The sequence below is a fragment of the Amblyraja radiata genome, chromosome 11 (genome assembly GCF_010909765.2).
Source record: "Amblyraja radiata isolate CabotCenter1 chromosome 11, sAmbRad1.1.pri, whole genome shotgun sequence".
NCBI classification, from domain to species: domain Eukaryota; kingdom Metazoa; phylum Chordata; class Chondrichthyes; order Rajiformes; family Rajidae; genus Amblyraja; species Amblyraja radiata.
The window spans coordinates 60431742-60673994 of NC_045966.1; the positions used below are offsets into that span (position 1 = coordinate 60431742).

The 242253-nt window shown below is 45.3% G+C and overlaps 3 protein-coding genes across 6 annotated transcripts; 1 reads left to right on the plus strand and 2 right to left on the minus strand.

The window, feature by feature from the left end:
- Positions 1 to 17014: 17014 nt before the first annotated feature.
- LOC116978683 (programmed cell death protein 4-like) lies at positions 17015 to 71541 on the minus strand. Of its 2 annotated transcripts, none has more exons than XM_033029999.1 (11): positions 71320 to 71541; positions 47673 to 47909; positions 45396 to 45493; positions 39906 to 40019; positions 35527 to 35748; positions 29993 to 30090; positions 28944 to 29055; positions 27339 to 27446; positions 25510 to 25620; positions 21559 to 21698; positions 17015 to 17545 (listed from the first exon to the last, which is right to left on the minus strand). In XM_033029999.1, exons 1-11 carry the CDS (start codon positions 71342 to 71344, stop codon positions 17485 to 17487), a joined length of 1326 nt encoding a protein of 441 aa, XP_032885890.1. In that variant the 5' UTR covers positions 71345 to 71541; the 3' UTR covers positions 17015 to 17484. The 2 variants fall into 2 exon arrangements, with proteins under 2 accessions (XP_032885890.1, XP_032885889.1); XM_033029998.1 differs by having other exon boundaries at positions 47673 to 47912; positions 71320 to 71540.
- A 29801-nt stretch (positions 71542 to 101342) lies between these two features.
- Positions 101343 to 127206, minus strand: lman2 (lectin, mannose binding 2). The gene is made up of 8 exons (XM_033030000.1): positions 126934 to 127206; positions 123720 to 123838; positions 119148 to 119265; positions 111638 to 111717; positions 110657 to 110818; positions 109802 to 109916; positions 107731 to 107850; positions 101343 to 103240 (listed from the first exon to the last, which is right to left on the minus strand). Exons 1-8 carry the CDS (start codon positions 127163 to 127165, stop codon positions 103080 to 103082), a joined length of 1107 nt encoding a protein of 368 aa, XP_032885891.1. The 5' UTR covers positions 127166 to 127206; the 3' UTR covers positions 101343 to 103079.
- A 38521-nt stretch (positions 127207 to 165727) lies between these two features.
- On the plus strand, positions 165728 to 215279 carry etf1 (eukaryotic translation termination factor 1). 3 transcript variants are annotated; one of them, XM_033030001.1, is made up of 10 exons: positions 165728 to 166076; positions 182380 to 182555; positions 185105 to 185244; positions 188528 to 188666; positions 197128 to 197318; positions 199992 to 200121; positions 200789 to 200941; positions 201055 to 201119; positions 205086 to 205233; positions 212388 to 215279. In XM_033030001.1, the coding sequence occupies exons 1-10, from the start codon at positions 165991 to 165993 to the stop codon at positions 212468 to 212470; spliced, it is 1311 nt and encodes a 436-aa protein (XP_032885892.1). In that variant the 5' UTR covers positions 165728 to 165990; the 3' UTR covers positions 212471 to 215279. The 3 variants fall into 3 exon arrangements, with proteins under 3 accessions (XP_032885892.1, XP_032885893.1, XP_032885894.1); XM_033030002.1 differs by having other exon boundaries at positions 165811 to 166076; positions 201058 to 201119; XM_033030003.1 differs by lacking the exon at positions 165728 to 166076 and adding an exon at positions 172041 to 172143.
- The last annotated feature ends 26974 nt before the right edge of the window (positions 215280 to 242253 follow it).

Below are 242253 nucleotides of genomic sequence, written 5' to 3' on the forward strand. Positions count from 1 at the left end.
CCACTTCCTGATTGAGGCCTTTCTCACCATTCGCCTGGGGTGTGCAGTAGCAAGGTTCGTTTGATTTAACGGACGTGAGCACACAGTTAGCTGCAGACTCCGCCCAGGACAGGAAGGCTCTGCAGGAACGGAAGGGACGTCACGACCGCGGTGCCACAGGTGCTGTCGCCGAGGGAGGACGGACGGAGCCGCGGCTCGAGAGACTCGAGAGACTAACAGAGACTAACAGAGGCAAAGAGGTTTGCCACGCACTGCAAGGGAGCAGTGGACCAGATAGGAAGAGCGGAAGGAATTACCACTAGACAGCCAAACCAGTAGGTAATTTACGGCTGGGGTGAGTACTTTCCCATTTATAGGAGGTAGGATTATATAAATAAGGGGTGTATCAATACAGTAGGGGATTCTTAAATAGGACCAGTTAATTACTATATAAGATGGGCGGTCAGGAGATGTGCCAATACTGCGAGATGTGGGAATTTGTCGACACCATTGATGTAGAAGATCCCTACAGCTGCAGTAAGTGTTTGAGGCTAGAGGAACTCCAGCTCCGCATTGATGAGCTGGAGACCCAACTTCATACGCTGCGGTACATCAGGGAGGGGGAGTATTACCTGGATGTTTTGTGCCAGGGGATGGTCACACCGACCAGTTTAACTAATTCAGTAGGCAGTGAGCAAGGAAAGGAAGGTGTGGCCATAAGCGAGGCAGGTAGGGGGAACCAGGAGGAGATGCGGCAGGAGCCACAGCCCTTGTCCCTGACGAGCATGACCGAGGCTCTTACTCAATGTAAGGACGGGATCAGGGGCTGTGGGAGGGATGAGCAACCTGGCTGCAGCACCGTGGATCAGGAGGCCATTCAAGAGGGGGGAGTTAGAAGAAATGCCGTAGTGATAGGGGATAGTATTATTCGGGGGGTAGATAAGGTTCTCTGCGGCCAGCAGAACATGTCCCGAAGGCTGTGTTGCCTACCCGGTGCTAGGGTTAAGGATATATCTGCGATGCTGGAGAGAAATTTGCAGTGGGAGGGGGAGGATCCAGTGGTCGTGGTCCATGTGGGGACCAATGACATAGGAAGGACGAGGAAGGAGGATCTGCTGAAGGAGTTTGAGCAGTTAGGGAATAAATTAAAAAGCAGAACCTCGAGGGTACTGATCTCCGGATTGCTACCTGAGCCACGGGCCAAATCGGCGAGGGTACGTAAAATTAAAAAGCTAAATGCGTGGCTCAAAGACTGGTGTGGGAATAATGGGTTTGGTTTCTTGGGCCACTGGCACCAGTACTGGGACAGGGGGGATCTGTTCTGTAAGGACGGACTTCACCTGAACGGTGCTGGGACTGGGGTCCTGGCAAATCATATAACTAGGGCAGTAGAGAGGTCTTTAAACTAAGTAGCGGGGGGGAGGTATCAAGGGGGGTAATAACGGCAGGGGTAGAGGAAATAGAGCAGGGTATCAGTGGGGAAGCGGTAAGTCAAAATGAGACAGGAGACAGAATGTGTGAAGATAAAGCTCTAGATGTAAAAGGGGCAAAAACGGAAAGGAAGGGTAGTAAAAATCATCTGAAAGTGCTTTATCTAAATGCACGGAGTATTCGTAATAAGATAAATGAATTAACGGTGCAATTAAGTATATATAGTTATGATATCGTGGCCATTACGGAGACATGGCTGCAAGGGGATCAGGACTGGGAGTTAAATATAGAGGGGTACTCGACAATTAGGAAAGATAGACAGGAAAGAAAGGGAGGAGGGGTGGCCCTTTTAATAAGGGAGGGAATAACGGCAATAGAGAGGAAGGATATTGCGTTGAAGGATCAGGATAGTGAAACAGCTTGGGTACAGATAGAGAATAACAAGGGGAAAAAAAACACTAGTGGGTGTAATTTATAGACCTCCAAATAGCTGTGACGCTGTTAGTCAGAACATAAATCTGCAAATAGTTGACGCATGTAAAAAGGGAACTGCTGTAATCATGGGGGACTTCAATTTTCATATTAATTGGGCAAACCAAACTGGGCAGGGTAGACTAGAGGAAGAGTTTATAGAATGTATTAGAGACGGGTTCCTAGAACAGTATGTCACAGAACCGACAAGGGGGGAGGCAATCTTGGATCTGGTCCTGTGTAATGAAGCAGGATTAATTAAAAATGTCATAGTTAGGGACTCGTTGGGAACAAGTGACCACAATATGGTCGAATTCCATATTCAAATAGAAGGGGAGCAGGTTGAAACTCAGGCTAGGGTGCTTAGTCTAAATAAGGGGGATTATGAAGGTATGAGGACTGAGCTGATCAAAGTTGACTGGGATAGCAGACTCAAGAATAAGACGGTACATGAGCAGTGGTGTACGTTTAAGGATCTACTGTATAACCTTCAAGAAAAATTTATTCCTATGAAGAAAAAAAGGGGTAAGGGTAAGAACAGTCAGCCATGGCTCAGTAAAACTATAAAGGATAGTATTCGGCTGAAGGCAAGGGCATATAAGGTAGCCAGAGATAGTGGGAGGGTAGAGGATTGGGAAGCATTTAAAGGTCAGCAAAAAATAACTAAGAGATTAATTAAGACGGGGAAAATAGACTATGAAAGGAATTTAGCGAACAACATAAAAACTAATAGTAAGAGTTTTTATAGCTATATAAAAAGAAAAAGGGTGGCTAAGGTGAACGTTGGTCCATTGGAGGGTGTGACTGGAGAGTTGTTGGTGGGGAACATGGAAATGGCAAAGGCATTAAACGAGTATTTTGTATCAGTCTTCACCATAGAAGACACAAAAATATTCCAACGCTGGATAAACAGGGGGCGGTAGGAATGGAGGAGCTAAATACTATTAAGATTACCAAGGAGGTGGTATTAGGGAAATTAATGAGACTGAAGGAGGATAAATCCCCTGGGCCTGATGGATTACATCCAAGGGTCTTGAGGGAGATAGCGGTGGGGATTGTGGATGCATTGGTGATAATTTTCCAAAACTCCCTGGAGGCAGGAACGGTCCCAGTGGATTGGAAAATGGCCAATGTAACACCTATATTTAAAAAAGGAAGTAAACAGAAGGCGGGTAACTATAGACCGGTTAGTCTAACATCGGTGGTGGGTAAAATGTTAGAGACAATTATTAAAGAAACACTAACGGGGCACTTGGATAAACATGACTTCATCGGACAGAACCAGCATGGTTTTGTGAAGGGGAAGTCCTGTTTAACGAATCTGCTCGAATTCTTTGAGGAAGTAACAACCCGGGTGGATAAAGGGGAACCGGTGGATGTGGTATACTTGGACTTCCAAAAGGCTTTTGACAAGGTGCCACATAAGAGACTATTGCTAAAAATAAAAAATTATGGGATTGGGGGTAATATATTAGCATGGGTAGAGGATTGGCTAACAAATAGGAAGCAGAGAGTGGGGATAAATGGTTCATACTCGGGATGGCAACCGGTAACTAGCGGGGTTCCGCAAGGGTCGGTGCTGGGACCCCAGTTGTTCACAATTTATATAAATGATTTGGAGGAGGGATCCAAGTGTAATATATCAAAATTTGCGGACGATACAAAAATGGGAGGAAAAGTAGGGGATGAGGAGGATAGGAAGAGTCTGCAAAAGGATATAGATAACCTAGGTGAGTGGGCAACAACTTGGCAGATGAAATTTAATACTAATAAATGTGAAGTCATTCACTTTGGGAAAAAAAATGATAGGGCAAGTTATTTTCTAAATGAGGAGGAGCTGCATTGTAATGCAACGCAAAGGGATCTAGGGGTAGTAGTACATGAATCACTAAAAGTTAGTATGCAGGTGCAGCAAGCAATCAGGAAGGCCAATGGAGTTTTGGCCTTTATTGCTAGGGGGATTGAGTATAAAAACACGGAGGTCTTGCTGCAGCTGTACACAGTATTAGTGTGACCACATTTGGAATACTGTGTACAGTTCTGGGGTCCATACTTAAGAAAGGATGTACTAGCCCTGGAGGCAGTGCAGCGAAGGTTTACAAGATTAATTCCTGCAATGAGGGGATTGACATATGAGGAAAGGTTAAGTAGGCTGGAACTCTACTCTTTGGAGTTTAGAAGAATGAGAGGCGATCTCATTGAAACATATAAGATCGTGAGGGGCCTTGATCGGGTGGATGCACCGAGGATGTTCCCAATGATCGGGGAAACTAGAACTAGGGGACATAGTTGCAGAATAAGGGGGGGCTCTTTTAAAACTGAGATGAGGAAGAACTTCTTCACCCAGAGGGTGGTTAATTTATGGAATTCACTGCCCCAGGGAGCAGTGGAAGCAGAAACGTTAAATATATTTAAGTCTAAAATAGATGGTTTTTTAGCTGCCAAGGGGATAAGGGGATACGGGGAGAGGGCAGGGATATGGACCTAGGTATGGTTAGTATAGTAAGACCTGAGTGATCTCCTGGACAAGTGTCGATCGCCTGGATTGGGGTCGGAGAGGAATTTCCCAGATTTTTTTCCCGAATTGGACCTGGGTTTTTATCCGGTTTTTTGCCTCCCCCAGGAGATCACGCGGTTCTTGGGGTGGAGAGGGGTGATAGCGGTATAAAGGGGAGGGTAGTGTCTTGTGTTCTGTGTCTTGTGTCTACTGTTTGTGGGTAAGTGTGTCTGTTTAGTGTTCAGCCATGAGCGAATGGCGGTGCGGGCTCGACGGACCTGGTGGTCTACTCTCGCACCTACTTTCTATGTTTCTATGTTTCTATGTTTCAACCACTTTCTCTGGCATCTCAACAATATATGTGGAAAAAGTTGACACTCAGTTCCTTTTAAATCTTTCCCTTCTCACCTTAAACCTACACCTTCTAGATCTTGACTTCCCAACCTGGTAAAAGGACATTTTGATGCCCCTCGTGATTTTATACACCTCTATAAGATCACTCCTCAGTCCCGTATGCTCCAAAGAATAAAGTTCTAGTCTGTCCAACCTCTCCCTATACTCTTGAATCCTGGTGACATTCTCATCATCTTTTCTGCATCATTTCCAGCTTAATGCATTTACCCTATAACAGGATAATCAAAACTGAACATAATATTTCAAATCCTGCCAAACCTGATTGAGCTTTTTGAAGGTGTGACCATAAAGGTTGATGAAGGTAGAGTTGTAGATGTTCTATATATGGATTTCAGCTTTGACCACAAGTGGTTGGCATGGAATATTCCGTAGGCCCAGCAGGAAATAGAATGGTTTGGCAAAAAGTTTGTCAGTAGAATGCCTTATCCCCAGAATTGTCAAACTGTTACCAAGTCCTCGCTGGGGGTGAGAGGGGTCCTCCGTAGCAGTCCCTCATAGCCCAGGTCTCGATTCCAAACTCAAGTAAGCTGTGGCATGGATGATACTGTTGTCCATCCCCTTGAAGACTATTGTGCAGAAAGGAACTGCAGATGACGGTTTACACTGAGGATAGACACAAAATGCTGGAGTAACTCAGAGGAACAGGCAGTATCTCTGCAGAGAAGGAATGGGTGACATTTCAGGTTAAGACCTTTCTTCAGACCTGAGAAAAGGAGAACTTATTCAAAGTAGGCACACCTTGAGGAGATTTCGCAGTGGAGCAGTCAATGTGAAAGAATTGCAGGTTTACACCGAAGTCTGAAGAAGGGTCTTGACCCGAAACGTCACCCATTCCTTCCCTCCAGAGATGCTGCCTGTCCCGCTGAGTTACTCCAGCTTTTTGTGTCTACTTTCCTTGAAGACTATTATTTGGTATGAATGCCTGTGAAGACTAGTGTACCTCAGGGATCAGTGTATGATCCACTGTTGCTTGTCATCCATATCAATGATTTTGATGAGAATGTATAAGGCATCGTTAGTAAGTTTGCAGATGCCAGTAATATAGATGGTATTGTAGACAGTGAAGATCATAACCAAAAATTTAAAAGGGATCTTGATCAGCCTGGTGAGTGGGCGGAGGAATGGCAAATGGAGTTTAACTCAGAGATGTTTGAGGTGTCCTTTTTTGGGAATTTAAACAAGGCTTAACATTTAGCAGCAGAGCCCAAGGGAGTGTTGTAGAGCAGGGGGATCTAGGAGTACAAGTCCTTAGTTCCCTGAATGCAGCATCAACTAGTGAAGGTTTTTTGTTCTCAGGCCTTCATCAGTAAGAGCATTGAACAATAAAGATGTGATGTTGTGCTGCACTTATACAAGATGTTGGTTGTAAAGACATACAGTGTGGAAACAGGCCCTTCAGCCTAACTTGCCCATGCTGTCCACCATGCTCCATCTACACTAGTTCCACCGGCCTGCATTTGGGCCATATCCCACTAAACCTATCCTATCCACGTACCTGTCTAAATGTTTCTTAAATATTCCCTGGAGCACAGGTAGATGAGGGATGATCTTATAGAGGTGTATAAAATCATGAGAGGAATAGATCGGGTAGATGCACAGCCTCTTGGCCAGAGCAGGGGAATTGAGGACCAGAGGACATAGGTTCAAGGTGACGGGGAAAAGATATAATAAGAATCTGAGGGGCAACTTTTTCACACAGAGGGTGGTGGATTTTTGGAACAAGCTGCCAGAGGAGGTAGTTGAGGCTGGGATTATCGCAGCATTTAAGAAACAGTTAGACAGGGACATGGATAGGACAGGTTTGGAGGGATATGGACCAAATGCAGGCAGATGGGACCAGTGCAGATGGGGCATGTTGGGCCGAAGGGCTTGTTTCCACACTGTGTCACTCTATGACTCTATCAGAGCACCTCACTAGTTTCAACCCTTGATCTTGCTCCATGGCCGTGCACATTTTTTTGGGGTGTACTCTGCAAATCCTTCACATTTTCATCAATCAGTGTGATCAGTCAGCCTCCCCCTCTCCACAAATGACTGATGTGGATGGTGTAATCTACAAGGAACTGGAGATGCTGGTTTACAAAAGATAAAAACAGAGTGCTGAATTAACCCAGTTGGTCATGCATGGAGGGCATGGATAGGTGATATTTTGGGCCAGGGTCCTTTTTCAGAAGGTTCCCAACCCAAAGCATCACTTATCCATGTGCTCCAGAGATGCTGCCTGACCACTGAGTTACTCCAGCATTGTTTGTTTTTTTTAATATGTATTAATTATATCGCAGTTATTGATTCTATACATCACACACCATCTTGGCCACACACTCATTTCACCATTGCCATCAGGAAGAAGGTACAGGAGCCTGAAAACTGTAACGTCCAGGTTCAGGAACAGCAACTGAAGAAGGGTTTCGGCCCGAAACTTTGCCTATTTCCTTCACTCCATAGATGCTGCTGCACCCGCTGAGTTTCTCCAGCTTTTTTGTGTACCTTCGATTTTCCAGCATCTGCAGTTCCTTCTTAAACACTTCCCCACAGCTATCAGGCTATTAAACACAACAATGAATAAGCTCTGAGCTCTGAACTGCAAAAGACTATATTATTATTGCACTATATTCGTTATTTATTGAATTTTTATTATTTTTTTCTCTTCTCCCGTTATATACAATGTTTGCATATTTACATATTCTGTTGTGCTGCAGTAAGTAAGAATTTCATTGTTTCATCTGGGACATATGACAATAAAACACTCTTGACTCCCGGTTCTTATAATGGGGTTACTTTTGAGATTATGATTATGTCTGATCCAAATGTACTATGTGTAAGTCAATGCCCTTGAATGCTTTGCTTACTTCAATGTTAAATTGCCCTTCCCTGCTCCCTTTTTATTTGGTCTTACACTGTAACTGCACCAGTGAGTTTGCTGACTGTGTCTGACTGGGGTTGACCTGCCTGTGGGTGACCTCAAGGAACCCAAGCTCCTCCCGTTCATAGGTTACCAGGTCAGATGAGCACAGCTCATTGGGTGTGAACCACCCTGTACAAGCAAGACTTCACTAAAACACAGCCCAGGAAGCATGGACCCATATCACTCCAGCCAGCCCTGGTGGCCAATATCACCACTTGAAATCCCTTCCACTGTATTAGATTCCATCGCTCAATTAAGAAACAGTTAGACAGGTACATGGATAGGACAGGTTTGGAGGGGTATGGACCAAACGCGGGCACGACTAGTGTAGCTGGGACACTGTTGGCCGGTGTGGGCAAGTTGGGCTGAAGGGCCTGTTTCCACGCTGTATCACTCTGTAACTCTGTCTTTCATGTGGTCAACAAAGAGAGGTCCTGTTGCTTAATTTTCTGTTGTTGCCGCTTCTTCCCTGCGGCTGTTACCCTACTTAATTCTGTTACCTTACTTAACTCTGCACCTAGGTGATTGCCAGTCACCCCCCCCCGGACACTCCTTCCCCCAATGACTGATCTCCCCCCCGAAAATTCCACTACTGCTGCTATATATACATATATATATATATTACTGTTCCATTATTCTGTGTTCGCACTTCTGGGTGAGATGCTAACTGCATTTCGTTGTTCTATACTTGTACACTGCACAATGGCAATAAAGTTTGAATCTGAATCTGAATCTGAATCTGACCCCCCACAGTAGTCAGACATAGCCATGGGCACAGAAACAAAGATATTGTGGTATATTTGCTCCAAACCAGTCCACTCCCTAAAACAAGAAGGAACTTCATATGTGACAGAAAGGTCTCCAGGTATCAAATAGTTGGACAGTTAGAGAATTGGGATACATCAGCAAAACGGAGAGAAGTGGCAGTATGTGGATGCAGAGGAGAAATTCCAGGCTGGCATAGTACACTAATGCACTGATGAATCCATTGCCAGTGACCCACTGGCATTACCTTTCCCAGCTGTAGAGTAGTCCCAAGTGGAATATTTTCAGGATCAGTGTCAACTCTTCATCATTTGGATTTAGATCACCTTCTCTGGATGCCAGTGTTCTGCAGCACAATGTACATTTGCAGGAAATTGTAGCTGGGTTCGAAGTCACTTGACGGGTTTGAACATAGCCACAGTCTCTTGGGTAAGAAGCAACTGCAGATGCTAATTTAAATCAAAGTTAGACACAAAAAGCTGGAGTAACTCAGCGGGACAGGCAGCATCTCTGGAGAGAAGGAATGGGTGACGTTTTGGGTCGAGACCCTTCTTCACACTGTTTAGGGATAAGGGAAACGAGAGATATAGACGGTGATGTGGAGAGATAAAGAACAATGAATGAAACATATGGAAAAAAGGTGATGATAAAGGAACAGGCCATTGTAAGCTGTTTGTAGGGTGAAAATGAGAAGCTAGTGCGACTTGGGTGGGGGTGGGATAGAGAGAGAGGGAATGCCGGGGCTACCTGATGTGAGAGAAATCAATATTCATACCACTGGGCTGTAAGCTGCCCAAGCAAAAATATGAGATGCTGTTCCTCCAATTTGCGTTTAGCCTCACTCTGACAATGGAGGAGACCGAGGACAGACAGGTCTGTGTAGGAATGAGAAGGAGAATTTAAAGTGTCCGGCAACCGGGAGATCAGGTAGGTTCAGGCGGGCTGAGCAAAGGTGTTCCATGAAACGATCGCCCAGTCTGCGTTTGGTCTCGCCGATGTAGTCCACATCTTGTACAACAGATACAGTAGATGAGGTTGGAGGAGATGCAAGTGAACCTCTGCCTAACCTGAAAGGACTGTCGGGGTCCCTGGACAGTTGAGGGAGGAGGTATAGTGACAGGTGTTGCATCTTCTGCGGTTGCAGGGGAAGGTACCTGGGGAGGGGATGGGAAGGGATGAGTTAACCAGGGAGTTGCGGAGGGAACGGTCTCTGCGGAAGGCGGAAAGGGGTGGAGATGGGAAAATGTGGCTAGTGGTGGGATCCCGTTGGAGGTGGTGGAAATTTCGGAGGATTATGTGTTGTATGCGACGGCTGATAGGTGGAAGGTAAGGACTAGGGGGACTCTGTCTCCGTTGTGACTAGGGGGAGGGGGAGCAAGGGCAGAGCTGCGGGGTAATGAGGAGACACGAGTGAGGGCCTCATCTATGATGGGAGAGGGAACCCCCGTTCCCTAAAAAATGTAGAGATTGGACGTTCTCCGTAATTGTGGTACTATATTGCTGAGAGTCTATATTCTGCACTCTGTATCTTTACATTCGCTGCATCTATCGCACTTGAGTTTGACTAGACTGTATTTATCTATAGTATTATCTGATTTAATTGGATTCCAAGCAAAACAGAGCTTTTCACTATACCTCGGTACAAGTGTCAATAGACAACCCAATCCCAAACAGCCTCCTTCAAAGAGTTCCTCCAGTTTTTTTAGTTTTAGTTTTAGAGATACAGAGTGGAAACAGGCCCTTCGTCCCACTGAGATCGTGCCGACCAGCAATCCCCGCATAAATTACACTATCCGACACACACTGGGGACAATTTACATTTATACCAAGCCTATTAACCTACAAAACCTGTACCTCTTTGGAGTGTGGGAGGAAACTGAAGATCTCAGAGAAAACCCACGCAGGGCATGGGGAGAACTTACAAACTCCGTACAGACAAGCAGCAGGAGTCAGGATCGAACCTGGGTCCCTGGCGCTGTGAGGCAGCAAATCTACCGCAGCGCCACCGTTCTTTCTAGTAAAGAACCAGCACAGACATGAAGGGCCAAATGGCCTCTTTGGTGATGTATTCATTCTATGACTAGGGTTCAACAAGAGCGTGGAAACATCTTGGCATTTTTCACATTTAAACAGCCATTTGACACAATGCGTGCAATCAGAAAGACAAAGTTCTGCGTTTTGTTTTCATTTCTGTGCACACCCTCAATGGAGCAGCTTAATTGATTTACCCAGCGGTATTTGCTGTGTCAGCGACTGTAAAACTCCAGCCTAATGTTTACAGATGATGGTTAAAGTCAACAACAGCATTATCATCCCTGCCTTGTATGCTGTGAGGTCCGAATGCGATTTTCAAGATAAAAAATCCACAGAACAAGTGCTCCCATCCTCTCTGAATATTTCTGATTTGATTCCAATTCGCACTGTGTATGTTTCATGAATATACTATCAAAAAATGCAGATGTTGGAAATTTGAAATAAAGACAAAAAATATATTAGGCTCGAACAACAACTTGTGTGGGGGAGGGTTGGAGAGAGGGGCAGGGAACCTTTCCCCATCTATATCTCTCATTTCTCTCTGCCCTGACTCTCAGTCTGAAGAAGGGTCTCGACCCAAAACATCACCCATTCCTTCTCTCCAGAGATGCTGCCTGTCCCGCTGAGTTACTCCAGCTTTTTGTGTCTATCTTTGGTTTAAAACAGCATCTGCAGTTCCCTCTAAAACAAATGGTTTAGCATGTCGGACAGCATCCATGGGAAGTGAAACAGCTAATGTTTCAAATCTGAAACCTTTTCTCAGATCTGCCAAGAAGGGAAATGTTAGTTTGAAGCTGCAGAGCAGGTTGGGCAGAGGTAGAGATGGGAGAAAGGATATGTCTATGACAGAGTGAGGCCTGGGTTGTCATGGGATACGTTGCAGAGGTCCTGGGTCAATAGGTTCATGAAAGAAGTTGGAGGGAACACTAAAGGGAACAGGGCTGTGGGACATGGCTGCGCTAATGAAAGACTGAGTCGGCATCTCAGTTGAACAACAGTAATGGCCAGTTCAGATTGAGAGAAAGCCGCATAGCTGAAGTTATGGAGTGTGATACTGAATCAGGAAGGCTGCCACATGCCAACACAACGACTGAGGTCTTCTGCTGGGCCTCGTCGGAGTTGCCCGTGGATGCTGCCTGACAGGCTGAGTGTTCCCAGCATTTCCCGTTTTTATTTCAGTTTAGTGACTGTTCCTAGAACAGTGAAATTCATGTTGATTTCAAGGTCTAGGCACAGCTTGAGCAATATTGAGATGATCTGTTGAACCCAAGCTGAACAACCTTTTGTTTGCTGTGAACTATTTTAATCCACGATGCTCAAACTGTGGGAATTGTGGGAACTGAACTATTCTTCCATCTCCTGATGATCATGGACAGCGGGAACTGAACTTTAATTCTGTAAAGTGTCCCATCTCTGCTAGGCAAACATGCCTGGGCGGCACGGTGGCGCAGCGGTAGAGTTGCTGCCTTACAGCACCAGAGACCTGGGTTCAATCCTGACAACGGGTACTGTGTGTATGGAGTTTTGTATGTTCTCCCCGTGACCTGCGTGGGTTTTCTCCGGGCTCTCTGGCTTCCTCCCACACTTCAAAGGCGTACAGGTTTGTAGGTTAATTGGCTTGGTATAAATGTAAATTGTCCCTAGATTGCAGGATAGTGTTAGTGTGCGGGGATCACTGTTCGGCACGAACTCAGTGGGCCAAAGGTCCTGTTTCTCTAAACTAAACTAAAAAAAATACGACCCATAAGTCGACAACTTGAATATCCACATGTCTTATTTTCTAGTGATAAGGCTGTGTTGCTAAAGGGTAAGGACCGAATGCTGGATCACAATACTCAACCATGCGAACACATGTCCATGACCCACTCCACATGTCCCTCCACATGTCAATTACGATATAAAAAGGTTGCGAGCTTACACTCTGTAGAACAGTCTCTTGCTTGTCTGTCCTCGTCTGATGAGCTATTGCGAATAAATTGTGAATAAAGAAAAAGTTAACAGTCACTTACGACTCTTGTAAATTATTCTACAAAACATCACAATTTGGATCAGCAGCGGCTCCACCCAAGACTGCATGGAATTGCAGTTGTGGACGTAGCCCGGTCCATCACACAAACCAGCCTTCCCTCTCCAACCCCACCATTCATTCTGTCTATGCCTCATGCTGCCTTAAGCCCCTGTCCCACTTTCACAACCTAATTGGCGACCTCTGCCGAGTTTGCCCTCGACCCCACCACGACAGCCCGCGCCTCAAGCCCTCCCCCTCCTTGGCTCCAGAAAGCTCGCCCCCCCCCCCCCCCCCCCGACCGCTTCTGCCTCAAGCCCTCCCTCACTCGGCTCCAGGACCCTCGCCCCTCCGCGACAGACCCCGCCTCAAGCCCTCCCCCTTCCCCGGCTCCAGGATACTCCACCCCCCCCCTCAACAGCCCCCACCGCAAGTACAACTTCATCACCACCCTGCTGGAGAAGAGGGCAGGCGGTGGTTTATCTCTATATTACTAAAACTCTCATCTTGTGTGCGATTTTGCGTGTTTCTTTTTGAGCGTGCTTTTCATGACCTGATATACACCAAAATGGTACATGATAGCACTACAATTTTGCACCACCTTACTCACCATTGTCCTGTGGTGTATTGTAGCAAGTTTCGTTCAGATTGATGTTATAATTTGAAAGTTATTCACATATTTATATTTACGAAACCTCAATTTGAGAAACATTTCTTCCATCTGCACTGGCACTTACAGCTATGACATCACAATGGGATTGTAGTCCAGCTCGATACAATGTTACAATCCCAGGACACTGAGTCCTGCCAGCACTAGCAAGTGCAATTGCATTTTTTTTTAAAGTTTAAAATGAGGGAGTGTGAATAAGGGAAAATGCGCAGCCCCTGCAGTTGGTGGCTATGGGTGAGTGGTGAAATATTGCATTGGGGGAACGGGTGAGTGGTGGAATATTGCGTTGTGGAACAGGTTGCTTTGGGGGAACCAGGCCTCCCGTGGGGGCTATTGGTGAGTGGTCGAATATTGCATTGGAGGAACGGGTTGCATTGGGGGTCCAGGCCTCCCGTGTTGGGGAACGAGCGAGTGGTGGAATATTGCGTTGGGGAACGTGTTGCGTTGTGGGTTCAGGCGTCCCGTGGGGGCAATGGGTGAGTGGTGGAATATTGCGTTGGGGGTATGGGTTGCGTTGGGGGACCTGACCTCCCGTGTCGCTGGGACCCAACGGGTCCCACTTGGTCTAGTATATGCCTATATATTACCTTTCTCCCTTAGGTGTGGCGGCGCGACTCTGTGTTGCAGCGGCCCCATCAGCCTGTCTCTCTTTTTTTCTTTTCTTGTCAAGTTAAATGTAATTGGTTTTTTTAATACTGTTTTTAACTGTGTATATGTGGGGAGCGGGGGAACTGTTAAAAACCTCTTCCCTGCACGGGAGACCCGATCTTTTCCCTGTCGGGTCTCCGTTGTCGTTGGGGCCTAGCACCGTGGAGCGGCCTCCAACAGGAACGACCTGGGGGCTCCAGTCACGGAGCCTGCGGACTCACCATCATGGGGCTGGCCGGCCTCGGAGCGTGGGGAGCGGTGGTGACTCGCTGCTGTGGCCTGACCCCGGAGCTCGGAAGCTCCAGCTGCAGCCGCAGGTCCGGTGGACTGGGACATCGGGAGCTCGCGGGTCCGGGTGGAGAGACCGCTTTTGGGAGCTCCCGCAACGCAACTTCTCCCGCCTGCGCCGCGGGGTTGGAACGACCCGGAGCGGGGCTGTACATCGCCCGGCGCGGCTTTAATGGCCGCGGGACATTCCAGCGCCCGCCAGGGGCTCCAACTTTGTGGATTTTGGGCCTGGAGCGGGGCCGTACATCGCCCGGCGCGGCCTTAAATGGCCGTGGGACTTACCATCGCCCGCCTGGGGCTTCAACATCGGGAGAGAAATGGTGCAGGGGAGAGAAAAGACTTTGCCTTCCATCACAGTGAGGAGGAGATTCACTGTGATGGATGTTTGTGTAAATTGAATTATTTGTATGTCTTGTAGGAATTATCTCTGGTTGTATGGCTGTGGAAACTAAGTTTTGTTTGAACCTCACTGAGGTTCAAATGACATGTAATAAATATTCAATTCAATATTCAATTCAATATACGCACACTGAACTTTTTTTCTCATCGATTATATTGCTTACAGTGTACTATGTTTACATATTCTGTTGTGCTGCTGCAAGTAAGAATTTCCTTGTTCTATCTGGGACATATGACAATAAAACACTCTTGACTCTTGACCTGATCTCTCATATGCCAAGGATGTAATCCTGAACTTCCAATCTACACCATGCAGAGCAGCCACTGTGTTTTAAATCTGCACCCTCTCCCTCTCCAGCTGCACCACTATATTCTGCACTCTGGCCTTTCCCTTTTTGTACAATCTATTGTTCTCATGTCTGGTATGATTGTGTTCATTTAAGGTATGATCTACCTGTATAGCATGCAAAATGATGTCTTTCACACAATAATAAGACAAAAATGAATCACACTAAATGCTGGAGCAAATCAGAGAGACAGGCAACATCTCTGGAGAGGGTGACGGATCGGGACGAGACCCTTCTTCAGACTGAGTGTCGGGGGAGAGGGTCTAGAGATAGGGAAGAGTAAGGTGTGAAAACAAAAGATCAAAGCATGCAATGGTAAGGAAATGTAGAATGGCTCATTGTTAGCTGTAGGGAAGGTGACAAGGAGGAATACAATCAGTAAAATAAATCAGAAAAACAATGAAACTAGTCGGAGAACTAGGGTGGGAGAGGGACGGGGAGAGAGGGAGGGAAAGCAAGTGTTTACATGAAGTTAGAGAGATCAATATTCATACCGCTGCGTTATAAGCTGAAATATGAGGAGCTGTTCCTCCAATTTGCGCTGGGCCTCACTCTGACAGTGGAGTAGACCCAGGACAGAAAGGTCAATGTGGGAATGGGAGGGGGAATTAAAGTGTTTGGCAACCAGGAGATCACGTAGGGCCAGGCAGACGGTGTTCAGCAAAACGATCGCCCAGTCTTGCTAGCATTGTTATTGATATTGAAATTACATGGAAATGTGCAGCACTGGAGTAGGCCCTTCAGCCCACCACGTCTGTGCCATCAATTATGCCAATTGAACAAACTCCATCTGCCTGCACATGGTCCATATCCCTCCAGTCCTTGCAAATTGATGTCAGTGTGGGAATGGGAGGAGAAGTTATCCACTGGCCTTGCTCATTCTAACACCACATGATCCAGATGTCATCAGGATTGTGCTGTACCAGGGGTGGGGAACCTGCGACCTTAAGGCCACATGTGGCCTTCTGGGCCATTAACTGCGGCCTTTTGAATAAATCCAAATTTTGTAGAACAAATCCTTTTATTTTTAGTAATATGCTTTTATTCGTCTTTTATTATTTTTATTTTAATCTTAAAATGAAAGTATTTAAAATACCAAAGAGTAAAAGAAGATTCAACGAAATTAGCATTTTTTAGCATTCAAATTGGCTTTTCAACCTCACCAAGTTGATGTCTCCAAGGCTCCTAAAGAACTACAGATGGAATTGATTGAGCTCTGAGAGGATGACATTTGACCTTATTTGAAAGATCCGATTGAAATATGGAAAAATGCAATAGAAAACAAACATCTTCGGCAACATGCACAAAAAATGCTTTCTTGCTTTTCAACCACTAATTGCTGCGAATCCGCGTTCTCCTAACTAACCCAAATCAAGACGCCCTTAACGTCACAAATGACTGAAACTGCGTATCTCCATGTTGCGACCAAACATTCAAATGCTTTCCCACAAAAAGCAGTCACAACAAAATCATTAAAAGGTTAGTTAACTTTAGAACATTTTTTTTTTCATTTTCTTGAAGTTAGTACATAGTAGTTAGATGTTTCCAAAATAATGTACATTTTGAAGTTTATCTAATTGAAGTTTCTTGGATGTGGCCTTATTAGATTACAACTAACTTAATGTGGCATTCCAACATGAAAAGGTTCCCCACCCCTGTGCTATACATTGCCACCAGCATTTGGGGAGCTCTGCAGGTCTTGATTGTCAAGGTGGATTGTCAGTCTCCATGCATTGGTCATTGGGAAGTTGTAGGTGCTACTTAAAAATGGTCACTTTGAGGTCTTCAAAGTCAGATCAATGCAAGCTCCCAGAAGAGGACGGCACAGTGGCACAGCGGGCACATGGGCTGCCTCACCCTCACTCCGCCTGTAGAAACTTGTGGGTTCCATTTCACCTCCCACTGCCCCACACTCCCAAACAAACTAACTTCTTCCTACGTCCCAACAGCATACGTTAATTGCCCATTGCAAGTGATCCATGTCATAGAGTGATACAGTGTGGAAACAGGCCCTTCGACCCAACTTGCCCACACTGGTCAACATGTCTCAGTTACACTAGTCCCACCTGCCTGCGCTTGCTCCACATCCCTCCAAGCCTGTCCTATCCATGTATCTCCATAAAACTCTCCTTGCATTAGAACTCAAATAAAACCACGGACATCATGATCAAGCAAACTGTTTTATTTTCAAGAGGCCACAGAGACTCTGAATGTTACAGATTGGATTTACGGTTGATTATTCTTCACTGCGGTGTGAGAACACACAGAGTAAACCCACTCCCAACCAAATCATTCCATACAAGTTCCATTTTAACAGGAAGCATTTCAAAGTTCCACAATCCATTGTCCCGAGCTCTAAAATAAACCCTCCAGCACTAAGTCCACAAGATCCAAGATCAAAATGGAGCAGGGGATACCATGCTTATGAGAAGGGAGTTCAAAAGCACATTTATAGCGTAGGGTTTGCATTTTTTTTTTTTCATGGCAGCAGGCAGACCAATTAATGAAACTCTGACAGGATTGCTTCCCCCGCCCGATGCACCCTCAGACCCCTCCATTCTGCAGATCCAAACACCACCCTTGCTCAGGCCTCCCACTGCCGCATCACGTTCCATCTGACCGCCAGGCCTCTCACTGAGCTGCTTCAGTAATGCAGTTCCTGGTGCCATCGTCCACAGAGCTCCCATCGTCACTGGAGAGGGAGAGAGTGGATGAACATGCAACGCTGAGCAAAGATAGTCAATGTCTCACAAATAATGGGCTGCAGTTGCACTTAAGCTGCACCTTGTAGAGAGTGGAAAACATCCCGCCCAACACTGCACAGGAGGTCCTACATCCAGGACCCCGACCTACCTGCCTTCAGATGCTGTGCTAACAATAACAAGGTGCTTACCTGCTATTTAACAGAGAGCAGTCCTGAACTGCTACCTACCTCATTGGAGATCCTCAGTCTATCTTCGATCAGTCTTTACTAGCTTTATCTTGCACAAAACGTTATTCACGTTTATCATAGAAACATAGAAAATAGGTGCAGGAGGAGGCCATTCGGCCCTTCGAGCCAGCACCGCCATTCATTGTGATCATGGCTGATCGTCCCCAATCAATAACCCCATATCCCTTGATTCCACTAGCCCCTAGAGCTCTATCTAACTCTCTCTTAAATCCATCCAGTGATTTGGCCTCCACTGCCCTCTGCGACAGGGGATTCCACAAATTCACAACTCTCTGGGTGGAAAAGTTTTTTTCTCACCTCAGTCTTAAATGGCCTCCACTTTATTCTAAGACTGTGGCCCCTGGTTCTGGACTCGCCCAACATTGGGAACATTTTTCCTGCATCTAGCTTGTCCAATCCTTTTATAATTTTATATGTTTCTATAAGATTCCCCCTCATCCTTCTAAACTCCAGTGAATACAAGCCTAGTCTTTTCAATCTTTCCTCATATGACAGTCCCGCCATCCCAGGGATCAATCTCGTAAACCTACGCTGCACTGCCTCAATCACAAGGATGTCCTTCCTCAAATCATGTATCTATCTGTACACTGTGAATTGCTTGTTTGTAATCATGTATTGTCTTTCTGTTGGCTGGGTAGCACGCTAAAAGCTTTTCACTGTACCTCAGTACATGTGACAATAAACCAAACTAAGCCAGTCCAAATGAGTTTTGCATGTTATTCTGAGATCTGCCTCTTCTGTTAGCTCCGTCCATATACCCTCCTTTGTCAAAGAATTTTCCCCTCAGGTTTATATCTTTCCCCTGCCATCCTAAACCTATGCCCTCTAGTTCTTGATTCCCTATCTCTGGGGAAAAGGTCTGTGTCATTCAACCTATCTGGGTGTGGGTTGTTCAGTGTAAAGGTGTTTATGATAATCCTGTGAGATAGCTTGGGATGTATAGGTACATTAAAGGAAATGTATAAAGGGGCATTATTGTTCATCTATGCCAGTGAAACAAGTGGCCCATATGCAGGGCCAATGTTTACCTTAGAGGTACACGTGACAATAAACTAAACATTACACATTTAAAATAAAAATTACAGCCGGGTTCTGTGGGCCTCCAGTTTTAAAGTATGAAGTCTCGTCTCTGCAGGAACCTATCCTCCTGCTCCTCCCTCCCCAGGGCGGCACGGTGGCTCAGCGGTAGAGTTGCTGCCTTATAACTGCCAGACCCAGGTTCGATCCCGACTACGGGAGCTGTCTGTACAGAGATTGTATGTTCACCCCATGACCTGCGTGGGTTTTCTCAGAGATCTTCGATTTCCTCCCACACTTCAAAGACGTACAGGTATGTAGGTAAATTGGCTTGGTGTATGCATAAATTGTCCCAAGTTGTAGGATAGTGTTAATGTGCGGGGATCGCTGGTTGGTGCGGACTTGGTGGGCCGAAGGGCCTGTTTCCGCACTGTATCTCTAAACTAAACTAATCCACTCACTCCTTCCCCCTTACATTAATCCACCCATTAACTGCATGAGAGCTCCTTGCAACCAGACCCACTCTGTATTCCTGCCCCCCCACCCTTGGTAAAGACATTCTCCCCAGCCCCCTACGTTGGGTACATTGGGCTACAGGGGTACATTGCAGCCCCGGGATCTCTTTACTTCCTCCATGTCGTGTTCATAAAGGTCATTGTAACTTTAACAACTCGAGTACCAGAATGGTGTGATTTGTGTCATGTGATATATTCATTATCTTAGCAGTCTCGTATAGATGTGTACTTTTATAAAATAAAGACCCACACTGGCAACGGCCTGTACAGGAAACCTGTGCTTTGTTTTGTGTTTACGTTCTACTTCTGTAATATCTTGCACTCCAACAAATGAAAACAGCTGGCTCAAGACATGATCGACGGACCATGTTAAAGACCTCCTACGGCTGTAGCTACAAGAACCACCCTGGTCGGACTACTGCAGTGAGAATCTTCACTGTCCTCCAACTGAAGCCACCACAGTGGCTGCTGCAACCCTCCTCCCCCTCCATCACCCCCGAGACAGCTGTATCTGGGGAGCATCTCATCTTCATAGCACCCTATCCTATCCTCCCCAAAAACATCCTGCAAGTTAGCAGACAGACATGTCATAACCCCCAGAAGATAAGACAGAAAAAAGCTGAAGTAACTCAGCAGGTCAGACAGAATCGCTGGAGTAAAGTAATAGGTGACGTTTCAGGTCAAGATCCTTCTTCAGACGGAAGGGTCTCGACCTGCAACATCTACTATTCCTTCTCTCCAGAGATGCTGTCTGACCCGCTGAGATACTCCAGCATTTTGTGTCTTATCTTTGGTGTAAACCAGCATCTGCAGTTCCTTCCTACACATGTCCTATCCACCCACTGCTCCTGTGCTAGCAGATTTACAATCATTTTAATGCATTGACTCTCAATTTAAGACAAAGACCATAAAAACTGCCAATATTGGAAATGTGAAAGGAAAAAAAAATCTGATCTTAACGTCAGGCAATTTGTTTTCTCTCTCTGTGTTGGTGCAAGTTGTCCATCTGTAGTATTAGCTCGGTTTCACTCTCCCCACAGCCTGACCCCTGGGCTGGTCCCACTGCCCTGTCATTAGCAGCAGGCAACACAAAGGATCAATTACCCCTCAACTTCCTCCATTTGACCAGGTGTTACGCCATCGCAGATCTCCCCTTTGTCCTATCCAATTCTCCGCCACCCTCTGCAACTTTTTTCGCTCTCCTGCACAAAATATCGTGACATTTTGAATCAGGGAAGTTGAAATTGTGTTATGCAGGCATGTGAAATAATGGAGATCCCAGCTAGGAAGGCCCTGGAGGACCAAACCCCAACAACGGTCCTCTGAATCTGAGCCGCAGTTCCACGGTAAAGATAGAAAGGTATTGACGGTGGCTAACAGTGTGCCTCTTCTCTCTGCTTCAAATCCATGTACAGATGCACCACTCATTCCTGAGACTCCGATCACCATTACCCACTCTTCTTCCCTGTGATTTATGCTTTATAGAATCATAGAGTGATACGCCATGGAAACAGGCCATTCAGCCCAACTTGCCCACACCGGCCAGCTACACTAGTCCCACCTGCCAGCGTTTGGCCCATATCCCTCCAAACATGTACCTTCTAACTGTTTCTTGGGGTAGTCCCCACCTCAACAACCTCCTCTGGCAGCGTGTTCCATACACCCACCACCATTTGTGTGAAAAAGTTGCCCCTCATATATTCCTATTAAATCTTTTCCCCTTCACCTTAAACCTATGTCCTCTAGTCCTCGATTCACCTCTCTTGATATTGTGTTATGCAGGCATGCAATATAATGGAGATCCAAACTAGGAAGGCCCTGGAAGACAAGAGAGACCCAGCCTACTCAACCCCTCCCACTAGTCCTAGCAAAATCCTTGTAAATCTTCTCTGTATCCTCTCCAGCTCGACAACATCTTTCCAATAACATGGTGCCCAGAACTGAACAGAATACTCTAAATGCAGACTCACCAATGTCTTATATAATTGCAACATGACCTCCCAACTTCTATACAAAATACTCTGAATGATGAATGCCAATGTGCTAAAACTTATCCTTTCTGAAACTCCTTAAACATCCCTTCTACAGAACCCATGTCCACTACTTCTTATCCCCAACTACTTATCCTGAAGCTTGATTTTGAAACTTTAGTTACTTGATTCGCGAGATTCAAGCCTGATTCAGGGAAAGCCATTGAATGCAAGCTTTGGCACATCCTACCGTGTAGGGCACTGCTCCTGGAGTGCTTTGGTGACGACACCTTGTTGATGGCAAAGCTCTACAAAGCCCCTCAGCGTGCTGTAAGAGTTCGGCACGTCCAAGCTGATCTCAGGCATGGCTTCGAAGACCCGCTTGAATCCCTGAGGGAGAAGAGAAGGGGGTGGGTGGACAAGGAAGGTTGTGTGTTCAGCAAGTTGTGGTCATAAAAGACAATTGGCTTTTATCACTTATATCACCTTTGGATAAACTCCAGGTCATTCCAAGTATCTCAGACAATTCATTAATTGTTAGGAATAGTCACTCTTGTTCGTGTAACTAAACCTGGCTGCTGCAATCTCCCATGAACTGCAGTGAGTTCACAACCAGATGACCTGTTTTCATCCTGTTATTTGGGTGGCACCGTGGTGCAGCGGTAGAGTTGCTGCCTTACAGCACCAGAAACCCAGTTTGGATCCTGACCATGGGTGCCGTCTGTGCGCAGTTTGTACGTTCTCCCCGTGACCTGCGGGGAGTTTTCTCCAAGATCTTCGGTTTCCTCCCACACTCCAAAGATGTACAGGTTTGTAGGTTGTTTGCCTTGGTATAAATGTAAATTGTCCCTAGTGTGTGTAGTGTAGGATAGCGTTAATGTGCAGGGATCACTGGTCAGTGCAGACACAGTGGGTCGAGGGGCCTGTTTCCGCGCTGTATCTCTAAACTAAAAAAAACTAAACTTAGTCAGGAATCTGGATATCGCCACTGCCTCCTTACAAATAGTGTTGACCTTCAGCATCAGGCGAGTGGCCACATAGGGCCTGACTTTGTGGTCTCATCCAACTCTCTCACTGCAGCTCGACCGTTTCAGGGCCTGGCAGCCATTTCCAACAGTTGCATTTAGGATGAGCCTCAGCGTGATGGGAAACTACCTGGCTCTCAGAAGCTACAGCTTAGAGAGCGGCACAAATCAGAATATCATCAGTACCAGGGCCCAGGAGCTGAGATCGCCGGGAATTACCGTATTTCCCGGCAATGAAGACGCACCTGCGTCAAAGACGCACCCCACCACCTTCATCGGTTGCGCCTGTGCCGAAGGACACCGTAGCTGGCTGGCGGGCCGGCCGGCAGAAGGTGCTGAGGTGGCGGCCGGTTCAGCTGTCGCAGCCACCCGAGCTACTTCACTCCAATGCGGTGGCTCCGCGCCCAGAGCGCCGCGGCAGCGATGAGTGAGTGAGTGAATGAGTTGCTGCCATGATCTCCGACCCCCTCCTTCTCAACGCTCCAGCCCTCTCCGCAACTTTACCCTTGGAGGCCCAGCCATGTTTACTACTTTGTGCAGCCCAGGCCGTGCTGACCCGGGCCAGACTCTCCACATGCTGTGGAAAGGAACTCTTCTCCCCTCCACAGCGGCGCTGTCCTTTTACAACCGCTTCCCACTTCACACAGTTCCAGGGTCGAAGGCGTGGCAGGTTCCACGGAGCAGTCGCTACGAGAGTGGCATTGCTCGGCCTAACCTTCGGCCTCCAAGACGCGGACCTTATTTTAGAGTAAAAAATAGCATCTTGGATGCCGGGAAATATGGTAACTAAGAATTCGGTGGAGTTACAGGTGCACAACCTTTTATCCGGAGTTCCGGAAACCGAAAAGCTCTGAAAACCGGACATTTTTTCCAGGATGTCGTCTGCACACCAAAGCTCGTGTTTGGCGTCAAACTTGACCCGAAACGACCCACGGTCAACCCAGGTCTGTACTACTGTAGCGGCTGCCTCCTCCCCGGAGACCGGGGAGACACTTAAACATCTGTAAATCATTGCTTAAATGTTAGTCAGTTAGTTTGGAGGGCTTTTGTGTGGGGGGGGGGGGGGGTGAAGGGGGAAACTTTAATTCTTTGTCCCCTACCTGGTCGGAGAGGCGGGGAGCGGGCAATGCCTTACCGGGTCGCCGTGCAGTAAGCTCCGGAGCGCTGTGGCCGCCGACTCCCAACATCGCGGAGCTGGGGCTGCGGGCGTCTGGCCGCGGGCGGAGCTGGATTTGGAGCGCCGCGCAGCCAGGTGTAGAGTTGCCGGGGTCAGAGCTCCAACCGGCGCCGCCCGCGGCCGGACGCCCGCAGCCCCAGCTCCGCGATGTTGGGAGTCGGCGGCCACAGCGCTCCGGAGCTTACTGCACGGCGACTCGGTAAGGCATTGCCCGCTCCCGCCTCTCCGACCAGGTAGGGGACTAAGAATTAAAGTTTCCCCCTTCACCCCCCCCTCACATAAAATCCCTCCAAACTAACTGACTAACATTTAAGCAATGATTTACAATGATTCCCCGGTCTCCGGGGAGGAGGCAGCCGCTCCAGACTTTTCAAGCCGCTCGCGCTACCTACCTAATCTACGCTAAAAATCTTCCATTCCGAAATACGAAAAATTCCGAAATCCGAGAAGTGTCTGGTCCCAAGGCTTTCGGATAAAAGGTTGTGCACCTGTACTTAACAGTGGGAAAAGCTTTGGTAAGGAAACAATAAGTTGTTTCTGCTGAGAGGAATGACAAGAACCCAAGAAAAGACAGAGATAACTGAACTACTACAATTCTTGCTTCACACACAGCTTGGAATCACAATGGAATATGATCGCTGAAACCTGATTGGAATTATTAGAAATGACAACTTCAAAAGCATAATTTTATAAATATTGGAGTAGATGAAATATGCTGGACTATGAGGGAAAGAAGGGGGAAATTACACAATACAGAGATCTCGTTCAGATGATAGACACAAAAAGCTGGAGTAACTCAACACGTCAGACTCTGGAGAAAAGGAATAGGTGACGTTTCAGAATGAAGAAGAGTCTCGACCAGAAACGTCTCCCATTCCATCTCTCCACAGATATCTGTCTGAACCGCTGAGTTACTCCAGCTTATTGTGTCTACCTTCAGTTTAAACCATTCCTTCCCAAAGAAGGAACCGCATATGCTGGATGTCTGAAGAAGGGTCTCCACACGAAACGTCACCCATTCCTTCTCTCCAGAGATGCTGCCTATCCCACTGAGTTCTCCTTCCTAGAGATCTCTATTCAATAGGCCACACTGCAGCTAGAGATGATAAACCTAAATATCAAGGTTAAAATAGGGCGGTCACAGTGTCACAGCAGTAGAGTTGCTGCCTTACAGCGAATGCAGCGCCGGAGACCCAGGTTGGATCCCGACTACGGGTGTTGCCTGTATGGAATCTGTACGTTCTCCCCGTGACCTGCGTGGGGTTTTCTCCGAGACCTTTGGTTTCCTCCCCCAATCCAAAGACATGCAGGTTTGTAGGTTAATTGGCTTGGTAAATGTAATAACTGTCCCTCGTGGGTGTAGGATAGTGCTAATGTACGGGGATCGCTGGTCGGCACGGACCCAGTGGGCCGAAGGGCCTGTTTCCGCACTGTTTCTCTAAAGTAATCTAAAGGGCCTGTCCCGCGAGACCTAACGTGGTGGCTTGAGCCGTACGGCCTCGCGGGGCCGGTCCCACTTCGATCTCCGGAGCCGTATGGAGTAGTGCGGAGCTGGTCCCGACATCGCACGGGGCTCCGAAAAACTGACTGTGTTCAAAACTTCCACGCGGCAACGGCCAGCCGGCCCGTAGCCACCTCGACGCCGTACGCACCGCCTCGACGGGAATACGCAGCGTCTCGACGCCGGACGCGTCTTGACGCCGTACGTCACGCGCGAACATCCCGTGGATTTCGCTCGAAATTCACATCACTCACTCGACCTCCGCGCGGCCCCCGCTTCTGGTTTGGTCGCGCTCGCCGCATGCAGGCGCATGCTGGTGGGACCAGCCCTGTACGGGGAGCACTCGACCTCCGCGTGGCCCCCGCTTCCAGTTTGGTCGCGCTTGCCGCATGCAGGTTGCATGCTCGTGGGACAGGCCCTTAAACTAAACAAAAGGTGATTTCCTTTGTTTCCCATGGTCTTTTTCCACAAGGATTTTCCAGGCAACAACAAACTCACCCGGTTCATCTGATCGAGAGTCACAAAGCCAGATTCCCACAAGCTCTTCAGGAGTTTCACAATCAAATCGGAGGCGTTGCCACTGGTCGATTCGAGGGCCATCACCACAGCCTGCAGGCAGAGCAGGAAAGCACAGGTCAATGGAGGTCCAGAGACAAAACCAAGATGTTACACACAGGGGGACCAGCTGCAGGGGGACCTGAATGGGTGAGAGAATGGAAGACATGCAAATGGAAGCAGGGACTGCTCAGCGGGTCAGGCAGCATCTGTGGAAGAAAGTGTGCGGGTCATCAGAAGAAGGAAACAAGATTTAGGAGGCAGAGAACAAGGCGGGGTGGAGATCAAGGAGGAAGCAAGTGCCAGGGTGGAAGACAGTATGGAGAGAGAGAGGGTGATCAGCAGGACAAACTTGAGGTGAAAGGAAGTGTGAATGGGGAAGCGCACCGGAACAAAAAAGAAGGATGTTGTCAAGCTGGAGAGGGTACAGAGAAGATTTTCAAGGATGTTGCCAGGACTAGAGGGTGTGAGCTACAGGGAGAGGTTCAGTAGGCTGGGTCTCTATTCCTTGGAGCGCAGGAGGATAAAGGGTGATATTTTAGAAGTGTGTAAAATAATGAGAGGAATAGATCGGGTAGATGCACATTGTCTCTTGCCCAGAGTAGGTGAATCGAGGACCAGAGACCATAGGTTTAAGGTGACAGGGAAAAGATTTAATAGGAATCTGAGGGGTAAATTTTTCACATAAAGGCTGGTGGGTGTATGGAACAGAGGAGGTAGTTGAGGCAGGGACTATCCCAACGTTTAAGGAACAGTTAGACAGGAACATGGATAGGACAGATTTAGAGGGACATGGACCAAATGCGGGTGGGTGGGACTAGTGTAGCTGGGACATGTGGGTCGGTGTGGGCAAGTTGGGCCGAAGGACCTGTTTCCACGCTGTATCTCTCTATGAGAGTTGAGAAGGTATTTAAATGAAGGTGAGGGGGTAAAAAAAAAGCAGAGCAATTACCTGGGATTACCAGAAGGAATATTGTTAACTCTGCAGATCTGAAACAAAAGAGGCCAGGGGAATGAAATGATTGCAACTGATGCTGAGGTTGAAGGTTGCAAGTGGGAGGTGGTCCCTGGAGACAGAGGTTAGGGGGCCACAGTTCTTGGTGGAGACAGATTGGAGGCATCCTGCAAGGTGGTTGCCCAATCTGCGTTTGCTTTTCTCTATGCAGAGCTGACAATGTCTTGAGCATCGCCCGTGTTTCTGGGCATACAAGCTGCTCCAGCCGGGAGGAGTGTTTGCCTCCTGGATGAAGTGGAGGGATGTGGTGTAAAGATCAGTGTTGCAACTCTGTGTGGTTTCCTGGGGGAAATGCCGAGATTATGCCGGGATTAGTTGATGGAGTCAGTTTTAGTTTTGTTTATTGTCACGTGTACCGAGGTACAGTGAAAAGCTTTTGTTGCGCGCTATCCAGTCAGCAGAAAGACAATACATGATTACAATCGAGCCATTTACAGTGTGTAGATACATGATAGGGAATAGTTAGAACGGCAAGCCAAAGGGACTTCTGCCAAAGCCAATAGGGGAAGATGTGTCTGGAATTGCTTCAGATACCAAGCAAATTCAGGACCAGCAGCTTTTGATTTGAATGGCTCCAGTGCTGTCCTTCCACAAGGTGTGGGCACACACATAGACTGTATAACCCAGTGGTCACCAGCAGCCTCATGACTTCCCGCAGGGTGTGGTGGACTTCTGATCTAGTGCATGTAGATCATGAGACTCAAAGGAGGGGGAGGAGGGGGAGCAGAGGTTAACGGTGAAGCAAAGGCCAAGGTACCTCATAGACCAGCTCGTGATGGAAGTGGGGCACCTCCAGGTTCTGCAGGCAGAGCTCAGCTTCAGCAGTGTCCGTGGACAGCAGGTATTCCTTCAGCAGGAGGTTCATCTGGCAGAGAGTTCAAAGAGTTACTTCTCGCGCTCTCCCACCCGCCGGTCGCGCAGCCGTGCAACGCCCCTTGAGGGAGTTCAGGAAACGGTTTGTGGTGGAGTCGGGCCTTTGCTGGAGTGCTTTACTGAACAAGGGACAGGATGGAGGCTGGCTGGACCAATAGTGAAGGGTGGGCTGACACAATGAACTGGAGAGGGAGTGGTGTAAACTTTCCAATGCATTGCATCATCTGTAAATGTAAAACAGAGACTTGTACCATATCCAGGCTAGTTTGTTCATTTTGGCAGCTCCAACAAGCCTTGCACACAATAGGATTGATCTTGCAGCTCATGAGAAATTTCACTTTCAGCACAGTATGTTTGATATGTACAATTTAGAGTGGGCATTAATTTGATTAAAGTATATAAGACAGCTCAGAGATCAATTCCTATGCTAGTATTCTCAGTTTAGTTTAGAGATACAGCACGGAAACAGGCCCTTCAGCCCATCGAGTTTGCCCCGCACATTAACATTACCCTACACACACGAGGGACAATTTTACATTTACACCTGGCCAATCAACCTGCAAACCTGAACGTCTTTGAAGTGTGGGAGGAAACCAAAGTTCTCGGAGAAAACCCACGCAGGTCACGGGGAGAACGTACAGACTGCACCCAGAGTCAGGATGAAACCCGGGTCTCTGGCGCTGTAAGGCAGCAACTATTATTTCACAGATTCATTCTGTGGATGGGAGGTGTGCCACAGAATTGCGGGGATTTACTTTGAACATGTTCAATGTCCTCAGTGGAGCTGAATGGACCGCCTTCAAATTCGGACAACTGTGGGCTGAGCCTCGGATGAAGAAGGCAAGCAGTAAAGTCGTGAATAAAAGCCCCGTGAAGCCCAATTTACAGTGGGATCCAAAATTAACCAACAGAGCCAGAACAAGAGGTCCTGTGCTGGAAGGGTTAATGTGAGGAGGTGAGTGCCAGGGCAGGGGGACGTCACTGTAGAGAATGATCGCTGTGCACAGCAGATAAGCAGCCGCTGCATCGGGCCACTGCAGAGTCCGCAGCTTCATCATCGGTGTCAGTGGCCATCTCGGCTCCAGGGAGGAGCCACAACCACAGGTCCTGGCACCGTGGGAGTGGGAGCACAGATCCCGCACCAAGGCAGCACAGTGCTCGGGGATGGGGTCGGAAAGCAAGGAGCCTGGCGAGACGGGGACACTTTCACAGTCATTTCTAGAAGCACACCTACACCAGGACCCCCAGACCACCACCCCTCTCCCTCGTCACCGTCCCCACCTGTAATTTTACACCCTGCTGCTCCATCCCACTCGGGAGACTAAATTCACCCGGCCTGACAAATCTCGGCAACATTCTGAGAATCACGAGGTGGAACTGGAGTTAATCCCACAGCACAACCTGCAACCCTGTGTTGACAGCCAGCCCCATACCCACCTACAGGGCCCAGTAAACCACCTCTTCTCAGCCGTGCGTCCCGTTGCCCTACCTCCTTGACCAGTTGCTTCACGGGGCGCAGGCCTCCGCCAACTCCCCACACGTTGTCCAGGCGCATCCCTCTGTTCATGCTCAGCAACACCGTGGCTTTATCCAGCGCTTGGCTGCAGAGAAACTGGTACCAGGTCAGAGGGGAAGGGGAAAGGGAGAGGGGGAAAGGGAAGGGGAAAGGGAGGGGGAGGGGGGGGAAGGGAGGATGGGGGGGGGAAGTGGGGAGGGGAGGGGGAAAGGGGAGGGGGAAGGGGAAAGGGGAGCGTGAAAGGGGAAAGGGGGAAAGGGAAAGGGGGAAAGGGGGAGGAGGAAAGGGGGAGGGGGAAGGGGAGGGGGAGGGGAAAACAGGAGGAGCTTTTTGCTTCCCGCATCCCAGTGTAAAGCAGGAGAGGGGAAAATGGGGAATGGGGGCGTTGATTGATATTTAAATACCCCTCCAACAAAGAAACCATTAGAGACTTGAGGCAAAGCGGGACATTAAAATTCCCCGAAGTCAATGCTGCCTTTGGTTGGTGGGACAGCCAATTCATTTGAACACTGGCAGCAAGCAGGGTTAACATGGGCCGTCTGAGATTGTGATCTAGAGTGGGGATCAGCGGGGCTGAGCCGAGACCGTTCCCCCAGAAACTTGAAGCAGCAGCCTCTCCAACACAGCACACGCAGCGGGAAGAGTCAAAAGCAGTGTTCGCAGCCCTCTAGCCTCCTGGAGGGTGACGGCTCTAGATTAGTTTAGAGATACAGCGCGGAAACAGGCCTTTCGGCCTACCGAGTCCACACCGACCAGCGATCCCCGCACATTAACCAGATCCTACACACAGTAGGGACAATGTTTACATTATATCAAGGCAATTAACCTACAAATATGTCCGTCTGTGGAGTGTGGGAGGAAACCGAAGATCTCGGAGAAAACCCACGTGGTCACGGGGAGAGCGTACAAACTCTGTACCACCGTGCTGCCCCATAGCGAGTGGGATCGAAATGCAAGAGGTGCACCCCGCCATGGGAGCCCATGGTATGATTGAGTGAGTGAGCAGGTGAGTGAGTGCTTACCGAGTCTGCTCACAGTCCACCTTCCCCTTGTAGTTATTCAGGAATTCGGCAGAGAGGACGTGGTCCGCCATGGCGCGGGCGACAAACTGGCCCACCATCTGTGCACAGACACACCAAACAGCCGTCAGCCATGGGGGGAGGGAGATACATCCCACGCTCCGCCCCTCCCCACATCACCCCCGGCTAAACTCCCCTAGGACCCATCTACCTAGGACCCTTCCCCTAGGACAACATGGGCCTAAGGCTCAGCACCGGGTTTCGTCCCGAAACGTCACCCATTCCTTCTCTCCAGAGATGCTGCCTGTCCCGCTGAGTTACTCCAGCATTTTGTGTCTCCCTCCAACTCAGGCCTGGGGAGTGTGTTCAGCTGGGGAGGTGGGGAGAGGAGAGAGGAGTGTAAGGTTTGGGCCATGTGGAATACCGCACCAGGGGTTTAGAGACCACCTCCCCCAGCACTCAGCATGTCCCACGTCAGACCCGGGGAGCACTTTTTGAAGTGGCCATCGGGGGCCCAAATGGGTCACGTGCATTAGGCAGAGGATTGAGCAGGGCCAGTGATCCTCTCTGTACCCAATGGACCGTGGTCCCAAGGATCGTATCCCATTCACCAGTGACCCAGGGGAATGACCGGAATCTTGGAGTGAGCATCCCTGGTGCAACCCAAACCCTCATTCACTCCAGCAAGCACAACCATCTCCTCAGAACCAGAATGGATCGGGGTGGAAAGGCCAAACTTTAGCTATAGGAAGAGGGCATTGAACCCAGGGTCACACAGCACAGAATACGGCCTTTCAACCCATCCAGTACATGCAAGCCATCAACCGCCCATTTACACAAATCCTATGCGCAGTCCAGTTTATTTTCCCCACATTCTCATCCATTCCACCAGATTCTAGCGTGCACCTGGTGAAGATTAGTGGCCAACTAACCTATGAACCATCTTTCAGAAGTGGGAGGAAATCGAACCACCCAGAGGAAACATCATGTGGTCACAGGGAGAAAACACAGACAGCGTCCAGGGTCAGGATTGAACCTGGGTCTCTGGCGCTGGGAGGCAGTGGCTCTAATAGCCTCACTTCTGGGCCACTGGCCTTGTCATTCGGTTCGATTAACGCGGACTCTATTTGCTTTGCTTCATTTTCCACCAAAGCCCTAGGCTGACCAAAACAAATGACCGATCCAAGTTTTGAAGTCAATGAAGACAAGGAACTGCAGATACTGGGACCTTGAGCAAAAAAAAAAAAACTTGTGCTGGGATAACTCAGTGGATCAGGCAGCATCACTGGAGAATATGGATTGGCAGGATCTGGTCAGTATCGGGTCTGGACCTTTCTTCAGTCTGAAGTTGGCTCCTGACCTGAAACGTCACCTCTCCATGCTCTCCAGAGATGCTGCTTGACCTGAGTGGTAATACAGCACTGTTTTTAATGCACAAGTCTTGAAGTTTCTGCCCGACTCGCGCTTGTGTCACTTTGGAAAGGACGGGGGGGTGGGGGGAGTGGATTTGCACTGTCATCCTTGGTTGACAGCAGCCCATGTCCTTGATGTAGCCAGCTGTGCACACACACACCACTGCGACCTCTGGCAGCCCTGCCGTATGTCTCCCTGCTCGGGGTACTGCAAGCAGGGTGTGGAGGAGGTGGACACACAACACGCTTGGCAGTGGGCACATTTTAGTTTTAGTTTTTTTAGTTTTAGAGATACAGCCTGGAAAACAGGCCCTTCGGCCCACCGAATCCGCCACGACCAGCGATCCCCGCACACTAACACTTTCCTACACACACAAGCAATTTTTTAATCTTAATATCAAGCTAATTTCGTTTGAACTTAGGTTCAAATGACAATAAACGTTATTCTATTCTAATTAACCTACAGTGCCCTCCATAATGTTTGGGACAAAGACCCATCATTTATTTATTTCCCTCTATACTCCACAATTTGGGATTTGTAATAGTAAACATCACATGTGGTTAAAGTTCACGTTGTCAGATTTTATTAAAGGGTGTTTTTATACATTTTGGTTTCACCATGTAGAAATTACAGCAGTGTTTATACACAGTCCCCCCCATTTCAGGGCACCATAATGTTTGGGACACATGGCTTCACAGGTGTTTGTATTTGCTCAGGTGTGTTTAATTGTCTCCTTAATGCAGGTATAAGAGAGCTCTCAGCACCTAGTCTTTCCTCCAGCCTTTCCATCACCTTTGGAAACTTTCATTGCTGTTTATCAACATGAGGACCAAAGTTGTGCCAATGAAAGTCAAAGAAGCCATTATGAGACTGAGAAACAAGAATAAAACTGTTAGAGACATCCGCCAAACATTAGGCTTACCAAAAGCAACTGTTTGGAACATCATTAAGAAGAAAGAGAGCACTGGTGAGCTTACTAATCGCAAAGGGACTGGCAGGCTGATGACAGTAGAATTCTCTTCATAATAAAGAAAGATCCCCAAACACCTGTCCAACAGATCAGAAACACTCTTCAGGAGTCAGGTGTGGATTTGTCAATGACCACTGTCTGCAGAAGATTTAATGAACAGAAATACAGAGGCTACACTCCCTTTAACAAACTTTAAACAGACGCTAAAAATAACACTGGTTTCATCTTTTTGTTATTTTTAGCGTCTGTTTAAAGTTTGTTTTAATGTTATTCAGTTTGTTTTATGTGGGGTGGGGGGGGTTCGGGGGAAATTTTTTTTTTCAAGTTCTTACCTTCCCGGAGATGTGATCATTTTTCGGATCATATTCTCCGGGCTCTGCGGCCTACCATCGCTGGAGCTGGGAGCCGCCTCGGACTGTGGTGAGCCCCACCACGGGGCGCGGACTTAACATCGGAGCGGATCCCTTGCCTGGGATCGCTCCCACCGCAACCACCGTGGAGGGTTCGCAGTCTCGGGAGAGGGAGCTCCAACGCCGTAGAAGGTTCGTCCAGCCCCGACGCGAGGTTTGATCGCCCGACGCGGAGGGTCCGAACGCCGCCGGCTACGGGAGTTTAGACCGTCCCGTCAACAGGGGGCTCGAGGCCCCCGACTGAGGAAGAACAAAAGGAAGGACTTGAACTTTATTTCGCCTTCCATCACAATGAGGAATGTGTAGGAGTCACTGTGGTGGATGTTCATGTTAAAATGTGTTTTTGAGTGATTTGTTGCTTTTTAATTGTATGACTGACCTGGCCAGTGAAATTCCTCGTATGTTGAAAAACATCCTTGGTGAATAAATTCTGATTCTGATTCTAAAATAGGATGGCCGGGTTACAATTTGCCAAGAAGTACTTAAAAGAGCAACCACAGTTCTGGACTTGTGGACAGCGCGACTCTTGTCAGCAGCGGCCTCTGCAGTCCGTCTGTCTTTTTATTGTTTTCTGTCTTGTTTCTATGTAGTTTTTATTGGTTTTTTTTGTCGGGGTATGTGTGTGTGTGTGTGGGGGGGGGGGGGGGGGGGGGAACTTTAAGGTCTTTCCCCTGCACGGGAGACCCGACCTTTTCTTTGTCGGGTCTCCGTTGTCGTTGGGGCTGCAACGTGGAGCGGCCTCCAACAGGAATGACCTGGGGCTCCAGTCGCGGAGCTGCGGAGCTACTCACCATCACGGAGCTGGCCGAGTCCGGAGCGGGTGGAGCTGTGGTGGAGCGCTGCTGTGACCCGACACCCGGAGATTCGGAAGCTCCTACCGCAGGTCTGTGGACAGTAATACCGGGAGCCCGCGGGTCCCTGGTGGGAGACCGCTTTTCTGGGCTTCCGCAACGGCGACTTCTCCCGCCCGAGTTGCGGGGTTGAAGATTACCTGGAGCGGGGCCTACATCACCGCCCCGCGCGGCTTGGAATTGCCGCGGGACTTTGTGAGCGCCCGCCGGGGCTCCAACACCAAGAGCCCGCCGGGGCTCCAACACCAAGACCCGGTGCGTGGCCTTGCATCACCCGGCGTGGCTTTAATGGCTGCGGGACATTTAACATCGCCCGCCGGGGGCATTGACTCTGTCTTTGACTCTGACATGGGGGGGAGAGGGGAGTGCAGGGGAGAGATATGTTTTTTTTGCCTTCCTTCACAGCGAGGAGAAGATGCGCTGTGAAGGATGTTTGTGTAAATTGTGTTGGGTCTTGGGTCTTTTTTGTTTTGTATGTATGGCTGCAGAAACGGCATTTCGTTTGGACCTCAACGGGGTCCAAATGACAAATAAATGTATTGTATTGTATTGGACAAATGAGATGAAGATTAACTTATATCAGAGTGATGGCAAGAGCAAAGTATGGAGGAGAGAAGGAACTGCCCCAGAACATACTGCCTAATCTGTGAAACACAGTGGTGGGGGTGCTATGGCCTGGGCATGTATGGCTGCTGAAGGTACTGACTCACTTATTTTCATTGATGAGACAACTGCTGATGGTAGTAGCATAACGAATTCTGAAGTGTGTAGACACATACTATCTGCTCAAAAATCAAACTCATTGGCCAGCGGTTCAATTTACATCAAGGTAATGATCCCAAACATACTGTTAAAGTAACATAGGAGTTTTTCAAAGCTAACAAAAGGTCAATTCTTGAGTGGCCAAGTCAATCACCTGATCTGAACCAAATTGAGCATGCCTTTTATATGCTGAAGAGAAAACTGAAGGGGACTAGCCCCTAAAACAAGCATAAGCTAATGATGGCTGCAATACAGGCCTGGCAGAGCATCACAAGAGAAGACACCCAGCAACTGGTGATGTCCATGAGTCACAGACATCAAGCGGTCATTGCATGCAAAAGATATGCAACAAAATACTAAAATTGGCTCCTTTCATTTACATGATATTGATGTGTCCCAAACATTATGGTGCCCTGAAATGGGGGGACTATGTATAAACATTGGTGTAATTTCTACATGGTGAAACCAAAATGTATAAAAACAGCCTTTATTAAAATCTGACAATGTGCACTTTAACCACATGTGTTTTTTTCTATTACAAATCTCAAAGTGTGGAGTTTAGAGGCAAATAAATAAATAATAATAATAATAATGGATGGGATTTATATAGCGCCTTTCTAATACTCAAGGCGCTTTACATCGCATTATTCATTCACTCCTCAGTCACACTCGGTGGTGGTAAGCTACTTCTGTAGCCACAGCTGCCCTGGGGCAGACTGACGGAAGCGTGGCTGCCAATCTGCGCCTACGGCCCCTCCAACCACCACCAATCACTCACACACATTCACACACAGGCAAAGGTGGGTGAAGTGTCTTGCCCAAGGACACAACGACAGTATGCACTCGTAGCGGGATTCGAACCGGCTACCTTCCGATCGCCAGCCGAACACTTAGCCCATTGCCCCAAACATTATGGAGGGCACTGTACAAACCTGTACGTCTGGAGTGTGGGAGGAAACCGCAGATCTCGGGGGAAAAAACCGCGCAGGTCACGGGGAGAACGTACAAACTCCGTACAGACAGCATCCGTAGTCAGGATGGAACCCGGGTGTGTGGTGCTGTGAGGCAGTTGCTCTACCGCTGGGCCACCGTGTGGCCCCGAGATAGAGAGAGCCAGTCAGTGCTACCAACCTGAGGTGCCTCGGGGGTGTCGAGGATGAGGTCGGGCAGGTCACGCAGCAGCTTGTCGAAGGCTCCAGCCACGTCCTCGGTCAGCAGCTGCTTCCCACTCAGATCAGCCAGGAGCCGGGAGGTGAGCTCGCGGTGGCTGGCCTTGCCCTCCAGTGACATGCTCACCGACAGGAACGGCAGCTTGCTCTTCTTGCTGCCGAAGTTCATCTGCCGCAGCAGAGTCTAGGAGGGCAGACAACATTACGCATTACGCATGGTCTTGCACGCAATCTCCTACCCCCTCCCCCCCACACCATTGCCAACCACACACTCGCTACCAACAGAGGCACCCACGGAACCTCGACACTCCTTCTGCCCCACCTCCATTCATCCGCAAGGGGACTGGTTATATCAGAGCCGGCCATGTCAAACTGGATGCAAAGCACAGATGACACTCGCAGAATGAGTTGCAGTCCTCTAAGGCTTGCTGTAGTTTAGTTTAGAGATACAGCGGAAACAGGCCCTTCAGTCGACCAAGTCTGCACTGACCAGGGATCCCCATACATTAACACACTAGGGACAACTTAAAAAAATATTTATACATTAACCTATTAAGGCAGGCTCTTAAGACCGACAAACCTATTAACCTTACAAACCTGGAGTGTGGGAGGAAACCGAAGATCTCAGAGAAAACCCACACAGGTCACGGGGAGAACGTACAAACTCCGGACAGATAGCACCCATAGTCAGGATGGAACCCGAGTCTCAGGCGCAGTGAGGCAGCAACTCTACCGCTGCACCACCATGCTGCCTCGCGACCGAAGTGCGGGAAGATTACAACCCAACGTCAACAAGCTCGGCTGACCGAATGCTGGGCTCCAAGCAATTTTTATTTATTTATTTATTTATCCTTTATTTAACCAGGATAAGTCTCATTGAGATTAAAAATCTCTTTTACAAGAGAGTCCTGGCCAAGACAGGCAGCAGCGCAGTTCCACAGTTACAGACAATAATTTTTAAAAAAACAACAGAGAACATATAAATAGAGTCACAGTCAGAACATCATCAAACAAAGCATGTACAGACAGAAGAGCCCGCTTCAACATCATTAAGAAGGGATTTAAATCTGTTTATAGAAACCAGCTCCTTAAGTTTCAGATTATTCTGCAGCTGGTTCCATGCGAAGGGAGCAGCATAACTAAATGCCCTTTTCCCCAGTTCAGTACGGACTTTAGGTACAGTTAGTAAGAACAAGTCCTCAGAGCGGAGCTGATAAGTTCCTGTGCTTTTTCGAATTACATACTTCTGCAGGTATGAAGGAAGAACACCGAGGATAGTCTTATAAATAAGGATATGCCAATGATGGAGTCTGCGGGTGGACAGGGCAAACCATCCAACTTGAGCATACAAAGTGCAGTGGTGCGTGAGGGTTTTAAAATTAGTAACAAATCTCAGTGCTCCATGGTAGACCGTGTCCAAAGACTGTAGGCATTTTGAAGATGCATTCATATATAAAACATCACCATAGTCCAACACAGACATAAACGTTGCAGCAACAAGTCTTTTTTTGGCTTCAAAAGAAAAACAAGATTTGTTTCTAAAGTAAAAACCTAATTTTATCTTTAGTTTTTTCACAAGTTGCTGAATATGAGGTTTAAAAGAGAGAGAATCGTCAATTATAATTCCCAGATATTTATATTGAGACACAGATTCAACCACAGAGCCCTGCAATCACCTCTTGGCCTTCTCCTTCCCAAGTGTCCATGTCATTCACTCTTCATGGATCAATCCAACATTACTTCCCCATCCCTTCTGCCCGATGTCAAGGATCAGGAACTGGAATGTCAAACGAGCCAAAAGATTTATATAATTACTGTGTTATTGCCAAGGACAGAGACTGCACCATCCAATCCTTCTTGACTACCAATAGCTAAGAGTAGAAACAGTGATCTAGGCACTGGGTTTACTAATCCAGAGAAGATTAATTCAAACCCACTATTGCAGCTCAAGAATTGAAACAGGAAAGCGTTAATATCAGTAGGGGTGACCAAGAAATAATCACTTACCATTAAAAACATAATAGATTCATCATGAGGAAGGAAAACTGCCAACATTTCCCAGATTGACCCATATGTGACTTCAGCTCCGCAATGATACGGCCAAATTTTAACCAACCCCTGCTTCTAGCATAGTTCATAAGTGATAGGAGCAGAGTTAGGCCATTCGGCTCATCAATTATACTCCACCATCCAATCATGGCGGATCTATCTTCCCCCCTCAACCCCATTCTCCTGCCTTCTCCCCATAACCCCCGAGTCCCGTATTAATCAAGAATCTATCTATTTATCTCTGCCTTAAACATATCCATTGACACGGCCTCCACAGCCTTCTGTGGCAATGAATTCCACAGATTCACCACCCTCTGCCTAAAGAAACATCCTAAAGGAATGTCCTCTTATTCTGAGGCCGTGGCCTCTGGTCCTAGATTTTCCCACTAGTGGAAACATCCTCTCCACATCCGTTCTATCCAGGCATGTTGTTCAAACTTATTCTCAAGGACAAGCGATGCCAGACTTGTCAATGATGCAAGAACAAGAACATAATCCAGAATCCGTGAAGTAAAACTGTGACCATATGACTCGGTCACATATCAAGTCCTGCTCAGTTGCTTTCCAAAAGCTATAACCTCTCTGAACTCACACATGCACTGACTTCACAGCCTAACCCCCGGACTTCCATCTATCCACCTACTGTAATTTGTACTGTAACTGTAATTTTTAATATGTGCAATAACCCATACTGTATATAGGAATCCTATTTATTCACTCTATTCATCCATTGTCTTTTTATAGATATGTATATAGCGCCGCAGAACTGTGCACCTTATCCCCCCCCCCCTTTTGTTTTGTTTTTTGTTTCTTTGAACTAATTAAATGTCTGCACTGAGTACGAGCTGCTTTTAATCTCATTGTACATGTGTATAGTGACAATAAAATGGCATTCTATTCTATTCTATTCTATATCTACTCATCAGTAATAATATTGGATTTTAAATTCCAACTTCCGCCTATTGAGCAATAATATTGTGTATATTTAGATGACTTTTATTAATAAACCTGTTACTAGCAGCAGTTAACAGAGGCAAAGAATCTATTACCCCTTAACTTCCTCCATTTGACCTGGTGCCACGCTTTTGCAGATATCCCCTTTGTGCAATCCAGCTCTCCGCCAACCTCTGCAACTTGGAATTGAGGACTTTTTTCTCTCTCCTGCACAAGTATTTTTTAAACTGGCAAAAGATTGAAAGGTGTTGATGGTGGTTAACATTCTGCCTCTTCTCCCTGCTTCAAATCCATGTACAGATGCACCACTCGCTCCTGAGAGTCCGATCACCATTTGCCATTTTGCTTCCCTGTAATTTGTGCTTTATTCCTTCTCAAACTTCTGAAGCATCCCTTCATAGAAACATAGAAATTAGGTGCAGGAGTAGGCCATTCGGCCCTTCGAGCCTGCACCGCCATTCATTATGAAAATGGCTGATCATCCAACTCAGTATCCCATCCCTGCCTTCTCTCCATACCCCCTGATCCCTTTAGCCACAAGGGCCACATCTAACTCACTCTTAAATATAGCCAATGAACTGGCCTCAACTACCTTCTGTGGCAGAGAATTCCACAGATTCACCACTCTCTGTGTAAAAAATGATTTTCTCATCTCGGTCCTAAAAGACTTCCCCTTTATCCTTAAACTGTGACCCCTTGTTCTGGACTTCCCCAACATCGGGAATAATCTTCCTGCATCTAGCCTGTCCAACCCCTTAAGAATTTTGTACGCTTCTATAAGATCTCCCCACAATCTTCTAAATTCTAGTGTGTACAAGCCGAGTCTATCCAGTCTTTCTTCATATGAAAGTCCTGCCATCCCAGGAATCAGTCTGGTGAACCTTCTCTGTACTCCCTCTATGGCAAGAATGTCTTTCCTCAGATTAGGAGACCAAAACTGTACGCAATACTCCAGGTGTGGTCTCACCAAGACCCTGTACAACTGCAACTTCGAAAGAACACATGTCCCCAACTTCTTACCCCCAACTACTTCGCTTGAAGCTTGATTTCAAACTTTAGTTACTTGATTCATGAGATTCGAGCCTGATTCAAGGGATGCCACATAATTCAAGATTTGACACATCCTACCCTAACATTATGTGCATTTCTCTTTAAAAATCCTGCCGAATGTTTCTTGATTTTTGGTCAAAATCTACATTTGACTTTAATTAATCAACCAGGGCTGGAGGCTCCACAGAACAAGATTCTCACTGTTATCTGATCCCACATCTTTGAAGAACCATTGAACATTCAGTGCAGGGATTTCCACCTGAGGGAAGGACTGGGAATCACACTTACAGCAACCTCTTTGGTATCGCCGTGTTGAAAGTACTCCTGAATAATGGGGGTCACCGCTTTTTCAAACTCGCTGTCATCCAGCTCAGGAACAACTGTCTGGTACACAGTTTCACCCTGCAACAAAGAAGACATCAGTTACTGGCACACTCAGAGACTCATCACCAGACCAAGTAAGGAGCCAGTTCAAGTGTTAGATCACAGGGTCTGGTGTAAGCCAACCTTCCCCTTGCTCCTACTCAGCCACTCAGATTGATTAGTAGCGGTTCAGTGGCTGGCAGAGCCACTGCCTCAAAACGCCAGGGACCAAGGTTCAACCCTGACCACAAATGCTCTCTATTAGGAGTTTGCACATTCGCCCCATTACCGTGCAAGTTTCCGTCTGTTTCCCCCCACATCCCAAAGGCATGGCAGTTAGTAGATTAACCTGTTCACAGATTGACAAGTTATAGGAGTAGAATTATGCCATTCGGCCCATCCAGTCTACCCTGCCATTCAATCATGACTGATCTCTGCTTCCTAATCCCATTTTCCTGCCTTTCCCCCCCATAACCTTTGACACCCGTTCTATCAAGAATTTGTCTATCACAGCCTTAAAAAATACCCACTGATGTGGCCTCCACCGCCCTCTGTGGCAATGAGTTCCTCAGATTCACCACCCCGACTAAAGAAGTTCCTACTCACCTCCTTTCTAAAAGAGTGCCCTTTAATTCCGAGGTTATGACCTCAGGTCCTACACTCTCCCACCAGTGGAAACATCCTTTCCACACGGCCAAGATTTTTGTTTCGCTTGTTTACTCTGACCCGAGTATACTCGGGGGTGGCACTGAACAGGTTAATTGGCCAATGAAATTTACCACTGGAGTATGTGGGTGGTAAAATCTGAGAGTAGTTGATGGAAATTTGGGGAGAATAGGTCACAGGGGAAGAAATTAGTGATGGAACATGATCATGATGCCAGTCGGCATGGATTTAATGGGCATAATGGCCTCTGTCTATGAAATATAAAAATATTCCTGATTGTACCTCAACACTATTCCCAGTCTTTGCTCAATTGTCTACCACCTCACCTCAAAAACATAACTAACTTCGGAATTGGCTTTTTTTTTTTTTTAAAGTGAATGATAGGAACTTTTACCCTGTGGTTGGGAACCACAGTTCCAATTTCAATCCTGATGCACCCACCTTGAACTTCACAATTGTGTGTGAAGGCAGGAACACTTAAATGATAGACTTAGAATGACCCATCTGGCATCATTGAGGAAACGGTAAACTAAACTGAAGGTTTCAAAGGTCTTTTATTGTCACATGTACCAATTAAGGTACAGTGATGAGCGAATTACCATAAAACCGTAGGGAGGAAAAAAGCAACTAGACACACAATTACATAAAAGTTAACATAAACATCTATCACAGTGGATTCCCCCACATTCCTCACTGTGATGCAAGGCAAAAAAGTCCAATCTACTTCCTCTTTAGGCACACCTACATAGCAAAACTGAGAAGGGAAGTTAAAATACTTCTTTTGTGATGGAAATTGGAAGAGATAAACTATCCAATGAATAAAGAAATGTAAAAATAGCTAAAATAAATTAAGGCAATTGTATTAACACAATAAACCCAGAGAGGTAGTCAAAAAAATAACTGTGACCATGTGCGCTGTGTGCGAAAACTGCATTCGTAACCTTGCTGAATGGGCACTTTCAGCTTGAGGTACATGTTCTAGGGGCACAGCCTTCTAACCATATAACCATATAACAATTACAGCATGGAAAACAGGCCATCTCGGCCCTTCAAGTCCGTGCCGAACACTTATTTTCCCCTAGTCCCATCTACCTGCACTCAAGACCATAACCCTCCATTCCTTTCCCGTCCATATACCTATCCAATTTATTTTTAAATGATAAAATCGAACCTGCCTCCACCACTTCCACAGGAAGCTCATTCCACACCGCTACCACTCTCTGAGTAAAGAAGTTCCCCCTCATGTTACCCCTAAACTTCTGTCCCTTAATTCTCAAGTCATGTCCTCTTGTTTGAATCTTCCCTACTCTCAATGGGAAAAGCTTATCCATGTCAACTCTGTCTATCCCTCTCATAATTTTAAAGACCTCTATCAAGTCCACCCTTAACCTCCTGCGCTCCAAAGAATAAAGACCTAACTTGTTCAACCTTTCTCTGTAACTTAGTTGCTGAAACCCAGGCAACATTCTAGTAAATCTCCTCTGTACTCTCTCTATTTTGTTGACATCCTTCCTATAATTAGGCGACCAAAATTGTACACCATACTCCAGAATTGGCCTCACCAATGCATTGTACAATTTTAACATTGCATCCCAACTTCTATACTCAATGCTCTGAATTATAAAGGCTAGCACACCAAAAGCTTTCTTTACCACCCTATCTACATGAGATTCCACCTTCAGGGAACTATGTACAGTTATTCCTAGATCCCTCTGTTCAACTGCATTCCTCAATTCTCTACCATTTACCATGTACGTCCTATTTTGATTTGGCCTGCCAAAATGTAGCACCTCACACTTATCAGCATTAAACTCCATCTGCCATCTTTCAGCCCACTCTTCCAAATGGCTTAAATCTCTCTGTAGACTTTGAAAATCTACTTCATTATCCACAACACCTTATCTTAGTATCATCTGCATACTTACTAATCCAATTTACCACACCATCATCCAGATCATTGATGTACATGACAAACAACAGTGGACCCAACACAGATCCCTGAGGCACCCCACTAGTCACCGGCCTCCAACCTGACATCCACCATTACTCTCTGGCATCTCCCATTCAGCCACTGTTGAATCCATCTTGCTACTCCACCATTAATACCCAACAATTGAACCTTCTTAACCAACCTTCCATGAGGAACCATGTCAAAGGCCTTATTGTGCCTCCCGCAAAGGTATCAAAGAAATTGGACAGTTCGGGCACTTGTGTGGTGCCCTGTGCTGAAGTTTGTCTCGGACATCCAACACAGAGTGCGGGTGCACGCACCAAGACTGCCCAGATACGTGCAGTGACATTGGGCAACCCTCAAAGCTGTGCACATTGTCGTGTAGGAAAGAACTGCAGATGCTGGTTTAAACTGAAGATAGATGCAAAAAGCTGGTGTAACAGGCAGCATTTCTGAAGATAAGGAATAGGTGACTTTTCAGGTCGAGACCCTGCTTTAGACTGAGAGTCAGGGGATAGGGAAACGAGAGATATAGACAGTGTCGAGAGAGATATAGAACAAATTAAGAAAAGATATACAAAAATAATTAACAATGATAAAGAAACAGGCTTTTCTTTAGCTTGTTAGCTGTGGGCTGTGAGAACGAGGGCAGGCAGAGACTTGACAAGACGACTTTGAAGCTGGTACGACTTGGGTGGGGGAGGGATAGAGAGGGAGGGGGAGGGATTATAGACCTTAAATTGCTCTGCAACACCAACAAATCTAACCAGTCTCCACACGCCCGCAAGGGAAAATGAAACACCAGTCAGCAGAACTGAAATAACCTAATGTATGGATGCCAACACATCTTCAATGCTCCCGATACCTGAACTTTCATTAGAGGATCGCACTAATATCCTAGAATATGACAACAGAAAAGCAACAGGGTGCTCTCTCCTACAATATCTATGTATCGCTCCTGCAATATATCCTGACATATGGGTTGTGATATATGAAACAAAACCTTCGGTAACCCAATGAAAGCATTAGGGATGTTCAGTAATGTCCCATATAATCACTGCAGAAGCGCAATTGAACGCACGTTAAAAACCAAGAATACCTCCATACAGTGGCGGGAAAATTCTACATCAGAAGATACCACAGGGTGGTGCTGCGATGGCAGCCTCGCTAACAGTCTGTATGTGTCTTTTCGGTTTTTTTTTGTTATTTTTAGTGTGTTTTAAAAGTTTGCGTTAATGATCTCTGGTTTGTTTTATGTGGGGGGTGGGCGGTGGTGTCGGGGGAAACTTTTTTTCAATCTCTTACCTTGATGGAGATGTGATTGTTTTCCGGATTGTATCTCTGGTCGCTCTGCGGCCTGTCATCATGAAGCTGGCGGCCTTGCTCGAGACTGACTTTGAGCCCCACCGCAGGGCCGTGGACTTACCATTGGAGCCTGCGATCCCTTACTTGGGATCGACGCTCGAACCGTGGCCTGTGGATTTTACCATCGAGGAGCTCGCAGTCTCGGGTAGAGATCGATGTCGGGAGCTCAAAAGGACGCAGAAGGTTTCGACCAGCCCCAACCCGGGATCAGATCGCCCGGCGAAGGGGAGCTGAGATTCCCCCCCAATGCTGGAGCTTGATCGCCGCGACGGGAGAACAAACGACGGGAGATCTACGGGAGCCAAGATCGTCTCGGCAACGGAAGGCTCGAGGCCCCGACCGCGGGAGGACAAAGAAGGGAACAGATTGAACTTTTTTTCGCCTTCCATCACAGTGAGGAATGTGGAGGAGTCACTGTGGTGGATGTTTATGTTAAAATGTATTTTGTGTGTTCTGGTGCTTTTTATTGGTATGACTGTATGGCAAATCAAATTCCTTGTATGTTGCAAAACATTCTTGGCTAATAAAGTATAATTATGATTATGATTACTTACCGCCCCCCTCCCCCTCCCCCTCCCAACACCATAAGGTTCATAGGGTTCATAAGGTTCATTTTTTGTCACATACACCAATTGGTTTTAGTGAAATTCACTGGCCAGGTCAGTCATACAATTTAAAAAAGCAACAGACTCAAAAAACAAATTTTAACATGAACATCCATCACAGTGACTCCTACACATTCCTCACTGTGATGGAAGGCAAAATAAAGTTCAAGTTCTTCCCTTGTTGTTCTTCCTTGGTCCGGGACCTCGAGCCCCCCGTTGACGGGACGGTCTTGAGTCCCGTAGCCGGCGGCGTTCAGACCCTCCGCATCAGGGGGATGTCAGCTCCCCTCGCGCCGGGCGATCGAACCTCGCGTCGGGGCTGGACGAACCTTCTGCGGCGTTGGAGCTCCCGACCAGCCTCTCCCGAGACTTTGAGCCCTTGATGGTAAGTTCGCAGGCCGCGGTGGGAGCGATCCCAGGCAAGGGATCCGCTCCGATGGTAAGTCCGCGCCCCGCGGTGGGGCTCGCGACAGTCCGAGGCGGCTTTTCAACTCCATCGATGCTAGGCCGCAGAGCCCGGAGAATGTGATCCGAAACATGATCACATCTCCGGGAAGGTAAGAACCTGAAAAAAAAGTTTCCCCCTCCCCGCACATAAAACAAACAGAAGAACATAAAAAACAAACTTTAAACAAACGCTAAAAATAACAAAAAGGATGAAAAAACTAACAGACTGCCGACAGGGCTGCCATCTCCCTCCTCCAGCGCCCCCTGGCAACATACAGGAGATAGTTTCTCTGTGCAATCCTGTTGAAATTGCACCATATTTCTTGGATCCCCGTCTCATTGCCCCTCGACCACTTTGGTTGGAACTTCACCCGGGAGTACCTGCTTATCGTCATCATAGTTGGGGTCGCGGATGTCCGGCTGCTCCACGTCATACACCTGGGCTGCGGCACCCCACACACCTTTGCCTCCAGCACCCCCTGTGACACAAAATAGGCCTCGATCAGATGGGTTCACGCACTGATGCTCTGCCACCTTCCAGCAGGCCAGAGAAGAATAAAAATCACAAGACAGAACTCATTCAACCCTCTCACTCATTTGGCAAGGTGGTGGTTGATCTGACCCGTGGCTTCATATCCATTTTCCATCATCTTTATGGCACAGTAGTAGAGCCTCTGCCTTACAGCGCTGGAGACCCAGGTTCAATACTGACTACAGGTGCTTGTCTGCACCGAGTTTGTATGTTTTCTCCAAGATCTTTGGTTTCCTCCCCCACTCCAAAGACGTACAGTTTGTAGGTTAATTGGCTTTGGTATAAATGTAAAATTGTCCCTAGTGTGTGTAGGATTAGTGGTAGGAGTGGGGAATCGCTGGTCGGCCCTGAATCGGTGGCCAAATGGCCTGTTTCTGTGATGTATCTCAAAACTAAACTAAACCTATACATGGTTCCAGGGACACAAAAATGCTGGAGAAACTCAGCGGGTGCAGCAGCATCTATGGAGCGAAGGAAATAGGCAATGTTTCGGGCCGAAACCCTTCTTCAGACTGATGGGGGGTGGCGGGGAGAAGAAAGGAAAAAGGAGGAGGAGGAGCCCGAGGGCTGAGGGAATGGGAGGAGACAGCAAAGGCTAACAAAATTGGGAGAATTCAATGTTCATGCCAGCAGGTTCCAGGGATGCTGCCTAACCCACTGAGATACTCCAGCACTGTGTGTCTTCTTTCATCCATTGCTTTGTTAGAAGTTCCACCATTTTCTATGAAGTGTCACAAAGGGCGAGAGATCTCCCTCTCACTCTCAGCTCTGGTGAAGCATCCCTACCTTGGTCTGGAGTTTCCAAGCAGAGATTGATACTGGGAGTGGACATCCTCCTTTCCAATTGAACAATGTTCAGTGGTTGCATGGTGACTGGGGCAGGCATCTCTCATGTTGGCCTTCATGCCGAGAAGATTGGAGTATAGGAGCAAGGAGGTCCTACTGCAGTTGTACAGGGCCCTGGTGAGACCACACCTGGAATATTGTGTGCCGTTTTGGTCTGCTAATTTGAGGAAGGACATTCTTGCTATTGAGATAGGTTCTCCAGGTTAATTCCCGGGATGGCGAGACTTGACATATGTTGAAAGAATGGGTCAACTGGGCTTGTATTGACTGGAATTTAGAAGGATGAGCCGTGATCTTATAGAAACATATAGAATTCTTAAGGGATTGGACAGGCTAGTTGCAGGAAAAATGTTCCCCATGTCGGGGGAGTCCAGAACCAGGGTTCACAGTTTAAGAATAAGGGGTAGGCCATTTAGAACTGAGATGAGGAAAAACCTTCCACCCAGAGAGTTATGAATCTGTGGAATTCTCTGCCACAGTAGGCAGTGGAGGCCAATTCACTGAGAGAGAGAGAGTTACATTTAACTCCTCGGGCTAACAGGATCAAGGGACATGGGGGGAAAAGCGGGAATGGGGTACTGATTTTGGATGATCAGCCATGATCATATTGAATGCCGGTGCTGGCTTGAAGGGCCGAATGGCCTTCTCATGCATCTATTTTCTATGTTTTTAAGAAATTGGGAATGGACTGAGCAGCTCTGCAGCTGATATCTAATCCCATCATTACTGGGGGATTAACATGTTGGCCAAGCAACTGCCACAGTTCATGTCAGGTATTCATGTGCTCAGACTCCCTGGAATGCAGTTCAACCAGAGTTTGCAGCCGTGTTGCTCAGAATATTTCTGTAAGCATCTCATATACAATACAAGTGTACAGCAGTAGTACACTAAGAGAGTATACAGTCGTCAGATTTGGCACCATTTGCAAGTCCCAGTTGTTCTAAGCGCAGGGACCTTGATCTGACTATGAAGGTCCGTTGTTCTGGCCGACCTGTTGCAGGGTCAGCCTGGCCAAGCATAGACGTGATGCCCTCCACTGCTGTAGGCCGTGGCTGCTGTCAGAGGAGTTTGAAACCATATTTGCCTGGATTTACTACCACTTTTGTTTCAGAGACTGGGCGGTTTCAAGTCCTCAGAAGTGTTAGTGCAAGCCTGTGCACAATCCAGAATGCAGAGAGGCAATTGAATGGTTACAAGGAAACTAACAGGGATAAGGAAGCATGCGTCCAGAGAAAGGCTAGAGATTTCCTCTCCATTTTCAACACTTTCTTCCCAATTACCTTTCTTTGGAAGGCCTCGACCCTTTCCAGATCGGGATTTCTTGTCCCCCATCTTGCCTTTGCTGCAGCCACCATCCCCACTCTCGGAAAACGAATCGCGGCCAGACCCAGAGTCACGCGACGAGTTCTTCCGCAGCTTCCTCTTGGCCTTGGCGCTCAGACGGGCTTGGTGCAGCTCCTCCTCCCGCTCAGCTAGAGAGTCAGCCTTTGCAGCCTGGCCCAGAGCATGGTCTTCAACTGCTGAAAAACACAACACACACAGGCTTTCACACCCATCTCCCACAACACAACAGGGGGCCGCACGGTGGCACAGCAGTAGAGTTGCTGCCTTACAACATCAGAGACCCGGGTTCGATCCCGACTACGGGCGCTGTCGGTACGGAGTTTGTACGTTCTCCCCGTGACCTGCACGGGTTTTCCCCAAGATCTTCGGTTTCCTCCCACACTCCAAAGACATACAGGTTTGCAGGTTGATTGGCTTGATATAAATGTAAATTGTCCCATGCGTGTGTGTGTGTATGTAGGATAGTGTTAATGTGCGGCGATCGCTGGTTGGTGTGGACTCGGTGGGACGAAGGGCCTGTTTCCGTGCTGTATCTCTAAACTAAACTGAAACGGTCCAAGGAGCTTCATCACAACAACATCTAACAACCGCCGACAGCCATAAAACTAGAAGCATTAAAACTGGTAACCACATTGTTTGTTATTGGCATTGGATCATTATCATCACATGTACCAAGCTATAGTGTTTGTGTATTCTCCAGCCAAATCATACCATGCTTGAGTGCCACCAAGCTATACACAAGTATAATAGTGCACAGAGAAAAATGCCAGAGGGCCAAAAAAAAAAGTTTTCAGTTACCGAAAGCAAAAACGCATGTCAGAAAAAGCCACGCAAAACATTTCACACTTGGACGGGAAGTTAGCCGAATTAGTTATTTATTTATTATTGGAAGTCATTTTATCACAAACTGGACTGTTCGCGCACTTGTTCGTGCGGTGGCTGTGCTGAAGTTTCTCTTGGGCACCCAGTGTAGACTTTGTGTGCGTGCAACAGAGACTGCCAAGTACATTAGGTGACTTTCAAAACACATCGTGACCTTGCTGTGCACAATCCTTATGTTGTTGGTGGCAGCACCAACAAGTCTAACCTCCAGACACCCGCAAGGGAAAACATAACACCAGTCAGAGGAATAGCTCATCCTCACCATGATACCCTAACATCTAAATGCCCACATGTCTTCAGTACTGCCTAGACCTCAACTTTCATAAGGAATGCATTAATTTCCTATAATCTGCCGAACTTTGTTAGGATACCTCTTGGCCTTGGAGCTAAGACGCGATTTATGTAACTCCTCTTGGGTACCTTGCACCTTCCGAAGTTAGACAATTATACTGGACAATTTTTTACATTTTGTTTTTCATTTATCAAGCCAATTAATCAAACCTACAAACCTGTATGTCTTTGGAATGTGAGAGGAAACCGACGATCTCGGAGAAAGCCCACGCAAGTCACGGGGAGAACGTACAAATTCCATTCAGACAGCGCCCGTAATCGGGATGGATTACGTGAGCGGTTTCCAGTGCCGCATGTTGCTGTAAGGCAGCAACTCCACCGCTGCGCCACCGTGACCTGGGTGTCAAGTTCAGAGTCGGTCAAGGTGTTCCCGTTTGACGGAGGTGCCTAGATCGCCAACCAGACAAGGCACTATCAGTACAAAGAGGTAAGTAATCCAGGGCAGAGGAGCGCAAGTTGCAATGAAAGGGAAGCATAGAATATGGGAAGTGACTCCTTCAGTGGAGCAGCTCCTGATCATCACAAACACAAAAAGTTAAAAGGTGTCACATGTACACTGATCAGTTGTTAAGTGACCTCTTCAGCAGCAGCCTTAACTAGATGGGAGTGAGCATTCATACCTGAAGCAGTTGCTGTAACTATCCTGTCCAGAGATTTCAGAGTTCAGTGCCGCGCACATGGTATATATCTACATCCAAAAAGCCATCTTCAAGGTGAAATATTATGTCAAGTCCCTGTGTGTCCCTTGAAGGGAGACAAGAGACAATCCCACTACACTATTCAAATGGTGCAATATACTTCAGCAAATCACTGGGATAACATAAGCAAACAGCTGATAGACAGGATTCCACAAACGTGGCAAAGTGCAGGAACTAATTTTTGAAGCGACGTTGAATGGGATGTGTAGGAAGGAACTGCAGTCGCTGGTTTAAACCGAAGATGGACACAAAATGCTAGAGTAACTCAGAGGGACAGGCAGCATCCCTGGAGAGAAGGAATGGGTGACGTTTCGGGTCGAGACCCTTCTTCAGACTGAGAGTCAGGGGAAGGGAAGACACAGAGATAAGGAAGTGTAAGGTGTGAGTACCAGACATCAAATGGGGTGATCATGGAAAATATGGAGATCATTGTTAGCTCGAAGCAACAACAAAGCATAAATTGTAATCAGGAGTGGTCAGACTAATCGGAGAACTGAGAAGGGGGAGAGAGTAGAGAGAAAGCAAGGGTTACTTGAAGTTACAGAAGTCAATATTCGTACTGCTGGGGTGTAAGCTGCCCGAGTGAAATATGACTGTGGAATAGCAGTTTGTTTGGTTATTAATCTGCGTGTTTTAATGCTACTCCACAGGGGAAGTTCTTTCCTGGCAATTCAGCCCAGAGCAACTGCTCAAACCTTTGGGTGGGAAGAAGGATTAAAATCTGCACATTTCAGCGAACATTTTGTTATTGATCCTCCCCCTGTGTGGGCGAGTATTTCTGCACAGGCTCAGCTTGAGAAGGAATTTGAGGAAACCATCAAAATAAAACAGGGGGCAGTATTCCAAAAAAGGCCAGCAGAAGCCGCCAGTAGTGGTGTTGCGTGCACACTGCAGTCTGTTTGTGAGATGACGTTGCAGCTGTGCAGTTGCAGACTCCTGGCACTTTTCCGCCACACCCCCTCCCAGCAGCCAACCCTCTGCTTCCACATGCACACAACTGCGATCAGAGAGAGTGCCACAACATACCCTCGCAGCAAAACACACCATGAAGTGTTTAACATGCTTGCATCTGACAAGGTCAGAGTTTGGGGAAGCTGTGACTCGGCACTGTGATGCCAGCACATGCAGAGATCCTTTCAGACTACTTTTCCTTCATACAGATTCCCCTGCTTTGTAACCCAAGCGTTATCCAAGCATCCAGCATTGCCATAAGAGTCATGGAGTAATACAGTGTGGAAACAGGCCCTTCGACCCAACTTGCCCACGCTGGCCAACATGTCCCAGCTACGCTAGTCCCACTTGCCTACATTTGGTCCCTATCCCTCCAAACCTGTCCTATCCTGTCTAACTGTTCCTTAAATGTTGGGATAGTCCCTGCCTCAACTACCTCCTCTGGCAGCTTGTTCCATACACCCACCACCCTTTGTGTGAAAAAGTTACCCCTCAGATTCCTATTAAACCTTTTCGCATTCACTTTGAAACTATGTCCTCTGGTCCTCGATTCACCTACTCTGGCAAGAGACTCTGTGCATCTACCCGATCTATTCCTCTGAGATGTTGTTTCAAACTGGCTGAGCAGCTTCTGTAGTTCTTACCCCTCTTGCTAATTGGGCTGGACGTTTCTCAAAGCCTATAGAACACTCGTGGCATGAAGATTTAATTACTTCCAGTCAACTGTTCTGAAGCTGAAAATGGAATTCCCATCAGTACTAAACCAACCGTTTCCTTGTGAAACCTCAGCGAATTGTGGACGCAGCCCAAACCGTCGCACAAACCAACCTCCCTTTCATTTAGTCCATTTATACCTCACGCTGCCTCGGCAAGGCCAGCAGAATAATCAAGGATGAGTCGCACCCTGGCCACTCCCTCTTCTCCCCTCTCCCATCAGGCAAAAGGAAAAGAAGTGTGAAGACGCACACCTCCAGATTCAGGGACAGTTTCTTCCCAGCTGTTATCAGACAACTGAATCATCTAAACACAAATAGAGAGCAGTCCTGAACTACTATCTACCTCATTGGTGACCCTCGGACTATCCTTGATCGGACTTTGTTGGCTTTACCTGGCACTAAACATTATTCCATTATCATATATCTATACACTGTAAATGACTCGATTGTAATCATGTATTGTCTTTCCACTGACTGGTGAGCAGGCACAAAAGTTTTTCACTGTACCTCGGTACATGTGGCAATAACTAAACTTGCACTAATTTGCCTATCTCCATAGGAAGACTTGGGAGATACAGAAATGCTTAGAATGCCACCCTATCGGGCTGTTAATTAAACTGCAGGTCCTTCCACTACCTTACATCATCTTGAAGTGGGTCTGAAGAAGGGTCTCGACCTGAAACATCACCCATTCCTTCTATCCAGAGATGCTGCCTGTCCCGCTGACTTACTCCAGCATCTTGGGTGGAGGGACGGACAACCACAAATTAGAAATGAAGTGTCCTCCATAATGTTTGGGACAAAGACCCATCATTTATCTATTTGCCTTTGTACTCCACAATTTGACATTTGTAATAGAAAAAAATGCATGCGGTTAAAGTTGTCAGATTTTATTATAAGGTATTTTGATACATTTTGGTTTCACCATGTAGAAATTACAGCTGCGTTTATACATAGTGCCCCCATTTCAGGGCACCATAATATTTGGGACACATGGCTTCACAGGTGTTTGTCTGTCTTTTTTTTTATTTTTTGTCTAGTTAAATGTAGTGTTGGTGTTTTTTAATATTGGTTTTAAATGTGTATATGTGGGGGGCGGGGGAAACTGTTTAAAATCTCTTCCCTGTCCGGGAGACCCGACCTTTTCCCTGTCGGGTCTCCGTTGTCGTTGGGGCCTAGCACCGTGGAGCGGTCTCCTGCCTGAACGACCCGGGGGCTCGGGAGACTGCGGAGCTGCGGACTACTCACTATCGTGGGGCTGGCCGGCCTCGGAACGTGGGGAGCGGTGGTGACTCGCTGCTGCGGCTCGACTCCTGGGGCTCGGAGGCTCCAGCAACGCAGCCGCAGGTCTGGTGGACTGGGACATCGGGAGCTTGTGGGTCCGGGGGGAGAGACCGCTTCCCGGAGCTCCCGCAACGCGACTTCTCCAGCCCGTGTCGCGGGGTTGGAACGACCCGGAGCGGGGTCATACATCGCCCGGCGCGGCTTCATGGCCGTGGGACATTCCAGCGCCCGCCGGGGTCTCCAACTTTGTGACATTTGGACCAGGAGCGGGGCCGTAAATCGCCCGGCACGGCCTAAAATGGCCGTGGGACTTATCATCGCCCGCCTGGGGCTTGGACATCGGGAGAGACATGGAGAACAGGGGAGAGAAAATACTTTGCCTTCCATCACAGTGGGTTCACTGTGATGGATGTTTGTGTGAATTAAATTGTGTGTACGTCTAGGAATTGTCTTTGTTTGTATGGCTGTGGAAACGGAATTTCGTTTGAGCCTCACTGAGGCTCAAATGACAATAAATTGTATTGTATTGTATTGTATTGTATTGTATTGTTTGTAATTGCTCAGGTGTGTTTCAATGCCTCCTTAATGCAGGTATAAGAGAGCTCTCAGCACCTAGTCTTTCCTCCAGCCTTTCAATCACCTTTGGAAACTTTTATTGCTGTTTATCAACATGAGGACCAAAGATGCACCAATAAAAGTCAAATAAGACCGAGAAACAAGAATAAAACCGTTAGAGACATCCGCCAAACCAAAATCAACTGTTTGGAACATCTGTAAGGGAGCACTGGTGAGCTTACTAATCGCAAAGGCCAAGGAAGACCACAGCTGATGACAGAAGAATTCTCTCTATAATAAAGAAAAATCCCAAACAATTCCCACGTCCGACAGATCAGAAACAATCTTCAGGAGTCAGGTGTAGGTTTGTCAATGACCACTGTCTGCAGAAGATTTCAGAAATACAGAGGCAACACTGTAAGATGCAAACCACTGGTTAGCCGCAAAAATAAATGATGTGTCTTTGTCCCAAACATTATGGAGGGCACTGTAGTATCTAATTTCCCCTTAAAAATAATGTGCACTTTATATAACAAAACAGAAAACAGAAAACACTCAGAGCCGGCAGCATCTGCGGTGAGAGAAGCAGAATGAATAGGAAACGTTAAGAGGTAATGCGTTCCAAGTTGTGGAGGAAGTGAGAGGAGGAACAGAGGAAATGAAGGAAAGGTGTAAAAGACCAAGACAGATGGGGGTGGTGGCAAGTGATGAAGTTAGTGCAGGCTGGTGCATACCAAAAGTACATTTTACAGAGGTGAAATCAGATGAAAGTTACCAGAAGGCGACGGCGGGAAATGGAAATGTGGGAAATAAGAGTAGACTGTTTAATTCATTGAAGATAGGCACAAAATGCTAAAGGGCCTGTCCCACTTGGCCGTCATTTGCACGCCATTTACGCGACCTGGTAGCGTATGGGTAGCGTGTGACGGGTGCATGGAGTGGCGTGGAGTTGCGCGGGGTATCGCGCAGCGCGCCAGGATTTCGTGCTGCACGTGGGACACCCTGGCGCGGCCCAACGTCTCACCTCCAACAGCAGCAGAAGCAGGCAAGCGATCGCCGAGCTCGGCCTGGGGCTTACGGCCGTTGCGGATCCGGATCCGACCCCACTCCTACTCCCAGAGCGGGGCCAAGACTGAAGAAGAGTCTCGACCCGAAACATCATCCATTCCTTCTCTCCAGAGATGCTGCCAGTCCCGCTGAGTTACTCCTGCATTTTGTGTCTATCTTCAAATGACGTCACGCGATCCAGACGGCTGCGCGGACACGTGATGACGTGCGCAACAGTCGCGCGTCAGTCAATTCCGGCCTGTCGCGTAAATGACGGCCAAGTGGGACAGGCCTTTAACCCAGCAGGACAGGTTGCATCTCTGGAGCGAAGAAATGGGTGACGTTACGGGTTGAGACCCTTCTTCAGAGGACTTCCTCATAGTTCAGGACTGAAAGCTGTAATGTGTCTCATCAGAAGGCAAGATTACATTTCCTGTTAGGCTTGGTTGTATACAGCTCTGGTCACCACATTACAGGATGTGGCAGCCTTCGAAAGAAGGTGGAGCCGCGGTAGAGCTGCTGCCTTACAGCGCCAGAGACCCAGGTTCAATCCCGGGTGCTTGTCTGTACAGAGTTTGTACGTTCTCCCCGTGACCTACATGGGTTATCTCAGAGATCTTCGGTTTCCTCACGCACTCCAAAGACGTACAAGTTTGTAGGTTAATTGGCTTGGTGTAAATGTAAAATTATCCCTGGTGTGTGTAGGATAGTGTTAATGTGCGGAATCTGTGGTTGGTTCGGACTCGGTGGGCCAAAGGGCCTGTTTCAGCGCTGTATCTCGTAACTAAATTAAACTAAAAAGAAATTCACGAAGATATTGTCTGGAACAGAGGTCTGTAGTTATAAAGAGAGATTGGACAGGCTGGATTTATTGTCACAAGAATATAGACGTCTGAAAGGTAGCCTTTTGGAGCTATATAAAATAATGCAGGTCACGGATGGACTAGATCATCAATCTTTCTCCCAATCGCTGGGGAGTCTAGAACCAGAGGGCAGAGGTTTAAGTGGCGTCTGTGAGAGGGGAGAAATTTAAAGGAGATTTGGCAGTCAAGTGTTTCAGGGAGAGGATGGTGAATATTGAGAATGAGCTGGCTGCAGAGGTAGCCTGGGCAGATATAATAACCACATTTAAACGCCTATTAGACATTTATATCGGAAAACAATTAAGGGATATGGGCCATGGGATTGGCGTCATGGGATTAGCGTCAGGCAAATGGGATTAGCGTAGAAAGACATCATGGTCAGCAGGGACAAGGTGGGCCAAAGGGCCTGCTTCTACGCAGCACAAGTCCATGACTCTATGACAGTCATAGCCTGTCCAGGCTTGGACAGCCATAGCTTAAGCCCAAAGAGAAGGTAGCGAGCAAGGGACAACTAAAGCAGCAGGATGCTGGAATCTTAGGTTTACCTTGTGGACTAAACAGAGAGCATCTGCATTCACCGACCTCCATTCGATTTTTTTAAATATACAGTCAAAAAGACAACATTGCGAGGAACAAATTAAGTGCACTGAACCTGAAGTAATATATCAATTATAATATAATAAACGCATGAGATGTGTTGGGATCCCTGGAGAGAGGAGGGGAAAAAGGCAGGTGTTACTCTTCCTGAAGTTCCAATGAAAGGTGCGAGTGAGAGATGGAAGAATGAGAGTGCCCCCTATAGGGAACAATCCCGTGTGGAATGCCAAACGGCAGATATATGTTGAGTGCAAGCATCATGTGGAATATGTCTACAGGACACAGGAGCGCAGAGTAGGTACAGGTCACCCATTACTTTATTAAATTACAGCGCAGCCTCGAGGGGCCAAATGGCCTATTTTCCTCCCAATTTACAGCTTTATGTTAGAAATCAAAGAGGCATAAATAATGAATTAAACTAATTAGATTATTTTCATAGTTCTGACCAAGAGTCTTCAACCTGAAACAGTGTCTCTTTTGAAGGTAGACACAAAAGGCTGGAGTAACTCAGCGGGTCAGACAGCATCTCTGGAAAGAAATACGGGCAGCACGGTGGCGCAGCAGTAGATTTGCCGCCTTACAGCGCCGGAGACCCGGGGCTGATCCTGATTACGTGTGTTGTCTGTACGGAGTTTGGACGTTCTCCCCGTGACCGCGTGGGTTTTCTCCGAGATCTTCGGTTTCCTCCCACACTCCAAAGACGTACAGATTTGTAGCTTAATTGGCTTGGGTTTGTACACTTGCTTGGAGTGTAAATTGTCCCTCGTGTGTGTAGGCTTGTGTTAATGTGCGGGCATCACTGGTCAGTGCGGACTCGGTGGGCCTGTTTCCGTGCTGTATCTCTAAATTAAACAGGTAATGTTTCAGAGTCTGAAGAAGGATCTCGACCCGAAACTTCACCTATTTCTTTTTTTCCAGAGATGCTGTCTAACCCGCTAAGTTACTCCAGCTTTTTGTGTCTATCTTCGGGTTTTTTTTTTTTTGTTAGAGCGCTGGGCGGGGGAGTGGTGTAGCAGTAGAGTTACTGCCTTACAGCGCCAGAGACCAATGTTGGATCCTGACGATGGGTGCTGTCTGTACCGACTTTGTAAGTTCTCCCCGTGACCTGCATGGGTTTTCTCCGAGATCTTTGGTTTCCTCCCACATTCCCTTGGCTTGGCTTCAATGAAAACTTGTCCCTACTTTGTGTGGAGTAGTGTTAATGTGCGGGGATCACTGGTCCGTGGACCCAAGGGCTCGTTTCCAAACTGCATCTCCAAACTAACCTAAAACTAAACACAACAATGGATGAACAAAGTGAAGGTCATGCCATACTGATGTGGTTTGTGGCAGCAAATTTGGATGAATAATATATCAAGAACAAGAATTAATCCAGTTTATCCTTTGTCATTGCAACCACATCTCAATTTAAGGAGGCTTCTCCATGAGGCAAGTGTCCAAAACCAGACTTGAAAAACAAAATTTCATATAAACAGATTCTCTTTTCTCTTTCTACCCCTCTGCATCACATCCCGTCTCATCAAAAGGACAGAAAACTTTATTTTAAGACTGCAAACAACTTATATATGGCTTGATTGTACTCATGTGTGGTATCATTCAACTGGATAGCATGCAAACAGATTTGTTCCACTGTATCTGGGTACACATGACTGTTAATCCTGGCCAAATTGGAGAGGCTAGGACTTTAGGGCTGCTGGGAGAATTGTTCAATTCGGAATTGCTCTCTGCAGAGCTGGGACAAGCTGTGAAGAGGTGCCAGTGTGTCTAGAGCTTAGATACAATTTACAAGAAAAGAATAAGAACATCTGCAGACCCTGTCAATTAGGTGCAAAATGCACAGCATGGATTGGATGGCTGCAAACCAGACATACACCTTGTAAATAATTGTAAATAATGTTACAGAGTTCTACTTTGCCGAGTGTTGATTGGATGAGGCATTGAGCCTTGTCTGGGTTTCTTGCAGATCAGGGTAAATGTTTCTAAGTTGGCTTCCTTGAGAAGTCCTGTTTGAATACAATGTATTACGCTGCTGTATTATTGGGTTAGGGAAATGTCTGTTATGTATGGGATTAATCCATATCTGTAATTGGATTGTTCAGAGACCACCCCCATGTGGTTCGGCCCCTCGAGGTCCCGGGACATATAAAAGTCCGCTACCACTAAGTTCAGCGTCGATCTTCTGGGAGAGCGCTTGGGACTGCGTGCCCTTCTGGAGTGTCTCTGTCTGAGCGAGGCCTAGAGGGCTTGATCAGGCAGAAACGAGGATCGAACCCACGGTGGGATAGGTACAGTAGTTGAACTGTAACTGCGCTTTGTTAAAATAAAGATTAGTTGTTCAGGTGCTTGATTCGGTGTTTTGACTGAAACTAGACTGGGGGGAAGCTTAGATACGAGTAATTATCATTGGGGGCTCGTCCGGGATCTCAAAAGACCCCCAAACACAAGTTTGCGATCATCTGTGTTGAGCTGTTTCGATCGCGAGTGCAGTAATCGGGCCCACGGTGCGGTTTTCGCATTGATTTTCAGCACTTCATTAGTCGGAGCGGATCGATCATTCGCGGGCTTGGGAAAGGGTCTAATCGAGATCTTTAGTACAGAGTCTAGCAAGCACGGGGGTTGATTACCGCTCTTTTGGGTTAGGGGCCCCATAAAACTAGGGTGGGGTTAGAGGCCCTGCTGGGTTTGGGTTAGAGGCCCATTCCTGGGTTAGAGGCCCAACACTTTGGTCGTAGTTGGCAGACTGCAACTGCTTTAACGCGAGCCAAAAATGCTTCATCGGGCAAGGAATGGCCCAGGGTTAGATTTGGCATCCAATTGGTGTGGTATTAAAATACAGGTCTGGCCTACGTATCGATCGGATCTTTGCCGGGAGTGCAAATTGAAAAGGTGCGCTCTGAAAATCGGCATCGATAACTCACAGCGCAAAGCGGCTATGTGCTGAATCCTCGGTGCTCAGCAGAGAGGAATGTCTGCGGGAGGGTATCTGAGTCTCTCTCTGAAGTGATGGACCAGGAGCCTCGTAAAGGTACTGAGCTTGGGTGGACAAAGTATAGATTGGCCGGAATACTCCAGTCCATTCAATAATTCAACTGGGCAATTTTAGTTTGATTTGAGTGCCCGCATAGTAGGACAGATACGCACTAAAATTAGAAGTTCCAGTCTATAACTGCAAAGCCAAATTTTCAAATACTGAATTTCATATTGAAGTTCTGCCAGTAAGATGGAATTCGAATTCCTGTATATAGAACTTCAGAGTTGGTGCATGTCCGTGATCGATTCTGAATAGCGGCTGAACAACAGTGAATAATAGCCCTCTGATCAATTGTTGATTAGTACCTGACAGCGAAGAGTACCTGAGAGACGGAAACCTGTTTACTTGAAAAGTTATCCGAATAGCGAAGGATACCCCTAATTATATCGAACTTAGAGAGGGGGGGGGGGGGGGGGGGGGGGGAATAGAGGTCCCCCTATAGAAGTCCAGTCTTAGCAGAAGGATAGTAACATTCGGGAGGAAAAGTAATCATTTAAGGAATAGTACCCCTCAGCAAAGAATAAACTAGGAAGGGGGAAATCTTCGGTATCAAAGGAAGAGGTTCACGAGTGTTCGTGAACTGCATGAGAGCTTTAAAATCATTTTGTAAATTGTAAAAATCTAGCTTTTCGTATTGTCATGGGATCCGGATTTTGTAAATATTCTGTGTATGTGAATAAACTTAGAGTATATAGAGAGTTAGAAAGTTTAGATTTAGATCTTGTTAAGTCCGCAGACCATCATTTGTGTTGCTGCTTGTGCGAGTGTTTACGGATTTAGAAACTTGAAGTAAGATTGTGTTTGAGTTAAATATTTTTATTTGTTTAAGATCGTATTGTGAAGAATCTGAATCGGGGTGGTTCGTTCAAGGGTTGTATTCTTTCGATCGCTACATTGGGGGAGGTGTCATCCCGCTGACCGATTGCGCCACGAGGAGGACTTTTCAGAGTGCGTGATTTATAATAGACGAATGTTTGTGGTTTATTTAGGGGTGTGGTTGTGCCTGATAGTAATAGGTAGCGTGTTATCCTGATTGTGGACTGTGTTACTTACGTGTCTGAAGATTTTTGGATGTTTTGATTGAGGATTAAATGAGTGCGAGAGTGTGTTTGATTGTGTTTGGATGTGTTTGATTGTTCCCTGGAGTACTTTGATTCTTGAGTGGCTGGGGATTGAGAAAGTTGTAAGGTTGAAAGTGTGTGGACTTGTGGGAGATAGGAGAAGAATTTGAATAGGAGAGTAGGATTTGTGGAGCGAAGGAGCAACGAGTTTCAAGGCTGCGATCGCTTTGAACCATCAGCCATTGTCTAGGAGCGAGCTGGGTAAATTTAAGGATCAAAAGGAAGGATTTAAAAATTCTGTATTAGGTGTTCGGAAGCATGGGGAATAATGTTGATCGAGATGTAACAGAAGAGGAAAAGAGCCCATTGCAACTAATATGTAATGAGTTTCCTCACAAGGAAGAAAAATTAAGAAATTTATCAGGAGCGTTAAATAAGAAATTAGAAAATAAGCTATGGTCGCCAGGGGGTATTAGAGCAGTAAGAGGAATAAAATACATAGAACGGATCATTTGGCAGCATAGTAATAACGAAAGTGCAAAAGAATTAATAAGGTTATGGAGAAAATATTTCGAGGAACGTAAGGCGAATAAGGAGGTTGTGAGAATGGCTAATTGGGACAAGGTGATCGCTAAACTTGGACTAGAACTAAAAGAAGGTAAAGTAGATCGACCTCCAGGCAGTGGGAAGGACAGGAGTGGAGATAATAATAATAATAATGGATGGGATTTATATAGCGCCTTTCTAATACTCAAGGCGCTTTACATCGCATTATTCATTCACTCCTCAGTCACACTCGGTGGTGGTAAGCTACTTCTGTAGCCACAGCTGCCCTGGGGCAGACTGACGGAAGCATGGCTGCCAATCTGCGCCTACGGCCCCTCCGACCACCACCAATCACTCACACACATTCACACACAGGCAAAGGTGGGTGAAGTGTCTTGCCCAAGGACACAACGACAGTATGCACTCAAAGCGGGATTCGAACCGGCTACCTTCCGGTTGCCAGCCAAACACTTAGCCCATTGTGCCATCTGTCGTCCTAAGATGAAGGGAAACACTCAGAATAAGGGAAATGTAGATCTCCTGGAAGAACATTAGTCCCTGTAAAATTAAAGATTAGGAATCCTATGGTTGGTGCTGACTTTGAGGGGGAAGGAGATGAGTATTTAGAAGAGTGGTCAAATGTTAACGCCAGTGGAACTTCGCAGCTCCCACCATGTTCCTCTTGCGTTTCCCAGGCTTCATTAGCGCCGTGTATGACTTGCGTCTGTCATAAGTATTTTAGCAGAATCTATAACAACTCCTGCAGATTCTACCTCTGAAACAGATTCTACCAACAGCAGATACTGAGGTACCAGATCCTTCGATCCGATCCACGCCATCATTGATGGATCGTCCAGTGGCTTATGGCACCCGGAGTAGAACGAAAATGTTAGCTCCGGTGTTTAAAGAAAAGAAAGGTATGTTAGATATAGTGCCACCGCCAGAGTATTTCTGTGAACCACAACCTAGACAGAATACTCGAGTAGAAAGGAATGATTTATTTGGGCAGTATCGGGAAACCCCCAGTGAACAGGAAGATTTATCTGAGAGTGAGACAGTGATTTTAGATACCGAGATAGATTTTGACGTAACCGAAAGCTTGCAAATTGAACAGGTATCCCATGGGCAGTTACCAGTAAGGGAAGGAATAGGTACAGCAGATTCAGCCAGCGCAGTGAGTATGAATAATCCCCGTACCACAGACATACCATATGCCGTGGAAGCCCCTTGAAATAATGGCAGTACTAAACAGAATCCCCAGTTGGATGAAGTCACCTGCTGCCTTTATAGATTATTTACGTGTATATCAATGCATGGATATCAATGCGTGTATATCAATGCGTGTATGTCATGCAGATTCCCGAGATTTGTGGGAGACCATACAACAGATAATTACTCCAGCTGAGAATACCAAATTTCTAGTAGCCCTAGGACACCCGACTTATGAAACATTGTAAAACGCAGCAATGGATGACAGTGCAATGTAATGGATGACTGGTTTAACGGCCCTTACAAAAACGTTCCAGAAACCAGGCGATTTAAGTCGAGTTCTGGAAATAAAACCAGAGAAGGGTGAAGGAGCAGACGAATTTCTTGAACGTTTTTCAAAATTATATATGGACCAATCCGGTGATTTAGACTAACAGAATGGAGCAAGTTCCCCTCAATATTGGGCTATCTTGTTGAATTGTCTCTCCACTAAAATAGCGGATTTAATTAAAACTGATAACAGGAACTGGTCTGAGAACCGAGCCAGTCAAATAGCCAGAGCTGTGAGATATTATTGGAAGGAAGGTAGGAACCAGGAAAATTATCCTGTAACTAGGAGAGAAAGTGAACACATAACCAAGGAAGAATTACCAAAATCTAACTCTGAACCATGGATTCCCAGAGTACCAGCAAATTACTGATTGGGAGAAATTAGGGTCCCAGATTACTCAGATTATTATCACCTCTACACTCCCAATTTAGACCCCATTCCAATGGTACACAGGGGTAGAATAAGACCAACCATGTTGCCTAATCAATGCTATACTTGTGGTGGAATGGGACATTGGAGTCGGGCCTGCCCAACAAAGGAACGAATGAAAGAGAGGGGTCAAAGAAAGGATTTCCAGGATTACGAAGAAATTAGAGATCCTAGAGAATATAGCCACATCCGAAATCCAAGGAATGGGAGGGCCTTTAATTCAAGAGACTACTGGGACCCAATAGACCAGAGAGAGAGATGGTCCGAATGTCAGGAACTAAGAAGTCACACACCTTTCACTCAAGCTAACCCATTTTCTCAGTCCTGACTCACCAACCCGCCCTGGAATTGTGGGCGTGGAGACATGACCCCTACTCTAGAACCTCCTCAAGTAATTTACCAGAATGAACAAATTGGATGTACTATTGTAGTAAAAACTGAAAATCACACAGAAGAAAATTATAAACCATGTTATGATTACCCCAGAAAACCCCTTAAAGAAGATTGTAAATCATGTAGCTCGTTTCAACTGCACGCAATTGGGTCACTGGAGTAAGGAGTGTCCAGCGAGAAGGCAGAACATAGCAGGATTGAAGAAAAACCAAGGGGCGATAAAGAAAGTAAGAAAAGGAACATAGTAGCTAGCGTTAGAAGGGATGGCAACTAAGGAATGTAAATGGCACTAGGGAGAGAAGAAACAAAGTTACTGTACAAGAGGAATGGGAGTGGGGAAAGAAGATTAATGTGTTACTGAGTTTGTGCCTGCAGGACGAGACACTATCTGGGGAGTGAGGTGAAATAATGCACAGACCCCTGAAGAACGAAGGGAAGAAAACAGCAAAAGGTAATGTAGCTCCCCAGAAACAGGTGAGGAAATAATACTGTCCTGCCCCTTTAAGATATTTGGGAAGGCCAGTAGACAGAGAAAGCTGCTGCTCAGTATCCCTACTCCCTTGTAATTGAAACTACCATCAGAAAAGAAGAAAGGACCTACCCTAGTGCCCAACTTTTAGATCACCTAGCTATCGGAGAAAGAAAAAGAAGGAGAGTAAAGGACACTCTCATCATCTTTAAAAGATACAACACCGACAACTTGTAACGATTATTGGGATAAGCTACTCTTTAAGAATTGGATTTGAATTAAAAAAAGGAATTCCTCTGTGGTTCGGGCCAAAATACTCACTTTGCGCCAAAATTTAGTTTACAGTAAATTAATTTAAAGAGGGCTTATGGGATACATTCTTAAAATTGTGAGAGAATTGACAGTTAATTTGGCATTCTTCTGCTGTCTCACTCATAGGAGGATAGTCGAAGATGGGACTGGACTATTTAGTTACTATCAAGGAAGGGACAGACCCTAGCGAATGTCAGGAATTAAGACATACCTCGGAAACGTAAGGTGGTCGTATAAAATGATGAGGTAGACTGAAAATGTATGAGTTCCCCTCGGAAAGTCAATACTAATCATCCTGAAAAGATACTTAGAGATAAAAAGAACTAGTAAAAGCGAGAATCCCTAGACAGAGAACGAAGCCAATATAGTAGAGAATCAACATAGTAAAGAGCCAACATAGAAAGGAGACATACATAGTAAGGAGACATACATAGTAAGGAGACATACATAGTAAGGAGACATACATAGTAAGGAGACATACATAAATAAGAAGAGGTACTGGAGGAGAGACCGAGTAAATTAGAGGGAAAAACTTGAATAGGTATTGAGAATAGCAGAGCCAGTGCATATTTGACCGATGGAATTAAATTGTTTAATCCTTGATGGTAAGGCGGCTTCTATTATCAAGGTGGAAAGAAATTGTCCCTGGATTAGGCAGTCTTGATTGGATTTATGATGAAATTTACAACATATGAAAATTAATTGTTTAAATTTGAACAGCTGGGAATTCCACAGGATTTGGAATGGAATTGTATTATCGGCTATAATGCTGTGGAATGAGAAGGATGAGATGGACACCGACATATGAAATTGAAGGCTGAGACTGAATTTGGTTAAATTGGAACATTTATCATGGTTTGCTTTAAATTAGAATCACGCCTGTAGGGAAATCTGGACTGAACCCAGCTGAATTTTATATGAGGACCCATCATCAGATATACATATTAGAACGTTGTGTGAATATGAAGAAGGCTGATTAGTGTTGATCCTAGAATAATAAAGAGTATATTAGGGAACAGAATAGGAATAGGGATACAGTAATATAATAGGTAGGAATAGGAATAGTATTAGGGAACTATAGAGAATGTATGGGAAAGCATGGGTGCATGATGGTAACTTGCTTTGTCCCAGGTTTTTCAGGAATTTCAGATTTTAGGTTTGACTGTGGAAAGTGATGGAAGAATGGGCAGCAACACAGATGGAGGGAATTCACGCCCACGAAAACTCAGGAGGTGAAGACTCATCAGACGGAAATTGTGAAGCTATGCCCATGAAAACTCAGGACGCTTGACAAGATTCTGGGAAGAAACATCATCTTGTGTTGCTGATAGATGGGAAATGTAATGTACACACATATGTACATCTGGTTAGCTGATTATTGAACTATTTTGGTTATCATAAATGATGGGTTATCATATATAAATGATGGGTTATCATATATGATACAAAGAAAGGAATGTTAATCCTTGCCAAATTGGAGAGGCTAGAACTTTAAAATGGGGTAAAAGCTTCAGGGCTGCTGGGAGATTTGGTCAATTTGGAATTGCTCTCTGCAGAGCTGGGACAAGCTGCGGAGTGGTACCAGTGTGTCTAGCGCTTAGATACATGTTGCAAGAAACGAATAAGAACATCTGCAGACCCTGTCAATTAGGTGCAAAATGCATAGCATGGATTGGATGGCTGCAAACCAGACATACACCTTTTAAATAATTGTAAATAATGCTACAGAGTTCCACTTTGTCGAGTGTTGATTGGGTGAGGTATTGAGCCTTGTCTGGGTTTTTGCAGATCAGGTTAAATGTTTTTAAGTTGGCTTCCTTGAGAAGTCCTGTTTGAATACAATGTATTACGCTGCTGTATTATTGGGTTAGGGAAATGTCTGTTATGTATGGGGTTAATCCATATCTGTAATTGGATTATTCAGAGACCACCCCCATGTGGTTCGGCCCCTCGAGGTCCCGGGACCTATACAAGTCTGCTACCATGAGGCCTAACATCGATCTTCTGGGAGAGCGCTTGGGACTGCGTGGAGTGTCTCTTTTGAGCGAAGCCTAGAGGGCTTGATCAGGTAGATACAAGGATCGAACCAGCAGTGGGATAGGTACGGTAGTTGAACTGTAATTGCGCATTGATAAAATAGAGATTAGTTGTTCAAGTGCTTGATTTAGTTTTTTGACTGAAACTAGACTGGGGGGAAGCTTAGATATGAGCGATTATCATGACCACAATAATCCAATAACAATATATTGGAAACGTCTAGGAAGGGATTGCAGATGCTGATTTGCACTGAAGATAAGACACAAAATGCTGGAGTAACTCAGTGGGACAGGTAGCATGTCTGGAGAGAAGGAATGCGTGATGTTTCGGGCCGAGACCCTTCTTCAGATTCCTTCTATCCACAGATGTTGCCTGTCCCACTGAGTTACTCCAACATTTTGCGTGTATCTGTTGGAAATGTCCGCTGTATTGCTGCAAACTAGATGGTATTATTACGAGGGTGGAACAATTTCCATGTGATTCATCCTCAATGATTCATGCAAACTTCCGATTTCCAACTCTCAGATTTATTACATTGCTGCTCGGAGGGGCTCCCACACAATAACCACACTTCAAAAATCGGTCACTGGCTCCTCTTAAAAAGTTCATTTGCAAGTTGTGGCACCGCTGGCAAGGCCTGCATTCATTGCATTCCTCTGACTACCTTGCAAAGGGACCTCCCTTAGTTAAGTCCTTAAGACTCTTATACATCGGGGAGACCAAACGTAGACTGGGTGATCATTTCGTTTAAAACCTTCACTCAGGCCGCCTGGACCTTCCCGATATCCCGGTTGCCAAACTCTTCCCATTCCAACAATGACCTTTCTGTCCTAGGCCTCCTCCATTGTCAGAGTGAGGCTAAAATGGAGGATCAGCATCTCATATTTCGCTTGGCTTATTGATTTCTCTAACTTCAAGTAAGCCCTGCTTTCCCCCCTCTCTCCATCCATCCCCCACCCAAATCACTCCAGCTTCTCGTTCTCACCTCGTCCACAGCTAACAATGATCTGCTTCCTTTATCATTGTTACTTTTTTGCATATCTTTCATTAGTTTATTCCATATCTCACAACATCACCATCTATATCTCTCGTTTCTCTTTCCCCTGACTAGTCTGATGAAGGGCCTCGAACCGAAACCCTTCCTATTCCTTCCCTCCAGAGCGGCCTGTCCCACTGAGTTACTCCAGCATTTTGTGTCTATCTTTGGTTTAAACCAGCATCTACAGTTCCTTCCTACACATGGTGTGGAAATGAGATAGGTCTCCCACTCAGCACTGCAGGCTAAATATACTTGCAATAGCTACATTTAGTCTTTGGCACTCACACAATGGGCATCTATACGTAACTAAAACTCTCATCTTGTCCTCTTCCGGTGTGCGTTTTTTTCACATTTGCGCAAAAACGGTACCCGATAGCGCTACGATTTTTTGTCATCTTACTCGCCATTGTCCTGACTGCATCTGTGTCGACCACCATGACGAGCCGGTAGCTGCTGAGTGAGGCCAGGGCCGGGAGTCGTTGAGTGCTGCCGGATCCGGGGCCAAGAGACGTTGAATGAGGCCGGGAGCAGCTGAGTGTGGTCGGGGCCGAGAGCCGTTGAGTGAGGCCGGGGCCGGGAGCTGTTCCCGTCCCAAGCTGCAGGATGCTCCCCACCAGTCCCTGCCTGAATCCGGTGGGCAGCAGTAGGCAGCGGCAGGGGTAGGCCACGACTGCGGCAGGGGTAGGCAGCGGCAGGGGTCGGCCATGGCAGTGCCCCCTCCCTCCCCCCCACCGACAGGCCCCGACTGAAGCTGTCCCCGCCTCCCAGCTACAGAATGCTCCCACCGGCCCCAGCTGCTGTCCATTTAGCCCACAACACCTATACTAGCCCAAGAAAAGTCCGTTCGACCCACAATGTCCATGTTAGCCATCTGGAAACCAGTCACTTTGGCCTACAACACCTATACTAGCCCAAGATAAGTCTCTTCGGCCGACAATGTTCATACTAGCCCTCTGGAAACCAGCCCCTTTGGCCCACAACACCCTCCAGAAAGCCCGTCCCTAGCTGCAGGACTCTCCGCCCACCCCCCACCGCCCCCTGTCTGAAGCCGTCCCTCGGCTATAGGACGCTCCTGGCAGCAGTAGGCCAAGGCAGCGCTCCCCCCCCCCCCACCAGTCCCCAACAGGCCCCACCTGAAGCCGTCCCCCTCCCCCCAGCTGCAGGACACTCCCGCTGGCCCCTGCCTGAAGCCCTTCCTGTCCCCCGTCTACAGAACACTCCCGCTGGCCCCTGCCTGAAGCCGTCCCCCTCCCCCGACTACAGAACACTCCCGCTGGCCCCCACCTGGAGCTGTCCCCAGCTGCAGGACGCTTCCCTCCCCCACCTACAGAATGCTTCCCACCCACCGCCCCCCCCCCCCCCCCCCACCAGCACAGCACGCAACAGCCTCTGCCTGAAGCCGTCCCCCTCTTTAACGTTTAAATTGTTGTTATATTTTAAGAGTTATTCACGTTTTAAACTTTAATAAATCCCTTTCCCACTTTCCGTGCCCGTCAGCTGCGCCTGCGCAGTAATACCTGCGTGCTCTACGTCACAATGGGAACCCAATGGGCGGGAATGGCTGCGCCGCCGGAGAGCCACTAAGAGTGGATGGGGAGGGGGGGTTGAGGGGGGGGGGGATGGAGTGAGTGCATGGGGCGGGCGGGGGGGTGGAAGGGCAAGGGGCGTAGTGGAGGGGTGAGGGGCGTAGTGGAGGGGTGAGGGGATATCAGGGGCATCACAAAGGGAAACCGTCAGCCGCGCCTGCGCAGTTGGGGGCTATGCGTGAGTGGTGGAACATTGCGTTGGGGGACCAGGCCTCCCGTGTGACAATGGGCCCCAACGGGTCCCACTTAGTCTAGTCACCAATAAGAACAGACATAGACTTGAAACTCTGCTGCTAATTACCTGTTCCCCATCTTTTGGACTGGTGTTGATGGGGCTTTAGTATGACCCTGCGATTGTGGGATCACTTTGTTCTACTGCTTCATACTTAGCATGCTTGTTGCCCTGCAATGCAAATTCACCAGGATGCCATCTCATTTCAGGTATGCCCATTGTTACTTCTTGCAAACCCTCCTGCAACCTTCGTTGAGGCAGGGGGCAACCCCCTGGTTAATGGCAGCGGTAGAGCGAGGGATATGCCAGGCAGATAGCAGTGGTCCAGGTCTCATGGATGGTCAGACATAAATGGCTAGACTTCTTGAGTCTGTCCGATTCTGCAGATATAATGCCAAACAGAATAATGGAGCCGACCAGGACTGGGCCTGGCCACCGGGTCAGAGCAGACCAGGAGCGGGCTCAGTTGCCGGCAGAGCGAGAAGAGATGTTGGCGAGTGAGAGGGACGTCGCCAATACATCGCCTGCGTGAGGTCTGACGAGGACAGGCCCACGTGAATCCCAGTGGTCGGTGGAAGACACGTCACCAAGAACAAGGAAGAGGGACGCGATTGAAAACTGTTGTAACTTTGTTGTCACCCTTTACTCTTGCATACTTGTACTGAATGCACACAAAGAATCTCACTGCACCAAGTACACGTGACCAGAAAGTATCAATCAATGGAGGGTATCTTCAGTGTAAAGGTGGGTGGTGTCTCCACAAAAACTTTCATCATTTCTGCCAAAGCTCTTATACACAGCTACATCAGGTGGACTGGTGAGGATGAGGACGTTGGGTTATACCTTGCGCAAAACAAAAACTGCTGGAGGAACTCAGTGGCTCGGGCAGCATCAGTGGAGGGAACAGACAGCCAAAGTTTCAGGTCTGGCCCTGCAGGTTCTACTGCAATTGTACAGGGCCCTGGTGAGACCGCACCCGGACTATTGTGTGCAATTTTGGTCTCCTTAAATTTGGTCTCCTAATTTGAGGAAGGGCATTATTGCTATTGAGGGAGTGCAGCATAGGTTCACCAAGTTAATTCCCGGGATGGCGGGACTGACATACGATGGAAGAAAGGGTCGACTGGGCTTGTATTAGAATTTAGAAAGATATTTCTAAATCTTTGAACTGGAATTTAGAAAGATAAGAGGGGATCCTACAGAAACACGTAAAATTCTTAAAGGATTGGACAGGCTAGATGCAGGATAAATGTTCCCGATTTTGGGGGAGTCCAGAACCAGTTTAAGAATAGGCCATTTAGGACTGAGATGAGGAAAATCTTTTTCACCCAGAGAGTTGTGAATCTGTGGAATTCCCTGCTACAGAAGGCAGTGGAGGCCAATACACTGGATGTTTTGGGGCTAAAGGAATCAAGGAATATGGGGAAAAAGCAGGAACCGGGTACTGATTTTAGATGATCAGCCATGATCATATTGAATGGTGGTGCTGGCTCGAAGGGGCAAATGGCCTACTCCTGCACCTATTTTTCTATGTTTCTATGTCAGAATCCTTCTTCAGTCATCATCCATTCCCTCCACATGATCTGCTAAATTCTTCCAGCAGCATTTCATTTTGGCGTAAGATTCCAATATCAGTAGTTGCTTGCGTCTGAAGAGTTATACCTTGTGTTAGATTGCAAAGACACAGAGCAACTCTGTCCCTCAGAATGTAACATGTGGCAGTGTTATCCAGACACTTCTGGTGGTGGATACTGATATTCTGCGCATTAGAAAGTGTTTGCTAGTGAGCAGTGTCATATGTTAACCCACTCACTCCTGGGATCAGTTTTACGCAGTCATAAAACATTGTTTTCCACACATCAAGGTTAAAACATGCTGGTGATTTAGGATCATAAGGTCATAAGGAATAATTCTACTCCGAATTAGGCCATTCGGCCCATCAAGGCTACTCTGCCATTCAATCATGGCTGATGTATCTCTCCCTCCTATCCCCAGTCTTCTGCCTTCTCACCATAACCTCTGACGCTGTACTAATCAAGAATCAATCTATCTCTGCCTTAAAAATATCAGGGGTGTAAATGGTTAAGAATCCTCACTGTACACATTTCTCCGCTGTCCATACACAAGGGCAATTACTGTTGTCAGGTAGGTCAGGCCAACTCACTCCATGCCCACAAGGAACCGAGAGGCAATCCTATCACACCTTCACCAAAAACATCAGTTCCAAGGCAACTCGTAGCACTGTAAGCATTGGCACCAAGGCACAGGAAGACCTAGTAAGGTGGGCTCCATTATTTTGGAATAGACTCCTTGCGACCTGGACCTCTGCAACCAGCAGCGGGGAATGGAAGTAGTTACAATGTTGGCTGGTGCTGAAACGGGTGAGATCAGATAGATTTGGGTTGGAGGAGGGATTTGAAGCCAAGGAATTTCAAATGTGTACGTGTTCGGGACCTAGAACCAACGTCACCGAGTGTAGGCGAGGTTACAGTGTGTTGGGGAAGAACTTTACAGCAAAGATCCATAGGGACAAATCACTTATGTGCACTAACGAGTTGAATCGTCACTTGTGCAGAGCACCGGGCTCAGGTGACCGTAGTTGCAGATTCCCCTGCTCCCTGCACACATTCATTGCTGCATTCTCCAGAGGAAAGACACACATTCTTTTCTGACATGTGTCCCCGACTGCATGTGGAGGCGGGGAGAGAGAGAAGGTGCAACTCTTGCTGAGCTGAGCGTTGGTTTCTGGCGGGGGAGGAGGGGGGGGGGGGCTCGGTGCGAGTTTACCACGAGTTTGGGACGAGGGGTGGACACACACACGGGGGCATGAAGCCAAAATAACTGGGGGAAGCAAGGGAGGATCAGCCGGGGCTGGGACCACATCTACTCCCCGGGGTGATCAGGCCCCGAGTAACTGGGTGACCACCACCCACCCCCACGGTGCAAGAGTCGCAGGCTGCTTACCCGACCCCTGGGTGTCAGTGGCCATGGCCTCTGCAGTTCTTGGTTTGTATCACACTGTGTCAAGGTGCTGGTCCGCTCTCTCACTCTCTCTCTCGCTGGCTCACTCCGGGCCTCTCCCCGATGCCGCCACGCCAACTCACACTAAACAACACAACAGGACGAGAAACTTTTTTTGCAAACTTTCCGTATCTTCCACGTTCGTATCACATGGCGGCGGCGGGATTGGCCCAGGCTGCCGGGGGAGGGACAGGGCGCTCAGTATTTTTAAACCATCACTGTTTACTTAAGAGAGGGGGGTGGGGGGGGACAGACAGGGCCACAGAGACAAAGTCAGAGTCAGAGAAGGAGCAAAGATAGGATCTTTGGCAGCGAGAGACGAAACGTCCCCCATTCCTTCTCTCCAGAGATGCTGCACAAGGATCTTTGATGCTGCCTGACCCGCTGACTTACTCCAGCATTGTGTGTCTGTCTGCAGTTGCTTCCTACACACAGAGAGAGAGGTAGAGAGAGGGCAGAGATTGAATTTGCAAAGGGCGTAAACAGGTCGACCGCGCTGGCGGCGACATGAACGTGAGACTTTGCACAGGCAACCCAGTGTAAACATCAGCTCCACAATCATTTACAACGGAGAACAGAGCGTCGTATTCCCCTTGGATAGCCTGCACGCCAGCGGCATGAACACTGCATTCTCCAATCCATCCAAGCAGTCAACACCAAAGATCACAGAGCTCTGCTATGATCTTTGTTCAACACCCCTCCCCCGGCCCGCACACACCTTTATTTCAACTCTCCCACCTCCATCACCCGCTCCTATCCCTCTCCCCCTCCCTTAATCCAAGCTCCTCAATTCCCGTCTCCCCATTCCCTTCACGCCATCCTTCCCTCCGGTTCTACATTTCATTCCCCATCTTACTTCCTTATCACATTCCATATTTGCATCCTTCAGCTTCTGCCTTAGTCCGAGGAAGGGTAACGACCCGATACAGCACCTGCCCATTTCTCCACAGATGCTGCCCGATACACTGAGTTCCTCCAGCACCGTGTTTTGCTCAGGGTTCCAGCATGTGCAGGTCAATAGGCAATAGGTGCAGGAGTAGGCCATTTGGCCCTTCGAGCCAGCACCGCCATTCAATGTGATCATGGCTGATCATCCCCAATCAGTACCCCGTTCCTGCCTCCTCCCCATATTCCCTGACTCCGCAATTTTTAAGAGCCCTATCTAGCTCTCTCTTGAAAGCCTTGGTTCCTTTTTCCACCCATCCGGTAATCAACCTTCCTCACCTGAATCCAACTATTCCCTTCATCCCTCCTCTTAGGTCATCAGGTCAGAATTGATAAGAGAATTAGGCCATTCGGCCCATCAAGTCTATTCCACCATTCAATCATGGCTGAGCTATCTTTCCCTCCTAACCCCATTCTCCTGCCTTCTCCCCACTGACACCGTACTAATCAAGAATCTCTCTATCGCTACCTTTAAAATATCCATTGACGCCCTCCACAGCCTTCTGTGGCAAATAATTCCACAGATTCACCACCCTTTGACTAAATAAATTCCTCCTCCTTCCTAAAGGAATGTCCTTTAATTCAGAGGCTATGACCTCTAGTCCTAGACTCTCCCACCAGTGGAAACATCCTCTCCACATCCACTCTATCTAAGCCTTTTTCACTATTCGGCAAGTTTCAATGAGGTGTCCCCTCATCCTTCTAAACTGCAGCAAGTACAGGCCCAGTGACATCAAAAGGGCATCATATGTTAACCCACCCACTCCTGGGATCATTCTTGTAAACCACCTCTGGACCCTCTCCAGAGCCAGCACATCATCCCTCAGATATGGGGCCCAAAATTGCTCACAATACTACAAATGCGGTCCGACCAGCACCTTCTGGAGCCTCAGCATTATATCCATGTTTTTGTGTTCTGGCCCTCTTGAAACCCCTTCTCCCCAACAGTCTGAAGAAGGGTCCTGACCCAAAAGGTTATTTGTCCAATTCCTTCCACAGATGCTGTCTGACCACTACAATTTCCTCCTTGAACTAGACCAATGTGCCAGGATATCTTGAAACTGGAAAGGTTGGCTGAGCCAGCAGTGCATTGTTTTTTTCTGCTTTCTACCAGTCCCTCCCACCTTCATCCCACCCAACAACATCACAATCACAACCACAATAATACTTTATTAGCCAAGTATGTTTTGCAACATACAAGGAATTTCATTTGCCAAGTCAGTCATGCACACATAACACATTTTAACATAAACATCCACCACAGTGACTCCTCAACATTCCTCAAAAAAGTTTACGTCCCTTCCCTTTGTTATCCCGCAGTCGGGGACCTAGAGCCTTCCATTGACAGGACGATCTTGAATCCCGTAGCCGGCGGCATTATGGCCCTCCACATCGGGGTGATCAGCTCCTGCATTGGGGGAGTCAGCTCCCCGCGCCGGACGATCAGACCCCGCGTCGGGGCTGGTCGAGCCTTCCTTGACGTCGGAGCTTCCCGACTCGGCCTCTCCCATGACTACGAGCTCCCCCAGGCAAGGGATCGACTCCAATTTACGCGCCCCGCAATGGGGCCCAAGGTCAGTCTGAGGAGGCCTCCAGCTCCATCGATGGTAGGCCGAAGAGTGACTGGAGACACAATCCGGAAAGTAATCACATCTCCGGTACGGTAAGAACTGTCCTTAAGCACACCCCTCATCCCGACCCCTATTTGTGGTAAAATGCTCCACGTATGCCTGTTAGATTTATCAACGTCTCTATCCCATGCTCCCCATTGGAGATGTCACTACACTGCCCTGTTACATTTCACCAAGAGGCCTTCAATCAAACAGTCATGATACTGTTTATCAGCCATGATGATATTGAATGGTGGTGCAGGCTCGAAGGGCCGAATGGCCTACTCCTGCACCTATTTTCTTCGTTTCTATGATACAACCATGATCACAGATCCTCCCCAACTTGCTGAGTATTTCCAGCATTCCCAGCATTATTCCAGATGTGCAGCCACTGTGTTCTGCACATCCCAGATCTAGCATTTGTTTCCCCCTCTTTCCCCACACTCCTTCCGTCAGATCAGCTCGGATTAACAAGAATCTGGACATTAAACTGGACGTCCTGCCTACACTCTATGGACTACACTTCTTCCCACCATGCTTCAAGACTCCATCCCCTACTCCTAATTCCTCAGTCTCCACAGCATCTACTCCCAGGATGAGGTGTTCCATACTATGACATCTGAGATGTCCACATTCTTTACTGAACAGGGGTTCCCTCTTCTACCATAGACAAGGCCCTCACATGAGCCTCCTCTGTATCTCAGGATTCTGCTTTTTCTCCCCCTCCTCCCAGTCATAACAGGGACAGAGTCCCCCTAGTCCTCACCTTCCAGCTCCTCAGTCATCGCATATAGCACATCATCCTCTGACATTTTAGCCACCTCCAACAGGATCCCACCACTTGTCACATCTTCCTATTTCCACCCCTTTCTGCCTTCTGCAGAGCCAATTCCCACTGCAACTCCCTGGTTAACTCATCCCTTCCCACCCAAACCACCCCCTCCCCAGGAGATTTATCCTGCAACTGCAGGAGATGCAACACCTGTCCTTCTTTCTTCTCCCTTAACTTCATCCAGGGACCCAGACAGTCCTTTCAGAGGTTAAGTTGCACCTCCTCCAATCTCATCTACAGTGCCTGTAGGTACACAAAATTGCTGGAGGAACTCAGCGGGTGCAGCAGCATCTATGGAGCGAAGGAAATAGGCGACGTTTCGGGCCGAAACCCTTCTTCAGTCTGAAGAAGGGTTTCGGCCCGAAACGTCGCCTAACTTCCTTCGCTCCATAGATGCTGCTGCACCCGCTGAGTTCCTCCAGCAATTTTGTGTACCTTCGATATTCCAGCATCTGCAGTTCCCTTTTGAATACAGTGCCTGTAGATTGGTTTATGCATGCAACCAATCTTATATAGGTTATATATATAGAATATATATCTCCCGCGGCTTTCTCACTTCCGGGTTCACCCCCTCCCTCTAATCTTTCCGGTGAAGGAGGGGAGGATTTGGTCCATACGTATTCGGGCCGCATCAGTAGACCGCCTGATAGATATGGCGAATTTGTTTAACTTTAATGGCATGGGTGCTCACTATACTCACTCTTTAAGGGGGGAGGATGTAGATTGGTTTATGCATGCAACCAATCATATATAGATTAGCATCACTAACCCCGCCTTACTATATTAACACCTACTTCCTATGCTACGCAGTTTGGTAGCAGACAGGAGGCAGTGACTACTAACATGTTGTTAAGTCTGTATGTGGATTAAATATGATCTTAAGTTACGTGTTGTATGGATGTCATATTTACAGTGCAGGTGTGGGCTCCTATATATCAGCAAGACCAAGCATAGACTTGACACTCGCTTTGCTACGCTCAGTCTGCCTTGGACTACGCAATCTCAAGGTTACCAAACATTTAAACTCCCCCCCACCCACCCCACACACTGATGTTTCTGTCCTGGACCTCCTACACTGTCAGAGTGAGGCTCCATGCAAATTGGAGGAACAGCACCTCATATTTTGCTTGGGCAGCTGTATGAACGTTGATTTCTCTAATTTCAAGCAACTCCTGCATTTCTTAACCCTCCCCCACCCTAATCATCCTACTAGTTCCACTGTTTGCATCCTTGTCTGAAGAAGGGTCTCCACCCAAAACATCACCTATTCCTTTTCTCCAGAGATGTTGTTTGACCCGCTGAGTTACTCCAGCTTTTTGTATCTATCTTCTTTTATCCAGTCATTAGCACATCTTCCCCAGCCAACAATGGGCCATTATGGACTCCACCCTTCCTCCACCCTCACTGTTTTTTCCTGACCTCTATCTTTCCTTCTGAAGAAGGGTTCAGAGCCGAAACGTCACCCATTCCTTTTCTCCGTAGAGGCTGCCTGACTCCCTGAGTAACTCCTGTGTCTATCCTGTCCAGTGCATTGTGTTCCCCAGCCAGTCTTGTTCTTTATCTTCTCACAGACTTCCCCTTTATTCTCTCCACCCATACCACTCTTTAAGTATGCAAGTTTCTCCCTTTTCCAGTTTGGTTTTAAGGTTCGATAAATCAAATTGCTGGTGAAACTGAGAGGGGCAGGCAGCATCTGTGGAATGAAATGGATTATTGGTCAGGGTATGTACAGGAGTCGGGATGTCACTTTACTGCTGTATAAAATGTTCATAAGGTTACATTTGAAATGCTATGTATTCTTCTAACTGCCCTGCTACAGCAGGATGTCATTAAACTGGAAAAGGAACACAAAAGGTTGACAATTATTGTCTCAACCTGAAACGTCACCCATTCCTTCTCTCCAGAGATGCTGCCTGTTCCGCTGAGTTACTCCAGCATTTTATGTCTATCTTTACAAGGATGTTATTGGGTCTGGAGGGTTTGATTTAAGGCCCTGTCCCACTGTACGAGTTCATTCAAGTGCTCTCCTGGGTTTTTTTAAATCTCCGAGTTCGAATCAGGGCAAACTCGGGAGAATACTTGAATGAACTCGTACAGTGGGACAGGGCTTTTACAAGGAGAAGCTGGATAGGTTGGGTCTTTTTTTCCCTGGAGCGTAGGAAGCTGAGTGTTGGCCTTGTAGGGGCACACAAAGTCATGAGGAGCATGAATAAGTTGAATAGCCACTGTTTCCCCCCCACCAGTTGTGTAGGCGAGGGGAGCCTAAAACTAGAGGCCACAAGTTTAAGATCAGGAAGATTTAATAGATACCCGAGGGTGGTGCATATATGGAATGAGCTGCCAGAGGAAACAGTAGCGTTCAAGTTCAAGTTCGTATTTATTGTCACATGCACCAATTAAGGTTCAGTGATATTTGAATTACCATGCAGCCATACAAGTAAAAAGATCACAATACATGACAGAGTTTAACATGAACATCCATCACAGTGGAATCAACATTCCTCACCGTGATGGAAGGCGATAAAGTTCACTCAATCTTCCTCCTCTTTGTTCACCCCTGGTCGGGGCCTTGAACCCTCCGCAGTCGCCGCTACAGATGGCACGATGTACAGGCCCTCTCGTCGGGATGATCAAAACTCCGACGTCGGGACGGATCAGAACTTGGAGTTCCCGAATCGGCCGCTTCTTACCGGAGACCGCGGCTTCACGATGTTAAAAAAACGCGAGCCAGCAGTCGGAGCACTTCTTTTGGCGACCCTCGGCAAAGGATCCCAGGCTCCGCGATGGTAAGTCTGCTCCACACCTGCTGCTGAAGCTCTGGGCCGGTCTCCAGTCTCCGGTCTGGAAAGGCTGCACCGAACCAGTTGTTAGGCCACGAGGGGGGGGGGGCGAAGATGCGACAAGGAGAAAAGTCGTATCTCTGTCGAGGTAAGTGACTGAACGGTCTCCCCCCAACCCCCACATCAGACATACCGAGAAACAGTAAGACATATATTTAGACACACTAAAAATAACAAAAAAGTCGAAAGGACAGATTGCCACCCAAAGTCAATGTCAATGTCAATTTTATTCGTCACATGCACCCGAAGGTGCAGTGAAATTAATTTACCAGCAACGATACACTTAAAAAAAAACCCACACAATACACAATAGAATTTAACACAGATATCCACCACAGCATTCTTCACTGTGGTGGAAGGCACAAAGTTCAGTCAGTCCTCCTCCTTTGTTCATCCGTGGACTGGGACATAAACTCTCCGTAGGCGCCGCTAAGGTCGGCCCGATGTACAGGCCCTCTCGTCGGGATGATCAAAACTCCGACATTGGGATGGTCAAACACACTTGGAGTGCCCTAATCGACACTTTCCTACAGGAGACCGCGGCTTCAGGATGTTATATGCCAGGATGTTATATACCCTGGCAAGGGATCCCAGGATGGTAAGTCCACACCCCACCCGCGGCTAGAAGCTCCGCAGACCACAGCCCCATGATGCCAAAGTCACCAGGCCAGCAATCGGACCACTCCTCTCTGGCGACCCCCGGGCAAGGATTTGCCCGCTCCTCGATGGAAAAGTCCACGGTGCGCCCGCTGCTGAAGCTCCGGGCCCGACTCCAATCCATGGTGTTAGGCCGCGAGGGAGGCGACATGGAAAAAGTCGCCTCTTCGTCGACTTCGCCCAATGACGTGTCGTACAACTGCGATATTTGTAAGACTCTTGGACAGATACATGTATGGGAAAAGTTTGGAGGGATATTGGCCTGGTGCAGGGAAGAGGGACTAGCTCGATTAAGCAACTTGTTTGACATGGATAAGTTGGGCTGAAGGGCATGTTTCCTTGCTGTGTGATCCTATAACATATACAATGCTTTGAATCGGGACCCTTCTTCAGATTGTTGGAGTGGCGGGGAGAAAGTTGGTAGAAACAGATATGGGAAAGGGGGTGGTAAGTGATAGGTGGATTGAGATAAGGAGAGATTGATCGGTAAATGAGTCAGGTGGAGATAGGGAAGGGTGCAGATAATGACGCGGGGCCGGTCCCACTTAGAAGCTCGGAGTTGTGTGGGGCTGGTCCCGACATTGCGCGGGGCTCCGAAATTCTGGCAGTGTCCGAAATCTTCGCGCGCCAACGGCCTGTCTGCATGCAGGTGCATTGCGGTCGTACACAGCGCCTTGATGGCGTATGCAGCGTCTTGACGGCGTACGCCTAGCGCATGGCGTTGTGCGATGATGTCACCGCTCGGCATGGCGTTGTTTGATGACGTCACCGACCGACACCGTGCGACGCCCAAATTCAGTCGGCCTGCCTCCTGCCCATCTGATTGGTAAGCATGACGCAAATGAAGTCACGCGTGAACTCCGCCTCCGTTTGGTCGCGCCAAACGCATGCAAGTGGGACAAGCCCTTTACACTTCCTAATCTCTGTGTCTCCCACTCCCCTGACGCTCAGTCTGAAGAAGGGTCTCCGCCCGAAACGTCACCCATTCCTTCAATCCAGAGATGCTGCTTGTCCCGCTGAGATACTCGAGCATTTTGTGTTATCTTCGGTGTAAAGCAGCATCTGCAGTTCCTTCCTACACTGTTTAAGTGGCATTGGTTCAGGAAGGAGTATTGGTGATGACAAAGCGAGTCCCTGATTTTCAGCAAAGTGCCAATAGGATCTTTGCGCTTACATGAGATTGCAAATATAGTCTATAGTTTAAAGTTGTGCTGAAGGCCAACATATTTCAGACAGTACTACACTCTCTTGGCATTGGACTGCACTGCCATTCCAGGTTAAGACTGAAAGACAAATGATGATGAGTTAAGACAGGTGGAAGATTAGTTTTGTCAGTTATCACAGTCCACGGGTGATTTGTGTAGACCTCATGTTAGTGAATAAAGCATGATCATGCAAGCTCTCATACACTGTCTGATACTTTTATTCATCGACTTGAGAAGTGTTACATCACAGCTGGCAAATGCGATTTCTCCCATTTCAATTTGTTGCCTGAATTTATTTACATCACCAACAAGGTTTTCCCCAGTACACCATTTCCTAGTGTCAGCATTTATTTCTAGAGGACTAGAATATAAAAACAGGGATGTAATGCTGATGCTTTATAAGGTGCTGGTCAGACCACATTTGGATTATTGTGAGCAATTTTGGGCCCCTCCTCTTGAACATCAAAAAAACTAAGGAGCTGATCGTGGACTTTAGGAGGGTCTCCTAGGATCCTCCAGTGCTTCTACTCAGCGGCTGTGGAAAGCATCTTGTCCAGAAATATCACAATCTGGTTTGTGAATTGCTCTGCCCAGGACATGAAGGCTCTGCAGAGAGCAGTGCGTTCGGCCGAACGCACTATGGGAACTTCACTCGCCTCGCTGCAGGAACTATACATCAGGAGGTGCAACTCCAGAGCCAATAAAATCATGGGAGACCCCTTCCACCCCTGCAACGGACTGTTCCAGCTGCTACGGTCAGGCAAACGCCTCCGTTGCCATGCTGTGAGAACGGAGAGGTTGAGAAGGAGTTTCTTCCCAGAGGCCATTAGGACTGTAAACTCCTATCTCACCAGGGACTAACTTTACTGAACCACTGTACTGGGTTTTTTTTAATTGCTGTTTTTTTTTCCCTTTTTCCTTCCGCCCACAATATTTAATATGTAAAAGAATATGTGATTCTGTTCCATTCTGTTTGTAGTTTGTTTGTTTGTTTTTTGCACAAAGTCCCCGAGCATTGCCACTTTTCATTTCACTGCACATCTCGTATGTGTATGTGACGAATAAACTTGACTTGACTTGAGGAAGGGTGTGCTGGCGTTGGAGAGGGTCCAGAGGAGGTTTACGAGAATGATCCCAGGAATGAATGGGAGAAGATGTTTGCACTAGTGGGAAAGTCCAGGACCAGAGTTTATAGCCTCAGAATAAAAGGACGTTCCTTTAGGAAGGAGATGAGGAGGAATTTCTTTAGTCAGAGAGTGGTGAATCTGTGGAATTCATTACCACAGACGGTTGTGGAGGCCAAGTCAATAGATAATTTTAAGGGAGAGATTGACTGATTCTTGATTACTACGAGTGTCAGGGGTTATGGGGAAGAAGGCAAGAGAATGGGGTTGAAAGTGGAAGATAGATCAGCCATGATTGAATGGCAGAACAGACATGATGGGCCAAATGGCCTAATTTTGCTCCAATCACTTATGAACAACATAAATGTTTTCTTAAACTCATTTTTGGTAAGGAAATGTCTCCACTTAACAAATTAGCTTTAATTATCAGATTTACAGCTCTGAACTCCCTCAGTAAAGTGGAGACAAAGGGAACAGCAAATGCTGGAATCTTCCGCAAAACACAAAGTGCTGGTGTAACTCTGCGGGTCAGGCAGCGTCTGTGGAGAGAAACAATAGGTGACGTTTTGGGTCGAGACCCTTATTCAGATTGAGAGTCGGGGGGGAGGGAAACTAAAAGAATGGAAAAGTACAAAAGAACAAATGAATGAAAGGTTTGAAAAGAACAAATTGAAGTTAGCAATGATGATCAAGGACATGTGGAGCCCACAATGGTCAACAACAATTGGAGTAAAGCACGTGAGGAGTCCCTGATGTCGGTGGGAAGGGCTGCACAAGGGGCACAAGATGAAGATGAGTTAACAGGAGATGAGTTTGATGGAGCAAGAGCAGGTGAAGACAATGGGCCTTTAGTTTTTAGTTTAAAGATACAGCGCAAAATTATGCCCTTCGGCCCACCGAGTCCGCACCGACCAGCGATCCCCGCTCATTAATACTATCGTACAGTAGGTACAATGTACATTCACACCAAGCCAATTAACCTAAACAAACCTGAACGTCTTTGGAGTGCGGGCAGAAGCCGAAGTTTTGGAGTGTGAGAGGGATCTCCGAGAAAACCCACGCGGTTACGGGGAGAAGGTACAAACTCCGCACAGACAGCTTCGGTAGTCTCGGCCTTCCGGCTGTGTAAGGCAGCAACTCTACCACTGCGCAGCCCCAAGACAATCCTGTTTGTGGATTTTGGGTCAGAGATAAAAAATAGTCAGTGCATGATTGGAGAACTTGTGATGGTTTGTGAGACAGTGGCCTGGGCTTTGTTGTTGTGGCCAAGGGATAGGTGTGATAAGGTATCTGAGAGGTGATGTCTGGCCTTGGGACTGTAGAGGCCAGTCTGCCGGACGCTAATGGCACTGGCCTTGTCAGCAGTTTGATGGCAAGATTGAGGTTGGGATTTGTGTGGAGTGGGATCGATTGAGAATGGAGTGGATGAAGGGAGTAGAGGAGGATCAAGCCAATTGTCACGGTGGCAGTTGGATAAAGGGCAAGAAAGAGCGGAGGATCGGCAGTGGGTGTCCAGGATGAGGCGGAGATCGAAGATGGGAGAAAGGATCATTGGAGATGGGGGGGGGGGGCAAAGACTCCTTGCAAAAGAAATAGGAACGGAGGCTGCATCAGCGGAAGAGCCAGATACTATGGCGGTCTCGGAACTCATTGAGGTGTTGGTGCTCGGGTACAAAGGTAGGGCCTCTGCTGTGGACAGGCTGTTCAGTATTTTTTTTTATATAATCAAAAAATGTATTAAATTATTTAAAAATAAAATTTACAATAAAACAAAACCACCACCATAATACAAGACAAACAAATATACTAAATAAACTACTATACAACTATGTTACAATCCTTGTCAAGGATGCATTCTTGGTGCCCAGTGATCCCGGAAATCCCCCAGGGTGAGTGGGAGGTCAGGGGAAGGTGAGGACACGGCAGGGCTTTGAGCCGGGGCCAAGACACAGGTCATTACAACTCCTGTGTGATCTGGCTGGTAATAATGCAACTTTAATTTGTTCAGTTCATTTCTCCCATTCTTTGTCCTTTTACTGATCCCGTTTATGCTAATTCACTTCACTGTGTCCTCAACTGGACACAGCAAACTTTAATATTGAATCTTATCAAATGACTTTTACAAATTCTTATACACCAGAGAGACCAGTGCCACAAATCCACACTGCCAGTTGAGATTTGTCAAACCTGCCCTACATAAATATATGTTAACTCTGCTTGTTGCTGTATCAAGCAATTTGCCATCAAATATCAGGCCAACTGGTGTATTGTTCCCTATCTTTTCTACCCTTTAGTTGGGGTCAAGGAAAGAGCGTTCACGTCGTGGCCCTGTTTCCACCAATCTTTCCACCACCATGCACAAGAAGCAACAAGACAGACACCATTGTATGCAGATGCCGAGAAGTGTGTTCAGCTCTAGCTGAACAACTTCTAATCTTGTGTGTGGACTTGATACGAAGAAGAACCCTTTAGTTCTTATATAGAGCTGTCACATTTGCTTCAGCTGTGTTACATTTGCATTGACTGACCTGGAGATCATTAAGTAAAGCACTAAATCTGCGCATAAATAATTCAGGATTTAGAAATTACCACACACTCAGTTTTCTTTTGCAATTTTAAGTTAGTTTAGTTTAGTCTAGTGATACTAAAACAGTATTGTGGGTTACCCTAAAAACAGTGATAGGGCAAGAATTTCAAGTATAAGTTTCACACAGCACTATCTCTAGCGGGGGTTTCCCTGTGAACAGTGCTTCAGCGTGGCTGCCTGATAGGAAAGTACTTACATGTGCAGCCTTGTAACAACAGCTGTGAAGTTTGCAGCCAACACTTAACGGGGTGCTCTTGCACATGCATTAATTAGTCTTGCCGCTGCAGGAAAATGTGGTAACTCTATCTGGGCAACTGTTTCTTGATATCATGTGGAGTGAATGGAAATTGCTGGGGACATACAAGAAGACATGAAAATAGAAGCAGGAGCGGGCCAACAGGCCTTTCATGCCTGACCCACCAATGAAAAGATCATTTAGTATGCTGATCTATTCTGGCTACTCCTGTTCTCTGCCATTTCTCATTGATATAGAATCATACAACATGGAAACAGGCCATTCGGCCCAACTTTCCCACACTGACCAACATGTCCCATCTGCCTGCCTGTATTTGACCCACATTCCTCTAAACCTATCCGATCCATGTACCCGTCTAAATATTTCTTAAACGTTGCAATAGTACCTGCCTTAACTACCTCCTCTTGTTAAGGTTCATTTATTAAAACAGACAACTCACAATAGGTTAGGTAAACCAACACAAGCTTTACTGATCATCAGCCGGCGAGAGTGTCAGGGATACAGAGTCAAGTATGCAATAGACACTCAGCTAACACTCTAATGAACGAAGACATACAGCATCTTTTATAGTATTTTGGAAACGTAGTCACATGTTTATACAGAGTTGCAGCAATGACGTCTAAAGCCCCTGTCCCACTTTCACAACCTAATTGGCGACCTCTACCGAGTTTGCCCTTGACTCATACTCGCAGCATGGTCACCACGAGGTCGTAGGAGGTTTTCGTAACTCTTCCTCATGCTCGTGAGTGGTCTCCGCGTACTCGTGGCCTCAAGTAGGTCGCGGCGTTTTTTCCAGCCTGATAAAAAATGTCCACGAATAAAAATAAAAAGGTCGGCATGGAAAAAATTGATACTTTTTACTCGTAGGTAGGTCATAGGTAGTCGTGGGTCGTTAACTGGCCGGAGGAAAAAAATGCAAACATGACATCATTTTATCATGTGATCATTTTCCACTCGTAGCTAGTCGTAGTTGGCCTTAGGTGTGGAAGACTGAGGTCGAGGGGGGTCGTAGGAGATCGTAGACATAGTCGTAGGAGGTCGAAGACATGGTCGTAGGAGGTCGTAGACATAGTCGTAGGAGGTCGTAGACGTAGTTGTGGGAGGTCTTTTACTTCGGCGAGTCAACACGACCTTGACATTTTTTTCAAGTCGTCTAGGGTCTTCTAAACTCGTGGATTAGGTCGTCCAAGTGGGACAGGCCCTTAGCACAAATCAATCACAGGCTGTAACCATTAAAAGTATACTTGTCACTAATACAAAACTTGTCCTACTATAGTTCAATCAATCACAAACTGTTGATCACAGCACTTCGAAACAGGAACTTAGTCAAAAGCCCAACATTTGCAATTCCGTTTTAACAATGTAAGCATCAATATCAATTACCCACAGAAGATTTCTGTTTACAGAAATTTCCAAGTCCCCAGGAAACACATTCTCTCCCACTATTGTTAATGGTCATTTGCTTGGGCATAACAGTAGGCCCGATCAGAAAAGCTTGGGTGCAGGCCTCTAACTTCCTGATTCCCCAGCTCCTCCAGTATAGAATAGAATTATAAAACTTCAGTTTATTCAGAACCCCAAAAAGTCAAACTAATCTTTTACTTAATAAGATATTTTACACTACGATTTATTATGTAACCAGGATATTCTCACTCTGGCAGCACGTTCCATACACCCACCACCCTTTATGTAAAAAAGTTACCCCTCAGGCTCATATTAAATCTTCCCCCATCCCCCCCCATTCCCCACTAACCTTAAACATATGTGCTCTGGTTCTCAATTCCTCTACTCTGTGATTTTACCCTTTTATCTATTCCTTTCATGATTTTGTACACTTCTATAAGATCACCCTTCATCCTCCAGAATTCCATGGAGCAGAGTCCTAACCTACTCAAGCTCTCCCTATAGTTCAGGCTCTTGAGTCCTGAGAACATCCTTGTAAATCTTCTCTGCACCCTTTCCAGCTTGATAACATCTTTCTTATAACATGTTGCCCAAAACTGAACACAATACTCTAAATGTAGTTTCATAGAAACATAGAAATTAGGTGCAGGAGTAGGCCATTCGGCCCTTTGAGCCTGCACCGCCATTCAATATGATCATGGCTGATCATCCAACTCAGTATCCCGTACCTGCCTTCTCTCCATACCCTCTGATCCCCTTAGCCACAAGGGCCACATCTAACTCCCTCTTAAATATAGCCAATGAACTGGCCTCGACTACCCTCTGTGGCAGAGAGTTCCAGAGCTTCACCACTCTCTGTGTGAAAAAAGTTCTTCTCATCTCGGTTTTAAAGGATTTCCCCCTTATCCTTAAGCTGTGACCCCTTGTCCTGGACTTCCCCAACATCGGGAGCAATCTTCCTGCATCTAGCCTGTCCAACCCCTTAAGAATTTTATAAGTTTCTATAAGATCCCCTCTCAATCTCCTAAATTCTAGAGAGTATAAACCAAGTCTATCCAGTCTTTCTTCATAAGACAGTCCTGACATCCCAGTAATCAGTCTGGTGAACCTTCTCTGCACTCCCTCTATGGCAATAATGTCCTTCCTCAGATTTGGAGACCAAAACTGAACGCAATACTCCAGGTGTGGTCTCACCAAGACCCTGTACAACTGCAGTAGAACCTCCCTGCTCCTATACTCAAATCCTTTTGCTATGAAAGCTAACATACCATTCGCTTTCTTCACTGCCTGCTGCACGTGCATGCCTACTTTCAATGACTGGTGTACCATGACACCCAGGTCTCGCTGCATCTCCCCTTTTCCTAGTCGGCCACCATTTAGATAATAGTCTGCTTTCCTGTTTTTGCCACCAAAATGGATCTCACATTTATCCACATTATACTGCATCTGCCAAACATTTGCCCACTCACCCAGCCTATCCAAGTCACCTTGCAGTCTCCTAGCATCCTCCTCACAGCTAACACTGCCCCCCAGCTTAGTGTCATCCGCAAACTTGGAGATATTGCCTTCAATTCCCTCATCCAGATCATTAATATATATTGTAAATAGCTGGGGTCCCAGCACTGAGCCTTGCGGTACCCCACTAGTCTCTGCCTGCCATTGTGAAAAGGACCCGTTTACTCCTACTCTTTGCTTCCTGTTTGCCAGCCAGTTCTCTATCCACATCAATACTGAACCCCCAATGCCGTGTGCTTTAAGTTTGTATACTAATCTCTTATGTGGGACCTTGTCGAAAGCCTTCTGGAAGTCCAGATACACCACATCCACTGGTTCTCCCCTATCCACGCTACTAGTTACATCCTCGAAAAATTCTATAAGATTCGTCAGACATGATTTACCTTTTGTAAATCCATGCTGACTTTGTCCAATGATTTCACCACTTTCCAAATGTGCTGCTATCCCATCTTTAATAACTGACTCTAGCAGTTTCCCCACTACCGATGTTAGACTAACTGGTCTGTAATTCCCCGTTTTCTCTCTCCCTCCCTTCTTAAAAAGTGGGGTTACGTTTGCTACCCGCCAATCCTCAGGAACTACTCCAGAATCTAAAGAGTTTTGAAAGATTATTACTAATGCATCCACTATTTCTGGAGCTACTTCCTTAAGTACTCTGGGATGCAGCCTATCTGGCCCTGGGGATTTATCGGCCTTTAATCCATTCAATTTACCCAACACCACTTCCCGGCTAACCTGGATTTCACTCAATTCCTCCAACTCCTTTGACCCGCGGTCCCCTGCTATTTCCGGCAGATTATTTATGTCTTCCTTAGTGAAGACGGAACCAAAGTAGTTATTCAATTGGTCCGCCATATCCTTGTTCCCCATGATCAACTCACCTGTTTCTGACTGCAAGGGACCTACATTTGTTTTAACTAATCTCTTTCTTTTCACATATCTATAAAAACCTTTGCAGTCAGTTTTTATGGTCCCTGACAGTTTTCTTTCATAATCTATTTTTCCTTTCCTAATTAAGCCCTTTGTCCTCCTCTGCTGGTCTCTGAATTTCTTCCAGTCCTCCGGTATGCTGCTTTTTCTGGCTGATTTGTACGCATCATCCTTCGCTTTGATACTATCCCTGATTTTCCTTGTTATCCACGGATGCACTACCTTCCCTGATTTATTCTTTTGCCAAACTGGGATGAACAATTTGTGTAGTTCATCCATGCAGTCTTTAAATGTCTTCCATTGCATATCCACCGTCAACCCTTTTAGAATTAATTGCCAGTCAATCTTGGCCAATTCACGTCTCATACCCTCAAAGTTACCTTTCTTTAAGTTCAGAACCATTGTTTCTGAATTAACAATGTCACTCTCCATCCTAATGAAGAACTCAACCATATTATGGTCACTCTTGCCCAAGGGGGCACGTACAACTAGACTGCTAACTAACCCTTCCTCATTACTCAATACCCAGTCTAAAATAGCCTGCTCTCTCGTTGGTTCCTCTACATGTTGATTTAGATAACTATCCCGCATACATTCCAAGAAATCCTCTTCCTCAGCACCCCTGCCAATTTGATTCACCCAATCTATATGTAGATTGAAGTCACCCATTATAACGGTTTTGGCTTTGTCGCAAGCATTTCTAATTTCCTGTTTGATACCATCCCCAACTCCACTACAACTGTTAGGTGGCCTGTACACAACACCCACCAGCGTTTTCTGCCCCTTAGTGTTTCGCAGCTCTACCCATACCGATTCCACATCCTCCAAACTAATGTCCTTCCTTTCCATTGCGTTAATCTCCTCTCTAATCAGCAACGCTACCCCACCTCCTTTTCCTTTCTCTCTATCCCTCCTGAATATTGATCACATCTCATACAACTGCAACATGGCCTCCCAACTTCTATACTCAATACTCGGATTGATGAAGGCCAATGAGCCGTAAACATTTTACCTGTGATGCTTTCACGGAACTATGTACGTACACTCCGAGATCCCTCTGCTCCACAACGCTCCCCAGAGCCCTACCATTCATTGTGTAGGTTCGGCCCATGTTAGACTCCCCAAAATGCTACACCTCACATTCTTCTGTATTAAATTCCATCAACCATTCCTCAGCCCACCTGGCCAATCGATCAAGATCCTGCTGCAATTTTTGACCGAAAAGCAACCTTCCACCATCACCCTTTGCTTCTTTCCATGAAGCCAATTTTCTATCCATTCAGCTATCTTCCCATGGATCCCATGTGATCTAACCTTCCAGAGCAGCCTACCATGTGGAACCTTGTTGAACGCTTTGTTGAAATCCATGTACACAACATCTGCAGCTCTGCCCTCGTCAACCTTTTTGGTTATGTCTTCAAAAAACTTAATCAGATTTGTGAGACTCGACCTCCCACGTACAAAACCATGCTGACTACCCCTAATCAGCCCTTGTCCATCTAAATGAACGTATATCTTATCCCTCAGAATACTCTCTGGTAACCTTTTGACCACAGATGTTAAGCTCACCGGCCTGCAGTTCCCAAGCTTATGCCTGTAGCCCTTCATGAATAGAGGCACAATATTCTTCTGCCATTTATTTAAGTTTAATTATTCCTATATTTAATGACAACTCGTAAATCTCAGCCAGGGCACAGGCAATCTCCTCTCTAGCTTCCCACAGCATCCACAGTGCCCATGGACCACGGATTCCTGAGGGGTCCCTTTGTCTCTCTCCCTCTCTCTCTGGTTACGGTTTTTCTCTTTCCAAAGATAAGCTCCTTGAATTTCGTGCAGGCGAAACCACTGCGAGCAGTTCTTTTTCGATTTGGGCGTAACGTTGTTCAGTGTCAGTTAGTGTACGAGAGGCGTATGAAACGGGCTTGAAATCGCCGTCGGTTGTGGTCTGCAGGCACGCAGCGCCTAGTCCGTACTGGGACGCATTGCAGGTGAGCGTTACTGGTAACTCCAAAGCAAAGTAGGCGAGAGTAGATGCGCTAGCCAGCTGCAATTTGAGAGTGTCAAAAGCTCTTTGGTGCAGCGGATACCAGAACCATGCAGCATCCTTGTGTGTCAGCTCTCGCAGGGGGGCAGATGTGTCGCTGCAGTTGGGAATACATTTTCCCAGGTAGTTGACCATTCCAAGGAACCTTTGTAGGCTCACGACGTCAGTAGGAACCGGCAGTTCATTGATAGCAGCAGCCTTTGATGGGTCTGGTCTGAGACCATCACTTGTGAAAACATGTCCAACGTAAGTAACTTCTGGAACTAGAAACTTGCACTTCAGGGGATTGAGTTTGAGATGAATGTCTTTGGCATGGTCAAGTACTTTCTTCAGGTTAGCGTCATGTTCAGCCAGATCGTGTCCGTAAATGAGAATGTCATCAACAATGATGGCGCATGGGTACTCAGCGAACAATTGTTCCATCATGCGCTGGAAAACTTCGCTGGCGGAGTTGATGCCAAAGGGCATTCTCAGAAATTTGTATCGGCCAAAGGGGGCGCCGAACGTAGTGAGATTGGATGAGTCTGGGTCCAGTGGAATCTGCCAAACGAGCTTTAGAACGGAGAATACTGATGCGTTGCCTATGTGAGCAGCAACTTCCTCTATTGTTCGCATAGGGTAGTGCGGGTGTTTGATGGCAGTGTTAAGATCTCTGGGGTTTATGCAGATACGGATCTCCTCCTTGTTTTTCTTTGTTGCGACCACCATGGTGGAAACTCAGTCAGATGGGTCAGTAACTTCAGCTATAACACCCATGGAGACCATCCACTTGAGTTAATTGTGAACTCTGTCACACATGGCATGCGGAACACGATGTGGTGCTTTGACCACAGGAGTGACTTTGGGATCCACAACAATGTGATATTTGATAGGCAACTTTCCAAGCTCGTCGTTAAACAGTTCTTTGTATTGAGAGAGTACCTGTTGAGTGGGCCTGTCAGCGAGAAAGAGTTGATGGACAGCGCGGCCAAAGTATACCAGGTCTAGATCGGGGCATGCATTGATACCGAGCAAAGTCTCTGAATCCCCTTTAACAATATAAAACTTTATGGTACGGGTCTGCGCGTCTATGGTGCACTTTAAATCAGCGTGTCCAAGTGGGTGTAGGACATCTCCCCCGTAAGCCCGAAGCATGGCGGTGGCCTGTCAATACGTTCAGCATTACGAATTTTTTTAAACTCTGTTAATGAGATGACGTTGCATTTGGCCCCAGTATCAACCTTCGCGATCAAAGGCCTGTTATTCACAAACATGGTTACCTCAGGGTCAAGTTGCTTGTTAGACACAGGGAGGAGAGTGGATGGTGGAACTGGTATATGCACCTTCTGAGAGCGGAGCGGGGGATGGCAAGTCAGGCTCTTGAAAGTCATTATCAGCAAGCTCATGTTGTAGCAGGTGCAGGCTCGTCCTTGAAGCTGCTTGATTCACATGGGAATTACAGCATTGTGCAAAGTGGTTTAACTTCTTGCAGAAATTACAGGCTTTCCCATAAGCAACACAGAACTAATGACCCGTAGCATGGAAATAGTTGCAATTTTGACACCGAACAGTAGACCCCGTGCGGGAGTTGCGGGAGGCGTAGTCTGTAAAGTTATCATCCAGAACAGCAGGCGCAAATGTGAAGTTGTCAGCACGATTCATTGCTTCTGGTCCCGCCAAGTGAAGCAGAACAGAGGCACAAATATCGGAGGGGGGGGTCATTGCGATGAACGATGCGAGCATAATGTTCATGCTCAAAAAGACGCCAGCGTTCAGCAATTTCAGTCAAAGATCAGAGGACTTGGATGGCGACACGAATTTGCCACAATGGAGATAGTAAACAAGGAAAATCATTTAAAAAAAACAAAACCCGATAAACATGAACGGAGTGGGCAAGATTCACTCTCTGACACCATGTAATGAGGTGACACGGACACATATAAAGATACAACACATGTTTATTAACGGAATGGTACCATTCGGCACCTCCGTTTCGGGGTGTTAGTGTTAGGGTTAGTACAGATATTATAAACAGAGGTGCCGAAACAGCGGCGCCAAAATGGCAGCGCCAAAACGGCGGCGCCGAAAAGTACCCGACCCGTTTATTAAATCTACTTACAGCAAGGATCTGCAGACCTTACATTTCCTAGCTGCTACTCATACTAACTAGCGTTGGCAAGCTCTTGATAATATAAAGCACATACTGAGCGGAGTCACTACTAACAAGCACTATAATTGGCTAGTATAAAATAGCCCATCTACAATGTACATATAAAATCTCTTGGGATTATCCTTAATGATATCTGCCTGAGCTATCTCCTGTCATATTTTTGCTCTCCTGATTTCCTTTTTTACCATGCTCTTTAGTTCCCAAAACTCTGCCTGATCCCAGCTGCTTATACCTGTCCCATGCCTCCTTCTTACTCTTGATCGGAGCCTCAATTTCCATCGTCATCCAAGCTTCATTACATTTGCCTGTCTTGCCCTTCACTCTGTGAAAATTCTATTTTCCGGTGGGCGGCGCGAATCACATCGCAGCGGCCTCTGCAGTCCGTCTGTCTTTTTGTTATTTTTTGTCCCGTTTTAATGTAGTTTAATGTATTATTTTTTTTTTTTGATGGGGTATGTGTGTGTGTGTGTGTGTGTGTGGGGGGGTGGGGGCGGGGGGGGGAAACTTTTAAAATCTTTCCCCTGCACGGAGAACCCGACCTTTTCCCTGTCGGGTCTCCGTTGTCGTTGGGGCTGCAACGTGGAGCGGCCTCCAGCAGGAACGACCTGGGGCTCCAGTCGTGGAGCTGCAGAGCTGCGGAGCTACTCACCATCATAGGGCTGGCCGAGTCCGGAGCGGGTGGAGCTGTGGTGGCGCTCGGCTGTGACCCGACCCCCGCAGATTCGGAGGCTCCAACCGCAGGTCTGGCAGACAGTAATATCGGGAGCCCGCGGGTCCCTGCTGGGAGACCGCTTTTCGGGGCTTCCGCAACGGCGACTTCTCCCGCCCGTGTAGCGGGGTCGAGGATGACCTGGAGCGGGGCCTGACATCGCCCGGCGCGGCTTCAACGGCTGCGGGACTTTGCTAGCGCCCGCCGGGGGCTCCAACAACAAGACCCGGAGCGCGGCCTTGCATCGCCCAGCGCGGCGTTAATGGCCGCGGGACAATTGCCATCGCCCGCCGGGGGCTTTGACTCTGACATCGGGAGGGGAATGGGGAGTGCAGGGGAGAGATAATTTTTTTTGCCTTCCATCACAGCGAGGAGGAGATGCGCTGTGATGGATGTCTGTGTAAATTGTGTTGTGTCTTGGGTCTTTTTTCATGTGTGTATGACTGCAGAAACAACATTTCATTTGAGCCTCTATGAGGTTCAAGTGACAAATAAATTGTATTGTGTATTGTGTGTAGGAACTGCAGATGCTGGTTTAAACCAAAGATAGACACAAAAAGCTGGAGTAACACAACGGGACAGGCAGCATCTCTGGAGAGAAGGAATGGGTGAGAAGGTCTGAACAAGGGTCTTGACCCAAAACGTCATCCATTTCTTCTCTCCAATGCTGCTGCCTGTCCCATTGAGCTACTCCAGCTTTTTGTGTCTATCTTGCCCTTTACTCTAACAGGGACATGCATATCCTGGACTCTTGTCAGCACACTTTTAAAAACATTCCACTTTCCTGACATACCTTTTCCTTCAATCAACCTACTCCAATCAATTTGAGCAAGTTCATGTCTAATACCCTCAAAGTTGGCCTTGCCCCAACTTAGCATTTTAACTCATGGGCCTGCTCTGTCCCTGTCCATAACTATCTTAAACCTAATAGAATAGTGGTCACTGGTCCTAAAAGGCTCATCGACAAACATTTCATCCACTTGCCCCTTCCAATTTCCCAAAACTAGATCAAGCATTGTCCTCTCCCTCTACATATCACTGGAGAAAAACTCTCCTGAACACGTGACAAATTCCACCCCGTCTAACCCTTTTGCACTTTGACATTCCCAGTCAATGTTGGAAAAATTAAAATCCTCTACTATGACAACTTTATTTGACCTGCAGCTATCTGCAATCTTCTGGCATATTTGCTCTTCAAATTCCCGTTGATTATTTGGGGGCCCGTAGTACTCCCAATATGATCATCATCGCTTTCTTGTTCCTTAGCTCCACCCATATAACCTCACTTGACAAACAGTCAGTAATGTCACCACTGACCACTGCCATGACATCCTCCTTAAGCAACGATGCAACATCCCCTCCTCTTTTACCTCCCACCTCTGTCTTTCCTGACGTTTTAAACTACCAGCCCATTATCTTGTAGCTATGTGCTCTTGTTCGAAACCCTCCCACCAGTGAAAACATCTCAGCACCTTTGGGTCTTACATGTTTGAATAAGACACCCCTCATTCTTACCTCCAACGTACGCGAGCCTAAACTATTTAGTCTCTCTTGGTCGGACAACCCCACATCCCACAAACTAGCCTGGTCAATCTCCTTTGCACTGCCTCCACTACAACTATATCTTTTTTAAGATAAGAGGAGCAAAACTGCACAATATTCCAGGTGTAGCCTCACCAAAAATCTTTACAACTGTAACAAAGCCTCCCTATTCTAAAACTTGAACCCATTTGCAATGAAGGTCAAAATGTGTTTTGCTTTCTCCACGACTTGTTGGATCTGCCTGCTAACCTCATGCAGTCGAACGCCTGAATTTCACTCGTTCACGGTCTTTCTCCTTTTGAATAATAATTTGCCTTTTGATTCCTCTTATCAAAGTCCATGACCACAAATTCCCCCACTTGAAATTTAATTTGCCTGTTGTCTTTACCTGATCACTCAACCTGTCTCTATCCTGTTGCAGATTCACAGTTTACTAATCACAACATGACCCTCCACCTATTTCCGTATGAGCGAACTTGCAAACCTCACCTACTCTGCCTTCCTTGAGGTCATTAATGTAAATAGTGGATAATCACAGACGAAGAACTGATCTCTGCAGTAAAGATCAGCAGTAAAGATCAGCAGTAAAGATCTGCTGGTGCAATCTGCACCTCCACAGACACCTCTGTCAAGCTTCTCAAGTTTGCGGACGACACAACCCTGATTGGACTGATCCAGGATGGGGAGGAATCTGCCTACAGACAGGAAGTGACACAGCTGGCGTCCTGGTGCCGTAGCAACAACCTAGAGCCCAATGCTCTTAAGACAGTGGAATTGATTGTAGACTTTAAGAGAGCTCCCCCTCCCCTCCACCCCACTCACCATCAACAACACCACAGTCACATCTGTGCAGTCTTTTAAGTTCCTGGGAACCATCATCTCCAAGGACCTTAAGTGGGGGGCTACCATCGACTCCACAGTCAAAAAGGCACAACAGAGGATGTACTTCCTGCAGCAGCTGAGGAAGCACAATCTGCCACAGGCAATGATGGTCCAATTCTACACAGCCATCGTAGAGACTGTTCTCATCTTCTCCATCATGGTCTGGTTTGGCTCAGCCACCAAGCACGACATCTGGAGGCTGCAGCGAATCGTCTGATCAGCAGAGAAGATTGTCTGCAACCTTTCCTCCATTGATGAACTGTATTGAATTGAATTGAATTGAATTGAATCCTTTATTTGTCATTCAGACCTTTCGGTCTGAAAGAAATGTCATTGCCTGCAGCCATACATGTAATAATAAACAACACTAAATAAACACAAATTAACATCCACCACAGTAAGTTCACCAAGCACCTCCTCACTGTGATGGAGTAAAAAATCTTAGGGTTGCTGTCTCTTCCCTCCTCTTCTCCCTCTGCGCTGAGGCGATACCCCACCGGGCGATGGTAAGTCAGTCCCGCGGTTCAAGCTCCGCGACCCGGGGGTGGTCGAAGCTTCCGCCCTCCAGTCCAGCGGACGCAGCTGTTGCCATGGGAGCTCCGGAAAACAGGCATCAACCTGCGAGCTCCCGACGATGTTATCCACTGGCCCGCAGCCGAGCCCCGGATTCAGGTCGCCGCCGCCAGAACGCCACCTCAGCCACCGGAGCACCGTCTCCGCCCCGCACCGGGCCGCCCCCACGGGAGCGCCATTCCAGCCCCGAGCCGGGCCGCCCACACGGGAGCGTCTCAGCCCCGCACCGGGCCGCCCCCACGGGAGCGCCATTCCAGCCCCGCACCGGGCCGCCCACACGGGAGCGCCGAGTCGTGCCGCTGCCCGAACGCCGATGCAGATCGAAGACGGCCAGCCTCGCGTTGGTAAGTCCTGGCTGGCTCTACCTCCGGACCTCCGGATCCTCGAGGCCGGTCGCAGGTTGGAGGCCGCCAGCTCCGCCATTAGGCCTCAGCTCATACGGGGGAAGAGAAGGGGGATACGACAAGAAAGTCACATTCCCCCGGAGGGAGAGACAGAAAGCCCCGTTTCACCGCCCCCCCCACACACACACACACACACACACACACATAACACAACCTAATAACCAAAAGTTTAACTGAACAAGACAAAAAAAACACAAAAAAGTAAAAACAGACAGACTGCAGGCGAGCCGCAGCCGTTTCACAGCGCCGCCACTTCCGTACACTGCAAGGCTAGGAAGCGAGCGGGCAAGATCATCTCTGACCCCTCTCACCCTGGCCACAAACTCTTTGAATCACTTCCCTCTGGAAGGCGACTCTGGATTGTCAAAACTGCCACAGCCAGACATAAAAACAGTTTTTATCCACGAGTAGTTGCTCTACTCAACAGCCAAAAATCTGTAGCCTCCCTTTGATCTGGTATTTTGTTGGTTCACATGCTTGATCAATGGTGTTTTATCATTAATGTCTTATTATTAATAATGTTTAGTGTTTTCTGAGTCATTCGTAACTGTCACTGTATGTCATGTTGTTACTTGTGGGCGAAGCACCAAGCCAAATTCCTTGTATGTGAATACTTGGCCAATAAACTTACTTACTTACTTAAAGTACTCCGCTAGGTACACCCCAGTGAGGAAACAAGCCATTAATTCCAAAAAAGATAAACACAAAATGCTGGAGCTACTCAGCGGGACAGGCAGTATCTCTGGAGAGAAGGACCAGGTGACGTTTTCATACCTTACCCTTCCGTATGTCTGTCTCTCTCTCCCCTGACTGTCAGTCTGAAGAAGGGACTCGACCATCACCCATTCCTTCTCTCCAGAGATGCCGCCTGTCCCGCTGATTTACTCCAGCATTTTGTGTCTATCTTCAGTGTAAACCAGCACCTGTAGTTCCGTCCTACATCATTCATTCCAACTGTTTTCTGGGACATCCCGGTTTTAAATGCATGCTCAGACTCATTACAAATACATGAGCTTTTAATTTATGCACCAGCCTCCTTTTTAGCACATTATAAAATACCTTTACAATATCTAAATACAGTAAAGGGCCTGACCCACTTGGGCGACCTAATCAGCAAGTTCTGGCGAGTTTGCCCTCGACTCATACTCACAGCATGGTCGACACGAGGTCATAGGAAGTCTTCGTAACTCTCATTCAGTGGTCTCCACGTACTCGAGGCCTCAGCTAGGTCGCGGCGTTTTTTTCAATATGTTAAAAAATGCCCACGAGTAAAAAAAGGTCGCCATAGAAAAAAATCGTTACTTTTTTTACTCGTAGGTTTAGTCGTTGTAGGTCGGCATGTTAGTCGTAGGTAATCGAGGGTAGTCGAAGGTAGTCTTCATCATAGTCGAAGGGAGGTTGAAGGGAGGTCGAAGGAGGTCGTCTTCACTCGCCACTATTCGGTGTCCAATTTTCCCGAAGTTAGTCATAGCTAGTCGTAGCTAGTCGAAGCTAGTCTTCAACACAGTCGAAGGAGGTCTTCTACATAGTCGAAGGTCTTCAACATGTCATTTTTTTAAAACTCTTCTAAACTCGCCAATTAGGTCGCCCAAGTGGGACAGCCCCTTAAATCGACAGGTTCGCCTCCACCACTCTCTCTGTTACATCCTCAAATCATTCAAGCATATTTCTCAAACAGAATTTATCTTTCATAAAACCACATTGACGAAGTTTAATTATATTCAGCTTTCGGAATTTTTTTAGTTATTTGTTTAATGGCTTTTTGAATATTGACTCAACTGTCTTGGCAACAAACTGGCCTGTTGTTCCCCTCCTTATGATTTTCTCCTTTCTTGAACAATGGAGTCATTTTGGCTATTTTCCACTCTTCCGGTACCCTTCCCGAGCTGGCAAAGAACATTGGGTCCCAGCAACTTTATACCATTATCCCCCTGTGTTTCTCCAATATGTTGTCCTTTTATAAAAATGATTTTAGTAACTTTTAATTAAACTAACATCAGATATCTTGCGAAATTAGCAATGTTTTCCAGTGAAGAATGATGGAAAAAATAATTCAACATACTATTTAATTGTTTGCTGTTGTTGCATCACCAGACTAGAGGCACAATTACCTTTACTGCCCTATTCCTATTTATGCATCCACAGAAAGTCAGTATGTTTTTTTAATGTTACATGTACATTTTCTCTAAAAATTAATTTTCTCTCTTCTTATGAGCTTTCTGCTCTGTTATTAGATTCAAACGAAAGTCTTACCAATCATGTCTTCAGCCTGCCCCTGCCATTTTGTATACCCTAGTTTACAATTTAACATTGTGATGTATTTCCTTGTGAAGCACTGATTTTGCCTATTTCTCATGGAATCTATCTCTCTGAATGGGACCGGTGTGAGTGATGGTGGGGACGTCAGGGGGAAAGAGGAATATTCCTTTACTGAGCACCTCTGATTGAAGAAGCAGCAGAGTGCTGCAGCTACCTCACAGCTTTGTGTATCTCTCAGTGTCTGTCTCTCCGCGTGTGTGCGTGTACGAAGATAGACACAAAATGCTGGAGTAACTTAGTGAGTCAGGCAGCATCTCTGGAGAAAAGGAATAGGTGATGTTTAGGGTCGAGACTCTTCTTCAGACCGAGAGTCAGGGGAGAGGGAAACAAGAGATATAGATGGTGATGTAGGGAGATATAGAACAAATGAATGAAAGAAATGCAACAAGGTAACAATGATAAAGGAAACGGGCCATTGTTAGCTGTGGGCTAGGTGGAAACGAGTTATACAGACAATGCAACTCAACAGGACAACAGTGAAACTAGTGTAGGAAGGAACTGCAGATGCTGGTTTAGACAGTGCCTGCTTGCTTACCTCTGGTATCCTCCCACATCCCAAAGACGTGCAGGTCAATAGGTTAATTGGCTGCTGCAAAATATGACCACAATCAACAAGAGTGCTACAATGCTGGGGGTGTGGAGGCAGATGTGAAGTTGATGTGAAAGAGGGCAGAATAGAACATAGTACAGCACGGGAACAGGCCCTTCGGCCCACGATGTTCATGCACAACATGATGCTAAATTAAGCTAATCTTCTTTGCCCACACGTGATCTACATACCTCCATTCGATTTCTACCATCCTGGCAGTGTATTCAAGGCACCCACTACTCTGAATTAAAAACTTAGCCCTGCACATCTATCCATCTATATCTATTCTATTCAATACGATTATTAAAACTCTCATCTTGTCCTCTTCCAGTTTGATTTCTTTTTAAAATTTTAAAGACGCTACCCTATATCACTAGGATTACTCGCCACCTTACTCACCGTTCTCCCCTGCTCCAAACGTACCAAGTTTTGTTCCGATCGGTGGAATATTACAAAAGTTATGAAGGTTTAAAAAATCTTGAGATCAGCAGATTGGTCTTCTCGCCTGTCTGTCACCATGGAGGTTACGCTCCTTCCGGCACCCGTTGTTAATCACCGGGCGGGGCGATAGAATAAAACCCCGGAGGCGGGGCTGAGTCCGCGAGCCGCACGGAGAACGACCAGCGAAGCGACCAGCGCCCGCTGTGAGTCCCCATCGCGTTTAATTGTCGTATGTGCCGAAACGGAATATTGGAATTCCTACTTGTAACAGCACAGGTTTGTTAACACAGTACTTAATAGATAACATAAGAAGCAAATATAATGAGGCAAATAAATTAATAAGTGTAAAGCAAAACAAAGCCCAAAGTCCCTAGCCTGTCCCTGATCCTGGACGTCACGTGTCTAGACTCCTATATCTCCTTCCTGATGGCAGGAGTGAAATGGGAGCATGGTCAGGGTGATGCAGGTCTTTGACTGCTGGCTGCCTTTCTGAGAAAGCAGCTGTTATAGATCCTTGATGGTTGGGAGGTCTGTACGCGTGAATTTTGTTTAGTTTAGAGATACTGCGTGGAACAGGCCCTTCGGTCGCACGATTCCGCACTGACCTGCGATCCCTGCACATTAACACTATCCTACAGCAGGGACAATTTTTACATTGTAACAGCAATGGCAGGAATCTCTGGGAACAATTCGGAAGATGCAGGATCTTTTCATTCCAAAGTGGAAGAAAGATTCTAATGGGAGAATGAGGTGACCGACTGACAAAGGAGAGTACGGATGTAGTTTACCTAGATTTTCAGGCCTGTCTGTACTCGCTGGAGCTTAGGATGAAGGGGAACCTCATTGAAACCTATTGAATAGTGAAAGGCCTGGATAGGGTAAATGTGGAGAGGATGTTTCCACTAGTGGGAGAACGTAGGACCAGAGGCCATTGCCTCAGAAGAAAAGAACGTTCCTTTTGAAGGAGATGAGAAGGAATTTCTTTAATCAGATGGTGGTGACTGTGGAATTTATTTCCAGACAGCTATGGAGAGCGTCAATTAATATGTTTAAGGCGGAGATCAACAGATTCTTGATTAGTAAGGGTGTCAGGGGGCAAAGGCAGAATGGGTTTGAGAGGGAAAGATAGATCAGCCATGATCAAATGGCAGAGTAGATGATGGAGCCAAATGTCTAATTGTGCTCTTAGAAATTATGAATTTACACGTGTGGTGGTGGACATTTCTTTGGCTGATAATCGACGGCCTCCAGTGAATGCCGAGGTGTGAGCTATCAGATCTGTTCAGGTGGTGCTGTCCAATTTATGTCACAACATAATGGAGGATATTTTGGGTTGAAGATATAACTTCATCTCCATGGGGACTGAAGAGTGATCAATTCGACCTGTATTAGCATGGACAAATACATTTGACCCGGTTAGATCAGTGAGGGCAAGGGACAAGGACATCTACCCCCCCGTGTTGGTTCACCTGCCATCCAGCCAGTCTGGCAGCTACACTGTGCAGGTCTTGGTCTGCTGTCAGCACTGGTTTGACCAAGCTGGTTTTGAGGATGGACATTACCAAAGCCACCCAGAGTACATGAGCATTCTGTTGTTCCTGTTAGTATTGGTCAACATGGACGACGGGAGACTGTCCTCACACTTTCATCTTTCAACAAGCCATGAGGTTTCAAAGGGGTTGGAGTCAATGGCATTGATTCCAAGAGGTACTCCCTTCCATCTATTTTTCACACGTGGGTTGGTTCTGCTGGAGGGATAAGATGTACCCAGGGAATGAGATGACCCATATTATCTTTAATGCACGATTCAGAGTAGTTGTCAGTCTGTGGGATGGCTCTCCAATCCAGACACTAGTCCTCATACACCATTCCCAGCCCTAAGGTTCACGTGGTTGTTGGAATTCCTTGTGTAGTGTCCCGAGTTTGTCCATCCTTAGTTTCACCCAGAAAGGGGAGGGTCTGCGACGACTGCCGTGCTTGGTTCCCATACGACTTCTAATAAAGTAAACTGTAGCTAATATACAGCAAGATGTGAACCGTCAGGTATTGGCTGCTGTGGGGGGGGGGGGGGGAGCAAACAACAAGCACAGCTCTTGGGTCCAAGAGAATAACCACCTGCAACAAACTGGCCATCTTCCCACAACATCGGCATAATTTGTAACCCCTATATTTCCTCACTGCACGAATTAGAGGATCGGAAATAACTTGCTGAACATTTTCCTCAGAGTTTGCCGTAGATCCAACAGGCAACTAAATATTTTTGGAACAAGAGGATTACAAGGACCAAGAATAACACATGAAACTTCCTTAGTCTCATGCCCCATTGTTCAAGCTAGTTATGAGCGTTGAAATGTAGGCCTAGTGAAGGGAAGAATAATATCTCCAGACAACAGGCAGTTAGGAATTAACTTTTTATTTCGATCAGTACCCACCACACAAAGTTGCCCCTCGCATTCCAATTTACATCATTGTAACTACATCACACATGAATACAACGTGTTTTTTTACCCCTTCCCAAATCTTCACATTTTTTTTATTTTAGAAAGAAGCCTTCTATCCACAGCCCAACTAGAACTGATTACCCAAGAGGCTATTGGGTTAACCACAGAGCATCTCTCAGCCCCTCACCTGTGGAGCAGTGCAAATACGGAAAACGCAGTTCATTGAAAGCTAATCAATCCCAATGGTAATGCTGCCAGAAGCCAACAGACAGGTACTGTGGCATGTGTACGTCTGTCAAAGCAGTATTACTTTGTTCATCCTTCTAACATAGCTGTATGAAATTAGCGTTTGCACTAATTAATGGTGAGAGCCCAAGACCAATAATTGATCACTCCACTGCCAAGTTAATAAAAAAGAAAAAAAAAAAGAAAAAAAAATCAGAAATCAGCAGATAATAAGAATAAGGTTGCGATTTAAAGCTCTATCGATCACTGGACGAAAAATTTCAGGGCAGAAACTGGTTCACCATTTTGAAATTGTAGAATACAAAAAAAAATTTTTTTGAAAGCGATAATGCGCTGTTTCGATTTGAAGTTAGCGATGAAGTGAAGCAGAATCGTAGGCAACGAAGCACAGCGTTTTAAACAAAATAGTTTGATGTTTACAAGAGCAGCATTGGAAAAGCAGAGGTGGAGCCACTACCAACAACTAGCAACAGTCCTGTTTGAATCCTGTTAAAACTCCAACCAAGGTCCCACAACCAGATAGAAACTGCTGCCACTCCCACAGTGCAAAGCTGTTTCCAATCTCTTGGCATCCCGCAGATTCACGAATGCTGTGAGTTTGTAAGAAACCTGATTTCAACGGGCAGATCACAGGGAGATCTCCGAGGGATGGTTACAGTGCACCATTATCCATTTAAAATAAAATGATGCAGCTTGCAGAATGTGAGCACGCTCACTTGCCCACAATGCGAAGGGAGGGGAGTAGGTGGGAGGACATTCTAGTGCTGCATGCTCATGAGAGGAAGAGGTTGTCCACAAGTGCCAGATGCGAGAGAGAACAGGGAGACTCTCCCCGCAGACAAGTGGAAGAGAGCATGCATCTGTATCTTCAAGACCAGGAGGGGTTTGGTCAGATAAACCCAAAGCACAAGCCAGAGACAAATTCAGATGGTAAGATAGCAGACCAGACATACATTCAAAGCACACATCAGAGACAGACATAGAGTGATATAGTGCAGACACCAGTGAGCAAGAAAAAGGTCCTTCTGGATCTGGCGACATTTACAACAGAACAGGATCAAAGAATACTGCCCTAGTTAGGAGCAGAACCATTCACCCATACCCCATTACACTGACAACAGCAAGTAGGTAGGTTCTGTAGATAAAAGAATGAGGTCAAATATGCGCAACAAAAAGGAAAAAAAAACATTTTTAAAATATCATTTGTAGCTGTAACAAACACATTAAAATAAAAGGAAGCAGGGCCCCCCGTTAGAAAATGACAGAGGCAGAGTGCTATGTGATGTCCATCATTGCTTTCTCTACTCATCAGCATCACAAGTCCCACAGCTATGATAGAAATATATGAAAATATTTTGATTTGTCTTCTCCTCTCTGGATATAAACACCTTGTGTGATACAAACCACAGTGTAGAAAAGAACACTTCACATTTTAAAGGCCGACTGCAGTGTTTGCCATTCAGTAGAATCGCCTGTTGCGTTCTTGACGTTTCTGGAAGACCACAGCACCCACTACCGCACACACAATGATCCCAAGTAATGCACAGAGGAGGAGCAAGAAGACCTTCCAGCCAGTCAATGGCCCACTACGAAAATTACCCGTGGGATCATCGATGTTATCTGCAAGATAAAAATATGATAGCATTTCACTGGATGGAATATTGGGGGATGGCTGCGTAACACAAGTTGCTGTTTAATGGAGGAGGGGTTGGCTTTTGAGGGAAGTCAACCAGATGGTGGGGCAGAGGTCATTGAGAAGATCACAATGGTTGCAGCAGCTGTTGTGGAGGAGAAAATTGCAGGAAACTAAATGTAGTCAACATGATAAATAGTGTTGAGGAGTGTACTTATGGCTTGGGTGGGGCTCTCCTTCAACCCAAACAGAACATCTATTTGAATCTGGGGCAGAAAAATAATTAGGCCCACTAAGTTAATGTGGATCAACAAACATCAGAGTTATGAATGATGAATCATGGTGGTGTTTATTCACAAATCCTCAGAGTGGTTGACAACCAACAACACAGTAAACCCAAAGAAAGTGAATAAAGTGGTCAAAAGTAAATAAGCAGCAAAAAAGGGGTGATACTAATTACGGGACCAAAATGGAGACCAATTCAGGAAGGTGAATTGGCGTCATTCGAGGGTGTCTCAAAGAAGATGGAAGAGGTAGAGATATTCAGGGAGGGAATTCTAGAGCTAGGTCCAAGGCAGCCAAACACATGGGGGACCAATATTGAGATTGGGATAGGGCTTGGGAGACAAGACGCCAGATTTGGAATAGCTCCGAAATTTCAGGGCGATATGGGGCGTGGGAATGATTCTGACAAGCAAGAGGTTCTGATAAAGTTCGGAGCACATGAGATTACTCTTACCTGGTGGTCGTCCATCTATCTTTCTACCCGTACCAGAGGCATGACCACCTTACTAACTCCTATCTATGACCGTCTCAGTCTCCCAGGTGATCCTGAGGTCATCCAGCATCCGCTCCAGTTCCCTCGGTGTGTAAGGAGCTGCAGCTGGACTCACCTCGCAGAGATGCAGTCAACAGGGACACTGGAGGTCCTTGTGACTCCCCACATCCTGCAGGAGAAGCATACCAGAGCCCTAACTGCCTTCTCCACTGCACTAAAGCAAGGAAGATTTACGAAAGAAACCGTGACTCTGCTCTTACTCCCTATCCCCCCACTCGCAACAAGGACAGAGTCCCCCTTGTCCTCACCTTCCACCCTACCAGCCGTCACATACAACAAATAATCCTCCGACATTTTCGCCACCTCCAACGTGATCCCACCACTTGCCACATCTTCCTATCTCCTCCCCTGTCTGCTTTCCGCAGAGACCGCACCCTCCGCAACTCCTTGGTCAATTCGTCCCTTCCCACCCGAACCACCCACTCTCCGGGCACTTTCCCTTGCAACCGCAGGAAATGCTACACTTGTCGCTTTACCTCCCCCCATGACTCCACTCAAGGACCCAAACAGTCTTTCCAAGTGCGGCAGAGGTTCGCCTGCATCTCCTCCAACCTCATCTATTGCATCCGCTGCTCTAGATGTCAGTTGCTCTACATCGGTGAGACCAAGCGTAAGCTTGGCGATTGCTTCGCCCAACACATCCGCTCGGTTCGCACTAACAAAACTGATTTCTTGGTGGCTCAGCACTTCAACTACCCTTCCCATTCCGAATCCGACCTTTCTGTCCTGGGCCTCCTCCGTGGCCAGAGTGAGGACCACCGTAAATTGGAGGAGCAGCATCTCATATTTCACTTGGGCAGTTTGCACCCCAGCGGTATGAACATTGACTTCTCTAATTTCAGGTAGTCCTTGCTTTCTCCTCCCCTTCTCAGCTCTCCCTCAGCCCACTGGCCCCCTCTCCCCACCCTCACATCAGTCTGAAAAAGGGTCTCGACCTGAAACGTTGCCTATTTCCTTCGCTCCATAGATGCTGCCTCACCCGCTGGGTTTCTCCAGCATTTTTGTCTACCTTCGATTTTTCCAGCATCTGCAGTTCTTTCTTAAACAAAACCTTGTGAACTGGCAGCCGACATTTAAAAATCTCTTCTGTTCCCATTGGCAGCTGCTCACTGAACAGGATCTTTGACCTGCTGATCTTTCAATATTCTGGGGTTTTAGAAGGTGAAGGGGGGAGTTATTATAATGACCACAGGGATGAGGAAAACAAAAGCTTCTCTCAGTGGAAGGTGATCCGATAAATAATAATAATAATAATACATTTTATTTATGGGCGCCTTTCAAGAGTCTCAAGGACACCTTACAAAAATTTAGCAGGTAGAGGAAAAACATGTAAGGGGAATGAAATAAATAGTAGAGACATGACTACTACACAAAGTAAAGACAGAATTCAATACAAAACACAATATGAGGCAATTAATGCACATGAAAAGGGAGGGGGACGTGGGGCTAAGGATAGGCAGAGGTGAAGAGATGGGTCTTGAGGCGGGACTGGAAGATGGTGAGGGACACGGAATTGCGGATCAGTTGGGGGAGGGAGTTCCAAAGCCTGGGAGCTGCCCTGGAGAAGGCTCTGTCCCCAAAACTGCGGAGGTTGGACTTGTGGATGGAGAGGAGACCGGCTGATGTGGATCTGATGGACCGTGAGGGTTGGTAGGGGGAGAGGAGGTCAGTGAGATATGGGGGGGGCCAGATGGTGGAGGGCTTTGTAGGTGAGGATCAGGATTTTGTAGTTGATCCGGTGGGAGATGGGAAGCCAGTGAAGTTGTTTGAGGACTGGAGTGATGTGATGCCAGGATTTGGTGTGGGTGATGAGTCGGGCGGCTGCGTTCTGGACCAGTTGGAGTCGGTTGATGTAGGTGGAGCTGATGCAAAGGAGAAGTGAGTTGCAGTAGTCCAGTCGGGAGGAGATGAAGGCATGGATGAGTCTTTCAGCAGCGGGAGGTGTGAGAGAGGGTCTGAGTTTGGCGATGTTGCGGAGATGAAAGAAGGAGGTTTTAATGACATGGCGGATGTGAGGCTCAAGGGAGAGGGTGGAATCAAAGATCACGCCAAGGTTGCGGGCCTGGGGAGAAGGGGAGACAGTGGTGCCATCGATGGTGAGAGTGGGGTTATTGATAAAGGTTATTAGAATCTGAAAGAGTATAGGCAGTAGATGGAGAAACATTGCGCCCATTGACAGAGAGTCAAGTATTAGGGACAGTCAACAATCAGGGAACATGGAATGAAGGTGACTGGTAAAAGAACAAGAAGTTACACTGGGACCTTTTTTATTTTGCTTACACCTTGCAACGAGCTATTCGGGTTAGTGGTGGAGCCAGATTCAATTGTAGCATTTGACAGGGAGCTGAAAGGTAAGAATTTGTATGGTTATGAGAAAGGGAGAGGAGTGGGATTAATTGGAATGCACTTGCATCGTGCTGGTATGGATGGTGGGCTGTATGACTTCATAGAAACATAGAAACATAGAAATTAGGTGCAGGAGTAGGCCATTCGGCCCTTCGAGCCTGCACCGCCATTCAATATGATCATGGCTGATCATCCAACTCAGTATCCCGTACCTGCCTTCTCTCCATACCCTCTGATCCCCTTAGCCACAAGGGCCACATCTAACTCCCTCTTAAATATAGCCAATGAACTGGCCTCGACTACCCTCTGTGGCAGAGAGTTCCAGAGATTCACCACTCTCTGTGTGAAAAAAGTTCTACTCATCTCGGTTTTAAAGGATTTCCCCCTTATCCTTAAGCTGTGACCCCTTGTCCTGGACTTCCCCAACATCGGGAGCAATCTTCCTGCATCTAGCCTGTCCAACCCCTTAAGAATTTTATAAGTTTCTATAAGATCCCCTCTCAATCTCCTAAATTCTAGAGAGTATAAACCAAGTCTATCCAGTCTTTCTTCATAAGACAGTCCTGACATCCCAGGAATCAGTCTGGTGAACCTTCTCTGCACTCCCTCTATGGCAATAATGTCCTTCCTCAGATTTGGAGACCAAAACTGTACGCAATACTCCAGGTGTGGTCTCACCAAGACCCTGTACAACTGCAGTAGAACGTCCCTGCTCCTATACTCAAATCCTTTTGCTATGAAAGCTAACATACCATTAGCTTTCTTCACTGCCTGCTGCACCTGCATGCCTACTTTCAATGACTGGTGTACCATGACACCCAGGTCTCGCTGCATCTCTCCTTTTCCTAGTCGTCCACCATTTAGATAATAGTCTGCTTTCCTGTTTTTGCCACCAAAATGGATAACCTCACATTTATCCACATTATACTGCATCTGCCAAACATTTGCCCACTCACCCAGCCTATCCAAGTCACCTTGCAGTCTCCTAGCATCTTCCTCACAGCTAACACTGCCCCCCAGCTTAGTGTCATCCATGCTGCAATCATTCTAGCAATTTAAAATTGACCCATTTCTCAATGATTCCGAGAATTAACTGAAGCTATTGAATGGAAACTGTGCTATACACATTCTAGTGTGAGTAACGCACCAGGCAATGTTTTAAGCTACTGATTTAATCATCATTAAAACTACTGAACGAGAAAGGGGACAAGAAAAAAACGTCTTCCTATTCCCAATGCTCCATGTACCTCTCTACTTCATCCCTCCAAAAGTAGTATTAAGCAGTTGTCAAACCTTTAGGAGATTTGAAGAGACTGACGCTGGGCTCGATTTTCGTCCAGTCTATATTTTCTTCCTCTGGCGTGTGTTCTACAGTCAGCTGGTAGAGTTTCATGGAGATAACATCATGGTTGTCTGAAAGAAATTAAACAGTTCAATCCCAAACTGTTTCAAGTACCCTTGAGTCACAAGCTTGTGATGTGGACTAACTGAGAGAAGTGAGAAAGTTAGATAAGAAAGTGATTTACATAGTGTGAAGGAAGGAACTGCAGATGCTAGTTAACACTGAAGACAGACACAAAATGCTGAAGTAATTCAGTGGGTCAGGCAGCATCTCTGGGGAAAAGAAATAGATTATGTTTTGGGTCGAGACCTTTCTTCAGTCAGGGGAAAGGGAAACTAGAGGTATGAAATTGTACAAAGAACAAATGAAAGGAACAGAACAAATGGTAGGAACAGAACAAATCAAAGCGCGCAAGGATGATCAATGAAAGGTGGACCCCACAATGGTCCATTGTTAGCTGTGGGGACAGTGATAACAAGTGGATATAGAGAAACTAAAAGGGCACCAGTGAAACTAGTAGGATGATTAGGGTGGAGAGAGAAGGAATACAAGGGTTACTTGAAATTAGAGAAATCAAGATTCATACCACTGGTGCTCAAGCCAAATATGAGGTGCTGTTCCTCCAATTTGCGTTTGCCCTCATTCTGACAGTAGAGGAGGCCCAGGACAGAAAGGTCAGTATAGGAATAGGAAGGGGAGTTAAAGTGATTGGCATAGGCCAAGGCGGACTGAGCGAAGGTGTTCAGCAAAACGATCGCCCAGTCTGCGCTTGGTCTCGTCAATATATAGGAGTCTACACCTAGAGCAGCGGATACAGTAGATGAGTTTGGAGGAGGTGCAATTGAACCTCTGCTTCACCTGAAAGGCCTGCAGGTGTCCCTGGACAGAGTCGAGGGGGGAGGTAAACGGGCAGGTATTGCGTCTCCTGCAGTTTCTCGGGAAAGTACCTGGGGAGGGGGTGGTTTGGGTGCGAAGGGACATGTTAACCAGGGAGTTGCAGAGGGAACGGTCTCTGTGGAACGCGAAAAAGGGTGTAGATGGGAAGATGTGATCCCGTTGGATGTTAGAGGATTATGTGCTGCATGCAACGGCTGATGGCAGGTGGGAAGTAGTGTAGCTGTGGGAGTCAGTGGATTTGTAATTGATGTCAGCCGATAGTCCATCTCCTGTGATGGAGCCGATGAGATCAATAAGGGGAGGGAGGTGTGGGAACTGGTCCAAGTGAAATTGAGTGCAGGATGGAATTTGGAAATGAAGTTAATTAAGTCCATGAGTTCTGCATGTGTGCAGTCGTCATCCGGTGGCTCTGTTACTGGCTGCTTCTGCCCACGGTCTGGCTGTCTTTTTAATTTTGTTATGTTTACAGTGTGTCTTTTAGTTTCTTTTCAGTATATTTTTCCGTATTTTACGTGGGGAGAAGCGGGTAGGGTAAGGGGGAAACCAGAGCAGTTCTGTGTATGGATTTTGGAGAGACGGTAAAATCGGGCCGTGCGGGGGAACATAAGGTTGGAGGCTGTGGTAAAATCAGAGATGGTCTGCGAGATAATGGCCTGGTGCTCATCTGTGGAGTCATGGTCCAGGGGTAAGTAAGAGGAGCTGTCCGAGAGTGGGCGTCTGACTCCAGGGGTAAGTAGGAGGAGGTGTCCGTGAGTTGGCATCTGGCTTAACATAACATAATGTCCAAAGACTACAGAATACAAGGTAGGCAATTTTCAGACAACAGTTCCCAATGGCAATGCTATATTGCGATCATTTTCTCAGTGATGTCAGGTGATACATAAATATTGTTCAGGACATCAGTGTTAATTCTGCTCCTCATCAAAAATGGGGTCAAGGAATCGTTATCTCCACTCAAAAGGACAGTGCGGTGTTTAATGACTGTCGGGTAGGTGTACCATGCAATTCTGTACTGCGATGAGGAACAGGACATAAATTGTCACCCTATCAACTTAGATGGGAGTGCTACAATTAAGCTTAAGAAAGGCAGCACGATGAGGCATTCAAAGAGACATTTGCACCTACCCGACAGATCTCCGGTGGCTGCAGATGCACCAAAGAAATACCCAGTGGGAAGTCGGACTCCACTGACATCTATGCACTCTTTCCATTCGTTCTTGTCTTCAACGTCTATCATCACCTGAGAACAGGAAACAAAATTGAAACAAACAAGGAAATTACGAATGGAGAATTTCATACATGAACATAATATAATAGATTAGGCCCATCAGCCTACTCCACCATTCAATAAAATCACTGCCATTCCAAAGGGCGGCACGTCAGCGTGGGGTTAAAGTTGCAGCCTTCCAGCACCAGGGACCCGGGTTCGATACTGACCATGGGTGCTGTCTGTATGGAGTTTGCATGTTCTCCCTGTGACCGCGTGGGTTTTCTCTGGGTACTCCGGTTTCCCCCCACATTCCAAAGACGTAAAGGTTTTCAGGTTAATTGGCTTTGATAAAATTGTAATTTGTCCCTGGTGTTAAGTGTGCGTGGATTGCTGGTCAGCGTGCTCAGTGGGCTGAAGAGCCCGTTTCCACGCTTTATCTCGAAACTAAACTGTTATCTCTCTCCATGTTCCTGCCTTACCCTTGTAACTTTCCCCCCTCTTGTTTTTCAACAATCTATCTACCTCTGCCTTAAAAGTAGACAAAAACTTTCTTCCACTGCCTTTTGAAGAGACTTCTTCAGATCCACAACCCTCAGGGAAAACTAAAAGCCTGATCGCTCTTAAATGGAGACTCTTTTTAATCAGGGGGAAGCCTATTGGAAGCTCTTTCAAATATTTAGTCTGTGCATGGTTGATCAAATACTTTGGTACAGTACAGATTACAAATGTCAGTGCCACTGGGCTACCAGGAACATCAATCTGCCACTTACAGTTAATCGGCCTCTGGAGTAACGGATTGCCAAATAGGTGTCGTGGTCAACATTTCTAAGCTCTGCGGGACATCCAGAAAGCTCAGAAGCGCGTCCATCTTTGCCGTGGTCGTATTTTAGAGATCCATTGTTGACCATTGCCGAGATGTAGGGGAAAACCCGCTGAATACAGAGATAATTAGAGCACAGAGATAAACATTTTACATGCCATGCTATTAACATTGTAACAAATAAAAGCCCACGGTAATTCACAGAACAAAGTTTAACCCCAAACTATTTTAGAGAAAGTAACAACGCAGCTTTATGGAATGACTTTAAAAAGAAAAAGGGCAGTGTTTCATGGAGTGAATTTTAGAGCCCAGGAGGTAAAAGCAATTATCCACACACTACTGACACGATGAAGCGATGGAATTGGTGTTATTCCCGACAAAATAAAAATCAGCATAATATTTCCGTTAAATGTTGAGAAAGTGTTTACCTGAATGACGCCTTCCAGAGGGCACAATGCCCCAAATTAGCTGCCCTAAACTGGTAATGTAAATAGTCATGAGAGTGTTTCACATGAGGAGGAAGCCATTGATGGAAAGACACAAATGGATCTGAGAAATGAGACTACGATGAAGCAGTGACTGACAGGGGATTATTTTTACGTGGTCAGGTACTGCGTATCTGATACCTCAATACTGCGCATAACACTATAAGTGCTGCATGATTATATATCCATTGGATGTAATGCAACTGTGCATTGTATTCTATTAACTCCAAGGCCCTGTATTTTTTGTTATTTAGAATTATAATCAAGCCCCCCCACTATTAAATCTATTTCATAGACTCCCTGAAGAGGTGCAGGGGGTGCCAGGAGTGGATGATCTTCAGTTGAGGACTAACCATCAATTTGTGAAGATTTAAATTAATGTGACATTTAAGGGGCTACGAACAGAGCAGTCAGAGAACAAGGTTAGGGTATCACCTGGGACTCACATCAGCACTCTCATCATTTGGGTATGTGTCAATGAAAAGTCCTAAACCGTGGAACAAATCTTTGTTTCCAAATACGGTGCCTGCAAAGTAAAAGATGAGAGGACATGAAATGTTTCTACACCTCCACATACATATCAATAAATATATCCTATGAATTGATCCTTGTTAACAGGCACTTCCTAAAAAACAAAACAAGTCAGGCTATCTGGAAAAGTAGTAGATGGCACTGCATACATCCCCAAGGGTTCATTGATGTCCTACACCATTATTGCTCCCCTCTTGCCCTGAAGGTACCAATTCAGTCAGATAGGTGCCAGCTTCAAATGAAACAACACTTTGTCTGCCATAGATGATTTTCTAATGGTGGGGATATAAATTGGCAATTGAAACAATGTGCTTTGCTGCTTTGGTCCTGGTTATCTTCTGTGGATTTGACTCTGAATGAGCAATGGTTCAATCCACTGATGTTCATTAATGTTTAACGGATACAAGTGCCACACATGGCAGTAAGCAACAGAATGAGTGGCTGGGTTCTTGTATTGAATGCCTTATCGGGATTATTAGTTTCATTGGTACATATAAAATTGTGCTCTTACACAAGAACTAGTTTACACACAAAAGTCAAAATGACCTGGGTGGTCAAGTACCCAAGGGGCATACTAACTAGATCCAGCAAGTAAATAAGCAAATGAGAACATATTAATAAACTATCTTGCTTTGCTTGGTCACAACAACTATTTAAAATGCAACCGATATTTTCTGGAATTTTATTGACTTTTTGCAACAGAAATGCTCGCTATAATTTCAAACTGAAATTGCCATCAGCCAAAAAAAATGATATTGTCAGTGTTGGCCAAAAGAACCTAGACCACTTGAGACAAGATTTGCCTATTACTGATTTGGTGGTACAGTGCCCTCCATAATGTTTGGGACAAAGACCCATCATTTATTGATTTGCCTCTATACTCCACAATTTGAGATTCGTAATAGAACAAATCACATGTTGGTTAAACTGCACATTGTCAGATTTTATTAAAAGGAATTTTTATTCATTTTGGTTTCACCATGTAGAAATTACAGCTGTGTTTATACATAGTGCCCCCATTTCAGGGCACCATAATGTTTGGGACACATGGCTTCACAGGTGTTTGTAATTGCTCAGGTGTGTTTAAATGCCCCCTTAATGCAGGTATAAGAGAGCTCTCAGCACCTAGTCTTTCCTCCAGTCTTTCCATCACCAGTGGAAACTTTTATTGCTGTTTATCAACACGAGGACCAAAGTTGTGCCAATGAAAGTCAAATAAGCCATTATGAGACAGAAAAACAAGAATAAAACTGCTAGAGACATCAGCCAACTTTAGGCTTACCAAAATCGACTGTTTGGAACATCATTAAGAAGAAAGAGAGCACTGGTGAGCTTACTAATCGCAAAGGGACTGAAAGGCCAAGGAACACCTCCATAGCTGATGACAGAAGAATTCTCTCTTATAATAAAGAAAAATCCCCAAACACCTGTCCGACAGATCAGAAACACTCTTCAGGATCAGATTTGTCAATGACCATTGTCTGCAGAAGACTTCATGAACAGAAATACAGAGGCTACGCTGCAAGATACAAACCAACGGTTAGCCGCAAAAATAGGATGGCCAGGTTACAGTTTGCCAAAAAGTACTTAAAAGAGCAAGAGTTCTGGAAAAGGTCTTGTGGACAGATGAGACGAAGATTATGCAAGCGCGCAGTATGGAGGAGAGAAGGAACTGCCCAAGATCCAAAGCATACCACCTTATCTGTGAAACACGGTGGTAGGGGTCTTATGGCCTGGGCATGTATGGCTGCTGAAGGTACTGACTCACTTATCTTCATTGATGATACAACTGCTGATGGTAGTAGCATAATGAATTCTGAAGTGTATAGACACATCCTATCTGCTCAAGTTCAAACAAATGCCTCAAAACTCATTGGCCGGCAGGCTCATTCTACAGCAACACAATAATCCCAAACATACTGCTAAAGCACCAAAGGAGTTTTTTTCAAAGCTAAAAATGGCCGATTCTTGAGTGGCCAAGTCAATCACCCGATCTGAACCCAAATGAGCATGCCTTTTATATGCTGAAGAGAAAACTGAAGGGGACTAGCCCCCAAAACAAGCATAAGCTGAAGATGGCTGCAATACAGGCCTGGCAGAGCCCAGGCCAGAGAAGACACCCAGCAACTGGTGATGTCCATGAATCACAGACTTCAAGCAGTCATTGCATGCAAAGGATATGCAACAAAAGACGAAACATGACTACTTTCATTCACATGGCATTGCTGTGTCCCAAACATTATGGTGCCCTGAGATGGGGGGGGGGACTATGTATAAACACTGCTGTAATTTCTACATGGTGAAACCAAAATGTATAAAAATGGCCTTTATTAAAATCTGACAATGTGCACTTTAACCACATGTGATTTTTTTCTATTACAAATCTCAAATTGTGGAGTACAGAGGCAAATAAATAAATGACGGGCCTTTGTCCCAAACATTATGGAGGGCACATTCTGGTTCTCATCTCCAAATAATTAACTGAAAGCAATGGTGACGGATCACTAAGAAATTCAGCTCTTCATCCACCAGAGGGTGGGACATGGATATACAATACAATACAATTCAATTTATTGTCATTTGGACCCCTTGAGGTCCAAACGAAATGCCGTTTCTGCAGCCATACATTACAAACAAATAGACCCAAGACACAACATAATTTACATAAACATCCATCACATTGCTGTGATGGAAGGCCAAAAAACGTCTCTCTCCACTGCACTCTCCCCCCCGATGTCAGAGTCAAAGTCAAAGTCAAAGCCCCCGGCGGGCGATGGTGAATTGTCCTGTGGCCATTAATGCCACGCCGGGTGATGCAAGGTCGCACACCGGGTCTTGGTGTTAGAGCCCCCGGCGTGCGCTCGCAGAGACCCGCCGCCATTCCAAGCCGCGCGGGGCGGTGCTGTAAGGCCCCGCTCCAGGAGCTCTTCAACCCCGCAACTCGGACGGGAGAAGTCGCCGCTGCGGAAGCCCCGAAAAGCAGACTCCCTCCAGGGACCCGCGGGCTATCAGGTAGATTTCTGGGGATTACCTACATCCGCAAGTACTACAAGAGATTGCAATAGACATAAATTAACTGTTTAACAGCTTCCAAAACTCTGTAGAATATGGAACAGTTGCTGCAGTTTGGTGGATGACCCCACCAACTATGAGGGAGAAAATGTAGTGGTGGGGTAAAGAGTGCCCGAATAGAAATGCCATCCAGTAGTTATGCTGCTCCACTCTTTTCATTCAAAAGTTTGCCAAAGTGAATATCCAATAATCAGCGTCAGATTTGGCTGGCATGTTTAAACAATTCAACTATTACATCAGGCTTAATCTAGATAGCAATTTTGTTGGGTTTTTTTTAAACAAAAATGGCATATTATGTTAGGCATGCATTGCAGTGATTTTGCTTGAGCTGCAATGGCTGTATGACACACCACTCCCCCTAAACACACCAACTCTCTCAAAGACAGTAGCAATTCTCGTCAAGACCAGAAGGAGTCAGGATGGCTGCAGAGTGCAGGTATAGAGAGGGCTGGGGGAGCTGGAGACTGTAGAGATAGCAAAAGCTGCAGTTGAGGAAAAGTTGTATCAGTGTGCAGAGAGAGTGGTGGTTTTGGGTTTACCCCCTGCACAGGTTTTGGGAGGCTCATGGTGAGTGAAGGATCTGGTCCCAAGGCAAATTTGATGTTGGCGCTGAGACGGTGTCTCCTCTAAACTGAGAGCGAGTGGAAACAAAGCATTACACCACGTGGGCCATCAGGGAGCAACCCTTCACTCCTGATCATTGCTGACAATAGCTCATTCTCAACAGATGCCAGAATTCAAGATGGTACAGCGGTTTCAGAAATTATAACCAAAAGTTACTTAGTTTAACCATCTTCTCCAAGAAATAGACCATGGGCTGAGGTGCTTTTTTGGTTCATTTCATGACCCAAATCACGTATCTACCTGTATTTACCATATTGTGTAAAAATATTATAGAAATCATACCTGAAACTCGTCAAGACCAAAACCTGCACATTTTTAAAATATGAGAAAAACCTCCAATTTTCCGAGTAGTAATTGTCCAATCAAAGCACGTTTGACATTGCGTTGGACGCCAATTGACCAATCATGCAGTTTGTTTCATGGTCGCTAGGCCGCGAGCACCCTGGGATCATGGCTGCCTCCTAATTACATCAAAACATAGCAAGGTTTCAAAGGAATAAAGGTAATGTAACCATGCTGATAAGTTTGTTTTACAATTGATTTATCGTTGTAAAGCTTTGATGTGAACTGTTAAATAAAAATGATAAATAAAAATGTAGAGCTAGGGTTAGGATTTGGGTTAGGGTCAGTCAGTCGGTCGGGCTGACGCCCCTCCCGGTGGATGCTGCGAGGGGCCGGTCGGGCTGTCGGTAGGCCGGTGAGTGGTGCAAGGGGTCAGCCGGTGTTGCATTGAGCGAGCGGGTGGACTGACGGACCCGGCGCTATGGGGGTGCTGAAGGCGTGCCGCATGCAGGGCAGTGCTGCTCCCCACCATCATCGCCATGATGATCCAGATAGGCATGCAGACTGAGGTGGACACACGTATGGAGCCCGCAGCCGGTCGCAAAGCGGCTCCAGCTCCAGCCGTAAGCAGCTCTGGAAGGAGGACGAGTTAGGGTTAGGCATTTTCCTCTCAGGTGGAAGATGCATTAACCTTCCCCCAGCCTGGCACTCACTGCTCCAGTCCACTATGGGCGTGACCCCTACTCTGCCCACTGGCTGTCAGTGGGGTTCAGCAAACGGGGGAATGCACAGGAACTGCCCTCACCCATTAATTAGGCGGGTTCAGGAGCCGGTGAAACCAGGGACCTCTGCGGCAGTCTCACTCAACATACACACTCACAATTATATTCATAATATTATTTTTATTTAATACTAGACCAAGTGGGACCCTTTGGGTCCCGTCCCCTCAATGCGCGGTTGCGGGAGGGGGGGGGGGTGGTGTGGGGGCCTGCGGCGCCACACACACACTAAGCCCCCGCACACACTATCTACCCCCTTGATATAATATTAATATTATTCATTGGCTCCTTTTACCCACATCCCCTGCCCTATACACTCATGCATAGCCCACAACTCGGAGGCGAGGCTAGAGAAGGAGAGGGATGGGGGTAGAGAGAGCGGGGGCAGAGGCAGGGGGCAGTGGTGGGGGCAGAGGACAGAGGTAGCGGGTAGAGGCAGAGGGCAGCGAGAGGGCAGTGACAGAGGCAGAGAGGTGCAGCAACCTCCCGTCCATGCGCTGATACGAGGACCCCGAGCGAGGTGGCGGGCGAGCGAGCATCAACCAAAGAACCACGAGTTGGGCCGCCGCAGTCTTCAGCTATGATCTTTGGTCTTCAGTCGACGGCCCGATTTCATCTACGGCTGCGTCTTTTGAATAACGGGGGGGGGAGGGAAGGAGGGAGGGGTGACGTCACTCGCAGTGCGAAGAAGAAGGCACGCGGACTCATTGTGACTTCATCAGCGAAAGACAGTCATTTTTAAATTCAAAGTTTTGTCAGATTTTTGAATATTTTCATTAATAACTCGAGAAATAATGCATGACATTTTCTGGTAAGGCGATTTTGGACTCCAGGGGGTAAATGTATACCGGAATATGTAGATTTTACTGTTAACGCGTCGTTTTTCGCGAAGATGTTATTACACACACAGACACATACACACACAAATAAATACACATCCAAGATCAGAGTTTTATAAGTATAGAGATAATTATATATAACTCCAGTCATATCCTCGTCATATATATATATATATGTACCATATATATATATATATATATATATATATATATATGTACCATATATATATATATATATATATATATATATATATATATATATATATATATATATATATATGGTACAATAGTATATGGTTTAAATAGACCGCAGCACGGAATTAGGCTCCCATGGTGTAATATGAGCATTGAGCACTAGATGGCGCTTACTTTCTCCATCTAATTTTCTAATTAGCTTAATGAATTAGTGTGCAACTTTTGACACTGACGAGTTATGAATTCCTTCTCAATTATATTTTATCTAAATCTGTACCAAATTTCAAGTAGATACCAGACATGGGTAACAAAAGTTAAATTCTAGACACATTTTTGATGCTCGGCCCACAGCCTAAAATGAGTACGCATCTCGACTTCTGCAAATTACCGCTGTCAATAAGTCTTTACCGCTTCCGGCAATTCTGCCCAATTTGCCTACAACAGTTGCAGTACTTTAAGGTTCAATCAGGTTGTGACACAATTCGAAGAATAACAGGCAAACAAGTTAATTTCCAATGTAGAAACAAGGAACTGCATATGCTGGTTTACAATAAAAAAAAGACAACGTTCTGGAGTAACTCAGCGGGTCAGGTAGGACTCTGGAGAACATGGATAAGTGACGTTTCAGGTCGGTACCTTTCTTCTGTCTGACGATGGGTCCCAACCCGAAACATCACCTATCCAGAGATGCTGCCTGACCCACTGAGTTACTCCAGAACTTTGTCTCTTTTTTAAGTTAACTTCCAACTCAACTCATCCACTCTGAACTGCCTACATTAGTACAAACATTTCATTGAGATGGTAGAAAGGAGGGCGAACATAGCACTGAAACAAATTTACTTTAACAAACTTAATCCTAATGTGATGAATTAACTGGGACAGAAGGTATATAAATAGGATGCTGTTATTTCACAAATGAATAAACTCTGCCAGTTCACCTATTTCACTCTTACACCACTTTAACTAGCACTGATCATTCAACTTTCTTTTCCCATTGTCTGGCTGGGAATTGTTGGAATTTTCTTTTATACAGTTCTGGTTGGTTGGGCTATGTAAGCTATTGAGAATTAAACCTTTTTAATTGCATCCAACACATGAATAATTTCAAATGGCACTCTGTTGGGAAAATTATGTGTGTATTACTGAGATGTGCACTGCATTCGTACCAGAGAAAAATGCAATATGGCAGACTCAATATTACAACATTGAAAATTATTGCATCCTGATCATTCCATCCACTCGATGCTCCCGTCCGGCAGATGGTCCAGAAGCTTGAATCGTGCCCCGCCAGATTCAGTAGTAGCTACCTCCCCTCCGTTATCAGGCTTCTTGACAGTCCTTCCATAAGCTAGGGTACTATTCGATTCACCACTACCCCATTGACGACATTGGATTTTCTCAGCCATAATGCTGAGAACTATATTCTGCACTCTGCATTTTACCCGTTGCTCTATCCATTGTACGAGTGCATCTATGTATGGTATATCTAATTTGTTTGGATAACATGCAAAAAAGCTTTTGATTGTACCTCGGTATGTGTGACAACAATAAACCTAAACAACCATGGAGTTCGGAACAGAAGAAACTTTAGCTTCTACTAATTTTTCAGATTAATAGAAATAAAAATACTGTACCATGGTTTAACCGGTCCTTTGTGTACCAGACAGCTAACCCGTCACCGTGAAGATTCTTTTTCCCAGCTCCATGTACTTTGAATTGGACATGAAGCTCCCAATCCATTAGATGACATGGCTGCAAAGATAGATGACAATAATTGAGACCTTAAAGAAACAGTGAGTTTGCAGAGAGAAATGTTCTAAAACTTAGCATCTCTGGATGGTTAAGCTCCCGTTGCAGAAATTTGGAAATGTTGATCAAAATAATTCATTTATACGTCTTCAAATCTCACCACAGGATCTGAAGAATTCAAAAATTGGCTAATAATGTAATCTGAAAACTAACAAGAAACTGCTTGAAAGATGAGCATGAAACACCAAATTGCATTAAACAAACATCCAACCTGCTGATCCAAGAGTGTTTAGCCTTCAGCAACAAGCAAATCTCTAGCAATGTAGTTAACTCTTAAAAGCCCCGTCCCACTGTACGAGTTCATTCAAAGAGTTCTCCCGAGTTTGCCCTGATTCGAACTCGGAGATTTACGGTAATGGCCGCTCGTAAGTACTTGGGGCTCTCGTGGACATGTTTCAACATGTTGAAAAATCTTCACGAGTCTTCCCGAGCTTACCTGCCGTTAGCGAGTCTTCCCGAGTACCTGGCGTTAGCGTTACGAGCCGCTATGAGACGTCCCCGAGCTCCGACGTTCCCGCTACGTTCATTCAACGTGCTTACCATGAGTGTGATTTTTTTTTAAACTCGGGAGAGCATTTGAATGAACTCGTACAGTGAGACATGCCTTTACATAACCAGTACATGAAATGGATTATGCTGTAGGATCACCTCATCAGTAACCATTGACACTTAATTCAGATGTAGTAAGGTCTCTCCTAAATTCAAAAAATGATCACATAGACCAGGGGTGGGGAACCTGCGGCCTTCTTGGCCAATAAGTGTGGCCTTTTGAATGAATCCAATTTTGGTGAAAAAATCCTTGTATTTTTATCAATATGTTTTTGTTCTTCTTTTATTATTTTAATTTTAATCTTAAAATGAACGTATTTAACATACCAAAGAGTAAAAGAAGATTCATCTAAATAATCCTCCCCGACTGACGGCCACAATTAAAACATTAATAAGTCATGAGGGCTATTTTAACACCTGTTAGGCTCCCATGGTGTAATATGAACACCTGTTATGCTCATGATTTAGTTCTAATGTGACTCTAGAATGTACATTAACCTCCCTGCCTGACTGAGGTACATCACTGACTGAGGCTGGTTGACGAGAGGGAAAGTGTCGGGGAGAGGTCCGCTGGCCGACCAGTCTTCAGTACTATCAACTTTTGATAGCAGAGCACGTGGCTTTCCATTTGAAGTTGAATTTGAGAATAGTTAAACAGCGTGTTTGTTTCACTGTTTTTTTTATTCTGTCTCCTTAACAGCCCATCATGTCACAAAATTTTACAAAATAATGTACATTTTGAATTATATCTAATTGAAGTTTCTTGGGTGCGGCCTTATTAGATTACAGCTAACTTAATGTGGCATTCCAACATGAAAAGGTTCCCCACCCCTAATTAAATAAATGGGTGTCAAGACACAGTCGTACTCAGAGAACCAACATGCCAGATTCTATCACAATCCTTTGGTGCACTTGTTCCACCAACAGGACAGACGTAACAGAGATGATGACCCAGAGGTGGTGTAGGGGAGATAGCTTGGGCAGTCTCCACATTGACTCCAGGCATCAGGTCAAACACCAAGAAGGGAAGTACCGTTCTCACTCACCAAGTGCTCATCTAACATGATCTGTACTCAGAAGAAACAGTGAAATAAGAAAGGCAAATCTTTCACGTGGAGTACAATATCCATCACTGGAAAGCAGAATGATTATTTACCAAGTTGGCTCTTGGATCTTGCCTGTATATTTGGGGTGTTACAGGCAATCCTACTGAGTGGGATCAACTGCCATGCTGCTTTACAATTCCACAATACACATCTGACAGGGAATGGTCAAGCAGACTGGACTAGATGCAGGTCGTGACCAAGTCGACACAAGAGATGAATATACTATGTTCATTATCCATTGGAAGTGCTTCTGTTCATGAAGTCATTGTGAGAGTCACCAACACAAAATCCCCTTCAAGGCCAATTCCAATTTTCACCTCGCATTGTATTGCATGATACTGCAATTGATTAAATGGGATAGGTAGATCTGGCAGCTCAGAACTGGGCATCCACAACGTACAGTCGACCAGCAGCAGTGGCAGAAAGAGATTCCATCACAATTTAGTTGCAACCTGGCATATTCTCTTCTCCAGCATTAGTTTGTCTATAGAATCAACATGGTTAATTCTATAGTCAGAAGGATATGCAGGAAGCAGTTCAAGGCACACCTGCAAATGAGGTGTCAACCTGAAATTGCAATATATGCATGTTAACCAGCAGGCAAAAGATAAAACAAAGCAAAACTAAGCAATCCTACAGCCAACAGATCTGATCACATTTAATAGCACTGCTATTAAAAGATAACGTTTGACTGACTGTGGCATCAATGGGCCCAAGCAAACAATGGGCACCAAGAAGAAAAGAATTAGAATGATATCTCAAACAAAAAGGGTGTAGTTATTGAAGGTTAACTAACCTAGCTCCAAAATATTACTGCAGTAATTCAGGGCTCCAAGGGCAGCACAGTGGCACAGCTGCAACCACACAGCACCAGAGAACCAGATTCAATCCTGACCTCACATGCTGCGTGGGATTTGGACATTCTTCCTGTGACTGTGGGTTTCTTCCAGCTGCTCTGGTTTCCTCCCACGTCCCAAAAATGTGAGCCCCAAAATATTGATGGTGCTTGAAAATGCCATGGTTATGTCATTGAACGTGAAGGGTAGGTGGACATAAATGATGTTTGATCTTTCTGTATGTGAGCGTCAAATGTTTCAGAACTTGAGTTGGAAAAAAGAACTACACTCTGTCATAGGCTGCCTTAAAGCTGAGACGGTTATTCTCATTTACCCATTTTGTCTTTTTTAGCCTTGGGCTACATGGACTACATGGTCTGAGCAGAAGATAAATTATTCTTCAGCTATTAAGACGAAGCGAGGTCTCCATGATGATATAGGAGAGAGTCTGAAGAAGGTTCTCGACCCAAAACGTCACCCATTCCTCTCCAGAGATGTTGCCTGTAACTCCTGTTTGATGGAATGGTCAACAATTCCCTCCTTCATTTTGCCTTTAATTAAGAACAGACTGGAGGAAATAATTAGTTCATAGAGAGGACATACTTGGAGAATGCCACATTTGTATCAGTACTGGATTCACTTAAATAGAGGCATTGCTATGTCTGGAGTAAATCGTCAGCACTACAGCTAGGACATTGCTGAATCCAGTGCCCTCCCATTCGGAATACTTGCAAATGTTTGTGTTTTTGCTGTGTTTTCATTTCACTGACAAAGTTCACAGCACCTTCCACTCATTAGACATTTAATTGCCCACCAAAATTCACAACTAGGAGTTGAAATTGCAGGACTTTGACGGTGCATTGATTGTGTGATTGTTAACCACTAACTATGCTATGCATGCATGTCCCATGGTTATGACCCCAATTTTAGCAACTCCTGGCATTCTTTTCAATGAATGACGGTTGATCCCCCAGCATGATGGTAAAAAAGAGAGCTAGGCAATGCTGAGCCATGAGGTTACATCTTGTGATGGATTATAATTATCAAACTACCAATATCCTACAATCTGGATGCCCAGTTGTATGTTCATAGATCTTTTCTGATTCTACTGTATTCAGCCCAAAAGTGCTGCACAGCATGGAGCATTCCCTCAGAATTAATAGAACTGCATATCTGTAAAGATTGTGGTGATTGCTAATTGCATACAAAGTTTGGTTTACAACAAACAGAAAATGATGCAAACACTCAGCTGGTGAAGCTGCAACTTGGAAAGGCAATTTAATTCATGACTGAAGTGGAAAACTCTTCCGCAGAGCCAGGAACAAGACTGAAGCAGTTCATTAAGCTGTAACACTTGTTTTACTTATTGCACAAACGCATTTGACATTATTTTTATTTTGAGTAGATACCACTCTACTTCAGACCGAGAGTCAGGGGAGAAGGAACTGAGAGAGATGAAAAGGCACATGATCAAGGAAAGGTGGAGCCCACAATGGTCGATTGTTGGCTGTGGGAAAGGTGGTGACAAGTAATATAAACAGGGAAACTCAGCAGGATGACAGTGAAACTAGTATAACAACTAGGTTGGGGGAGGGACAGAGAGGGGATGCAAGGGTTACTTCAAGTTAGAGAAATAAATATTCATACCGCTGGGTTGTAAGCAGCGTTAATGTCCCAAAGTTAATGTCACTGAGCTAACAATCTGGTAAGGAACAACAATGGTGATGGGAAGAAAAAAGATTTTCTCTGATAAAAATACTGCCTGGTCATGAGGAAGGAAGGTCTAGCATTCTTCTAATTGTTTAAAAAATTGACTCAGCTCCAGTAAATGTAACTTAAGAATTTCATAATAATTGCATAAAATGGAGAAACTGTACTGTTACTCCTGCTGTCTGCACATGCTTACCACTCTGTTCCAGATCGATCCACTTTTACTGCGATCATCGGGAGTAAGACGAACGTATTGGCCCGTAAGCATTGTGCTCCCACTAAAATCCCACAGAGGCATTGAGCTTGAGCCCACTCCTGCAGGAAGACCCAAAGTAAATCATGTACAGCTCTGCACAAAGATTAACATTTTCTCAAAAACTTCCAATGAATGACCATTCATGCAAGGAGGATACGTAAAACTGCATTTCATTTTTAACAGCCCTGAATTGTCCAAATGTAGCTGAAAACATATTAATGGTGGCTTTCAAGGAGCACTTGAAGATGAAGAAAGAATTAAATATGAAGTGCTTGAAAGCTTGATGATTAGCAGTGAAACATTTTTGTATTAAGTGAAAGTGAGTCTTAAAAAAGGCCAAACAAGTGATCTGCACTTTAGCTCATTATGGATGACTGCCTCAAAACTTCAAATAAAATTCAAACAACTATTATATTGCATTATTGCATATTATGACCTTGTAGAATCTAGCTGCTAAGGCTTCTCGATGTAAATGTTGGCACTTGTTTTAAAAGATGTTCACCAGATAGAAGTGACCCTGAATCCAACAAAAACACACTGCATAATATACTTGCGTGTTGATGCTCTAAACATGCTTGCACCAGCTGGTGCTCCAATCACCAATATTGCATGACAGGTCTTGAAACTGAGAGGACATTTATCCAATAGCTCCCAGGAGTATCCACTGAGTCTGAAGAAGGGTCTCGACCCGAAACGTCACTCCAGAGATGCTGCCTGTCCTGCTGAGTTACTCCAGCTTTGTGTCCATCAACTCCCATTAGTTCAATTTACCATCATTTCCCTGCAGCTTACAATCTATTCTCTGGCATGTACCCATCAGTTTAGTTTAGTTTAGAGATACAGTGCAAAAACAGTAACCAGCGATCCTCACACACACACTAACACTTTCCTACACTCCTAGGGACAATTTACAATTATACCAAACCATTTAGCCTACAAACTTTTATGTATCTGGAGTGTGGGAGAAAACCGGAGATCCCGGAGAAAACCCACGCAGGTCACGGAAAGAATGTACAAAGATTGAACCCAGGCTCTGTAAGGCAGCAACTCTACCACTGCTCCACAGTGCAGCCCTATTCAATTCCCCCATGATTCGTTTACCAGCCAACTACCCATTTGCCCTCTCATTTCTCCATAATCCTGCAATTTATTCTCACTCACATGCTCATCTTTACCTTTTATTCTGCTTACCAACACTCAGGGACAATTTAGAGCAGCCATTAATCTTACTGCAGGTGTTTGCAAGCAGCATCTGATGTCATGACTGAACCCACTTGAATTGAGCAGTGAGGCAGCAGAGCTGATGGCTGCACCCGTGAACATTTGAATGAATGAATAAGTTTATTGACCAAGTATTTACATACAAGGAATATGCCTTGGTCCTCCACCCGCAAGTGACAACATGACATACAGTGCCAGTTAGGAATGACACATAAAACATTAAACATTTTCCATGTGCAACACTCTTCTTTATATCGTTAAGTGAATGGTAAATTTTAAGTGAGAAGTTTCTGGGTTTTTATTAACCAAACCCACGAGGAAATACGGAGCAAATCTGTTTTTTTTGGACCCAAGATGTCAGATCAACCACAACTCAATGGTGGAAAAATGTTAACAAGCTAACAATCTATCCCTCTTCTTGTGCCAGTGTCTCAGATAGTCTCTCTAGGTAAAGATCAAGATGTTCCCTCAGTTTGTTAAACCTAACACATTACTGACGCCTTATGGCAACACAGAAAACAAGATCTAGATCCTTACTCTGACAGTGGAGGAGGTCCAGGACAGAAGGGTCAGTATGGGAATGGAAAATGGAGTTAAAGTGTTTGGCATATGGGAGATCACGTAGGCCAAGGCTTAATGTGCGTAGGTGTACCTAGGTCATCCTAGAAGCAATTGGATCCTTCACTTCCTGACCCTTAGACTGCAGTGAGAATAGCTGAAAAATCATCTTCCACAATAGTGCTCAACATTGTTGGCTGTGGAAGAGGTGATAACGAGAGGGTATAAACAATGAAACTAAGCAGGATGGCAGTGAAACTAGTAGAACAACCATGGTACTGACCTTTCTGTCCTGGGCCTCCTCCACTGTCAGAGTGAGGCCAAAGGCAAATTGGAGGAATAGTGTAAGAAGGAACTGCAGATGCTGGTTTAAACCGAAGTTAGACACAAAAAGCTGGAGTAACTCAGCGGGACAGGCAGCATCTCAGGAGTGAAGGAATGGGTGACGTTTTGGGTCGAGACCCTTCTTCAGACTCAAGAAGGGTCTGAAGAAGGGTCTCGACCGAAAACGATACATATTCCTTTTCCCCAGATATGCTGCCTGTCCCACTGAGTTTGGAGGAATAGTAAGTAAGTAAGTAAGTAAGTAAGTTTTATTTATATAGCACGTTTTAAGTCAACTCGCATTGACACCAAAGTGCTTTACATAAATTAAATAATAAGTTCCATTACAAACCATAGAAAAAGGTAAAAAAAAAAATGAATAAAATGGACACAACACATTATAGAGTTATAACATTCAAATGTTATAGAGAATATAGTACCTCATATTCGCTTGGGCAGCTTACAACTCAGCAGTATTAATATTGATTCTCTCACTTTAAGTAACCCTTGCATTCCCTCTCTCACTGTCCTTCCCCCACCCTAGTCACCCTGCTAGTTTCACTGTCATCACTTCTTCCACAGCCAACAATGGATTATTGCGGGGTCCACCTTTCCTCGATCATCCTTGCTGCATTCTTCCTTAAACCTCCAGTTTCCCTCTCCCCTGATTCTCTGTCTGAAGAAGGGTCTCGACCCTAAACGCCACCTATTCCTTTTCTCCAGACATGCTACCTGACCCGCTGCGTTACACCAGCATTGTCAGTCACAGAATGACCCTTCGGGCCAACTTGCCCACACCGGCCAACATGTTCCAGCTACACCAGTGCAATTTGCCCGTGTTTGGCCCAAACCCCTCCAACCCTGCCCTGTCCATTTTCTGGTAATCTGCACTCTCTTGTATTTCTAATTAGTTAAGTTCCGCTCGGTTGAGAGTCTGCGGGAAATGCTGCAAGTTTACCGAGTCCAGAAGTGTTATGGTGAGGCCTAACAGCCAGAGTTGGGGCTGACGGGTTGGCGTCCTCCCCCCCTCTCCCCTCACTCACTCACTCACCCTGGTACGGCTTCATCAGACTGTGCTCTCGCTTCAGGTACTCGGTGTTGCCGTCCGTCATGTCAGCGGACGCTGGGGCCACGGCCGAGCCTAAGCACTGCAGCAGAAGCAGCGTCCAGCCGAGGGCAGGGAACGGACGCTGGGGCAGGAGCCGCGGCCGCTGCTGCTCCACCCGCCCGCCATCGCCATCACCATCACACACGCACTCCCAGCCTCTCCGAGCCGCCGCCATGTTGTGCCTGGTCCACTTCCTTCCTGCGGGTCCGTCGTTTACAGGCGCCGCCCGGTCAGGTCCGGTCGCTGCAGCAGCGCCAGCTAAAGGGTGACGAGGAATAACAAGCACGAGTAGCCGTGGTACACACGTGGGGTCAAGGATCTACACACGTGGGGTCAAGGATCTACACACGTGGGGACAAGGATCTACACACGTGGGGACAAGGATCTACACACGTGGGGACAAGGATCTACACACGTGGGGTCAAGGATCTACACACGTGGGGACAAGGATCTACACACGTGGGGTCAACACGCGGGGACAAGGATCTACACACGTGGGGACAAGGATCTACACACGTGGGGTCAAGGATCTACACAAGCGGGGACAAGGATCTACACACGTGGGGTCAAGGATCTACACAAGGGGGGACAAGGATCTACACACGTGGGGTCAAGGATCTACACAAGGGGGGACAAGGATCTACACACGTGGGGACAAGGATCTACACACGTGGGGACAAGGATCTACACACGTGGGGTCAAGGATCTACACACGTGGGGTCAAGGAGCTACACACGTGGGGTCAAGGAACTACACACGTGGGGTCAAGGATCTACACACGTGGGGTCAAGGATCTACACACGTGGGGTCAAGGATCTACACACGTGGGGTCAAGGATCTACACAAAGGGGACAAGGATCTACACACGTGGGGTCAAGGATCTACACACGTGGGGTCAAGGATCAACACACGTGGGGTCAAGGATCTACACACGTGGGGTCAAGGATCTACACAAGGGGGACAAGGATCTACACACGTGGGGACAAGGATCTACACACGTGGGGTCAAGGATCTACACACGTGGGGTCAACACGCGGGGACAAGGATCTACACACGTGGGGACAAGGATCTACACACGTGGGGACAAGGATCTACACACGTGGGGTCAAGGATCTACACAAGGGGGGCAAGGATCTACACACGTGGGGTCAAGGAGCTACACACGTGGGGACAAGGATCTACACAAGCGGGGACAAGGATCTACACACGTGGGGTCAAGGATCTACACAAGGGGGACAAGGATCTACACACGTGGGGTCAAGGATCTACACAAGGGGGGACAAGGATCTACACACGTGGGGACAAGGATCTACACACGTGGGGACAAGGATCTACACACGTGGGGACAAGGATCTACACACGTGGGGACAAGGATCTACACACGTGGGGACAAGGATCTACACACGTGGGGACAAGGATCTACACACGTGGGGACAAGGATCTACACAAGCGGTGACAAGGATCTACACACGTGGGGTCAAGGATCTACACAAGTGGGAACAAGGATCTACACACGTGGGGTCAAGGATCTACACACGTGGGGACAAGGATCTACACACGTGGGGTCAAGGATCTACACACGTGGGGACAAGGATCTACACACGTGGGGACAAGGATCTACACAAGCGGGGACAAGGATCTACACACGTGGGGACAAGGATCTACACACGTGGGGACAAGGATCTACACACGTGGGGACAAGGATCTACACACGTGGGGACAAGGAGCTACACAAGGGGGACAAGGATCTACACAAGGGGGACAAGGATCTACACGTGGGGACAAGGATCTACACACGTGGGGACAAGGATCTACACACGTGGGGTCAAGGATCTACACAAGGGGGAGAAGGATCTACACAAGCGGGGACAAGGATCTACACACGTGGGGACAAGGAGCTACACAAGGGGGACAAGGATCTACACAAGCGGGGACAAGGATCTACACAAGCGGGGACAAGGATCTACACAAGCGGGGACAAGGATCTACACAAGCGGGGACAAGGATCTACAGCGAGACAAGGAGGGAGATGAGACTGAACACGATAGACACACAATGCTGGAGTAACTCAGCCGGAACAGGCAGCATCTCTGGAGAGAAGGAATGAATGACTGTTCGGGTCGAGACCCTTCTTCAGACTTCTTCTTCAAAGAAAAATACTGTACCCACCCAGGTGGATACCCCCAATCCCAAACAGTTTCAAGTACAAAATGTTTAAGAAGGAACTGCAGATGCTGGAAAATCGAAGGTAGACAAAAATGCTGGAGAAACTCAGCGGGTGCAGCAGCATCTATGGAGCGAAGGTTTCGGCCTGAAACGTTGCCTATTTCCTTTGCTCCATAGATGTTGCCTCACCCGCTGAGTTTCTCCAGCATTTTTGTCTACCTTCTGTTTCAAGTACATTTGCGTCGCAAGCTTATGATTAGATTTCGACTGTGAAGTGAAAAAGATATATCAAAAAGTGCCTTCCATAATGATTAGAACAAAGACCCATCATCAGTCTGAAGAAGTTGCCTAAGTCAAGTCAAGTTTATTTGTCACATACACATACGAGATGTGCAGTGAAATGAAAGTGGCAATGCTCGCGGACTTTTGTGCAAAAGACAAACAACCAAACAACCAAACAAACTATAAACACAATCATAACACACATATTCTTTTACATAATAAATAATGGAAGGAAAAACGTTCAGTAGAGTTAGTCCCTGGTGAGATAGGCGTTTACAGTCCGAATGGCCTCTGGGAAGAAACTCCTCCTCAACCTCTCCGTTCTCACCGCATGGCAACGGAGGCGTTTGCCTGACCGTAGCAGCTGGAACAGTCCATTGCAGGGGTGGAAGGGGTCTCTCATGATATTGTTGGCTCTGGAGTTGCACCTCCTGATGTATAGTTCCTGCAGGGGGGCAAGTGAAGTTCCCATAGTGCGTTCGGCCGAACGCACTACTCTCTGCAGAGCCTTCTTATCCTTGGCAGAGCAATTCCCAAACCAAATGGTAATGTTCCCGGACAAGATGCTTTCCACCGCCGCTGCATAGAAGCACTGGAGGATCCTCGGAGACACTCTGAATTTCCTCAATTGCCTGAGGTGGTAAAGGCGCTGCCTTGCCTTACTCACGAGTGCTGAGGCGTGTGATGCCCATGTCATATCCTCAGAGATGTGGACTCCCAGATATTTAAAACAGTTCACCCTATCCACAGGATCCCCATTTATCCTCAATGGAGTGTACGTCCTCGGATGATGTGCCCTCCTAAAGTCCATGATCAGCTCCTTCGTTTTTTTGATGTTCAAGAGGAGGCTGTTATCCTGGCACCAGAGTGCTAGACCAGCCACCTCCTCCCGGTAGGCCTTCTCGTCGTTGTCTGAGATCAGGCCCACCACCACAGTGTCATCAGCAAACTTAATTAATGAGTTGGAGCTGAACCTAGCCACACAGTCACGTGTGTACAGGGAGTACAATAGGGGGCTGAGGACGCAACCCTGGGGCGATCCTGTGCTCAGGGTGAGGGACTTCGATGTATTCCCTCCCATCTTGACTACCTGGGGCCTGGCGGTGAGAAAGTCCAGGACCCAGGCACACAGGGAGGTGTTGAGCCCAAATTCCATTAGCTTCCCGGCCAGTCTGGTGGGGACTATCGTGTTGAAGGCTGAACTGTAGTCTATGAACAGCATCCTCACGTAGCCCCCCTTCTTGCTGTCCAGATGGGAGAGAGCGGTGTGCAAGACCTGGGAGACCGCATCGTCCGTGGATCTGTTCGGACGGTATACGAACTGCAACGGGTCCATGTTCCGAGGGAGGAAGGCGCAGATGTGTTTCTTCACCAGCCTCTCAAAGCATTTCATGACTACCGAGGTAAGGGCCACCGGACGGTAGTCATTCAGACAGGCTGGGGAGGCATTTTTTGGTACCGGTACAACGATGGATTTTTTGAAGCAGGCAGGGACCAAGGACTTGTCCAGGGAGAGGTTGAATAATGTAGTGAGCACTGGAGCTAGCTGCGTAGCACAGGACTTGAGTACTCGCCCCGAGATGCCATCGGGGCCTGCAGCTTTTCTCGTGTTCACCCGTGTCAGAGCCCTCCTCACGTCGTGCTCGGACAGCGAGAGTGTGTGCACATTCCTCCCTTCAGCTTCGGTAGCCAGCCCGCTGGCGGTATTGTCGATAGTCGGCAGACCTGGAGTGGTGGGGATATGGACCTAGGTATGGTTAGTATAGTAAGACCTGAGTGATCTCCTGGACAAGTGTCGATCGCCTGGATTGGGGTCGGAGAGGAATTTCCCGGATTTTTTTCCCGAATTGGACCTGGGTTTTTATCCGTTTTTTTGCCTCCCCCAGGAGATCACGAGGTTTTTGGGGTGAAGAGGGGTGATAGTGGTATAAAGGGGAGGGTAGTGTCTTGTGTTCTGTGTCTTGTGTCTACTGTTTGTGGGTAAGTGTGTCTGTTTAGTGTTCAGCCATGAGCGAATGGCGGTGCGGGCTCGACGGACCTGGTGGTCTACTCTCGCACCTACTTTCTATGTTTCTATGTTTCTATGGTGTTGCCCCTCTCGAAACGAGCGTAAAAGGAGTTCAGGTCATCAGCTAGGGAGGTGCCGGCACTTGCGGATGAGGGAGGGGTGCTCCTGTAGTTGGTTACAATCCGTAGCCCCTGCCACAGGCTTGTGGTGTCCTGCTGCTCCATCTGTAACTCCATCTTGTCTCTGTACCTTCTCTTTGCGTCCTTCACCGCCCTTCGCAGTCGGTAGGACTCTGCCTTGTAGACGTCCATGTTTCCTGATGCCAGGCCCGAGTTGTAGGCAGCGGTGCGAGCATTCAGGGCCACACGAACAGACCTGTCTACCCAGGGTTTTTGGTTCGGAAAGGTGCTTACCCTTACCGTGGGGACGATGTTGTCGGTTACTGTTGCGATGAAGTCCGTGACTGCTTCCGCGAACTCACTGACGTCACTGGAACTTGCTTCGAACATATTCCAGTCGACATCACTCAGTGCATCTTGCAGCATGGCCTCTGACTGGTCGGACCACCGCTTTACGTCCCTCATCTCTACCGCTTCCCGAACTATCCTCTGTTTATACTCCGGCAACAGGAAAATGGCAGCGTGGTCAGATTTTCCTAGGGGAGGGAGTGAAACGGCCTTGTAGCCTTTCCTGAACGGTGTGTAGCAGTGGTCCAAAGTTCTCTCCCCCCTGGTGGCACACGTGATGTGTTGGTAGAAGTTCGGCATGACCTTCTTGAGATTTGATTTATTAAAATCTCCAGCCACCACCATAGCCGCATCCGGGTACTTGTTTTGATGTCGACATAGCACATCGTGTAAGGCCGATAGTGCCATTCCTTTGCTCTATAGATATTACCTCTCCTGCTGAGTTTCTCCAGCATTTTTATCTACCTTCGATTTTCCAGCAACTGCAGTTCCTTCTTAAACACCCATCATTTATTTATTTACCTCTGTACTCCACAATTTGAGATTTGTAATAGAAGAAAATCACACGTGGTTAAAGTGCACATTGTCAGATTTTATTAAAGGCTATTTTTATACATTTTGTTGTCACCATGTAGAAATTACAGCAGTGTTTATACATAGTCCCCCCATTTCAGGGCACCATAATGTTTGGGACACAGCAATGCCATGTAAATGAAAGTAGTCATGTTTAGTATGTTGTTGCATATCCTTTGCTTGCAATGACTGCTTGAAGTCTGTGACTCATGGACATCACCAGTTGCTGAGTGTCTTCTCTGGCCTGCATTGCAGCCATCTTTAGCTTATGCTTGTTTTAATAATAATGATAATAATAATAATGATGGATGGGATTTATATAGCGCCTTTCTAATACTCAAGGCGCTTTACATCGCATTATTCATTCACTCCTCAGTCACACTCGGTGGTGGTAAGCTACTTCTGTAGCCACAGCTGCCCTGGGGCAGACTGACGGAAGCGTGGCTGCCAATCTGCGCCTACGGCCCCTCCGACGACCACCAATCACTCACACACATTCACACACAGGCAAAGGCGGGTGAAGTGTCTTGCCCAAGGACACAACGACAGTATGCACTCCAAGCGGGATTCGAACCGGCTACCTTCCGGTTGCCAGCCGAACACTTAGCCCATTGTGCCATCTGTTGTTTTAGGGGCTAGTCCCCTTCAGTTTTCTCTTCTGCAGATAAAAGGCATGCTCAATTGGGTTCAGATCGGGTGATTGACTTGGCCACTCAAGAATTTACCATTTTTTAGCTTTGAAAAACTCTTGTTGCTTCAGCAGTATGTTTGGGATCATTGTCTTGCTATAGAATGAATTGAATTGAATTTCCTTTATTGTCATTCAACAAGTTTGAACAAAATTTCGTAGCCTGCGGTCATGACAGTAAAACCCGACTAAACACACAATTAACACAATTTAACACAAACATCCATCACAGTGAATCTCCAGGCACCTCCTCACTGTGATAGAAGGCAAACAGTCTTATCTCTTCCTTGCTTCTTCTCCCGCGATCAGGCAGTCAAATTGCTGTGTCGCGGCTCTCGATGTTGAAGCTCCCTCCGGGCGATGGTAGATTCCGCAGCCGATTTTGAGCACCGCGAACGGGCCGATTCAAACTCCGCGATTCGGGGCAGGCGAAGCTGCTGTTGCGGGTGCTCCCGAAAATCGGTCATCAACCAGCGACCTGTGAGCTCCCGATGTTACCGTCCACTAAGCTCGCGGCCGAAGCCTCTGAAGCTCCGAAGTCGGGTCGCAGCCACAGCGCCACCACAGCCTCCGAAGTCAGCCAGCTCCACGATGGTGAGTCCACAGGCTCTGCCACCAGAGCCCTCGAGGTCGATTCCAGTTGGAGGCCGCCAGCTCCACGATGTTAGGTCTCAGCGCAGACGGAGATACAAGGAAAAGGTCGCATCCCCGTTGAAGGAATGTCCCCCACCCCCCACATATACACAACTAAAAATAGACTAAAACATACATCTAACGATAAAAAGAAAACAAAAAGAAGACAGGCGGACTGCAGGCGAGCCGCAGCTGCTTGGGCAGTGCTGCCACTTCCAGATGAACCGCCAGCCAATGAGTTTGAAGCATTTGTTTTAACTTGAGCAGATAGGATGGGGCTATTCACTACCGAATTCATTATGCTATTACCATCAGCAGTTATATCATCAATGAAGATAAGTGAGCCAGTACCTTCAGCAGCCATACATGCCCAGGCCATAACTCCCCCGCCACCATGTTTCACAGATTAGGCAGTATGTTTTGGATCTTGGGCAGTTCCTTCTCTCCTCCATGCATTGTTCTTGCCATCACTCTGATATAAGTTCATCTTCGTCTCATCTGTCCACAAGACCTTCTTCCAGAACTGTGGTTGCTCTTTTAAGTACTTCTTGGCAAATTGTAACCTGGCCATCCTATTTTTGCATCTTGCAGTGTCGCCTCTGTATTTCTGTTCATGAAGTTTTCTGCGGACAGTGGTCATTTACAAATTCACACCTGACTCCTGAAGAGTGTTTCTGATCTGTCGGTCAGGTGTTTAAGGACTTTTTGTTATTATGGAGAGATTTCTTCTGTCATCAGCTGTGGAGGTCTTCCTTGGCCTGCCAGTCCCTTTGTGATTAGTAAGCTCACCAGTGCTCTCTTTCTTCTTGATGATGTTCCAAATAGTTGATTTTGGTAAGCTTAAGGTTTGGCTGATGTCTTGAACAGTTTTATTCTTGTTTCTCAGTCTCATAATGGCTTATTTGACTTTCATTGGCACAACTTTGGGCCTCATGTTGATAAATAGCAATAAAAGTTTCCAAATGTGACAGAAAGACTGGAGGAAAGACTAGGTGCTGAGAGCTCTCTTATACCTGCATTAAGGAGGCATTTAAACACACCCGAGCAATTACAAATACCTGTGAAGCCATGTGTCCCAAACATTATGGTGCCCTGAAATGGGGGACTATGTATAAATACAGCTGTCATTTTTACATGGTGAAACCAAAATATATAAAAATGACCTTTATTAAAATCTGACAATGTGCACTTTAACCACATGTGATTTTTTCTATTACAAATCTCAAATTGTGAAGTGCAGAGGCAAATAAATCAATGATGGGTCTTTGTCCCAAACATTATGGAGGGCACTGTACATTGAGCTGTGTTGGAAGGAACTAGAAATGCTGGTTTACACTGAAGATACACATAAAATGCTGGAGTAACTCAGCGGGACAGGCAGCATCTCTGGAGAGTCAGGGGAGAGGCAACCGAGAGATATAGCACAAATGAATGGTAGACAAACGCATCAGGCCATTGTTAGCTGTGGGCTAGGTGGGAACGAGTTTTCCAGACAATGAGACTCAACAAGTCAACTTTGAGACAGGTACGACTAGGGCGGGGGAGGGATGGAGAGAGGGAAAGCAAGGAGTTAGAGAAATCAATATTCACACCACTGGGTTGTAAGCTGCCCAAACAAAATATGAGGTGCTGTCCCCCCAATTTGCGTTGGTCCTCACTCTGACAGTGGAGAAGGCCGAGTTCGGAAAGGTCAGTGTGGGACTGGGAGGGGGGAGTTAATCTGTCGTGAGGATAGGAAGAAACCGACCGTGGACACATGGAGGATGGAGGCGGCTGCACCCTCGGGAGCCAGTAGACAGGGAGCAGCTCAAGGGTATCGCCGCCAGCGACCGGCTATTGCGTCGGAGCGAGGGCTGCGGGCAGGCCGCTGCAGGCTGACAGCCCCTCGGCCTGGGCTCAGCATGGCCATGGAAGGGTCCCAAAGCATCGGTCGCCAGCAACAGCAGCAGCGGCACGATGATTCTGGTTGAGAATGATCACCATCGTCCATGGCAGAAACTGCGGCGGAAAAAAGGCCTCCTGGTCCCCCCAACTGCTACCCTTAAAGGCATGGATGGATGGATGGATGGATGGATGGATGGATGGATGGATGGAGGAGCTTTGGGCGCAGAGGGAAATCCTCTCTCCATCGACCAGCAATCTGTCCACAGCTAGTTGAGGAAAAGAAGTTGGTTGGTAAGATCAAGCCTCAAGGATCTGGGACCAATTTTGCACAAGTGGGTTGTCAAGGTCGCTGATTTCACCTTAAAATGAGCTAACTGAGTGTGCAAGTCTGTGGGGAATGTGTAACCGCACTGGAGAGGGCATAGAGGGGATTCACTGGCATGTTTTCTGTGGTGGGGCGCTCCAGTCACTAGGAGGGACTGGAGAAACTTTTTTTTTTCTCTTCAGAGCAGAGAAGTCTGACAGGTAACCAGAATTATACGGGGCATAGATTGGGTAGCGAATAAGAAACCTTTCCCCGTGGCAGTGGTAATCAGAACCAGAAAGCATGGATTTAGGGTAACTGGTCAGGGATTAGTCGGATCCTTGGGAAGAATTATTTGAAGGTAGAGAGTGGCTCATATCTGGAACACTTGTAGGGGTGGTTCTGGAGGCGGCAACTCTCAAAATATTTAAACAGTATCTGGATGAGCACTTGAATCATGAAAGCGTTGAAGGCTACAGGCCAAGTGCTGATAAATGAGATTAATATGGATGCTACTTGATTGTCAGTAGGGGCATGATGAACCAAATGGCCTTTTATAATGCTTTGACTGAATGGTTTGCGTTAATAATCCCATTTGATTTACAACCCCATCAATCAACATCAATCAATGTCATTCAGACTAATCTAATATTCAGGAACCTACTCACACATGCTTGGAACCTTGCACACACCACTCCATCTTGAACGAAACACAGCTTTAGCTAATGATCAGTTATACAGCGTGGAAACTAGCCCTTCGGCCCAATCTGCCCACACTGGCAAATATGTCCCAGCTACGCTAGTCCCACCTGCCTGTGTTTGGCATATATTCCTCCAAATCTGGCCTATCTATGTACTTACAGTGGCTTGCAAAGGTTTTCATACCCCTTGAACTTTTCCACATTTTGTCACATCATGAAGCCCAAGGAACACACCAGACAGGTCAGGGATAAAGTTGTGGAGAAGTTTAAAGCAGGGTTAGGTTATAAAAAAATATCCCAAGCTTTGAACATCTCACGGAGCACTGTTCAATCCATCATCCGAAAATGGAAAGAGTATGGCACAACTGCAAACCTACCAAGACATGGCCGTCTACCTAAACTGACAGGCCGGGCAAGGAGAGCATTGATCAGAGAAGCAGCCAAGAGGCCCATGGTAACTCTGGAGGAGCTGCAGAGATCCACAGCTCAGGTGGGAGAATCTGTCCACAGGACAACTATTAGTTGTGCACTCCACAAATTGGGCCTTTATGGAAGAGTGGCAAGAAGAAAGACATTGTTGAAAAAAAGCCATAAGTTTTCAGTTTGCCACAAGCCATGTGGGGGACACAGCAAACATGTGGAGGAAGGTGCTCTGGTCAGATGAGACCAAAATTAAAGTTTTTGGCCTAAATGCAAAACGCTATGTGTGGCGGACAACTAACACTGCACATCACCCTGAATACACCATCCCCACTGTGAAACATGGTGGTGGCAGCATCATGCTGTGGGGATGCTTTTCTTCAGCAGGGACAGGGAAGCTGGTCAGAGTTGATGGGAAGATGGATGGAGCCAAATACAGGGCAATCTTGGAAGAAAACCTGTTAGAGTCTGCAAAAGACTTGAGACTGGTGCGGAGGTTCACCTTCCAGCAGGACAACGACCCTAAACATACAGCCAGAGCTACAATGGAATGGTTTAGATCAAAGCATATTCATGTGTTAGAATGGCCCAGTCAAAGTCCAGACCTAAATCCAATTGAGAATCTCTGGCAAGACTTGAAAATTGCTGTCCACAGACGCTCTCCATCCAATCTGACTGAGCTTGAGCTATTTTGCAAAGATGAATGGGCAAAAATTTCAGTCTCTAGATGTGCAAAGCTGGTAGAGACATACCCCAAAAGACTTGCAGCTGTAATTGCAGCGAAAAGTGGTTCTACAAAGTATTGACTCAAGGGGTATGAATACTTTTGCAAGCCACTGTATCTATTTTGTTTCTTAAACGTTGCAATAGTCAGAAGTTCACAAGTTATAGGAATAGAATTAGGCCATTTGGCCCATCGAGTCTCCTCTGCCATTCAATCATGGCTGATCTCTGCCACCTAATCCCATTTTCTTGCCTTCTCATGATAACCCCCGACACCCATTCTAATCAAGAGCTTGTCTATCTCTGCCTTAAAATATATATATACTGATGGCCTCCACTGCCCTCTGTGGCAGAGTTTCACAGATTAACTACCCTCTGACTAAAGAAGTTCCTCTTCACCTTTTTAAAAGAGCGCCCTTTAATTCTGAAGCTATGACCTCTGGTCCTAGACTCTCCCACCAGTGGAAAAATTATTTCCACATCCACTCTATGCCTTTCATTATTCTGTAAGTTTCAATGAGGTCCCCCCTCAACCTTCTAAACTCCAGCCAGTAGAGGCCTAGTGCTGTCAAATGCTCATCATATGCGAACCCACTCATTCCTGGAATTATTCTTGTACAGAGGCTTACAAGAATAATTCCAGGAATTAGTGTAGGTTTACCAGGTTATTTACCGGAATGGCGGGACTGACGTATGTTGAAAGAATGGGTTGATTGCCGGTTGAATGACGAGGCCAGTTCATTGGCTATATTTAAGAGGGAGTTAGATGTGGCCCTTGTGGCTAAGGGGATCAGAGGGTATGGAGAGAAGGCAGGTACGGGATACTGAGTTGGATGATCAGCCATGATCATATTGAATGGCGGTGCAGGCTCGAAGGGCCGAATGGCCTACTCCTGCACCTAATTTCTATGTTTCTATGTTTCTATGATTGGGATTGTATTCACTAGAATTTAGAAGGATGAGAGGTTATCTTATATAAACATAAAATTCTTAAGGAATTGGTCAGGCTAGAAGCAGGAAAAATGTTCCCCATGTTGGAAGAGTCCAGAGCCAGGGGTCACAGCTTAAGAATAATGGGTAGGCCATTTAGGACTGAAATGAGGAATACCTTCTTCACCCAGAGAGTTGTGAATCTGTGGAATACTCTGCCACAGAAAGCAGTGGAGGCCAATTCACTGGATGTTTTCAAGAGAAAGATTTTGTTCTTAGGGCTAACGGAATCAAGGAATATGGGGAAAAAGCAGGAACAGAGTACTGGTTTTGGATGATCAACCATGATTATATTGAATGGCGGTGCTGGCTCGAAGGGCCAAATGGCTTACTCCTGCACCTATTTTCTGTTTCAGTTTCTGTTTCTGGACCCTCACAGTACTCCAATGCGATCCGACCAACGCCTTATAGAGCTTCAGCATAACGTCTCTGAATCTCTGCCTCAACTACCTTCTCTGGCAGCTTGTTCCATACACCCACCATCCTTTTGTGAAAAGGTTCGAGGGGAGCTGACATCCCCTCGATGCTGGAGCTGAACTCCTCGATGCGGAGGGCCCGAACGCCACCGGCTACGGGACTCAAGACCATCCCGTCAAGGCTCGAGGCCCCCGACCAAGGAAGAACAAAAGGGAAGAACTTGAACTTTATTTCGCCTTCCATCACAGTGAGGAATGTGTAGGAGTCACTGTGGTGGATGTTCATGTTAAAATGTGTTTTTTGAGTCTTGCTTTTTAAATTGTATGACTGACCTGGGCAGTGAAATTTTATTACACCTATTGGTGTATGTGACAATAAGTGAACCTTATGAACCTTCTATGTTTCTAAAACTGCAAACTTGCTCTATTTGACACTCACAATCAACAGTTCATGCTTTTCAGTACTTGAAAGTTCAAATGACAAGTTACTTATGAGGCCTGTAGGTTTGGTGTCCTTTGAGAATTTGAGAACAGCAAATGAAAAAAAGCCAAAACTATGTAAGCTGAAAACAGTACAGGAACAGCCTACGAAAGTCTTTGCTTAACATAATGCCAAATTAAACTAATCCCTTCTGCCGACATGCTTTCCATATCCTTCTACCCCTCCATGTTCATGTGTTCATCTAAGAGCCTCTTAAATGCCATTACCATACCTACTAACATCACCACCCCAAGCAAAATGTTCCAATAACCTACCAATCTCTGTGTTTAAAAAAACATATCCTGCACATAACCTTTAAACTTTCTCTCTCTGGCCTTAAAGCTTTGTCCTGCCTAAAGCTCGAGAAAATCAGGTACTCACTTCAACACTCAAATGGAAGGTTTCAGAAAGCTTGGGGACCTTTATTAAATGCATTCCAGGCTTTATAAATGCTTGATCATCAAGCACAGTTTAACATCTTAACAGTCTACCCATTCATTTATCGTGGATTATTGTTGTGACTGGCTGATATTTGCATATGCTCACTGGCAGTGACTGGGGAGGGGTTATTTTTGGTATCTCATTTTTCTTTTATTGTTGTTGTCTTGTTATATGTTAGCATAAGTTGTTTTTTATTAATTCTTTTCGTACACTCTGTCTGTAACAAATAGACAACTTTGCACTTTGTTATGTCCTGAAAACTAAATAAAAAAGATTTTGATTAAAAAAAAGCTTTGCCTCCTATAATTGGACATTTCCACTCTGGGAGGAAAAAGTTCTGACTGTTTACCCTATCTATGCCTCTCATAATTTAATATATATCTGGTATCCCCTCGATAGAGAAAACAATCTTCATTTTCAGATTGAAATAATGTTATAACCAATTTGGCCCTCATAATGCAAATAGTGTTCCCCAATTCATCACCTCCATTATATCCAATTTGCGTTATTGCAGAACCACTTGTATATCATGTTTTTCATTCAAAATCCGTTGAAAGATTGGAACAAACGTCATTTAAATCTACTTCTAAGACCAAACTTGTCTTGCTACCATTTATAGGAAATACTGATGAGCAGATTAACATTAGTAGTTCTTGATTAGGTGAGTATTACTGTTATATCCTTTTTTCAGTAGGGGATGCCTTCATTATACCTTATCAGAATGTACAGTTTTACACTGCAACATCTGACTAAGAGATTAAGGGATGCTCTTGGTGTACAAAAGGGAATAGTAAACATTGTTTATTGAGGTTTTACACAGAATTTTGGGGGAAAGAAACAGTAAACATGCATATTTTAAATAAATTGTTGGAAACATTCAACAGGTTAGACAGCATCAGTGTACAGAGAACCCAAGTTAAGGTTTCAGGTCAGTAACCATTCAACAGAACAGCATGGTTTTGCACTCGAAAGATTCATGACCGAACGCATGAAGCTGTAGCTAAAAAGGGCAGATTTTGCTGGTGATTTCTCAAGACAATTTGCTATTTGTTATTCAGTTTTGTGCTGTTGTTCCAGTTTCCAGGAACAGCCTTTATTAATCTCACTTGTTCCTACATGTAAAATCTCAAGGCCGGTACAGGACACATTTTTAATCGCCAACAACTACTTTGTCAATAAACTGGTAATACAGTTCCTGATCGTGGCTCTGTGATAACAAATGTAGGTTCCAGCACTATTCCTGACACTTTGCTAAGAGAATGCTACATTGTCTAAAAAGTACTGCCTTTTTGAAAGAGAAGTTGAAGTGATGTCTTGTAAAACTGTCGTTTTTGAGTTTTGGCCAGTATTGCCCATACCAACATCCTCTAATCATTCGTGATAAACAAAGTGCTGGAGGAACTCCAGATTCCAGCAACTGCAGTTTCCTGTATCTTCCCCTTATCATTCTTTCATGTTTATACCGACCCGACAGGCATGTTTTCATGCTAGCAAGGAAGAGTTGGAACTGTGCCTCATTTCTCCCCTTCCTTGAGCCTAGAAATTGATTCGACTTGAACACACATTGATACAACACATGTTTATTAAATCACTTACAGCATGGATCTGCATACGTTACAGCTCCAAGCTGCTACTAACCAACGTAAGTGGGCGCTCGATACTATAACGCACATACTAAGTGGAGCTACTACTAACAAGCACTATCATTGGCTAATATAAAATAGCCAATCTACATCTCTTCTTGTAGAAATAAAGAAACATCGGTGGCTAAGCAATATAGGCAGAATGTTAATAATACATTTGCAAAGTTACACAAAATCATCATATCTAACGGGTGGCCTGCAAATCGTCCGGCCCGAATGCGGTACGAGACCGCCTCACCTCCTTTCGCTGGAGAAGATACCGGGGGGGGGGGGAGTGGGAAAACGACTGGTGACCTGAAAGGCAAGGTGGGAGACGAGATAGGCGAGCCAGGCGCCAAACGACGTGGGGAGAATGCGGTAGGAACGACGGCAGGTGGTGGGGGCACGGGGCCGACTGTGGGAGGGTATACAAAATGCTATGCATCAGGATATGGAGTCGCAGGACGCGCTTCCTTCAACGGAAGGATATGTTGACGGTTGCGTCTGTAAATGACTCCGTCCACTTCGATCAAGTAAGACCGCAGCTCTTAAGCAGGGCCATGGATGTGCCCCTTGTTGGTCTGCAGACGTGCATAGCCCTTGTTGGTCTGCAGATGAACCACTTGTCCACGTGCGAGAGGTCACGTTTAAATTGTGGTTGTTTCTGAACTGCAGGCGGGGAACAAACTTGTGGCTGCAAAAGCTGCTGGGCCACAGGCAGGGGAGCACGGGTTTGGCAAGACATCAGTCGTTGGGCTGGAGAACCCAGTATGGGATCCCGTGCAATATTCCTTAGGTTGAGCAAGTCCAGGTACATGTCTGATTTGGCAAGGTCATGAGTTGTTTTGCACTCCGAACGGCACGTTCGCCGAGTCCGTTGGACTGTGGGAACTCGGGACTGCTGGTAATGTGTTGAAAGTCCCATTGTTTCGCAAAGTTTTTGAAGGCGTGGTTGGTGAACTGTCTGCCGGACTGCGTTGTCAGACTGGATACGTGCAGGGGAGCCGTTTACGGAGAGGTGACGGAGAGGTGCAACTTATCGATGTCTGCCTCAGAAGAAATGGTTTGAAGTAAGTCGATTTCGAACCAGCCCGAGTAAGAGTCAACAAGAACCAGATAGTGTTTCCCATGCCACTCGAAGATGTCGGTGGCTAACGAGGACCACGGGAGAGGAGGGACTGGTTGCGGCAGTAAAGGCTGCTTCTGCTGATGTGGCGTCAGACTTTTACAGACAGCGCACGTCTCGTTTTTTTCGCGTATGTATTTGGTCATACCGGGCCAGTAAAACACGCTTTGTGGCCTTTGGAGGGTTGCCTCCACGCCGGGGTGGCCCCTGTGGGTGTCGTTATAGTATTTGTCTTGGAGGGTGGCTGGACAACTGCCTTGTGGCCCTTGACTACGATTCCATCCTGTAGCACTAGTTCATCGCAAACCAGGAAGTAGGGGCTTATTTCGAGCGGGGTGTTGTGCTGTTTATCAGGCCAGCCGCGCCGGATGACTGCAGACAGCAATTGTAAAGTCTCATCAGCAGTCGTGTGTTCAGCTAGGCTGCTTAAGGAATCAGTTGGCACAAACGAGACCTTCATGACTGAGAATTTGCCCTGTTCGGAGAGTTGTTGTTCGTTGGTTTTGTGCGGGGCTCTGGATAGCGTGTCTGCTATGTACATGTCTTTGCCTTTCTTATAGACGATGTTGAAATCAAATCGCTGCAGTTGCATCATCATCCGCTGTAGGCGTGCTGGAGCAGCGTGGATCGGTTTGTTCAAAATGGTGACCAGCGGTGGTCAGTCTCGATAGTCACAGACTTACCAAAGATGAAGTCCTTGAATTTTGTGGAGGCCAAGACCACTGCGAGCAGTTCCTTTTCGATCTGGGCGTAACGCTGTTCAGTGTCAGTTAGTGTACGAGATGCGTACGAATCGGGCTTGAAATCGCCGTCGGTAGTGGTCTGCAGGCACGCTGCGCCTAGCCTGTACTTGGATGCATCGCAGGTGAGCGTTACCGGTAACTCCAGAGCGAAGTAGGCGAGGGTAAGTGCGCTAGCCAGCTGCAGTTTGAGAGTGTCGAAAGCTCTTTGGTGCTGCAGGTACCAGGACCATGCCGCGTCCTTGTGTGTCAGTTGTCGCAGGGGGGGCCGATATGTCGCTGAGGTTGGGAATACATTTTCCCAGGTAGTTAACCATACCGAGGAAGCATTGTATGCTCACGATGTCAGTAGGAACCGGCATTTTGTTGATAGCTGCAGTTTTCAGCGGGTCTGGTCTGAGACCGCCGCTGATAAAAACATGTCCGACGTAAGTAACCTCTGGAACTCGAAACCTGCACATTACGGGATTAAGTTTAAGCTGAATGTCTTTGGCACGGTCAAGTACTCTCTTCAAATTGGCGTCATGTTCAGCCAGGTCGCGACCGTAGACGAGAATATCATCAACAATGATGGGGCATGGGTACTCTGCAAACAATTGTTCCATAGTGCGCTGGAAAACTCACTAGCGGAGTTGATGCCGAAGGGCATTCTTAGAAATTTGTAGCGGCCAAAGGGGGTGCCGAACGTAGTGAGATTGGACGAGTCTGGGTCTAGTGGAATCTGCCAAAAAGAGCTTTTGGCATTCAGGACAGAGTATACTGCTGCGTTGCCAATCTGTGCGGCGACTTCCTCTGTAATGTGGGCGTTTGATGGCAGTGTTAAGATCTCTGGGGTTGATGCACACACGGTCCCCTCCTCCTTGTTTTTCTTAGTTGCAACCACCATAGTGGAAACCCAGTCGGATGGGTCAGTGACTTTAGCAATAACACCCATGGAGACCAGGCGCTTGAGTTCAGTGTGTACTCTGCCATGCATGACATGTGGGACATGATGTGGCGCTCGGACCACAGGAGTGACTTTGGGATCAACAGTAATATGATATTTGAAAGGCAACTTGCCAAGTTTATCGTTAAACAGGTGAATTTTAGAGAGTAGCTGCTGAGTGGACTCATCAGTGAGGCAGAGTTTGTGGACAGCGCATCGAAAGTAAACCAGGCCTAGGTCGTGGCATGCATTGATACCGAGCAAAGTCTCTGAATCTGCCTTGACAATATAAAACTGCAAGGTGCGGGTCTGTTCATCTACAGTGCACTTTAAATCAGCTTTTCCAAGTGGGTGCAGGACTTCTCCCCCGTAAGCCTGAAGCATTGCGGAGGCCTTATCTATACGTTCAGCATTCCGAGTTTTTTTAAACTCCTTTAATGAGATGATGTTGCATTTTGCGCCAGTGTCCACCTTGGCGAAAAGAGGCCTGCTATTCACAAACATGGTTACTTCAGGGTCAAGTAGCTCGTTAGACAAAGGGAGGAGGGAGTGGATGGCAGAACTGGTATCTGGACTGTCTGAGAGCGGGGCGGGGGATGATAACTCAGACTCTTGGAAGTCATTATCAATGAGCTCATGTTGAAGCAGATGCAGGCTTGTCCTTGAGGCTGCAGGAGTCACACGGGAACGGCAGCATCAAGCAAAATGGTTTCATTTCTTACAGAAATTGCAAGCTTTCAAGTAGGCAACACAGAACTGTCGACCCTTCGCATGGAAATAGTTACAATTTTGACAACGAGCAGCAGACCCGGTGCGGGGGTTGCGAGAGGAGAAGTCTGTAAGATTAATGCTATGCTGTGAGCGAGGACTGATAGGCACAGAATCAGTGTGGGGAGACATCTATCTATATTACTAAAACTCTGATCGTGACTGCTTTTGGCTCACCGTGCTGCGATTTCCGACAGAACGGCGCCACCTACGGCCGTCATTTTTGGCCACCACGCTCAGAACCCCCCTCCGCCTTACGGGTGCGGAGGATTTTTCCCATCGCTGAAAAATCAGAGATATTAATGTTTTTAAAAAACTCACCATTCTCTCTGCTGCCCCTGCTGGAGGGAGGGGGAGGGACTATAAAACCAGGAAGTGGTGTGCCTCACTCAGTCTCTGCAAGATGGATGAAGCCAAGAGTCACGTCTCTCTGAGCTCTGAATAACACTGAACAAATGTTTACACAACTGTGAGTCCCCTTAATGTGGTTTGAAAATGAAAATATGGTTTGTTTGAAGTAAAAAGGCACTGCCTGCAAATGATTGTTTGGGCGCTTTGGCTTGAAGTTGAAAGGCACTACTTACTGCAAATGGTGGCTTGGGAGCTTTGGTTTAAAGTTGACAGGCACTACTTACTGCAAATGGTGGCTTGGGTGCTTTGGCTTGAAGTTGAAAGGCACTACTTACTGCAAATGGTGGCTTGGGAGCTTTGGTTTAAAGTTGAAAGGCACTACTTACTGCAAATGGTGGCTTGGGTGCTTTGGCTTTAAGTTGAAAGGCACTACTTACTGCAAATGGTGGCTTGGGTGCTTTGGCTTTAAGTTGAAAGGCACTACTTACTGCAAATGGTGGCTTGGGTGCAATGGCTTGAATTTAAAAGGCATTACTTACTGCAAATGGGGGCGTGGGTGCATTGGCTTGAAGTTGAAAGGCACTACTTACTGCAAATTGTGGCTTGAAGTTGAAAGGCACTACTTACTGCAAATGGTGGCTTGGGAGCTTTGGCTTGAAGTTAAAAGGCACTACTGCAAATGCACTTCCTGTTTGCACTGTATATTGATTTTAAATAAAACGCTACCAGTTACGGCTGTGATTTTTGGCCATCTTACTCAGTCCCCCCTACGCTGAGCAGGTGCAGAGAATTCTTCCCATCAATGAAAAATAAAAGTGTTATTAGTGTTTAAAAAATGTTGAGAATCTCTCTCCTGTCAATCACGCCATGAAAGCCACACCTTTTCCGGTGGGAGGGGGAGGGGTAATAAAACCCGGAAGTGTGGGTGTGGCTAAATCTCTGCATGATGGGGGAGGGAGAGGTCACGACTCTGTCTGAGCTGTGAATCAACTGAACACACTGAATGTCTACTGAACTGTGAGTTTGGTGTTTTGTGTGGTTTTATGGTGGTTTCACCCTGCATGAAATGGTATGAAGCTGCATTTGAATTTGGTGGCCTTGCACCCTGCTTGAAGTGGAATGAATCTGCACTTGAATTTGGCGGCCTTGCATCCTGCTTGAAGTGGTATGAAACTGCACTGAATTTGCTGGCCTTGCATCCTGCTGAAAGTGGTATGAAACTGCACTTGAATTCGGTGGCCTTGCACCCTGCTTGAAATGGAATTTCAAGGAATAGTCATGAGTCTACTGCCAGCCCATCAGCCGTGAGTGAACTGCCAGCAGATCAGGCTTGAGGGACTGAGCTGCCACCCCAAGAACCCATACCAGCACTCCAGAAAGCCCCCCACTGACCACCAATATTGGAATTGGTGAAGAGATGGAATATTGCGTCGGGGGACCAGCCCTCCTGTGTGAACATGGGACCCAACGGGTCCCACTTAGTCTAGTTATCTCAGAAATACGACAGGCATGTTCCGCTTGTTCAAAGGTTAATTCAGTATTTCGAAGAAGCTCACCTCTCAGCTTGCTAGCAAGCATTCCACCAACCAATTTGTCACGGGTAAGTTCATCGCGTAAATCACAAAATCGACAGCGTGCAGCCAAGTCCTTCAGCTCGCTGATAAATCGTTCAATAGGTTCATCGACCTGCTGTAAACGAGCATAGAACTTGGTTCTTTCACTAATATAGTTTTAAGGCATATCACACAGCTCTCTGAACTTTCTGAGCAAAACCACTGGGTCGTCAATTGTTTCAGCAGGTACACGGACCTGACCGTTGTCATCCAAAACAGCAGGCGCAAAAGTGAAGTTGTCGGCACGATTCATTGCCTCAGATCCCGCCAGGTTAAGCAAAACAGATGCACACACATCAGGGGGGTCATTATGATGAACGATGCAAGCATAATGAGTGTAGTCACATTCGAAAAGTTGCCAGCGTTCAGCAATGTCTGAATCAAAGCAGAGGGCTTGGACGGCGACACAAATTTGCCATAATGGAGATAATAAGGCCACAAAATGATCAAAATAAAATAAAACCCGATAAACATAGACGGAGTGGGCAAGACTCACTGTCTGACACCATGTAATGATTCGACTCGAACACACATTAAGATACAACACATGTTTATTAAATCACTTACAGCATGGTTCTGCATATGTTTCAGCTCCGAGCTGCTACTGCTACTAACCAACGTAAGCGGGCTCTCGATACTATAAAGCACATACTAGGCGGAGCTACTACTAACAAGCACTATAATTGGCTAGTATAAAATAGCCAATCTACAATCTTGACAAGTCACAAAGTGCTGCAGTAACTAAGCGGTCCAGGCAGCATCTCTGGAGAACATGGATAAGTTACATTTTGGGTGAGGACCCTTCTTCAAACTGGTAAAATATCCATGTACTCCAGAGAACCTACCTGACCTGCTGAGCTACTCCAGCACTTTATGTCCTGATTAATACTATTGTCCTTTTTCTGCGGCCTGATAGATCTTGTTCTTGACAGGGTGGAGATGGATTAACTCGGCCACAATCATTTATTGGGATTCCATTGTTCTGTATGGTGCAGCAGCTGAGTTCAGTTGGGATAATGTTAACGTAGCCAGATAATAAGGTGGAGTACAAGGAAAGTTTTCTATCAGTGAACACATACAATTCAACAGTACAGATAATAAAATGAGAAATTTACAGGCACAAAGCAATATCTAGAAATTCCTTTCAGTTGAGGCAGAGGTTCACCTACACCTCCTCCAACCTCATCTACTACATCTGCTGTTCTAGGTGTGGACTATACATATCGCCGAAACCAAGCGTAGACTGGGCGATCGTTTCTCTGAACACCTCGCTCAGTCCGCCTGGGCCTACGCGATCTCTCGGTTGCTAGACACTTTAACCCCCCCTCCCATTTCCATGTTGACCTTTCTGGCCTGGGCCCCCTCCACTGTCAGAGTGAGGCTCAATGCAAATTGGAGGAACAACACCTCATATTTCACTTGGGCAGCTTAGAACCCAGCGGTATGAATATTCATTTTTCTAACTTTCCCTCTCTCTCCATCCCTTCCCCACCCTAGTTCACCTACTCGTTTCACTGTTCTCCTGATTAATTTTACTGTTTGTCTGCCTCGTTGTCACCTTCCTCTCAGGAAACAATGAACCCTTGTACATTTCCTTGATTATCATCTACTTTGATCTGTCCTTTACACATCTTACATGCTCTTTGTATCTTTACATATCTAGTTTCCCTCTCCCCTGACACACAGTCTGAAGAAGGGCCTCGATCCGAAATGTCACCCGTTCCTTCTCTCCAGAGATGCTCCTGTCCAGTTACTCCAGCATGTTGTGTCTATCTTCAAGAAATTAACAGTCTATCTCTTAAGCTGTACGATCTTGCTTCCAAAGCCTTAATTTTCTCAATAGTTTGCATACATCTGTAAAGTATTATTATACAAGGCTGCAAATCAGAATGTGTGTCCGTTTCATGAAATTTCCCAATCTGGAGAGAAATATGCGAGTTTAAGTATCATTTTGCCTAAATGTGTGAAATGTATTTCTTGCATTTTCGAGCATGTTGTGATCTCCGATCACAGTACTTGATGCTGGTCGCTTCCACCGTGAATAAATGTCCTCTGCTAGTGTGACAAGAGCTAGTTTTTAGTTCATAAAAGTATAAGAAATTATTTTCCCAGTGGAAATGTTAATTTCATAAGTAACATTGACTATAAGTTGGTTTGAAATTGATTAAGTTAACAAGAATATTTTTTGTTTATTGCAGAATTTCAGCAAAGGCAAAAAGTAGTTGAACAAATCATTGTGTGGATATACAGGTCATAGAAAAGACCGAAAGAGGTAATTTCCCAACAATGTGATTGGTACCCCATCAATCCATGGAAATGAATAAGACATCCTTAGCACCTTCACTTCATTCGGAAATGGTGTTGGTGGCGCAGCGGTAGAGTTGCTGTCTTACAGTGTTTACAGCGCTGGAGTCCCGTGTTCCATCCCCACTACGGGTGCTGTACTTTCTCCCCGTGACCGCGTGGGTTCCCTCCGAGATCTCCAAAAACATACAGGTTTCTTGGTTAATTGGCTTGGTATAAATGTAAATTGTCCCTAATGTGTGTAGGATAGTGTTAATATGTGGAGATCACCAATCGGTGTGGTCTCAGTGTATCTCTAAACTAAACTAACTGTTAAGTGGAAGATGCCTTGCTGAAATATCTCGTCCATCGGTTTGGTTTATTTTAATTTTGATCTTTATTTCCCAATCCATAATGAAAATCTCCAAGCTGCACGGTGATTCAATCAACCCTCTTATTGACAAATAAAATAAGAGACAGCAAGTTGTGTATTAGCTGCAGAATTCTATTTAGTCATGACATAAACCTAGGATATGCTAGTAATTAGCTTTGGTTAACTAAGAAATAAATGAGGAAGGTTACAAAGCCACATCAATTATGTCACAAGGCCTGTGTTAAACTGAGTGCTGATTATCAATTTATCACTGAGATTGGTGTCTGGGATTGACTTAATTTTCTAATGGACTAATTTAGAATCATATTCACTGGAGAGCTGTCGTTAATAGTATTAGATTGCCAGTTGATTGAATATGTTTGTGCTTGTGATTGTAGTGAGTAATTTTCCCACAACTGATACAACCTTATTATTCGTATTGGCTGGTTAGAGATCGCTCATTGCCTTCCCCTGGGCAATGGTATTAGTTGTTGTGCTGTCAGATTAATGAGCCTCCTTCACCAGAGGTCTTAGCCATTCTTCCTGGCATCTGGAATTGAGTTAATCCATTTTACCTGCTGATAACTTGAATCTCTACTTGCCGATTTAAATATCATCTCCTTCAATTTGCTCCACGTGATGCCTGATGACCACAACTGGCAAATCTGACCTAAAATTTCTGATACAAGGAACTGCAGATGCTGTTTCTAACAAGAAAGTGCTGGAGTAACTCAGTGGGTCAGGAGAATATGGATAGCTGACGTTTCGAGTCAGAACCCTTCTTCAGACTGAAAAAGGAACCTGACCTGAAATGTCACTTATGAATGTTCTCCAGAGATGCCGCCTGGCCCGCTGAGTTACTCCAGCTCTTTGTGTCTTTTTTTCTAAAATAGTAGCCCTTTCTCCCTCTATCTAGTCTATTGGAAATAGAACCTGTTTTCTTTTAGATCGGAATATGTTTCCAGATTTGTTTAATTCATGCTGGGGCTACGGATTTAACTATCAAAGCCTAATATTCATTGTTTTGTCCCCCACTCCAAACTTCCCACTGTTTGCCTTGAAAAGACACTTCTTTTATGCCAGCTTTAAAGAGTTAAAAAATAAACACTTTTTTTTCATGATCCTTCACAGACACCTACTTGGGAATGGAGGTGGGGGTGAACCAGGTGGAAAATCCCTATAAAGTTTGTTCTTTTTGGTCTTCCATAATAAATAATTTTACTGTCTATGAAAAGGATAATAAGATTATAATGACTTTTACTTTTAAATATGTTACCTGATAAGCAATCTATAATCTTGGACTAATGATCTTGCGACACAGGTTCGAGTACCACCATGGTAACTGGTGGATTTAAAGGAAATCCACCAGGATTTAAGGAAAAGATTACTCAGTAATGATACCACAAAATTCCTGGAATATTATAAATTTCCTTTAGTTAACCAATACACCTTGCGAAAGGAAATCAATTATTCTTACTTATGTGGTTCCAGGCCCTCAACGCTATGTGGATTTTCTTTAAACATCCCACTGAAATGGCTCTGCAAATTAGCTCTGTTCAAGTTCAAATTTATTTGTCATGTGCACGATAAGGTGCAGTGAAATGAATTTACCATGCAGCGTTGCAATTAAAAAAGGACATAATACACAACATGATTCAACAGACATCCACCATAGCATTCTTCACTGTGGCGGAAGGCAATACAGTTCAGACAGTCCTCCTGCTCTTCCCTTGTTCATCCGTGCTCGGGGCCCTGACCCTCCGTAGTCGCCACTACGGACGGCCCGATGTTCAGGCCGTCTGGTCGGGATGGTTGGAACGCCGACGTCGGGACAGGTCGAGCACACCCAAAAGCACCCAAATAGGCCACCCCCTTACCGGAGACCGCCACTTCCAGATGTTGTAGACCGCAGGCCGGCGGTCGGAGCTCTTCTCCGGCGATCCCCGGCGAGGGATCGCCCGTTCCACGACCGCCGCCAGATGCTCCACAGACCGAGGCTCCAAGATGTTGTAGGCCGCAGGCCAGCGGTCAGAGCTCTTCTCCTACGACCCCTGGCAAGGGGGTCCGCGATGTTAAACTCCCCGCTGCGCCGCCGCTGAAGCTCTGGTCCGACTCCGGGAAAGGCCGCACCGAACCAGTTGTAAGGCTGCGAGGAGGGGGACGAAGAAGCGATAAGGAGTCTCTCCATCATGGTAGGCGCCTGAAAACAGTTTCCCTCTATTCCCCCTCCACCACCCCCACACAAGACATACAGAGAAACATTAAGACATACTTTTGGACATACTAAAAAAACAAAAAAAGTCAAAACAACGAACCCGCTGGAGGCGAGGCAGCCGACTCACAGCGCTATTTGTTCAAAGGCAATAAATGTTAGCTCTGCCATTGACACAATAAAACTTGTGAGTGCATAAACATTCCCTCCAAGTTACTGGTGCATCCTGAACAGAGATGAGTTTTAAGACCCCCTGCCTCAATTAATTTAATTAGTAAATAATACTACCAAAGATATTGTAATAAATGGATGCTACTTAAGATAGACACAAAAAGCTGCAATAACTCAGCGGGTCAGACAGCATCTGTGGAGAAAAGGAAAAAGGACTTGGGTGGTGGAAGGATGGAGAGAGAGGACATGAGTCAAGAGAGTTTTATTGTCATGTGTCCCAGAAAGGACAATAAAATTCTTACGTGCTGCAGCAAAACAGAATATGTAAACATAATGCAAGGGTTATTTGAAGTTAAATAAATTAATATTGATACCACTGGGTTGTAAGCTACCCAAGCGAAATATGAGATGGGTATTTCTATTTCTATTTCTCCAATTTGCATTTGACCTCTGACACCTCTCTCTGTATGCCTCCCCGATACAAGTCGTACGAGCTTCAAAGTCATCTTGTTGAGTCTCATTGTCTGTACTCATTCTCACTGAGGCCACAGCTAACAATGTCCTGTTTCCTTTTTCATTGTTACTTTTTTGCATATCTTTCATTCTTGTTCTATATCTCTCTACATCACCGTCTATATCTCTCCTTTCCCTTTCCCCTGAATCTCACTCTGAAGAAGGGTCTTGACCCAAAACGTCACCTATTCATAAGATCATAGGTGATAGGAGTAGAATTAGGCCATTCGGCCCATCAAGTCTACTCCGCCATTCAATCATAACTGATCTATCTCTCCCTAACCCCATTATCCTGCCTTCTCCCCATAACCATATTACCTTTCTCCCAAAATACTGTCTGACCCACTGAGTTACTACAGCTTTTTGTGTCTATCTTCGGTTTAAGCGAGCATCTGCAGTTCCTTCCTACATAAATAGTTGCTACTTGTTGGCTATCAATGTGTTGGCATACTATTATAAAGATTATTGTCTCTTCTCTGGTAACTATCCCCTCACAGACCTTTTCTGCAGGGTGCTCAAGTTTCTGTAACTATTTATTTTTCATCAAATCTTTCAGTCTTCATTTGAATCCTTTGCATGTTTTCCTTGTTCCCAGAGGCATGGAAGCTCAGATTAGGTTCCTAATTTCTCTGATTGGTTGTCAGAGCTGCTAATCAATATGTGCATCATGAAAACCCGCCTTTTGAAAGTTGCATCATCTAACCGTCAGAGAGCATTTTATCCTGGCCCATTGTCAAAGCTTTTTGAAAGTCCCAGGATCTACACCAGGGTCATTTATGTTTTGGCCCATTCGAGATAATATCAATACATGTTTTCTATATGTCTACATTCTGTTGCATTCCTTTTGAAACATCTGTGAAGCACTCAAACATTTTGATTTTCTAAACTTAGTTTTAAATACATTTAAATTTACTCCAATTTTCCAGTGGGGAAATACATCGGAAGAAAAATCCGCAATTGTAACAAGAATGTTGAATTTTTTTTAAATCTACTGTCGTAGATAAAAACCGATTAAAGAGAAAACCCAAATGTATTCATTTTGGTTATTTATTTGTACAGTTTATTAATTAGTCAATGCTGCAGTATTTTACAGCCAGTCAGATGTTATGAAATGTTGTTTTTGAAATGAATTGATATGCGTGCAACAAATTCTCCAAAGAATTAATGGAATACATAACAATATGTCATGTTTTTCTGTTGTGTAGGTTGAGAGAAAAAAGTTGCCAATGACAGCAGGTGAATGTTGCTTATATCCTTTGATTAGTACCATGGGATATGAAGAATGAGCTCACGGTATATCATCTCATCTGTGGCAGTGACCACATTTTTTCAATACTCAACTGCGCCAATAATGTACCAATGTTACAGGAATGGGGCTTAAATCCACAAAAACACTAACCTTGAGGTTGGATTGAACAGATTGTGTCCCTTGCATGCATTATGTTTTAGGATATTTGGTGATACATGTTGGGGGTGCTTTTGTAAAAACAAGTGAAAGCTTATGTGGCCATTTAGCCTCTTGCATTTGCTCCACCATTAATTAAGATCATGGCTGATCTTTGACCGCACTTTAAAATAGAACAGTACAGCTAAGACCATCACTTATCTACACATAACCCATATCCTTCCATTCCCTGTGGGATGTATATCCAAAAGTCTCTTAAATGCCACTAACTTATCTGTTTCAATCCAGCACCTTTGGCAGAACGTTCCAGGTATTCTCCACCTTCTTGGTGAAGACATCTCATCACCTCAGCTTGGAATGGCCTTTGTCTTATTTTGAGAATCCTCTGTTCGAGACAGCCCAGCCTGGTTAACATGATCTACCCCATCACACCCACTAAGAACTTTGAGTATGTGAATAAAATCACCTAATCTCTAATGTACTCTGTTTAATCCTTCCTCATGGGATAACACCGCCAGCCCCTTTTGCGAAATCAACCGTACATTTGTTATATTCCCTCTGTCTTGCTCAAATAAGGAGGTCAAACCTGTGCAGAATGCTCTGAATGTTGCCTCTGTACTATCACGCAGAATCCTGGTCATTCATATTTATACTTGTACTCAAATTCCTTTTGCAATAAAAGCCACCATCCATCCGACTTGCCTTCCGAATTGTTTGCTGTATCTGCATGTTAATTTTGAGTGGTTTGTATTCAAGGAAACCCAGCTTCTGATCATCAATTATTTTCTATTTTTGCCATCAAAATGAGTGACCACGTTTTCCATATATCATTTCATTTACCCTATTTCCTTGTTTATTGAAAAATCATTGATTTGTAGGTACCCAATTTTCCTTTTATTATTCTGAGGTTCACCCAGATGTCATAACAATTTTCAGCAGTTTGTCTTAGTTTATTCAATCATGAACTGAGTACTCCATCTGCTTCCACCTCTGTTTCGGTTCTTGTTTCTGGGCCCATTTCAGCCCATCTTAGACTTCATGCATGCATGTTTCATTTCTGGATTTGGTTATGTAATCGTTAACCAAGCCAGTCTTCTATCTCTGAGCCTGGTCAATATTTAGTTCTTTTAAGCTCTGTCACTCTTATTCATTTGCACAATATTACAATCTTCAGGACACTACATTCAACAATTATAAATTACCAGCCTTTTCAGTTTGTGGCTGGTTCTAGTGATGGTCATCGATCTGTAACCTCATTAGAAATTCTCTGATACAGATGCTGCCTGAAACACTGAGTATGTTCAGTATTTGTTTAAACTTTTATTTGCATCCCTTGTACCATGTTTATCAGCTGTCATATTCAATTGTTTCTAGTTTTTAAATCCTCATTTTTCTGTTCTGCTCTAATTGAAACCCTTCTTTCTTTTCCCTGCCCTGGAATGTCTCTGAGTCTATTGAGCCACCATATGTCAATGCTCCTGGATGTTTAGTGCCCTAACATTGTTGGTTAACTGCCTTGGGTAAATCATCTGAAATTCCCTCCCTACATCTTTTTTTTGTCAGCCTTCTTAACCCTGACCAAACATTTGGTGGTGCATCCGAACAGAAGGAATGATATAAATGCTAGTTGTTATTGCTGACATGCCATTTACACCTAATGAAGGGTTAATCCTATCGCCAATAAAATGTTTACTTTTCCAAATTTAAAATTCAACTTAATTACCACTGCCAATCATGTGACTATTATTCTGTAGAGATGATATCACAATCTCTTAGTTTTCAATGTGTGTTGTCCCGCTATAAGCAGCCATGAAGTATACTAGGATGTCAACCTATCACTGGAGTTAATATAAATGTCAGTGGTGAGGAGCACCCGATATTCTCAAAAAAGTCAAGTCGGCATGACTTTTATGTTTGAGAGGAACAACTGTGCGTAAAGTCCACTGAAGCAACAACGTTTGTTTGGCTCACTGCCAGCTGATTTGAAAATTGGGAAGACTCATTTTCTAAGGTAAAATTTTCGAAGTGCCAAGGAAGCAACTTTGTAGAGGTGAGTTTCGGCTCATTGCCAAAAAGACAATGATCATTTCTGTGCAGCTGGGGATGTTATAGAGGAATAGCATCACAGTGACCACTGTGAGGTCATGTTTATGTCCAGTGAGGTCCCTTACAAGATAAAAAGCATAGTAGATGTAAACCTGACATTAGGAAGATGGGTTAATGTTTTAACCTGTGCTGGGCTTGATGTTAACTTGATGCTAACTGATGATAACTCCAGTTGGGTTGCCATTTTTGTTCTCTGTTCTTGGATAAGGAAAGAAAGTTATCAGCTGTACCCGACATTGAGTTCATTCTGCTTGCACTGATAGAAAATTCTCAGATCGGTGTGAACTATTCACAACCTTAGCATTCTGTGTTGTCTTGAGTTGACCCTATTTTTTGCCCATCCCATCAAAATATTTGCCTCTGTCCACCTCTTGTAACGTGGCCCACCTCTACCATGATCTCAGCTAATCTGTCATCCTTTATCACATTGGGATATCGGTTTCCAGATATGCAAGGATAAATTCAAATTCTTTCGAATGCTACCAGTATGTTGCATCAATAAATTATGAAAGTATTGGATTATAGGGATGTCTGAAAGGGGGAGAGAGACATGAAGAGGTTAAGGAATGGAATTCCATAATTTAGAGGCCAGACTCAGTGAAAACTTTGTTACATGTAGATTATAACTGGAAAAGCACAGAAGTGTTGACATTCGGATCTGGATATAATTTGAAGCAAGAAAGGTAGAGGACTTTGAAAATAAGGAAGATAATTTAAAAAAAATGAGCTGCTGACTGTTTGGCAGTCAATAGAAACCAATGTAGATAAAATGATAGATCGGAACTACGCCACCATGCCTTGCCAACACTAGTATTCTATTCTCTTTCACATCCATTTAGTAATGTCAGTATTCCATTTTTTTTTAACTGCTGGACAAACTCATGAGGTCAGACAATATTTGTAGAAGGAAATGGATAGATGACATTTCTAGTTGGGAACCAAAATATGTTCCCAATCTGAATCGTCTGTCCATTTCTCTCCACAGATGCTGTCTGACCTGCTACGTTTTTCTAGTAGTTTGTTTTCTGCTCAAGAGGATAACATCTGCAGTCCGTTGTTTCCCATGTTCCTGATTACATTGGTTTTTGGGGTAAAGGACAGTAGATTAATGTGATCAGGATCTTTGATATCATAAAAACAAAAACTAATATAGAATTTAGTTTCTTCTATGTATTTTTTAATGATATTTTCCAATATTCTTCTCTTATGACCAGTTTGCCAGATCTGCCTGTAGTGGCCATTTGGCTTTATTTCGTGTGTCACCAATATCGGTCTCGCCAATATATAGGAGTCCATACCTGGACAGCAGATACAGTAGATGAGGTTGGAGGAAGTGCAAGGAACCATTATGTTGGAACTATTATGAATGGGGGAAACAGCGAACTCATTCTTTCTCAATGCTGCCCGGCCCAATTCTCCATAAACAATAACAGAGAATGGTGGAGATACTTAGCAAGTCTGGCTGTATCTGTGGAGAGAGAGACAGAGTTATTCTCTCATTGTCTATCAGTAGATGCTGCTCGATCTGTTGTAATTTTCCAGCATTCTATTTTTGTTTCAGATAATCAGCATCTGCAGTTTTATAGGAAAACAAAACATATGGGTCAGACAGCATCTATGGAGGCAAAGGGATGGTTGATGTTTGGGGTTGAGACGTTTGGAGGTGTAAAGAGATGAGGAAAGGTGTGATAGACACAAAATGCTGGAGTAATTCAGTGGGACAGGCAGCATCTCTGGATAGAAGAAATGGGTGACGTTTCGGTTCGAGACCCTTCTTCAGACTGAAAGTCAGGGGGTGGGGAGACGGAGTTGAGGCCCCCACCCTAGCCTCGCCCAAGCAAATAAGGAAGTGTAAGATGTGAGAACAAGACATCAAAGGGGATCAAGGAAAATGTGTTAGCTAGGAGAAGATGACAACAAAGCACACGGATAAAATGTAATCAGGGACAGCCAGACTGGTCGGAGAACCGGGAAGGGGGAGGAATGGAGAGAGAGGGAAAGCAAGGGTTACTTGAAGTTAGAGAAGTCAATATTCATACTGCTGGGGTGTAAGCTTCCCAAGCGAAATATGAGGTGCTGTTTCTCCAATTTGTACTGGACCTCACTCTGACAATGGAAGAGGGCCAGGACAGAGAGGTCAGTGTGGGAATGGGAGGGGGACTTAGTGTTTAGTAACCAGGAGATCGGGTAGGTTTAGGCGGACTGAGCAGAGTTGTTCAGCGAAACAATTGCTGAGCCTGCGCTTGGTCTCGCCGATATAGAGGAGTCCACACCTGGAACAGCAGATACAGTACATGAGGTCGGAGGCGGTGCAAGGAACCAGCATCTGCTGTTCCTTACTACACAGGGAAAGGGGTGAGACAGGAGCTGTCAAGTGACAGGTGGATCCTGGTGAGAAGGATTTGAAAGACCAATGTGAGAGGAAAGGGTGGCAGTGACGAGTAAACAATGGCTGCAGGTGATGATATCTGATAATAAAAGTTGATTCATGGAACTAGAAAAGGGAGGGATAGTGGGCAGAAGGGAGCAGTGAGAGGAGGAATGGTGGACCAAGTAGGTTGAGAGTATGGATGATAGATGGAATCAGGTGGGGGCGAAGGGAAAAGTAACTGGGTAACAGGGAGCTGGTTAGGGGTTTGGAAAGAAATGGGTGTTTAGGTGGGCGTTGGTGGATAGAAGGAGAGAGATAGGAATGGGGACGGATTACTTGAAATTGGAGAATATAGTGTTTGCATTATTGGGTTATAGACTCAATATATTCCCAGTCTGAATATGAAGTGCTGTTCCTCCAGTTTGCCGACAGATTATATCATGTGCAGTCTCTTGTGTCTCTGTCAGTCTACCTATTGTGATTACTTCACATCTGGTTCCAGGGGAATTAGCCATTCTTTGTCACAGAGAGTTGGCAGATTAAAAGACTGCAAGGACCCTCACAACCAATCTATTTTGTCTGCTCCCCTTTTGTCCAGAATGCTCAATAACTTCATTTAAATATTGGAACTATGTTTATATTGCAGTGAGTATACCTTGGATTTACACTAAAGTCTACATTAATCCTCGTGTTTTGGTAAACAAAATTAGGCGAGAATAATGCTTTTAGTGAGGAGTAAGGAGTTGAACACATTTGGTCAGGATCCATGTCAGAATTATGGAAATAAAGTAAAATGGATACTTCTAGACAGCCATAAACCTGACCATCTTTTGGAGAACTGAAAGGTTATAGAAAAATGGTAACCACATTGATCTTGCAAATTACAATAACTAATCACAATGCTTGTGACATTCAAGCATTTGGAAATAGCCAAAGCAAGACAACAAACAAAGAAAGCAAGAGTTGGAGTTACAGAGCATCTTTCAGTGTCAGTTTTTTCTAATGTCAGTGTACTTATGATGTCAGACTAAACAAGTGACATAAATTGCCTCAAACTCATCTTTCAAATATGAAAAAGCAATGCTCTGTCAGCATTTCCCCAAATTTGCAGTTTAATATCTGCTTTATCATAATCATCATCATAATCATACTTTATTAGCCGAATATGTTTTGCAACATACGAGGAATTTGATTTGCCATACAGTCTTACCAATAAAAAGCAACAGAACACACAAAATACATCTTAACATAAACAAGCACCACAGTGACTCCTCCACATTCCTCACTGTGATGGAAGGCGAAAAAAAGTTCAATCTCTTCCCTTCTTTGTTCTCCCTCGCGTCGGGGCCTAACATCATGGAGGAAGCATGAGATTGTTTCATATTTTTCATCAAGCAGAATAAAAGGATTTGAAGATTGGATGTATCATGGAGCCCACAATAAATTCTCATTTATTCTACTGGTATTCAGCAGACGTTTTATCCATGTAAAATCATGCTCAATATAGTTTAGGTTTCTTTAACGCTCAGTGTTCATGCATCTTTCAAACATTTTGACCAGTTCATTGGAAAGACATTTGCAATGCTGCTTGTCTTTGCTCTGAAATTTTGTTTAAGATTGTCTGTTTCAGGAGAACAGGAGTTGAGGCCCCACCCTACCCTCGCCCAAGCAAATACCACACCTACTACTGTGGTGGATAGGGATAATATTCACACATTTAAAAATTTCTCTCCTGGGGCATCAAGATAATTAGATTTGTTTAATGTCAATAGGCACAAAAAGCTGGAGTAACTCAGATGGTCAGATAGTATATCTGGAGAAAAGGAATAGGTGATGCTTTGGGTCGCGACTGAAGAAGGGTCTCGACCCGAAACATCACCCATTCCTTTTCTCCAGAGATGCTATCTGACCCGTTGAGTTACTCCAGCTTTTTGTGTCTATCTTCGGTTTAAACCAGCATTTGCAGTTCCTTCGTACACATTTTGTTTATTGTCATATACACCGGGTGCAATGGAATTCCATGTTCTTAGAACAGTTCTGCAGAAAAACAGGCCCTTTGGCCCACAAGATGCCATGTTAAACTAATCTCTGTATGTTTAAGAAGGAACTGCAGATGCTGGAAAAATCGATTGTAGACAAAAATGCTGGAGAAACTCAGCGGGTGAGGCAGCATCTATGGAGCGAAGGAATAGGCAACGTTTCGGGTTGAGACTGAAAAAGGGTCTTGACCCGAAATGACGCCTATTCCTTCGCTCCATAGATGCTGCCTCACCTGCTGAGTTTTTCCAGCATTTTTGTCTACCTCCTCTGCCTGTATGTTATAGCCTTCAATTCCTTGCAAATCCATGTGCTCATCTAAAAGCACTTAAATGCCTCATTGTGTCTGCCACCAACAGCTCTCCAGGCACACACCACTCTCTCTGTAAATATACTTGCCTCGCACATCCTATTTAATCTTTGCTCTCTCACTTTAAAACTATGCCCTCTAGCCTTTGATTGTTCTACCCTGAGAAAAAAAGTTGACCGTCTACCCTATTAATGCTTCTCTTATATTTCACATGAAGCTGATGAACAGTTTATGCAGCAATGTTACAAAATTTTGAGATTTAAAAAATCAAAGCTGCAATTTATCCCATCAGATAAAGCATAAAAAGAAGTTTAATTTGACACCTAATTCACTTTCATATCTTCAGTATTAAAAAAGTTATGGCCATTTTCATACTCGGAAATTAGCATCTTGTTCCCTATTGCTTTTTTATTGACTTAACTCCATTGACTTAAAAATTAAGAGAACTGAAATAAATTTTCAGTTATTATAGATCGAAGCATTCTGAAACAAATATGAAACAATCTTACTTGGATTACCTGAAATTAAAGCATATAATTAGTTAGTTACCTAATTGTAGCTAATTACAAAATTCAATTACTAGATCTAAACATCTATCCATTTCTTAAGAAAAGGTTAACATTTTTTAAATAGCCTAAGTGTCCGAATAACATTCACACAAGAACTCACAATATAACATGGTTTTTAAATCTCATTGTCATGAATTTATAGGCCAAATGGAAGGAATTTAGTGTTTCATTCCCGTAAATTAATGGCCATTTAAATCATCTTGCGAGTGGGATTTTGTGGAACGCGATCGTTTGGAACGTAGCGCTTTGCAGTGAATTTAAACCCCATAGCGGCAGGAAAAATACTGTCGGTTCGTATATTTACATAATTACATTTTCGCAACGTGAAATTTTGATTAAAGGCATCCTAAGAAGCACGTTTATATCTATATTACTAAATCTCTGTTCTTGACCGCTTTTGGACTTCTGTGCTGCGATTTCCGAGAGAACGCCGCCACCTATGGCTGTCATTTTTGGCCACCTCGCTCAGAGCCCCCCTCCGCCGCATGTGTGCCGAGAATTCTTTCCGTTGATCAAAAATGACAGAGATATTAATGTTTTTACAAAATTCCCCATTCTCTCTGCTGCCCCTACTGGAGGGAGGGGGAGGGACTATAAAACCAGGAAGTGGTGTGCCTCAATCAGTCTCTGCAAGTGGTGTGCCTCAATCAGTCTCTGCAAGTGGTGTGCCTCAATCAGAGCTCTGAATAACACTGAACAAATGTCGCCACAGCTGCGAGTACCCATAATGTGGTTTGAAAATGAAAATATGGTTAGTTTGAGGAAAAAAAGCACTGCCTGCAAATGGTTGTTTGGGTTGAAGTAAAAAGGCATCATCTCTCTCTCTCCCCCCCTCCTCTCTCTCCCCCCCTCCTCTCTCTCCCCCCCTCTCTCGCTTTCTCTCTCTCCCCCCCCTCTCCTCATCACCACCCCTCTCCTCTCCCCCCCTCCTCTCCCTCCTCCCTCCTCCTCTCTCCCCCTCCTCTCTCTCCCTCTCTCTCCCCCCCTCTCCTCTCCCCTCTCCTCTCCCCCCCCTCTCCTCTCCCCCCCCTCTCCCTCTCTACGCGTCAGTAGATAGGGTGGTTATGGGGTAAAAGGAGCAAATTAATAATATTAATATCAAATCAAGGGGGGTGATTAGCATGTGCGGGGGGGATAGTTAGTGTGTGTGTGACGCTGCATGCCGCCTCCCCCCCCCCACAACCGCACGTTGGGGGAACAGACTCAACGGGTCTGCACTTGGTCTAGTGTAAAATAAACGGCTTACCTTTAGCTGTCCCGTACGTGAGATCCGTCCCGTTGTCGGCGTTCACGGCATTAGAAGACGATTTTAATTTTACTCCTGCTATCAAATTATCCAGCGCTAATTTTAATAAACTTGATATAATGGCAGTCGGAGCGATTTTTCTTCAGCAACTAAACAGCCTGACAAAGATTGATTTGAACAGGCTGGAGAAAAAACGCATTTTAAACCCGCCCCCCTCTCAAAGGCGCCAAAGTCGCGCACACGGCCAGTGGCAGAACTGCAGCGCCGATGAAGGTAAGTTTTGTAACATACCTAGTTTATGGTAGTGATAAATACAACAATAAAGAGAAAGATTAAAACAACAGCAGTATAGCGCAAAGACTGTCATGCAATCTGAAAAAAAATCTCTCAGCACATCTAAACAAACTTCTCAGCTCAGGGTGATATTCCACTCGGTTACTTCACTAATCTAAAATGAACATATTATCTGAAGGCCATGGTTGGCATGGACGTGTTGAGCCAAAGAGCCTGTTGCCGTGTTGCATAACTCTGGCTTGCTCACAAAGAATCTTTACAACGTTCACTGTGCTTTTATTTTAGGTGATAATTCTGTGTCTTGCTGGCTGAGTTAGTATAAATAATTATTTCAAATTATTAATTTAACATGGCAAGTATATATATTATATATGTTTCTATAACAGGTAGGATTCTATAGCAGGTAGCATGGTTTGGCAACAGGACAATGGGGGGGGGGGGGGGGGGGGGGGGGAGAAGTGCTTTGGCAACACCAATAATGTAATGTGTAAGAAGGAACTGCAGAAGGTACACAAAAATGCTGGAGAAACTCAGCGGGTGCAGCAGCATCTATGGAGCGAAGGAAATAGGCGACGTTTCGGGCCGAAACCCTTCTTCAGATCGACACAAAAAGCTGGAGTAACAGCAGGGCAGGCAGCATCTCTGGTGAGAAGAAATGGATGAAATTTCGGTTCGAGACCCTTCTTCAGATTGGTTAGGAATAAGGGAAACGAGAGATATAGACAGTGATGTGGAGAGATTAACAACAAAGATTGAAAGATTTGCAAAAAAGTAACATTGATAAAGGAAACAGGCCATTGTATGCTGTTTGTAGGGGGAAAATAAGAAACGACTTGGGTGGGGGAGGGATAGAGAGAGAGAGAATGCCAGGGATACCCGAAGTGAGAGAAATCAAAATCCACTGGGCTGTAAGCTGCCCAAGTGAAATATGAGATGCTGTTCCTCCAATTTGCGTTTAGCCTCACTCTGACAATGGAGGAGGCCGAGGACAGAAAGGTCATTATTGGAATGGGAAGGAGAATTTAAGTGTCCAGCAACCGGGAGATAATAATAATAATAATAATAATTTTATTTATAGAGCACTTTAAAAACAAACATAGTTGCAACAAAGTGCTGTACATCACTAATCATTGACAAAAAAGTTAATACACACCAATAATAACAGTTAAAAGATGGAGTAAGTAAAGATATTCAGAATAAAGAAATATTAAAAAACACTACAAGCAGGAGCAAAGTCTCATGCATGGTCAAAAGCCAGGGAGTATAAATGTGTTTTAATACTGGTAGATCAGGTAGGTGTTCCACAAAATGATCACCAAGTCTGAGTTTGGTCTTGCCAATGTATAAGAGTCCACATCTTGAACAACAGATACAGTAGATGAGGTTGGAGGAGGTGCAAGTGAACCCCTGCCTAACCTGAAAGGACTGTCGGGGTCCCTGGACAGAGTGGATGGAGGAGGTACGGGGACAGGTGTTGCATCTTCTGCGGTTGCAGGGGAAGGTACCTGGGGAGGGGGTGGTTTGGGTGGGAAAGGATGAGTCAACCAGGGAGTTGCGGAGGGAACGGTCTCTGCGTAAGGCGGAAAGGGGTGGAGATGGGAGAACGTGGCTAGTGGTGGGATCCCGTTGGAGGTGGCGGAAGATTTGGAGGATTATATGCTGTATGCGACGGCTGATGGGGTAGAAGGTGAGGACTAGGGGGTACTCTGTCTCTGTTGTGCTTTGGGGGAGAGGGAGCAAGGGATATCGCTTTAAACTGCGGAACATGACAACCAGGAAGCGGGAGAATGGAAGGTAGACAAAAGTGCTGGAGAAACTCAGTGGGTGCAGCAGCATCTATAGAGCGAAGGAAATAGGCAACGTTTCGGCCCGAGCATTTTGGGACAATAGAGGAACCAACGCATTCAGAACTATGTGCAATACATGTCCAAGTGCAATTTCTGTCTTATCAAACTAATATCATACCTGAACAGTTCTTTGTGCTGTGCAAAATTGAGTAATACTAGAAATCACAGGTCCACGTGGTGACAAATTACAGATACCATCTATTGCTAATTCTGTCTAGTAATAACACACATTCTGAATAGACATGTTACACAATCCCATGAAAAGAAATAGAAAATGGCACACAAAGGCCCTGACCTGTTGAATCTGTATTATCCACAACTTTAAATGGGCAAATAATTTGGGTCTGCATCAATTACACGTTTTACTTATTGTGGAGACTGGGCCCGAACCGTTGGCTATATTCTTCGCTCCATATATGCCGCTGCACCCGCTGAGTTTCTCCAACACTTTTGTCTACCTTCGATTTTGCAGCATCTGCAGTTCCTTCTTCAACAGCGGGAGAATGGAAACAGGTGGTGGAACTACAACTCCCATGATGCTCAGGCTCACCCTCCGCCCACTTCCGGCTGCTGGCGCAGGCGCGTTGGGGGAGCGAACCGGAGCCAATGGGGGAGGGTGTTGGTGGGAGGTCGGGCGGGTGGCGGGTGTGGCGAATGGGCGGGGGGGTTGCTGGCGGTGACGTTGGGCGATCCATGCATGCGCGGTTGTCGCACACGCTGAGCCGGTGCCTGACGTCAGGGGCGGGGGAGCGGGGCCGGAGCTGGAGCCGGAGCGAGGGGGGAGAAGCGGCCAAGCCGGGGCGAGGGGGCCCACTCTGCTGCGGCACGCTCGGTGGCGGTCTGTGTGTGTGTGAGTGATTGTGTGTGAGGGGAGCCAGTCTCTCACTCCCCGTCTCTCTCTCTCTCTCTCCCCGCTGGAGCAGCCGCACCACCTGAATAAAATGGCGGACGACCCGACTGCAGCCGACAGGAACGTGGAGATCTGGAAGATCAAGAAACTCATCAAAAGCCTGGAGGCCGCCAGAGGGTGAGCGCACCCTCGCCGAGCCGCACTGTGGTGGTGGGGTGGGGGGGACAGGGACAGGCAGGCAGCCCCGGCCCCAGCCACCCGCGCCGTCCCCCCTGCCCTCCGCAAAGCTGGGACGTGGGGCAAGGAGGCGGGAAGGGTGGAGGGAGGGAGGAGGGATGGATGGTCACCATTGCAACCAGTTGTTTTAAAATGGGTCTGAGTGAGAGCTGCTACCTTGCGCCAACTTCATTCGGGACCTAGTCACCTTTGTTCCTATCTACTTGTCGAAACATATGTTGCCAGCCTTCAACGTACTGCTCGTGTTTCGAAACTATCGAAATGCAGGCATTGCACGTTACTGGTTGCACGTTTTTTTTAATACACACACACACTTAAATCTTGCTCGAGCTGAGAAAATGTCAAATGAAGACGATTGAGTACGCAGAACAAATACATCGTGAAAGATTTGTGCTTTGTAGAATGGATAAACCGAAAATATGGGTGTAGTTTCCATTAGCTACCTTTGGTATTCAAAGGGTGAGGTCTCAGCCCTCGACCTGTTCTTTTTGAAGGAAATGATCGGGACCACTTGCTGATCACGAATAGCTCGTGTACCCCAGTGACTCCCCACGTTTTACACAGTTGTGGTTATCAAGCCTGAAGAAATGGTATCATATTGTGTGGTGGGGCGGTATGAGACATTACAACTTTGGGAAACTAATGGAGTTTACAATATATGCTGTGATGTGACATTGTTCATAACTTATTAATCTATAAGTAATAACACTTTTAATTATTTAAAGGAATTGGACAACCCATCTGGGGAAATGCAGGCAGCGCACACTCCTGCCAGATTGGAAGAGTTTGTGTTGACTCTTGTAAGACAATATTTGTTGTGTTGTATTTCATGAAACTGTCAAAGGAGTAAGGCAGAGAGATCAGAAAGTCCAGATTTACAATTGTTAGCCCTGATACTATTGAAGTTGACATGTGTATTACACAAAACTGGGGAGTATTGTAAATATTGGTTGGGTGAAATGTCCTGTACATTGCTTACTGCCGTAATTTAATTTGGCTAATCATTGAGTTGCTGAGTGTAGGTGCTGGTGTTAACTTACTTTTTTAGTGTGCATTGAATAAGTAAAACGTGTAATTGATGCAGACGTAAATTATTTCCCCATTTAAAGTTGTGGATAACACAGATTCAGCAGGTCAGGGCCTTTGTGTGCCATTTTCTATTTCTTTTCATGGGATTGTGTAACATGCCTATTCAGAATGTGTGTTATTACTAGACAGAATTAGCAATAGATGGTATCTGTAATTTGTTACCACGTGGACCTGTGACTTCTAGTATGACTCAATTTTGCACAGCACAAAGAACTATTCAGGTGTGACACTAGTTTGATAAGACAGAAATTGCACTTTGACATGTATTGCACATAGTTCTGAATGCTTTGGTTCCTCTATTGTCCCAAAATGCTGAGCAGAGGATGAATTTATCACTTGGACAGTTGTTGGTGATGGAAATCCAAGGTACATGGAAAAGGAAGTCAACATTTCAGGAGAGCCAAGTTCTTGGAACATTCTAGGGTTAAAGATGATTATACTGATGGCAGAAGAAGACCATGGAACATTTAGGGGATGAGGAAGCAGATTTTTGAATTGCGACTAAGCTTAAATTTCATTTAATGCTTCACCAAAGGAAGATTTGAGTCAGCAAAGCCCTGGGTTTGTAGCAGTGGTAATGTAGTTGATCCAAAGCTGATACCTCAAATTTAGAAATACCAAGAGAAGTCCTTGTTCGCTCAAGCCATACTCTTTGATTTAATTGATCTTAATCTACACTTTGATTTATTAATTAACATGAATGCTTTTATTACTCTTCTATTCGGATCAGATTGTTGTGGTTTTCCTTGCAGAATTCAACCATTATGGTTTAAATTGAATATTGAGTCCTATAGGATATGTCATGATTACCTGGTGTTCTTTGCATTTTCGAGATGAAGGGCACATGCCTTTTGGCAACTACTTAGTTAACCATGAAACTTACTTTACCCTGTCTATTACATAGCCATCATTTCTAAAAGGACAGAACTCTAGTTTTTTGTCCGTCCACAATTGCTGACACAAAGTAAATTGGGTGAGGACGAGGAATTGAACTGTGAAGTATGGCTATTGTTTTTGTTTCTTGTGAAACCATTTGGAAATTTTACATGCATGGTTGGAGGCATTGGGCTTGTGTTTAGGTTGAGGAATTTTAGCAAAAGGAATGTACATTGCTATATCTTATTCAGTTACTGTAATTTTCCTGTGATAAAATGCTGCTCCAAGCAAAAGCAGATTATTTATTCCACATGCAATTTTCTGCCACTGAATTCTGAGCAGTCCAGCAAAGGGTTCTCATTATTTTTCACTAGCTTGTTAGTTGCCAAAATGCTTTTGGTGAAATTGTTCATTATTGCTTTGATAATTGTCACTTCAAAGTTAATCAGAATACTCTGTAGCCAAAACAGTAAAGTACAAACTGAATCAGGACCTGCTAATGATGATTTTGTTTAAAAATCCTGTTCCCATCTGTGAAGATATTCAAACTTCGATGGCATAGTCAGAAAAGTGACAAGACAGATCAATGTTGGTGAGAGGAGTGAATTGTTAGGATAAACTTAAAAATATATATTTGGGCTCTGCTGCTTTGGATGGAAGGTGACCTTGCGTCCGGTTTACAACACAAACAAGCCTTTCAACCCAGCTGCTCTATGCTAGTGTTTATAAACCACACAAACATCATACTGCTATGATTAACTCTTACCCATGCATTGTGCCCTGTAGCCTGGAAATGCCTCTGGACCACCTCTGGTGTTTCAGTGACAATTTTTGCAAGCGCTCTGAAAAATGTTATGACCTGAAATACCGTGGAAAATGGTAAATTATGAATGTTTAATTCAAACTAAACTTGGGATTTTCTTTGGGTTTTGTTTTTTTAACTCCCATCTATCAAGATTCAGAGACAAACTGTTTTGCATGTTATCCAGGTAATAAGCATCCATATATACATGATTACAATCAAAACCATACACAAGCACAAGTAGTGCAAAGAGAAAGGAGACACTGCAGAATATAGTATTTCAGGAAACTGCTAATTAAATAAGTGCATGGTTTGCAATGAGATCATTTTGGGGGGTTGAGAAATTCAGCCCTTTGCTTCAGAGAACTTTGTTGAATACCGATAACTGCAATGTCCTTGAATGTGGTGGTGTTTTCAAACTTTTGTATCTTCTGTCTAATGTGAGAGGGAATGACTGGGGTATGAGTGGTCCTTGATCAAGTTGGCTGCTTTCTGGAGGGAGTATCAGTTGTAGGGATGGGCTGGTGAGGGGAGGGGAGGGGGTGGGAGCGGTTGGTTTGTGCACTGTGCATAGTATAGTATAGTTTTATAGTATAATGTAGTATAGTATAGCATGTCCAGAACACTGCAATTTCTTGCCGTCTTGGGCAGAACAGGATTTTTTCTATAGTGCATCTATAGAAATTGTTTAAGAAGGAACTGCAGGTGCTGGAAAATCGAAGGTTGACAAAAATGCCGGCGAAACTCAGCGGGTGAGGCAGCATCGATGGAGTGAAGGAAGTAGGCGGGTGGGGAGGGGGATGGAAGAAGAAAGCAAGAGGCGGAGACAGTGGGCTGTGGGAGAGCTGGGGAGGGGAAAGAAGGAGAAAGCAGGGACTACCTGAAATTGGAGAAGTCAAAATTCAAACCGCTCGGGTGTAAGCTACCCAAGCGAAATATGAGGTGCTGTTCCTCCAATTTACGGTGGTCCTCACTCTGGCAATGGAGGAGGCCCAGGACAGAAGGGTCGGATTCGGAATGGGAGGGGGAGTTGAAGTGCTGAGCCACCGGGAGATCAGGTTGTTTTTTGCAAACCGAATGGAGGTGTTGGGCGAAGCAATTGCCAAACCTATGCTTGGTCTCACCGTTGCAGAGCAGCTGACACCTAGAGCAGCGAAATGGACCTATAGAAATTGTTTAGTCACTTGGGACATGCTGAATTTCCTTAGCCTTCGGACGCAGAGGCTTTGGTATGTTTTCTTAGCCATGGCATCTATGCATTTGGACCAGGGTATATTGTCCTGAAGTTCTTGACCGCTCCACTCCAGGTACAGACTGGGGTATGTACACCAGCCTGCTTCCTGAAATTGATGATGAGCTTCGTCATTGTGTTGACATTGGGAGAGATGGTTGTTTTGACACTGTCACAAAGCTTTCTTGTTTCTCTCTCTCCTTGTACACCTTTGTCATTCAGAACATGGTGTTTGGAGAAGTAAAGCAAAACTTATATTGTGAAGTTAAATGGATGCAATGAACTGGATCGGATAATGAGAAAAATATTTGGAATTGCCAAATTAACAATAGTGCCAGCCTGAATCATAAAATTGGACAGCAGGGCTTCCCTAGCCCTGCTTGAGATGCTGAGAATTGTCTGAGTGATGTTTTGAGCATTTACTCTCCAATGCTGTGAGAGCCTTGACTGGCCTGTTCGTCATTCTTGCCTCAATGTTTTCCAGATTATAACTACTACACAATTTTGTTAAAGGAACTTTTTCCTTGTAAAGCAGTCTCCCAATATGTCCCTGCCCTTAAAATATTCACTGAGGAGAACAACTTCTCATTACTCCATATCATAACTTTTTAGACCTCGAACTACTGTAGCTTTTAGCTTTTTCTTTAAAATAACCACTAACTTTGTAGCCAAAATTCGTATCCATGGAACAATTATTATAAATGGTTTTGTTTACAGTCAAGGGCCACATAAATAAATATTCTGTAGCTTCCTGTTACTGAAGAAACAATCTCAGCGTGTCATTGACTAATTCTCCTGACCCCATTGTATTCTTGTGCTTATTTCCTGTACTATTTTGAGTGTCTTCACATTGCTTCTTTGTGATAACTGGAATTGTGCTTGCTTATTGTTATGTTATAATAGCATTCGAAGCAGGTTAAAAGCATAATTGCTCAGAGGAGAGGATTGCTTAATCAACAGAGGCTGATCAGATTGAGTCTATTCTTTAGAATTTTAAAGCATGTGGGATATAATTGAAACGCCCACTCCTGGAGGCGCTTGGTAAAATAAATGTTGAAATGTTTTTAATGCTGAGAGGGCCTGGGATGAGGGAATGTTCATTTCCAAAGCAGGTATATGGATTTTCTTCTTCAGAAAATACTGGATCTTTGGAATTCTCTATCCCAGAATTGTGGAGACGACATCATTAAAGCAGTTATAGTGGAAGTAGATCCATTTGTGGGTTTTTGGGATTAGCATAATTTCAAACTGAGATATTTTACATTTTCTCACATTAGCCACTACTCACTTAACTGGTTAGAAATGGGCTCTTTGTATCCTTTGCAAACCCACCTATCCTATTTAAAAATAAATTGGATAGTTATATGGACGGGAAAGGAATGGAGGGTTATGGTCTGAGCGCAGGTATATGGGACTAGGGGAGAATACGTGTTCGGCACGGACTAGAAGGGTCGAGATGGCCTGTTTCCGTGCTGTAATTGTTATATGGTTATATGGTTATCTTGGTGTCATCAGCATATTTTGCTGCAGGGTGCACCGTCTCTTCATTCAACAATAATTTATCCAACTATCTAGAATATAGAACAGTACAGCACACTGCGTTTGCTGACTATGATGCTAATTTAAACCACATCTGCTTGCACATAATCTATATCCCCCTATCCTCTGTCTCTGTCTAAATCCCTCAAACATCACTATTGTATCTGTTTCCGTCACCTCCCCACATTCTAATCGCTGACCACTCTCTAAAACAAACTTTGACCTGTAGATCTACGCCTCTCAGAGCTTTATATACTTTCAGGTTGCCCTAACACTCCAGAGAAAACAGTTCATGTTTGTTCAACCTCTCCTTATAACTAATACTCTCTAATCTAGGCAACCTCTTCTGCACCCTCTCCAAAGACTCCACATCCTTCCTGTAATGCGGCAAACTGCACACCTGACTGCAAACTTGGCCTAACATTGTTTTATTCGGCTGCATTGTGACTTCCTGATTTTTTTACTCGAAGGTAAGCATGCCTTACATCACCTTTGGCTTATTTATGTTGCAAATCTCATTGCCTTAGTTTTTTACTTTTGCCTAGACTGAGTAAAGGGCTTTGTGATTTGCAGGAAGAAATAAATGGTGCTTCCAGCATTCATGGCAAGACATTGTTTTTGGCTTGCACGGCTGGATTGGTGCAGTTGGATCTATACATATAAGACCTCTAGTTTTAACAACTCCCACAAATCGGTTCGACTGGACTATTTTCTTGGCAACTTTTTTAAACTGTAGATTTACATTTTTCAACTCAATTTACCATTCCATACTCACCACACCAGAAGACAAGGAAGAGCGGAGGATCAGGAATAGTTTAGTTTTAGATTAGAGATACAGCGCGGAAACAGGCCCTTTGGTCCATCGAGTCCACGCCGACCAGCAATCCCTGCAAGTTAACACTGTCCTACACACACTAGGGACAATTTACACATACACCAAGCCAATTAACCTACAAACCTGTATGTTTTTGGAGTGTGGGAGGAAACCGAATATCTTGGAGAAAACCTATGTGGTCACGGTGAGAACGTACAAACTCCGTACAGACAGCACCCAGTGTTAGGATTGAACCCGGGTCTCCTGCGCAGTAAGGCAGCAACTCTACTGCTGCGCTACTGTGCCCCCATAGTCATGAGATAAAGTTGTGAATGCATGTGAAATTTTTTTTTTATGTTTTAGTGTAACTGCTTCTGCAACCCTGGAGAAAATGCATTTGCTGCTTTACTTTCATTGAAATTTCCTTTCAATGTGTACTTTTAAACCATGTAAGAAAATCCTGCTTGTGGCTAGGTGTATGTCCACATGGCATTGTAATTAAGTCAATGATCCCCTCTCCTTTTTAACATACTTGATTTTGTTTGGTTTCTTTATATTTGGAGTACACTTTATTGAATAAAGTCACAAAATTAGTTGGGCCTTTCGTTTGTCTTGCTCAGTGGTAATTGAGGTTCAATGAGGAATATTTCTCTCAGCTTTTGTGTAGTGACTGCTGTTAATGTCTTTTGCTAATGGATGTCAGCACACTATTTGATCCCAACCAAGATGTTTATTTAAACTTTCCGTGTTGGGTTTTCTAGTAATGTCATGTGAAGTAGTGAACTGAAGAGTTGTTATAAACATAACTTCCAGAGGAACGCTCTTCATGGATTGAATTGTGATGTTACTAAGTAGACGCCCATGTATATAAAATATTTGTTTCCATGATATTTATGTGAGAAATAAATGGGTGAAATGGTATGTTTTGACTGGAAATTCTAAAATATGTAGTGGGACATTGCATTCAGAAATTATATTGCTGCATAGTCATATTTTTTGCAATGAGGTAACCGACTGAACGCCTATTATTCTGCTTGGCCGGCTTTCGTTGATGGATTAATATTTCTTGTTGTCTATATCAACATTTCTCGTTTGTGGTTTGCTGACTTTCCTTGAGAAGATATCCATACTCAGAATGTAACTATGAATGGTGTGGTACAGGCAAACATACAATGCTGATGAAATAACATCTTTGACTTTTAAGTCCATATGAACATAATATTACTGGGAGTTGGCCATTGAATACCATGTGCCTGCTCTGCCATTCAATAAGATCGATTCTTTAACTTAGCAACACCTGTCGGCTCTGATTCCATAATTCTTTCATTCTGTTAACGTGAAAATCTAGCAGTTCCATCTTGATATTCAGCAAGTGACCCACTGCAACCTTCTGGTCAACAATCTCTAAACTAAAATAAATTCCAAAGATTTACTGGCCTCCTGGATGAAGAAAATTATTGTTGCCTCAATTATGAACGGTCTTTTCTCCAATAATAGGCAAGTTACATTATGGAGAGGCCTAAGAGCTTTGCATAAATTGCATTAAATCAAATAGAATATATGATGGAGTTAAAATTTCAATTGGGAGAGAAGTACTGTACATCGGTTAAATTGTTATACTCTAATCCAACAGCTAGAATATTAACAAACCAAATGTTATCAACTAAATTTAACCTCTCTAGAGGTTGTAGACAAGGATGTTCACTGTCCCCACTATTATTTGCTCTTGCAATCGAACCCCTAGCAGAAAGCGTTAGAACCCATACAGGAATATACGGATATAACACTAGAGAAACAAGGAATAAAATGTCCTTATATGCAGATGATGTACTAATATATATTACAAAGTTAGAAACTAGTATTCCAAATCTGTTAAATTTAATAACTCAATTTGGTCAGTTCTTAGGATATAGAATTAATTGGAATAAAAGTGAAATCATGCCAATAACAAAACTCAATCTACATACATTACAACAATCCCCTTTTAAAATAGTTAAAGATAAATTTAAATACTTAGGAATCTATGTAACTAAGATATATACCTCTTTATTTAAACTAAATTTTCCACCCTTACTGAATAAACTACACAAGAATATTCAATACTGGAAAACACTTCCCATTTCAATGCTTGGTAGAATTAATGCTATAAAAATGATCATCTTACCGCAACTACTGTACCTATTTCAATTAATCCTGATATATATCCCAAAAACTTTTTTCATAAAAGTCGGCTCTATTGTTACAAGTTTTATCTGGGATTATAAGAATCATAGAATAAGTAAAAAACATTTATGTAAGTCAAAGATAAATGGAGGTCTGGCTTTGCCAAATTTCTTGTTTTATTTTTGGGCAGTCCATATTAAAAACATGAATTTCTGGCTGGAAGAAATGGATCAACAACCAGATTGGTTAAGGATGGAAAAGGAAGACTGTTTACCTTTTGAAATTGGACCGATCATATTTGCTACCACAAAACTGCACAAAAAAACCTATAGGGAAAACCCCATAATACATAGTGGAATACGAATTTGGAAACAATTTAAAAAAGTTTTAAAATTGAATAATATACCACTATGCCTTCCCATTGTAAATAATCCCTTATTCAAACCATCCTTTTTGGATAAGGGTTTCACACAATGGAAAAATTATGGAATTAAAAAGATTGGTCATCTTTATGGGAAAGGCACTTCTTTCATTTCAGGAGTTACAACAGAATCGTGGACTGCACTCAAATAATTTCTTCAGATATCTACAAATTAGAGATTATGTTAAATCTAACACACAAGTCTACAGGACTAGGGAACCAGAAATCCTTAATGAATGTTTGAACAAGCATCCTAACACTGAAAAATTAATAGCTTATATTTATAACACCCTCCTAAACAACGAGGTACCACCGACGGAACCATATAGACACACATGGGAAAATGAATTAGGTCATCCTATAACGAAAGATTTGTGGGACGAAAGTTTACAACATATACATCAATGTTCGTTAAATGCCAGACATGCTTTAATACAATTTAAAGTCTTACATAGATTACACTACTCTAAAATAAAACTAAATAGAATCTTCCCACAAATCTCTCCTATTGTGATAAATGTCTACATCTAGATGCTAATTTAACACATACGTTTGCAAATTGTATAAAAATTAAAAATTTCTGGACTGATATTTTTGAAATAATTTCAGAAGTTATTAATACAAAACTGGATCCAAACTCAAAATTGATAATACAGGTGCACAACCTTTTATCCGAAGATCCAAATAACGAAAACCTCCGAATAGCGGCCATTTTTTCGGTCCTTGAAGAAAGGTCCTTGAAAACGTTCACCGAGGGCGGCCCGCAGAGGTGACAGCGGAACCTCCGGTCGGTCCTCGAAGAAAGGGGAACTAAATCCCCATTCATAAAAGAGAAGGTGAGGGTATATTGCGCGGGAGGGTTAATAATTGACAATATGCTGCTGCCTGCCCGCTGAGTTAAAAAGTTCCCACGGTAGACTCACGATACACAGTGTTTCGTGAGTCTTGCGTGGGAACTTTTTAACTCAGCGGGGCAGGCAGCAGCAGATTGTCGCTCGCTTCAGTTTCACCCCACCTACACCCCTCTGCTTCCCGGCCATGTGTGTGTCCCCTTCCCTCCCCTCTGCACCGGCGCGGGGGCTTTGCACTGTCTTCATGTCGGCGAAAACAGCAGGTCAGTGCCAGTCACCGGAGACGTCAGGACCAACGGGACACCGACCCCCAGGCCCACTGCAAGCACAGAGATCCCAGAGACCCACAGTCAGCAGCAGCCCAGCCCCGTTCCAACTCCAGAGGAATACTGCAAACTGGCCGGAGACGTCAGGACCACCAGAAGCCGTTCCCCGAGCTGTGCCCCCTCATCAGGACACCGAACCCCAGGCCCACTGCAAGCACGGAGATCCCAGAGACCCACAGCCCAGCCCAGCCCCGCTCCAACTACACAGGAACCTGGGTTGCGGATGACGGGGCGCAGCTCGGGGCGTCGTAGGGGCCCATCGGGGAGCGGGTTCCTGTTGGTCTTGACGTCTCCGGCCACCTGCCATCCTCCGGGAACTGTACCGCCCTTGCAGGAGAGGGGTTGTTTGTTGTTGCAGAGGGAGGGGGCAAGGGCGGTACAGTTTCCAGTCTCAGCTCCAGTCCAGGGGGGTGGCCGGAGACGTCAGGACCAACGGGACACCGACCCCCAGGCCCACTGCAAGCACGGAGATCCCAGAGACCCACAGCCAGCAGCAACTCCAGCCCCGCTCCAACTCCAGAGGAACACGTAGGGGCAGAAGCTGATGGTGTGCAAGGTACGTCTTGTTCTTGGGGTGGCGGATGAGGGGGCGCAGCTCGGGCTGTGGGCAAACTGCCACTTGTCGCCGTAGCGGCCCATCGGGGAGCGGCATCCTCTGGAGGGGGAGGGGGGTATTGTGCTGTTTGATCGCCCCCTGCTATCCATGGGACAGGGAGACACAGCGGCTTTTTAGACTGGTGGGCAATCACTTCCAAAGTTCTGCCCACACAGTCAGTATACCTCTCCTACACTGCATTTCATACAAACATTTATTCTGCAAGAAAAAACTACATTGAAGACTCAAACTCGCGACCGAGTTTACTGCCGGGATCAAGGCGCAAACTCGCGACCTTGCGGATATGAGCCGAGCACTCTACCACTGAGCCAGCCATTAAAATCTACGCTAAAAAAAAATCCATTCCGAAGACCGACAAATTCCGAATTACGAAAAGTGTCTGGTCCCAAGGCTTTCGGATAAAAGGTTGTGCACCTGTACTTGGAATATCAGAGCAAAGTTTAACACTCACAACAAGCCAAAGAAATTTCCTCGACTACAGTATAATAACTGGGAAAAAATTAATATTAAAATTTTGGAAAGGCCCTACGACCCCCACAATTAAAATGTGGGTTGTGGAAATGTCGGAGACCCTATATCTAGAAAGAATTAGACTTGTCTTAATGGACAAACAAGAACTTTTTGATAAAATATGGGCTCCATTCATTAATTATCTGACGGGATAGATTGGCCCAGCACGAAAACCCAACTGAACCTTGAACTCAGGATTAGATGAAAAGTCATACTTTATAATCTACGAACCTATCTCCAATGACGTATTATAAGTAATCCATTCCACCTTTTTTGTTTTTTTTGATATTTGTAACTCTTTTTACTCTCTTTCTCTCTTTTTCTATATAAAAAAAACACTAGAAGTAGAAGTAATCGACAATTGAAAATTTTAATAATGTACGACTGATGTATATGAAAAGTTTTTTTACTATAATATGTAACTATACTTTATAATATGTCTACTTCTAATAAAAATATAAAAAATTAAAAAAAGTATCTATGATGGAGTTAAGGCAATATATGTTTATTACCTAATCCCAGCATGGTTTACCTTTAAGAAAACAGTAGTTTTGCGTTGGTTTTGTGGACTTCAAAAGTTGGCTTCACACTTGTGGGATAGTATCAAGGATCATGTGCCATAAATCATTAAGAAAACGTGCTTTCCTAGGATTCCTAGTTTTATTACTGCATTATCATTTTACTTATTTCAGATTGATCTTATTTCTCAATTTGAAGAAAAATAACCCGAGTACCGTTGAATCTCCTGACACAGGGAATATTTTGTGTAAATCCAGCTGTTATATGACGGTAGCAATATAAACAGGAATATTCAAAACCGTTGTTTTGCTTTTTATCTTCGTTCATCTGAGTAGGAATCTTAAAGTTGCATTTTCTCTCAAATTTGGATGATTCCAGTCAGTTACTGTTTGGGCTCAGAAAGTAGAGTTGCTAGCTTTTAGTGGGCCAAGTTAACACGCTTTTTGTCCACCAAAATTTTATGCTGTGTTTTCATAATTTTTCTTTTCAGCTTTCCCTGCCCTGAACCAGTAATTATATGATTAAATTGAGAGAATTTATAGCCTTATTGCGCAGTTTTATAGTTATAAAACTACTGGGGGTTTTTTAAAGTCCTTTTTGTAGTCTACTCATCCCACTACTCTATCTCGTGTCTGGTGACCCAGCTGTTGGTATTGATATTGGGAGATTTGGTAGTCCTTGTTGAAGTATTGTATTTCTGGTCACCACATTTCTGGGAGGCTTTGGAGAGGGTGCAAAAGAGATTTACACAAGTTCTGTCTGCATTAGCGGGTATTCGCTATATGGAGAGGTTGGTTTGTTTTCTCTGGAATGCTGGAGGCTGCAGGGAGACCTGAGAGCAGTGTATACAATGGAGGAACATTGATAGGGTAGATGGTCAGAACAATATCCCCAGTATGGAAATGTCCAAAATGAGAGGGCATAGCTGTATGATGAGACAGGCAAAGTTCAAAGGAGATGTGTGCGTCATTTTTTTTTTTAACACAAATGGTGGTAAGTGCCCGGAAAGCTGGTGATGGCAGCATATAAAATAAGTTTTAAATTTGCTAACAAAATGAATCCTTTTAGTCCATCCTTTTGTCCAAGTAGTTTCAGTTGCTCAAACGGAATCAGCAAGATTTTTTTATCATGTGGTTGTTATTTGATGTGTACATTAAAAGTTTCTGGGGTGATAATTAGTGGTATCGAATAGTTTTTTGCGATTTGGATATCGACAACTTTACACACAAAAAAAGTCAGATTTGTATTTGAACCGGTGACTTATTCTGGACCGCCGTGCTGTTGTCAGGTTATTTATGCTTGCCCATATCGAGTACGCTTGCTGTTTCATGGTATTATAGGAATTTAATCAGATTTTTTCAATTATAGGGATCTCAGTAGGAGTCCAAGCTGGATCATCCATGGTGTTGGTGTGAGGTTGAGTTTAAGTTCGATTCCAGAAAATTGCTAGCCAAATCTTTTAAGCCGTTGGAACTGCCAATTTATGATTTAGATGGTAAACCCAACAGCTTTACTGGTCTTTGATTTGGACATGGAAGGTGCAGTGTTAGTATTCCTGAAAAACATCAAGGGAATTGTCTTGGCCAGTATTTGTAACTCAACTGACATGCAACATATCTGATCATCGTCACGCTGCACATTTACCCCCATGATCTTGTGTTTGCCATTCTATTTTTTTCAATGCCACACTTGGGTTCAATCAGGCAGGCTTCTAAGGGAAGCACGGTGATATGGCCAGTAGATCTGCTGCCTCACAGCAGCAGGTTAAGTGACGTGGTTCAATCCTGACCTTCAGTGCTGTCAGGAGCTTGCATGTTTAGTTTATTTAGTTTGGAGATAGGGTGGAAACCGGCCCCCCTGCTCACTGAGTCTGTAGAAGGTCAGTCTGAAGAAGGTTTCGGCCCTATTTCCTTCGCTCCATAGATGCTGCTGCACCCGCTGAGTTTCTCCAGCACTTTTGTGTACCTTCGGTTTTCCAGCATCTGCAGTTCCTTCTTAAACATCACTGAGTCTGTCCCTGTTGCAATCAGGGTGAGCAAGGTCAGAGCTTTGGTGTACCGAGGAGACACGTGTGAGGGCCTCATCTTTGATGGAAGCGGGGGGGGGACCCCCGCTCCCTAAAGAATGAGGACATCTCGGATGTCCTGGTATGGAACATCTCATTTTGGGTGCACATGCGGCGTAGACGGAGTAATTGGGAGTAGGGGATAGAGGAAGCTGGGTGGTGGGAAGAAGTGTAGTCGAGATAGTTGTGGAAGTCAGTGGGTTTGTAATAGGTGCCAGTCTACCTCCTGTGATGGAGACAGTGAGATCAATTAAGGGGGAGGGAGGTGTCAGGGATGTTCCAAGTCAATTTGAGTGCAGGATCGAAATTGGTGGTGAAGTTAACTCGTGTGTACTCAGGGGTCCCAAAAGATCCCATGCTACTATTTCAAAGGTGAGCAGAGTTACTTCTGTCATTAAATAATAAGCATCTTACTTAACAATGGAACAGTTTAAAAAATATCTAGCATGAAAAATAGGTTCTCTATACTTATCGAATCACCAGTGCCCCTCAGACTATTGCCGAAAATCAAATGCGTGTTCTGCATGTTCACATTGTTTACTATACAGTTTTGATCTCCACCTCATGGGGGAAAAAATGCCTTTCATTCATATAATACCTCACACAGGCTTAAGCAAGTTACAAAGCATTTTGATCAACAAAGTACTTGGAGTGTAGTTGCTGCTGCAATGTTAGAAACATGGCCAGTGGCACAGAGCAAGCTTCTACAATGCTGATGAAACTGTTTCACTTGTTTTGTTTGGAAATGAATGTTGATGATGTGGGGGAGAACTCTGTTACATTTCAACCTAGTGCCACGGGGTCGTATCAATCAGCTTGTGACGGCTAGGTGGAGCTTTGGTTCATTCTCTCATTTAGAAGGTACTTCAAAGATTGCAAAGGAATGATTGTTTCAAGATACTGCATTAGGATGAGATATGGGCACAAAGGGTTAGATGATTGCTGTTGCGGGTCCTGGATTGGACGAGAAAGCTTGTTTTTGAACGTGATGTTAGTTGTCAATGATTTAAAGATGGCAATGTCTATTGTGTGGACTGATTTGTTAGAAACCCACAAATATTATGAGAAATGGTGGAATGCATCAAGTGACATGAATCAAATGAAAATAATTGCTCTTTGGCTCTTACAACAGATTTTCTAGGGGCTAAATTAGTGGAACTGTTTTGAATTCCCTTCCATTTGAACCGTTGTTTGCCTTATTCACATCACTCCAGTCCTCAAACAACTTCACTGGCTTCCCATCTCCCACCGGATCAACTACAAAATCCTGATCCTCACCTACAAAGCCCTCCACCATCTGCCCCCCCCCCCCCCATATCTCACTGACCTCCTCTCCCCCTACCAACCCTCACGGTCCCTCAGATCCACATCAGCCGGTCTCCTCTCCATCCACAAGTCCAATCTCCGCAGTTTTGGGGACAGAGCCTTCTCCAGGGCAGCTCCCAGGCTCTGGAACTCCCTCCCCCAACTGATCCGCAATTCCGTGTCCCTCACCATCTTCCAGTCCCGCCTCAAGACCCATCTCTTCACCTCTGCCTATCCTTAGCCCCACGTCCCCCTCCCTTTTCATCTGTGCATTAATTGCCTCATATTGTGTTTTGTATTGAATTCTGTCTTTACTTTGTGTACTAGTCATGTCTCTACTATTTATTTCATTCCCCTTACATGTTTTTCCTCTACCTGCTAAATTTTTGTAAGGTGTCCTTGAGACTCTTGAAAGGCGCCCATAAATAAAATGTATTATTATTATTATTATTATTTAACGGGCTACAATAGTGGGATATCGCCATAAAACTTGCTTCCATTCCTGTGATTCCATACCGTTTTAATGTCCTTGTAAAATGGCCTTATCTGACCAGCTGAGATATTTGCATTATATAAATCGCAGTCAATTAGAACACCAGCCATGCTGTTGAAACTGATCTTTGCAGATTGGTACGCAAGATTTTGATGCCTGATGGCCCTTTTAAATAGTGAAGGCAGCTGGATAGGATAGGAAATCACCTGACCTGATGAAGTTGAAACAAGGAATCTGCAGCTCTCATGAAATCATTTTTTAAAAAAGTTTAAGTCTTTTGAACTGGTGGAGAGTACAAAGCAAATTTCAGTTTTCCCCCCCTCTAATGAGCAGGAATCAACTACTACAGTGCAAACAGATGTGTCCTTTGCTTAAAAAACAGCTTGAGAGCTGGTGGTGAAGGCTGCATACATTGGGAACTAGCATTGGAAAATTAAACACAAAATCTAATTGCACATTTTAAGAATTAGGAATAAGAATGACTTCATCCCAAACACTCATGGTGTATTTAGTTCATCATAGTGCTTCATTGTTCATACTATGTTCATCATTCAAGATATTAAATTAAGTGCTTAAGTTATTGGTCATATTTCAGTGGTACTGACTTTATTTTGTTTCCTTAGGAATGGCACTAGTATGATTTCACTCATCATTCCTCCCAAAGACCAGATCTCACGAGTAGCAAAAATGTTGGCGGATGAATTTGGCACTGCCTCAAACATCAAATCGCGAGTGAATCGTCTATCTGTGCTAGGGGCCATTACATCTGTGCAGCAGCGTCTTAAACTATACAACAAAGGTCAGTCTTTATACATGAAACTATCCTTTGGGTTGCTTTGGTCTAGTTTATTATTGTCATGTGTACTGAGGTACAGTGAAAAGCTTTGTTGCATGCTATCCAGTCCAAGAAAAGGGCCCTCTGCTTCCTTCCACTAAGCCAATTATCTATCCATTTGGCTAGCTCCCCCTGGAGCCCATGCAATCTAAAGCTCAGGTCCCACTTTCACAACCTAAATCTCGACCTCTGACTACATTAAACGACCTAAAAAAAAAATCACAGTCGCGGTAACCTACGACCTTCTACGACTGTGTACGACCTCCTTCGACTATGTTGAAGACTGGTTTCGACCATGTACGTTTTACTGCTGTTTGCAGTAGCCCTTTTGCTTCAGCATCCTTTAAATAAAAAAGGGGGAAGAGCGAGGGTAAAGAGGAAGCACAAGAAGAGGTCTCAATGGGTGAATGGAGATGATGTGATGGACTGTCCCAGTACACCAGATGACTGGAAGAGAGTGGCGCTGGGCTTTGACAAAAGATGGAACTTGAAGCACACATGTGGGGCAGTGGATGGCAAGCATGCCATTCTTGTCCCTGTCACTGTACCCCCCATTTTCCTTTTCGTACAGGATGGCATTCTGCTGGAACCATTCCTCAAGGTCCCCCTCCTGCTGCCTGGTGAAGGTGTAGGGCATAACCTTCCTCCAGCCCTCCCTCACCACCAATGGGGCATCTGCCTCTGATGCTGTGTCAGATACAGGAGAAAGGGCTGCTTTGCTGCCTTCAAATGAGGCAGTGAAGGATGGGGTGGTGGTGGGGACATATACTACCACCCTGGTCTCCAGGGGTCTCTCATGCAGGGCTACCTCCTCCTGCACTATCACCTCCTGCCACTCCTCCTCTTGGGTGGGCAACACCCGCATGGCCGTTTTTTTTAGGGTTGTGCCCTCTCCCTGTGCTGCTGCCTTTTTGGTGCCATCTCTAAAACATGTCTCCTCTCCAAAAAAACTCTCCAGCTATGAATGAACATGCCTTGGAGTGACAGAGGTGATGTTCTGTTGTTTAAATAACCTTTTTTTTCTACTGATCTTTTTTTCACCCCGGAACTATTACTTCTTTCTTACAGTTTGGCTTTCTTCCCAACCAATTGTTCAAGCGCAACATGCGCCTTAATTTAGTTCAACAAAGAAACTGACAAGTTACTAAAGACTGCCTCTGACCACCTTACGATTAAGCGTCACGACCTACTACGACCTACCTAAGAGTAAAAAGTATCTTTTTTTTTTTCCATGCCGACCATTTTTTTACTCGTGGACATTTATTATCAGGCTAGAAAAAACGGCGGGACCTACTTGATGCCACGAGTACGCGGAGACCACTCACAAGCATGAGGAAGACCTCCTACGACCTCGTGGCGACCATGCTGCGAGTATGAGACAAGGGCAAACTCGGCAGAGGTCGTGAATTTGGTCTTGAAAGTGGGACATGGGGCTTAACCTTCCAGAGCTGTCTACCATGCGCAACCTTATTAACCTTACTCTATCGTCTGTGGCTTTGTCCTCGTCAACCTTTTTGGTTACTTCATCAGTCTGAAGAAGGGTCTCGACCAGAAACTTTGCCTACTCCTTTTCTCCATAGATGCTGCCTCACCGCTGAGTTTCTCCAGCATTTATTGTCTACTTTCTTCAAAAAACTCATTCAGATTTGTAAGACATGATCTCCTACGAACCACACCATGCTGACTATCCCTAATCAGCCTCCATCTATCCAAATGCATATATACCTTAGCCATCAGAATATTCACCAGTAACTTTCCTACCACAGATGTTAGGCTTACTGGTCTATAGTTCCCAGGCTTTTCCTTGCAGCAGCACTTGAATAGAGGCACAACTTTATCTGGCACATCTCCTGTCCAATGATGAATCGTATATATCTCAGTCAGGGCTCATGCAATTTGTGCTCTTGCTTCCCACAGTGTCTTCAGTTTATGTGATCAGGCCTGTGTGATTTATCTACATTCAAATGCCTTAGGACTTCCAGTATTTCCGCAGTAGTAATCTGGACTGTTCTCAAGGCATCATCATTAATTGTACCAATTTCCCCAGTCGTCATGTCTTTCTCTACAATAAAAACAAGAATTACTCATTGAGGACCATGCCCATATCCTGCAGCTCTACACAGAGATGACCGCCTTGGTTTCTGAGGGGCCTTATTTTCTCTCTCTAGTTATCCTCTTTCCCTTAACGTACTCGGAAAATCTCTTTGGATTTTCCTTAGTACTATCTGCATGTGCCCCCTTTTTCCCTCTTGATTTCTTTAAGTATCCTCAGATCCCCAAACTCAAAGGATAACGATTCTGGGCTGCCTATACCCGTCTCATTCCCCCCTTTTCCTGACCAGAACTTTAGTTTCTCCGTCATCCAGGTTTTCCTTCTCCCACCTGCCTTGCCCTTCACACTAAAATGAACGTGCATGCCTTGAACTCCTGAATAATTCTAACCTAAGAGATGGAGGGTGTGGTGGAACTGTTACTTTAAACATTAATACTTGCTCTTTACTGTCTTTTCATAGTACCGCCTAATGGTTTGGTTGTCTACTGTGGAACAATTGTAACAGAAGAAGGCAAAGAAAAGAAAGTTAACATTGATTTTGAGCCCTTCAAACCAATTAATACATCCTTATATCTTTGTGACAATAAATTTCATACAGAGGTAGGTAACTGTTAAATGCATTTGATTGTATTTACTTTATAGTGGCCCAATTGTGATCATCTTGCAGCTGACCTGTGGTGTGATTCCTAGACTGAGGGGTTGTGAGCCTTTAAAGATACAATTTTTGAAAACATCCCCAAACCACTTTTCAAATACAAAATAACATTGCAGTTAATTTTTCAGATTACCACAGAAAACTGTACACCATGTACCTTTTCCAGTGTGATGTACTGTATTAGTTGCTCACAATATTAGTCATCTGAATTGAATTGAATTGAATCCTTTATATTCAGACCTTTCGGTCTGAACGAAATGTCGTTGCCTGCAGCCATACATGTAATAATAAACAACACACAATAAACACAAATTAACATCCACCACAGTGAGTTCACCAAGCACCTCCTCACTGTGATGGAGGCAAAAGTCTTAGGGTTACTGTCTCTTCCCTCTTCTCCCTCTGCGCTGAGGCGATACCCCACCGGGCGATGGTAAGTCAGTCCCGCGGTTCAAGCTCCGCGGCCCGGGGGTGGTCGAAGCTGCCGCCCTCCAGTCCAGCGGACGCAGCTGTTGCCACGGGAGCTCCGGAAAACAGGCACCAACCTGTGACCTGCGAGCTCCCGACGATGTCGTCCACTAGCCCACGGCCGAGCCCCGGATTCAGGTCGCCGCCGCCTCAGCCACTGGAGCACCGTCTCCGCCCCGCTCCGAGCCGGACCGCCCACACAGGAGTGTCTCAGCCCCGCGTCGTCCGCCCTCACCGGAGCGCCGAGTCGTGCCGCTGCCCGAATGCCGCCGCAGCTCGAAGACGGCCAGCCTCGCGTTGGTAAGTCTTGGCTGGCTCTACCTCCGGAGCCTCGAGGTCGGTCGCAGGTTGGAGGCTGCCAGCTCCGCCATTAGGCCTCAGCTCAGACGTGGGAAGAGAAGGGGGATACGACAAGAAAGTCGCATTCCCCCGAAGGGAGAGACAGAAAGCCCTGTTTCACCCCCCCCCCCCCCCCACACATAACACAACCTAATAACCAAATCTCCAAATCTTTACTTTGGAACAAGCATATAAGGTGATCGCTTGATAAACTACTCGAGTCCCCATGGGTGAGTCATGGTTTCTAGTTGGGTGGGTGTCCAGTTCCACTCTGGTGTCTTCCTCTGTCCCAATGAAGTCCTATGTAAGCCCAAAGCTGGACATTGAATTTAAAACGGTCTCAAATAGCCAACAGTTGCAATGTATAATGGAACTGCTTCAGTGTGGTGCGAGATATTAAACTATTACTGTTTAAAAATATTTCTCACTTCTACGCTGTTACATAAATCTGGCATGTTGTAAATTTTTTTTTGAGTTTGGCATCTGCAGTGTTTTATTTCGCCATTGATTTTATCTTGTTTTTTCTCTCCTGTTTTGATGCATCCCCTCTTTACATTTCCATCGATATTATTTGTGATCAACAAAGCATCAACACATCTTGCCAAGCACTACCACCATTGTTTGGACACCAGCCTGTTAACTACCCTTTTCCTCATATGACACTTTGAACATATTTGATTTCTAACTTTGCCAGTTCTGAGGAAGAGCTACGGACAATAAATCAGATTTTCTTTCTATGGAGGCTGCCTGACATGAGTAGTTCCAACATTTTCTATTTTGGTTTCAAATAGCTTATTTCAAATGTATATGTAAATCAGTTTAGTTTAGAGATACAGTGTGGAAACAGGCCCTTTAGCACACATGATGCACATCAACACTATCCTACACACACTGGGAACAATTTACAATTTTACCAAGCCAATCATCCTATAAATCTGTATGTCTTTGGAGTGTGGGAGGAAACAGGAGCGCCCGGAGAAAACCCACGCAGGTCACGGGGAGAACGTAGAGATTTTCTGCAGCCAAGCACCCATAGTCAGGATCGAACCCAGGTCTCTGGCGCTGTAAGGCAGCACCTCTACCGCTGCGCCCATTATTCGAATGAACGGCTGAAAAATAATTCCCAACATGTGTGTAGGTTCTTTATTTAAAGTATTTTCCTATTCTTGAGGATTTATTATATTATCAGTGCAGACATATATCTCAACCTTTATTTTGCTAGTTTTGAATAAGAACTTTATTTCCCTTGCAACCTTTTTTCTCTTTCTCCCCTTGCCCACGCTCCCTCTCCCTGGAGCTCTTTCCAGCTGTTGAGTATGGTATGGCAACTGCTCTGTCTCCGACCGGAAAGCACTGCAGAGGGTGGTGAAAATTGCCCAACGCATCACCGGTTCCTCACTCCCCTCCATTGAGTCTGTCCAAAGCAAGCGTTGTCTGCGAAGGGCGCTCAGCATCGTCAAGGACTGCTCTCACCCCAACCACAGACTGTTTACCTTCCTACCATCCGGGAGGCGCTACAGACCTCTCCGTTGCCGGACCAGCAGGTTCAGGAACAGCTTCTTCCTTGCGGCTGTTACATTACTCAACACTACCTCGGTGATTGCCAGTCACTCCTTCCCAGACACTCCTTCCACCAGGAAAATAAATAAATAATTGCACTACTATGACTGTATGCACGTAGATATATTTATTTATTGCTCATATTCTATGTCGCTCTTCTAGGGAGATGCTAACTGCATTTCGTTGTCTCTGTACTATACACTGCACAAAGACAATAACGTTTGAATCTGAATCTGAGAGTACCCGTTGAGATTCAGAAATAATGGGGAATGCTGTATTTTAATACTTGTTTCCCGTAACATTTTCTGTGTTTCTGGCCTCTATGGGGTGCTCGAGAAAATGAGCATTCATTGGGACTTTAAACAAATAAAGTAAATTTGTCTAGTTCTCTCCGTTGCAGTATATTAAATGCTGCAGTCAATCTGCACATTGTAAGTTCCCTCAAAGAAGTGTACTATGATCCAGATAATTTCCTTACCTGTGTTGAGAGAGAAATGCTAGTCACCATGCCTGAGAGTGTACTAATACAAATCTAATAAAGTCGATGAGCCCCAGATCTGATTGTTCTCAAGGATGGCAGTAGACCAGCATTCATTCAAGGTCGCACCGTGTGCTTATCCAGAATTATTCTGTAGAAAGACAGGAATTTCCAACTCTGAAATGGACCACAGGTGCACCATCTGTAGGTTGAGATTTGAGGGCCTAGTATTTAGCCAACTCTTTGTTAACTGAAGTGAACAACCATTCTGATCTTCCATCAAAACAGTCGCTGTCAAATGGGACTTGCTTCTGATCTCTTGCACAACATTCATAGTTATTTTTCATTTTGAAATTGACATAAATTGTTTATTTTCTTGGAAGGCTCTTACTGCGCTTCTATCGGATGACAGCAAATTTGGGTTCATCGTAATTGATGGTACTGGAGCTTTGTTCGGTACTCTACAGGGAAACACACGAGAAGTACTACACAAATTCACAGTGGATCTACCAAAGAAGCACGGTATGGGCAGAGCTATTAGTTTCTACAGATTTCCACCACCCCCTCAATATTGCAATGTCTGAATTTGTTATCGTGCATGTTGAATTGTTACTTGAATTGCTTCCTTTTTATCAAGAAGTCTGGCAAATGTATATTTTGAATCCATTCCTTTGACGCCAAGAGTCCCAGTATCTGGTCTAAGATGCAAGCTTTCGTTATTTGGTTTAAAAGAATGACTAGGATGCTGGGGCGAAGTAGAGCAGGCCAATGGAACCAATCCCAATCTTGCCCCACCTCTTTATTCACAAGCTAACCCTATCGAGGCACGACTATATCTGTGTGATCAAAGAGCAGATTTGAATAGTCACTTTTTGTTGAATACCTCTCTATCCCCGTATTCTTGCCATAGCCCAGCAACACTTGTGTGGAACTCAATTCATCAACTTCACCCCTGCACTTAAATTCACATGGGCCATTTCTGATACCTCTCGCCCCTTGCTTGATCACTGTCGCCATCTCAAGACAAACTATCCATTGACCCGTACTGCAAACCCAATGACTCCCACAGCTACCTAGACTACGCCTCCTCCTACACTCTCCTGTGAGGATGTCATCTATATCTCTAATTACCTCCATCTCCGCTGCAACTGTTCTTGAGTTGAGGCCTTCCATTCCAGAGATCTGAGATGTCCTTCACTTTCAGGAAACTGACTCCTCCTTTTCTCCTCTCCCTAGCACTGTGGATGTTGGAACCTTTGTCCACATCCTTGCCTTGTAGATAGTGTTTCACCCCCATCATTCAGCAAATCATTGATATTTCGCAACTACAGAGTGATCCCACCATCAGTTGGATTTTCCCCATTCCACAACTTTCTAGTTTCCATGTTGACCACTCTCCCCGTGAATAGGAAGAGGTGACGTTTCGGGTCCAGACCTTTCTTGTAATTGTAATTAATTTATTAGCCAAGTATGTATAAACATACAAAGAATTTGATTTGCCATACAGTCATACCAAAAAAGCAACAAGACACACAACTACATAAAAATTAACATAACAACATAACATAACGGAAATACGATACGGAAAAAGTTGCATCTCCATTGAGGAAAGAGTTAAAAAACAGTTTCCCCACCCCCAACATAATACAAGACTAAAGATACACTAAAACAATAGACTAAAAACAATAAAAGAAATAATGGTCAAGACCGACTGTTTGCGAGGCTGCCATCGTACTGAGCCACCCGGTGGAATACGGCGTCACCTGGTGGATGGCGTATCTGATATCAGGGGAGTTGGCAGTATAGAGGTAAAATGTAGTCGGAGATGGTGAGACTGGTAGGAGAACGGGGAGGGGATAGAGAGAGAGGGGAAGCAAGGGCTACATGAAGTTAGAGAACCCAATGTTCATACCGCTGGGATGTAAACTACCCAAGTGAAATATGAGGTGCTGTTCCTCCAATTTGTGCTGGGCCTCACTGACAATGGAGGAGGCCCAGGACAGAAGGTCAGTGTGGGAACGGGAGGGGGATTTAAAGTGTTGAACAACCAGGAGATCGGGTAGGTTTAGACGGACTGAGCAGAGGTGTTCTATCCAGAGATGCTGCCTGTCCCACTAAGTTACTCCATCATTTTGTGCCTATCTTCGATTTAAACCAGCATCTGCACTTCCTTCCCACTCTCTCTGTGAATACTGGTTTGCTCACCCCTTCTCCCCCCAAGGCAGGTTCCCCTGTCTGTCCCTACACTAGGGACATCTGTCCCTACACTACCTCCATTATCATCTAGGCACCTAAACAGCCTTCCAGTTGAGGCAGTAATTCATCTGCACTGCCTTCAACTTTGCCTATAGCATTGTGTTTTTTCGATGTGGTCTCCGGTACATTAGTCAGACCAACAGCCTAAAGAACCACTTTGCCGAGCCTCTGTGTTCTGTCCGCTTTGACCATCAGGAGCTTCGGATTCTAATTATTTTTCCAATTCCACACCCATCTGTCTGTCCTCGGCCTTCTCTATTGCCAGGCCGAGGACAAACGCATACTGGAAAGACGGCATCATATTCCACCTATAACCTAATGGTTTGAACATTGAATTCTCCATATTCAGATAATCTACGGCTTTTTCTTTCTCATTCTGATCTAACCGGGTTTTCCTCTAACGCACGTGATTCTTTCCCTACCCCAAACCATTCATCTGTACGTCCCACTGGGTCCCTGCCCACCCTACCTCCCCTTGGATCAAGGCCTCATCTTTTCTTCCCAGATTCCATATATTCTATCATAAGCAGCCTTTTGCCTCCAGCTATCATTTCTCAGCCCAGCTCTTTATATTGGCTATCTCCCTTCTATTCTTTCAGTCCCGGTGAAGGGATCAGCTTGAAATGTCAACTGTCCATTTCCTTCCACATGTGCTGCTTTAGCTGCCGAGTTCCTCCAGCAGATTTTGTATACTGCTGCATAGATTTACTGGTTGAAGACAACAGGATTGAAGTTTCAATATCTGTGGCTATACTACATTGGTTAGGGCATTTAATACTTGAACTTAAGGAACATAAGAAGAGTAATTTACTTTTTGTAGTTAGGTATTTTTATATCAAACTTTTATATCATGTTGTAGAGATTATGTCCTGAAGTTATGCTAATGGCCTAGTTTATTGTCAACCTTGAAATTTGATGTTAACGATCTCAATCTCAGGCAGGACTAGATGGCAGGTAGACAAAAGTGCTGGAGAAACTCAGCGGGTGCGGCAGCATCTATGGAGCGAAGGAAATAGGCAATGTTTCGGGCCAAAACCCTTCTTCAGACTTCAGACTGATGTAGGGTGGGGGTGGGAAGAAGAAAGGAAGAGTAGGAGCCAGAGGGCTGAGGGAGAGCTGAGAAAGGGAGGAGACAGTGAGGGCTACCTGAAATTGGAGAAGTCAATGTTCATGCCGCTGGGGTATAAACTGCCCAAGCAAAATATGAGGTGCTGCTCCTCCAATTTCCGATGGTCCTCACTCTGGCCATGGAGGAGGCCCAGGACAGAAAGGCCATGGGTTTCAGTCCATGTTGAATGGAACTCTGTTTCATCATACAGCTCTGTCATTACAGGCCCTGATACTTGTATCTGAATAGAAAAATGCTTTGGATACAGGTTGAACAATTACATTTTGCTGTATTGACATTCTCTGATTGCATCTTATTACTCCCTGATGTCTACTTAAGTAGAGCAATCAAAGGAGCAAAGTGAAATATTTATCTGAAAATTTTGGAAACGAGGAGACTATATGCTTATTTCTTTTATTTTGTTAATGGAATCTCTTATTATGGATAGTGTGACAGAACATTGGAAAAGTGTGAGACGAATAGTGAGCCAGAATAGACCACTAAAATTAAACATTTGATATTTCTTAAGGATGTAAAAATAAAGGTTTTGGTGTAAATGTTAATAAGGACTTCGAGAAGACATTGAATAAGAGACTGCAACAAAAAAGGTGGACGTAATTGGTCCAATATTTCTTGACTAGAATGTTAAATGGGTAGGAGACAGAATGGAAATATTGGTTATTTGCTCTTTGGCTGTTTATGCCAAGTAATCTTAGGTGCCTAATTTTATATTTCTTGATATGTTGACTGAATGGAGGGCCTTATGGTAAAATTATCTTTGACTCATGGCCATCCACAACTGAAACAGGTCCTTTGGCCCATTCGTCCAATGTGACCAAGATGCCCCATGTAAGCCAGCCCCATTTACCTATGTTTGCCCTATTTTCCTGAAACTCTTTTCCATCAATGTCCAATTGTCCAAATTTTAAATGTTGTTGTACCTACCCCAACTACATCCTCTGGTAGGTCATTCCATATCTCGCCACCATCTGTATAGAAAAATTGCCGCTCGGGTTTACCCCTCATCTTAACCTATGCTCTCTAGTTCTTGATTTCCCCTACCCTGGGGAAAAAGACCTCCTGATTTATACACCTCTATAAGATCACCTCTCAGCACCTGCACTCAAAGAAATAGTCCTAGCCTGTTTGTACTCTATACGCCAGACCCTGAAGTCATGGCAGGAATCTTTTCTGCACTCTTTGCAACATGATGGCAGTTTTCCAATAGCAGGGTAACCCAAAACTCAACACAACAATGCCAAGTGCGGCCCCAATGTTGTCTACAACTATAATATACCGTCCCAATTTCTCTATTCATCTCCCTGATGGAAGGCCAATGTGCCAAAAGTCTCCTTCACCCATCTACCTGTAGCACCCCTATCAGTGAACTGTGTACCTGTACTCCAAGATCACTCTGCTTTCCAACTTTCCCCAGGGTCTGACTTTTTTCTGTGAAGATCCTACCCTCGTTTGACTTCCCTAAATGTACCATTTCACACTTACCTAAATTAAACTCTTTTTACCATTCTTATGCCCAACTGACCAAGATCCAACTGTAATGCTTGATGAAATTCTTGATAACCATCTCCACTGTCTACAATACCACATATTTTAGTTTCATCCTTGAACATTCTCATCCAAATCGTTTCTATAGATGACAAACAACAATGTGCCCATCACAGACCCCCCCGGCACGCCACCAGTCACAGGCCTCTGAGAAACAGATCAACTGTCTCCCGGCATATTTCTTCCTCAGTCCTGTTTTCTAGTTGGGGGCACAATAGCACAATACCAACAAGGTGACCACCCCCTTTGTTATTTCTCAACTTCACCCATAAACATTCTGTGGACGACCCTCCAGTAATGTCATCTCTGATTATTGTTGTGATGTTTTCCTTAATCAGTAAAGCAATTCACTCTCCTCTTACCCCCACCTCTATCATGCCTGTAGCACCTGTATCCTGGTACATTTGTGCTTTCGGACCACTTCTTTCCTAGCCATGTTTCCATAATGGCTGTAACATCCCATTCGCATGTACCTAACCACATCCTGAGATTATCTGCCTAACCTGTCAGGCCTCAAGTATTGAAGTAAATCCAATTGGATCCCTTAATCTTTCCTCACTCCCTGCCATACTCTTGCCTATCCTTTCCACTAAACTTGCTTCTGTTGACTTCCAGCCTCCCACATGTCTCACTACTACATTAGATCCTACCCCCTGCCAATTTAATTTAAACCCTCCTGAGTAGCACTTGCAAACCTGCCTTCCTCTTTAGATGCAACCTGTCCTTTTACAGATCACATCTGTCCCAGATGAGTTCCCAGTGGTCCATAAATTTAAATTCCTGGCCCCTGTACCATCTGCTCAGCCACACATTCACCTGTCATATCTTCCTATTCCTACCTTCAATAGCACTTTTGCACCAGGTGTAAAGTGCTATCCTGACATCCTGCTAGTTGATAGGTGCGATCAATAGTTACTGAGCATTTTCAGACTGTTTTCTAATTGGCTAGATTCTAGGCACTGTAATTGTGCATGGAACACAAAGTTGTAGATGTGCAACAAATATTGAAAATGCTGATGGACTCTTTAATCTTGAGACCTCAATTAGAATGGTTGAACTGTTCACAGTTTAACAATGTTTGATTAGACCTTAAATTCATTTCAGTTCTTCATTTCACTCCCATTAGCCTATTTGCCTTCACTGCATTTTGCTCAACAATACTTGAGGGATGGCATCTTCTCATTCAGTATATTACAGTATTGCAGACTGAACATGGAACTGAACGTTTCCAACAGTTTTTAGATTTCCAACATTGTCTGATGACCCTTTTTACCTTTCAATCCCTAATGCCTATCAGTTTCCTATACTTCCTATTATTCTTCATCTTAAAATCTGTCCACTCAATTTTTCAATTTCTTATAATGGGTCACTAAGCTTAGCTCTACCTTCCACCATTGATTTTGCTGAGCACTTCATTTAGTTTTCTTTTGTCTGGTTCGACTGTCTCAGGGATATTCCATTCATGTTTGTGCCACGTCTCAAAAAGGTTCCCTTTGTCAAGATCACAAATGTGCCAAATTGTAATCAAAATGACTGAAATACCAGGATAGATTGTATGGATAACTTTTAGGAGATACAAGGTTTATGTAGCAGTTTAAGGGATACTTTTATAATTAAACAGTTGATGGAATCCTACCTGTTGTTTCCTTTTGGAGGGAGATTTGAATATAAAAAAGCAGAATCTGCAGTAAAATGCGGATGTCAGAAACCGCTTAATGTTAATAGTACAGGTGCACAACCTTTTATCCGAAAGCCTTGGGACCAGACACTTTTCGTAATTCGGAATTTTTCGGCTTTCGGAATGGAAGATTTTTAGCGTAGATTTTAACGGCTGGCTCAGTGGTAGAGTGCTCGGCTCATATCCTCAAGGTAGCGAGTTTGCGCCTCGATCCCGGCAGTTACTCGATCAGGAGTTTGAGTCTTCAATGTAGTTTTTTTCTTGCAGAATAGGGAGGGTTAGGCTGGGATCATTCTCTGCGAGATGATCTTAGTGCGGGAGACAAGTGTAGGAGAGGTGTACTGACTGTGTGGGCAGAACTTTGGAAGTGATTGCCCACCATTCTCAAAAGCCGCTGTGTCTCCCTGTCCCTGGGATAGCAGGGGGCGATCAAACAGCACAATACCCCCTCCCCCTCCAACTCCAGAGGAACCCGCTCCCCGATGGGCCTCTACGGCGACAAGTGGCAGTTCGCCCACAGCCCGAGCTGCGCCCCCTCATCCGCCACCCCAAGAACAAGACGTACCTTGCACACCATCAGCTTCTCCCCCTTCCGTGTTCCTCTGGAGATGGAGCGGGGCTGGGCTGGAGTTGCTGATCTGGGATCTCCGTGCTTGCAGTGGGCCTGGGGGTCGGTGTCCCGATGAGGGGACGTAGCTCGGGCTGTGGGCGAACTGCCACTTGTCGCCGTAGCGGCCCATCGGGGAGCGGCTTCTGGTGGTCCTGACGTCTCCGGCCACCCCCCTGTACAGGAGCTGAGACTGGGAACTGTACCGCCCTTGCAGGAGAGTGGGGTTGTTTGCAGTTGCAGAGGGAAGGGGCAAGGGCGGTACAGTTCCCAGTCTCAGCTCCTGTCCAGGGGGGTGGCCGGATACGTCAGGACCAACAGGAACCCGCTCCCCGATGGGCCGCTACGGCAACAAGTGGCAGTTCGCCCACAGCCCGAGCTGCGCCCCCTCATCCGCAACCCGGGTTCCTCTGGAGTTGGAACAGGGCTGGGCTAGAGTTGCTGCTGGCTATGGGTCTCTGGGATCTCCGTGCTTGCAGTGGGCCTGGGGGTCGGTGTCCCGTTGCTCCTGACGTCTCCGGTGACTGGCACTGACCTGCTGGCATCGCCGACGTGAAGACAGTGCAAAGCCCCCGCGTCGGTGCAATGGGCGGGAAGCTGGAGAGGGGAGGGAAGGGGTCACACACATGGCCGGGAAGCAGAGGGGTGTAGGTGGGGTGAAACTGAAGGGAGCGACAATCTGCTGCTGCCTGCCCGCTGAGTTAAAACGTTCCCACGGTAGACTCACGATACACTGTGTATCGTGAGTCTACTGTGGGAATTTTTTAACTCAGCGGGCAGGCAGCAGCAGATTGTCAATTATTAACCCTCCCGCGCAATATACCCGCACCTTCTCTTTTATGAATGAGGATTTAGTTCCCCTTTCTTCGAGGACCGACCGGAGGTTCCGCTGTCACCTCTGCGGGCCGCCCTCGGTGAACGTCTTCAACGACCTCTCTTCAAGGACCGAAAAAATGTCCGCTATTCGGAGCTTTTCGTTATTTGGAATTTTGGATAAAAGGTTGTGCACCTGTAGTAGAATTTTGGAACAATTTCTTCCTGCTATTCCCAAAATCAAGAATGATGGAGCTTGGTGGGAGTTTCAAAGTTGCGTGATTGAGGATAATCAAAGGTGGTGATTGAGGATAAATATACTTATCTTCATGTGAGCCATCCTATAATTGATGGGGCTCTAAAATAGAGAACGCCCTTCCATGAAAACCTGTGGGGTAGTTCCTGTTGGTGATTTCTCAGACTGTATTACACCTGAAATTCCTTTTTGGAAAGCATTGATTTTTAATTGTATCTGAAGTTGAGGATAATTTTGAGCAAATTACTTGAAATAAATGACGATGCAAGGCATGAAATGATGAAGAATCCCATCCAATTGCTATATGTATTATTTGTGATGTTTATATAGCTACACTGGTAACATATGCCCTGTGATTGGAAATATACAAACTTGCTGGGGCTTGGAATTTGTACTCATGATCCAAGTTGTGCTTCCATATAAAGACTGGTCATTTCAAATTCGAGAATATTATTTTGAGCAAGAACAGTGGGTGTCCTGCCTTAGATTCTTCCCTTTATCAATACTATTAAAATAATTATTCTTTTATCCAAATGCTTGTTGAGAGATCATATTAATTAATCATTGCTTTTTGTAGTTTGTTATGCTGGCAGCTCTGAGATATATCAGACAATATGGAGTTTGCTGTTTATTTTCAATGTCAGTATTTGAAATAAACACATCTTTATAGACTTTTAAAGTTGTATTTTGCATTTAAAGGCAGAGGAGGGCAGTCTGCCCTGCGTTTTGCTCGCCTACGAATGGAAAAGAGGCATAACTATGTACGGAAGGTAGCAGAGACAGCTGTACAGCTCTTCATCAGTAGTGACAAGGTGAACGTGGCAGGTCTTATCCTGGCTGGATCAGCTGATTTCAAAACTGAGCTCAGTCAGTCCGACATGTTTGACCCGGTAAGTTAAATCAGAAGCGTATTGAGTGAAAACACTGAAATGCCATTTACACAGCATTCCTATGGTTAAATTCTGCTATGATTCGGTGAATGTTGAGTGATTGGGTGATCCATGACCCGGCATGGATATTATTTCTGGTAAAAGTATGGTATTCTGTCTTCCCTCTGGAATCAGCAATTACATTTACAGTTTTGTAGGTTTTTTCTCCATTTGGTCAATCTTAATGCATACTTCATTGTGCTAACGGTTGATTCTGCAGGTGCTGGTTTACAAAACAAGAGTGCTGGAGTAACTCAACTGGCCATGCAGCATCTCTGAAGAACATGGTTAGGTGATGTTTTGGGTTGGGACCCTTCTTCAAATGGAAACATTGTCCTTTCTTCTCTGGGGATCTCAGATCTGCCTTCTAATGGGATTTGATAGATAACCATAGGAGAAGAGGGCATTGTCAAGGCTGGCTTTCTTGCCTGGAAACAGTACAAATTCATCCCACGTTCTATATGTAAATGGCTAGATCAGCATGGGTCCATTACTTAGTTTTGCTGCCCTAAAATGGCAGTGTCTGATGCTTGTTAGACATTGCTTAGTATGGTTTGCAAATTTTTTTGTATTCCACTAGTTATATTAAAATTTAATGTAAAATGTTAACTTCCACAATGCGTTTTGCCGTTTCCCCCGATTTTCATTTTGATTTCAGATTGTGAAATTTGGAACCCATACAGGTTCATTACAAACTCATGATTGTAACTGGTTTTAAATGAGTGTTAGGGTGCAAAATCAGAAATATATGGAACTAACAGAGGAGGATTGGTAACTTTTGATTAAAGGAACAATCTGTCTTCATTAACGAGAATATAGGCAAAGAAAAGCTATGATCAGTAGTCATGGTTAATGTAAAGGACTTTAATTGGCGGGAAACCTTCTACACCAACGTTTTCTGAATGTGACAGTGGAAAATAATGGTGAAAGCATTTGGAATTTCCTTATCCATTTCTTTAAAGTTCCTGGCTTTGGGGGATAGTTTCAAATTTCCAAATTATATTTCCTTAAACTGCATGTTCAACTCTTTGTTTTCTCCTAGAATGTCACATGTATTTTGCCCACGCTGTGAAGACCATTATCCATAATGTTGTGCATTGTCAAAGAACAATATTTTACCTCCGACAGAATTGTAAAATATGTTTAAATGTAACTGGGCTGAAAAATTCTGATTTTTTTAATTTTTTTTTGCTGGCAGTTTAGTGAGCAGCCAGTGCCTACCTTATTTCTGTGTTTGTATGGTGCAACATGGAACTCGTTGGAAATCGAGTTATGACATTCTGATCCTGTCACAGTGCTGAAACCAATTACTAAGCCGTACAATGTAGGAAGGAACTGCTGGTCTACATTGAAGATAGACACAAAATGCTGGTGTAACTCAGCAGGTCAGACAGCATCTCTGGATAGAAGGTATGGTATGATGTTTCGGATCGAGAACCTTCTCTGAACAATGTCTGAAGACACCTGAAATGTCACCCATACCATCTATCCAGAGATGCTGTCTGACCCGCTGAGTTGCTCCAGTGTTTGTGTTTATTTTGTGTACAAGCTGTAGAGCTCCGTTGTGCTTAATTGATGATCTGCATGCACTTTGTATCTGACCCCGGCATTGTTTTAAACTGGGTTTCTGATCTGTGAGGAAAGGTAACTGGTTTGTTAAATATTAATGTTTTTAATGTAGCACGTAGATGACTTTAAATACATTCGCTGCTTGTTAATTTTTACTTCATTGTTTTTAACCTTCAAGCTGTTTTTTAATGGTAGCTAGTGTTCAGATATATTAAATGGCTCACTGTCCTATGCAGTCCAAACAGTCTCAGGGTTCATCGCTTGAGGCTAAGTCAGCGCTCGATCAAGGCTCTGCTTCATGGGATAGCTGTGGAGAATATGTTGCTATGCAGGGCTGCAGAAATCAGTGTGTTGAATCCAACAGAGCAGCAAGAGTTTGGATGTGCCAGCAGCTTAACTCTGAATCCTGCATTTCTCTAGAGGTGTGGAAGTTAGATCTGAGCTGTCCTGTGAAGAGTTTAATACTAATGCAGGGAAGAGAATTGTCTGACACCACTGAATTCAGAGCATCCAATTATTCGATTCCATCTTTCTGATTTTCTCGTCTGCCACAATAACAGCCTTGGCCACCACTCTCTCAGCTGGAGCCTGGGGATAGGCCACTCCTAATGAGTTTTGTTGCTTTGCTAAAGAAAAATCCAGTCAGACCAACGTTTAAATTACTAGAAACACTCGGCAATTTGGGCAGTGTCTGTAAAAAAGAGAAACCAAATTAATGCTAAGACTCTGAGCTGAAATGTTAACCCCATCGCCTATCCACAGATGCTGCCCGACCCGAGTGTTTCTAGCACTTCAGATTCTTGACATCTGAATTTTGGATTTCATATGTAAATGTCGGCGAGATTTTGGTATCATTTATCACAACTAATGATAAATAACGTGGACTATGTATGATTTCTCAGCACACAAAACTTTGACACCTCATTGTTTTCAGCCCCCTCGTCCTTTTGTTTGGGACTCAAGAGCCACAAGGATATTTGTTGGAATTGTTGGGGTACAGTGCTGCTTTCTAGTGTTTGCATTTTCATTCAAGCTGTAATTGTTGTTATGTGTGTTTCTATACAGCGATTGCAGAGCAAAGTACTAAAACTGGTGGACATCTCCTATGGAGGTGAGAATGGTTTTAATCAAGCAATTGAGCTATCAGCTGAAGTCTTATCCAGTGTGAAGTTCATCCAGGAGAAGAAACTAATAGGTGAGAAATTACTGGTGCGATTCAACACCAATTGATTGGATAAATTAAGAGCTTAAACTTACACACCCCTTTCACAATCTCTGAATGGCTAGAGTGCTTAATGAACAGCACTTTTAAAAAAAATTCTCAACTGTTTTGTAATGAACTTGGTTATTGAATTCCGTTGTTGCAAACCACAGTGTGATAATGACAAGTGGATGATGGTTTCTTATCAATTAAGGAACAGATTTTGGAGTGATTGCTGAAGATGGCTCTTGTTCTCCAATCTTCAATGAAACCTTTTACATCCTTGACATGATGCCTTAATTGAATGCCAAACTTTGAGTAGTGCATCGTGTTGTTCATGCTCTCACCATAGGTTGTGCACTCATGTTTTTATGGCAAATCAGCTGATTTCAAATTGTAATGGTTCCTGTATTACACATGAAACCATTTGTACAATATTACTGGTAGTATTTTTGTTATGTTTCTCTGGGGCCATTGGGCATTAAAAAGAACGTGGTCTGATCTTGCCTGCCATCCATATATGTGGACTCTTTTAGGCAGTAACCTTGTCCATAAAAGCCCTGGGAGCTGTTATTTTGTTGGCACTAGTGCATTTTAAAATGTTTGATTGATATGGGTTAGAATGCTTAGCTTGAGCAGTAACATTTTTTTATTTCATCAGGGCGATACTTTGATGAAATTAGCCAAGATACAGGGAAGTACTGCTTTGGAGTAGATGACACACTTAAAGCATTGGAGATGGGTGCAGTTGAGATCCTGATAGTTTATGAAAATCTGGATATTATGCGATACGTACTACGCTATGGCACAGAAGGTAATTACAGATCCTTTATTTGTCAATTCTTGGGTGTTAAAATTAAGACTGAATGTAATTTGTGATGTCAATTGGATGCAATAGACGGCTTCACTGTATCCTTTATTCCCCAGAAGAGAAAATCTTGTATCTGACACCTGAACAAGAGAAGGATAAATCCCATTTCACGGACAAAGAGGTACAATTTCATTCTGTGCAGCAGTTATAAAAGAATTGAATGCTATGTGTTTTGCTTTTCTTTCAAAGCGTTGTCTAGTTAAAAATGTTAGGGTTTCAATTCAGTGACTAATGGTAGCAAGACTCTTGTAAAAGGCACCATTGCAAAACATTTGAATGTACTAGTGTGTAGGAAAGAACTGCAGATGCTGGTTTAAATGGAAGGTAGACAATGCTGGAGTAACTCAGTGGGACAGACAGTATCTCTGGAGAGAAAAGAAGGGTTTTGACCCGAAAAGTCACGCATTCCTTCATCCAGATATGCTGCCTGTCCCGCTGAGTTACTCCAGCATTTAGTGTCTACCTTCCATTTGAATGTACAGGTGCACAACCTTTTATCCGAAAGCCTTGGGACCAGACACTTCTCGGATTTCAGAATTTTTCGGATTTCGGAATGGAAGATTTTTAGCGTAGATTAGGTAGGTAGCGCAGGCGGCTTGAAAAGTCTGGAGCGGCTGCCTCCTCCCCGGAGAATCATTGTAAATCATTGCTTAAATGTTAGTCAGTTAGTTTGGAGGGATTTTATGTGGGATGGGGGGGGGGGGGGGGATGTGGTGAAGGGGGAAACTTTAATTCTTAGTCCCCTACCTGGTCGGAGAGGCGGGGAGCGGGCAATGCCTTACCGGGTCGCCGTGCAGTAAGCTCCGGAGCGCTGTGGCCGCCGACTCCCAACATCGCGGAGCTGGGGCTGCGGGCGGGCGGCGCTGGATTTGGAGCGCCGTGCAGCCAGGGTAGAGTTGCCGGGGTCGGAGCTCCAACCGGCGCCGCCGGGTCGGAGAGGCGGGGAGCGGGCAATGCCTTACCGGGTCGCCATGCAGTAAGCTCCGGAGCGCTGTGGCCGCCGACTCCCAACATCGCGGAGCTGGGGCTGCGGGTGTCCGGCCGCGGGCGGCGCCAGTTGGAGCTCCGTCCCCGGCAAGTCTACCCCTGGCTGCGCGGCGCTCCAAATCCAGCGCCGCCCGCCCGCCCGCAGCCCCAGCTCCGCGATGTTGGGAGTCGGCGGCCATAGCGCTGGGATACCAGCGGGGAGCGGGCAATGCCTTACCGGGTCGCCGTGCGGTAAGCTCCGGAGCGCTGTGGCCGCCGACTCCCAACATCGCGGAGCTGGGGCTGCGGGCGTCAGGTCGCGGGCGGCGCTGGATTTGGAGCGCCGCGCAGCCAGGGGTAGAGTTGCCTGGGTCGGAGCTACAACCGGCGCCGCCCGCGGCCGGACGCCTGCAACCCCAGCTCCGCGATGTTGGGAGTCGACGGCCACAGCGCTCCGGAGCTTACTGCACGGCGACCCGGTAAGGCATTGCCCGCTCCCCGCTTCTCCGACCAGGTAGGGGCCTAAGAATTAAAGTTTCCCCCTTCACCCCCCCCCCCCCCTTCACATAAAAGCCCTCCAAACTAACTGACTAACATTTAAGCAATGATTTACAGATGTTTAAGTGTCTCCCCGGTCTCCGGGGAGGAGGCAGCCGCTACAGTAGTACAGACCTGGGTTGACCGTGGGTCGTTTCAGGTCAAGTTTGGCGCCAAACGCGAGCTTTGGTGTGCAGACGACATCCTGGAAAAAATGTCCGGTTTCCGGAGCTTTTCGGTTTCCGGAACTCCGGATAAAAGGTTGTGCACCTGTACTTATATTTTCCTGAGATGCTATTGACTTTTTTTGTGTAGGGTCTCGTGGTTGGTAGGTTAATGTCTGAACACCATGCATTATTTCCTGGTGCATGACTGGGGGGGGGGGGGACAACAGTTAATAGCAACCAAGGAAGAATCATTTTTGAAGGTGACCAGGTTAGAGCTACAGTAGAATATTGTTAGAGGAAGAAAACTGAAGCAAGTGGCATGTGGGTTTTTATTCCTGAAAGGTACACCAACTACATAATCCAAAACATTTTGAATTGCAAATCACAAGAAACACCATTTTATTTTGAACACAAACAAAAATGAAGTTACTGAGACTAAGTAAAAATTCAATTCGTTTTTTAAAGACCTGGTACTGGGCTAAATGAGATGGAGGGCTATTCAGCAAAACCCATTTGTCTGTCATAGACCCGTATCCTGTTTAGTTTATATATATTTTTTAGTAGTTTAGAAATACAGCACGGAAACAGGCCCTTCGGCCCACCGTGTCCGCGCTGACCAGCGATCCCCGCTCATTAACACTATCCTGCACACACTAGGATCAATTTTTACATTTACCAAGCCAATTAACCTACAAACCTGTACGTCTTTGGAGTGTGGGAGGAAACCAAAGATCTTGGCGAAAAGCCACGCAGGTCACAGGGAGAAGGTACAAACTCCATACAAACAGCACCCGTAGTCGGGATCAAACCCGGACCTCCAGCGCTGCATTCGCTGTAAGGCAGCAACTCTACCGCTGCGCCACCGTGACTGCCGTTAAATCTTTTCCTTTCCATGTTCTTCTCTCAATGTCTTTTAAATGTTATTGTAGCTGGCTCTACCACTTCCCTGGCAGCTCGTTCCATAAGCACCACCCTCTGAGTAAAGAAATCGACCCTTGGGTCCCTTTTAAATCTTTCCACTCACCGTAAACCTAGGCTCTCTTGTTCTTGATTCTTCTTCCCTGGGAAAAAAATTACGTTAGCCTTATCTCTGCCCCGCCTTATTTTAATCTATCTTTCTAAGGTCACCCCCCAATCTCCTGCGCTCTCCGGAATCAAGTTTGAACCTGTCAACCTCTCCCTATGCTCTGCCCTTGAGGCGCGGTGGCAATATTCATCTTTGTACTTTGACCAGCTTAATGACATCTTTTCTATAGCAGGGTAAACAATACTGCAAATGCGGCCCCACAGCCTTGTACAATTGCAAAATATTGTCCCAATTCCTGTACCCAATGCCCTGACTCATGAAGTCCTGTACCCAATGCCCTGATTTCACCACCCTGTCCAACTGTCATGTCATTTTTTTGGAACTATATGTACTTGTACGCCCATGTCCTTCTGTTCTATGATACTCTCCAGCGCCCAAGTGATGGCGTGGTGGCACAACGGTTGAGTTGCTGCCTTACAGCACCAGAGACCCTGGTTTGATCCTCGCCATGGGTGCTGTCTTTACGGAGTTTGTATGTTCTCCCTCTGACCCCGTGGGTTTTCCCAGGGAACTCCAGTTTTCCCCCATATTCCAAAGACGTAGAGGTTTGTAGGTTAATTGGCTTTGGTAGATTTGGTAATTTGTCTGTAGTGTGTAGAATTCTTTGGGGATTTTACTTTGCCTTGCCTGCCAGATCCACCTCATGTCACTCTTGTGTTCTTGGCCCAGCTAATGAAAACAACAATCCCTCTTATCTGCGGATTTGTGCTTCAAGGACACTGCTCCCTTGGACCCTGCCACATATGGGCATTTCCAATACTTTAGTCTTTCCAATGTGCATCACCTTGTATCAATTTGTCATCTATGAACTTACCAATGATACCTTCTTGAAACAGCAAGGATCCCAACACCTCTACAAACCGGTACACTAATGGTCAATGCTCCTTGTTACAAAAGCGACCCTCCACCATCACTCTCCAATATTTCTCCATCACTCTCACCATCATTACAAAACCTATTTTGGATCCGATTTTCCTTGTAACGAATAGGTTTGCATTGTTGAGTGACAATACCAACAATGCTGTAATCTTTACTTGAAATTCTTCCCTTTACATGTCAGCAAAATGGGAGTGACCAGGATAAATGGAGAGCTGTTTAGAGATTATTCAAATGCTGTAGTGTGCTGCTCATGGGTAAGAACTGATGAAATGGTTGGTGGGCTGATCATTTTGTATGCTTTTTACATAACTGAGTCTCGTGAATGAAATAAAAGTTGAATTATTAGTCCAGAATGTATGATGTTAAATTGTGCAAACTTAAAATATAGTTCAGGTTTCATTTAATCAACAAAGTAAACATTTCAATTTTCTTTTTAAAAATACAAATTTAGACTGGACAGGAACATGAGCTGATAGAAAGCATGCCCCTCCTGGAATGGTTTGCCAACAACTACAAAAAATTTGGAGCTACACTGGAGATTGTTACAGACAAATCGCAGGAAGGATCCCAGTTTGTGAAAGGCTTTGGTGGGATTGGTGGTAAGACACGTATCTTCAACTGTGAATTGGACAGCTTGCCTGCTGACGGCTTGTGTAGAATCTCAGAGACTATATCTGTGGCCTACTTTTCCATCCATGTCATTTACCAGTCCAGTAAATTCAGTCTAAGATTACTAGTTGAGTTGATTTATAACTAAGATAATCAAGTTAGATATTGCAAAATGCTGCTAAGGAGATGCATGTGGGGGATGACTATCAATTATTGCAGCACAACTATTTTGGTGATTTAGGTGCTTTCTAACAGAATCAAGTGACAGATTTCAAAAATCACACTAAATATAGGGCATTAAGTCAAGCTAACAAAAGTGTTGTAACTAAAGAGCATCATAACTTTAGAATATTTGAGTTTGTTGCCTGGATGTACATGTGTAGCTGCAGCTAGTATAGTTAATTGCCTGCTCCTATTCCCTCACCACAAATATCTAATACTGTCAAATTGGAGTGTTCAAGATTTGACCTAATTTTGAAGCTGTGAAAAAAAGGCAAATTAATAGATTGTTAGGGAATAACTATTTTGTTTTATATGTAAAGCCTCTGTCCCAGTTTGCCCTTGACTCATACTCGCAGCATGGTCGTAGGATGTCTTCGTAACTCTTCCTCATGCTCGTGAGTGGTCTCCGTGTACTCGTGGCCTCAAGTAGGCCGCAGCGTTTTTTCCAGCCTGATCAAAAATGTCCACGACTAAAAAAAAGGTCGGCATGGAAAAAATTGATACTTTTTACTCATAGGTAGGTCGTAGTAGGTCGTGATGGTAGTCGTGGGTAGTCATAGGTCGGTATCTGGCCCGAGAAAGAAAATGCAAACATGACATCATTTTATCATGTGATAATTTTCCACTCTTAGCTAGTCGTAGTTGGTCTTAGGTGTGGCAGACTGAGGTCGAGGGGGGTCGTAGGAAGTCAAAGACATAGTCATAGGAGGTCGTAGACATAGTCGTGGGAGGTCTTTTGCTTCGGCGAGTCAACACGAACGACATTTTTTTCAACTCGTCTCAGGTCTTCTAAACTCGTGGATTAGGTCGTCCAAGTGGGACAGGCCCTTTACAATTCATATCTTTCAAAAAAAAACCTGACCTGTGCTAAATTGGGCTTATAGTCATGCAGCACAAAAACCGACCTTTCAGCCCACAGAGTCCATGCCGACTGGCGATCACCACGTATCACGATCCTACATACTAGGGACAATTTTAGAATTTACCGAAGCCAATTAGTATACAAACCTGTACATCTTTGTAGTGTGGGTGGAAACCAGAGCAACCGGAGAAAACCTCCGGTCACAGGGAGAACGTACAAACTCCGTACAGACAGCACCCATAATTGGGATCAGACCCAGGTCTCTGGTGCTGTAAAGCAACAACTCTACTGCTGCACCAAAATTAAGTGTCTTTTAAATGTTGGTAATGTACCTCAACTACCTCCTCTGGCAGCTCATTCCATATACCCACCACCCTCTGAATGAAAATATTGTCCCTCTGGTTCCTATTATATCTTTCTCCTCTCACCTTAAGGCTTTGTCCTCTGGTTCTTGATTCCCCGACCCAGAGTAAAATACACTGCATTCACCTTATCAATTCCCCTCATGATTTTGTACAACTCTATAAGATCGCCCCCTGGCCTCCTACACTCCAGGGAATTAAGTCCTAGTTTGTCTATTCTCTTCCTATAGCTCAGCCCCTCATCGTAAGTCTTCTGCATTTTCTTCTGCTTAATGGCATTTTTCCTATTGTGGGGTGACCAAAACCAAACACACTACTGTAAATGCGGCCTCTCTAATGTCTTCTCTTGCATATTTGAGTAGGCACGGCATCACCAAAGCCATCAGATGTAAATGTTGTCTTGAGTTCAATCAAGATTCCAAGAACAGGACTGCAAATAGTGGGTCATAAAGTGATGAAAATTACTTTAATTTAAAAAGCAAACAATTTAGGCAAAACAAAACATGCAATCCAGAACTGTTCATCAGATAAGCAGACAGTATGTGGTTGTGTGGCTTAGTACCAGCAGCGAGCAGCAGGCTCTTCTCTTTGCTTGTCATCTTGAATTGAATGTAGTTTGACTACGGCTAACATTGGTTGCAAATTAGGATCAATACCTACTCTTATTATTCAGTTTCAGTTTAGTTTATTGTCACGTGTACCGAGGTACAGTGAAAATCTTTTGTGGGCTAAACCAGTCAGTGGAAAGACATTGCATAATTACAATTGAGCCAGTTACAGCATATGGATACATGATAAGGGAATAATGTTTAGTGCTCGGTAAAGTCTGAGCAAAGATAGTCTGAGGGTCATCATTGAGGTAGTTAGCAGTTCAGTAGGTCGTAGAATGATTCAGTTACATGATTCAGTTACAGCTGGCAAGAAACTGCCCTTGAATCTGGAGGTGTGTGATTTCATATTTGTATACATTTTGCCAGAAGGGAGGGGAGAGAAGGGGAAGTGGCCAGGAGGCGACTCGTCCTTGATTATGCTGCTGGCCTTGCCGAGGCAGCGTGAGGTATAAATGGAGTCAATGGAAGGGAGACACAAAATGCTGGAGTAACTCAGTGGGTGAGGCAGCATCTATGAACCTTGTTAGGATTGCACTGTAGATCCCCAAATACTCAACAGGAATTAGAGGAACTAATATGCTGAGTATTGCAGACAACTCTTGGGCAGAAATCGCTTTTAAAACATGGTGTTTAAAACAATATAAAACATTTAACACAATGATGCCTGGCATCTAGGACAGGGGGTCGGCAACCTACGGCCCACGGGCCCGATTCGGCCCGTAACCCAAAATCATCCGGCCCACAGGCGCTTTTTTTTTCCAATTCGTCTTCGCGACCTGAGAACTGCAGCTAGTCCCGGGGCACGCAGGCGACCTGGGAACTGCAGCTAGTCCCGGGGCACGCAGGCGACCTGGGAACTGCAGCTAGTCCCGGGGCACGCAGGCGACCTGGGAACTGCAGCTAGTCCCGGGGCACGCAGGCGACCTGGGAACTGCAGCTAGTCCCGGGGCACGCAGGCGACCTGGGAACTGCAGCTAGTCCCGGGGCACGCAGGCGACCTGGACGCTACAGCCAGACCTGGGGCAAGCGAGCTGACCTGGGAACTGTAGCCAGTTCCGAGGCAGGCGAGCCGACCTGGAAAGTGCAGCTAGTCCCAGGCTGCTAGATTCTAGGAGCTGGAATCTGGAATCAACCTTGAGGGCTCGCAGAGTCTGTGGACTTGCCATCACTGAGCCGGCTGACTTCGGAGGCTGTGGTGGTGGTTTTGCTGCAACATGTTTCACAAAACATGGGGGGGGAGGAGATTGTTCCCTACCTCACAAACCCTCCCTCCAGGATTTCCACCCGTGGTCACAGCTGGGTCTGTAGGGTTGTCATAGTAGGAGGTTTTAACTTGTCCAATATAGACTTAGGACTGCAATAATACCAAAAGTTTAGATGGGGTGGAATTTTTCAAATGATTTCAGGAGAGTTTCCTCAGACAATATAAAGAGGGCCCTACAAGGGAGAGGGCAATGTTTGAACTATTATTAGGAAGGACTGAAGTGTTCGTGTTAGTAGCATTTTGGGACCAGCAACCACTGTTCTATTAGCTTCAAAGTAATTATTTTAGTGCACAAGTTAAAGTTCTAAATTGGGGCAATGCCAGATTTGATGGTATTAAACAGGAACTTGCAAATATTAATTTTAGGCTGTTTGTGGACAAAGGGATGTCCAGAAGATAGGATTCATTTGAATGTGATAGTGAGAGTTCAAGGTATGCATGTTTCTGCTAGAATGTAGGACAAGGCTGGTTAGGAGTAATGAACTATGAATAACAAAATAAATTGAGGTTCTGGTCAAGAAAAAGGGGACATGGGTCAGGTGTACACGGTCTATCTGTACTCCAGCAAGACCTTTGAGGTTTTGCAAAGTAGGCTGCTCTGGAAGGTTAGATCACATAGGATCTAGAGAGAGCTACCGAATGATACAGAATTGGTTTGATGTTTCAGCAGAGTAGTGGTGGAAGGTTGTTTTTTCAGACTGGAGGCCTGTGACAGGTGGTGTGTCTCAGATCAGTGCTGTTTGTCATCTATATCAATGATTTGGATGAGAATAATAATAATAATAATAAATTTTATATTTAATGGGCGCCTTTCATACAAAATCTCAAGGACACCTTACATAGTAATCGGAATAAAAACATATAATCGGAGTAAAACAAGTAATTAAAGACATCACAATGACACAAATTAAAAACAGAATTCAATCAAAAAACAGAAAATCAAAAACACAGTGTGAAGAGAGAGCAGCGGCAACCAATTCGTGCCAGCGTCCACTCTCTCTTCACGGCAGCCATCTTGGACACAGACCTACAAGACTACAGTTAGACAAAAAAAAAAAAAATGTACAAGGCATGATTAGTAAATTTGCAGGTGACACTTAAATGGGTTGTATTGTGGACAGTGAAGATGGTTATCTAGAATTACAGAGGGATCTTAGCAGCTGGGCAAGTGGGCCAAGGAATGGCAAATGGAGTCAAATTCGGATAAATTAAGTCTTGCGTTTTGGTATGTGAAACCAGGGAAGCCCTTCAGTGAATGGTGGGGCCCTGGTGAAAGTTGTGGAGCAGGGGGATATCGAGTAGTACAAGTACTGAAATATTGTGATCACTTTTGGTCATCCTGCTTGCTGTAGGAAGGATGTCATTAAATTGGAAAGAGTGTGGAGAAGATTTATGATGTTTGCAAGACTTGAGGACCTGAGCGAAAGGGAGAGGTCTGGTAGGCTATGGCTATTTGACGCACAGGAGGCTGAGAGGTAATGTTATAGAGGTGTATGAAACAAATAGGGATATGAGTAAGATGAATGCAATTTTTTTCCCCAGGTTAGGGGAATCAAGAACTAGGACATAAGTTTGGGATTTAATAGGAACCCAATGGTTTAACACACAGATTGGTGTGTATATGGGATGAGCTGCTAGAGGAAGTAGTTGCAGCAGGTACAATAACAGCATTTAAACAAAGTTTGGACGGGTACATGGATGGGATCATTAAGGGATATGGGCCAAATGGATCCATCTTAGATGGGCACCCTGGACTTGCATGAACGGCCTGTGTACTGTATCACCCTCTGACTATAACTACGTTTATTTTCTCATCTTGAGAAGACGATATCCATGTCCCGATAACCAACCCCTTAACTAATCAAGCTATTTCTAAGTTTCTTATTTGTTCTAATTTAATTTCTGTAAATAACACATGGGCAAAGATCATGTACAGTAAATTTGAGCTCTGATGGGGAGTTTACATTTAAATAATTCGGGGCATGCTCATCAGATCTCGTAGTGCTCTGTAGATTGTACATTTGGGATCAGCTGATGCCCAGAATAGGCATGGCCATAGAGACGTTTTACTCAGTCCATTGTGCAGTCAAACTGTTTTCTTTCCAAATGTATTTATGTAAAAAGTTCCTTCCTATCGAGTATAAATTTATTGCCCTCTCATTCCCAGAGCGTTTGCCCGATTTTTAACAAATTCGTATAACCAATTCTTGCAAAAAATGCTGGTTCTTGTTGCCCTTTTATGGCTTGCACGAGTGAAAGAAGATTGCGAAAGTTCTCCCTGGTGACCTGACCAATATTAGTCTCTCAACTGATAATGAAATAGATAATCTATTCATTATAGTGCAGTTTGGAGCTTCCTCCTTGTTAATGAGCTGTCCCTTTCATCTATTATAATGGCTTTACAAAATTATTGTTTGCAAAGTGCTAGGTCTTTGGAACAAACCAAAGATCCTACAGCAAGCAAGATAGATCACTCGACGAAAAAGACGTAGTACGGTCATGGGCAGATTCATGGGTAATTTTCGGCCCCATTTCCGTAACTGGCTTCCGTCTCAGCACCAAATATCCCATAGGATACTAATGCGGAGATGGAAGCTGGTTTCGGAAACATCCTCATAAAAATAAAAGTTATTTGGGAAAAATCTTTTCATTTTCAGAATTATAATTAATTATCTAAATGGTGGCCGATTAGGAAAAGGGGAGATGCAACGAGACCTGGGTGTCATGGTACACCAGCCATTGAAAGTAGGCATGCAGGTTCAGCAGGCAGTGAAGAAAGCGAATGGTATGTTAGCATTCATAGCAAAAGAATTTGAGTATAGGAGCTGGGAGATTTTACTGCAGTTGTACAGGGTCTTGGTGAGACCACACCTGGAGTATTGCGTACAGTTTTGGTCTCCAAATCTGAGGAAAGACATTCTTGCCATAGAGGGAGTACAGAGAAGGTTCACCGGACTGATTTCTGGGATGTCAGGACTTTCATATGAAGAAAGACTGGATAGACTCGGCTTGTACTCGCTAGAATTTAGAAGATTGAGGGGGGATCTTATAGAAACTTACAACATTCTTAAGGGGTTGGATAGGCTAGATGCAGGAAGATTGTTCCCGATGTTGGGGAAGTCCAGGACAAGGGGTCACAGTTTAAGGATAAAGGGGAAATCCTTTAGGACCGAGATGAGAAAAACATTTTTCACACAGAGAGTGGTGAATCTCTGGAACTCTCTGCCACAGAAGGTAGTAGAGGCCAGTTCATTGGCAATATTTAAGAAGGAGTTAGATGTGGCCCTTATGGCTAAAGGGATCAGGGGGTATGGAGAGATGGCAGGTACAGGATACTGAGTTGAATGATCAGCCATGATCATATTGAATGGCGGTGCAGGCTTGAAGGGCCGAATGGCCTACTCCTGCACCTATTTTCTATGTTTCTATTAACACAAACTGTTCCCCCACAACGCTGATTACACTGCGGGTCGGGTCGGGTTACTGGAATGGATGAAAAAAAGGCCCACGTTCCGCTCCATTGCGTACTACACGTCAGCCCATTGCATTTAGAAGGAGTGATCTATCTTGCTTGCTATAGGATCTTTGGAACAAACTGCCAGAGGAGGTATTTGAGGCAGGTACTATAACAATTAAAAGGCATTTGGGCAAGTGCATGGATAGGAAAGGTTTAGAGGAATACGAGTCAAACAAGGGCAGGTGGATGGGATGTGTAGATGGGACATCTTGGTCGGCATGGGCAAGGTGGGCTGAAGGGCCTGTTTTCATGCTATATGACTGATGGTTGTGAAGGGCGCCACAGTAATAAATGTTTTTTTAACAGGTATTCTACGATACCGTGTGGACTTTCAAGGAATGGAGTACCAAGGAGATGAGGACGACTTTTATGACCTGGATGACTACTAGGTAGTCTGGAATAGGTCTGGTTACAGGTGCCTAACCCTCCAACATCCAACCCAAGAAGTGAAGATCCACAACAGAATAATCAATCCCTGCCTTAGAACAGACATTATCACAACTTGTGATATCTAAATACATTGGAGATGGTGAATTTAAAAACAAATAACACACATAGATTTGTCAAAGTGTCAATACAGCAGCAACACCAAACTACTGTTCCTAATGCCAGTTTGGACTAATCTTTTGAGAGACGTTTTTTTTTAATTTTTACTTCAATGGGATTTTTGTTGCTGTTGTATTTTATGAAATTGAAACATTTTTTACCTCCAAATGTAGAGGCAAATAATAAAAATGGAATGCTATTGAATTTCATTTCTGCAGGCTGACTGGATATAAGCTCTGTTTGCCCCCTTGGAAAGAGTTTCTACATCAAAGCAGTTAGATGTCTTGACCAACTGTAGTGAATGACCCCGTTTACATGGACACCACTAAACATGGTTGTACCTAAGGGGGAGATTGAAGAATATGCCTATTGTTATTTAAACAATTAATGTTAATCTCCAAATTAAAGTAGTGGGGGTAAATTTTCAGGTTTGCATTTTTTGGACTTCTGAGTTGCAGAGGGAGCAGAGTTGCAAAGAATCCTACATGCCTTTTATTAAGAATTAATATATATTGGGGATGCTTGAGCAGACTTGTCGGTTTGCTGGGTATCGCCAGATATGCCCTAGTGATAATTAATGTCTTAAATATTCAATCCTTGAGCAGGTTTTGTTCCTGCACTGGTCTTGAAAGTTGGAGACTTTCCCCATTTTCTTGTAAGGCCAGCCTTTTGGTTGCTTGTGAGTGAGAAACCACCAAGCTTTAACTTTAGTTTTGATCTGGGTGAAGGTGTATTGGGTTAATAGGATCTGCTCCATATTGGGGTTTATTGTTGGTACAGCATGGACTTGAACTGGGTGCACCCTTGCAATCATGCTGCAAAACACAGTCTTTGTCATGCCATCTTCAGACTGGGTCGGAAAATTGATATGTCTGAGTTTCTTTGAAACAATCCTAAATTTTAGTGAAGTCAGCCATCCACCAACTCACGAAACTCTGGTATCGCACATCTGTTGGGGTTTGGGCATTTGTTGAGCGTGGACGAAGGCTCGCATCTTAAACCTCTGGTGTGGTGATTCAGCCTATTAGTTTGAATAGCGTAAAGAGGATTAGCAAGAAAATTGCTTCTTTCTCTCTCGAGTTACGAGGTTATCAGGAATCTGGTTTCTTACAATCTATTAACAGATAAAAAATAGAACATTAAAACTGTACAGAATGAGGTCATATTAGTACAAAGTGGCTTTGAGCATTGGTGTCGGGCTGGAGCTTAATAATCTTGGATATGACTTGATTGAGAAATCATTGGGGAACAAATGTCAAGAGCCTTGTTAAATAGCTAATTCACTGAAATCAAAATGGTCGGGGTCTAGCAAATTCCATGTCGTGCCTGAAGCAATCACGTTAATAAACTAGTCATTAGGATTATTAATTGGATTGCATCACATTTCAAACATTTAAGTGCTCAAAAGTGGAATGAGTTCATGTAAAGTAGTGGTGTGACAAGTTACTGTACATTTTGGATCACAAGCAGTATCTTATTTAGTGACTGCTTGTAGCGGACACTATGTTGGAATCAATCTATCCCAGTTCTTCTAACCAGTGAAGACCAAAAGGAAAGCAGTGATTTTTGTTTTGTTTAATCAACATGCTTGTGATTATGTTGAAATGTGATATTTATGAAATAATGCGGGAAGATGGGTCAGATTATACAGATTGCAACAACACAGATTACCTTATTCAAGCTCCTTATTCGATTTGAATGTGTATAGTACAGTTCACAGGCCACTATTATCAGACTTTGATGTGACACACATCTAATGCATAGCACCATTGCCATTAATTAGCAAGACCTTTCTATTCCATATGAGCAATGACCTGTACTACTTTGTAGTGCTGGTAACGTGCACAGATCCCAAAATCTTTCTAAGTAGATGCATATTTAATTTAGCACAGTTATACACAGAGTTGTGAATTTAAAACTAGCATACCAATGCTCTTCTGTTCACTGTTAAGATTAGAATATATTTTCAAAAACCCTCCAAATACTGAAATCTATTTGCAGCTTCTGAAACGTGTTTCTCTTGTCAAAATATCCAAAAATGTTTTTTGTTTCAAAGCGGTCAGATTTCTTATGCCGACTATATAAAGTAGAATTAAGATGTTCCGAATATTGTATGGTATTCATGACATGATTGCAATTTTTTTTTTCATTTTGGCCTCTGAGATTTTCAGTGCTCAAGGATATGTGTAGAACTCACGTTGAGTTCGTGCACATTTGCAGTGTTCTACTTGTCCTCTCCAGTCCTTGTCCAAGAGGGAGAGTTATGGTGGACCATGCTTTCAGCACTGGGCTGTGTGAACTGTGTAAATGGGGCCATTTTGATACATAAAACGAGGATATATATATAAAAAAATATATATTACTTTTTCGAATATCCCACTGCTTGGTATAAGAAGTATGCATTGGAAAGTATGCAGCTCTTTTTGTAGTTTTAATGTTTACTATTTAAGTTTGGAGATGATGCCAAAATGTGTTTATTTTGTATTCCTTTGACCAATGTATTCTCCAGCAATGGAAGTGATCTTTGAATTCACAGAAAGGGGTAGATTTCAGCTTTTATGCACCACAGCCTCTGCAGAAAGATCCCAAGCAGCAACTTGGTGTTGTGATGTACAGAAATGGAGAAGAGTATTAAAACCATATTTAAGAATATATTTTATTTGAGTCTTGTTCTTTTGGGACCTCTTTAGAACAAATTGAAAGCTATATCTAGCTGGGCTGTTACAAGATGGATTTGATTCTTGGTCTTTGCCAACGGTGGTAACAATTGGGCTTCTTTTCCCTGTGGTCAAACAAAGATTACTACTTTGTGCTTGACTGTCGCTTGATCTGTTCTGGACTAAAACGATCTTTGGGTGATGATGAGATTGGGGTTCACTCAGATACTCAAGTGATTTAGTATTAACAACTTGCATGTTCAAAGTAAACCCTCAAATGAGGTTGCGAATGATAGTCAGCCTAATGTTAATGGGAGCAGTCCTGTTTTTTGGACTTTGAAACATGATTTGGTGGATCTTGGTTTCTGTTGATGTATTGAGACCAATGTTGAGAATGGCTATTTTCATCCCTGAGCCCAATTTCCCCCCCCCAATGGTCACCTATTGTGCATTGTCCATGCGATGCATGATTCACCATACAAGGGATAGGTGTGTAGGGAGAATTAATGAAAGGCTTGGATGGAGTGGATGTGGAGAGGATATTTTGCACTAGTGGAAGTGTCTAGGACTAGAGGCCATAGCATCAGAACGTCCCTAAAGGACGTTTCTTTAGAAAGGAGGGTGGTGAATCTGTGGAATTCTTTGCCATAGAAGGCTGTGGGACCAAGTCAGTGGATATTTTTAAGGCAGAGATAGATAGATTTTTGATTAGTATGGTGTCAAGGGTTATGGGAAGGCGGGAGAATGGGGCTAGGAGGGAGAGGTAGATCAGCCATGAATGAATTGCGGAGTAGACCTGATGGGCTGAATGGCCTAATTCTGCTCCTATCATTTATGAACCATGGGGCATCGTAGATTTGTTGGAACGGGACAAGTGGTTCAGTCCTTGAGGTAAGAATTTAAGGAATGAATGGAGCTGGTGGAAGGTTTGTCTGGGGGTAGTATCAGAATTCAGTTTTTATGAGTTACCAGAACAGTGTCACAGGTAAGATAACAGTACGATAACAAGTAAATTGGGGTACTAGTGGGGTTGGAGATGATGGAGGTGAAGTGGATTCAAGATTCTACCTTAAAGGCAGTTCTTTCATAGCATAGGGAAACATTGAAGGAGCAAATATGTTCCATCAAGAAAGGGAAAGATGTGTCCCTTAATATCTTGGGTGTTGGGGATGTGTAAGATGAGACCAAAATGAGTCTTGGGTGTTACGGTGTGTAAGATGAGACCAAAATGAAGCTTACGACTTACTGGGACATCGGCGCTGAAAAGCCAAGAGAGATATAAAGAATTGAGATTAATTTCAAAAGCATCAAAGCAAATGACACACGAAAATGATGCAAAATCTTTAAATACATAAAGGCTATAAAGATGGCAGAGGAAGGGGTAGCTCCAATTGGTGCAGAAAAAAATAATCTGCAGTCTAAAATTAATCTGCAGTCTAAATTAATATTTTAATACAAAACAGTGGTATGAATCACAAGAATGATAACAGCACAGGGAGGCTATTTGACATGTTGAATCTACTACATCAACTAAGTAAAATCTAGTTGAGTACAACACTGACAATTCTTCCAGTGACTTATCCAGCATTTGAATGCTGCAAATGAAACTTCTTATCTACCTGATTAAACACTGTTGTGGTCTGTGATTCTGGCTGTGAACCTTCCCCCACCCCACAATTATCTTAACAATGGCCGTAGGGAGCCAACAAACCTTCAAGGAATGAATTGCAATACCTGCAAACACACAGACCTGTCTGCTTTCCTTTCAATAGAATCCCTATAATCATTGCTGTCTTACTGTTATTTTTTGTTCCTTTACAGCTTAGCATTTTGTACCAAAGATCCTATAGCAAGCAAGATAGATCACTCGCCGAAAAAGACGTAGTACGGTCATGGGCAGATTCATGGGTCATTTTTGGCCCCATTTCCGTAACCGGCTTCCGTCTCCGCACCAAAGATCCCATAGCGGAGCAAAGATACTAGTGCGGAGACGGAAGCCGGTTACGGAAACATCCTCGTAAAAATAAAAGTTCTTTGGTAAAAATCTTATCATTTTCAGAATTATAATTTATTAACACAAACTGTTCCCCCGCAACGTTGATTACACTGCGGGTCGGGTTACTGAAATGGATGAAAAAAAGGCCCACGTTCCGCTCCGTTGCGTACTAACGTCAGCCCATTGCATTTAGGAGTGGTCTATCTTGCTCCGCTATAGGATCTTTGGTTTGTACATCAGCAAGACCAAGCACAGGCTCGGTGATTGTTTCACGGAACACCTCCACTCAGTCTGCCTCGGCCTATGCAGTCTCCTGGTAGCTAAACACTAACTCCCATTCCCATTCTGACCTTTGTCCTGGGCTGCCTCCATTGTTAGATTGAGGCCAAACACAAATTGGAGGAACAGCACCTCATATTTTGCTTGGGGAGCTTGCAACACAGCGGCATGAATATTGATTTCTCCAACTTCAAGTAACCCTTGCTTCTCTCTCTGTCCCTCTCCCACTCTAGTTTTCTGACTAGTTTCACTCCTGATTAATTTTGCTAATTGAATGCATTGTTGTCACCTTCACCTTCATCAATGATCCATTCCACATTTCCTTGATGGTTGTCTGCTTTGATCTGTCGTTTCTACACCTTGGCCTTCTACATTTCTCTAGCCTCTCCCTTCCCTGACTTTGTCTGAAGAAGGGTCTTGACCTAAAACGTCACCCATTCCTTCTCTCCAGAGATGCTGCCAGTCCCACTGAGGTGCTCCAGCATATTGTGTGTGTCATAGTCAGTAGGTCTGGCTGTAATGCATTTTGTCCCTTCCACTAAATTGGCAATATAGATAAATAGTTAAGACACTGGCCTCCCATGCAATCCTCAGTTTTCTTAGCCACACAGAGATATTTCTTGTAATTTCTCAATACTGTTGAAATTTCTGAAATACTTTTATTATATTAATTTCCCATTTTTCTCTTTTCATATTCTTTTCTACCCAATGCTTCCTTTGTAACACTTATTAAGTTTAAGATACTGCTTCAGACCCCAGTTTCATGATTTAAAACTAAATATGAAACCATATTCATTTACAATCACTCTCCCTCAATGTGAATTACTGTAAAATCATGAATTTATTCTCCAATTACACCTGACCAAATCGACCATGGCGATTCCACACTGTTTTAAGCTCTTTATACACTGGAATTCATCCACAAAGTTGCTGACAAAGCCAACTTGAGTTATCCTGTCAAAATACAATCTTCAGTCATGATTCATGAGGCAAAATATAACATTGAGAGGCATAGATGGGGTAGATAACCTTTTTCTCAGAATGGAAATATCAGAAGGCTAGCAGGCATAGCAATAAGGTATGAGGCAAAGTTTAAAGATGATGTACAGGGCACGTTTGCACAAGGTGATGAGTGTGGTGTAGTACCACTTAAGAGGCTTTTAGATAGGCGCATGGGTCTATGGAGAATGGAAGCATATGGATCCCAAGCAGGCAGAAAAGATCAGTTTAACTTGGCATCGTGTTTGCTACAATGAGGGCCAAAGGGCCTGTTTTTGTGATGTACTGTTCTATTATCTCATTGAATGGCAAAAGCAGACACTAAAGCCTGCTGCTGTCACGCCTTGTGTTAAATGCAAATGAAATTTGTGGTTAATGCTTGGGTTTCAGAAGTATAATCACACGGATGGATTGGCTGAGTAGGGATTGTTTCCTGAGGCAGAAGGGAACTTTGATCATGGGCATTCAGACTGAAAGGCCTGGGTTGGGTGAATAGGAAGGGCCTTTTACCCATGGCAAAGATGTCAATAACCATGAGTCATAGATTTGAGGTAGTGGGGTGGGAGGGAAGATGAGAAAGTGCTTTTTACCAGCTATTTACAATATATATTAATGATTTGGACGAGGGAATTGAATGCAACCTCTCCAAGTTTGCGGATGACACGAAGATGGGGGGGCAGTGTTTGCTGTGAGGGGGATGCTAGGAGGCTGCAAGGTGAATTGGATAGGCTGGGTGAATGGGGAAATGCATGGCAGATGCAGTATAATGCGGATAAATGTTATCCACTTTGGTGGCAAGAACAGGAAAGTAGACTATTATCTGAATGGCGGCTGATTAAGAAAAGGGGAGATGCAACAAGACCTGGGTGTCATGGTACACCAGTCATTGAAAGTAGGCATGCAGGTGCAGCAGGCAGTGAAGAAAGCGAATGGTATGTTAGAACTCATAGCAAAAGGATTTGAGTATAGGAGCAGGGAGGTTCTACTGCAGTTGTACAGGGCCTTGGTGAGACCACACCTGTATTGCGTACAGTTTTGGTCTCCTAATCTGAGGAAAGACATTCTTGCCATAGAGGGAGTACATAGAAGGTTCACCAGACTGATTCCTGGGATGGCAGGACTTTCATATGAAGAAAGACTGGATAGACTCGGCTTGCACTCGCCGAAATTTAGAAGATTGATAGGGGATCTAGATGCAAGAAGATTGTTCCCGATGTTGGGGAAGTCCAGAACAAGGGGTCACAGTTTAAGGATAATGGGGAAGTCTTTTAGGACCGAGATGAGAATTTTGTTTTTCACACTGTGAGTGGTGAATCTGTGGAATTCTCTGCCACAGAAAGTAGTTGAGGCCAGTTCATTGGCTATATTTAAGAGGGAGTTAGATGTGGCCCTTGTGGCTAAAGGGATAAGGGGGTATGGAGAGAAGGCAGGTACATGATACCGAGTTGGATGATCAGCCATGATCATATTGAATGGCGGTGCAGGCTCGAAGGGCCGAATCGCTTACTCCTCCATCTATGTTTCTATGTTTACATCTAGAAGGCTCTGGGAATCGGCCCCTTGCTGGCTAAAAGTAAGATGAAGGCAGCAACTATTCCCCCTCTGTATCTGATGGAGCATTGATACACCAGAACTAGCAAGGGTACAGATCGTGAGGGAGATGTTAGTCCCAGAGTGCTCTATTGCAAAATTTTGTAATTCCATGATTATCAATTCCCTTGGACATTATTGTTCACCCCACCAGCCTCCACATCCAAAACAATATTCTCCAACATGATCACCACCTCCAGTATCTTCCCATCTCCACCCCTTTCTGCCTTCCACAGAAACCTCCACAATTCCTTGGTTTAGTTTGAACAGTTTAGTTTATTGTCCCATGTACTGAGGTACAGTGCAAAGCTTTTAAATGCTAGCCAGTCAGCTGAAAGACTGATGATTGAAATCGAGCCATTTACAGTGTATAGGTACAGGATAAGGGAATAATGTTTAGTGCAAGGTAAAGCCAGTAAAGTCTGAGCAAGGATAGTCCAAGGGTCACCAATGAGATTGATGGTAGTTCAGGACTGCTCTCTGGTTGTGGTACAATGATTCAGTTGCCCGATAACAGCTGGGGAAAAACTGTCCCTGAATCTGGAGGTGTGCATGTTCACACTTCTATACCTTTTGCCTGATGGGAGAGGAGTGAAGCCAGGGTGCGACTCGTCCTTGATTATGCTGCTGGCCTTGCCGAGGCAGCGTGAGGTATAAATGGAGTCCACTCATCCTTTGCCATCCAAACTATCCCCTCCCTGGGTACTTTCCCCAGCAAATGCAGGAAATGTAACACCTATACCTCCATCCAGGGGTCCCAGCAGTCATTCCAGGTGAGGCAGAGGTTTACGTGCACCTACTCTAACCTTATCTACTGCATCTGGTGTTCACATCAGTGAGACAAAATAGATTTTCCGACTGTTCAGCCAAACACTTGTGCTCTGGCCACCAAGGCCTGCAGGATCTCCCAGTTGACAACCATGTTAACTCCTCTCCCTGTTCCTATACTGACCTTTGCCGTGTGCCCCCTCCAATGCCAGTGGGAGTCGACAAACTGGCGGAACAACACGTCATATTCCACTTTGGTGGCTAACAAGTTAATGGTATTAATAAATGAATTCTCCAATTATAGGTAACTCACCTACAGACAACCCTTTTTCCCCCATCCAGGAAATTTCCCCTGCAACCACACTTATCCCTATACCTACCCACTCGACTCCGTCCAAGGACCCCAACACTCTTTTCAGTTGAGGCAGAGGTTCACTTGCACTTCCTCCAACCTCATCTACTGTATCCGCTATTCCAGGTGTGGACTCCTGTACATCGGCGAGATCAAGCGCAGGCTCGGCGATCGTTTCGCTAAACACCTCCGCTCAGTCCGCCTTAACCCACCTGATCTCTCAATCGCTCAACACTTTAACTCCCCCCTCCCAATCCCACACTGGTACCTTTCTGTCCTGGGCCTCCTCCATTGTCAGAGTGAGGCCCGGCGCAAATTGGAGGAACAGCACCTCATATTTCACTTGGGTAGCTTGCAGGATGAACATTGGCTTCCCTAACTTCAAGTAACACTTGCTTTCCCACTCTCTCCATCCCCTTCCCAGTTCTATCAGTCTTACTGTCTCCGACTACATTTTATCTCTGTACCACTCCCCTGACATCAGACTGAAGAAGGGTCTTGACCCAAAACGTCACCCATTCCTTCTCTCCAGAGATGCTGCCTGCCCCGCTGTTACTCCAGCAGCTTGTGCCTAGCCTTTTATCCCTCCTTCCTTGCCCCTTTGCCCTGTGCCCTATCTACATTTGCACCCATTTGCATTGTGCCCCATCTACATTTGCATCCCTCCTATTCCCTTCCCATTTATATTCCTTCCTCTGGTTTCACAATTTGCACCTCTTCTATCCTTATCTCACACCTTAGCTTTTCATCTGACTTGTCAAACCATCTGCCTATCAAAAACCCCTCACCTGTACCACCTGTCAGGCTTCGGCCTGCCTCCATCTCCCATCTTTCTTCCTCTCCCCTCCCCCCCCCCCCCCCCCCCCCCCCCCCCCACCACAATCTGTCTGAAGAAGTGTCCCAACCCTAAACATCACCCATCCATGTTCTCTAAAGACCTAAACCTGAACTGCTTAAGTTACTCCAGCACTCTTTCAGAAGATACACACGAAAAGCTGGAGTAACTCAGCGGGACAGACAGCATCTCTGGCGAAAAGGAATAGATCTCCAAGCTTCTTCTCCCTCCCTCACCACAATCTGTCTGAAGAAACCCGAAACATCATCTATACCTTTTCTCCAGAGATGCGGTCTGACCCGCTGAGTTACTCCAGCTTTTGTGTCTACGGTTTAAACCAACATCTACAGCTCCTTCCTATACTTTTTCAAGCTGCATCCTCCTTGATGTGGACTGTTGCTGTTAGTACGGGTGTCAGGGGTTATGGGGTAATGAGGGAGAGATAGATCAGCCATGGTTGCGCAGGCGTGATGGGCCGAATGGCCTAATTCTGCTCCTGTCACTCATGAGCTTAACCAAGCAGTTCACATAGAAAGCAGCTACTTAATAATCCCCAAGCTATGATGCATGTCTGACCCATTATCCAAGTTGTTACTCCAAGTATGGGATAAAAACAACTTTTCATCTCTTTTCCCATTGTAAATGAAATATATCTGAGGAAGTTACGTCTGCAAATAATTAAAAGTTTATTCCTTTGTTTGCAATGGCTTAGGTTGCACACTAGATGGTGCTGCTTTTCTAGAAATCAGATTCAACACATCAACTTAGATTAAATGAAGTAAAATAACCAATGAAAGTCTTTAACAAGAGAGAGTCCATCCACCTGCCCACGATTTTCACCAGCATTAACTTCACCATGTCCACACCTGCTGATAACCAGAAAGTGAGCTACATCAGGCACTAGTCTGAAGAAGGTTCCGACCCGAAACGTCATCCATTCCTTCTCGAGAGATGCTGCCTGTCCCGCTGAGTTACTCCAGCATTTTGTGTTTATCTTTGGTTTAATCCAGCATCTGCAGTTCCTTCCTACACTTAAACACCATGTCTGAAAGAGCATGTCTGACACTGGGTATCCTGTAATGAGTGACTTGTCTTCTGACATCCCAAAATCCTTCCGGCTCAAATCCGGGGGGGGGGGGGGGGATGATGTAATACCCTCCATTGGCCTGGATGAATGCAGTTTGAACATTCACACAATCAAGGGAGCTCACTGGAGCAGCCAACATATGTAGGAAGAAACTGCAGGCGCTGGTTTAAACCAAAGATGGATACTGGAGTAACTCAGTGGGCCCGGCAGCATCTCTGGAGAATGGGGATGGGTGACATTTTTGGTCGAGTCCCTTCGCTCCAGAGATGCTGCCTGTCCTGTTGAGTTACTCCAGCATTTTGTGCCTGTCACTGGAACAGCACTCCTTCAACCACCGCTTGATAGTGGCTGTATTGTGCACAACATATATTGACTATGCTACTCTGAGAGTACTTCCCAAACCCTGAAGCTATGCACTCTCCTATTTGATTTTGTCCATTATGGGGGAAAAAGATTCTGACTACTCCATCTATACCTCATAATTATATGTACTTTAATTGGGTCTTCCCACAGCCTCCAGCGTGTCTGTCCCTGCAACAAATACCCCCTAATTCAGGCATCATTCTGGTAAACTACATCCTTTCCCAAGCCGCAACATATTTTCTGTAATGGAGGCACCCGAACCTCGCATAATACTCCAAATGTGACCTAACCAAAGTCCTATAATGATGCATTATGAGTTCCTGACTCTTATAATCAATGTCCTGAGTTTTGAAAGCAAGCATACTATATGCCTTCTTTACACTCGTTCGTTCCACTTGTGTCGCCACTTTCAGGGAGTTTCAGACTCGGAGCCCAAGATCCCCGTGAACATTAATGCTGTTAATGGCCATGAAATTAATTGTATATATTTCCGCTTACATTTGCCCTCCCATAGCGCAACACCTCGGGGCAGCGCGGTGATGCAGCGGTAGACTTGCTGCCTTACAGCACTTGCAGAGCCAGAGACCTGGGTTCCATCCTGACTACGGGTGCTGTTCGCACGGCGTTTGTACTTTCTCCCCGTGACCGTGTGGGTTTTATCCAAGATCTCCGGTTTTCTCCTGCACCCCAAAGACGTGCATAAGTGAAAAAACAATCTCCCTGGTGTGTGTAGGGTAGTGTCAATGGTTGGGGATCGCTGGTCGGTGCGGACTCGGTGGGCTGAAGGGCCTGTTTCCGTACTGTATCTCCAAACTAAACTCAATTAAACCTCACATTTGCTCAGATCAAACTCCATATGCTATTTCTCTGCCCGATTCTGTAGCTGATCTATATCCTGCTGTATACTTTGACAGTCTTCCTCACAATATGTGACCCCAGCAGTCTTAGTGTAATTTGCAAACGTACTAACCAACCCGTCCACATTTACATCCAATGCATTTATATATACATCACAAACAGCAGAGATCCCAGCACAGATATCTGTGGCACTTCATTGGTAACTTCCAGCCTGAATATTGTCGTTCCACTGCAATCCTGTCTTCTAGCAGTAAACCAGTTCCTATTTCATTGGTCCAAGTCACTATTAATCCCATGCATTTTAATTTTCTGGATCAGTCTACCATGGGAGACTTATCAAATGCCTTACTAATATGGATAAGGGAGAGCCAGTGGATGTGGTGTATCTGGACTTTCATAGAGCCTTTGACAAGGTCCCACACAAGAGAATAGTGTGCAAAATTAGAGCACAGGGTATTGGGTGTAGGGTATTGACATGGATAGAGAGCTGGTTGGCAGACAGGAAACAAAGAGTAGGAATTAACGGGTCCTTTTCCGAATGGCAGGCAGTGACTAGTGGGGTGCCGCAAGGCTCGGTGCTGGGACCCCAGTTGTTTACAATATATAGTAATGATTTAGACAAGGGAATTAAATGTGACATCTCCAAGTTTGCGGATGACACAAAGCTGGGTGGCAGTGTGAGCTACGAGGAGGATGCGATGAGGCTGCAGGGTGACTTGCATAGGTTGGGTGAGTGGGCAGATGGATGGCAGATGCAGTATAATGTGGATAAATGTGAGGTTATCCACTTTGATGGAAAGAACAGGAAGGCAGATTATTGTCTGAATGGCGTCAGATTAAGAAAAGGGGAGATGCAACGAGACCTGGGTGTGCTTGTACATCAGTCACTGAAAGTAAGCATGCAGGTACAGGTGATAGTGAAGAAAGCTAATGGCATGTTGGCCATTGCGAGAGGATTTGAGTTTAGGAGCTAGGAGGTCCTACTGCAGTTGTACAGGCCCTTGGTGAGACCGCATCTGGAGTATTGTGTGCAATTTTGGTCTCCTAATTTGAGGAAGGACATTATTGCTATTGAGGGAGTGCAGCGGAGGTTCACCAGCTTAATTCCCGGGATGGCGGGACTGACCTACGATGAAAGAATGGGTCAACTGGGCTTGTGTTCACTGGAATTTAGAAGGATGAGAGTGGATCTTATAGAAACATATGAAATTCTTATAGGGTTGGACAGGCTCGATGCAGGAAACATGTTCCCGATGTTGGGGGAGTCCAGAAACAAGGGTCACAGTTTTAGAAACAGGGGTAGGACATTTAGGACTGAGATGAGGAAACATTTCTTCACCCAGAGAGTTGTGAATCTGTGGAATTCTCTGCCGCAGAAGGCAGTGGAGGCCAATTCACTGGATGTTTTCAAGAGAGAGTTAGATTTAGCTTTTAGGGTTAAAGGAATGAAGGGATATGGGGAAAAAGCAGGAACGGGGCACTGATTTTAGACGATCAGCCATGATCATATTGAATGGCGGTGCTGGCTTGAAGGGCCGAATGGCCTACTCCTGCAACTATTTTTCTGTTTTTATATATCCTTATATAACTATAAAACGCTGATCGTGTGTGTGTGTGTGTGTGTGTGTATTTATTTGTTTGTGTGTTGTCACATCTTCTCGAAAAAACTACGCGCTAACGGTAGAAATTTCACATATTCCGATAGAGATTTATGCCGTGGTCAAAATTCGCCTTATCTGAAAATTTCATGCATTATTTCTCGTTATTAATCAAAATGTTCAAGAATCTGAAATAACTTTGAAAATAAAAATGTGTAGCTTTGGCTGATGACGTCACAATGGCTCTGCGTGCTGCGAGTGACGCCCCCCCCCCCCCCCCCCTCCACGAGCTGCACGGCCGCGAGCTGCCCGCCCCGCTCCCCTCGCCTCTCCCCCCCCTCTTTCTCCCCCCCCCCCCGCCCACCCCATTGGATTTATCCAATGTTCTTGAATCAGGCCAATATTCCTGGAACCAGTACATGGTCCTAAATCTAATTTACATTTCTGACTCACCCATGTTTATCTAACACCTGTTCTTGTCACAGTCTGAAGAAGGGTCTGACATGAAACGTTCTTTGTCCATTCCCTCCACAGATGCTGCCAGGCCCACTGACTTCCTATGGCCCTTTGTGTTTTGCTCAAGATTCCAACATCTGCAGTTTCATGTGTCTATATGTTCTCATATCTTATTCATGTTCCCGTGTCCGACCCCAGTTCATGTATCTTCTAATCAAATTCTAGTGCTATTCCACATTCCTGTATTTAACCCATGTTCCTGCACCCAACGTTTGTTCATATATCCAACCTAAATCCCAGCATGCAATGCACTTTCCTGTATTCGAGTATCTTTCCTATGTTCTGTATCCAACCCAGATTATTTTGGCATACATATTCCTATGGTTAAGCCATGTGCCTATATACAAAAGTGTATCTGTATCTACTGAACATTTATTTAACCGATATCTCTTTCAGGAAGCTATGTCTAACCCGTGGTGTGGTTTCCAACCCACAAAGCTCTCCCTTACCTTACATTTTGACTGATCTGTGTTCCACTTTCTATCCCATCTTGCTGATCTAACCCACACTGGTATTTAACTCAGACTCCTGATTCCAACCCATCTGTACTGTAGTAATCGTATATCTACCTCCTATTCCTGTAGGTATAATCCATGCTACATCATTCCTCAGATTCTATTCAGTCCTCTCATTAGTATCAATTGCTTCCACATTCACTCTTGCCGCCACATCCATTGCTTCCACGTGTGCAACTCACCAACATCCTTGCATTTAACACACATTAAGTTAGAGATACAGTGCAGAAACAGACCCTGTAGCCCTCTGAGTCCACACTGACCAGCAATCCCCATACACGTATTATCTTACACACTAGGGACAATTTACAATTTTCACATACTGCACCATAGACATTCAGATCAGGCTGAGATCATTGAATGCTGCGCAAGGTCAAACTACCTGCTGGGGGTCTAAAGACAACAGCCATTGCCACATCTTTGAAGCTGCATCGACAACTTTATACAGAGAGTGGTGAATCTGTGGAATTCTCTGCCACAGATGGTAGTTGAGGCCAGTTCATTGACTATATTTAAGAGGGAGTTAGATGTGGCCCTTGTGGCTAAAGGGATCAGGGGGTATGGAGAGAAGGCAGGTACAGGATACTGAGTTGGATGATCAGCCATGATCACATTGAATGGCGGTGCAGGCTCGAAGGGCCGAATGGCCTACTCCTGCACCTATTTTCTATGTTTCTATGACAAGCCTCAGGCTCAAGATATACTCTTTGCAGGTACAGCATAGAAACAGTCCCAAAATGCTGGAGTAACTCAGCGGGACAGGGTTGTCGACTTCCCCATGGTGCGTCCTGTCAACTGACCTCAGACAGGCGAACGACAACAAACAGAGACAGCAGCAGCGCCGCAGCTTGGCGCCAACTCGGAGCATGCGCCCTTTTTAGGGCGAGCACCTACGGATGTCGAACCGGATGGCATCACCCTGCTGCAGACTTCTGCTGCCTCACACGCAAGTAGAAGAAGCAGGACAGGCAGCATCTCTGGGGAGAAAGAATGGGTGACGCTTTGGGTCGAGACCCTTCTTCATGCTTGACCCGAAACGTCACCCATTCCTTCTCTGCAGAGATGTTGCCTGCCCCGCTGAGTTACTCCAGCATTTTGTGTCTACCTTCGATTTAAACCAGCATCTGCAGTTCTTTCCTACACATAGAAACAGACCCTTTGGCCCACCGAGTCAGCGCTGACCTGCGATCAGCCAGTACACTTGCACTATCCTGCACACTTGGGGCAATTTACAATTTTACCAAAGCCAGCGTGTGAGGAAACTGGAACACCCGGAGAAAACCCATGAAGCCAAAGGGAGAATGTACGAATTCTGTACTGGCATCACCGGTGGTCAGGATCGAATCCGGGGTCTCTGGTGCTGTAAGGCAGCAACTCTACCACTGTGCTGCCCAGACAAATATACAATCAATCTCATTGCATTGCCACCTCCATGAGCTTTGAAGGTGTTTCATCCTCGGTGATCCCTCAGCTACACCTTGTTGAATCTCAGTCTTGGATCATTTTCTGTGGAGGTTTGCAGGTTGACGGAAGACCTGATAGAAGAATGTAAAATAATGAGAGGCATGGAGAGGGCAAGCACAACCCTTTTCCCAGGATGGAAATGTCAAATATTTGAAGGCATAGGTTTAAGACCAGAAAGTTTAAAGGAGATGTGCTGGCAAGATGTTTACACAGAGAATGCTGATGCCTTGAACGTGCTCTCTCGGGTGATGGTAGAAGCAAATGTGGCAGGTGTTTGAGATGCTTTTTAGAGAGACATCAGTGGCGGTGCCTGCCAGTAGCGGCCTCTGTAGTCCGTCTGTCTTTTATTTCTTTTTGTCTTGTTAAGTGGATGCCTTGTTTTTAGTTTTTATATTATTTTTAGCTGCGTATATGTGTGGGGCGGAGGTTGGGGGAAACTTTTAATCTCTTCCCTGTACGGGGGACCCGACTTTTCCTTGTCGAGTCTCCGTTGCCGTTGGGCCTAACATCGTGGAGCCGGCGGCCTCCAACCGGAATCGACCTGCGGACTCACCATCGCGGATCTGGCCGACTTTGGAGTGCGGAGCGCTGTGGTGGCGCGCGGCTGCGACCCGACTTCGGAGCTTCAGAGGCTTCGGCCGCAGGTCAGTGGACGGTAACATCAGGAGCTCGCGGGTTCCTGGTTGGAGACCGATTCTCGGAGCTCTCGCAACGGCAGCTTCTTCCGCCAAATCGAGGGGTTTAAATCGACCCGTAGTGGGGCCTTACATCGCCCGGCGTGGCTTAAACGGCCGCGGGACTTACCATCGCTCTAACATTTGACATCAGGAACCTCGATCGGCTCGATGCAGCAGTTTGGCTGCTTGACTGCGGGAGAGGAATGGGCACAGAGAACGGGGAAGAGATAAGACTTTGCCTTCCATCACAGTGAGGAGGTGTTTGGGGATTCACTGTGATGGATGTTTTGTGTGGAATTGTATAATTGTGTGTTTTGGCTTTTTGTTTGTATTATGACTGCAGAAACATAATTTTGTTTGAACTATTCAAATGACAATAAACGATTTTGATTCTGATTCTGATTCATATGGATCTGTAGGAAATGGAGGATATAGGGCTCATGTGCAGGTAGACAGGGTTAACAAAAAGGGATGTAATGTTGAGGCTCTATAAGGTGCTGGTCAGGCCGCATTTGGAGTACTGTCATTGGGACGACAGATGGCACAATGGGCTAAGTGTTCGGCTGGCAACCGGAAGGTAGCCGGTTCGAATCCCGCTTGGAGTGCATACTGTCGTTGTGTCCTTGGGCAAGACACTTCACCCACCTTTGCCTGTGTGTGAATGTGTGTGAGTGATTGGTGGTGGTCGGAGGGGCCGTAGGCGCAGATTGGCAGCCACGCTTCCGTCAGTCTGCCCCAGGGCAGCTGTGGCTACAGAAGTAGCTTACCACCACCGAGTGTGACTGAGGAGTGAATGAATAATGCGATGTAAAGCGCCTTGAGTATTAGAAAGGCGCTATATAAATCCCATCCATTATTACTGTGAGCAAATTTGGGCCCCATATCTGAGGAAGGATGTACTGGCTCTGGAGAGGGTCCCGAGGGGTGTATAAGAATGATCCCAGGAATGAGTGCGTTTGGGAGCTTCGATCGCCCCGACGGATGGTTCGACTGCCTAGACCCCGGGAGAATAAAGATTGAAGAAGATTAGACTTTATTGCCTTCCATCATAGTGAGGAATGTGGGGAATCTGCTGTGGTGGATGTTTGTGTTAACTTTTATGTAGTTGTGTGTCTTGTTGCTTTGTATAGTATGGCTGTATAGTAAATCGAGTTTCACTGCACCTTAATTGGTACAAGTGACAATAAAAGACCCTTTGAACATACGATGATGAGCGTTTGACGGTCTGTACTCGCTGGCGTTTAGAAGAATGAGGGGGGACCTCGTCGAAACATCAGTGAAAGGCTTAAAGAGCGTGGATGTGGAGGGGATGTTTCCTCTTGTGGGAGAGTCTAGGACCAGAGGCCATAGTCTCAGAATTAAAGCAGGTTCTTTTAGGAAGGAGATGAGGAGGAATTTCTTTAGTCAGAAGGTGTTGAATTCTTTGCCACTGAAGGTTGTGGAGGCCAAGTCAATGGATATTTTTAAAGCAGAGATAGATTCTTGATTAGTACGGGTGTTAGGGCTTATGGGGAGAAGGCAGGAGAATGGGGTTAGGAGGAAGAGATAGATCAGCCATGATTGAATGACGGAGGAAACTTGATGGGCCGAATGGCCTAATTCTGCTCCTATCACTTATGACCTTATGATCATGTTTGGCACAAGCATTGTGGGCCGAACGTCCTGTTCTTGTGCTGCAATGTTTCACATTCTATGTAACAACAGACTAAATTTGTGAAATACCAAGTTGCTCACCGCAATGCAAATACTCTCTATCATCGAGTCATAGAGCCATTCAGCACGGAAATGGGCCCTTCAGCCCACCACATCCATGGCAACAACTGTGCCCATCTACTAACCCCATTTGCCTGCATTAGGTCTATCCTTAAATGCTTTGCATTTTTAGGCGTCAGTATAAATATCTGTGTAATGTTGTGATTATATTTTACCCCACCACCTCCTCTGCAAGTATCAATCACTCTCTGTGTAAACGAAAAACCTTTAAAACACTTTTCTTATCACCTTAAACCCATGTCCTCTTGATACCCTTAACACAGGAAAATGTTTCTATCTACCCTATCTATATCTCTCAAAATGTTGTACACCTCCCTCAGGTCATCCGACAGCCTCCTTCACACCAGGGAACACAAGCTCAGCCTTTCCACCACTCCCCATACTCTGAAGTCTTCCAGTTTAAGTCAATATCTGGTGAATCTGGTCTGCACTCTCTCCAGGACAATCCCTTACTACAGACTGGTGACCAGAAGTACACACAGTGCTCCTCGATCCACTAACCAGTGTTTTTGTAAAGATGCCAATGCGAGGGCGTTGGAAGATCTTCAACACGAGGAACTTCACTAGTCTTCCTGCAATGAGGAGAAACTTCAGAGAATTGCAGCTATCACAATGGAGCAACCTGCCGAAATACAGTGAGATTGACAATCCTTATAATATTAATGCAATCAATCAATACCATTGTAAGTGTAATACCGGAGGGCTTTGTGCAGATCATTGGGTCTTGCCTGAACACTAGTCAACTTTCAACTAAATCCAACAAAATACTGGTCACATTCACCATCTGCAGAATTGCAACACAAAGAATGAGCTGAACATCCACTGCAGCCGCATCCACATTACCCACTGTATGGACCCAGTTTGCCTCAGTGGGTAATTCTTCTTCAAATCTGGCTCAAAACGAGGAGAGCACCCAGCCAAGGTCTTGATTTATCTACTCCTATCACTTATGATCATATGAAGGCCATGCAGGCTCTTCTTCTTCTTGCGTATGGCGTGCACAGCCTAAAGTTGTAGGACAACTTGTTCTATTTGATCTTACTTGATTGTGCACGCCAGGTTGATTGCATTTGTCGAAACAGGGCGGATCCACGTGAAGGTTGCAATCTCCCACCCCATGCAGGCTCTGAGCTCCTCCAACACTTGGTCCTCATGACTAATCAATGTGAATCAGCCTGAAGAAGGATCCCAACCGGAAATGTCACCTATACAAGTTCTCCAGGGATGACCCACTGAGTCATTTTGTGTCTTGTTTTGTAAACCAGTATCGGCTATTCCATGTTTCTCTTGGCTAAAACCCTGCCTGTTCCAGTCAACTCAAATAACAACTGATGACTCTACCGTGGCTGCCCGAAACCAACTAAAGTCAACAACTAGAATAAAACCCACAGCTTTCTGGACATCCATGGCCAGCTAATGAGAGAGAAGGTAACACTGATTGATATTCATGCCTTAGCAAACATCACACCATGCCTTGGCATGGGATGAGGCAGGCACGGCTTCCTCAAGATGAGTCAGCTGCTTCCTGTGAGCCAGGGAAGGGATGGACATCCGGAGGACCCGTGTTTTGACTGGTCCTGTAGAAACGTGTGTGCTGCACCATATCCGAGACCTGTCCCTACAATGAGTGATGGAGCGGGAATGTGGCAGGCCATGGATCCGGTCTCTGTGTGAGGAGGGCACATTGCATGGGGCAAGATTTCCCAGTGTCAACCTGTGTGTAGAAATGCGTGCATCCGTGGAAAAAATGATGCATTATCTGCTCGAGTGCATTTGGGTTTTGGAATGTAGTATGTTTGTGGCAACAGAGCGGGGTGGAAGATTGCAACCTTCACGTGGTCCGCCCTGTTTCGTCTAATGCAATCAACTCGACGTTTCCAAAATTGGAAGATCAAATAGAACAAGTTGTCCTTCAACTTTAGGCTGTGCATGCCACACGAAAGAAGAAGTGGCAGCAGAGCAGGTTAGATGCAGTGGATATTGACGATGAAACTCACTGTCACATTCAGTACAACAGTGCAGCCTTCGACCATGAGATCAAGAGCTCAAATGCTCATCAGCTAAGGGTGAAGTCCTGATTTTCCAAACTACCTCATTGCGCCCCTTCACTTTTCATTATCTGCACTTTCTTTGTATCTGTAACCCTGTAACACTATATTCATTACTCTGGTATTTTTCCCTTTGTGCTTTTGTGTGATTTGATTGTCCTCATGTATAGTAAGATTTGACTGGACAGCACGCAATACAAAGTTTTTCAATGTATCTTGGCACACATGACAATAATAAACCAATGCAAATACCAATCCCATTGCAAACTGAAGGTCTAAGGGGCAGCAGTGCTCCTTGAGAACCCGATGGATGTGTATCTTTCCAGAGCTAATGTTTCAAGTTATCTTTTGTTTGGTAGACACAAAATACTGGAGTAACTCAGCGGGACAGGCAGCATCTTTGGAGTGAAGGAATAGGTGACGTTTTGGGTCGAGACCCTTCTTCAGACTGATGTCAGGGGAGTGGGCAGGACAGATAAAATGTAGTCGGAGACAGTAAGACTGGTGGGAGAACTGGGAAGATGGAGGTGATGGAGAGAGAGGGAAAGCAAGGGTTATGTGAAGTTAGAGAAGTCAATATTCATACCGCTGGGGTGTAAGCTGCCCAAGGGAAATATGAAGTCTGAAGAAGGGTTTCAACCCAAAATGTTGCCTATTTCCTTCGCTCCATAGATGCTGCCTCACACGCTGAGTGTCTCCAGCATTTTTGTCTACAAGCAAAATATGAGGTGCTGTTCCACCAATTTGCTCTGGGCCTTACTCTGACAATGGAGGAGGCCCAGGACAGAAGGGTCAGATTGGGAATGGGAGAGGGAGTTGTGGTTAGGGTTAGGGTTAGTAAGTGCTGAGCAACCAGGAGAACGGGTAGGTGAAGGCGGACTGAGCAGAGGTGTTCAGCAAAACGATCGCCGATGTACAGGAGTTGACACCTGGAACAGCGGATACAGTAGATGAGGTTGGAGGAGGTGCAGGTGAACCTCTGCCTCACCAGAAAAGACTGTTGGGTTCCTTGGATGGAGTCGAGAGGGGAGGTAAAGGGACAGGTGTTGCATCTCCTGCGGTTGCAGGGGAAGTACCTGGGGAGGGGGTAGTTTGGGTGGAAAGGGACGAGTTGAGCAGGGAGTTTCTGAGGGAATGGTTTCTGCAGAAAGGGGTGGAGATGGGAAGATGTGGCCAGTAATGGGATCCCATTGGTGGTGGCAAAAGTGTTGGGGGATTATATGCTGTACGCAACGGCTGATGGGGTGTAAGGTGAGGACAAGGGGGACTCTGTCCTTGTTGCGAATTGGGGAGAGGGAGCAAGAGCGAAGCTGCAGGATATCGAGGAGACCCTAGTGAAAGCCTCATCTTTATATATATATTTCCTAATGAATGATGATCCAGTATGGAAAACCTCATCCTGGGTGCAGATGCGGCGTAGACGGAGGAATTGGGAGTAAGGGATAGAGTCTCTACAGGAAGCAGGTTTGGAATAAGTATAGTCTAAATAGCTATAGGAATCAATAGGTTTGGAGTAGATGTCGGTCAATAGTCTGTCTCCTGTGATGGAGAAGGTGAGATCCAGAAACGGTAGGGAGATGTCGGAGATGGTCCAAGTGAATTTGAGTGCAGGATGGAAATTAGTCGTGAAGTTAATGAAGTCAGTGAGTTTCGCATGGGTGCAGGAGGTAGCACTGATGCAATCATCAATGTAGCGGAGGTAGAGTTTTGGGATAGGGCCAGTGTACGCCTGCAACAGTGGTTGTTCGAAGTACCTAACAAAGAGGCAGGCATAGCTTGGACCCATGCGAGTGCCCATAGTTACGCATTGGATTTGGAGGAAGAGGGAGGAGTCAAAGGAGAAGTTATTAAGGATGAGGCCAGCTCCGCTGGGCGGAGGAGAGTATTAGTAGACGGAAATTGGCCGTCGAGGAAGAAACGGAAGGCTTTAAGACCTTCCTGGTGGGGGATGGAGGTGGCTTTAGGGGGTTTTTCGTTATCATGTTCTCTAGTGAAGTTTGACTACACTCGAAGAAAGGATCCATAGGTAAATTGGATAGAATGGACAGTACAGTTTTGAACAATCCTTCAAGTATATTAAAGTAAAGAGCAGCTACAGTTTAATTGAGAGAACTGAAAAGAAGTGGAACTCCAAAACTCACCCTGGCAATTAACCTCATTTGTAGTGGTGTAAACATCCATATTGTGCAACTTACTGTTCAAAACTACACTAATGATGTATGCAGCAGTATCAATAACAATGTAGGAAACATTGATCATCTCTGACACCTCCCTCCCTTTTCATCATCATCTCTGACTCCTCTCCTTTCTTGATTTCTCTGTCTCAATCACAAGGACAGACAAGCGACTGATGGATGTGTACTACGAACCTACCAGCTCCCACAGTTACCTGAACTGCACTTCCACCCTACCTCCTGCAATGATACCGCTCTCTACTCTCAATCCCTCCACCTCCATCAGATGAGGCTTTGTATTCTTGGACTTATGAGATGTCCTCTTTCTTTAGTAAGTGTGGTTTCTCCCAATCTGCCACAGTTGGATCCCTTACCCAGGCCTCCACTGTGTCCCATGGTTCTGCTCTCGCTCCTCCTCTGCCTTGATGAAACAAGGGTAGAGTTTCCCAGGTCCTTTCACCTCGCCAACCTTCACAGACAACACATCATCCTGCGAGATTTCGGTCACCTCCAACGTGATCCCACCACCAGTCAAATCTTCCCAGCTCAACCCCTTTATGCCTCCCAAAGAAATTGCTCCCTCTGCAACTCCTTGGGTCACTCACCCTTTCCACCCAAACTCTCCCCTACCCAGGTGCATTCCCCTGCAACTTCAGGAGATGTAACACCTGTCCCTATACCCCCCCCCCCCCTCCCCCCCTCACCATCCAGGGACATCCTGCAGTCCTTCCAGGTGAGACGGAGGTTCATGTGCACCTCCTCTACCCTTATCTATTGCATCCAATGTTCCCGATATGGTCACCAGTACATCAGTGAGACCAAGCATAAATTCAGTGACTGTTTCACTGAACACTTACACATGGTCCGCCAAGGCCTGCTGGATCTCCCAGCTGCTAACTCATCTTCCCATTCCCATATTGACCTTTCTGCCTTGGGCCTCCTCCATTGCTAGAGTGATGCCACAGGCTAACTGGAGGAACAGCATTGTAACTGTGTAGGTAACATGGTAGTGTAGGGAATATCTAGTAGCAGTGTAAACATAGACAATAGGTGCAGGAGGAGGCCATTTGGCCCTTGGAGCCTGCACCGCCATTCAATGTGATCATGGCTGATCATCCACAATCAGTATCCCGTGCCTGCCTTCTCCCCATATCCCTTGATTTCGCTAGCCCCTAAGACCTCTATCTAACTCTCTTTTAAGTTCATCCAGTGAATTGGCCTCTACTGCCTTCTGTGGCAGAGAATTCCACAAATTCACAACTCTCTGGGTGTAGGTAACAATGTAGTCAGCTGTGTTGGTAATAGTGTGGGTGGAGATTGAGTTGGCAGTGTAGGTAACATTGCAGGAGTAGTGTAAGTGGCAGTGTAGATAACAATCAAATAGCAGTCTAGGCAACAATGTAGTAAAGAGTGTGGGAGGAAGTGCATATAAATATAATAGCAAGCATAATAAGCAGCAATGTAGTTAGAATTGTAGGTTCCCAGGTAGGTAAAAGTGTAAAGAGCTATGTCAGAAATAATGTAGGTGTGGGTTGCATAAGTAATAGTGTAAATATCAGTGTAGGTCGAGGTGTCAGGTGCAGTAGGATAGGTGGATAAAGCTGAAGGGTGGGGATGTTTTATTCGCAGGTGGTTGGACAAAGGCCAGAGATGAATCGACACAAAATTGTGAGATAAGGAGAAAAGGATAGAAGCTGCATGGCATGTGAAGCCAGAGGAAGGAATACATGTGGGGAGATAAGGTATGGAGGCGGGGAGGAAGGGAATCCGTCTGATGAAGGATCCCAACCCAAAACGTCACCTATCCATGTTCTACAGAGTTGCTGGCCAACCAGCTGAGTTACTCCGTCACTTTCTGTTTAACCTGTATCTGTATTTACTTGTATCTCCTATAGTGTAGGTAGCTATGTAGTTACAGTATAGGTAGATGAATAGAACACGCTGTAAGTGCCAATGTAGGTGCTGGTGTTTTGATAGTAGTGTAGGTAGCAGTCTAGCTAACAGTTGAGACAGTACACTGTAACAATTTAAGTAGTAGGTTACCTAGCAGTGGAGATAGTGGTGTAGATCCCGGTGTTGGCAGAAGTGTGAGTAATGTATAGGCAGATTTATACTGTAGGAAGAAGTTTGTGAAGCACTGCAGGAAACTTCTTCTTGTGTATGGCGTGCACAGCCTAAAGTTGTAGGACAACTTGTTCTATTTGATCTTATTTGATTGTGCATTAGTCGATTGCATTAGTTAATTGCATTAGTCGAAACAGGGCGGACCACGTGAAGGTTGCAATCTCCCACCCTTGCAGGAAACAATGTATTGGAATAAGAAACAGTGCAGTTCAGGTTGGATTGTAGGTTACAAACTAATAATAGGTAGCAGAGTGGGTGAAAGTGCAGTTAACAATGCAGGTAACGGTGTCGTTAGCAGTGCTGCTGGTAGTGCAGGGGTGTGAAGGGTAGCAGTACAGGCAGCTCTGTGTGTACATTTCTGCGTAGTAATCTGGGGAGCTCTGTGGGTAAGTGTAGGTAGGTGTGCAGGCAGCTCCCGAAGTTTTGGTCAAAGCACGGGAAGCTATGTAGGTAACAGTGTAGGTAGGAGTGCAGGGAGCTGCATAGGTAACGGTATGTAACAGTGTAGGGAACTCTGTACATAACAGTGTAAGCACCAACGCAGTAAGCTCCTTAGGAGCAGTATTGGTAGCATTGCAGGCAGCTCTATAGATAAATGCAGGTACCTCTAGAAGTAGCTGTGGGTAGCAATACAGGCAGCTCTATAGGTAACGATAGGTAGCAGTACAGGGAGCTCTATAGATAAATGTATTCCATTGGTAACAGTATGTGGATCTCTTTAGGTAACTGTAGGTAGTCCATACTGTTCCATAAATAACAGTGTAGGTAGGTGCTTAGAACTTGATAGGTGCAGTAGGCAGCAGTGCATGGAGTCCTCAGTACATTAGCATGTAGGGTGCACATTCAATAAGTCTGTGGGTCTGTGGATAACTGTAGGTAGCTGTGCAGGCAGCTCTATAAGTATTAGTAATGGTGAAAGTACAGGCGACTCTGTAGGTAGCAGTGTAGGTAGGAGTCCAGAGATCTGCTTAGTTAATAGTAGGTAGCAATGCAAGATCTACAGGCAACAGTGTGGGTAGAAGTGCAGGCTGCACAATACATAACAGTAGGTGGTAGAGCAGGGGGCTCTGTGGGTAATGGTATGTAACAGTGTGAGCAACTCTATAGGAACAGTATGGGTAGAAGTACAATGGCTGCCTCACCAACAGTCTGTCTGTCCTTTCCTTCTCGTGTTTTAATTGTATGTGTATGTATGTTTTTAGTGTTCTTTAACTTGTTTTATGTGGGGGGGGGGGGCAACTTTCTAATCCCTTACCTCGACGGAGATGCGATTATTTTCCGTATCGTATCTCTGTCCGCACTGCGGCCTAACATCGAGGGGTTAGCGGCCTTTGCTGGAGACCGACTTCGAGAGCTCCACCGCGGGAGCCTGCGGACTTACCATCGTGGAGCCCGCGATCCTTTGCCAGGGATCGACCTCTGAGCTCCAACCGTGGATGCTTGTGGACTTTAACATCTCTCGTCGGACGCCGACACCGACACTCCAAGCCCCGGGAGTATCTACCGCCCCGACAGATGGTTCAACTGCCCCAAAGTGGATAACCTCACATAGAGAATAAAGAGGAAGAAGTTTGGACTTTTTTTTGCCTTCCATCACAGTGAGGAATGTGGGGAATCTGCTGTGGTGGATGTTTATATTATCTTTTATGTAATTGTGTGTCTTGTTGATTTTTTTTCGTATGGCTGTATGGTAATTCGCATATTACTGTACCTTGTACACGTACACTTGACAATAAAAGATCTTTGAAACCTTTGAAGCATAACAGTAGAGGGCTCTGTGGGTAATGGTATGTAGCAGTGCGGGCAGCTCTATAGATAAATGTAGGTAGCAGAATAGGAAGCTCCCTAAGAATTGTATTGGTAGAAGTTGGGAGGTCTATAGGTGACTGTGTAGGTGACAGGGAACTCTGTTGGTAACAGTGTAGGTTGCACTGTAGCCGTTGTATAGGTAAATAGTATAGGTAGGGGTGCGAAGAGCTGCCTTGGTAACAGTTAATGCCAGTGCAGGGAGCTCTGCAGGTAATGTATGTGTAATAATAGTGTCTGTAATAAGATAAAATATCTAGGGCATTTTATTACAGAACAAATGACAGATGATGAGGATAATTATAGGCAATGATGTATGCTGTATGTACAGGCGCATATTCTCTAGCGTAAGTTTGGTGTGTGTGCAGATGTGGTGAAGATGTCGCTATTTAGAACATACTGCACACCACTCTTCACTGCACACCTGTGGTCGAACTATGGAAAGACAAGTTTGCAGAGACTAAAGGTGTCATAATTATGACATGAGAACACTGCTAAGGAAACCTAGATGGTGTAGTGCTAGTAACATGTTTGTGGCTGCAGGAGTCAGTACTTTAGAAGCTATCCTAAGAAATCATATGTATAAATTCATTTGCAGGAGAAATGACTAAAAATGTAATTATTGTGGCCTTGTCAAACATAAGGTTTAGCACGACACGCTACGAATCCCAGTTGTGGAGACACTGGTATCTCTGTCTCGTTGTAGGACACTGATCTTTCTTTTTTATTCTGGATTTTAATTCATGTATTGTGTTTTTGTTTAATATATAATTTATGATGCTTTTATAAGTGATATACTAAGATTTTATATGTATTTTATGATATTTTTAAATATGCAATGCATTTTTATGTAATGTCAGAAGGCTTTCGACAAGGTCCCACATAAGAGATTAGTATACAAACTTAAAGCACACGGTATTGGGGGTTCAGTATTGATGTGGATAGAGAACTGGTTGGCAGACAGGAAGCAAAGAGTAGGAGTAAACCGGTCCTCACAATGGCAGGCAGTGACTAGTGGGGTACCGCAAGGCTCAGTGCTGGGACCCCAGCTATTTACAATATATATTAATGATTTGGACGAGGGAATTTAATGCAACATCTCCAGGTTTACGGATGACACGAAGCTGGGGGGCAGTGTTAGCTGTGAGGAGGATGCTAGGAGGCTGCAAGGTGACTTGGATAGGCTGGGTGAGTGGGCAAATGCATGGCAGATGCAGTATAATGTGGATAAATGTGAGGTTATCCACTTTGGTGGCAAAAACAGGAGAGTAGACTATTACCTGAATGATGGCCGATTAGGAAAAGGGGAGATGCAACGAGACCTGGGTGTCATGGTACACCAGTCATTGAAAGTAGGCATGCAGGTGCAGCAGGCAGTGAAGAAAGCAAATGGTATGTTAGCATTCATAGCAAAAGGATTTGAGTATAGGAGCAGGGAGGTTCTACTGCAGTTGTACAGCGTCTTGGTGAGACCACACCTGGAGTATTGCGTACAGATTTGGTCTCCTAATCTGAGGAAAGACATTCTTGCCATAGAGAGAGTACAGAGAAGGTTCACCAGACTGATTCCTGGGATGTCAGGACTTTCATATGAAGAAAGACTGGATAGACTCGGCTTGTACTCGCTAGAATTTAGAAGATTGAGGGGGGATCTTATAGAAACTTACAAAATTCTTAAGGGGTTGGACAGGCTAGATGCAGGAAGATTGTTCCCAATGTTGGGGAAGTCCAGAAGAAGGGGTCACAGTTTAAGGCTAAGGGGGAAATCTTTTAGGACCGAGATGAAAAAAACATTTTTACACAGAGAGTGGTGAATCTATGGAATTCTCTGCCACAGAAGGTAGTTGAGGCCAGTTCATAGGCTATATTTAAGAGGGAGTTAGATGTGGCCCTTGTGGCTAAAGGGATCTGGGGGTATGGAGAGAGGGCAGGTACAGATACTGAGTTGGATGATCAGCCATGATCATATTGAATGGCGGTGCAGGCTCGAAGGGCCGAATGGCCTACTCCTGCACCTATTTTCTATGTTTCTATGCCCCTTGTCTGGACCTTGAGTCCAAAATAAAGTTTATTATTATTATTATTAATGTTAGGTAGCAGTTTAGGGAGGTCTTTAGGTGATGGTACAGGTATCAGTGCAGGGAAGTCCATATATAACTGTAGGTAGATGTGCACGGAGGTCTGTAGGTAAGTCTGTAGGTAGCACTGAAAGGAACTATGTGCAACTGGAGGTGGCTTATGCAGGCAGCTCTACAAGTGACAATGTTGGTCGAAGTATATGGAGCTCTGTCTGGACCAATGTAGGTAGGAGTGCAGGGAGCTGCATATGTAATGGCTAGGTACCAGTGCAGGCAGCTCTATGGGTAAATGTAGATTGCAGTGTAGGGGGCTCTCTAGGAACATTGTAGGTAGAAGTCCCGGGAGTTCTGTAGGTAGCAGTGCACGGAACTCTATAGGTAACTGTGTAGGTGGCAAGTGGGGGAGCTGTATGGTAACGGAATTGGGTTATTCCTTCTCTCCAGAGATGCTGCCTGTCCCACTGAGTTACTCCAGTATTTTTTGTCTACCTTTGTATTGCAACGGTGTAGGTAGCAGTGCACGGAACTCTATATGTGTAGGCGTATGTATCAGTATAGGGGGTCGACAGATAGCGGTGGAGCCCGATAGGGAAAGGTGTCGGTCGCCGTGCGTGGAGGTGCCCAGGTAACAGGAGGTTGGTTGTTACTCCGTTTGTAGTGCGGGTCTCTGGATAGCGAGCTATCTGTCTCTCCGCTGATTTCCCGTACAGGAAGGTGGGTGTACGGGGCTGGCTGTGGATAGCGAGACTGGCGGGGAGGAGGGATTCAGATAGCAGCGAATCCTTCATCTGCCAGCGTACCTCTCTCTTCCCGCTCAGTAACCGCTCACGATTGTGTTTCTCCTTTACACTCTCCGCCGATTCTTTCTTTCTCTCTCTCTCGTTAAGCCTGTGTTTTTCCTCCACTCTCACGTCTGTTATCTGTCGGCTGTTTCTCTCCCCTCGTTGCTTCATTCGCCCACCCCCGCGACCAGGCAAACACTAAAGACTCGCACTGCTCAGTGAACAGGGCGAGGGAATGGTCTGATCCCTGTTAAAGTGAGGAAGGCTGGTGGTGGGGGGACTCAAGA

What these genes read in the sequence shown, in the direction of transcription:
- etf1 (XM_033030001.1), top strand. Translation starts at nt 165,991, where the DNA reads ATGGCGGACGACCCGACTGCAGCCGACAGGAACGTGGAGATCTGGAAG. An exon ending in ACAATAAATTTCATACAGAG is followed by an intron (nt 185,245 to 188,527) that starts GTAGGTAACTGT and finishes TTTTCTTGGAAG; the next exon opens with GCTCTTACTGCGCTTCTATC. An exon ending in CCAGGAGAAGAAACTAATAG is followed by an intron (nt 200,122 to 200,788) that starts GTGAGAAATTAC and finishes TTATTTCATCAG; the next exon opens with GGCGATACTTTGATGAAATT.
- LOC116978683 (XM_033029998.1), bottom strand. Translation starts at nt 71,344, where the DNA reads ATGGCCACTGACACCCAGGGGTCGG. An exon ending in GCGATACCAAAGAGGTTGCT is followed by an intron (nt 35,749 to 39,905) that starts GTAAGTGTGATT and finishes CTGCCCTCCTAG; the next exon opens with ACTCTGCTGCGGCAGATGAA. An exon ending in TGAAGCAACTGGTCAAGGAG is followed by an intron (nt 27,447 to 28,943) that starts GTAGGGCAACGG and finishes ACTCTCTGCCAG; the next exon opens with ATGAACCTCCTGCTGAAGGA.
- lman2 (XM_033030000.1), bottom strand. Translation starts at nt 127,165, where the DNA reads ATGGCGGCGGCTCGGAGAGGCTGGGAGTGCGTGTGTGATGGTGATGGC. An exon ending in TCTGATGAAGCCGTACCAGG is followed by an intron (nt 123,839 to 126,933) that starts GTGAGTGAGTGA and finishes GTCTTCCTGCAG; the next exon opens with GAGTGGGCTCAAGCTCAATG. An exon ending in GATCGATCTGGAACAGAGTG is followed by an intron (nt 119,266 to 123,719) that starts GTAAGCATGTGC and finishes CTATCTTTGCAG; the next exon opens with CCATGTCATCTAATGGATTG.